Source organism: Canis aureus, chromosome 8, assembly GCF_053574225.1.
Source record: "Canis aureus isolate CA01 chromosome 8, VMU_Caureus_v.1.0, whole genome shotgun sequence".
Taxonomy (NCBI): Eukaryota; Metazoa; Chordata; class Mammalia; order Carnivora; family Canidae; genus Canis; species Canis aureus.
This window is the reverse complement of record NC_135618.1, coordinates 29,152,775-29,441,132: the sequence shown is the minus strand read 5'-3', so window position 1 is coordinate 29,441,132 and position 288,358 is coordinate 29,152,775. Positions and strand designations below refer to the sequence as shown.

The 288,358-nt window shown below is 35.3% G+C and overlaps 1 protein-coding gene across 3 annotated transcripts; it reads left to right on the top strand.

Annotated features, from left to right (window-relative positions):
• The first annotated feature begins 66,762 nt into the window (after window positions 1–66,762).
• Window positions 66,763–259,681, top strand: OLFM3 (olfactomedin 3). Of its 3 annotated transcripts, none has more exons than XM_077905640.1 (6): window positions 66,763–67,359; window positions 220,588–220,734; window positions 226,512–226,667; window positions 231,367–231,586; window positions 251,695–251,801; window positions 252,913–259,681. In XM_077905640.1, exons 1-6 carry the CDS (start codon window positions 67,291–67,293, stop codon window positions 253,588–253,590), a joined length of 1,377 nt encoding a protein of 458 aa, XP_077761766.1. In that variant the 5' UTR covers window positions 66,763–67,290; the 3' UTR covers window positions 253,591–259,681. The 3 variants fall into 3 exon arrangements, with proteins under 3 accessions (XP_077761766.1, XP_077761767.1, XP_077761765.1); XM_077905641.1 differs by lacking the exon at window positions 66,763–67,359 and adding an exon at window positions 178,389–178,503; XM_077905639.1 differs by lacking the exon at window positions 66,763–67,359 and adding an exon at window positions 210,731–210,880.
• The last annotated feature ends 28,677 nt before the right edge of the window (window positions 259,682–288,358 follow it).

The window sequence follows — 288,358 nt, the reverse complement described above, 5'->3', positions numbered from 1 at the left end:
GTTTAACCCCACAGGACATTAACCCCTTTGCACTACCCAAACATGCATGTTTATACCAAGAAGCTTCTTATAGTATCCACACTGTGGCAGTCACTACTGTATTGTCCCGGAGTATGACAGTAGTAAAGGGCAGAAAACTAATCATTATGTACAGCAAAGGACTGCTGTGAGATGCTCTCAAGAGCACGTACAGAACCGACTCACAGCAGCCATGGCTGGAGTAAGGAACAAGTGAAGACAATCAGATGCAAAGTTGTGCACAAGAGTTATCTGGTACAAATCATCCCTTGCACCACATTCTTCCACTTGTTCCTCTCTTACGTCCAATCCAATACAGAGTTACTATCCAGAGGATCGTCCATTGAAATCTCTGCAAAGTATTGAGGAAAGGTTATTAAAATAAGCCACAATCAACAACCGAGGCACTGATCCTTACATCATATTTAATATTCATTGGATATACCTTGCAAATTCTTCTAGATTTTATTTTTTTACCTTCAGCCATCAGCTTGGCTACTCTGAGTTGTAGAAGCCAAATTCCCAAAAGGTATGAGCTCTTTGTTGTGTTGCCCTTGTCAGCCTGTGGTTGCTGTAATGTGTACATTCAAATTTATCACTAGTCCCAAAATCCTCAAGAAACTCTAAAGAGAATATCTTGCATTCCTGTCTATTTCTCTTCCACTTGTTTAACAGCAATCCCGGTTCCTCATTTTAATTGGAATTATTCGTTTCATTGCCTGCTGGTCTGCTGGAATGAAAAGACCACCATGAACAAGTGATGCTATCAATGTTCTATGGAACAAATAGTGTTTCCTTGAACACAAGCATCCTGTCCATCACAAAGAATCAGGAGACTATCAGAACGTAAAATGCCACCAATTTAAGTATACGGAAAGTACAGATTGTGAAAGAGGATCAGTGGGAATACTTCCCTCTCTTGGTTCCTGACCTACATGTTCCAGCATTTGGAAACACAATACCATGTGTTGGTGGTTGTTTCAACATACACACCACATTCTGAATATCAGCCCCCAATTTCACAGGCTTTAATCTCTTTCAGTATTTAGCAGGACACTCCATGTTATATTAAACCAGCTACCTGTAATTGATGAAATACCTGTCACATCTGCAAATTCCATTGCCATAAATTCACTCTTAGACATCCTTTGCTGTAAAACAGGGATCTTCTTGCAAGGAAGTGTTGATACAGGAATTTAGGCCTTCTATAAACTCTCAGTTTGTCACAATAAAGAAAGCATTGTGGGATTACCTACTCCCAACATTTGTACGCAAACTGTACTTAAAATCTATACTCAAATTTGTAACTGTTGTTCCTTCTAGGGTAAAATGTTGAATGACAAGCTGGTCTTCTTGAGGATTGGTGCCAAAAAGGTTCAAAATTAACCTCTTAAAGTTTGGGCATTTATCATTGCAGTTATTAGCTCAGCCGTGAAAGAGGGTGGTATAGCCCTGCTACTATGGCCCTTTACAACAACACTGTGTGACTGAAGAGATAGACTGAATGCCATCCTTAGGATAATTCTTCCTCTCCATCAGGTTATTAAGAGGCTTCACAGTAGTAGATGATTGTCATTTGGGGTCATTAGCTCGAGACACAAAGATAACGAGCATTTTCTGCCAAGCCCCATAGGTCCGCCCATGTGTTTCTTCCCAGAATTTTTCTCTCTGATCTTCTAATCTAATTCTTTCCAGACCTCTGACTAATCTGCCAAGCCATTCACTTCTGCCCAGAAGTCTGTGAATATCCATGCATAATTTAGAACTTTTCCCCTCCATACAAAGTTAAGGATAAAATATGAAGCCCAAAGCTCTACCCTCTAGGTCACCCAAGAGAGGGGCTGTGATGTAGCATCTACATATCAGGCTTTCTCATATAGGAACTAGACTGAGTTTTTCATCAGCTGCTTATAAAAAATATCTCATGAGGCCTTAAGTATGATCTGTAAAAGGTCTTTGGTGGGAATCTAGGCTGCCTGTATCTAATTTATTTGTTGTTTCTGAACCTTTGGAGACCCAACCTTGAATACATCTTTTCTACTGCAAAATGCATTATTGTTACACCTGCCTGATCTTATGAAACAGTGGACCAAAAAATATCAGCTCCCATCAAATAGTGATTTTGCATCTTATGGTTAGGTATTTAGTCTTCACAGTAACCAATAACATGACAGGAGCAAGTTTTTCACATGATACTGCTACTAAATTATAACTTTCCAATAGAACCAGCCCACAAGGTCTTTTGGTCTGTCCTATTTTTTATGCACTAAGAATTTTATTCACTAAGAATATCTCTAGCAATTCCAAATTACCTATGACTATAGTGCTATTTCTCTCAGCCCCACTTAAAACTGGGAGCCTTAATGCTCTGCATCACTTGCCATCAGGGAAATACAAATCAAAACTACAATGAGATACCACCTCACACCAGTGAGAATGGGGAAAATTAACAAGGCAGGAAACAACAAATGTTGGAGAGGATGCGGAGAAAAGGGAACCCTCTTACACTGTTGGTGGGAGTGTGACCTGGTGCAGCCACTCTGGAAAACTGTGTGGAGGTTCCTCAAACAGTTAAAAATATACCTGCCCTACGACCCAGCAATTGCACTGTTGGGGATTTACCCCAAAGATACAAATGCAATGAAACGCCGGGACACCTGCACCCCGATGTTTCTAGCAGCAACGGCCACGATAGCCAAACTGTGGAAGGAGCCTCGGTGTCCAACGAAAGATGAATGGATAAAGAAGATGTGGTCTATGTATACAATGGAATATTACTCAGCTATTAGAAATGACAAATACCCACCATTTGCTTCAACGTGGATGGAACTGGAGGGTATTATGCTGAGTGAAGTAAGTCAGTCGGAGAAGGACAAACATTATATGTTCTCATTCATTTGGGGAATATAAATAATAGTGAAAGGGAAAATAAGGGAAGGGAGAAGAAATGTGTGGGAAATATCAGAAAGGGAGACAGAACGTAAAGACTGCTAACTCTGGGAAACGAACTAAGGGTGGTAGAAGGGGAGGAGGGCGGGGGGTGGGAGTGAATGGGTGACGGGCACTGGGTGTTATTCTGTATGTTAGTAAATTGAACACCAATAAAAAAAAAAATTAAAAATGAGAAAAAAGAAAAAAAAAAAAACTGGGAGCCTTCAGAGTCACCAGTAACAGGTTGAACAGTGAAAATAAATGTATGAAGCCCCCCAAATCCAAAGAAACCCACTAGGACTTGCAACAATCTTCAATATACTTCAGAGGAGATGTTCCAGGCCATTGGATTTCTATAAACTTCACAAATATAATGAAAAAAAGAGCCATGCTTTTATACATGTGTCTTCCTAAGGTTTCTAGACTACTTGCCTTAAAAACAAATAGGTCCAATTAACATGATGTTGAACCAACATTATGATCTCTGGACTATCAGGGTGATCAAGGTCTCTAGATATTGCACAGAGACCCCTGAGGCAAGAGAATGAATGTGCACTGCTATCCTTTCCATGTAAATGAAAATAGTTTTAGCTTCCCCTTCATGGTAGAAATTAGTAAAAAAAGCACTGACAAAATAATATTAGCAAATGAGTGCCAGAAATTGTTTAATCTAATATAGTAAAAATACTAATGTGAGCATAGACACTATCATCTAATTAAATTTCCATTAGTCCAACACAATCTATCCATTTTTAGAGGGGCCAAACATGTAGGAATGGAAGCATGGTGGCCACTTTCCATAATTACTTTAAGTCCTTGATGCTGTGAAGATGTAATATGGCTTCTGATTTACAATCCTGACTGACTGAGAAGCAATGACTGCCACGATTTTTCCTGCTTAATTGCTTTTATTAGAGAAAGTCAAGAAAGCTCTGTGAGATTTGCCAGCTGCTAAGGATATTTATCCCAATTATACATTATCCAATTATACATTTGGAAACTGTGGAAGTCACCACACAGTTGTTTCACTTTCCCAGTGTTCACTGCAAGATGGACTCAGGCCAGAAATACATTGGTTCTCTGCTTTCCATTAATCCCCTCCTACTAGAAGTTCTTGAAGATACTTTTGTGTTCCCTGGTATTAAGTTGAACTAAGATACCCAATAGTTCTCATAAAGTTTCAGAATCTCCCTTTGCCCAGTGTGCAAGTTCCTTTGGGGTAGGATTGAGGAAATGTTTGTCACAAATGCTTACAGTGTTATTGCCAGGTCTTCCTTCTCTTTCAATCATTAAGCTCTAGGCTTGTGAAATTAATCATGTCTCAAAAACAGGAAAATTACTTTGATTTTCCATTTCAAAGGCAGATAGCATAACTCTACTAGCCATATTTCAATATTTTTTATAATATAAATCCAGCATGTCTTATCTTGCTACAATTTTTGAAGCACAATTACAATTCTTACAATTGTAAGAATGCTACAATTTTTCCATCTCCTCAGATCTTTGTGGGGCAAATAAGTCTGACTGTCAAATCTACTTTGTTACTTATTATAGTAATCAAATCATATTACCTTTGAAATTAAATGCTGCCATTCAGTCTCTGCCTTTCAAAAATTACATCATTCACATTTATATTAGAAATCTCTGTAGCATGAACAAATCTCCCATAGTCAATCCCAGCTTACAGATGACAATCACTACTGAGCTAAAGGTGTTATGACATATCTCATCAACTTATTGCATTCTGTCTTACAGAAGGTAGTGTTACCAGGGCCCTCCAAAAGAATAGTTGGTTGTGGTTCTCTAGTCTTCTATAATGAATCTAATCTAAATGTTTGTCTTTCTAAGTTTTCCACTCTTATTCAATGGTATGAAATCCTAGCGTCTTTGTTTTGTTTACTCAAAGCCATAATCAGGCTTAAAAGAGACAATATACCAAAGCTAAGACCAGCTCCAGATGTCATCTCCAGAACATTGAATCCCAAGACATGGGTGAGTGCCACCAATTCAAAAATTATCAAAAAAAAAAAAAAAAAAAATTATCAAGAGAGCCTGATGGCCTGCCCTACATTCTTGGTCCAACTGGATCATTTCTGTACAGTTCACCTTCTCCTGCTGATATATAGCCAGGCCCTGTAACTCATTTGACATGTAGTAATCTTAATCCTGGAGTACAAACTGCATTTTCCCATCGCTGTGATAAAATATAATTTTGGTGACTGGCTTAGAACAATGAGGGATGGTGGGGGTGAAGGTTGAGGAGTTCAAGTATTACCTCTGCAAGACATAGCTTCAGTTGAGGTACTTAAGGGGTGTACAGGAAAGGGAATATTTCTTTCTTCTATGAAGGAATAGGGGACTTTTTTCAACACATATAAAGTTGAAATTTTAATGGTTTAAGTTCCATAGAATCATCCACCAAAACGTCCCCATCTTGTTCTCAGAATCTTAGTCTTCCTATCAAGGTCTTAAGAAGCAGCAGCAGCAGAGTAAGAAGTGTACCTGGCAAGGAAATAGATTCATCTTCTCTGTAATTCTGCCTCCTTATATACTTAGAAGCTGGCCTGATTTTCAGTACTGTCTTGAAAACTATAAGATATTAAGGTTTCTTTAAACTGCCATAGAGACATGCTAGTCTTCAGTTGGTGGTTACATGAACCTATAATTTTCTTTTTTTCAGAGATCACAATGTAAGCCTTTCCAATATCTTTATAACATTTGTCTCTATATTCCTAAGTATCACAGTCACAATGTAATAAAATGTCTTATCTTTTATTTTTCCTTCATCTGAATCCATTAAAGGTATGAATTATAAGAAATGTGAAGCTGGTGTGCACCTCAAGATTCTTCAGTACTCTCTTCACACTTGCAAGTTTCTTTCTGCCCTCTGATGGATTAGTTAGTGACTAATCTCCAAAGTTTCAGCTATCTAGGCAATTTTGGGTATGACTCTTTTGGCCTGGGTTTCCCAACAAAACAAAGCCTCAAATGGAAGTTTAAATATAAATAATTTATTGTGAAGTATAATCAAGGAAGCTGAAGTGAGGAGCAGGGGTTAAAAACAAAACATTTGAGCAAATCTGAAGTGGTTCACAATAATGGATTCCTAGATTGTGCTAAATGTTAGGGAACAAAAAAATAAAGCAAGAAAGGGGGGTAGAGATATTAATGAAAGTGGGCACATTATATCCCTGTGTTGATTTTAGATAGAATAATCAGGGAGGGTCAGAGAAGTGAAATGCGGGCAAATGTAGGCCTTTAAGGGTCATTTAAGGAATTTGGTTCTAAGTGAGAAAGGAAGCCTTTGAGTGATTTTGAGAGGAGATGTAACATGTCCTGACTTAAATTTTACAAAATATCATTGTCTGCTATCTGGAGAATAGACTATATATGAGGAAATAACTGAAGCAGGAAAATATATTGAGGCTATCACAGTAAGTTTTGTATCAAGATGGTAGTGATGGAGATAATAAGAAGTTACCAAATAATGGATGTATTTGGAAGGCAGACCTATCCTGATATGCTGACAGATCTTATATGGGGTCTAAGATTACAGACTTGAACATTTCAGAGAATTAAGATGGGAAAAAAGGTATATTTATTAATTTTTAATTTTCTCATATATAACTTAGTATTATTACCATAATTTCTTGATGAGGAAATGGTTCAAGAGAAGTTAAATGGGATATCCAAGATCAATTAATAAGGGGAAAAGCTGGCACTTGAAAATATGTCTACTTGTCTGCAAGTCAGATGGTTTTCCCCTTTGTATTTCCTTTAAAAATACCATTTCTGGAAATATGATAGAGTATGAGTCTTATGGTATAGAATTAGAGACCCCTACATCCCTCTGGCTTAATCACAGAATTTGGGAACTAAGGAATTGCAAAATATGGATTAAGGAACCTCAATTGTGGTGGGAGAGGAGAGGCTCTACAATTATTTTTAAGTTTTAACAACTGAAGCATGAAATTCTAAGAATTGCAAATTAAGTCATCATCTTCACAATCCAAATTGTCCAAATCAATGAGCAGCTCCAAGGCTATTGGTACTCTGGAGAAGCTGTGTAGTTGTGAAGACCTTAATCCTGGTAGTCATATTGATCCATCAACAGAAGAAGAAAATGTCTCATGATTCATACTCTAACCAATAGACATGATCCTTTAATGACGGATGACACCTTAATGAGCAATCATATTGAAGGAAAGGAGAACTACTCTGGGAGTACCAACACTCAATTTACTGGTTTGTCAGGAGAGTAGGAAACAAGCAGCCTTGTCTGAGAAACAGATCTCTGGAGGTTGTACAGTCTGCCTTTTCACAAGAAACTCAAGTAGAATCAGTGCTCCCACTAGCCTCCAAAAGAATTCTAACTTTAGATAGACATATCCAAGGATGAAGAATTAGAGGAAAAAGTGTGTAGCTCCACAATACTGAGAATCTGTAGAGATGAGAAATGGTAAATGCCTTTACTCGGGGCTTATAATTCTGTTACCTTAAGAATCCCACAGATTGAAAGGATAGTAAGACAAGAGTGTAAATATGAAAATTAAATAATGATGATGGATAACAAATTTGGTGAAATAATCTCACCTTAAATTAAACTCTTTTAGGAGTTGAATGGGTGCTTTGAATTAGTGCATTTTAAATAGAAAATTTGTATCTCAGTGATTAGTGAATGAAACTCCACGGAGCCATTAAAACAAGAGCAAATGTCTTAGTCTATTAAAATAAATCCTGTGGTGTTAGATATTTGTTAAGGTAAAAACTTAATTCTAATACATATTGAAAGTTCTAGCCTTTGATAGAATTTTGAGTCTAAATATATAATATTGCTTAGCATCATTTATGCTTGTGAAAAAGGATATTATCAATTATATTAAAATAGGGCTAAATACATAGACTGTTGTAATTGGGTAAAATTTGGAAATTTTCAAATCTGAATTTAACCCACACTTGCTATATATGTTGTACACAGACATTTTTATAAGACTCAAAACAAAGCTGTAAAATAATTTACAGTTATAATTTAAGAGCTGTAAAGAAAAACTAAGATTTTTCTATAATCTGATGTACATAATGTATTAACAAATTACTATTTAAATACATATATAAAATACAAAAGGATTTTTCCTTAAGTATCTGATAGTCTAAAACAAAGACCCGTGCATAAATTATTAAAATTCTAGGATTAAATTGACACATGCCATTGAAGAGATGTACGTAAAACGCTTAAGGATTTCAGAGAAGAGTCTACTTCCAGCTATAAAAAGGAGAGGCACCAATCTAAAGTTCATTAATGACCTGGTATCCGGTGACTAGAAGTGAATTAAGTAATCAAATAAAATATAAAGTAAAATGTTGGCAATGCAAAATCCTTCATTAATGTCTCCTTGAGATGCTGAGGAGAAATCATGGTAAAATCCACTATCTATTTCCTTTCCTTCCTAAAGGGGATCCAAATAACATAATATAGCTTTTACTTTATGATTCAGTGTCTTCATTATAGTTGTTAGTTATTCTTGGGCACTCGAGTGGAACGTTCCGTAACGGTTCAGCTAAAAATGGTATTGTACATGAGGTAAAAAGTGTAGCAACTACAACAGAAACTAGGACTTGATCTCTAAAAAGTATGTCAACCATTTTTTAAATGGTGATTTTGGTTTTCAACGTGTTGACTGAAGGATGTACAGAATTTCTGCTTTGTAGCACAGCTCTGTGTGTGTGTGTGTGTGTGTGTGTGTGTGTGTTTATAGGTTTAAGTAGAGAATAAAAGGCCAAGTCTGTCTTTTTCCAAATGGCTTTCTCCAATGTTCTTTAACTCTGAAGTACCATTCAAAATAGTATCAAATTTATATACCACAAAAACAAGCTCCTCATTGAGAACCAGGCTCCTTTTTAAAAAAAAGATTTTATTTATTTATTCATGAGAGACACACAGAGAGAGAGAGGCAGAGACACAGGCAGAGGGAGAAGCAGGCTCCCCACAAGGAGCCCAATGTGGGACTCAATCCTGGATCTTGGGATCAGGATCTGAGCCAAAGGTGGATGCTCAACCGCTGAGCCACCCAAGGCGCCCCCCATGCTCCTTTCTTGAGCCTGAATCCATCCTTCCTGGTCACTTAAAACTTATCTGACCATGGGTTATGAATGGTAACTGACCATTTTAAGAATCTGTGGTAAATTTTCTTAAAGAAAATGTGATCCACATCTAAATATTTTTTCATTATCAGAGGAACATATTTCTGTACATCTGACATGAGGTAATATATATTATTAAGTTTTATGGTATATATTAGTACTACATATACATACATCGGGGGCTCATGAGCTTTTCCTATAAATATTAAATATACATATTCTAGGCTTTGTGGGTCATATATGGTCTGTTTGATCTATTTATTTGTTCATTCATTCATTCATTCATTCAACAACCTTACACCATTTTTAGCTCATGTCTCTATAAAAAAATTACCTCATTCTACGAGATAGAAACTTAAAATTATATGCATTGTCCTCAAATCATCACTCACTTTCAATAAATAAATCTACCTCTCTTTATATAAGTCCTTCTGTCAGAAATACATTTCCCAACTTCCTGCACCTATAAAACTTCTACTCATCCTATACTAATCAAGTAAAATGTCTTTGCTCCTAGGAAATTTTTCCCAATTTTCCTAAGCAATGTTACCTTTGTTTTCTACATTGAGGTTTGTGCATTACTCTATACTAATGTCTTATAATTAATTATAATTATAATTCTAAAGGAATCTCAAGAAGAGTTTACATAGGAGATTTTGGTTCAATGATATGACAGTATCCTCCACATTTTTATAGCAAATGCTACATAAATTGTACATAGTTATAATGGAAGTTAAGAAAGATAATAATCTTCAGATGGAATCAGATGCCTTGAATAATATTCCTCTATTCATTATGAGTGATTTTCTTACCCCCACAGACTCTGCAAGGACAACAAGACAATTGTAGACATTTCCTGCAAAAGCAGAGCCTGGCCTACTGAGTTTGAAAATCCAAGGAAAGAAAACTTACAGACTACTCTGTAAAAGAAAAGAATAGAAGACTACATAAGAGGACTCCTCTTAGACTGCCCAAAAGGAAAATTTATATCAAAAAATGGCAGACATTTGCCAACTTACTAATCAGATAATCACTCCTATATGGAAGAATGAATAAGAAGGAAAAGTAAAGAAAATTGGCTTATATTATTTCAATACTGAGTGGTAGTGGTTTTCTAGAAAAGCATGAGAACAAGATAATAGGGGTCTACCTAACAGCTGTTGCTACAGGAAATAATACCCACAGACATAAAATTACAGTACAAGTTATAATGAAAGTAATCATACTAGGAATCAAGTTAACATGGTTGATACATGTAGCCCCCTAGCAGTCATATTGGTGCAAGAATAACTCAAAATATTGAACTGCTTGTGCCTAAAGGAATCTTGCCTAAATATAGATTTTCTTAGTGGAGTTTGAGTAGAAACAAGGGAAAGGACAGTTTTCTAGCATTTTTATGAGACAAAAAAGCTGACATTCAATGGCACTTCTATATTTCTGATTTAATAGTTCAATGAAGAATTGAAAAAGAGATGAAATGTAGGTCACTCCATATTTACCATATCTCTTCTAACGTCAGTCCCTTTACAACATTTTCTCTATTCTGCAGCCGGTACAGCCCTCATTCACAGCCTCCCCCAGTGTTTAATAAACGCTGATGCTAATGCACCCTCTACTGATTCCGTTATGCTCCCACATCTCTTCAGCTCTTCAATCTTCACACTTGTCTCTTCTGCCAGTGTCATATTTCCCACTCTTTCTGGTTTATAGATTAAAAAAAAAAAGTTGGGTTCCTTCTATATAATCATCAGAGCTATCAAATGCAAATAAAGTCATCCTAAATTCAATGACCTCTGGGTGTTCAGGGTGATTGCTGGGATGACTGCTAAGGTTACAGGTTTTCCTGTGGCCTAAACACCCTAAAAGACAGATTTCAAACAGTTAAGATTTAAATGCCTCTGCTCCTATATGAAATTTTATGGCATTCGAACTTTTTAGTAATTTGGATTCAAGCTATTTTTCTGGCTTTCTTGTAACATGTCCCTCCATGAAATCTCTCTTCAGCCAATGTTTATTACCTGTTACCTCTTAAATGGATCTGCAGAGCTTTCTTCCTTGTGCCTTTTGTGTCATATTCTCTCTGCCTCTAGTGCCTTATATTCCCTCTTCAGCCTGTGAAATTCTGTTTGGTATTTTTAAACCTGGTCCCTTTCCAACTTTATCTGTGAGGCTTTCCTGACTTCAGGCAAAATTTTCTTTCTTCCTTTTTGACCTGCTGTAACTGTAGCAGGATTCATAGAAATGGAACAGCAGATAAAGAATCATTAGGAAGTTTGATTTCTCTTTTTGGTTCTGCTAATTATGTTACCTTAAATAAAACACTTAACATCTTGTAGTTAATAATAATTATCCAGCTGAATGTCTAGTTCCATTGTGAGCTTCAGTGAAAATAAAAGCTTTGAAAATTATAAAGGCTCATACAAATAAAAGGTTTTATTTTATAATTAAACATTTGCTTGATGTCATTGTTTATTGTAATTTTATACTTTCCTCACACAAAATTGGGACAAATGGACGAATGCAGTACCCACATCCTAGTGATAAGTGAGATAATACATGTGCATTGTTTTGCACCGAATCTGTCATTTAGGAAGAACCCAATACCTATCATAATGCGCTTCTCTGTTTTTGATTCTATTGCCACTATTCACTGATGTCCATTTTTTCAGTCTCCATTTTTTACTTGTTTCTAATAGAATAGTTTCTATTACTATACCTAAAGTCCACTGATCTTTTTGTGTCATATCTAATCTGCTTTAATTGTATCTAGCATTTTTTTGCTCTATGCATTTTTTAAAACTTCAATATATATAACATACTGTTTTATATTAATTTCAGGCATATAGCACAGTGATTCTATACTTGGCTCAGTGTTTGTCAGGATAAGTGTACCCTTAATTCCCTTCACCTAGTTCACTTATTCTCACTCCCATGTCCTCTCTAGTAACCACTAGTATCTTCTCTGTAAGAGTCTGTTTATTTGTTCCTCTCGTTTTTTCTCTGTTCACTTTTTTTCTCTGTTTTGTTTCTTAAATTCCATATATGAGTGAAACCACATGGCATTTGTCTTTCTCTGACTGACATATTTAACTTAGCATCATACTCTCTAAATCCAACCATGTTGTTGCAAATGGCAAGATTCTCTTTCTTTTTCATGACTGAGAAATATTCTATTCAGAGTGTGTGTGTGTGTGTATATGTGTGTGTGTGCATGTATCACTTCTTCTTTATTCACCCATCAATGGGCACTTGAGTTGCTTCTATTATTTGATGACTGTAAATGATGTTGCAATAAACATAGGAGGGCCTATATCTTCTTGAATTGGTGTTTTTGTATTCTTTGGGTAGATACTATTAGTAGAAATACTGTATTATACAGTAATTCTTTTAATTTGTTGAGGAACCTCCATGCCCTTTTTTTTTTTTTTTTTTTTTTTTTTTTTGCAGTGGCTGCTCCAGTTCGTATTCCCACCAATGGTGATTAAGGGTTCCCTTTTTCTTCTCATGCTTGCCAATACTTGTTGTCTCTTATGTTTTGGGTTTTAGTCATTCTGGCAAATGTGAAGTAATATTTCATTGTGGTTTTGGTTTGCATTTCCCTGATGATGAGTGATGTTGAACATCGTTTCATGTGTTTCTTAGGCATCTTCTGTGTCTGATGTTTGGGAGAATGTCTTTTCTTGGGAGAAATGTCTGCTGTAGACTTCTGTCCATTTTTTATTTTGTTTTATTTTTTGGGGGGGGTGTTGAGTTATATAAATTCTTTACATATTTTGGATCTTAACACCATATTGAATATGTAGTTTGCAAATATATTCTCCCATTGAATAGGTTCCTTTGTTTTGTTGATTACTTCCAATGCTAGGTAGAAGCTGTTTATTTTGATGTAGTTCTAAGAGTTCACTTTTATTTCCCTTGCTGTAGGAGACATATTTAGGAAAATGTTGCTATGGTTGGTATAAGAAAAATTGCTACTTGGGCTGCCTTTTAGGATTTTAATGGTTTCAGGTCTCACATGTAAGTCTCAATTCCATTTTGAGTTCATTGTTTCTGAATGGTGAAAGAAAAGTGGTATAGTTTCATTCTTTTGCAAGTAGCTGTCCAATTTTCCCATTACCATTCGTTAAAAAAAACTGTCTTTTACCCCTTGCATATTCTGCCTCCTTTGTCAAAGATTACTTGACCATATAATTCATTGATTAATTTCTGGGCTCACTATTCTGTTCTATTGATCTATGTGACTATTCTTGTGCCACTTTCATACTGTTTTGATTACTACAGCTTTGTAATATATATTGAAATCTGAGATTGTGATAACTCCAGTTTCGTTCTTCTTTTTCAAGATTCCTTTGGCTATTCAGTGTCTTTTGCAGTTCTATAAAAATTTTAGGATTGTTTGTTCCCGGTCTGTGAAAAATGCTTTTGGCATTTTGATAGGTATTATATTAAATCTGTAGATTGCCTTGGTAGTCTGAACATTTTAACAATATTTGTTGTTTCAATCCATGAGCATAGAATATCTTTCCATTTGTGTCATCTTCAATTTCTTTCATCAATATTTTACAGTTTTCAGAGTATAAGTTTTTCACCTCCTTTTTTTGTTTCAAGTTTTTATTTAAATTCTATATGGGGTAATAACATATTTAGCTATAGAATATAGTGATTTATCACTTACATATAACACCTAGTGCTCATCACAAGTTTCTTCCTTCATACCCGTCATCCATTTAGCCAGTTCCCTGCCCACCTGTCTCCATCAAACCTCAGTTTGTTTTTCATAGTTAAGTCTCTTATGGTTTCCTTCCTGTTTATCCCCCTTCTCCTATGTTCATCTGTTTTGCTTCTTAAATTCCACATATGAATGAAATCATATGGTATTTGTCTTTGTCTGACTGATTCTGCTTAGCATAATAAACTCTAGCTTCATTCACGTCATTGCAAATGTCAAAATTTCATTCATTTTATGGCTGAGTTATATATATATATATGGGATGTGAGATATATATATATATATCCATTCATCAGCGGATGGATGATATTTGGGTTCTTTCTGTAATTTGGCTATTGTTGATAATGCTGGTAAAAATATTGTGTGCATATGCTCCTTTGAATCAGCATTTTTGTATCCTTTGGTTAAATACTGCATTTGGTAATGCAGGTTTATTCCTAAGTTATTATTTCTGGTGCAATTGTAAATAGGATTTTTTCTTAATGTCTCTTTCTGCTACTTAATTATTAGCGTGTAGAAATTCAGCAGATTTCTGCACATTGATTTTGTATCCTGAAAACTTACTGAATTCATTTATCAGTTATAGTAGTTTGTTGGTAGTCTTTAGTGTTTTCTATATATAGTATGTATACGCAAATAGTGAAAGTTTTATCTTCTGCTTACCAATTTGGACGCCTTTCAGTTCTTTTTGCTGTCTGAATGCTGTGGCTAGGATTTCCATTGTCATTTTGAATGAACTAGGTGAAGAGTGGACATCCTTGTCTTGTTCCTGATCTTAGGAGAAAAGTTCTCTGTTTTTTACCAGGAGTATGACGTTAGCTGTGAGTTATTCATATAAGGCCTTTATTATATTGAGGTACATTCCTTCTAACCCTACTCTGTTGAGGATTTTTATCATACATGGATATTGTACTTTGTCAAATGCCTTTTCCACATCTATTGATAAAATCATATGGGTTTTTTTTTTATCATTTCTCTTGTTGATATGATGTATTCATTGATTTGTGAATACTGAGCCACCCCTACATCCTTCCTGGGGATCTCATTTAACTGTGATGAATGATTTTTTTTTTTAATTTTTTAAGTAGTGTTGGATTTGGTTTGTTAATATTTTTTGAAGATTTTTATACTGATGTTCATCAGAAATATTGGCCCATAGTTCTCTTTTTTGTAGTGTCTTTACCTAGTTTTAGTATCAGGGTAATGATGACCTCATAGAATAAATTTGGAAGTTTTCCTCTCTTATGCTTTGTAATAGTTGGAGAATTGTAAGTATTAACTCTTCTTTAAATTCACCATCTGGTCCTGAACTTTTGTTTGTTGGAAGTTTTTTGATTACTGATTCAATCTCCTTGCTGATAATCAGTCTGTCAAATATTCTATTTCTTCCTGATTCAGTTATGGTTAGTTATATGTTTCTAGGAATTTATCCACTTCTTCTAGGTTGTCCAGTCTGTTAAGTATAATTTCATGATATTCTCTTATAATCCTTTGTATGTCTATGACGTCAGTTGTTATTTCTTGTCTCTGATTTCTGATTTTGAGTCCTCTCACTCCTTTTTTTTTTTTTTTTTTTAATGAGTCTGGCTAAAGGCTTATCAATTTGGTTGATCTTTTCAAAGAATCAACTCCTGTTCATTGATCTGTTCTATTCCTTTTTTTACTCTTTCATTTAAATCTGCTCTAATCTTTATTATTTCCTTCCTTCTACTAGATATTGTGTTTACTCTTCTTTCTCTAGATTTTTTAGGCATAAGGTTCTACTGTCTATTTGAGATTTTTCTTGCTTCCTGAGGTAGGCTGCTCTTGCCATAAACTTCCCTCTTAGAACAGCTATTGCTACATTCCAAAGATTTAGGGTCATTTTTTTCATTTTCATTTGTCTCTATGCATTTTTAATTTCCTTTTTGATTTCTTATTTGGCCCATTCATTACTTTGTAGCATGTTATTTAACCTCTGAGTATTTGTGTTCTTTCTAGATTTTTTTCTTGTGGTTCATTTCTTGTTTCATAGCATTATGGTCAGAAAAGATACATGGTATGATTTCAATCTTTGTGAATTTCTTTTTTTTGTGACCTAACATGTGGTGCATTCTGAAGAATGTTCCTTGTGTACTTGAAAAGAATGTGTGTATTCCACTATTGTAGGATGGGAAGTCCTGAATATATCCATTAGTTCCATCTGGTCCAATGCGTCCTTTGTTTCCCTGTTGATTTTCTGTATAGATGATTCACCCATTGATATAAGTGGGGCGTTAATTACTATTGCTTACTTCCTTTATGTTTGTTGTTAGTTTTTTATGTATTTGGATACTCCTATGTTGACTGAATTAATATTTACAATTGTTTATACCTTTTTGTTGTATTATTGTCTTTGTATTACATAGTGCCCCTTTTTTGTCTCTTTTTGTTGTTAGGGCTAACTGAGTCTTCTGATGGCAGCATATAGATAGGTCTTGCTTTTTAATCCATTCCACCACTCTATGTGTTTTGATTGGAGCATCTGGTCCATTTACATTCAAAGTCATTATTGAATGATATGTACTTATTGCCATTTTGTTATTTGTTTTATGGTTGTTTTGCAGTTCATCTTTGCCTTTCTTCTCTTGCTTTTTTTTTTTTTTTGAACACCTAATATTGTATTCTTTTAAATATTGTTGGGGTTTGGTGGGGAGGGGGCATAATTATATTACTTGGTATCAGTCTGGTCCTTTTCAGGATTAATTTTAAGCTTTATTAGTGTATGTGCAGAGAAAATTCATTCAAGGGATTATTTAGTTCCACTACTAGGATAATAGCCTCCTAAGTATTATACATGAGACCCTGGTGTTATGAGATGTTTTACAAACTGGCTAGGAGGAAAACAAACTATGCTCAGTTTATGACAGCCTTGAGATTTTTTGGCCACTGCTTTCTGGTATTTCTTTACCCATTCCTGGTTAGTGTCTATTTGCATAGAAAGTATTCAGTTCAATAGACCAATGGACCCCTATGCAGGTCTCCAGAGTTCACCTGGTCTCCCTCATTTCCAGTCTCCATCCTTCTCTGAGCAACATCTTCCTCTCTGCTACTCTATTCCACAGCTTGATTTCTCTAACTTTGCTTCTATCTCTTCCACTCAGTGAGCCTCAAGACTTGTTTAAGCTCCCCTTTTCTGAACTGTTGGCTAAAGACTACTTCCAGACAGAAAGTTGGAGTAATTATAAGCATACCTTGGTTGTTCTTCTTCTCTCTGTGGGCAAAGCCCTGAGCTGTCTACTGTCCAATATCTAACAACTGTAGTTTCATATATTTTGTCTTCTTTTCTAGTTGTGTAAGTGGAAAGGTAAATTCCACTTTTCATATACCATCAGGGGCTAAAGCAGAAATTATTATCACACTGCTTTACACAAAATACTACAAAATACCTGTGATATTTTTATTTTACTTAAATTAATTGATGGTGAAACATGACTAGTTGTATATCTGAATTATTGATTTGATATTATCTAACCGTTCATGAACCTAAATGCTTTGGTTTAAATTTCCTGTAGGAAAGACAGATGCAACGCCACCTGAAAGGAAAGCTGGAGATGCAATCATGCAAGAGAAGCTGGAAAGATACATATTTGGAAATAAGTAAAAAAGAACAACATTCAGATAGGTGTTAAAGCTTACCATTTCACAGAATGCTCTCCATGTCCTCATTATTTCATTAGTGTCTCAAGAAGGAGGAGGAGGAGAAAAGAAAAGACAGAAACCCTGATCTACTAGAGATAAGAAAGAATACTTTTTTTAGGTTCATTTTTCCACTTACTGTCATAAGAAATTAAAAGTTTGGGCATATGGTTTTGAGGTTTTAAAATCCTATAGATACAACACTTATTAGTCTGCCAAAATTAACAGTGAACAAAGCAAATCAAAGAAGGTGCTGACTATGCTCTTTCTATTCTTGTTTATAATTTATGAGTATATTTCTTCCTGGTTAAAGCTCTAGATTACAGCCATATAACCTGTCAGTTCTATTTCTCTTTCGAAAACTCAAATATCACAACACAGAAATAAAGCCTAGTGAATAAAGAACATTTTAGAAATGGCACCCAAAAACCACAAACTGCTGTACTCACTATATATGATGAGATATGTCACCTATTTAAACATAGTTCAATCTCAAACTAGATTAGAGCAATAAAGACAGATGGCCACACATTCATAGAGGTGGCTATAAAATTTAAAAGATTTATGCCTAATAATTTTGACATAATGTAAATATTGCATACTATGTATATTTCAATATATGTATAATATACAAATATATGAAAACATAGAGATACTAATGAAAAGTCAGTTTGCAACTATTCTGCTAGGAATATTGAACTCGTGCATTGCTTTACTTAAATTACAAATAATTTCAAACAATTCTAAGCAGCCTGCATTTTTTTCTAGATATGACAGTGTACTGACTTGCACTGTGTATTCAATATATCTCATTAATAAAAGGATGCTTCATAGCAGATAGAGAGTGAAATCAACAGCTCCACAAAGATTCGAGATCAGGACTTTTGTCAAAGACTTTAGATCATGATGACCATTTAAGCTAATCAGGCAGAAAACAATTTCAAAAGAATTTCCTTTACATCTTCTCATAGTATTTTTTTACTTGATTTTCAGGCAAATGTATAACCTAGCAGCGATTACCTCAAACACACCCATGAGATATCCCTTTAAATCAATGCAGGAAATGGAAAGCTACCAATGCTATTTTGTCAGATTACATTCAATTCCATAAACTTTAATTAAATATTTACTAGTTCATTTAAATACATCATTCTAAGCAATGGCATCTTTAAACACAATGGCTATTTATTTATTTATTTATTTAAAGATTTTATAAAGATTTTATTTATTTATTCATGAAAGACAGAGAGAGAGAGAGAGAGAGAGAGAGAGAAGCAGAGACACAGGCAGAGGGAGAAGCAGGCTCCATGCAGGGAGCCCAACGCGGGACTCGATTCCGGGTCTCCAGGGTCATGCCCTGGGCTGAAGGTGGCGCTAAACCGCTGAGCCACCCAGGGATCCCCACACAATGACTATATTAAAAAAATAAAATTAAATATAACTCTTAAGTAGGGGGAGTTTCTCTATAGTTTATGATACTTTGAATGTAGTTAAACATACTTTTTGAATATCTCTTTCCAAGAAAAGAAAGTGTATTTATTGAGTATTAATACAAATTAAAATCTGTGACTGTTTTTACGTTACAAAAAAAATAATCACATTCTGGCATTTGTTGAATTATGTAACTTGACTCACTAAAGTAACAGACCAATGTACTAACCAATGTAGCTACTTACAACTAATCTATGTTGGTAATTAAAACCCTTATTTCTGTCATTGTTTTGGTGTATAGGCATAGTCATATTTAAATCAAATTTTAAGTAACGTATAAAATATTAAAGATAGATATTACCTGTTTGATCAAGTAAACAGAAGGATGAACTGACATACTAAATACTGAGATAGGGACGCCTGGGTAGTTCAGTGGTTGAGCTTCTGCCTTAGGCTCAGGATATGATCCCGGAGTCCTGGGATTGAATCCCGCAGTGGGATTCCTGTCGGGAACCTGATTCTCCCTCTGCCAGTGTCCCTGCCTCTCTCTCTGCGTGTCTCTGAATAAATAATGTCTTTAAAATATAGAAATAAAAGAATTTGGAGACATCAGAAGAAAATTAAAATATATAGTTCTTAACTTCATATTCTGCTATTTTCAGTAAAATATGACAACTTCAGTCATTTTGAAGTCATTTTGAAGAACAATACAGAAATAAGTGTGCCAAAGCTGTTTTCCTAAGGTCCCCATACCCTCCCTGACCTCAGAGAAATTTACTGGCTGGCTTTAGTTGAAAATAAACCACAGAAAGAGAAAAAAGAGATAAACAGAGAACCAGCAGCAACTGGAGCAGTCTACCATATCCTGCCCAAAGGAACCTTGAGTATGCCCTAGCCTCATTATACCCTAATTAACACACTAAATTCTCCACGCTGACACATTTTGACTCACTTCTGACCTAGAACAAGAAGTGGAGCCCAGATTGTGTAAAAGAGCCTGACTTTTCAGGAAAGTTTATGCATAATCCTTCCCTCTAATATCCAGACGGCATAAAACTACCCAAACACACCCAAACAAGAAGGTGATTCATGAACTTCGTTCTTGCTTCTCCAATTCTTGACCATTGAATAAAGTTTGGGCTGTCAAACACTCAATTTAGGGTTCCTTATTTGGCTTTATGACACCAAAGGAAGAAAGGACTCTCAAGGAGAAACAAGAAGTTTTGCCAGGGCTCCCAATTCCCTATATGGAAAAGGAAAATAATGGGTAAGATAAGCCATCATTTGATTATTGATTTAGGTGTATGTAAATAAATAAGATTATTAGTAAAATCACAAGTCTTCTATGTATAACATGGATATTGAGCAAAGAACGATTTGCTTTGGTTTGAAAATGACTTTTTAAAAAACAACAAAAATGAAATATGTTCAAAATCAGATGCCTAAAGTTAATTTTAAAAAGTGTTGCACATAAAGAGGACATATAAATTATTTAAACAAAGGAAAAAATACTGAAAAAATGTTTTCTTTTTCTTTAAAGCTTTGGGAATTCAAACTATTGGACATTTATACCAGCTCTCTCTCAAAAAAATTTACATAACAAAATACATTTATTCCATACCCAAGGCATTTTCGAAGTATATGAGCTTTCAAAAATCATTTATAGATAGTAATTTTATAAATGACTTCTCTCATGGAAGTTTGAATATCAAGATACTTGAAATTTTAAAAAATTTGGTTTGAATACCCACTGTGCCACTTGGTACCCATATGACTTGGTGTCGTCAGTCATGTACTATCTCTTTTTAGCTGTGTAATATGCGTAAATTCTTCCAACTTGCTCCAATGGTTATATGAGGTGAGTTCCAAAAGGCACTTGGTGTGGTTATTGGCACTAAACAGTCCTCAATAGAAGGTTTGGCTAGTTACCACCTGTGGCAATCATTCTCACAAATATTACTACATGAGATATTTCATAATTAATTTTCATTATCTTTTCCTCTTTCTTGATTTCTATGTTTAGTCCAACTTTACTTCAAAATAAGTGCTGGTTGTAAGGGGTTTAAAATGAGAAAACTGTTCAAGAGGAAATAGCATAATGATTTGTAACAGTCTCAGAGATGTACTGAATCTTTATGAGTTCATAGCCGCAAACACCAGTACATGTGCCAAGAGTCAGTATCTTCCAATCCATGCCCTAAAATTCCTGAGTAATCCTTTGTGGGGGTGGCAGAGGGATCTAGATCAATCAATTTTCTGAATTTAATAGTCTGGGAGGTACAGAAAATCAAACCTGGCTTATTGCAGACCAGCAAATCCTAACCCTTAAAGAAACACGAAAGTTACCCATTGTGATTGTCTTGTTAACATCTTTTCTGTTACTACTTTCTGCATAATCCAGTCACCATTTCCCCAGGGATGAGTGTGTCACAGACATAGTCACTTTCTTAAAGCAACATGTCTCTTCCTCCCTAATTACTGATTTTCCTTGTTAGTCTCACACCCTATATATCAAAGTGTAATGAATGTTATGGGATCATCTCCAATTAACATGAACCTCTGTCCTCTGAAAATCAGAGATTATTATTATTTTTTTTTATCTAGCTGGCATTCCTCTAAGTAGAAAATACTCCTAATTGAGTCCTTCACTTGTCTTTTCTAAGTTTATCTTAGGCAATTGAAAATTTATGAAACAGAGAAAAGCCCCACATCTTCTCACAGCAAAACAGAAAACAAGATCTTTAGCTTTCTTCAAATTGCACTGAAGTGCTGATAAAACTGCTGAGAAATGGGCTATCACATAGTTTGCTGGGGGAAGCCTAAACATGCTTATACCCTTTCACACATTAAATCTACTTTTAATAATTTACCCTAAAATATAATATGAAATTCTGACAAAATTTTTGCCCAACGTTTTTTGTCAAAAAACTATTTGTAACAACAACAAATTGAAAATAGCCTAAATATTCAATAATAAAGTTATGGTTAGGTTACATTGTGTATACATACAGTAATACATGATAGTGCACAAAATATTTAGAAGTGTATCTTTTAAAAAAGAAAAAAATATTTTATTTATTTATTTATGAGAGACACACACACAGAGAGAGAGAGAGAGAGAGAGGCAGAGACACAGGCAGAGGGAGAAGCAGGTTCCATGCAGGGAGCCTGACGTGGGACTCGATCCCGGGTCTCCAAGATCACGCCCTGGGGTGAAGGCAGGTGCTAAACTGCTGAGCCATCTGGGCTGCCCTAGAAATGTATCTTTAAAAGATTTTAAAAGTTATTTAAGTGGAAGGTAAGATAATGTGATTTAAATGGCAGCTACACATTTAGATTCTGGAGTAGAATCCTAATCCCAGTGAACCATTGGTTAGCCCAGTGATGTTGGGTGGATAGATTACTTTTCTGTTCCTCCAATTCCTTTTTTATTTAATGAGAACAATAATATGATCCACTTTTTCTGGCTGTTGTGAGTAATGAATACAATATCGCACATAAAGTGATTACAGCATTCTTGACATAGATATCACTCAATAATATTATCTCTTATTGCTGTTTGCATAAAATTAGGATATCTAAATCTGTGTGTGAAATAAAAAATACTTTGAAACTAATATGTTTCATATTTGATTAATTGCCCTAATATGTTAAGAGTACTAAGGTTTTTGTTCTGTTTCGATGTGACTTTTGCTAGATTTTCAATACTTTTAAAAATGTTATTTATTTATTCATGAGAGACACAGAGAGAAGGTAGAGACATAGGCAGAGGGAGAAGCAGGCTCCTCGCAGGGCACTTGATGTGGGACTTGATCCTGGAACCCCAGGATCATGCCCTGAGCCGAAGGCAGATGCTCAACCACTGAGCCACCCAGGTGTCCTAAGTGCTATATATATATGAATATAGCAATATATATCAATCATAATTTGTTAGATACTAGTATACTTCCAAGAGAAATGATAGAGCTGCAATTTAATATTCTCAGATCTTCTCTATTATTTCAATTGAGCTCTCTCTTTCTCCTCTCTTTTGCTCTCTTGACTAAAAATGTATAATGTCTTTATGCTAGTCATATAATATTCTACTTGCTATTATTCAAAGACTATATTTCAAAACTAATCAGCATAAATGGAAGAGGAATTCAAGTATAAAATGACTTGCTACATTGAATACATTATATTATAACATGCCCTTTGCTATTCTATTTTCCAGTGAATTCCTTCTTTCTTGGTCTTTGTCATTTTATTTCTATTTCTAGTGTAATTTTCAAGAGTCTTAATCTCAGCTGTATCTAGGGTTTCCAGCTTAATTGGACCACAGCAAGACTGTTCATTGCCATTACCCTAGCCAATGTCAATAAGTATTCATAATTTCAGCATCAGTGGCAACTTTAATAGACATAAGCAAAAAAAAAACGTTTATGAAAGCACTTAATTTTTAGAATGCTGAGTTGTAAAAAAGTAGTTTCACAAAAAGAAACAATACTCATTTACATGTAGTAGGTTATTTTCTTTTTATTTTAATCCTTGCTCATTTTATGTGGTTTTAACTGTGTCCAACTAAAGTAATGATTTCCAATTGTACCCTGAAACACATGCATACACATACCAAAGCATAATGCCACTAGGAATTCAAAATAAATTTAAATCCTAGAATCCTAGAAATCACACTGAATGTTTGTAAAGCTTGCCCAGTAATCATACAACACATTCACTTTCATAGGCCTGCAGCCTCGTGAACTGTAACTCCTAATACACTAAATAAAGCTCTACTAACCTGATAGAACATATTTCAAAATTGAGGACTCTCTGTTTTGATAAGCAAGTAAAAGAGTTCACTATTTTGTATACCTATTTCCCAATATGGACCTGTTTTGACATAAATTTAGTCAATTTGATTTGTATTTCAAAAGATCCTTGTTTCTCTCTAGCCCGCTCTTTCTTTTTTTAGAGGGGGGAGGGGCAAAGGGAGAGGGAGAAAGAATGTCAAGTTTAAGAGAATCTTAACCAAGATGGAGCTCAGTCTCAGGCCCCTGAGGTCAGAACCTGAGTCAAAATCAAGAGTCGATGCTTAACTGATTGAGCCACCCTAGTGCCCCTGTTTCTCTTGACTTTTTGCTTGGTCAAGGCAGCTCTGGGTGATAGATTAGAATTTAGGAGGTATCTGGAAGTCCAAGTCTACGGAGAGCATAGACCTTAAAACTGGTGAATTCCAGAGAGGAGCATTGCATATAGGAGTTGTGCATTGGTAAAACAGCTTTGCAGACACCAGGAGAGACCAGGCTGGATGGCAAGCAGAATATAATAGGCTGTGGGAACATTCAGAAAATAATAATTCTCAAGTTTTAATAACAAAGACAAAAAATAGTAATGGCACTATAAACAGCAGCAGGACTGAGGAGGTAGGGTGATAATGTCACTAACACTGGAAACCTTATGCTTACAGGATAAAAACTCAGGGAAGTAATCCATCATGGGAACTAACAGGCAAGAATAACTTGCTTCCTAGGAAGCTTTTAGCCCAACCAATGATTTTCTTAAAAAATATTTGTTCAAGAGTTAATCCCTGTTTAGACAATTGATGGTCTAAGGGTAAAAGTAAAAATGAAAACAAATAAAATAATACAAAAATAAAGATAAAGAGTAAATACTAAATGTAACGCTAAAAAGTTAAATGCTAAGAAAATTATGCTAAGTCCAATAAGACTGTGGTTCACATGTGTATTATCAAAAAATATGATCTTCCAAGGCAAGCATTCATAAAATCAACTTGTTACTAGACCATGGGAACATCACTTCACTGGAACTCAGTTTTCTGATCTCCAAATGAGGATAATTCTTACCTTTTATTTATTTTTATTTTATTTTATTTTATTTTATTTTATTTTATTTTATTTTATTTATTATTTATGATAGGAACACAGTGAGAGAGAGAGAGAGAGGCAGAGACATAGGCAGAGGGAAAAGCAGGCTCCATGCACCGAGAGCCCGACGTGGGATTCGATCCTGGGTCTCCAGGATCGCGCCCTGGGCCAAAGGCAGGCGCTAAACCGCTGCGCCACCCAGGGATCCCAATTCTTACCTTTTATATTATTGGATGACTTCTGTGTTAATACCACAATGTCTTAATTTCTTCCTCTTATAATAAATCTTAAAAGATAACAGAAGAGGGTGCCTAGGTAGCTTAATCGGTAGAACATGCCATTCTTGATCTTGGAGTCATGAATTCAAGCCCCATGTGGCATGTAGAGATTGTTTAAAAATTAAAGAAAAAAAAAAAAGAAAAAACAGAAGAATCCCTGTCCTTTGTACTTTTATTTTTTTCTAGGACAAATCTGGCTATTCTGTTTTATTTTATGTTCATTTTGTAATTAGTTTGTTGGCATGTTTAATAAATGATGGTTTTTAACCCAGCATTGTTTTGTCTGCCAGGGGACATTTGGCAAAATCCAAAGCCATTTTTGGTGGCTACTACTAGAAGGTTACTGCTGGCTCCTAAAGAATAAAGTCCAGAGATGCTTTAAACATACTACAAAGTACTGAACATCTCCAAATGACAAGAGCTATCTGGTCTCAAATATCTACAGTGCTGAGTTTGAGAAACCCTGTATAATGGAATTGGTAGCACCTAGTGGTTTTTTTTAACATTCTATTTATTTATTAGAGAGAAAGAGAAAGAGAGAACATGCACAAGTAGGGGGAGGGTCAGAGGGAGAGGAAGAAGCAGACTCCCTGCTGAGCAGAGAGCCCAACCCTGGGGCTCAATCCCAAAACCCTGAGATCATGACTGAGCTGAAGGCAGACACTTAACTGACTGAGTATCCAGGTGCCCTAGCACCTAGTATTTCTGAATTATGTTTATCATACTTGTTTTTTCTCTCATCAAGGGCTTGGAGAAAGAACATGAGAGCAAGAGAGCAAGATGGAAGCCAGAATATTTTGGGGTTTCTAACATAACACCCCATCACTTATACCATTTTCTCTTTGTTAGAATCAAGTTATTAGGCTCAGCTCATACATATGAGAAGGGGATTGAATAAGACTGAATACCAGCCATCACTGAGGGCTATTGTCTACCACAGTTCTCTCCATATATCCTTAAATGATTCAATCCCTCCCTCATACAAAATATATTCACTTTCTTTATATCCCCTAAATCTCATCTTATTATATATAGCATCAGCTGGAAGTCCAGATTCTCAACATCTAAATCAGATTCAAGTTTAGATAAGGTTCCTTAGATGGCATTCTCTAGCCCGCAAATGTAGTTAAGCATTTCCATACCACAGCACTGGGAGAAGACACACGGAAGATTCTACATGGTTTCTCCTGGACCCTGCCTTTCCTATGCTTTTATGCTTCTTCTCTTTCTCCTTTCACTGAAATGAATGGTAACTATGAGTATGTCAGCTTTTTCTGTGTCTTATGAGTCCTTTCAGAAATCATAAAACCTGAGGTTCGCTTTCAGAACTCTCAAATGCACCCTCAACACTTTACCTGCAAACCTCCTTAGCTATATCACCCAATTCATTAGACACTCTACTTTCCATATTTTTGAAGTAAATACTGTTGATAAGCTTCTGCCAATCCATAAAAAGTATGTCACTTCCTCCATTTTTTACTAACATTTTTCTCATTTCCTTTAAGTACTTCTTGCAAAGGTTCTCAAGGTCCAGATTTTTACTAAGAGTCTTTCAGTAGGACAATTTCACTACCCTGAAACTCTTTCCAGCCTTTATTCACTATCAGTTTCTTAAGTCACCCCACCTATTTAGGCATTTGTTAGAATATAAGTTTACTCCCAATACCAGAAAACTATATTACTTATCTATACAAATTCTCCAAAACTTAATGGTTTAAAATAAACTTTTTTTCTTTTCTTTTTTTTTTTTTTTTTTTAATATCACATAGTTTCTGTGGGTCAGATTCCAAGCATAGCCTAACAAAGGTCATCTTGCTCAGGGTTACTTACAAGGTTACAATCTAAGTGTTGGCTGGAGCTTCAGGCTTCTTTAGGCTTGACTTGTGTGCAGAATGTGGTTCTAAGGTCCACCTATATGGTTACTGGCAAGCCTCAGAACTTCACTGGCTATTGGCCAGAGACATCAGTTTCTTGCTATGCAGGCCTCTCCAAAGGGCTATTCAAATATGAAGAAGCCAGATAGAGCAAGGAAAAGTGAGGAACAAAAAGTGAAGGAGAAAGAAGGAAAGAAGAAAGAGAGAAGGAGATAAATGGGAAGAAAGGGACAGCAAGATACAAGATAGTGTCATTTTGTAACCTCATCTTAGAGGTGACATCTCATCACCCCATTAGAAAGAAGTCATTAGGCTCAGCGCATACTCAATGAGTAAAATGACATGAAGGTGTGTATATCAGGAGGTGTAGATCAATGGGGCCATCTACCATGTCTAACTAGACCAGGAAAGATAGGAGACATAATCATCAGTATCATTTTATATCCATGCCTATAGATATAAAATAATATTAAGAAAATATGATGAAGAAATTTATGCCAATGCATTTAACAACAAATTCCTTGAAAGGCACAGACTAGCAAAGTGCTCTTTACTGGCTTTCTATTATTGTATAATAAATTATCACAAATTTATTTTCTTATCATTTATTAGCTCATAGTTCTATAAGTCAAAAATTGAGGCAAGCTTAACCAGGTTCTCACAAAGTCAAATCAAGGTATTGACCTGGCTGAGCGCTTAAATGGAGATTCTGGGGAAGAATCTACTTTGAAGTTAACTTATGCTGTTGGGATAATATAATTTCTTAAGTCGGGATCCCTGGGTGGCGCAGCGGTTTGGCGCCTGCCTTTGGCCCAGGGTGCGATCCTGGAGACCTGGGATCGAATCCCACGTCGGACTCCCGGTGCATGGAGCCTGCTTCTCCCTCTGCCTATGTCTCCACCTCTATCTCTCTGTGACTATCATAAATAAATAAAAATTAAAAAAAAATAAATTTATAATTTCTTAAGTCATAAGACTGAGGCTACCATTTTCTTTCTGGCTGTCATCTGGGGATAGCTCTCAGCTTCTCCAGATTGCTTTCTGGTCCTTGTAGATGGCCCCTGCTTCTTTGACTCAGCAGCAGCACTTTGAATACTATTCATGCTTTATTTAATCTCTCTGATTTTTCTTTTCCTTTCTACTGCCAGCTGGAGAAAATTTCTGCCTTTAAAAGGATTATATGGTTAGTGTAGGTCTGCACTCTCTTTTAATTAACTCAAAGTCTTAAGTTACCTTAATTAAGTAAACTTAATTGCATCTGCAAATTCTGTTTCGCCACATAACATAACCATAATCACAGGCATGATATCTTATCATGTTCACAGTCCCAGGTATTACTATGGGATGGGGATGGGCATTCTAAAATTCTATCCTGCAAACTCAAGATGAAACAGCCAAAATGGATAATTCTGTATCTATTAAATAATTTGAACTTAGAGTCAAAAACCTTCCCACAAAGAAAACACAAGGCTCAGACAGCTCTATTGATGAATCCTGCCAAACATTTAAGAAACTATTAAATCTAAATCCATAGGAGGAAATACTTCCAAAGTCATTCTTGGAGCTCAGATACCAAAATCAAAGATATTAAAAAAGAAAAAAAGTACTGAGCAATATTCCTTATGAACATTGATGTAAAAAAAAACTGCTATAAATTTTAACATACAGAATCAAGCAATAAATAAAAAAAGGATATCTTGGCTAAATGGATTTTATCCCAGGAATATAGGTTGATTTAACATTTGAAAATTAATCAGTGTAATTCTATTTACTCTATTAACAAACCAAAAAGAAGTACTCTTGATCATCTCAATAAACACAGAAAAAACATTTAACAAAATTCAGTATCTATCCCTAACTCAAAATAAAAACAAACAAACAAAAAATGGAGGTAGAAGAGAACTTCCTCCATCTGATAAAGGGCATGGAGTAAAATCCTAGCTTTATCATATTTAATGGTGTAATACTGAATTCTGTCCTCTTAAAATTAAGAACAAATCAGCAATGCCTGTTCTCTCTCCTTCTATGCAACACTGTGCTGAAGGTTCTAAACAGTGCTAGTACTTTACTCATAAATAGATAAAATCTGGTTACAATTAAAATGTTCATCAATAAGTGAACAGATAAATGAAATGTTATGTCTATACAACAGAATACTATTCAGCAATAAAGTAATGAAATATTGAAACATGCTATAGAATGTAGAAATTTCAAAATAATTATTCCAAGTGAAAGAAAAACAGACAGAAAAGAGTACACATTTTATGATTCCATTTATATGACTTTACCAAGATATGTACATTAGTACACAGTGAAGCTTATCAACTGTCACATGTGAAATTATCAGAAATCCCTGAAGGGACTACACAGGTGTATGATAAAAATTTAGGGAGTGACAGAAATCTTGTTCGGGGTGATGGTTTCATGGGTGTATTTATGTAAAATCTTGGTAAAATTGCACACTTTAAATATTTGCAATTTTAATGCATGTTATTTCTGAATAAAGCTATTTTTAAAAACATACAATTTAATACTATTTTATACCAGCCAGAATGGCAAAACATAAAAACATAGATAATTCCATAATAACAGAAACTTTTCCAGAAAGATTTTATTTATTTATTTATTTATTTATTTATTTATTTATTTATTTATTTAAGAGAGCGAGAGCATGAGTGGGTGGAAGGGCAGAGGGAGAGAGAGAGGAACAAGCAGACTCCCTGCTGAGCGCAGAGACTGACACCATGCTAGAAGATCTCATGACCCTGAGATCATGATCTAGGCCGAAACCAAGAGTTAGATGTTTAACCAACTGAGCCACCTAGGTGCCCCCATAATTACAGAAACTTTTAGGTACTACTCTTGGGCAACAGAATGTAAGATCCAATGAGGGCATGGATTTTTTTGTTTGTTCTGTGCATTGATTTATTCGTAAGTCCTAGAATAGTAACTGACACATAATTTATGCTTCAAAATATTAATTTAACATTTGAGTACAAGCGAACGAAGCATACATCAGGACATTTTGACATTATATAGCACGGTTGACAGTGCTCATTCCACATGAGCTAGTAATTTCATGTATCTTGTACTTGCAAAAATATGCCAAGAGGTTCATACAGAACCATTCATTAGCAGTATTGTAGTAACAAAGACTTCAAATTATACCAGTGTCTATCATAGGTAAATGACAATTTGACAACAGATTCCTGTGATGGAATACCATAACTCAAATTAAAGGAATTATTATAGAACCATACAGCAGTATAACTAAGTCTCAAAAGTATAATATTGATGAGTGAAGGAGGCAGTAACAAAAGAATATGTGCAGTATGATGCCAGTTACATAAAATTGAGAATAATTTTTAAATACATTTGTTTTACTATCAAAGTAGCATAACAGTTATGACCCCATGTAAAACCTCTGAATTTGACAGACTCTATTTTGGTGCTAAAACTGCATCCTGTTTTGAAACAGGAACTATACTGAACTACTGAACTGGACAAAAACATGACTGAACAAATACTGTATCCACATTCTTCTTTTTTTTTCCCCCCAATGATTGATTGATTGATTGATTGATTGATTTTAGAGTGGGGGAGAGGGAGAGAGAGAGAGAGTGCACACATGCACAAATGCAAGTACAAGTGGTGACAGGGGCACAGGGAGAGAATCTTCAAGCCGACTCCCCACTGAGTATGGAGCTGGACTCCAGGGCCAGGTCCCATGACCCTGAGATCATGACCTGAGCAGAAATGGAGAGTGGGATGCTTAATGGACTGAGGCACCCGGGCGCTGCTACATTCACATTCTTAATAAAAACTGACATTATGTAAAAGATAGTTTTTTAGTAACTGACATAATGTATACAGAAAACCAATGAATGATAAAATGTAGTTATATATTCTGATCATAACTTTTGGAAAACAAATTAAGTTTCCCAATATCTTCACAAATTGATAATAAAGACCCCTGGCTTTTACTCTTCAGTTTGACACAATTTGGGTTGCTCCCCAAATCTGTTTCCCTAATTGAATTTCTAAGACCTCAAATAAACGTTTTTGCTTTATTTCAGTTCTTCCTCTTTTCTTGGCCAACGCAACTGTGAAAAACAGAAATATAACAGACCAAGATTTGAAATTGTGATTACCCTCAGGGTAGAGGGGGTAGGATGTCAGTGAGAAAAAGCGCATACCGTGAGGTATGTAACTATGTATATTTAGCTTCTATTATTATGTGTTGTCTCTTATTTATCTGTACTGTATTTATTGCTTTGTATATAGAAAATATTCCATTAACATAAAATCATTTTTAAAAAATAAGGAAATAGGAAAACTGGAGTTCCATGTATGAGTGAGAATGTGGGCCACTGTATTCTGGGGTGTGGGGGAGGAGTGGGGGTATGGAAGGCTAAACTGAGGAGGCTTTAATTGCTCTGCCAACACTCACGCTAACTTCCCTCCTACTCCCAAGATGCTTCTTGGATGTTTAAGAGAACAATCTTGTTTATTTTTGTCCTCAGGGTAATCATTGGGCTCCTTTGCTCTGTGGGCCAGGAATATGTGAGAGGAATAGAAAGCAGGCTATCCCCTATACAGATCTTTAATTAATCCCCTTGTATTAACCCACTGTTGGAGTTCTAACAGGCGAAAGAACTCCATCAGTCAAAATGAGAATCTCTTTGGTTTCCTCTCCTTAAGGTTGAGAGTTTTTTTCCTCTTTCCTGTTTTCTACCATTAATACTCTTTTATCTTGCACATTTTTATTGAAGTCTCATTTCCTTTGCTATATCTGTTCTTCTTACCTTATACAGCGTCCTTAAAAATCCACATCCTATATACTTAAGACAATCACTAGAGGGAGAAACAATAAACCCACATGTTCAGTCTGTCATCTTGAACTGGATTTCTATAATTATTTTCCAATGTAAACACACACAAAAGAAAAGAATACCAAATCCAAATAGACAAGATTTTTGGAGTAAATACTGTTTTGAATTATTTTTCTCTTTCTAAGAATAGTGGAGACTTGATCATTTATAAGCAGCCATTTTTAATTATTGCTTTCTATAATACAGCTTAGCCTAAAATAAAAGAACTAAGAGCAATTTGTTCCGGTTTCTTAAATCAGTGATTCAAATAATTTATTTCTTGGTTTTGTATGAAGAACATCCAAAGACAGCATGTGAGAAAAACTTGATCTTTATCATGACGGGGGATGAGAATATATAAACCAAGTTTACACAAAAATTTAGTAGCTTAAGGTTTCTAAATGACCAGAACAATTTTCAGCTGACAAAGAGATGGCATTCTATATTCATTTTAGGGAAGTAGCTACATTTTGGCTGAGTTGCTTGGGATCTGAGCACTCAGCAAATCTCACAACTAAATAAGTTATACCAAAGGAAGACTTGGTAGGGCACCATGCCCTACGAAAAGTACAGACATGTTATGGTGGAGTTGATGCTGAATTACATCTAATAAGGGTTAAGTTAATATCCAAAATATATAAAGAACTTATACAACTCAACACCTCAAAAACAATGAAATTTAAAAATGGGCAGAGGACCTAAATAGATATTTCCCCACAGAAGAAATACAGATGGCCAAGAGACACATGAAAAGATGCTCAACACTCCTAATCATCAGGGAAATGCAAATCAAAACCACAATGAGATATCACCTTACGTCTGTCAGAATGACTAAAATCAAAAAGACAAGTATGTGAAGAAAAAGGAACCCTTGTGCACTGTTGAAAGGAATGTAAATTGGTACAGCCTGTAGAAAATAGGTTCCTCAAAAAATTAAAAATAAAATACCTGGGCAGCCAGGGTGGTTCAGCAGTTTAGTGCCACCTGCAGCCCAGGGCGTGATCCTAGAGACCTAGGATCGAGTCCCACGTCGGGCTCCCTGCATGGAGCCTGCTTCTCCCTCTGCCTGTGTCTCTGCCTCTCTCTCTCTCTCTCTCTGTGTCTCTCATGAATAAATAAATAAAATCTAAAATAAAATAAAATAAAATAAATAAAATAAAATAAAATAATAAAATAAAATAAAATAAAATAAAATAAAATAAAATACCATATGATCCAATAATTCCACTACCAGGTATTTACTCAAAGAATATGAAAACACTAATTGGAAAAGATATATGTACCACTATGTTTACTGCAACATTATTTGCAATACTTAAGCAACCCCAGCATCCACTGACAGATGAATAGATAAGGAAAACACACACACACACACACACACACACAGAGGAACATTACGCAGCCATAAGAAAGAACGAGATAATGCTATTTGCAACAACATGGAGACCTAGAGGGAATTAGGTTAAGTTAAATAAATCAGACTTACAAAGGAAAATACCATATGGTTCTACTCATATGTGGAATCTAAAAACATAATATACAAAGAAACAAAAAGCAGAATTAGACTATAAATACAGAGAACAAACTGATGTTGCCAGAGGTGAGAAGATGGGTAAAATGGGTGAAGGGGAGTGGGAGATACAGGGTTCCAGTTATGGAATGAATAAGTCCTGCAAATCAAAGCATAAAGAATAGAGTCAATGATATTGTAGCAGTGCTATATGGTAAAAGATAGCAACTACATTTGAGAGCATAGCATATCATAGAGAGAAGCTGAGTTACTATGTTAGATTCCTGAAACTAATGCAGCACTGTTTGTCAACTGTACTCAGATAAAAAAAAAATTAAAAATCAAAAAAATCAAAATCTGTAGATATCAGAAGGTACTAAAATTTTATCCCAGATTCTAATCAATAATCATACATCTATCATTATATTTGATTACAGAGTCCTTTAAAAGGTATTTATTGTAACAAATAAAGCTTTATAATCAGTAGCAATGATGGACTAAATGTTCATTATGATTATTAAATAATACAAATTCCCAGAAATTTGATTGCATGCCTATAGGAAAAGTAATGAACACCAAAAATAAAGTTTCTAAGTTAATTTTCTTAAAACAAAATTGTCCATATCGATACCTTTTGATATTTCCTTTTCCTTTTGATAGATTTATTGCATGTAATGGTTGAAACTACATGCAAGAGACTAAAATAAAAACTTAAAAAAGGAAAGTTCAAAAAAAAAAAGATGTTCTATTTATTTGCTAAATTAATTTTAAACATTTCATTAAGGCAACGTCCAATGTGAAATTGAGACTTTTGATACCCAGGTTATTCACGTACAGGTCTAATCAAATTATTTCTTTCCCTGGCAACTTCATGGCCAATAATAAAAGTATTTTCCTTTTTTAACTTTTGAATTCAAATTAAAATAATAATATTGAAAAAATAAAATAATAATCTTGTATATAGTCCCTTCTGCCAACCCCAGCTTCAAGAGTCTCCTTCAGAGTACCAGTGATAGGCATGCCTGGGTGGCTCAGTGGTTGAGCTTCTGCCTTTGGCTCAGGGCGTGACCCCGGGGTCCTGGGATTGAGTCCCACATCCGGCTCCCCACAGGGAGCTTGCTTCTTCCTCTGCCAATGTCTCTCTCTCTCTCTATCTCTGCCTGTCATGAATAAATAAATAAATTTTCTTTAAAAAAAAGAGCAGTGGCAATAGAATTGTACAATACCATGGTATTTATTTAAAATGTATGTTTTGAGACATAAGATCTGAATTCAATTTCTGAATTCAACTTTGAGATATAAAGCCCGAATTCAAATTTAAGTTCTTGACTCAGGTTGAGTTACAGGTTGGTATCTATAGCTGTATCACAGTGAGAAGTCATTTGCACTCTCTTTCTTAATTTCATCATCAATACAATAGGTCTGTAAAGAGAACACCTACTTACTCAGATTGTTGTAAGTTCAAATCAGACACCATCTCTTTTCCACGTGTCTTTTCTAGACACAAATTCCATGATGCATTGCTTGATAAATTCATGTTCCAATGGAAAATGTGGGTTGTTTTATAGTGAAATGGTTGCCTAATTATATGGATGTAATATAATTGTGATGTACTGCAATATTTCTTGGCAATTCTCTAACACTTTAAAGTTTACACAGGACTGCTACATTCATTTGATCTCTCTGTTCTTTTGCAATTTTTCTGCATCTACCAGTTGTCCTCAATATTTCTTCTCTTCTCTCACCACAACAAAATAATAACTATGTAAATTATTTTTAAAGCCTCTTTATACTCTCTATAATCTCTATATTTTACAAAATAGTCGCAGAAAATGTAAGCTTATTTCCATCTAAGCTCTCCTGAAGATAAATTACCCCTCCCTCAAAAAAAAAATGCCTACAAATGAAGTGGACAATTGCATTAGGTTTCTATTGATACCATAACAAAGTACCACAAGCGTAATAATTTTAAACAACATGAATTTATTATCTCATAATTCATTAAGTAAAAACATTTCAAAAGGAGCCCATTGGACTCAAATCAATGTAGGGCTGCATTCCTTGCTGAAAACTCTCAGGGATAATTTACTTCTAGATTCATGTATGTTGACAGGAGAATTAGTTCCATGAAGCTATAGGATTGAGGTCTTTGTCTTGTGACTGGCTGTGGGCTAGGGTCATTCTCAGTTTCTAGAGACTGTCTGCATTTTTTGGCTCACAGCAGCCTTAATCTTCAAAACTAGCAACAGTGCCTTGAGTCCTTCGCATACTTTCGCTCGCCTGTCTCCTACTCTTTTACCACATCTCTCTCTGACTACTCTTCTGCATTCTTTTTTTTTTCGTATTTAAAGACCCATGTAATAATCCAGGATAATCTCCCTATTGTAAAGTCAGTTTAATAGACCTTAATTCCATCTGTAAAATCCCTTTTTCCCCATATGTCACAACATATTCACAACCGTTTAACATGAGCAAGTAAAGATTATGGCTTATGTTAGCCAAAGATAAGACACCTAATAGATACCATTTAGAAGAAAGGAAAATATAAAAGATATTTCTAATACCCTCTAAAAACACTTTAATATACTCTAATTTTAAGGAATATATTTGCTGTAAGAAAATCTGAAATATGGCAATTTTGAAAGACCAATCGATATAATTCTGTTAGTCTTGAGCTAAATTCAAATAAAACATTTCAGAGTAACATGTATATGCACTATGCTTTTTATGGCCCATCTTTTTAACTCTTTCATTACATTCTAGATGATTTATTTCCAATTACTTGGTTAATTATATCAAACTCTGACAGAACTCAAAAGATGCCTTAGACCTTATTTTCGTCCTCAAACAACATCTCAATTAGTTTTCCCTCAAAGAAGAAAAGAAAGGCTACCCTCTGCTACTTTAATTCTTCTGTTAATTACTTCTTTTGCCATAGATCAAGTTCTTCTAAAGGACTGTGGTAGGAGGGTAGTAACATCAAATCTGAAATCATTAAGCAATTCATCCATCGGTGATTCGGTTGGTAAAATTGCAAATGATTCTGTTACTACTCCAGACTACATCTACAAAAAAGAGGCTCACAATTTTCATGACTCAGTCAGACATTTGAGAATGCCTTCCAAATGAAGTAAATAAAATTTCAAGTCACTTGATTAGCTTTTTGTCTTTGTGAAATATCTCCATATCAGATAAAAAAAATTTACCTCTGCCAAGAATAAAGATTAAATATTGGAGTATCCATATTTTCATAATGGAAACCCTGGCCCTCAGTATCTATATGGGTTAAGAAGTACAGTAGATCACTTATATTTGTCTCTTTAAAATAAATGTGACCAAAATTAATTCAATTCCTTATTATAGGGAACAGAAGAAAGATATGAATATAAGAACATACAAAATACCATCTGTAGCAGACTGATTAACATTATCTACCTTGGAGGCGGGAATTCACCTCTGTGGTAAGTCCAGCAGGAATTAGCTGAGTCATTCAGGGCACCTGTGCTTACTCTTTTCTCTGCTTTACAAAATATTGTGAGTAACTGATCTTTATGTTTTACTTATTTGGGGCTAGTTACTCTAATGGCAGCAACATAGCACTTGGTTAAGAGCAATAACTTGGGAAGACTATAGCCTGGTTCAAATCCCAGCTCTACCATTTATAAGCTCTGTGATTTTGAATAAATGATTTAGCCTCCTTATTCCTTAGTTACTTTATAAAAGGCATAGAATTATAAAAAATTAGCATCTAATTTCACCAGATGATGTCTAAGATTAAATAGTTACTATCTGTAAAGTACTTAGAAGAGAACTTGGCACACAGAAAGTGTTATCAAAGTGTTAAAAATTTTAAAGTTTAAAAAAAATTTATAGTTTAAATTTTGTGATCAGTAATTGAATAAACGGAAATTTCCTTTTGGTTTAGTTATTAAATATTGTATAATACAATAATCTGGTTTGTAGAAGTATCTTAGATTTTCTAAGTGTCAAAGAATTAGAATGCTGATATAGGAACTAACCTCTACAACTATGTAAACATGATTTAAATTTCAGGTTATTTTTAAATAACTGGATAAAGGCTTTAGAAATGCTCATTTTTAACAAATAATTAATTTTCTTAAATGTCACAAATACAAAATGGTCTGCCATATTCAAGGAACTGCTAAGATTTTTAGCTTTACATAAACATAAATCAAATTAATTATTTTAAAATATCAGATAATTTTATTGAATCCAAATTAAACACTGGAGCTAAATAACAAGAAGAAAGAGACTAGAACATATCAGACTCTCACTTCATCTGGATCTCTGGTTCTACTTTCAGCCTTCATTCTTCTCCTTTCTGTATTCCAGCTTTTTCCATATGACAAGGAAATATAGTCAATGAGAATATGCAAAATTTAATTTTTTACTGCAGTAGCCAACTGGATGGAGTACAACTAACTTCTGTGGGTTCTAAAAAAAATTAGAAAATGTATTTGAGTCTCAAAGCTTGGGATAGATGCTCGAACAATGTGGACCAAACAACTATAACGTGGGAACCAGACTTCAGAGTATATACTCATTGATCATCCAGAACCATGTGTGTGAGTGTCCCTAATAGGTAGGGATGGAACACATTTCAGGGGAAAGGAGAATGAATAAATAAGTAGATAAACATCCACATCCGTCTATCACAATTTGAATGTTTCTCCAAAATAACAGCAAGTACATTGTCACTGATTTCCACAGACACAACATAATGATTTTTTACTTTATATGTTTTAAAAGAGTAGGCTCCCAGAGATATAAATAGGTGAATGCTCTTTGAAAGTGGTAAAGGTTGGGGGGGGGGGGTAGACCCCAGAATGCCAGAATCATTTGATAGGTAGTTAAGAGGAGATCACTTAACACTAAGAATATTAAAGTGTGGGACGCCTGGGGGGCTCAGCAGTTGAGCATCTGCCTTTGGCTCAGGGCGTGAAACCAGGATCTGAGATCGAGTCCCACATCAGGCTCCCGGCATGGAGCCTGCTTCTCCCTCTGCCCATGTCTCTGCCTCTCTCTGTGTCTCTCATGCATAAATAAATAAAATCATTAAGAAAAAGAATATTAAAGTGTTTCTACAGATTCTACAAATTACGTACAATGAGACCTCCAAAACCTCACTTACTTGCCAATATTATTTGAGATAGAGATAATTTCTTCACAAAAGTTTTATGACTACACTTCGTACTGAGAGCAATTATATTCACATGAAGCTTCTGGGGGCATTGCAAGATTTCAGGTTCTATTTAGGACATGCGCATATTTTTTTTTATAGTCTCTTCAATTTCCTAGTTACCTCTGAGAATATAGAAAGCCATTTTGATTTCTCTTCTCCTCATTCATTCCTGCCCAAGTCCATCCCTCCCTATTCAACCACATAATTTCTTCTACCTGTCCTTTCTATTCATTTTTTGATATCTCTACCCTAGGCCAAGACTTCCATTACATACCTCAACTACTACAATTATTTCTGCATTCAAGCTTCCCCATCTACTACATTCTATCAGATATTGGTTTTATATTGTTTAAAATGTTTAATGGCTTCCTATTACCTACAAAATAAGTCCCAAATCTCTTAGTGCACCACCATTCCTGATCTTTCGTACTTTCATTGAATTCTGTTTTTTTAAATGCAATATTCTTTTTGCCAGCTTCTCCCCTCACATATATCTCTCTACATGTATAACCTTTTGTGACAAACAGGTTTATTTTTCACCTTAAAATGTCTGGTTTGTTTTTTCATTATCTACACTATCATCATGGATTCTTTTCCTCAGTCTTTATACCTATTCAATTGTTTGCAAAAATCCAAGGTATTATTCATACCAATAACAAGTTTTATTACTTCTGAAGGGCTAAAACACTTAGATCTATCATTCGCATTGTAAGTGCATTATTATTCCTAGTACTGATGTCTTTACTTAGAGACAATGTTTTCAGTTTCTGAATATTTTACAACTTATATAATTATTATAATAAAATTGTGTGTTTATTATTGAACAGAGACCTTATAACTTAATTAAAAATTGAAATTAAAATACTACTGAATTTGATAATATGCTACAAATGACATAAAATTATAATAGAAATTGGTAGTTCTATGTTGTTTCTTTGTAATTCTATAGAACAAAAGTTCCAAGTTTCAATAATCATGGACAAGACACTTTAAGGTAATGACATTACATTATTTATTTAATTTGGGAAAAAGAATATATAATGCATTCTGGAATTTGTTAATATAATAAAAATGCAATGAAAAATTCAAAATAGTCTTCCATGGAATAAAAAATGTATTTTGTAGCAGTTTTATATATTTTATAGCTTTACTAAATATCTGAAGAATTAAAGAATTGCAACTTTTTTTTCTTCCCTGCAGCAAAGACTTTTAATGTAACCAGCCTTTTAGTTGCATACTAGCCATTTTTCTCTGAGTTATTTCATAATGTGAAAGATTAATTGAACAAATTAAAGAGTAAATCTATAATTTGCTTAAAGATTAGCAAGTATAACAGAATAAAAAGAAAATAAGACATATAAGATTTTATATTGGTAGAGAACTTTGTTTACACATAGATATATCTATTTTCTTTCAAGAATTTGCTTCTTGAAATTAAACTGATACAGTAACTTAATAGTTCATTATTTTGGGAGCTACTATTTTAGGAATAAATAGCTACAAAAATGAAAAGGTAATCTAGTCATAGTGTTTAACACTGACAATTAAATGAAACAACTGAACTTTTAAAAGATTTGTCTTTGATAAACAAATATTCATAATATCAGTTGAAAACTCCTATAAATATTGCATGCCTCTATGGCTTGTCACTTATAAAAAAAAAATGCCAATTTCAAGAGAAAAGCAGAGCATAAATTATCTACTTGGTTAAAAGTAAAATTCTTTCTGAGTCGGTATCAGCACTTTCACTACCGCCTATCTCTGATAACCCTATTGAAATGGTAACACATTTCAAACATCACAGTAAGCGTAATAATGGTCTTATATTCAGACTTATTGCCTATTACAAACAGGCTATATTCATAATTTGTCAATAGATGCAAGTTTACCCCAATGAATGAATTGGCTGATTGTTTTTAAGTGTTAGTTTTTTTGTTGTAATATAAAAGATCAATTTAAAGAACCTACAGATAGTGATTAAGAGTCTAATTTTAAGATTCTAAAGATATTAGAAAAAAATATTCAAAAAGTATGTCACTTTGTTTAGCAAACAGTACGAATTTATATACAAAATAAAGGCATCAGGAACATCAGTTTCTTAGGATATTTTTAAGAGTTTCAGTTGGTAGTGTATTTTTTTCTTTGCTTATTTTGGCTTTTTCTTCTTTAGTCTTATGGACCAATTAATTTTTATTTACTCAACATGTGTCACTCAATTACAGTCACTATTATTTAAATTCCTCTGCTCCAAATTTGGCCAATGAGAGCCTCTTTATACAGACTTCTATGTTCTTTGACATGATGCTATCAATCCCTATTAGCCTTTTCATATATATATATATATATATATATATATATATATATATATATATATATATTATAGACATATATCTATGTCTCTCTCTATATATACAGACATATATATAGATATATCTATCTATATCTATATATACATACACAAATATATATACTTTTATATGTATACATATATGTACTTATTTATATCTGATTTTCCAAAATATAAATGGCATTTGGGGAAAAAAAGGGGGGATATATTGTTTTTCTCATTCTCTGCCTGGTTTTTGGGAGGATAATGGGAATATTCACTACTAATCTGCCATTAGGTCCTGATAGGATCCAAAAGTTTACAGTGGAAAGAGATGTCAAACCATGAAGCCATTGAGAAATCAAAAGTCTAAAATGTATAAAGATAATATAGGTCAAAATAATACGATATTTTGAAGACTACTGAAAGCAAGAAGAACTTACCTATCAAAGAGGAAAGCAAGGCAGATAACTAAGGATAGTGTAGAGAGTAGTAGGAAGGAACCAGAAAGGATCCAAGCAAATCAGATATGCAGCTGTGAGGCACCAGTACCAAGAAGATCTGGAATCTGTAGTTATTTTTTTTTCCTAGAAATATGTTACTTACTCACATCTTGTAGGGGTGAAGTTACTTACAACTTTGGGTTTGGCAGCTACCATACACATAAAGAAAAATAAACATCTAGACAAAAGAAGTAATAATTAAAAGTCTACAGAGTCTTTTAAGTCTCCTCAAAAGTTTCAGGCTGATTCACAAGTAAATCAGTTAATTACCTGAAGAAAATTCAACACTGTTTATAGGATGGCCACAAAATCCAGACACTTAACAACATAACATGCACAATGCTCAACATATAATAAAAAACTACTTATGTGAGGAACTGGAATGATGTGACCCATAACTATGAGAAAAATCAGTCAATATAAACATTAAATGGTAAAGATGTCATTAGTAGTCAAGGACTTTATTTTTTTAAAGATTTTATTTATCTATTCATGAGAGACACAGAGAGAGAGGCAGAGACATAGAGGGAGAAGCAGGCTCCTTGTGGGGAGCCTGATGCAGGACTCGATCCCAGGACCCCAGGATCATGCCCTGAGCATGAAGGCAGATGCTCAACCACTGAAACACCCAGGCGTCCCAGTAGTCAAAGACTTTAAAAGAGCTATTTTTGTACTTACAGAAAGCATAAACAAGATGCAGAGAGACATGGAGACTCTAAGATATGGAAATTCCAGGGACAAATATACATAACATAAAATAATTAGAAGAAAATACTAATGGATAGACTCTTCAGAAAATTAGACAAGGATTAAAAAAAAATATTGTTGAAGGTAAAGACAAGAGATAGAACTACCAAAAGTGAAGCAGAGAGAAAATAGGCTAAAAAAACTAACAGATGCTCTGTGCCCTGTCGGGTAATATCCAGTGGTCCATCATATGTGTAACTGCAGAGAAAAGACAAAGAGGAAAGAAGATAGGGGAACAAAGATAAGAAATAACACACATTTCCTAACAAAATACAATTCAGAAGACAATGTAACAACATCTTTAAAGTGCTGAACGAAAGAACGATTGTCAACCTAGATGCTGTATTACCCAACAAAAGCTTCCATGCAAAATAGAGTATTTTCAAAAAGCAAAAGCTGAGTGAATTCTGAGCCAGTAGACCTGCCACACATGAAATGCTCAAGGAAATTCTTCAGTCTAAATAGTTTTCAAAATGATAAACATTTAGATAAATAACTATTCCATAATTAATAGAATAGGAGCATTCTAATCTCTACACTATAATAATGACAGTTTACTGCTTATAGCAAAATCAATAGCAGTATATTGACAGTTTTATAAGCTATATAGAAAAAAATGCATGATAATGATAATAATACAAAACAAGAATGGGGAAATGGAAGTATACTCTATAAGATTCTTTAACATATAGTGCTATAAGATTTTTTAAAGGTAGACAATCTTAAGGAGACATATACAACTATCATCTGTCTACTCTAGCAACCATTAAATCATAAAACAAAGTATAGTTAATAAGTCAATAGAGAAAGAGTTTCTCATCCCTTTTATTTTACTTCTGCTTTCTCTTTTCCCCCACCATTTGTATATCTCTAATCCTGCTTTGGAATTTTCAGTCATTGTATTACGCATGAAATCTTTCATATATCATAAACCAATTCCCAGTTTTGTGGCCCACCATACCTTGGACACACATCTATCTTAGGGAGTACACTATTAGAGCATTTTCTTTGATGAGCTAGACATTAAAATAGGTAGTGGGGATAGAGCAGTGAACAAGCAGAAAGAATTTTGGTCTCACAAAGCTTATATTCTATACATAAAGACAAATATTGAATATGTGATAATTGTGGCTAAAGAGATTTACAGTGAAACTGGTTCTCATTCATCTTTGTCTCCCTTTTGTATAGTCCATTTTGAATCATAGAAAGTAGTCAACAGTTACTGATTGAATACAGGAATGTAGTCATTATTTAAACACTATTCTCTGGTAATGTCTTCTCTGATTTCTCCAGGAAATATGAGCTTCCACAGCATTTTGTTCATGTCACTCCTTAATAGCCCTTATCATCATATTGATGATAATTTATCTGCTTAAATATCCATGAGCTACTTGAGGGCAAGTTCTGTACATTTTCTATGAATAATACAGATGTCTCCAAATTAATACAACTTCTGAGGTCATCCTTCCTTTATTATCATTCTGAATTGCTTTGACTGATTTTTTAAATGGGCAACCATACTAGCCTTACTGCAATAAAGTTCACTTGTTCATGAAGCATTATATTTTTTATACACTATATAGTGTGGGATCCCATAATTTGTTAAGAATTTCCTCCTCTAGTTCGATCCACGTCGAAGCAAATGGTGAGTATTTGACGTTTCTAATGGCTGAGTAATACTGGAGGGTGTTATGCTGAGTGAGATAAGTCAATCGGAGAAGGACAAACATTACAATGTCTCATTCTATTGGGGAATATAAGAAATAGTGAAAGGGAATAAAGGGGAAAGGAGAAAAAATGAGTGCGAAATATCAGAAGGGGAGACAGAACATGAGAGACTCCTAACTCTGGGAAACAAACAAGGGGTGGTGGAAAGGGAGGTGGGCAGGGGGTAGGGCTGACTGGGTGACGGCACTGAGGGGGGCACTTGATGGGATGAGGACTGGGTGTTATGCTATATGTTGACAAATTGAACTCCAAAAATAAATAAATAAATAAATAAATAAATAAATAAATAAATAAATAAATTTCTTCCTCTATTATACTCTAAGAAAAAGTTTGTGTAAGAATGGTATTATTTCTTTCTTAAATATTTGGAAGAATTTCTGGACAAGAATTCTAAGCCTGCAATTTCCTTTGAGTGAATGTTTTCTTGTTTGGTTAGAGGGGCTTTTTTGAGTGAATGTTTTTGACAAAACTTTCAAAGTCTTTAATAGATATGAGACTAATCATACTTCTTGTATCAGTTTTGGAAAACTTTGGCTTTTTAAGAATTTGTCCATTTCACTTACATTGTAAAGTTTATTGACATGGGGGACTTGGGTGGCTCAGTTGGTTAAGTGACCAACTCTTGATCTTAGCTCAGGTCTTGATCTCACAGTCATGAGCTCAAAAGCCTTGCTCTTGGGTGCACATTGGGCATGGAGCTTACCTAAGAAAAAATTTATTGACATAATGTTGTTCATATTGCCTTGTAATTAGCATTTTAATTATTGTAGAAACTGAGTGAGGTTTTTGATTTCTAAGAAAATGTCTGTTTTTCTTTTTTTCTAATCAGTCTTACAGGACATTATAAAATTATAAATAAAATTTCGAAATTTAAAAATTATCACTTCAAAGAACATAAATTTGGACTTGTATATATTCTCTATTAGATATTCATTCTTTGTGCCATTAATTTCAGCTCTACTTTCATAATTTCTTTTCTACTCCTTTGCATTTGACTTGTTGTGCTTTTTCTAGCTTGGGGAATGGAGATTTATCATTGGATTTTAACCTTTTATCCTCCCTAATATGTTCAATTTCATTCTTGCAAATGTTCTACCCGTGTGCCACAGCTGGGTATATATATCTTTATTAACAAATTCAGATATTTTCTAATTTTTATCATAGTTTTTTTGGCCCATAAATTATTTAGACATATATTATTTAAAAAAAAGACATATATTATTTAATTTCCAAGAAGTTGGAAACTTTGTTATTGATTTCTAAGGTCAGAGCATATACTCTGGACTACTGAGAATTCCTTTATGATTCAGGATATAATTAATTTTGGTAAAAGTTTCACACGCACTTGAAAGTAATGTAGTTTTGTCATTGTTGGATTCAGTTTCTAAATATGTCAATTAGGTCAATTATAAGTTGTGTTGTTTAGATTTTGTTATGTTATTCTGTCTGCTACCGGAAAAGATATTAAATTCTCCCATTCTGATGATGGTTTTGCCTATTTCTGCTTTTAATTCTGTCCATTTTTGCTTTATGTATTTAGAACTGTTACTGGGTAATACATATTTAGAATTGTTTTATCTACCTGATGGATTAGCTGTTTAATTAAAAAAAAACTCCTTGAATTTACAGCAGTGTATCTTATAATTCACTTTGTTTGGCTGACAGCAATATAGCTACATGAGCCTTTGAGTCGTTAAGGTTTGAATGGTATGTACTTTCAACTTTTCTGAGTCTTTCTTCTGAGTATGGAGTTGTAGTTTGACCTGAATTATCTTTTAGCAATTTAAAAGTGTCATGTCACTATCATGTGGCTTCTATTTTTAGTGTTGAGAAATAATGTTCCTTTGAAAGTAATTTTCCCCCTTTGGCTAATTTTAAGATCCTTCTCTTTGTCTTTAGTTTTCAAATGTATTAATTATGTCATGCTTTAGCTTCACTACACTTCTTAAATCAGTTGGTTATTTACTTTAAGTTTTATATAGTTTTTGTTTTCTTTCTTATCCTGGGACTCCAGTAATATATATGCTAGGGATTCCAAAACATGTATGTTTGATCATGTCCTACATGTGTCTTATGTTCTCTTTCTTCCCCCTACTCCTTTAATTTTGTTTTTCTACACCAAAAAGCATATTTTCTAGGGACTGCCCTTGAATTTACTAATGTGTTTTCTGGTGTTTCCGGCCTGCTACTAATTCCATTTCATGAAGTCATAATTTTAGACATTAAAATTTTCAAGTTTGAAAATGTCTGTTTGATTTTTTACAGATTCCATTTTATTGATAAAATTCAGTACCTTTTAATTCATTTTGTCCATTTTATTTTTTTCCCTATTTTATCATATTTATAAAAGTTATTTTAAAGTTCTTGCTATTTCTACTATCTTATCATATGCATCTGTTTCTATTATCTATATTTTTCCTCTGGCATGCCTAATGATTTTTATTGGATGCCAGGAATAGTGATACAAACATTTGTAATTCTATATGATGTTATCTTCCATCAGAGTGGGTTCACATTTACTTCTGGTAGGCAGATAAATAATGAGTTGGTTGCATCTTAATCTAGAGACAGCTGAGTTGAGTTTAGGGTATAACTTTGTTAAAACTAAGAGTGTTCCTAAATTTCCTCTGATCTTAGATGATGTCCTTCAGCTTTCAACTAGTGTTTTCAATAGATTTCTGTATCCCAGCACATCTTTGTCTCCTGAGCACCATTAGACTGCAAGTAATTCCACTCTGCTTTTCAGAAGTCTTCAGTTTATCTGATTATCCTACCACCTTGCAGAGCTTCAGAATTGGGCAAATGTCTGCCAGGGGAAACCAGCTGTTCATTGATTCTACTTAAAACTCCTATTTTGTCACTCCAATTCCATACAACTGCCAAATGCTCTGCTGGTTTCTCTGATCCAGCAGCATATCTGTCCAAACCCAGATTCTTAATTCTCAGAATTGGCAAATATCCTCAAGGAAAAAGAGTTATAGGTTATCAACTAGTCTTTAAATACAACTCTTAGGTACATTTAATCAGATGGGTTTTTTTGTATATTATTAAGCCTTAGTTTTCTCAGAGGAAGTATTTTTCAGCTACAAATAACCTTATCCTATCTAAAAACTACTTATTGATATAAAAAATTCACTTAAACTTCATTCCAACAAACTTTTTCAATGGGTCCAGTACCTTTCCCAGTATTTCTACATATCCCGAGAAATGGAATGAGATGTGAAGTCAAGAGGTGTTGTTTTCATGATCATGTACCTACCTATAATCTCCAAATTCCTACACTCTTGGCTCAATTTGTATCTTCTATTGTTAGCTGCCCATGATCCTGCATGCTGTTTTCTCTGATTGGCTTTTTGCTCCAAAATATTAAGAATTACGAACACAAAGAATAATATTTTACTACCAAAGTCTCACTAATATACGCTGTGTAGTGTAGCATATAATTTACTGATTTTGGGTATAATAAAGTGAAATTATAACATAATTTCTTCTTCATGTATATATATATATATAATATATATAACATGCATATATATAATCACTATATTATATATGTATATTTAATATTCTATTCCATGCTTACTTCAGCTCATTCACCTTCTTCCCAAAAAATCTTGCCCTATGTTGGTAATCCCTTAGGCTTTGTCCTTATGACATGTTGCTAGGATACTGTTTCCTCGCTAAGGAAAAAAAAATTTTTTTTCCATCTTTCATCCTTAAATTTATTTCTCTACTCCAATCCTCCACACCCAACTAACATCCTCCTTCTAAACCATTAGGTAAAAAACAAAAATTCCTATTACTCTTTTAAAGTAAAATAATATAGCTCTCCCTGTCCTATCAGACTAATCTAGACCCTCTCTTACTTAGTCAAAAAGCTCAACAATATCTTAATGAAAAGAACATCCTTTTCTTCTGTTGTTGACCTTGAACAACTCATTTATTGGAAGCCAATATTTAAAACAGCATTTCTTGAAAGCCATATATGGTCAATGTTTGGTGATATTTATAAGACATAAATCTTTTTTTTTTTCAAAATATAGCTTTTGTTCACCAAACACAAACAATGGTATTGATTTTCTTTCAATAGTCAACGTTCTTTGGTAAAAACTGAGTAATGAGAAATTTATACAAATCTGTGATTCTTGATTACATATTTGAAGGAATTATTTGGGTGGTGGCATTATTTAAAATAGGAGGGTCTATATTGAGTTCTGACTCTGCCACTCATTGGCTATGTGCCCTTAGGGAGCAAAAAGAGAGTGTTCACTAGTTCTTTTTGAATCTGTTTCCTCAAATGTAAAATAAGAATAAACTATCTACCCTGCAGAATTGTTATGGGATATAGATGCAAAAGCATTAAATCCTTTATTTTTCATTTAGTGTCCACTTTAAGCACTATATTAAATGTTATGGAAAGAGATGTAAAAGATACATTTGCAGGTCTGAAAGTGTTCACTGTCTAGTGAGGAAAACAGAGATGCAGATATACAATGATAATCCAACTTGATAAATACCATGGCAGCCTCAAGCTTAGCATGTTATAGAAATCTAGAAAAAGGCTAGATTCATTCTGAAGGAAATAGGAAAGAAGCAAATTGATATGTAAAACTAAAAACAAAAGTTAGGAAAAGATATTCAAGGCAGAAGGAGCTCTCTATGTAAGGGAATACTGTAAGAGAATATGTGACATCTTGAAAGTTAGTAGTAAATCAATGAAACTAGACTATTCGCACTTAACAACTAGGAGAATTGTTTCTAGGGAATGTGGTTAAGTCCAAATGCTAAAACTTTTGTGTGCCATGCTAAAGAATTTATATTTCTGTATGAAGTTAATGGGGAACAGTTAAAGGAATTTCAGAAGGATCAGATTTACATTTTGGAAAGATCTCCACATTCTTATTAAATACGTAATCATGATTATATAAACAGTCTCTTTACTGAACTTGAATTCATGGAGTTGCAGAATATTAAAGTTAATTAGAGAATGGACCCATGGCATAGCCTCATTAACCTAAAAATTTACCACATTTCTGTCATGTCTGACTAACTACTAAGGGACTTGATATTAAAGCCTATGAACCATAGGGAAAAAAAGTAAAGAATTTCCATGCCATCTTTCTGGCAAACTTCAGGATCTACACCAAAATCCTTCAAATTGTATCTTCTTTAAACACTTTGAAAATATCAGGCTGTGAGTTTCCTCACAAAAATCTGTATCAAGACACTATCATGGGTTGGAGAAAGACTTAGATGTTGAAAGTGGATGGATAAAAAGTAAGTCATGTGGTGGATCCATGGACTTATTTTCATGCAGTGATACTAATCTAGACTAATTTTCTAAATTGATCACTTTGTCATCCAAGTTCAAATCAAAATCTCTGCTAATTCAAAGTTTTTGTTTTTGTTTTTTAACTTCCTTTACCAGGTCCACTATCTTGTCTTAAGATTTTATTAGTTTTATAAGATTTGCACTTGACACAACAATGCTGATTATTATCTAGTACCTGTGATCATCAAGGTCTTGTCAAAGTTGATTAATGGTCTGTTCCAGTATTCTTTCAGCCATCAAATTAAAAATGACAGTTCTGTAACCTCGAAATTTTTTTCAAAAAAATGTTAAAAGTTCTTTTACAAAAAGAAAAAAAAATCATACATTACTGTTGCTTCTTCCTTGCTTAGGGGTGGGACTGTATGTAGTAATCTTCAATTAATACTCAAAGGTAACAGCTACAGATTTTAAGGATTTTAAAATGCATAAGATTAAGGTTTCTATAAATGAAAAGATTCAAATTATGTTAGAGAATTGTTTCTCCATGATTAGAAACATCTACTCACAGACCAGCTTAGATCTGGTTCTCTGATTCCAATTGAATTTTACTTTCTAAAATTGACTTTTGTAAGTATTAATAACTCTAGCTTCTGAGTGCCTTCTGACATCATTTCTTTTCAACAACCATCATCTTTCACCCCAAATTATCTTCTTCTTGACTTATTAAAGGACATGTTTTTAAAACTTTCACAAAGTAACGTATTTGCTGTTCTTGTCTCTATGCATTTGTTTTTGGTTAAATGGTTGGATGTATAAAAGGTCTTTGTTTTAAAAAAACAAATATCCAAGTATAATAAAATGATATAAGCCTTTGGGTCATAGTATATAACAATGAAACATGGAAAATAATTTCAAACCAACATAGCAAGGCTAATAGAAAGTGCCTTAAAAATGCTAGGCACCACTATTTTTTTAATGCCATTTAACTTTTTCTACCACTACAAAGCGGAATTGGAATAAAGTACAAAAACTGCCTTTTTTTCTTTCTTCCGCTGTATTTATTTGTAATAAAACTAATGCATTAACTATTGTTCACAGCGACCAGATTTATACTCCCCTTCCAAATTCAAACTCAGTTAAAAGACCATAAACTCTAAGCACTGAACACATTTTGCAAATAGCACCAAGGTGGCAAGTAGAATTCATAAAAAGAAAAAGATTCTTTTTAACTTCTCTCTAGACATATTTGTCTAACTATTAAGAGAATGTATAATTTTGCCCTTGTCTGGGAGCCCCAAATATAAATTTGCAGCTCTGAATATGAAAATCCATTTGATTTAATTCCAAAAGCTGAGGGCAGCACTTACCAAAAAATAACAAGTAGAACACTGCAAATAAAAACTGCAAAATTTCTATAACCCTGTCTAAATAAGTTATAGGGAAATAAATTACTTTTTTTTGTATTTTAGAATGGTCAATATACTCTTTCTTGAGAAAACATTGCTAGATGATGGTGTATAAATATTCAGGAATGTTATGTTCAAATAAAGGAATGCTTATTAGGCTGTAGAGTTTTATGTAGATATAGATAGATATATAGATAGATATCTACAAAGCCTACAATGTAATAGATTTATATCTAGATATATATAAATATATATGTAAAACTATATAAACAAAAAGATACATCATTTTATCCATTTTTAAGTGTACAATTCTGTGGCATTAAGTACATTCACAATATTGTTCAACCATTAGCACTATCCTTTTCTAGAACTTTTCTTCATCCAAAGCACAAACTCTACCCATTAAACAACTACTCCTACTTCTCTTTCTCCCAGCCTTAGCCACCTCTATCATTATTTATAGCTTTATGAATTTGCTTATCATACATACTTCATATATAATTAGTCCTTTTGTGTGTGGCATATTTCATTTTAGCATAATGTCTTCAAGGTTCATAGATGTAACATTTATCCGAGTTTCATTCTTTTTTTTTAAAGATTTTATTTATTTATTCATAGAGACACAGAGAGAGAGAGAGAGAGAGAGAGAGAGAGAGAGACAGGCAGAGGGAGAAGCAGGCTCCATGCAGGGAGCCCGACGTGGGACTCGATTCCGTGTCTCCAGGATCACGTCCTGGGCTGCAGGCGGCACTAAACGGCTGCGCCACCGGGGCTGCCCAAGTTTCATTCTTTTTTAAGACAGAATAACATTCTATCATATGTATATACCACATTTTATTTATCTGTTCATCTATTGATAGACATTTGGGGTGTTTTCGTCTTTTGACTATCATAAATAATGCTCCCATAAACACTGATGTACAAGCGTCTGAGTCCCTGATTTCAGTTCTCTGGAGTACACAGCTAGAAGCAAAATTGCTGGGTCATTATGGTAATTCTGTGTTTAACTTTTTGATGAACTGTCCTACTTTTTTCCACAGAGTTTGCATCATTTCACATTCCTGCCAGTAATGTACCAAGTTTCCAAATTCTCCACATCCTCACAACATTTTTAATTTCTTTTTTTAAATTTTATAATAGCCATCCTAAAGTGGGGGCAGTGGTATTTCACCGTGGTCGATTTTCATGTCCCTAATGATTAGTGAGGTCTAATCTTTTTATGTCTTTATTGACCATTTGTAATTTTCTTTGGAAAAACATCTATTCAGGTAATTTGCCCATTCTTAAACTGGGTTGGTTTTTGTTGTTGTTGTTAAGCTAACGAAGTTCTTTATATATTCTGGATATTAATTTCTTACCAACCATATGATTTGCAAATGTTTTCTCCCATTTTGTGGTTTGAATTTTTCACTCTCTTGATAGTGCACTTTGAAGGACAAATGTTTTAAATTTTGAGGAAGTTCAATTTATCTTTATTTTGCTGTTATTACCTATGTTTCTGGTGTCATTCCCTGAATAGTTTAACTTGAAGAAAAGCACATAGTAGCCCTGTACAACTACATACTGTCAGAGGAGCTGAGTAAGTTCAGCTTATTGGAATTCTTGTACACTTTAATAAGCTTTCTGAAGTTATTGATTGTTCAATTACTCTTGGGTCCTGGTGTCTGAGATTCTGTGTCCAGTTCATACAGTAAATAGCTAGAAGTGCCCTCAAGGAGTTGTTAGGCCTTGCCTCTCACAGGGCATATCTGGAACTTTTTCAGAATCTAATTTTAAAAGTTTAAAAAATCATTTGTAAATTACAAGTCAATTAGTATTGAGATTAAGCTTTATAAAGTTAAAAGGCAACTTTCCAACTGCCTTGTAAAAGAATCATAGGAAGGATTTCTAGTCAACCTTCCAGGTTATCTTTGCTTTACTTTGTTTTGACTGTGCTATTTTACAACCCTGAAGAGATAGAAATTAATTTGTAGAAAAACTGATAGCTATGCAAATGATTCTTGTCCATAGAAATGCAAAATCTCTCTGGTGGAAGTCCAATTGATTACCTTTCCCCACAGTAGAAAAAGTCAGTTTGTACCTGTTAAGCAAATTCATTTCAGGATTTCTAATGGCCTATACATGTGTGTTACTCTGTAGATTCTCCTTTGAACCAGTTATAACAGTTTTCTGGTTCCCTTATTAATCAATAAGTTAAGTAGAATTTTTGATATATATTTATTTTACATTTCTATGAGAGTCATGATTTTGCACACTTACAAAAATACCATTTAATAGCCTATACCCCATTAAAATAGTTATTTTGGGAAAATACTCAAGGTGATTTTTAGATAAAATCATCTGGTCCTCCACCAGAGAGATGTTGCATTTCTATGGACAAGAATTATTTGCATCGCTACTAACTTTTCTACAGATTAATTTCTATCTCTCCAGGATTCTAAAATAGAGTCAAAACAATGAAAAGCAAAGATAATCTGGAAGGCTGACTAGAAATCTTTCATATAATTTTTTATAAGGCAATCAGAAAGTTGCCTTTTAAGTTTATAAAGAGTAATCTAAATACTAAGTGACTTGTAGTTTATAAACTGATTTTTTAAACTTTTAAAATTAGATCCTAAAATGTATTTTTAAAAATCAGCTTGCTTTAATATTTTTTGTGATATTTTAAAATTCTTGTCCATATAATATATATCTTCTAAAGCCTAGATCAAGTCTTTTCAAAATCAATTTAGAAATGTTTCATTTCTCTGGACTCAGAGCCCTTATGAACTAACAATTTATTCAATAATTGATCTTGCACAGCACTGGGATATATTTGCTATTTAATTTTTCAGATATTAATGCCTGTTTTCTCAACATGAATGTATGGTTCTTAAATATTGGGACTTTATAATCCATGGAATAAGGTTTCATGCAGAATAGAAATTTAAATATTTGATTTGATGATTTAATTAATTCCACAATGTCTAAAAAAGCTTGCAGGTAGAGTTCATTATCAGGAAAACCAACAATATTTCTATTAATTAAACACAGACACACCCAGTGTTCAAAATATAATACTAATATTTTCTATTCTCCCCATGAGATTTATGTGGAGTGGACTTCAAATAGATGACCAAAGATGCCTTCTTGACTTGTTTTTCCTTAATCTAGCTTAATCTTTTTAAAATTCACTTTACCCTTCCTCTAGTTCCAACCCTACAAAGTCTACAAAACCCCTCAGGTTTTAAGCTTTACTACAACTGATATTTCCTCAACCTTTTCATTTTTGCCTTCATAAGAGAACAATTTAACTTAAGATACTAATTAATTAATGTAATTAAGTACTAAGGAATAAGATTTTGTCATGTAAGATTGAGCTTTGGAGGGCCATGATACATTGTAATATTGAATTTTTTTTCTTCCTCCCAAAGTCAGTTTTTACCTCCTTGTGGTAATATCACTTCCATTATGAATACATGCTATATATATATATTTCAAGGTTGCTAGAAGTTCCCATTTCAGAAAGTGTCTTTAACTTTTTTAAAAAGTGGGATGTATATATATACAATAAACCATTATCATATGGCTTAAATTTGATGCATTATTATGTTAACAAAGCCCTCTACTCTTTATTTTATCTATCAAGATCCTCATTCCAACCTTACAGAGGTGAAAGTAGGAGAGAAAGAGGATAAAAAGGGAAAAAAAGTTAACATTTTTATATTTATTCTCTCACTCTATGTTTTAAATATATATTTAAACATTTGTGAGTTATTTATTTTGAATTTCCATTCTTACGGAATATGCAGAGTACAAATAGCCCTGTCTTTGCATAGCTCTTTGTGCACAAATTTAAATTACTATGGGTTAGTTAAATAACACCAGTCCAACAACATAGTTCAAATTTCATTAACCATGTTGTAATACTTCTGAGTAGTTACATAAAGTTCAATTTGATTCTGGTCTTTAGTCCACAAATCACTATATATACAAGAAATGTAAATGATTATGACTATGATCATTCACATCAGTTTTTTCAAAGTCTTTCAATGGCTGATCATTGTCCATCTGCTATTCAGCTCTCAGTAAAAACTGTTGTTGTGTTGCCTCCTTTTTTTCCAAGTGATAAACTCATATTTTATAAAGTGACTGATTTAAAAAGGGAATTGTCCAGTAAAGATGAAACTACAGCAAAAAAAAATGTAATGTGATGATGCTAGAAGTAAAATTCAAATCCAAAGCAAATGAAGTGATATAAGAAACATCAGATGGTGGCAATGTTGATACCATCATGGCTCCAGAGATTCTAGAAAAGCAGACAAGGGAACTTAGTAAAAATGAGTTTAGGGACATTGAAGGAAGAAAGTGGAGCACCTGGGCTACTCAATCAGTTTAACAATGGGCTCTTGATTTCAGCTCTGCTCATGGTCACAGGGTTATGGATGGAGCCCCATGCTGGGCTTGGAACCTGCTTAAGATTCTCTCTCCCCCTCTCTCTCTGCCCCTCTTTCCTTCCCCACTCCATCTCTAATTTTAAAAAAGGGGAAGGGGAAGAAAGTGATTGTAATGAAGAGGAAAAAACTTCCAGAGGAAGTGACAATATCAGTGCTTTAAACTTCATGTTAAAGCAACTCTGATAGTAGTTTAGGGCATTGAACATGCAAATACCCCCAGAAATTTTGGAAGCCTTTTCAAAGTTAGAGTAAGACAATCCTCCAAATTGTAAAAAAAATATGCTCACTTTCTACTGTGTTATACCAGGAGAAAAAGCAGGCACTATTCAAAATATTCTCAATAATTTTTTGTAGACATGAGACCCTTTAATCATCGTCTTTTAAATTACCATATACCACGTGTATATTAGTTTCACAATATTTTTATTTCCCTATACATTTACAGCCAACAGTAAGAAAGTTTTAAGGTTTGAAAAAAAGCTTTGAGGGATGCCTGGATGGCTCAGTGGTTGAGCATCTGCCTTTGGCTCAGGGCATGATCCTGAAGTCCCAGGATCCAGTCCCATATCAAGCTCCCCATGGGGAGCCTGCTTCTCCCTCTGCCTATGTCTCTCTCTCTATTTCTCATGAATAAATAAATAAATAAATAAATAAATAAATAAATAAAATCTTTTTAAAAAAGAAAAAAAAGCTTTGAAGCTACAGGAAAATAGTAAGTTTCTCTATTGATTATTGGGATTGTTTTACACAGATTAATTTGCATGTCATTTTTACTATTGCACACTACCCAGAAAAGCAAGAAGTACCTATTCTCTAATTCTGCACCATTCATTCATCAAGCTCCAATTTCTGGTCCCACACACTTATTTATATTATTTAACTTATATAAGTCTCATTGATTTTTTTTAAGATTTTATTTTATTTATTCATGAGAGACACTGAGCGAGAGAGAGAGAGAGAGGCAGAGACACAGGCAGAGGGAGAAGCAGGCTCCATGCAGGGAGCCCAACACGGGACTCAGTCCAGGGTCTCCAGGATCGTGCCCTGGGCCAAAGGCAGTGCTAAACTGCTGAGCCACCCAGGGATCCCCAGTCCCATTGATTTGAACATGTTAGTGTACCCTAGATATTCTTTAAACCATAGATTAGGTACCAGCATGCTCATCCCTGAAAGACCTGGACAGTAGCTAGAGGTGTTTCCTGAATTTTTGTCCCCATTTCCTTCTTTGTATATGAATGAACACTAAAATGCACTAGCTACCTATAGCAGTAGAGGAATTTTTTTCCCTTCCCTCTCCTTTCTCTTGACCTTCTGGATGGTGCTTGTTGTGACTTTCCCTCCCAAGACATTTCAATCCTCTTCTTATACTAAAGCAAATCTAGGGGTTAGAATTTTTGAGAAGCGAAAATGTAGCTGCAAGAAAAAAAAAGAGTCAGGAACTAGAGATACATAATAAAAATTTAATTTCAAAGTATCTCCTTTTTCATTAGCTCTTTTCCAAGGAAAGCTTCCAACCTATTCCTCATCCAGCGCTTGTGATAAAATATTCGACATAATCTGGGATTTTGTTTCTAAAATATAAATGAAGATGACTTTCATATAAGAATTTCAAGTAAAAAGGGAACCAATTAAAATGGATGTGTAATTTTTTCTTTTCCTGTAAGATCAAAGAGGAAAAAAAAATCTATTAGTAGGAGTAGGGCATATTTTTACTCTTAGTATGTGTTTCCTTGGATAATTTATAGTAACGTGATTTAAAAGATTTCAAAAGGACTTTGTGTGTATGTATATGCACATTTAGGGCTTGTAAAAACAAACTAGAATTGGGGCACCTGGGTGGCTCAGTTGGTTAAACATCTGACTCTTGGTGGTTTCAGCTCAGGTCATGGTCTCACGGTTGTAAGATAGAGCCCTGAGCCTGGCTTCATGCTGGGCATGGAACTTGCTTAAGATTCTCCTTCTCCCTCTTCCTCTGCACCTCCCTACTTCAAATAAATGAATAAATCTTAAAATAAAAAAAAAAAGTAAGATTACCTAAAATTGCCGGAACTAAATTTCATGATAGCACTACACTGTTTGGTATACTTAATAATAATTATTCCTTTAAACATCAATAATATAGACATGAATTATAATAGTACCTTCATTAGATCTATTGGAATCTTGAGTCAGAATTCACTTAAATGTTTCTCAGTTGTTGATATACATGTTCAACATGTGACAAATTTGTTAAAAAGTAGAGATTCCAAGTCAGGAATAAGTCAGGAATAAGTCAGGACTTGGGTGAAGCTGAGGAATCTGCTCTCATAAAATGTCTTAGCTAATTCTGATGCTAATGCATGAAGGACTAATCTTTAAGAAATATTGAAAAAAGAGACATGTCACTGTTCTAGTGCAATGTGAATCTAAGGCAGTCTAATGAAGATAGAAACATAGAGTTTATGGAATTAGATTGCTTGACTTCAACGCTGACTCCTTCACTTACTAAATGTGTGATCATGGTTAAGGCAAAAACTTTCTCTCTGCCTGAGATTCCTTACGTGTAAAATGAAAACTAAAGCAGAACCTCTTAAATGAGTTTCGTGATGATGAAGTAAAATAATCCTTCCAATGATTTAGCACAATGCCTAGAATGTAGAAAATGCTTAATAGCAGTTGATTCATTTTGTGAGGTTTTTTTTTTCTTTCTTTCTTTTCTCCATAGGTTCTGCAGATCACCTTCATTGTGTTCCCTGAAATTCTAATCCCATGTGAGAATGCATTGTAAGATGTCCCTGTTTCATAATTGTTAATTTCAAATGATTCTTGATCTTTTCTATATTTGTTCTGTTTTAATTTTAAGAGGCAGAGATCTTAACTACTGCTTTCTTCTAACACCCTCTTCTAAATAGTCATCGCCTGGGTAACTTATTAAAGTAGGAAAGTTGTCTTTATCTAATAGCCTCTCTGTGCATCTTCTTGTGGTTCTCATTGCTCCTTCTGTTCTGCCAAAGGTATGGCTTTGGGGAGAGAAGACCACCTTCTCAGTGGAGTCAGGGCTAAAAGTGTTTTCTTCATTAAGCTAAGTAATGCAACACTATGAAACTGTTCAGTTACTGCAAAAACCTGTAATGATATTGGGACACTGTATAGACAAACACGTAGACTGTATAGTGCACCTCAGTTGATCTTTTTGGTGCTTAAGTCTTTAAAGCCTCTGAATTTTTAACCAAATAAATAAATAAACATACAGGTTGCAATGTAATTTATATATACATGTACATAAAATATACATTACAAATGATATATATGTTACATATCTGATATCAAAGACTGATATCACAAGCAAAAAGACAAAGCAGAGAAAGGGCTTAAATAATTATGACCAGTGACATCTCCCAAAGTCAGTATTCATATATTTCCTTCCTCCTTCCATAATAATAAGTGAATAACAGGAGGCAAAAGGACAGAAATGTTTCTCTAGTAAAGTCCTTCCTAATGGAAATTCAAGGGGATGGGAATGAGCAGGACTAATCAATATTCATCTTGGTAATGTGCCATAAGTACACTGGTAAGGTCCATCAGTTGTTGAAATATTGACATAAAACACATATTTAAGTATAATAAAACTGGCTCTTTGCACATGCCCCCTTCAGCAGGTTTATATCTGCTATTTCCTAAACCCCCAAAAGATGCAAACTTGCATCTTTGCAATTGAAATTTTGGGGCCCTGCTTATTACAATATGGCTAGATTTTATTATTCTTCCCTACCAATTCATCAATAGCTGCCCAACTGGTAGTATATAGTGTATAAAGACATAATAATGGTATACATAAAGCAGTTGGTATCTATATTGGTATAGATATTATAGTTGGTATAAATATTACATATACAAAACCATAAGTAATAACTGAACAGCATAACAAAAATACTTGGATTTCCTGACAAGCCACTCTACAGATAGGACTGCTTCAGTACCTTCACTTGGACCTCTGCCTTTCCCACCAAGTGCTAGGATATCTGCAGGCACCAGTAGCTAAAGGTTCAACAAGGCTGCTGCATATTTTGAATATTCCTTCTGGAAATCACTTTTTCTCCTCAATCAATGCCATTGAAAGGAAGCTCTTAACTAGATGCAATAGTTTGTTATAATGGAATGCCACATCCCAAATTCCAGAAGCTCACAAAAAAAAAAAAAAAAAAGTGATGCCTAAGAAAATAATTAATTAGAAATTCACATTAAGAGAAGGCATTACTGTCATAATTTCTGCCACCTTAGTCTACTAGACCTTTACCCCTTCCTCCTTCTTACCCTTTTAACTAGGCTTTTGCCTGAAGGAGTAACTGGTCCAAGACAAAAAAGCCACTTCCTGACTTAAAGCTCAGGGCTGAGATGAAAAAAGAAAGCATCTTCCTTCATACAGCAGCCTGAAAATAGGTCTTTAGAGTACAAAAAAGAACCTAAAATTCACTTTTCCTAAGGTATTTATTTATTTGCATATGGTGACATATAATGTTATTAGCATGGTACTGCGTTGCAGTTCAGCAACCTTGAATGACCTGAAATTCTAACACATAAATAAATTACTTCTAAGTGGAAAACTGTTATGTGTGATGTTTGGAAATTCTAATTACTTGAAAGTTAGATGATTGCTATATATTCTTCCCCAGTAGTACTTAAAAAATTTCACACGATTATTGTTGAAGAAGATCGTGGCCTAAAGCTCTTGACACTTACCCTTATTTAATACATACAAATTTAATTCTGCTTTCTCCACACATTTATTTTGAAAATCTTGAAAAATATACAGAGAAGTTCACACCCAGTATTAATATGTTAATAGATCATAATTGTTTATGGTTTGTAAATATGTATAACATACATAAAAGAAATCAAACATTACTAATCATGTTGAAATCCTTATTTCCTTCTATTCCCAGGGGCACCTGCAATCATGACTACAGTTTGTTATTTTCCAAACCACTTTATTATATTTTTCTTATTTATTAGTGTCTACAAATGATAGTAATATTATTTTATATGTTTTATTTACATAAGTTGTATCATCCTGATGTATATTTTCAATTTTATTTTTATCCTCTTATGTTGATATGTTTAAACCAAGTTAATTCACTTTAGAAATAGATTTATAATTTTTTATTTCTTCTTTTCCTATTAAGAAACATTTAGGCAGTTTCTCTAATTCTCTATTACCATCACTTATGCAAAAGGCATCTAAATGGACCTTACGCACATATGTGACACATTCTCTAAAGTATAACAGAGTATTACAAGTTATGTTTCACAGGCTATGCACCTTTTAACTTTATATTACCTAATTATTTTCCCATTAATTCTTCAGATTGCATTCCATTAGCAGTACATGAGCACTACATTTTTCCCACATCCCAGGTAATACTTAAAATTTTCAGATTCTTACATTTTTTTCTAAATTTAGGAATATGAAATTTTATCTCATTTTTAATTTCATTTTTCTGTTTACTAGCAAAGTTGACCATCTTTCCATATATTTATATTTTTTAAGTGCAGAGTATATAATCAAATGAAATTATTCTACTGCTCTAGTTATTTTTTAAAAAGTAGTCTAACTGATATTAAATGCTTCAGAAGATATTTTAAATAATGTAAACAAAATTATTATAAGAGGGTAAGATACTTTTGGCTGTATACTTTGTGAGATTTTTTCTTTTTTTTTCTTTTTTTTTTAAGATTTTATTTATTTATTCATAGAGATGCAGATAGAGAGAGAGAGAGGCAGAGACACAGGCAGAGGGAGAAGCAGGCTCCATGCAGAGAGCCTGACGTGGGACTCAATCCAGGGTCTCCAGGATCACGCCCTGGGCTGTAGGCGGCACTAAACCGCTGCGCCACCGGGGCTGCCCGATTTTTTTCTTTAAATATTTAATTTATTTATTCTTGAGAGACACAGATTGAGAGGCAGAGACATAGGCAGAGGGAGAAGCAGGCTCCCTGCGGAGAGCTCGATGTAGGACTCGATCCCAGGACCCCAGGATCACGCCCTGAGCTGAAGGCAGAAGCTCAACCTCTGAGCCACCCAGCATCCCTACTTTGACTGTTTTAGTGATGGAGTACAGAATTTCTCTCTCTATGTAGGTAATCCATATGTTGTTTCCTCCACACACACACTGAAAGATTACATTTTGAATTAATTATAATGTTGATTTTTCAACATTTTTAATTTTTCAACATTGACTCTATATGACTTCATTAACTTAAATTCAACCTGATTAACAAGCCAACAAATATTTTTCTCACTGTCCCCAAAATGAATATAATAGATGTTCTTTATATTTTTTTTAATTACTGATATATCACTTTATGCACAATATTGAAATTTCAATTAACTTACGATTTTCCACTTATCAGTTAGGCACACAATTCTTTCAAGTGATCCCTAAAGTAAATATTGAAAAAAATAAATACTTAAGATGACAACGAGAACCAAAATGACATCACCTTTGTCAGAGTCTATAGTTACTAATAATCCCAGACCATCTTAATACACTGTTAGAAATGAAGATGAGTAGAAGGCTGTTCTATTTTGGGTTCACCTTGCTTATGTGGGTTTACGAATACTTTAGTATCTCAGCTCATACTATGTACAGGAGCTGCGGATGGGGGTATAGGAAGGCATTACAGGGCACTGCCTTAGTGGTAGAATCTGGAATTTTCATTTTTGTCCCCCTAGCCCTGTGAGGCTGGCCACCAGAATTCTGCTAATTTTCTTAGTCTCCAGGTGGCCTCTTCTGAAGGGGACAGGTGTTCTTAATGGAAAATTGGCCATAAATGCCAGGTTTGTTTTATTTCTTTACTCTCCCAGATCTTGGCCCCATATATCATGATCACCATTTTAGTGTTCCAAGGCCCTCAAGTAGTTGCATTAGTGTTTTCCTGGCTCTTCTAGTCATTCAGAGTGAGAGAGCTAGTCCAAATTACCTAGACTTGCATCACTAGAAGCAGAAGTCCTTTGTAATATTAGTATCTATTTGTAAAAATGCACATCTTTCTTACTGGAAGTTTTTTCTTTATCCCTGATAAAGTATATCAAAATCATAATTCATCTTCAAAATCCTATCTCAGACTTATTAGTGATTAGTAGAGACACAAAGGAAATTTTAAATGAGTATATAAAGTAATTCCTTTTGTTTCATATTTTCAAATATGGATGCAGTCAACTTCTTCTTTCCTTGTTAGCACATACTATGTCTTACATTGAGAGATGAGGCCTGATTATCTTCCCTTTAAGTCTCTGCTGGCTTTAGTTACTTGTTCAAACAAACAAAAAAATGTAGCAAAAATAACTCCTAGGACTTTTAAATCTAAGAGGTCATAAGAATCCTTGAAGTTTCTTCCTAGACCTTTAAAATACTAGCTTTTGAAACACTCTCTATAATCAAGTGTTCAGAAAAACTTGAGAGAGGGTACTAGGGGCCCAAGAAATTATTTTTAGATGAGATGACATTTAAAATGAAACTTCAAAGCAGAAAAAGAATTATTCAGGCAAAAAGAAAAGCTATTAATGGCAGAGGAGAAAACTATTAAGGGAACTACAAGCATTAAAATTTTACTGGATTCAATTTATTAGGAGATAATGGTTAAAATTAAGACTGAAGAGAAAAACAAGGGGTCATATCATGCAGGGCCCTGGAAAAGTCACTTTAAAGAGTCTACCGTTGGTCATGTAGAAGATAGGGAGACATTAAAGGTCTTTAATCTGAGAAGTTACGCCAAATTAGTCTTTAAATCAACCATATCAGGTCCTGTGGGGATAATAAATTACAGGTTAAAAGTAGAAGTAAAAGAAATACTGGTGGTAGGCAGGAGAAAGAAATCATTATAATAATTCACATGATCGAAAATGAGGTCTGATCTAGGTATGCATGGAGAAGTGGGATGGATGTAGAGCTATTATGGAGAAAAAACTTATGGAATTTTTGGTGGATTGAATGAAGATGAGAGGGAAATCAAGTGTGACTTACTTGCTTGTTGCTTTGCAACATAGAGAAAATTGTGTTACAAACTAATATGATTGAGGAAAAATATTGATTTGAAATATTGAGTTTGAGGTGCCTGGAAGAAATTTAGTGACATCTAGCAAACCTTGGGTATATAAATATCATACATGAAGGAATTAGGGTCAGAAATTCACTCATTCATTCATTCATTAAATCATTATTGATTAAGTGACTACCAGGTGCCAGCCACCACTCTAGGTGATTAGATTAGAGCAGAATGTCAAAGAAAGACCTTTATTAAATATATTGTAATAAAAGAGACAGACAGTAAATAATCTACCTAATAAAAATAACATAAATAGAGAATTATTGTGGTATTATTTTAGATTCGGTAGTTAGGAGACGTAGGGGATCTAAATGGAAATGGCTTAAAAACAAGAGAGTAGAAAAGTCACCTCAGAGAGAATAGAAGAGAAGAAGGCAAAAAATAAAACTGTGGCAGTACTTTTACAGGTCAAGTACATTAGAAAATCAATCAAAGACTATTTCATTTACCAAATGAAAGGTGAAATTTTCTCAAGAGTTTATATAACCTACTGGATAATCCTTTTTATTGCTACAAAATAACTAAGTCCATCAATGTTAAATGACAGGTGAAAGTCAAAATAGGTAACAGCATTTTTTAACATAATGAAGCATCTTTGGAATGCTGAAGTATATAACATATATGAAAGCAATATATCATGCAAAAGAAGACTAATACACAAAACAGTCAGCTAATAATATAATTTATTATATAATTTAAAACTTTTGTAATATTGGGTATAAATGTTTAAAAAATTACATTCTTGGGGTACCTGGGTGTCTCAGTCAGTTAAGCCTGAGACTTGTGGTTTCGGCTCAGGTCATGACCTCAGGGTCTTGAGATGGAGGCCTGCCTCCGCCTCCACACTCAGCAGGGAGTCTGCTGGAGATTCTCTCCCTCCTCCTCTCCCTCCCCCTCTGCTTCTCCTCCCTCCGCAACCCCTGCTTATGCTCTCTCTCTCTCTCTATCTCTCTCAAATAAATAAATAAATAATTTTTTTAAAAGTTACATTTTTGTTCTAGGTATTACATACATATATAATTTCATTTAAGCTTAGTTTTATAAATGCTTCTATAGATGGTACTTATTAAAATTTGTGTAGTGCTTTATAAATTTTAAAGGAATTTTGTACCTATTGTAGGCATAGAGGGCTAACTTTAATTAGATACATAAATATCAAATATTTTCTCATGCATGTATTGAAAAATGTAAAATTTCTATATCTATGCTATGTGTCATATTTTATCATTTTGTTCTGAGTTTCAGTTACCAATTCAAGTAACCAACATGAACTGACTGTGAGGACAAGAGTAGATATATTATTTCCTTTACATTACAGAACTCTTTTGAATAGCTTAATGGAAGAGCTTCATGGACTTTCTTACAAGGAGAAATGCTGTATAAATCGCTATGCACAGATAAGATATGATATGGCCTACAGAGTTATCAAATTGATTTCATGAAAATGTATTACAAGGGAATTTTATTATAAAACAAATGACTAAAAACAATAGTCATAATTCTTTTTCAAAAAACTAATTTCAGTTTGTTTTAAGAGAGAACTAGTAGGGTATTGGTACATTTGTAGTGTGTAGATACAGCTTTTGTTTTTCACTGGCATGTTTAATAAAGTTTTTGGCTACTAAACTTGATTATTCTCTACAAATGACCAAGCTTCTTTATGCAGATGTGTTGAAAGTATACTAAGATCATCTGTTTTCATTTGTGACATAACTACCATACATTGCTTACTTTAAGTTTATATCATTTTCCATCACATTTTTCCAAACAAAGTGCCTCAGAATTTGTCTTCTTATTAACTCCTTGTTACAAATGATCTTCCATTGCCATGAAATAAAGGGAAATGGAGACTTAAAGGGGAAAAAACTGCCCATATAGGATTTTTGGTCCAATCATGATTAATATTGTGAACCATGTATGAGATCAGAATAATTTTTATCTCTAAGAAAAAACATCATTGTCACTAAAAGAAAAGCTATTGATCTTATGTTATGATGATTATGATTTCATATTACTTCTGTGTGTGTCTGTTAAGCATAGTTCTTCATATTCAAATAAGCATGCAGCACTGTGTGATGAAAGGTGGAGGTGGAACAAGATGGTATAAGATATTCTGAGAAGAGAGAAGAGCATGCATAAAAATAGTCAAACACTTTTGTTGTATTTAGTATAGGTAATAGCCATCCAGCTACTGCATCTCTGCAAATTCATTTTCAAATCGTGCAATGATTTGAAATCTTTATAAATGGGCACAGAATAAGATTTCTAATAATTTTCATATACGAATCATTGAAAAACATAATCTATGCTGATTTATCCTAGATTTATCTTATATAAAGATAGAGATTAGGTTAAGAAACAACTGTAAGAAGAGGGAAAGATAGAGCCTCAGTGCACTAGAAAATTACCCAAAATATACTCTAGAAAGTTATTCTAAAGGGTGTCAGACATAACTCCGCAGTTTTATCTATTACCTCAAAAGAAAATTTCTATTTTCTGTTTCTGCTAGGAAATAACGGGAATTTCTGACTGTCATTATGATTGCTAGGGTTATCATTTAATGAATAGCCTTCAGATAATTCTACTTTCTCTTATTCTTCAATCTCTTTTCTATGCATGATCTATTTCTTTAAAAGGAATTTTCAAATTCACTTTTCTCCTTGTTATTTATGTTTCATAGAGAAAAAACATCTCAAGTAATGACATACATATGTATACATATCAGGATAAAATGGATGCAATATGATGTAAATCCTCGGGGATTATGACTTTCGAAGACATTTGATTGCACATTGAGATTTGTTGTATTAAAAAATATGAAGAGTTTTCAATAAAATATCAGTGAGATTTTGTACATTGTGCGTGTTTAATATCTCAAACTATTTATCTTGATTTTATTGTGGAAGCAATGGCGATAACACTAGTTCACATATTTTAATCCCTAAGAAATAACATTTCTAAAAGAGAAACAACAAAAGATATAACTCAAGGAGCATTAAAAGTAAAATTGTATGAGAGGGAGGTTTCAAGGTGGTTGCAAACTCCTCTCCACCTTTTTATCTTACGGCGAACACTTACTTTTTCCCAACTTCAAAGAAAAGAAGTTGCTTAAGTACAGTTAAACACCATAAGATGCATGAGAGTGTTAGTTTGTTATCTACCCTTTCTCACTCTTGTGAGGCAGCTGTTCTGCCTCTTTCCTTGAGCTCAGGGAAACAGAAATATTTGGAAGCTTAGAAATAATCACTTTCCCCATCCCACTGTCCATCCATCACTGAATTCTTCCTCAGGCATAAACACAAGTCAGATAGACAGGGACATTATATTTCTGGCTATGGTTGTGTGTGAGGAAGAGAGATTTCAGCTGTGTATGTGTGTGTGGTGGGGTCACTAATGGAATATCCCATTTATGATAAAAAAAAAAGAAAGCTTCTTCATTCATTTATGCATAGTACTTTTAAATGACCAAAAGTGCTAGACAGAAAAATACACAGTAATACCTAAAAAAACAGATTATTTCAATGGGCTATTTATAAATGACAGTGCATATATGCATATACACTAGCTACAGACTGGGTGCCTTGAACCAAAAAAAAAAAAAAAAAAAAAAAATCACATGATAGTCTGCACTGCAAACTTTGTTTAAAGCTCTAAATACGATATCAAGTCCTCTGTCAATGACATCAGAAGGTTCCAGGCACTATTTGTTTCATAATCCTGTATCCAGCTGACTCTCTACTTCTCCTTTGCAGCTCAAGTTGCCTCCAAATGCTGAACTGGAGCGCTGAGAGTCAATCCTTGTTTGGTTAACAAATTCCCAGCACCGTATACCCCCTAGCCCCCAGGAGCTGTAGTGATGTCATATCCGTTGCCCAGGTCTCCACACCTCTCTCGGCAGTTACTCCCTGTATCTTTTTCTTGGGTCAAAACTTTTGAGGTGGGCTGCGAGGCAGCAGCGGCAGAGCGGGGCAACCGGGGCTCGGGCGGCGGCGCTTCAGCACCTCGGCCAGCGCCCGCCGCAGCCCCGCGCCCAGAGCTCGCGGATCCCGGCCCGAGCCCGCCTGCGGAATGCTCGCCCCCCAGGGCGGCTGCCGCTGCTGCCTCTGCTGCCGCTGCTGCCGCCGCCGCCGCTGCTCTTGCTCCTGCTCCAGCCACCGCCTCTGCTCTACTCTGCTCTGACTGGCAGCCAGAAAGTGCAACTGCCGAGGGAAAGGTCTCTGCAGTAGCAGCGGAGTGGCTACCTAGAAGAGAGTAAAGAGAGGGCAGAACCCCAGATCAGAATGCAGGCGACGTCCAGCCTACTCAATCTCCTGCTGCTGTCTCTGCTTGCCGGATTAGATCCTTCCAAGGTATGGGCAATATTTCACTCTTGTTTGAAATAAATGTGCAATATGTAACCAGCCGACCAAAAATGCAAATAAATATGCAAAAAAAAAAAAAAGGGCACGAAGGACAGCTCTAGCTATCTTGTGGTGCCTGGCTTACCCCTATTGCTTGTAAGATAACAAGGTGAACTATCGGAGGAATAGCTCCTCAAGGTAGACTCCAGGCGAGGAGGGTTGGTGGGGGGGGAGGTACCAAGAGCAAGTATGATGTGTATGGGCACAGGGCTATGCGGCTCTCGGGGGGGATTTAGCAGATTCCGTATCCCAGTGCTTAATGTTCTCTTTTGAAGTCGGACGGGTGATGCAAAAGGAGTTAGCAGTTGAAACAATGCAATTTGTAAACACGTATTAGGAGATGGTGCACCGCTTCTTTGTTGAAAGCAGAGAAGCGTTTTCCAGCTGATCCTGGTCAATAATACTCCCATCGCAGACGTGCTGCGGTTTGCGTCCAAAACATTTAGGATGCTGCTCGGAACCCACGGCAGAGCAGCGGAGCGATACGCTGCCATGGCTGAGACGCGTTCGGGAAAGGAGCTTGTGTTTATTTGCTTCTTTCTTTTTTATAAAGAAAATCAGGAGGCACCGAGGAAGTTCTGATAAGCAGTGTTAAGAAGCAGGAAGTGAGAGCCCTGTCAAACTAGGGTGGGCAGGAGGAAGGATGCGTTAGTTGGCTCATAGCTCTTGAACTCCGCAAATTATCCAGTACTGGTCACCAAAGTGAACGCTAAGCTCTTTGGATTAAAAAGGTAGAAAAAATATGGAGAAATATTTTCAGCTGTGTGCGAGAAACGTCTTGACTATAAAGTGAGAGAATCTGAGAGCTTCAGCGTTCTAAGAAAACCACAGTTATCTAGAGTAAGGAAGGGGTAAGCCATCCGGGAAAAAGAGTAAGAGAATTTTTGAAATCATTTTACTTATTTAGCTTATCAAGAGCATTTTGACAAGAGAGAAAAAATGATACCATGTTACTAAACCATTTAAAGCTGCATTTCGGAATATTGCAAAGTTATTTTTAAAGCTTAACAGTATCTGTACAGTGTAGAGAAATGAAGTTTCTTTTCATAACTGTATAGAACTAACATGTAACCAAGCATAATCTAATATTATGGCTGACTGAGTATTTCTAGGCCTAAAATATAGTGAAAACTTAGAATCATATCATATACATTTGTAGTTATATCTGTGCACTTTTCATATTTAGAGAGACCTGATGAAAATAATTTTATTATAAAGGTATGGCTGTGCTGATACTGTCACTGTGAAATCTTCACATGGTGTGTGAATGCCACCTTAGTGATCTTAATAGAATATTTTACATACTAAGGGGTAGTTTACATCAGGTAAGAAGTGTTGGTTTTGTTTTTACGTTTTTGAATCTCTCTCTCTCTCTCTCTTTTGTTTCTGGATTTACAGTGACACATTCTACTGCCACTTTCATTATATTATGTTAGTTACCACTTTAGAATATATTCAATTATTTATTTCTTTTGGAATATTCTCGGTAAAACATTTTTTAAAAGCAAGGCCAATTACTGAGTTACTGCAGAAAAAAAAAAATCACTTAGAGTGAGTTTTGTCATTCTTTAAAATGAATTCAGAAATGTAGAGGTTTACCAGCAACTGCATGTGTGATTTGATTTGTCTGGCATCTTTTGTGTATAAATATCTTCTTGAATTCTTGAACCCATTCTTTCCCAAATTAGATATACGTAAGCACAAAAGAGCTGTTAGATAAATTAAAAGAACTATTACATCCCCCAAATAAATGACCTATTTAAGTCAATATGATCTTTTCTATTATTGATAAGTCTATGTCTTTGTATTCAACAATATATAACTTGTCTTTAGACTTAACTGGGGCTGTCTGGTACAATTGAGCTGAGAAATCCAGGGAAGGAAAGGTATACATGAACTTTTCAAACTGTCCTTTTTGGGATCTAGATACTGCAATACAGTGTGTAAAGAACAGATGATATGTTGTTCTACACCACAAATGACGTTATAGGAAATACTAAAAGGTTCACAGCAAGTGATTTTAATGTCCAAAACAGCTTTTGGACTAGTAGACAAAATAGTGCTTTAAAAAAGTGAATAAAAGCTACTTTTGTATGTTTTAGCAAACTGTTGTTGATCACCTAACTACAGCATCCCTCCCAACCAAATCACAAATGGTACCACTGAATTCTCAAAATAATTGTCAATTAGGTTAAGAGCTAGGAATTTTCTCAAATTGTGTTTGGTTTTGCATTAACTACTTAAGGGTTTAGATAAAATTAGCATTCATAATGCAAATTATGCATGACAAAATCGAAATAAAAATCCAATAATATAGAAGCATATAAGATCACAGTTATTGAACAATAAGTGGTAATTTAGTGCTGACACCTAAATGTACAGAAACTCTAAACAGTTGATGTTTTTTAATATACTAATATCTTAGAACTGATATTTCACACTCACATTTTTAAATAAATACATTCAAATACTCTTCTATATTATTATGCTTTGTGTTTATGGTAAATATATATGTATAATCACACATGGATACACACAAATTTGCAAAGTAGGAGAGCTCTTATAATTAAAAGGAGTTTTTTCAGGTATAGGATTGCCACATACATCAAATATTGGGAATCTAAACCTTAGTGATCATTGTATATTAATTTATCTAAAAACAATAAGGCTTTCTAACAACAGTACCGATTCCATCTTATGGAAAGCTATAATGATCATTTTTTCTGAGATTGTAACTTCCAGATCTTATATGACATCTTATAAAGTGCTTAAGTATCGCCATCTTATGGTAAGATAAGTTACTTGAAAGTCAATTTTATTTTTAAATTAAAAAAAAAAAAAAGGCCAAACTTCTTTATTCATAGGATAGACTTACTTTCAGCATTCGCTCACTTTCTTTTTTCTCATTTAATATACCAGGAAATTGGCAAAATTAGCATTTTTTTCAGGAAAGAAAGGAAATTCACTGCTAATTAATTATTCATATTTTATATAGACAGATTATCAATTTTCCTCTCAGGAAAATTATGAGAACTCTGTTTTCTTAATTAAAATCTTATTAACAAGTTTCTAGTTCCAGTTAGAAAAACCCATAAGTTTGTTACTTTACCTATTTTAAGAGAAATTAATTTTATTTGTAATGGAGTGCCTGAATTAGAGGCAAAGTGCCAAATCATCATTCATTTAATAAGTAAATTTTTAAAAACCTGAAAGCTTGTAGGAATTCAATTATTGCTTAGTTTTATGGAGAAAGGAATATTTCAGTGCAGGAAATTCCTAAGAATGGCTGCTAGATGGCATCTCTGTGCTTTTAAACTAAACACACGGAGTTCAGTAATGACCTTGATAGTAGGAGAGTGAACCTCTTTTTCTTTTACAAGAAGATTTTTAGCAGACCATTATTTGAACATTATAACAAAATAGTAATTCCTGTGAATCAGAACCATGAATTTCTCTGCTCTGCAATGCTGAAACAGGAAGAAAGGAAGATATAAATGTGGCTGTGCAGGTTTTAAACAGAACATTTTTTACCAGAGTCAGATACTTGGGGAACAGTTAAAAAGAGGTGACATGGGCAAAGCCACACAATGCAGTGACTGTGAACTTTAAAGCAGGCGTACTTGTGTGATAAATAGATTGAAAAATACCTTAGCACACTTAGATTGAGAAACCATTCACTATCTTCTTACCTAGAAATATATTAAAGAACCATGGTACTTGCTCACACCACAGACATAGAATGTAACAATGATTCAGCAATAATCTTCAACACCAAACTGTTCTGTCTCTCCAAAACAACTCAGCCAAGTAGAACTCTTGCATTAAATAAAACAGTTGTTTTAGAGCCACATAAAGATGATGAAAACCAAGAGAATTTCGATAATTATATTTTTAATGCTTCATAATGTAATACATCATGTATAAGTGCCTTTGCACTTTGGTATTGCTAAAGAAAATCATCAAAGACCTAAATTGGCTATGGTGGCTTCTGTACATAAATCTAGTTAAAGTTCTTGTTCTTTCAACTTTTAAATGAAATTAATGAAAAGCAAAAGCAGCAAGAGAAATAAGCTGAGATAAATTCATGGTAAAATTCACCTTAAAATCTACCTTTTCCTATATTTCTTGTATGCCAGACACACCCTCTATACAACAGGACCAACTCAAATTAGCACAGAAAATATGGATGGGATCGATGGCATTTGGCAAAAATCTGTAATTACACACTCGTAAACCCTGATATAGTAAAAAGTGAAAAGTTCAATGCATCCCATCTGTGTTTTGAAAGAACAAATTACTTTCTTACTCTCATTTTATTCCATTACCCTTAACACAATTAAATTCTTATTTTAGAGAAAGTAAATATTCTTTCTCACTCTCTTGGCAATTTGAAAAAGTTAAAATGGTACCATTTTCCTTTATTTTTCTTTTAAAATTCTATCCCATATAATTTTGCAATTACTCTCTTTAAAAATGACTACCGTGATGATTGATAGGTTCTCTGTTGAGAGGGAAAGCAGCACAAAAGTGAGAACCATAGGGGCAGGACTTTAGGTCCTTTATTTTTCATCCCTACTTTGCTACTATACATATGTGTATATGTATACATATATGTGTGTGTATTTGTGTATATATGTATATGAATGATGTTGAGGAAGCTGTGATCTCCCCTGTAAAATATGAAGCCTAAATGTTCTTCAAATCTATTTGCTAGGGGATCCCTGGGTGGCGCAGCGGTTTAGCGCCTGCCTTTGCCCAGGGCGCGATCCTAGAGACCAAGGGATCGAATCCCACGTCGGGCTCCTGGTGCATGGAGCCTGCTTCTCCCTCTGCCTATGTCTCTGCCTCTCTCTCTCTCTCTCTGTGTGACTATCATAAATTAAAAAAAAAAAAATCTATTTGCTAAACTCTAGAATGACTCTGTGCTATGCTTTGCATGTTTATGGGCCCCCAATCTCCCTAATCCTATTCATATTGAAACCTAATGCCCAAGGTGAGAGTATTAAGGTATGCGGCTTTGGGAGAAATAATTTGGTCCTGAAGATGGAACCTTCATATGAGATTAGTGCCCTGATCAAGAAGCCACAGAGAGAAAGCTCATTCTTTCCACCATGTAAGGATACAAAAAGAAGTCTACAATCTGGACTATGCTGGCACCCAGGTCTTAAACTTCCAGCCTCCAGAACTGTGAGGAATAAGTATCTGTTTATAAGCCACTCAGTGGAGAACTTTGTTACAGCAGCCCACACAGACTATGATACTTTATTTAATACTATTTGATCATTCATTTAAAAATTAGCAAATCATTTGGTAGGGTATAGATTCTAAGATCATAAACTTTGCGAGATCTGGGGATCAGTCTGCCTAGATAACATCATAATGTTTTCATCTTCTGTGTTTGACATTTAATAAAGCCTTCAGTTTTCTACTTCCTCACATGCCATCCTCTCCTTCCCTCCAGTCTCCACATTCATGATCCCTGTACTCAGGCTTCTATTCATTTAGTTATCAAACTTTGCTCACCTGACAAGACCGTGAGTGGATCTGAAAACCAACACCTTTCTTACTTCATCCCTAAGTCTTTTATTTAATGAAAATTCTCTAGTGAAAGGCAAAGTAAAAACTTACGTCTTATATGAAGGGAATTGCTAGTGTGCTAAGGAGATGTAAGAGGTACTTAGGAAGGCTACTTATAAAAGGTGCTGCATGTTCATTGCTGACTCTTCCCAAGCAGAAACATCTTTAAGGATTTTAGACTTGCAATTATTACGAAAACCTCAATTTTTGTACTAACAAAATATATACATATAGAAAATTAGACTGGATAAAACTGAGACTTGGCATTTGATTTACTGAAGTATCAGTCACATTTTACTTTTTAAAAATTGGCATCAGTGAAAATAATAGAGGAGATGCAAAATCAGACTGCTGTCTTCATAGGTTATGTGAGATGACAGTGAGTCTTTGGGATCATCTGTGTATTTGTGTGAATGTGTATTTGTGCATATATATGCACAGATGATTTCACGATGGCATTAAGATATTAAAGTAACATAAAAAAATAAAAAGAAACAAAGTAACATCAAAAAATATCTAAACATGTGTTACCTAGATCCCAGGCTTAAATCTAAAATATGATCTTGAAATTAGTCTCCATTTACTCAGTTTATGCCACTTACCAATTAAAAATCTTGAAGGAGATTTTCTATGAAACTAGCATTATTATCAGAATTTTCCAATATAATTTTTAAAACTGTATACCAAAAAAAATCAATATAAAAAGACAAGCTAAACATGAAATCATAAGAATGGTTTTAAGGTCTAACTGTGCAACCTTTAAGTAAGACACTTAAACCTCTCTGATGCTGTTTTCTTAACTATGAAATGGAATAGCGATAGAATTTACACCATTATTAATTATATATATAATTATATATATATTACTTATAACTATAAATCATTTATATATAAAACTATGTTTCTATACAAATATTTCATAACCATCAATCTATAACCAGACCTAAAATCTGTTTTGTACGATATATAAAGATCATGATAGAAAAGTGCCTCTCATTCCCCTTTATTCTTGCTTTTCCTTCTCAGCTTTTAGAAAAGTGAATGTCATATTATGTATGATCAGCAGAATTTCTCAGAATAAGCCCATAATTTTGGCCAAAGCTCCAATTTCAAAATATCACCTTAAAAATTTACATCATACTTATATCCCACAAGGCACCACTTACAAATTTGTTAGAAAAAAAAAATACAGGACATGAAGAGTGGTTCCATAATTTTAGAGCCGAACTACATCCAGAAAAGAGCTTTTAAACTAATCACGGAGAGTGGATCACAGAAAGGATGGATATATTTAAACAAAGATCTATCAACAGATAAAACTGCTTTTTTGACCAGCATAAAAAGTGTAGGCTTCTTGTGTCTTTGCAAAGCATACCAATGATAAAGTAGTTTAAATCCTCTGTAAGTTTTAAAAATATCAGAAAAAGATTTAGAAAGGGGTTTTCTCAAATTACTCGGTCTAAGAATGTTCAGGTCAGAAGTCATTGTCTTAGTCCTTTCAGGGTGCAATAACAAAATATAACAGACTAGGTAGTTTATTAACAAAAATCTATTGCTTATAGTTCTGAAGGATGGGAAGTCCAAGATCAAGGCACCAACATGGTCACGTTTTGGTAAGGGTCTTTCCCTGCTTCATAGCTAGTGACCTCTCACTGTGCTCTTACATGTAGTAGAGGCTAGGGAGCTCTGTGGAATCTCTTTTTATAAGGACACTAATCTCTGGGTGCCTGGGTAGCTCAATGGTTGAGCATCTGCCTTTGGCTCAGATCATGATCCTGGGGTCCTGGGATCAAGTCCTGCATCAGGCTCCCTGCTCGGCAAGGAGTCTGCTTCTCCCTCTGCCTATGTCTCTGCCTCTCTCTGTGTGTCTCTCATAAAGAAACAAAGAAAACCTTAAAAAAAAAAAATAAGGGCACTAATCTCATTCAGTGAAGGCTCCTCCTTGATGACCTAATCACTTCCCAAAGGCCCTACCTCCTAACAGCATCACATTGGGCATTATGATATCAACAATTTGAGCAGGGAGGACACAAATGTTCAGAACATAGCAGTCATGGAGAAATAACAACTTTTATGAACATAGTTTCTCTGCTTTTTTCTCTTGGATTGCTTTCCCAGTCCCTCTGTTTATACTGGGTTTCCTGATTTCTTGACAGAGATCTTTACAAAGTACTTGAAAAGACTGGACCCTTAATTAGCCACTTAATAATATTTCTTCTAATGTTACTCATCCAAAATCAAGTCCATCTGAGTAACTCATGAATTGATTCTTTCTTTTTTCAGTTCAACCCATGTAAATCATATAAACTATATAATATTTAAGAGAGACCCTAATCATAAAAAACTAATATTTAAGAAATTTATTATTTCAGAAATATTTGCACACCATTCTATAGAGGGATTTAACTTAATTCTGTTACTTGCTACAAGAATTTGCAAACACTTTTGGGGAAAGGAGATTCCAAACAGTGTAAGACCATCTCTATCAGAAGTTCTACATTGGATGCGAGGGTGGCTCAGTGGTTCAGCGTCTGTCTTTGGATCCCGAGGTCCTGGGATGGAGTTCCACACCAGATTCCCCACAGGGAGCCTGCTTCTCCCTCTGTCTGTGTCTCTGCTTATCTCTATGTGTCTCTCCTGAATGAATAAATAAAATCTTAAAAAAAAATAGTGCCACTAATTTGAATGGTGCTAATAAAAATGGTCAAAAATATTCTTGGAATAAAAAAATAAAGTTGCCTAAAAACATTGATTTTTCTATGTTTTTAAAACTGGGTGTTCTAAAGTATATATCACAAGGTTATGCCTTCCATCATTCTTATACCAAGCCTTTAGAAGAATAAAAATAAGTTCAGAAAGAGGATCACAGATGCTGTTGTGTTCCTCCTTTTGCCTCTCCTTGGAAAGCTCTTTCCCTCTTCTCCATATGTCAAAATTTTACCTATATTTTAAGATGCAACTCAAATGTCACTTCTTCCATAAATCCTTCCCTGACACTCCTCACACCCCAGGAAGAGGTAATCCTGATAAACTAAAAACTCCTAGGAGAAAAGAATCATGTTTTATTCATCAAAGCATTTATAGCCACCTGCCTCTGACACAGAATAGGTATTCAAAACACAGATTGAGTTGAATTTCTTTTTTCCCCCCAAATATGCAGAATACTCTATTTCTAATCACTGTTATTATACTTTTTACTTTTTTCCCAATAGAGTATTTATTGAATTGTGTCTTCCCTACTAAACTGTAATATACCTGAGGGCAGGCTGTGTCTTGATCATTATCTTATCTTTTCCTCTCTAGTGACTACAGTGCCTTTTCAGGTAAAATATTTAACAAATATATGTTGAATGTACAAATGAATAGATGAAGAAAAAAATAAGTCAAGAAACACCCCAAAACTTAAAATCTTGGGTTAAATATAATATACATTTAGGGTCCATGCTCTCACCAGAAAAGATATTAGGAGCAGGGAAGTTAAGATACATTTTAAGAATCTTGTTTTCAAGGGCTTAGAACTCATATCAGGTTATTTGTCTTGAAGGATGCTGCAAGATTATGTCTTTTTAAGTTTTTTATTAATTTCCTGTTCTACTCCATATCCTTGGTGCTATTTTTGACTTCTCATAGCTCTCTGGGATGCTACAACCTTAATACTCTTGAGAATTACCTGCTCTGTCTCCTGATACTTGGTGGTAATGTTAGTATATATTCTTATTCTTTAGTGTATGTATAAGCATCCATTTTATTTGTATAGGTTTATAAGTCTGAACAGTTCATTAATGTGTAACTGCATCTTGACTAACTTTAGTTTAAGTAATGTTTTAGACATATCTGATAAATCAGTATGTTATTGATATTTCTCCATCTCTTTTTAGGGACTCCATTATTTTTTTTTTAAGAATCTAAAATATTCTCTTAAAATTGTTCTCTTACTATACATTCTTATAATAGTACCATGTAAAGAAAGGTAATATTGCCTCCATATTTGTACTGCATTGCTAAATTGCCACAACACCATGATACAGAATAATATTAAATGATAAAAAGCAAATATAGGTAGACTGGAGTAAAAAAAATCATCTGAATTGTAACTTCTAAATATCATCAGAAATTCAATATTTTCATGATTAACTTTGTAGGCTAAAATGCTCTGAAAAGAAATGTCAGTAATAAATTGTCCTAACAGCACAAACAAGCAGCTATCTAGATAACCCCCAAGGGAATGCATAAATTGAATAGATGATCCTTTTTATTTTTCCAACTAAGTTGAAGGTGATTAAGAAGCATTATCCCATGATGATTTAAATAGCATTACTAGAGGGACCAATTCCAGATGGCAGGATTTCTTCAAATAGAGAATCAGTATTGGAAATGTTGATTCACTGACACCAAAATGTCATGGGTGAAATATTAACTTACAAAAGACACCACCACTTCTGGGAATGATCTATGTCTATGGCTACTTAGGGAATTGTTTATTTGGAATTAGGACCAATGGTAAGTATTTTTAAACCTACATACGTTTTGCGGCATGATCACTATATCTTAGTGTGTATCATTGTAGTACTAAATAAACAAAAATATTATCTGGCTCAAGATCCACTGAAGATTTTTTATTATGCTTATCATTTAATTTATATTGTGCTACAGATATACTCTACTTTTTACAACAACCTGAAAGCTAGACAAAGTCAGAGAATAACTCAACTCTAGCTTGATTGCCATATACCTTAAAACACTCTAGGGATACGCAGGAGGAAATGTAGAGAGTCTTATGAAGCTCATGCCAAAAGAGTGGTTATTGTAATATGACTCAAAACTGAGCATAAGATATGTGAGAGTAAGGAATCAAGTGCATAGAATCAATTAATTTCTATGTGGTGCCTTTATTAGTTCCAAAGCATCATGACTTTCCTGTCAGTCAAAGCAATAAAAGACTCCAACTCTCAATATCTGTCCTAAAATACGATGGAATAAGATTTTAAGAAGTGATAAAATTATAAATGAGCTTATATGTAGCATAGAGGTGTATACATTCCTATACAGCTAAAAGAAAAAAAAAAGGTTGAACAAGATAAGTATTTGTTTACACACTGGAGAGATTGAGGCTCTCACAGAAGATGTGTTCATTTACCAAAATGTATTTAAGTATTTCAAGTGGTTTGGTGCCCCACCCTCACCCCCCAAATAATTTCATTCATTACTCTGAGAACTGGTTACCATTTTATTACTGTTGGCATTGGCTTTTAGAAAAATCGCTAATTTAGTTCAACTCATCTTTAATATCTCTTAGTAAGAAGAAATGGAAGGAAAAGGCAATGAAAGCATCCTTAATTTCCTTTTTCTTTCTTGCATCTTAACTTTGCAAAGAAAGAAGCAATAGAAACGTGATTGTATTTTGTCCATTTTTAATAATTTCTTTTGGAAAAGATACCTCTCAAGGGACTCAACTTACTTAATATTAACACATAAAATGAAAATATAGGAAAAGAGAAACTTTACCAAATTACATAATAATTAGGAAATTGGAAAGTCCACTATGTTAGAGACAGAGTACTAAATTAGGAATTTAAAAAGCTGGGGCCTAATATCAGTAGTTGTATGGCTTGGAAAACTCATTAAATTATTTTGGTTTCCATTTCCTCACATACAAAATGAAAATGTTGAGCCAAATGTTTTTGTTTTTTGTTTTTTGTTTTTTGTTTTTTTTTTATGGGCAGGTCCTCCTAAAATGAGGCACATTCATCTCTATCAGTGTAGCTCATCATTCTTTCATCCTCTCTTGTACTCATAGATTCTCAAATTGTTAAAATTAAAGGTAAAATGTAGGTCCCTTTTACTGTACTGCTGAAAATCAAAGTTAATATCATTGAGAAAATCATGGCACCTTAGTCATACATATGGTGACACAAAAATAAATGTAAAATATACAAGCTTATTTCACATCTCAAACATTATAGAATATTTAATCTTTATTTTGTATTCTTCCTTATTATTAGCTTTTGAAGATTCAATAAAAAATAAATGAAGAAGGACATTTCATTTCTACTGTCCTTATCTGACAGCAGTTAAAAGAGACTCTAAGAGTTACAAGAGATAGACTACCTATTTTATTTTGCATAAATTTCCTCCATAATATAACTGATGGATGCTTAGCTAGCTTCTGTCCTTATGTTTGTATTATCAGAGAGTAGGGACAGTATTCAAGGAATTGGATTATTTTTAATCAAAAAATAATTACAAAGTTTTTTTAATTGAGTTATGACTTCCAATGATATTTTCTACTACTGAGTTATGATTCATTATTTGATTAAATACAATAAGAAAAAAGTATATGGACTGTGGTAGACAGAATAATGTCCCCCCAATGATGTTCACATCCTAGTCCCCTTAAACAGAGAATATGCTACTTTACTTGGCCAAAGGGCATTTGTAAATGTGACTAAATTAAAAATTTTGAGATGGGAAGATTGTCCCAGATTGTCTGATGGACCCAATATAATCAGAAAGGCCTTTATAAGAGGATGGCTGGATGCATAGCATCAGAAAAAGAAGAGAAGATGATAGAATGGAGATAGGAGGGAGTTGCTTTAAAGATGGAAGAAGGGGCCAAAAGCCAAGGAATGTGTGCTATCTCTAGAAGCTGGACAGCTGAGAAAATCACTGCTTCTCTAGAGACTCCAGCAAGGAATATAGCCTTGTCAACACTTTGATTTTAACTTCATAAAACTTACTTCATATGTCTGCCCTCTAGACATAAGACACCAAACTTATGTTGTTTTAAAGCACTAAGTTTATAGTAATTTCTTACACCAACAACAGGAAACTAATACATTAATCTAGATGATAGTAATTACTATGTAAAAAAGTAGGCCACGTAATGCTATAGTCTATAATTCTGAATATTAAGGTTAGAGGAACAATAGATGTGAAATTACAGTGAGTTCTAAAAATGAAAGTTAGATAATATAGAAATAAAATACTGCCTATAAAGAAGACAAATTAGATTATACATGAACCTAATTTAGTTACATGATAGGTAACTGTGTTCCCTAGCTGACATTTATAAGATACAAGTGAGTCTTTCAGTTATTGTTGTTAGGCAAAATCTGCCTCACTCTTGGTCTATGAATTAAGTGGTTGTCATTTCATTTCTTTATCAGCCTAAGACCTTAAAAGCATTTGATGCCATATTCTCTCTACTGGATTTGTCATCTACAGTGAAAATACAAATACATTGGCTACCTATGATTTAGTATAATAATGAAGACAGCAGAGCCTTCTTTTCATCAGTCAAATTTGATCTACCAAAGGCGCTGGCATGTCTTCAGATGAAAGCAATTTTGTTTAGAGAACCAATGCATGTTACACAATAAAGGCATGGTCAAATATGATGATTGCTTAATGATATTCCACAAAGTATAAGAAAGATCCATCCCCTTTTATGTGCAGCTGAAAAAGAAAATTGTGTTGTTGAGTTTGCTTGTTTAATTTTAAATAATTGGGATTTGTTTTTAACTTTAAGAAAATCTGCAGAGTGAAAAAAATAATTAGTCCAGAAATTAATGACTCTCAATAATCTTAATTAACACATGTTACATTCATATCATATTCATATTAGGGTAATTATTTTTCAACAAATACTCATGCCTGGCAACATTGTAGGAATTGGAGATAAAAGAATTTTTTTAAGAGGTATAGTTATTACTCTCAAGAAGCCCTTAATATTTCTACTAGAGAACTCAATCAGATATACTAATAATCTAGTACTGTATGATATGTCCTGTAACAGACACTTACATAGGACACAAGTAGGAGACAGGGAATGAACACCTTCAGCAGGCCAGGCATAAGAGAAAATTTCCTGGGGGAAGGTGATGCTTAAAGGAAAATCAGCAAGACGATGACGGAAGAAAGGGGTATTCCATTAAAAGGCAACAAACTATATGAAGTCACAGAGATATAAAGGAGCATGTGAAACACTTCAGAGCTGTTTGTTTTACGACTTGAGTTGTTTTACGACTAATTTTGTGATAAATAGAAGTTGATGAAAAAGAGAGCTATTGGTAGCATTAAAATGGTAGAAGAATGATTGCCTAAAGCGTCCAAGATTTGACCTGTACCAGATTTTAAAATATTTCTGTATTTTAATTACCTTAAGCCAAAACAAATAAATAAAACAAAACACAATGTAGTCATGTTAGAGTTATCCAGAGAAACCAAACCAACAGGATGTACAGGCTGTGTATTGTGCATGCACATGTGCACACACATATATATGAATATATATATATATCATACATAATATATAAAAATATTGATTTTGAGGAATTTGTTTATGTGATGGATATTTCCCCAGTTCTGTTGTCAGCAAGCTGGACACCCAGGAGAGCCAATGGTGTAGTTCCAATCCAAAAGCCTGCAGGCTTGAGACCTAGAAAGAACAGTGTTTCAGTTGCAGTCCAAGGTAGGGTTAAAAAAAAATCAATGTCCCAGCTCAAAGGCAGTTAGACAGAAGGAATTTCCTCTTACTAAGCCTTTTATTTCTATTCAGGATTCCCCACCTGATTGAGTGAAGCCCACAAACATTAGGGTGAGGAATCTGTTTTCCTCAGTATACTCAATTCAACGGTTAATGTCATCCAGAAACACCGTCACAGAGACACTCAAGGTTATGCTTGACTGAATATCCGGGCATACTATGGCTTAGTCAAGTTGACACGTAAAATTAATTACCTAACATAACAATGACATTTAAAAAGTATTTTGTGGTTATATATCTAAGCATCACTATTTTATGTCTTTCTATCCAATCTCATCTCTAGCTAGCTAGCTAGCTTTGTAACATATACCTATTTTCATCATCAAAACATAAATTACTGAGAAGAATCCCAATACATCTTACCCCAATATCTCTATGATTTCATTGTGATTGTCTGTCTCTCCCTCATCCATGCTGATTAGGCTCCCCTATAAACGGTGACTGGAGATACCTTGTGCATTGTGGATTGCTTCACTACCACCATACATGAAAATTATTACTCAATAATTAAAACGATTGTAAATCTTTTGATAACAAGTCTGTTGTCAAGATAGTCTCCCCACACAAATCATCTTCTACTATATTCTCATCTAGTTAGAAGATAATTCTGGCGGGACGCCTTGGGCAGCTTAGTGGTTGAGCGCCTGCCTTTGGCTTAGGGCATGATCCCGGAGTTCCGGGATTGAGTCCCGCATGGGCCTCCCTGCATGGAGCCTGCTTCTGCTTCTGCCTGTGTCTCTGCCTCTCTCTGTGTGTCTCTCATGCATTAATAAATAAAATCTTTAAAAAAAAAAAAAAGAAGATGATTCTGGCTTGGTTAAATTGGCTTGCAAGTTGACATCACCTGAAACTTTTAGTCAGGTTGCATATTGATTTCAAGTTCTAATGATCAGATTTTTTCATCATGCAAAGATTTTTCATCTTGGAATTTCATCTTTATTTTTCCTTTTCCTTCCTTCCTTCTTTACTTATTTTCTTCTTATTTTTCCAATTCATTCAAAAATACAAAAAAAAATCATAACATTAAAAATTGGAGAAGAAAAGTTCAAGCAATGTAAAACTGGTTGCCATGTTGCTACAAAACACCAAAATGACCATAGCAAGTCTGCTATGGAAGTGTGGAGCCTGTCACCAATAATATGACATCTGCATCACTAAGAACATATAGTGGAAGATTTTCAATGCATTTTTAGAATGTCTGCCATGCCCCTAGCATTAACTGGAATCTAAGGATACAGCAGTGACCAACGAAACAAAAACCTCTGCCCTCATAATGCTTAAAATCTAGCATAAATAAATAAGCAAACAAATAAGCAAAATGTACGTCACCTGATAGTACATTATACGAAAGAATATAAAGAGGAAGAAGTAGTGACAGGTTATGAGGTGGAAACAAAAACATAGGTCCCACAGTAAACCTGATACTTGAGCAGAGACATGAAGGTAAGGGAGTAAGCTATGTAAATATCTGGTGGAAGAGAGTTCTAAGCATAGAAAATTTTAAGCACAAATTCATCAAGTAAGAGCACATGTGGCAGAGTTGAAAAAGGGCAAGGAGGCTAGTGAACAAGTGAAATGAACAAAAAGGAAACTAACAGGAAATGAGATAAACAATTTAGCAGGGGGAGAGATCATGTGGATTCCTGTAAGTGGTTTAAAGGATTCTGTGGGATGGGAAGATACTAGTGTGTTTTGAGCACAGATGTGACATATTATTTTACTTCTGGTGATGAGGGAAGGATTATAGAGACCAAGTGGTATAAAAAATTAAATTAGTGATGATAGCTAACAGAATTTGTTCAGTGAGTTGAAAACTGGCAATGGAAGTTTTTTGGCTTAAACAACTTGAAAGGAAATATGTCTCTCAAGATGCAAAACACACTGGGAGAGATTAGGAGTTTGATTTTAGAGTTGCTAAGTTCGAAATGTCTATTAGACACCCAAGTGGTATTGTTAAATAGGCAGTTGGTATTTAGAGCTCAGTGGAGAGATCTAGACTAAATATAACATTTTGAGAATCATTAATATGTCAGTAGTATTCAAGCCTATAAAACTGGAGGGGACCAGTGAGTGGAGGGGACCAGTGAGAGAAGGGGCCTGAACTCTATGCCTCAAATATTTAGAGGTAAAAAGCTAAGGGAAAACCAATAATAGAGACTGAAAGGAATGAGACAAGAGGAAAACTTGGAGAAGATACTCTCCTGAAAACAATATGAATGAAATGTCTCAAGGAGAAAAATTTATTAAATTATTTTCGGGCAGCCCGGGTGGCTCAGTGGTTTAGCGCCACCTTCAGTCCAGGGTGTGATCCTGGGAATCGAGTCCCACATCAGGCTCCCTGCATGGATCCTGGTTCTCCCTCTGCCTGTGTCTCTGCCCCTCTCTCCGCTCTCTCTCTCTCTCTCTCTGTCTCTCATGAATAAACAAATAAAAAATCTTTTTAAAAAACTATTTTCATATGCTCTAAATGGCCAAGTTATATGAAAAATGAAAATGAATCATCTTTAAAAATGGAATCATTGGGGCTCCTGGGTGACTCAGGCCATGATCCCAAGGTCCTGGGATAGAGCCCCACACTAGACTTCCTGCTCAGGGGGAATCAACTTCTCATTCTGCCCCTTCCTGCTGCTCATGTGCTCTCTCTCACTCTCTCTCAAATAAATAAATGAAATCTTTAAAAAAAAAAAAAAAAGAAATGAAATCCTGGGTAACATTGATAAGTGGTTTCGGTAGACTGATGGTGGCAAATCCTCATCTTAATGGAGTCAATAAAATAGAAAAGCAGAACAATTATAGATAACAAACAGATATAAACAACACTTCTGAGGAGTTCTGCTAGGAAGAGAAGAGAAATGGGGTAAACCTAGAGAAGGATAAGGCATCAGACATGCTTGGTTTTGTTGATGTCTAAAATGGAAGAAATAACACCATGTTATAATGCTGATAATAATCACGAATAATCACAAATGGTTTTAAATAGGATCACAGAGAATTCTTCTGTGGGAACAGGCGGGAAGACAAAGTATGTGTACTAATGCTATTTGTAGTTTAGATAGGGGAGTACAGACACGTGGAAGCTCCCTTGTAATTGCTTTCATCTTCTCAGTGAAATAGAAAGAATGGTCATCAGCTGAGAGTGATGATGGGTTATTGGTAGGAAGAAGAAAAGAATAATGTCCTGAAAACTGCAATTAGGAGCAAAGAGGACAGCTTTTCCACTGTCAGGCTTTGATAGAGGAGTATGGCAAAGGGCTTGAGAGTGCCTTAGACGCAGCTGTCTACTCAGGAGAGAACCAGATTTCAATAAAAGTAAAAAGGTGAGGAAATTTTCAGAGGAGAGAGTAGACATGAGGGAATGTCACTAATGATTGATTGTGAGTTTCTCACATGTTACTGTCTGCATTAAATCGATAATGAATCTTTCATGTACATTGAAAGACAAGTCTGAGTTTTCCCCAGGTCTAGCTTTTTTTTTTTTTTTTTTTTTTACTGAGTCTATGAAGAAGTTTAGCCAGCCCAAATCTCTCTTGATGTGGAAAACATACAAAGCCATAAACTAGTTGAAGCACATTCAACAGAGTATTACAGAAAGTGAAAAGATGTATCACTCCTTTCCCCCTCACTTTAGACCAGATTTATCTCAGATGTCACACTGTACTTAAGGGAAGACTCATCCACTGAGTCTTGGAAGTTGATATGATCTAACCAGGAAAGACGGGCAGAGCTGCCAACCAGTGGGATTGTATATTTTAACCATATACGGCCAAACCTCTACCCTGAAAAATTCCTTGAAATATTTTTAAAGCAATACAAGTAAGTTGTATTGCTGGCTAATATGAAGACTATCAGTCCCAAATAGAAATTTCCTCACGTCCATGAAAACATATTGTTACAGTCCCACCAAACACACATGAGAACAGTGGGCTCACTTTTATTCCACAAATCCTGAGACCAAAATAAAATCTTATTTCAATGTATTATATTAATGGAAAGAAATTTGTAGTTTGGTATATTTAGCGATTTTCTGCTCTGGCATATGTCCAAAGGAGACATGGCTCACATATGTCTTTTAATCTATTACACAATGTCTTTCTAATTATCCAACAAACATAACAGAAGAAAAAATGTTAAGTTTAATTTTATGTAACTAAAGCAAGCAAAACAAAAAAAGATCTATGTGACATTCTCATTTTCTTGCTACAATATAACATTACAGTAGAGTAAAAGGAATGTTAAGGTGATATAATGATGCTGAAATAAAAGTCAGGAAATAGAAAAATTAAAACATGTGCCTGTGTATTTGTGCATATGTGTGCTTGTGTGTGAAGGAGGGAAAGTTCCATCTGGCAACTACTAAAGTAAAACCTCAACAATCAAACTTTATTACGTTAATTAAGGAAATAAGTGAACGGCATGAATTACAAAATATTTTTAAATGCAGCTTATTTCCAAATCACATAATAACCTAAGTTAATCTTACAAATTTTATTTGAACTGTTGCCTACTACAGAGCTTCAGAACTCATTGTAAAAATAGACGAGATCACTTTCAAATTATCCTATCAATTAAATGAATATGGGTGATTTAAATTCGCCATCAAAATTCTATTTATAATAAAAAAGCTTGTTTCCTTCCTTCCTTGCTTTTCTCCTTTTTTTTCCTTTTATGCAAAGAAAACACTATTTTTAACCTCTATCATAGTTACTCTATGATAGAAATTATGGGAAATTGCAGCAAATAATATTTCTTGATTGAAATTATAAGAAATTATGTGTCTTATTTGAAACATGTTACTTTTCCGTAAATTACATATTTCTCAGTAATAGAGAAGTAATACTTCTCTCTGAGACTACATGAAGCTTAAATAGCATCTTTTAAAAACATTTTATTTATTTATTAGAGACACACACACACACAGAGAGGCAGAGACACAGGCAGAGGGAGAAGCAGGCCCCGTGCGGGTAGCCCGATGCAGGACTCGATCCCAGGTCTCCAGGATCACGCCCCCGGCTGAAGGCGGTGCTAAACCGCTGAGCCACCGGGGCTGCCCTTAAATAGCATTTTGAAGCACCAAGTACACTACCTAGCATTCAGGGGGGGTTGACTGAAAATACCAATATATTAAGCCAGACTGTCCATGAGCTATGGAGGTATACTGCAATAGCTCCCTCTTCTTTACTGTATAGTTCCTAATAAATAGTGTATATTAGATTTTGCCAAGCAAATCTACTAATGAATGTGTAAAGGATTTTAAAGGAAGTGCTACATGAATGTCAGCTTATTTTTCAGTAAATTAGTATTCAAAAACATTGCTTATACTGTATGTCCTACTTCTTAACTAATGTAATAAATCTGTGACCTGGCTTTACTCATTTAGTTCACCTTATCCAATTTTACATGATTCCCAACATATCTTATGAAAAAAGAAAAGATACCTATCCCTTTCAGAAACTCTTCACATGCTCCTGGCCCCATTCTCATAAAGTTTAATTTTTTTAGATTATCTTTGGAACAGTGGTATGAACGTGTTTATATTTAGGGAAACAAAAGAAAAAAGAAAGTAATAAAGATCCTTCAAAATAGAAAAGGCTATAACTGTGGAAATAAATCAAGAGTGTAATTAAAAAAAAAACGTGATAACCAATGATTTGCCATACGATTAACAAATGAGGAGTAGAAGGAGGCAATTTTATAAATTCTATCTTTACTCACTTATAGACCATCTCTCATCTTATGAACACTACTTGTTGGTGTTGAAAATTCTTTTGCAGAAAGTCATATAGAATTGAACAAATGCCCCCCTAAAGTCTCTTCCAATTCTAAGATGTATGGTGTTTTCAGTGCAACAAATCTATGCTAAGCACATGTTCATTTAGGTCCCCCACATGCTGTGATTTTCCAATTTTCTAAGCTCTTCTTTGTACTCATGTTCCATTTGGTATTTATCCAGAATCATAATACATGTTCGAGAAAAAGAGTAATACAAACATATCTAAATTTCAGTTGACTATGGTCCAGCTCTTTAGCAAAATAAAATATCTCAAAGAAATCAAAGAATAAAGATGTCAGAATAGAATAAAATCAGTCACTGGATCATCTGAGAACTTTTCCCAACTATTATAGTGAGAATGTTGAGAATGAGGAAAAGGTTGACTGTAACTCCCAAATGAATATTGTTGAATTACTAATCAATTTAGATTCTTCCATTTTAATAAAGGATATTAATTCTACAACTAGCACAATTGTTAACACACAGTTTGTATAACTACCATTGAGATTTCCAGAGAATAAAATATCTACTACTACCCAATTTCTATTGAAAGCACTGTTAAAAGCAAATAATTCAGGGGAGGTTGACTGAATATACCAATATATTAAGCCAGACTGTCCATGAGCTACGGAGGTATACTGCAATAGCTCCCTCTTCCTTACTGTATAGTTCCTAATAGATAGTGTATTTTATATTTTGCCAAGTAAATCTATTAATGAATGTGTAAAGGATTTTAAGATCCTCAATAAACAGGGGATGAAAACATTATCCCTCTTGGAATCAAGCATATAATAAAGCTCTCATTTTTAAAAAAAAATAAGGAATATAACATGGTAAAAATTCATGATATAGAATTGAATTTGATCAAGATTTTCTGCTTATTAGCTGTGGAACCTTTGAGAAATTAACTTCTACAAACTTCATTTTACTGACATATAAATTTAGAGTAAAGGAGCACCTGGGTGGCTCAATGGTTGAGCATCTGCCTTTGGCTCAGGTCATGATTCTGGGGTCCCAGGATCGAGTTCCACATCAGGCTCCCTGAAGGGGGCCTACTTTTCCTTCTGCCTATGTCTCTGCCTTTCTCTCTGTGTCTCTCAGGAAAAAATAAATAAAATATTTTTTTAATTAATTAAGGGGAAAGTGAAACATTTCTCATAAGATTGTTGTGGGGAAGTATATAAGATAATATATTCGGGGAGTATCAGAAACACAGTAAGATGAGGGCAATAAAGGCACTATTACCAATTATAGCTTGATAGCTAATTATATTATTGGTATTAGTATTTTTGTATGTGGGTAACTGTCTCTTTTTAGGTTACCCATTACGTAAGCCCTCTCCATTTGAGCGTTTTACAAAGTGGAAAAGGCATGAGTGCAGCTAGCAATCAGCAGTGGTCTGTCCACTCCTGGGCATCCATCCAGTGACCAGATGGTCACTACAGTCCACCTGGACACATTTAATTCTCCTGCAAATAATACCAGGTCAGAGTTCCATAAGTGGGATTTAACCACAAAATAAAGCAATTGGAAATTATCTAATTATATATTAGGTAAATTTATCTTAAAAGACCAATGAAAAAGCCAAACAAGCACAAATCACTAATTACGAATTGCATTGTGTCCTGGTGTTTTGGGAACTTCTGTCTCTTAATCATATGTCCTTTTCTGTCCTGTCTTAATGTTTTTTCAAAGAGTTTAAAATGCCCCGTTGGATATGTTTACTAAACTATAGTTATTCTTCTGTTAACTTGTAGCAAATTATTAAATCTTGCTCCTCATTCCTCCTGTACTTTCCTTCCTACATGGCTTTCTTTTTGCTCTGTCATTATTATATATAATTTTTCCCTCCTTTTTCAACTCTCTAGACATGCATATTCCATTGCTTCTTGTGTCCTCCTAAATATTTTTCCTGAAGAGTGTATCATCCTCTATGCAATGAGCCACATTCTGCTACCTTTCTCTTACTTTTGCAATCTCTTTTTGATAATTTCCATCTGTATGGAAATAGCAATCACTTATGAAGTCATTTTGTTATTTGTGTTGCAAGCATTAATAATAAGTGGTTCCCATTGTCTGTGACAATGTGACAATGGTCACTTACAGTTCCAAATGACATTCTGCTGGCTAAAATGGGGCTATTTTTATCCTCAAGAAACATTGATAGTTTGGCACACACACACAAAAGGCTGGCTATATATAAGTCAGAAAGCTACCACCACCAAAAAAAAAAAAAAGGGGGGGGGTTCCTTTAGGAATCAAAGCAAATTATTTCAGTTATTTTGTGAACTACTTTACCTATAGGATAATGACATAGTTTAAAAACAAAGTAAAACTTTTAAAAAGTTTTACTATTAATTCTTTAATGTTCAAAGGAAATTCTATGTGGTTCCATGCAGGTAAAAACTTAGGTGTACAAATAATAAGCTTCAATTCATTTTAAAAATTAAAAGCATATGTGCGATTTAGCCTAATTATTTTCTGGCCATGGGACTATGTAAGTGTGTTGCTGTGCCACCTTATATGTTAATCTAACTATTACCTGACAATATCCACACATACACATGTCACTGTCCCCAAATAGTAACTATGCCTGGGATAAACCTGGATATGGAGTTAATTTAGATCATTGAAACAATTTGCTTCTGTGGAACAGGGAGTATCACATGCTTTATTTTCACCTGTAAAGTACATCCCTCCATGGTACATTTATTGGTAACTTCATACTGGCTTTCCATTAGTTGCCATAAAGACATAATCAACTCAGTAGATGAGTCTCACAGTAAAGGTGACTGAGTAAGAGCTTTTTTGGCATTAACCACATGAACAACAACAAAAACATGAAGCTTTGTTATTGAATTTCCTCTTCTTGAAAGAATGAGGGATGATGTAGAACAAATAGTTATTTCTCATTTCCTATTCATCCTCCATCTTGTTTCAAAGAACATCCTTCAGGAGCGTATTAGGAGCGTCCCTGATTCATGAGGGTTACAATCTAGTTGTGGAACAGACTGAATCAAAATAGATAAATAAATAGCAAAATAACATATATTTGCAAACTGCCCATCGAAGGACTGACTCAAAGCACAGGCATAAGGAGATGTTAGAGTAATGGAGCATTAGTTGACCCTGTCAGGGTGAGATTAAAGCAGAACCCCTGCATCAAAAAGAAAACAATAGAAGCACAGTAGTTAAGCTATGGGACATGATAGGTCCTTATCACATGGGCAAGAGGAAGTTTATAATATCTCCACAGTAACATAAAGATAAAATTATGAGAGGAGAAACACAGATGCAATGTCCACAACTAAAGAAAGTGAGGGTACTACTGGGGCAACTGAGGTGTCAGAACCTTTGAGGCACTACCTCTAGAACTCCAAAATTATGAGACCTGGGGGATGATACCAAAATATTTACAGTATAATTACAGCTCCTAAAATTAACTAACTATGAATAGGCTGATTTTAAGCAATATATTTTGTAGAGAAATACTCCAAACCCTAGAAAACTTATTAAATCATGCACTCATGCACTAATTTACTTCACAAACCATTAATGAGTAAAGTATTAGTCGTTGGCAAGGAAGCAGAAAACATGGACTCAGCAGGTGAAAATATCTAAACAATAACTGCTAATTTTGTAAAATATTTTTTGAGAACCTGTCATGTTCCAGGCACTAAATTCTTTATTAGTGGTATAGAACCTGTGTGAGTTAATAAATGAGAAGCACTATCAGAGAGTCAAGAAAAAAATTATATACCTGTGACATTAGCTGGGTCCTGAAGCTGAGCAGAAAGGAATTTGGCAAGTGAACAAAAAACCTTAGACTGTAGTCATCTTTTGTAGGAGTGGAAAGTTTAGGCTGTGTGATTTTAAAAGCCCTGGAAAACATTAAATCAAAGCAAGTTTATTTTGCATCTGCTCCTCTTACCAAAACCTTCAATAATCCTAAATTGTCTTCAGAAAAAAATAAATGTAGCATTCCATGTAAAATCCTCCACACTGTCGTCTCATCTCTCTTTCTAGTCCCTTGACACTTTCTGCTATAACCTTATCAAAAGATGTACTATTCCAAAACCATCTATGCTTTTAGTCTCTATTTCTTTGCTTTGTGATATTTACTTTGCTTTGAAGACCAATATTTCTATTCCTTAACTCTTAAAACCTATTGACCCTTCAGAGTTTCATTCAGCCTAGAAAGAATTTGCTTTTTCTTCCATGGGCCCATAGAACTTTGTTTTTATTTTTGCTATAACATTTAAACAGCCTGATCTTTTAGAGCATTTGTGTTTGACTCAGACTCCCTCATGAACATCACCAGACCAGAAATTTGACCTTCTTTATTTTTGCAATTGCCCCAGAGGAGGCACACAGTAACTTCTCAATAGGTGGTTGTTGCATGAATTAAGATTGATAGATCTATAAACTCATTTTTTATGATACATATAGTCCAAATTCAGCAAAGCAATAGCTTGCTCACTCCAAGTGAGAAGGATCTACACTTTTTATCATAGAGATGATTTTGGAAAATAATTAAGCCAACGAAGGGGGCACTTGGCGGGATGAGCACTGGGTGTTATGCTATATGTTGGCAAATTGAACTCCAATAAAAAATTTTAAAAAAAGAAAATAATTAAGCTTATAAAACAAAATGTATACCTTCCTATTTCTAACAGTTGAGTATCCTTTATATCAAGGATCAAACACGGCGAAACTACTGGATTGTGGCCCAGCTCTGAAGTTCTAGCCCTGGGTCAGCAGTATTGACTAAGCAATATACCCTCAATGAGCTTTCTGGAATTCAGTGACTTAGATTCAGTCATCTCTAAAGTGTTTTCCAGGACAATATCCAGACCAACATTAGACTTATTCTATCTCGAGAATTGCCTGATGGAAAGTAATAAACTGGAAAAGATAATCCACTGGAAAAATTTATTCATCAAATAGAAAATGGAATGCATTTTTTAAATCAAAATCATTGCACTAAATTTCTGTTTCTGGCATTGGAATGCATGAAGAATAACAAAACTTACAACATTATCATAAAGATATTTGGCATTTAAAAAGGTGCAATTTCCAACATAAACTCAAGTTTTAAATATTCTACTGGAAATATCACAGGACAGTCCTCTGTGAGACAGAAACACCCAATCTGTCCAAGGAAAAGTAGGTACCATATCATTATTACTTTTTCAAAGGACTATGAAAGCAGTAAAATTAAATGTCAGGGACTTGAAACAAATTGAACAATAAACTTAAAAAAAAATACTAGTTATGCCACATTGTTATAGTTCTGCAGAGATAAAATTCAATTTAAAAAATATTTACTGGGCACCCGGGATTGCTCAGCGGTTTAGCGCCGCCTTCAGCCTAGGGCCTGATCCTGGAGACCCGAGATCAAGTCCCACGTCGGGCTCCCTGCATGGAGCCTGCTTCTCCCTCTGCCTGTCTCTCTCTCTCTCTCTCCCTCTCTGTCTCTTTCTGTGTCTCTCATGAATAAATAAATAAAATCTTAAAAAAAATAAAAAATATTTACTGAGGGGTGCCTGGGTGGCTCAGTAGGTTAAGTGACTGACTCTTGGTTTCAGTTCAAGTCATGATCTCAGGGTCGTGACACCAAGTCCTATGTCAGGCTCAGTGCTCAACCCAACACAGGGTCTGCTTGGGATTCTTTCCCTCTTCCTCTCCCTCCCCATCTGCCCTTAAAATCTTTTAAAAATATTTACAGAACTGTGAACTCAAAAGTTGACTTTTAAAAAATTATCTTAAAGTTCAGAAATACACACATATTCACAGTGTATATTCACACACAAACACACATCTAAAATACTTAAAGCAAAACTAAATTAGATTACCATCCTACTGGCATACAAAAGAAAGGTATCCCTTTGTTTATCTTTGGAATATTCCCCATGGCTCCTAACAATTTACCTTATAATAAATTTTTAAAATATATAAATAAAAATAATCTGACCAAAATAAGACTTTTCTGTTAGCTCTATTCTTGGACATCTCTGGGTCATGATAATGGCTGGTCTGATAGGACCTCAAAAATAACATTAATATTGAAAATAATACCATATACTCCAATTAAATCATTTTTTCAATTCAACAAGCATTTAAATTGAATGCAGAAGTTGTTTTGCTTTACTTCAAGTTTTCAGAACTTTACTTTGGAATTTTCATGACTTTGTAAACTATTAAGAATGCAGTCTGGTCATCAGAGTTCTGTCAATGAGTGTGGCTGTCCTCTAATTAGTAACAAGGAAATGATTTTACCAAAAGAGGGGGCAGCTCAGGGGATATGAGTCGAAAATGAGGCTCTAGCATCCTGAAGTCTTCACAACTGTTTTCAGTATAAATTTCCATTTCACATTTGGCTGCATACAGCTAAAAAGAAAAGCCTAGGGCCACCCTAAATCCTAATGCAGGAGTTATCCCAAATCCCCCTCCCTCTAATCTCACATTCAAGTGATCACCAATCCCTGTCATACCTGCACCATTAATCTGATTTAAATCTGCCCTTCCACTCCAATTCTTCTCTGGCTGCCCTAGCTCAGGATCTCATTTCCTCTCACCTGGACCAGAACAATTGATGCCTACTTGTCTCTCATACTCTATTTTCTTAGTACATCCTCAGCACTGCTCTCAGCATAATCTTTCTGACAATGGCTGAAAATATAATTATTTCAGAATCTTACTCAAAAGACTTGAAACATTTTCATTATCTCAGAACAAAATCTAAACTTCTTTGCATGCATACAACCTTCATAATCTGGCTATACATTGTTGATCTCTCATCACTCAGCAACCCCACATTTATGCCCAGCAATAATGTGCTTTAAAATTCAAAACATGATTTTATATAATGCCACCTTATACTTACCTGCATAAGTTATTCCTTCTGATGGGAATATCCTCATCCCCAAGTTATTCTATCTTGCAATTTCCTATCTGCACTTCAACTTAAACTATTCCTCTTATGTGAAGCTTACTGTAGCAGAAAATTTAGGGAGTTCTTTTATATTTGGGAAAATCATTATAAAACAATTTTATTATAATTGCCCTATGTTTGTGTTTGCTTCCCCACTGGAATGTGAGAATCTTAAAGATGTGAATCCGTGTTCTGTGTTCATTATTTACACAAAGCCAGAAAAATGCCTGACAGGAAGTAGGTACTCCAGTAAATGTTGGTTAAGGAAGAAAGGAAGCAAGGACGGGAAGAGGGAGGGGACAAGGGAAGGAGAAAAGAGGAAAGCCGGAGGGACAGACGGAAGAGAGAAAGGAAAGAAGTAATTCTTTAGTAAGGAATAGTGTTTAGACAAAACATTGTTTTCATCTTTTCCCAATTCTTCCCAGTCCATTGTCCCAAGTATTTGTTATAGTAATACCTTAAGTAAATAAATACCAGGAAAAAATCTTAAAATTAAAAAAGAAAAAAAGGAGCAGCCCGGGTGGATCAATGGTTTAGGGCAGCCTTGAGTCCAAGACCTGATCTTGGAGACCCGGGATCGAGTCCCAGTCAGGCTCCCTGCATGGGACCTGCTTCTCCCTCTGCCTGTGTCTCTGCCTCTCTCTCTCTTTGTGTCTCTCATGAATAAATAAATAAAATCTTAAAAAAAAAAAAGGAAAAAAGAAAACGAAGAGTCTATTGTGACAAAATGGCAACCTGAAGCCTGAAAAGTACATGAGGGGACTCTGAGGGAATTCAGGCACCCATTAATGCCCCCAGACCTCCTTTGCTGACTTACTAACAGGGATAAGAAGCTCCTTAAAACAAACAAACAAACAAAAAAAGATTTATTTATTTGATAAAGTGAGAGAGCATGTATGCGCAAGGGGTAGGTGGGAAGAGGCAAAGAATCTCAAGCAGACGCCTCACGGAATGCACAGCCCAAGATAGGGGTTGATCTCAGGACCCTAAGATCATGAGCTGAGCCAAAATCAGGAGTCAGAAGCCTAGTTAACTGAGCCACTTAGGCACCCCAAGAAGCTCTCGTTTTTATTTAATTCTCTATCTAAAAATACTACTTCCTTTATTCTGGTCCAAGTATTTTTTCATGGCTCTGACTCACTTATTTTCACCATCATTCTGAGACTGACACCCTCCTCCCTGACTTCTATACAGCACATTCTATGTAGAGAAAAAAAAACGGCCCAAAGGGGAATAAAATCAATAAGAAGGCAAATCCAAAAAGGATTTATGCTCATGGATGACATTACTGATTGCTGGACCTAGAAATAGAAAATCCCATCTAAGATGTTGGAATTGGCTGCATATTACTGAAATCTGAGTAAGTCAGAAAGGAAATGGATCCTTTAAATGAGGAAAAAAGGCTTAAGTACTTTGACTCAACTATTCTATAACCCTTAATTGGGTACCTCCTTGAATAGGTCATTGTCCTTGGCCCTTTACGAGAATAATAAGAAATGTAAGACATGGCTTCTCTAGTTTATAAGTCAAGTAAATAAAATGATAATACAAATAGTCCTGCCACATGAAGGCTGATCACTAATGCCACTGCCAAGAAAGCAACTGAAAATCTCAGGGAATCTGCAAACTTTGAAGTAGAGAAAGGAGAAGCAATTAAAAAGGCAAGAAATGCCCCCAATGGAGCTATCTCAAGCAGGAGTGTTCCCAGTTTTAATTTCTAGTCTCTTTGCTTCCTGATTTCACTTGACTTCCTTGTTATCCTTACTATAATTCTACTAATCAGGAAATTCATGATGAAGTCATCATCCTTTAAAAACTACAATTATCTCCAAGAAAGCTACAGAGCTAGCCATTGCTTTCTGTTCACACATTAGGGGAGTTTATTCAATCATATAGCATTCTCCCTTTCAGACTGAGGTTATTCATAGATTGGCCCAATTTGAGTGGGAGGAGTAGCTAATTTGAAGGAAATGGGAGGACTCAATAGTGAAATAGGAGTTAGTTTTACTTTTGTCTTTTCCAAATAGTAGCCCCAAGACAGCAGAGTTACACATGCCAATGGGGAAGGAGTTCTAAAGTGATCTTCTTTCCTGAACAGAAAGAAAGTTTTCTTTCATCTCATTAAGTTCCTTTTACTCAATGCCACCCTACTCTTAAGATTCAGAATTGAAGTTAGTGCTATATATTAGCTCTGCTATGGATCTAATATATTACTGTGTGTTAGAAACCTTAATTTTTCTTTAGATCATCATTTCTATGAAAGCTATGTTCTCTGTGTTCTGATCAAATGACTTGAAACATACTTATTTATGATATGGTGTTTTCCTCTGTATGAATAAGGTAATTGTGGGGAAAAAAAATCCTGAGCTGATTCCAAACATATTATGTAGACAGAGAAGGTGTGAACTCATAGAAATACAAGGCTCTTAAAATACGTAGACTCACAGAAAGTTATATGTCATCCTTTCTAGTATGCAGGCTCATAATAACTAGACAGGATGACAACCTCTTTTTTGTTGCCTTTTTCCACCTTGATGATATCAAGGCATCATGGAACTACTGCTAAATGAACAAAATAAACCAACTGGCTGGCTGACTTCCTGAAACTTGAAACATGCAGGTTAGGGGCCTCCAGACATGCTTGATCCAAAAGTGACAAGCAATTAACCTCTAATGAAAAGGATCTGTGGTAAAAGGGAAAAGGATGAGAGAAGATCCTGGGAGCTGAAGGAAAATGATACTGTGAAGAATGACTGATACACAGCATCCCCCCAACACCTCTGTTAGGCTTACTTAGATCAGCACCATTACTCAGGATGTATCAAGGATGGAAAAACACAATCTAGGGTGGGAATGGAGTCTAAACTCCCATTAGTGTAACCTTTTAACAGGATTCCCAAGACACCTTCTTTTTCTGCTAAAAAGCTATTCTACTCCTGGGCCATGTCCTTAAAATGGATGGTATACACTTCTCTAGTTTTCTCGTCATTCCCCCTTTCCCACTGACTATTGTACAAGTGACAAGGCAGGACCCTGAGCAACTGCCTTGGATCCAAAGATGAAAGCTGTGTGTAAATGATTAGCAGAACCTTCTATCACTATAGCCCTGAACAACTGACCTCTGACTGTTGCATAAGGGAGAAATAAACTGATATCTTGCTTAAGCTATTTTTTTTTTGTCTTTTTAATACATTAGCTTAGACTACACTCTAACAAAGCAAAGTAGAAGGCAAATCAAGTAACAGCCATGGAAGTCATGATATTTGGGTATTCGTCAAAATGAAATGGGAAACTGTAATAAACTTTAATAAATAAGAAATGCAAATTAGTGAGTGGTTTGAATATAGGCAGCGATTGAAATTCTGAATGTGTATTAGATCCCAAAAGAAGTAGATAAAAAAAGTGACAGGTCAATGTACAGCCTAGAGGAACTCTAATATGAATAGGAATTGGTGGAAGTTAATTAACAAACAAGACAGCGAAATAACAGCTAAAGAGATAGGGAAATAAAATGCTAATGAAACTACCATATTTGCCTTAATCTCCTGTTCTGAATGTTTACTATGGAGATTAAGGCAAATATGGTAGTTTCATTAGCATTTTTCTTCAGGAACTTATATTCATTTTTATACGTGAACTTCATCCAATTGTCAGACATAAGAAATATATTCAACTAAAATGAGGTTAATAATAAAAAAGGAACAATATTTGAAATATACATAGATCCCTCAAATTTCAGAAGCATATTTCTAAACTTAAGCCCTCATATCAGTGTGTTAACTGGAAATAAGAGAATGGCAAGCCAACATCTCAGTAAAGAACTCCAAACACTCTGTTCAGTGTAAAACAGAGTGCCAGAACTTATTCTCTGTTCCCTTGCTCAGGCTGATTGGTTTTCTGTCTTTTTTACGTTTGCCTCACACAGATCAGTGTACCACATGAAAATATTTCCCAGAAACTAAGCCGTTTATCTTTTAGTAAACGGATACCCATCAATCAGAAACCTGGAAAGAAACGGGTGGCAAATTCAAACACGGAACTTTAATTAAAGATTCATTTACTAAAGGATTTGAAAGTTAAGGGAACCAACAAGCGATGGTTGAGTGCCTTGGGGCCAGCAGCAGAAGTGAGCAAATGCGACCTCAAGCCTGAGAGGGGAGGGTATTAGCAATTACCTGAACTGGAGAGATGCATACCCATGAGAAAGGTTCCCCCTCAAATCAACTAGGACTTAGGGTAAAGGCAGAAAGGAATGAATATCAACTTCACTTTCCTTCTGCCTTCTGATGTCCTACCATTGGCCAAATCCAACCAGAAGCCAATTATCAGCTGCCCTCCTCCAAAACATGTCGCAGGAGGAAAAAGTTAGAGAGTAGATCTGGAGGTGCAAATTGAAAATAGGTGCCTCTTCAGTATAAGAAGATTTTGGTTATAGTGGAGTAGTTACTATAAATAAAGATGTTATATTATTAGAACTAATACTAGAATAAACTGATGCTATGAACAATATCTTAGCTTTTCTCCAGAATGAGATATCTATGAGTTTTGGTATGATACCTAGTGACTCTAAACTCTGCATGAAAACTTAGGACATCTGGGCTTGTACATGTCTGCCAGATGGTGTGGGTTGCTCAAAGATCTGGATAGCTAATTTTACACAGTAACTGCTTTTAATAGGAGTTTTATATTGAAACCTCTGACATGCTTTTACCAGCAATCGTACTGCCAAGTCTGGCTATAATAAATGTGCATGATTTAATAGCTAATTCTCCAGAAATACTACCTTTTTTTTTTTTTTTTTTGCTTTCCTTCAACATCTTTGCCCTATGTTTAGTAGCTCACACTTTAATTCTATAACCTTCATCCCTCTTTTTGATCTTTTTCTGCCCCAGAGTGGCAGTTCCCATTAGTCTGGGCACATACACACACTATTGTGCATTCACTCAGGAGATTTGGAGAATTCTTTGCCACCAATAACAAAGCACTGATTCCTGAGTACTGAGGAAATTCCAGTTACTGTTTCTGTATTTTTAAGGTCTTTTAATGGCCTTTAAAGCAAATGTTGCTCTCCTTCCAAAAGAGTTGCTATCTGTGCAATTCTCTCAGCTTTTAAACTGCATCACAATTTAAACAAGTCTTGAATGGTCTTCCTCTTTGGGGCCAGACAGAGATTTGAGTTGCTTGTACTGTCTTATTTGCTGTCTCAGAAATGCTTCTTTCTACTTTACTAACATGACAGGATACACCGCTCATAGACATGATGGAGGATATGGCCAAACACCAGCCTCCTTGCAGTTTTGCCTTTTGTCTTATTCAGTTTTTAGTTTCCCCCTTGGCTTCTACCAACTTGTTTAAAATAAAGATGCATTTGTCCTGCATATTGGCAGATTGATGTCCCTGTATTGAATTTTATTTCCGTTTACTCAGAATAAAATCAGTGCTTACAGAAATGATCAGCTTCCAAAGAGTGAAGAATGAAATCCCCACATCCTTCCTTTCATGATTATGAGGTGAAAACAGCAAACACTTCCATATTTTAAGCAATTATTTCATTTTTTTTCTAAAACTGGAGGGCAAAAAGTTACAATGGCTTGATAATAGTGGAGGTCCATTCAAAGTTTAACATATTTAACCAACAGAAACACAAGGCTTTAATGATGACTAATTCAAGACATATTGTACTTTAATTAATGAATTTTCTACTTTAAGTCCTCCATTTACAAACTGATACAAACATATTCTAGTCTTAATTAACATTTTCCACTTTCAATTCTGCAAAAGCCCCTCATTACCCTAAAGATGAAAATGCAAACTCTCAGTGTGGCAGAGAAAACTCCCATATAGTTGCCTGATCTCACCCCTTGCCTTTCTTATCCTGCCACCCACTCCATCAATATCCGAGGGTCCCAACATACTCCTCACACCTCCATGTTTTGGCACTTGCTGTTCTATTGGCCTAAAATATATACTATGCTCCTCCCAAACCTGCTTTCACATACATTTACCTCCAGCACCACCACCATCTACAATCTACTTCAAAACTACTTTAGGAATCCCTCAATGAAGGCTAGCTCAGTATTAGCTGAACTGAAGAAACAATCAATGATCAGGCTTATATCAATGAAAGCGAAAGCCATGCAACATGGCCATAAATTTTGTTTTTACTATTGTTTTTGAATATCTATACATTGCAGGCACTGTACTAGTTCCTGGGAATATAAACATGAGTAAGAAAGGCCCATGGTTATCCTTAGTGGAATAAGGTCATTTATAAATCAATATTTATAACAGATTTAATAACTGCTGTGATGACAGTGTAAAAGATACTAGAATGAATCTCCTTTCTGCAGTTTCCACTGAGAAGCCAATCAGATGACAGATAGACCTCCAACCCCATATGAGGAATTTACAGAAAAAATAAGTTAAAATGTCTTCCTATCACTTGGGCTTTAAACCCAAGGATATATAGTTTCTGAGAGAAGAAATGAAAAAAAAAATTCAAAACTGGTGGAGAGATTTCTTCTGAGACTGATAATGGAATGTGCCTGTACTCCTAGAGTTTGTCAGGAAAAACAATACATGAAATTTTCCCACACACTGAGTGGCAATGGGGAAGACATGCATTATGAACCTTTTGAATCCTGGCCCAGAAGCATGAGGAGATTTCAACAGAAAGAGTCTGAAGTTGTACTTCTAGCTGTCTCAGGCAGAGAAAAGAGCTCTCCACTCTACACATGGCACATCTACTAATTTCAATTGAACTACAAGAGAGTCCAGCAAGGAACTTCTAAAGATCCCACCCAGTCACACGATGAGACAGTTATCTTTCATCAACTGCATCCCCACACAGGGATTTCAAACTTAGCTGGCAGCCCAATGAGCACAAAAACATCTAGTTAGGCTTATCCCCTACTGCTGCTCCCTCTCTATCCACCACCCCAAGACTTCGATTTTGGAAGGGAATAAACTACCCCAGAAGGGTAGAAATAAATAGGTTGGAAGGATGAAGAGCTACTAACCACGGTATAGGCTTCCAGTTTAAAGCTAGCTAGAGATGGGTGAGAGAATATTGAACACAGAGAAGCTTCTGTTCTTCAATCCTTACAAAGGACACATTAATTTCTGAATTAGGATGCTACTTGAAGTAACATTAGGGCTCTGTTACTTTTGGCAAAATGTAAAAAAAGCCCTGGAATCTGCTAGGACATATATTCAGGGACAGAGAAGTTCACCCTACTGAATAAAGTATTGAGGATCAGTTAAAGTCAGAGGAAAGTTACATTTTGACCATAATTCACATAGCCTTTTCATGTTAAAGAAACTATTTAGGGGAAGCCCGGGTGGCTCAGCGTCTTAGCATCACCTTCAGCCCAGGGCATGATCCTGGAGACCCGGGATCGAGTCCCATGTCAGGCTCCCTGCATGGAGCCTGCTTCTCCCTCTGCCTGTGTCTCTGTCCCCCTCTCTCTCTCTCTCTCTGTGTGTGTGTGTCTCTCATGAATAAATAAATAATCTTAAAAAAATTCTTAAAGAAGAAACTTTTTAGAGAACAAAGCACAATTCATTACACAAGAATCATTATAGGTGATCAAAATTTTTTTTTCATTTGGTGTTTCTGTATTTGAAAAAAGCAAAAACAACACAACTGTCTTTACTAATCATGACTTACATTAATTAATAATTTGTCAAAGTCTCCACTAGAAGGAAGTGCTTTGCTAGGTAGCACAGATAGAAAGTAGAGGCCAGGTGGTGGGGGGTGGGGGGGCAAGGGGGGCAGTTGTATAATATCTAGTCAAAATTCCATGTTTTATGGCATTGAATTGTAAATCTCTACAAACATCGCAATCCCTGTAGTTCCATCCACCACCCCTTCCCTTCCAACACTGATCCTTAAAAACAAAACAAAACAAAAAGAACATGCTGATAACTAACGAGAAGTGACTGTAGCAGTGAAATTTTCACCTTCAGAAAACACTTCTACATCTATTACTTAGCAGAAATGGTACTAAATAAAATAAAGAGTGGGCAATTCAAGGATCTTAGAGAATAAATGAAAAAAAGTGAGAGGAGTGTGAATAGATGAAATTGAGGCTATTAGGAGTGTTAGTACAGAAGCCAAAAGAGGTGAAAGGAAGCTAAGTAGTTGAACCCTGTCTGAAGTCATCACAGAATTTTCCACTCTTCTTAATGTATACATTGCTATATGGTTTCTTGCTTCCTAATTTTTTTTTAACATACTAGCTCTAAAGCTGAACTCTTCTATGGTGTTTCAGGTACAGTTTCCTGGATCTCTTTATAAATTATATTTTTCAGTCATGGAAATATAGTGGTTATTGATCTTCTGTTATTAGTGAGAGAGTCTGCATTGTGTGAATGGAGGTCTCAGTTCTTGGATTCCCCACGGAAGATTTATGTGAGGACCTAACTAGAATAAAGACAGTCGGAACAAGAGTAGCAAGCACAAAACAGTTTATTAAGAACAGTAGGCTCTCAGGAAGGGGGAGGGGGGAGGGCCTTCAGAGGTCTTTTCCTTTTATGTGAGTGGTGTTTTGGGTCATGGATGCAGTGGTCTCTAATGCAGGCTGCTCCCAATCATTTGGAAGAACTCCTCCAACAGGTTGGGAGGGGGAGTTTTTGACACTAAAAGGTTTGTACCAAAACTGTCAGTGCACCCTTCCCAAAGAGCAGGGGCTAAGATTATAATGCAAATGCATTAAAATGAGTCTGGGGGTTACCCTGAGGCAACAGTGGAAAGGGAGAGCAGGTGTTCTGCACTCGTGGTCCATTAGCCCCCAGGTCTGGAAAGCCACAAGGCTAAGATGTTGAGGGGTCTTGGTAGCCACAAAGTCAGGATGTTGTGCTCCCAGGCTTCTAAGGTGTAACCTATTTATCACCGTTCTTGGTTCTTGCCTCCAGCTCTTGTCTAACTAACTGCCTACTCCATCACTTCCAGTCTATTATGGGAATTTGCTTTTTACTAATGCATGGTCTCCCTTTGCTACCTGCAGTAAATCTCTATCTCCTCTTTTGTGAAACACTGCAAGATTACAAATTATAACAACATTCATGACTTTTTTTTTACATGGTCCTTTAGTCTGTCAGCTACCAATATCATTAGGAAAGGGATTTCTATTGTTGTTTTCTTCTATTTTTAACTTCATTTTATTTACTAGAACCAAATATTTTAAAAGGATTCCTTTTGCATCAAAGACATTTAGTGTTAAAAATGATTACTTACAGCTCTGTTCTTTTTGACTAACAAGATTTGACACATGGTATATAATAGGCTCAAGAATCAAGTACTGAAGGCAAAATTTATTTATTTTTTTTTTGAAGGCAAAATTTAATAGATTACTGAATACACTAAGTATAATCTTAAAAGTGTTACAGTAATTCACAAAAGACTTAAGTTATTTAGTTTGGCCAACTTAAATTTCCCCAATTTACAAATTAGATGTAAAATTACATCTAATAAATTAGCTTCTGACTTAGATTCTCCGTTTAAAAATATCATTAACTGCTTGAGAAGTTTATTTTTTAAAGATTTTATTTATCTATGCATGAGAGACACAGAGAGAAAGAGATGTAGGCAGAGATGTAGATAGAGGGGGAGGCAGAGAGAGGAATAGATAAATTGGATAGTTAATTAACAGAGGATTTTCTCTAATGATTCGGAGGGCATGGATACCTGAGTAAGTCTGTTTATGACTTCTCTGAATCGCATTTTTATCATCAACAACATGAAATCCTATCCTGCCATATTTTTATGAGGATTGCTGTCTGTAGTATCCATTATGTTAAAATGTTTTAAAATTACAAAGTTTTAGATATATATGTTAAATACATGTTCAGATACTTAGATAAGTGTTAATTTGTCTGCTAACATTTGGGGGTCTTTCTTACATTATTTTATCCATATGGCATGATAATTCTTCTAAAGGTTGATACAGCTTTCTGAAATTATGCCCAAAAGATAGGCTATACTATATATATTAAATATTTAGTTGTCTGTTATCCAATAGAATTTTTATTTTATTTTATTTTATTTTATTTTATTTTATTTTATTTTATTTTATTTTCAATAGAATTTTTAAATTTAATAATATCTAAATATATTTATTTTATATGCCCAATATTTAAAGTAACTAAGTTCTGAAATTGACATTAAGCATATTTTGTCTATAAGATGCGTGGATTAAGATTTATTTCCTGTGATCCATTTCCCTAGGATCAAATAGGACAGCTTCTTTCAAACTCGCTTCTCATTATAACCTTATAATGTTAAATATCATCCCATTGTGTAGGCAGAGGATACATCTCGTCTACCATCTCTAACAACACTATTAACTTTTAATCAGTTATTCTTCAATTGGCTATGCTAAACAAGATGGGAAATGATGGTTTTCATTCTCAGTGAAATTTTTATTCCTTAGATAACTGTCCTTCCGACCCATTATAAAATCATACAAGCTAAATAGCTATGCCATATGTAGCAGCAACTGTGTGCTAGATCTTGTTCTGAGTCTTTCATATTATTAGGTCATTTATTTCATGCGATATAGAAGATGTGTACTATCATTATTCCCATTCTCTGGAAAAAAGAGATACCAAGTAATCTGTTCAAAGTCATATAGCTAAGAAGTAATAAAGCTGCAGTTTGAATCCAGGCAGGTTATCTCTAAAGTTTGTGGTTGTATCACTGTGGTACGCTGTCTTTTGAGATCCCAAACATCTGAAATGCAGAACTAGTAAGAATGACTAAATTAGGTATGGGAATAGATTTTGCTGGCATCTCTATAGGAGTAGGAAATCATGGCCTACTCATCACATTGCATCTGGTAGAAGGTCCCAGTTAAAGGACAGGTATTGGTTTTTTAAGGCTGCTGCAATAAAATACCACAAAGTTCGTAACTTAACATAACAGAAATTTATTATCTTATAATTCTGGGGGCCAGAAGGCTCCAGGGGAGATTTATTCTTTGCCTCTTATACCTTCCTGTGTTTCTAGGCATTCCTTGGCCTGTGACAGCATGGTAGTAATCTCTGCCTTTACATTCTCATGGCCTTCTTTCCTGTATCCTTTCTGTGACTGTATTATTGTCCCCTTGCCTCTCCTTTTTTTTTTTTTTTAAGAATTTATTTATTTATGAGAAACATAGAAAGAGAAAGAGGCAGAGACCTAGGCAGAGGGAGAAGCAGGCTCCATGCAAAGAGCCGGAAGTGCTCCATGCAAAGAGCCGGAAGTGGGACTTGATCCCTGGACCCCAGGGTCAGGCCCCGGGCCAAAGGCAGACGTGCAACCACTGAGCCACCCAGGTGTCCCTGCTTGGGAAGTTTATAAAAGCCATTTGTCTTATAAAACATACACTTCAGGGGCATTTATGTTACTCACATCATCCTCTTTTGCCAGTTCTATAGATGAGCCTTCCTGTGATAAACTGTCATATCTAAAAAAATGTCTCCTGAAGCCATTGAGCATTTTACATATATTTTCTAGGTAGAACTCATCAGAGGAGCCCAGTTATTAGAATCAGATTTTTTTTTCTATTCAATTCATTCTTAAACTAATGACTTTTAAATAAATTGTCTTTTCTGAACACTCAAAAGTTTAGAAATATCACAAATATATATATTTTTATGAGTAGATAAAAAAAAAAAAAAACTAGAGGTCAGAGCCAGTGAACTCCCCATCTCTGTAAGAGTTCAAGCAAAGACTGGTTAACATGGACTATGGATTTTGTAATAGGATTTCTTTGGTTGAAGTAACAGAGCTCTATGGTTCTAGGTAACTCTAACCTTCTTCCATCTGTAGAGGTTGACAGTGACATACCCTGACAGAGGCTATTACATAGCTTAAGAATGTGTCAATCAAAATGGAGAACTGACCAATCATAAATATAAAAAAGAAAAAGAATCACTGAGGCAATTTGATAATGCCCACCCAAGCAAGAACTACCAAGGGGGAGGGGTACAAACATAGGCAGACTATTCTGCTACAACGCATCTTCTATAAGACCAAGTAGCTCTTATATGATTGCAGTAATGTTATATACACAAATATGTTGCTTTATAAATGATGTTTTTTCTAAGCATATAGAGCTGGAATCATGAGAGTAGACTGACAATGAGCCCCTGCATACATGTCATCTTCCCAGTAAGGTGCAGTCCCACCTTGCTCAGGGTTGTGGAAGGTTGCACTTACCACTGTGCCCAGCTAAAAGGCAGCAACAATGACTCTGAGTTATGCCTGCATATGCATTACCCCAGGCCCACAAGTCAGCATTTATACTCAGTGTCTTTGGGCATTTATAGCATGTCATGGTACAAATTCCAACTACTATAAGCTCTCTCTCAGTCCCCTCAGTTATCCAAGCAAATTCTCAAGGTCCAATTACTATTTTTTTTTAGTGTTCTGGATATGCAGTTACATGGGTTTTGGGTGGTTTGTTGCAACTCCATTTCCTCCATAAGCTCTGTTATTCTTGGTACACTGTTTTTGCAGAATAGAGTCGTTCAAAACTCCAAGTATCATATTACAACAGAAACACCTGTCAATGTTACCATCTGTAGAGAAACTGAAAGGTATCAGATATTGGTGTATATGATTTATATACCTAAGTCTTCTTACCTTGATTTTCTTTGCTTGAAGCAACTTCTGATAATTGCAGGTCAGTCCAATGCAAATATCCAATCCACTTGTCATATTTCTCATGGGAAATTATAAATGTGCATTTTTATCACATGTGTCAATCTTCTGTGAATCTGGTTAACATATGTCAGCATAAACGATTTAGTCAAGTTTTAGACACGAACAAGATTAAGCTTCTGAAGATTAGAGTCTGAACTCAAACTAAAGAAAGATTAATACCACTCTATTAGGTCTTGACCTAGCGTGCATCTAGCCTCATTCAAGATTGATCCGCATTTCTAACTTGCTGTGCAACCTTTTAAAATGTCTAAGTTCTGTATTGCAACACAAGAGAGACTAATTTAATTTAAACTCCCAGCTCTATATAAATCAGTTAACCTATCTAAGGCTAATTTTCTGCATTAAATTATATTTATATACTCATTTCATAGGGTTGCTGTGAATGTTTCACAAGCCTAGCACAGTGCTTGGAATATAGAAGCACTTGGTAAAGTATATGTATTATTGTTATAACTCATGGTAAGCAATACATCCCATATGCACCAGTCCTTTCCCACTGTTTTGCTTCTTACTTCAATTTTTACTTTACAAAGTAAAAGGGAAAAAAAGGGGGGAGAGGGAAGGAAGACTGCATTGGAATTCAGAAGTATGTGATTTTGAAGTCTAGGACCTATCTAGTATAGCTTTATATTTCCAACCTCTAACATATTTAACACCAAAAAGATTATTTCTATAGTATGGCTTAAAGGAAAGCAGTATAAATGTCTACATACATTGTAGCCTCAGATAGATACAGTTCTTAGGGGTCCCAAAGCACCTCCTGGGGCCACCTTAATGGCAGAAAGCTTCATAACTATCTCACCCAAAACTGTATTTTTAAGTCAATTAAAGGCCATATATGCTCTATTTCCAGATGGGGGAATCACTTTTCCTCAAGAATCTACTTTCGTGCTCATACATTTTAGCTAAGAAATTCTTCCTGTGTCTTCTCCACATCTAATCTTCATTGCCTACTCAAAGAGAGCAAATACAACCACATTCTAAAATTATGATAGAAAGCTTACTCATCTCCTGAAGAAAACATAAGATGCATCTAATCTTTATACTTTTCTGTCCCCAAAATCTACAAAGTATTTTTAAAAGGACTCTGAATTAGTGGAATAATCTTGACTTTAATGCTAATAAATTGTCTAGGTTGGAAAAACCATTAGACCTCTCTGAGCCTATTTTCTCTGAGTAAAATGTGACAAATAATGTCAGTCATGCCTACAACTTCATGGTGTAGTAAAGAACCATTTAGAAAAATTTAATCAATTATGATGGGTTACATAAATGAAAGAGTCTATCACTAACTAAAATTACAATAATTTTTAAATGTGAAATTCAATACAAAATTTCAAACTAATAAAAAAGTAGATACAATTAACATGTAATTCAAATTGTCAGTATTAAATAAAGCATAAAGTCTGTTTCCCCATCATACTTTTAAAAGTTTCAACATTTCGGGGAAATCAGGATGTCTACCATGGGCTCAAAATTAGAGGCAGAAAATGTCATCTAAACCATTTACTCACCAATGCCACTTCCTGAATGCAATTGCACCGGTAATGTTATTCATTTAGCCATATCATTCATTGCTTAATCCATACTTGCTGCATCCCTTTCTGCTGTGCACCAACAGTTTGCTCTGGTTGTTGGCTAAATGCAAGCACTGAATTACCATCTTACTCTCCATTGGGATATTTCTTCAATTAAAAACACTTAAGAAGAAAGTGCTGTCTAAAGGTTTTCTAATTTCCATTCTCAGTTCCTTACCATTCCTAGATACATGATACTCAGATGTGGTGATTGTCAATTTTAACAGTTTATAAGTTTTGAAGAACATACAGCCTTAAAAACTATCCTTCCATTTCCTAATTTTTCCGTTTCCTCCCAGAAAGATTTCGTTTCTGTACCATCCAGTGTTTATAATTTTTTTTAATTTTGAAAGATAAAAGAGAAAGTATGTGTAAATTAAGTTCTATTCTTTAATTTCTGTAGCTATTCTTTGGTACAATAGCTAGTTATACATATTATTTCAGTCATATTTGATGACAAAACGAGTAACAATTAGATTGTTACATTATACTTTAACAGAAAATTAGATTGGATTTTTAAATTTTTAATCTATGAATTCCTCTGTGTGGTATAGTGTGAAGGTGAAGATGATTTTCATTTGTATTCAGAGTTTGCTGCTACGTAGCTTTCATACTGCTCTTTGGTGCTTCCTGACCTACTTGCCTTTTCTGATCTTCACTCTCTCTGGTACTGTGATGGAGTACATTATATGAGCATTCAGCCTAAGTGTTCTTCAAACCTCTTTCACTTTGCAACAATCAAAACACCTACTAAAAGATTTTACTTACTACACTTTGGGTAGAAATGCTTGCTGTAAAATTATCTTGTACTTATCAGACAGTAATTAGTTCTGGAATCGTCTTATGAATGCATACCTATATGATTTATATCATCAGGCATACATGGATGCCCTACTGGAAATCATGCACTATGGTAATAAGTCTTTCAAAGTACTACATAGACACTTTGCATCAGATACAATCAAAATGCCTAAAACCACAGAATATTTACAAAGACTTAAGTGCATGTACAAAAGGAAATAATGGAGTGTAGGAGTTTATCAACCTAATTTTGTTATGATGAGAAAATTGGTTGAATTGCAAAATATAAGATTATTGGAAAGAGAAAAATTGATGAGTGGTGCTTTCAAAGTTTCTCTTCCCAGCAATTAAAGATGCAGGAAAAGCATCACTTACCTGACTATATCCTTCCCAGAAGGAACGTTTGCTGGACCTCAAGTATGCCATGAGTTTAGCCTCTGAGAATGTATTTATTCTGTTCACTCAGTTAAGAATGACAATACTCAATATTTTATCAAGATCCAGCTAATGGGGATCTCTGGGTGGCTCAGCGGTTTAGCTCCTGACTTCACCACAGGGCATGATCCTGGAGTCCTGGGATCAAGTCCCATATCAGGCTCCCTGCATGGAGCCTGCCTTTCCCTCTCCCTGTGTCTCTGCCCCTCTCTCTCTCTCTCTCTCTTTCTCTGTGTGTGTCTCTCATGAATAAATAAATAAAATCTTAAAAAAAAGATCCAGCTAAAATTACCTAATTTCTGTTACATTTTCTTGTCTTTATGCTCCAGACTCATCCACCCAACAGAATTATTTGTTTTCTTCCATACAGCCTCACGGCACTTGGTTCACACGTTATGGCTAACTTATATATTTTGCATACAGATGCCTGAATAGAGTGTCAGCTCTTAGAAAGATGAAATTATTTTAGCCATTATTGAATTCCCAATACTGGGAAGGTCTCAGAAATTATCAATATCAACCATTTATCAGTAAGTAATTCAAGGGGCATCTGGATGGCTCAATCAGTTAAGTGGCTGCCTTTGTCTTGGGTCATGATCCCAGGGTCCTGGGATTAAGACCTGCATTGGGCTCTCTGCTCAGTGGTAAGTCTGCTTCTCCCTCTCCCTCTGTGATCTTTCTCATGCTCTCTCTCTCTCAAAATAAATAAAACATTTTTTAAAAAATAAGTTAATTCAAATTTATTAATGGTATTTTTCATTAGCTAGCTAGCTAGTTAGTTAACTTAACTGACCTCACTCTGAGGTCTAACCCAACATTTACAACAGCTACTTGATATCTCCTTGCAGATGTCTCAGAAGTACCTCAAATTTAATATGTACAAAAACAAATTAATGGACTTCCAGAACCTAACATGGACTCTAATATGTTCTGCTCCAGTGAATGTTACCATCCATGAGGTTATGCAAGCCAGAAACCTAGACGTCACCCTTGACACCTCCTCCTTTACTATCTCTTTTTCCATTGCATTTCCATTCCTCTTGATTTTGCCTGCTATATCCACTTTTTGCCATTTCACCCATTCCGCCCTAATCCAAAACACCAGCACCAAAAGTGGGCTTAAAGAGAGGTGAGCTAGCTAAAGGCCATAATTAAAAGTAAAATATGACCAGATTTATAGGGTTTAGCTGATGAAAAAATTAAAAGTATGTCAATCACAAGAATCCCCACCTATTAGGATTAATCTATAAAGATATGAGAGTGATTTCCAAACGTATGTCCCTTATACTAGCCCCTCCCAAAGAACGTCTTTAAGAAGGATAGACATGCAATTGAGTTTATCTGATTTATCAATGAATACTAAACACTAATTTTGCCGTGGATTGCTATTCAGAGGAAGAGAGGGATTCCTATATGCATCATGGCAAAAGAGGTTTTGTAGAATCAAAAGGAGAATTGAGACTAGCATTCCTGAGTTCTTCTAAGTTTTCTTTGATATTATCAAATTCTCTTATCTGCAGTTTAAACTATAGCCACATTTTCCTTTGTTAGCTGGAGGTTCTAGAGTAGGTAATCTCTCTCTTGCAGGAACTCACTAACCAATAGGGAAGAAAGATACATAAAGCATTTGCTATTACACAGTATGATAGACTTATGGGCAATGGCTTAAAAGAGTCAAAGACCAAAAAGATGAAGAAAAAAATAAGCCTCTCTCTCTTCCCTCCATTCCCTATAAAGTCTATGGAAAACAGGCATTTGAAGAATTGCAAAGGGCCATTCAAAGTATCAGGGCTTTCCCTTGATATTAGTTAGGCCAGGTAAAATAAATAAGCTATCACCTGCACACTCAAAATTTCCAAAGCCAAATTTATATTTTATGTTGAATGTGTTCACGGGCCCAAAGAAGGTAGAGCTCTGACAGGAGTTGCAAGGAAAAAACAAAACAAAACAGAATGTTTGATTATTAAAAAGCAAATAGATAATTCCTAAGAAAATAAGACAGGAATAGCATATTAACAGCAAGAAAACAATATGGGAAAAGGCACGGGGTTTTAAAACAACTGAAGTTTGAGGACCCAGTGGAAAACGTAGTGTAGCTGGAACTAAAGACAAATGGTTCTATGGATGGAAGTGAGTGATGAGATGAGATTGGACTAGCTCAGTAGGTCGGGACCAGATTGTAAAGCTTTATACGGTATATAAGAGAGTTTTAATTTCATCTTGTAATCAAAAAGCTAAAAGAGGATTCTAAGAAGATTTTGTTTTAGTAAGATTACCACGGTAGCACTATAGAATGCAGACCAGAAGGAAAAGGACTAGTAACAGAAAATTACAAGGAAAGCCCTGAAAAGGTGTTCTGTAAAACTATATTGTGTTGGATTGAATGATGGCAAATGTAAGAAAGAAGTATGAAGTAAAATTGACAGGATTTGGTAACTTATATGAGAAATATAAAACTTAGTAACTCTGTGATTTGTAGCTTAATGATGGATGTTGGATGGTCCTTAACTGGGATAAAGAATACAAGAACAAGAATAGACTTTGGAGGTCGTGGCGATGAGAAACTATGATGTTTCAATTTGGTACCTGTACATACTAGTCAAATAGTGCTGTTATCACAAGTTGGTTATCATGAGTTAGTTAGAAACTTTAGTGTTTCCACAAGCAGTAGGGACAGGTTAAATTTTTAAAAAATGGATGTCAAGTAGATGTGATAAGGAAGGAGAGATAGGGTGTCATAACTTGAATAAAAAATAACCCAGGAGGGATCCCTGGGTGGCTCAGCGGTTGAGCATCTGCCTTTGGCTCAGCTTGTGATCCTGGAGTTCCAGGATCAAGTCCTACATCGGGCTCTCTGCATGGAGCCTGCTTCTCCCTCTGCCTATGTTTCTGCCTCTCTCTCTCTCTGTGTCTCTCATGAATAAATAAATAAAATCTTAAAAAAAAAAGAAAAAGAAATAACCCAGGATAATAGTGTTTTAGATGAGCAAATTTTTTAATAAACTGGGCTAACCTGATTTTCTGATTCCAAAATAACTGAAGTAGCATCAGGATAATGTTCAGCAAATCTAGAAATGCACGTATCTGCTTTGATCCAACCACTTATTTTCCCCTAGAATCCTCCAAGAAGTTTAGGTGCCACAGTAGCAAAACAATTTAACATTTTAACTTCAATGTTAGAATTTTAGAATTTTAGCATGCCAAAGGAATCCTAAAGAGAATATGCTACTGCCCTGCTACATAATATTTTGTCTGCCCTAACAGCCTCATAAGGAAGCAGGCCATACGGTCAACTTAGTCTTCTTTACCTCTCCTCTACTTCCAGCATTCAAACTGAGTTTGATACACTGAATAATCACGCATCACCACAACACAGTGTATTCTGATCCAAAACATCATGGGGAAAGAGCAATGTCCATGAAAGGAACAACCTAGAAATAGTCTATACTTAGCTATCAGAGATCATTTGAAAATGTCACTTATTAGCAAAGTACCCAATAAGATATTTTAAATTTCTGGGACACCTGGGTGGCTCAGCGGTTGAGCATCTGCCTTTGGCTCAGGGTGTGATCCTGGAGTTTGTTTGGGTAGTGAGTCCCACATCAGGCTTCCTGCATGGAGCCTGCTTCACCCTTTGCCTGTGTCTCTGCCTTTCTCTCTCTGTGTCTTTCATGAATGAATAAATAAAATCTTTAAAAAGAAACATATTTTAAATTTCAACTAATTTAGATCACCACTCCTCCTCCTTTAAGATGGAATAAAAAAGGTGGACTTCTTCACTGAGAAGGAGTCAATTATTATCTACTGATTAAATTTTAAAAGCACTATTTTTTACCTTTCATTTGGTTTATCTTCATGACCACATCTAGTTTGAATTGTTTAGAGTTGCTGCTTTTAAACAAAAGTCATTACTGACACTCAGTAACTCAACTTAGGAAATCTATAAAATTATTCAGGGATGTTTTAAAGCTAAATTAAAGCCTTTTCTGGTACATATTCTTTTCAAGCAAGAAACTGTATTTCATGCCTCTAGAAATTGAATGAAATTCACTTTGATTTCATGGTAGTAATTTATACCCATCTTTATCATCAAATTTTGCACATTTATTCATATTATTTCTAAAATAAAAATTATAAGTAGAAGTTACACATTCTGACATCTAAATTCAAAGCAAACCTTTTTTACAATGAAAATGGACAAGTTAATTTAAATTTTATAACAAAAGATAGAATAGCAATTTGCCTTTGGCTAAGATCTATTCAAATGGATAGGTACTTTGGTCAGTTCTTAATTATGAAAGAAATGATGGTATCATTAAAATAATTTTAAATGGCTAATCCAGAGGTCATTTTAAATTTATGTTAGAATATGGCTCAAAGCCCTCATTTAAAGCCAGTACCTAGAATATGAGGGGGTTGTTTCCTCCTATATGTATCTCTATTTGTCACTCTTATGATCCACAAGTCATAGTTTGTCAGTCCCTGTTCTAGAGTACTACTGTCCAGAACAAAGGTGATGTAAGCCACATACATAATGTGGCATATTCCAGTAGCCACATTAAAAAGTTAAAAGGAACAAGTGAAATTAGATTTATTATTATGTTTCATATAACCTGATGTGTCCAGAATGCTAGCATTTCAATGTCATTAATAAAAAATATTGAGAAATTTTACATTCTTTTTCAATACTACATCTTGGAAGCTCGATATGCATTTTACACTTAAAACACCTCCCAGTTTAGACTAGGCATTTCAACTAGAACAAAAAAAAAATTTCCATTTAGATTAGATAAGTTTCAAGAGTTTAAATAACTACCACTGACTGGTGGCCATCCTACGGACCTATGTGGCTCTAGACCATGAAAGAGATGATGAGAAGAGCCAGTCTCCTATGATGCCCAGAGTCTTTATGATTTTCAGGTGCTGTACTTTTCTAAAGACAGCCTGAGAAGATCTTATAACTAGCAATGCAAAGAGCCTAACCTAAAGTGTGAATAAATAAATGAATGAATAAACAATGGAACAAATGCTAACTGCTAAGAGCCTAAATCATATATATGTATATATATACATATAGATATAGATATACATTTTATTCACCTTGATATTTTCAATATTAGATTGCAAATATTTTGAGAAAAGGGGGTTTGTCCTACATGTTTGTGATTCAGTAGCTCTCCTACACTCTTTTTTCTTCTTTCATTACACGGATATGTTACCTAATTGATTTTCGAGTAAGCATTGGATGTGATAGTAATTATAATTACCATCTCCTCACAAAAGTGTGTTGCTTTAACGTGAATTATAGGAGCACCTGGGTGGCTCAGTTGGTTGTGTCTGCCTTCATCTCTGGTCATGATCGCAGGGTTCTGGGATGAAGCCCCAAGGCATGGTCCCCGCTCAGCAGGGAGTCCGCTTCTTCCTCTCTCTCTCTGCCTGTCCCCCTGCTCTCTCTCTCTCTTTCACTATATCTCTCAAATAAATAAAATATTAAAAGAAAGTAAATAAATAAAATAAATTATCTAGACCTGATACAGAACTGTATTAAGTACTAGTCAACTAAACAAGAGAGATGAAATAAATCAGGGAATCTGTAAATTAGCCAAAAAGTACTGATATGTAAATAAGTTAGTTCAGTAAAGGAGGATGGAAGGAATCTGAGAGATAATCTTTCTTGAGCTAAGTTCTGAAAGTTGGGCAGGTGTTTCTTAGACAGCTCAGCTGTTTCTGGAGTAAATAATACGGTCAAGTTACTGTGTAAACAATAATTTATAATCAAGAGAGCCAGGAAGAAAGTGTTTTTTTTTTTAAAAAAAAATAAAGATAGCTAAATGTTGAATATTTGAAATCTTGTTAGGTCATTTGAAGAAATCTATACATCTGCATATTTTAGTTTTATTTAAAAAAAAAACCCACAATCAATAACTTTTAATTTATAATATGCCTCTCCATAGGGATAGAAAAGTAAAAAACTATGTTCCCATAAAATTTGGATATTACAGCAAAGACATTCCTTTTACTACTAGAGACAAAGAAAGTTGAGTTTGAATGGTTTTGCTGACTCAAGCTCAAAACATGCTCCAAGTTTAAAGATTGGAAGATCTTATAATTTATAATTCTGAACGAACCTTTTATAAATGCAGAATATTTCAAAATTTATCAAGAACAGAGCATGTTTGTTAAAGCAATGGCACCTTTGAATTCTTGAATCTGGCTGACCTTTCCTTCTTTTGGCTTGTTCAAGATAAATGGCTGCAGAGAATGACTAAGTGTTGGGAGGGAAAAAGAAGCTAAGAACCTTCAGAATGCTGAGGCACTTAGAACAGTAGATCATTTCCTTTCATTGCAAGAACCCCTGCCAACGGCTGATCATTTTGATGATTAGTTCAAACTAATCATGAATGATTCATTAAGTCAGTCTCTAGTTTATTATAAGGTCTAAGCTGCATACACCTGGAATATTAAGATAGGAAAGAAACCATTGTGTTACATTTAAGACAATTATTTTGCCAAAAAAGGAAATGGATACCTCTGTTTGTAGATCCTACCACATAAACTTCAGTAGAAAATAAGTTAAAAATTCTCATAGAGCATTCGCAATTACTAATTCAAACTTTATTACTGTCTCATTTGATTTTCCAAAATATACATTGTGGTGGTCATTATTGATTTTTATTAGGTAAAACTGACTCTTTCACAACTTAGAATAGGAAAATTAATGTGCTAAAAAGCTATGCTAATCCAAATAGTTCCTGGCCAGACTAATATAGTAATATAAACCATGTATGAAGATTTACAATATGCTAAAGTATGCCCATAGTATATAATGTCATTTAACCTAAAATAGAACCTTCAAGTTAGATTGTCTATCCTCTGGTTGGGCAAATAAAGAAACTGGAATACAGAACTTTTACATGACTTGCCCAAGTTATAGTAAACTGGCAATCTGGAATTCATTTATTTATTCAATCAATAAATATTGATCAAGTTCCTTTTCTGAGCTTGGCCTTATTCTAAGTGATACAACAATGAACAAACCAGAGAAAGTCCTTGTTCTTACAGAGGATACTCTACTAGACAGAGGTTGTCAATTAAAGAGAAATACAATTAAATATTATCACTAACAAGGTGGGGTGATAAGGTGAGAAATCCATCTAGGTGAAGATAAAGGATAAAGGGTTCACCTGGCCTATGATTTTATACAGTGAGGTCATGGCAGCCTCTGTTAAAATGACATTTGAACAGAAATTTAAAGAAAGCAAGAGATTGTGTTCCAAGGCAAAGGAAGATAAAGGGGTTTGATGGTGAATCATGCTGATGCATTCAAAGAACACCAAAAAGATCAGCATGCTTGGAGAGGATTGGAAAGTAATCAGAGATGGTATTAGGAAACTCATGAGGACAAGATCCCAAAGAATTTTAAATAGAGTAAGCAGACTGTAGATCAAATTCTCAGTAAAATTGCGGTCATCAGAAATTTTCAACAGAGGAGTGACCTCATCAAAACTTTTATTCTAAAAAGATTACCTTTCTACTTCATAGAGAATAGAGTATAAGAAGAACATGGGGATCAAAAAATAGAAATATGTGATAATATAGATCTCTCTAGATGCATAGCAAAGTCTGAGAAAAGTTCTGATTTTTAAAATAGAAGTAGAGCCAACATCATAACTAAGAATATATAATTGAGTAAAGGAGTGCCACTTTTTTTTTTTAATAATGAGGCTTTATTATTATTTTTTTAAGTAAGCTCTACACCCAGCGTGGGGCTCCTACTCACAATCCTGAGATCAGGAGTCACATGCTCTGAACTGAGTCAGCCAGACACCTGAGGAATGCCACTTTTAATCTTTATGATTTTGCCTCAAATTATAGCCATTCTAAAAATATAGATTGAACGACTCAAGTAATGTCAAAAGGGATATTTATTTATTTACTTACTTATTTTAATTTATTCACTTATTTGCATTTTTAAAGGTATAGAACCAAATGAAGTCCTAACACTGACTTGCTTAACACCTTTTCAAACTGCTTCCATTGTTCAAGTTATATTCCCTTGTCTCTGGGATTTTTACCTTAAAAATGTCTCCCTTACACTCACCACATTCATGAAACTCCATTCCTCCAACACACATTTAACATTCATTTTAAGAAGAAGGAATCATATCCTCTCATCCCACTTTTTTCCTCCTCCTCCTCTTTTTCTTTCTTCTTTTTTCTTCTTCTTCTTTTCTTCTCCTTCTTTGAAGACTACTGGATGCTCAAAATAACAATACCAAATTGACTAACTTGTATGTACTAGAATACAAAAACCTTGGAAATTAAGAACAATGAATATGTGGACTGCCTAAGTTCAATTCCCAACCCTTATTAGCTTTGGGAACTTGGATAGTTACCCAAATTTTCTACCTTTTGGTTTCCTCATCTGTAAAACTGTGGTGATGATAGTGGTATTTATGTCCCAGGATAGTTGTGAGAATCAAATAACTTAATCTATTTAAGCAATTAAAATTGTGCTCCACAAAATAAGTATTATTTGTGCCAAGGTCATCAATTAATTTGTTTCCTCATGATAATCATTTAATATATATCAAATTAAATTGGACTCTTGCTCATACTCATTCACTATTTTCCTCTTCTACCTTCCACAATACTTTGGTCGTGTGCAAAGTTTATGAATGGTGCTGACTAAGGTACTAAATTGAGATAGAATTATGGTACTAGGAATACACTAGCCTCAGGTATTTTCTGAAAGAAGGTGAGTATCAGATGTGTAACTTCTGCAACAATAAATTTTGGCAGATTCCATTTTTAGTAATTTCAGACTCTTGCCATGCCCCTGACTCAATGCTATCAGTAGGAAGCATACTCCATTAGAGTTCATTCCATTATAATAGCAATCAGTATTTCTTTATGCTGTTTAAAAAAATTGTTTACTGTTTACTGTTGTGTTTACTGTTTTTTTATTTTTAAATAACTTCATTGGTATAAAACTGACATAAAATTAGAAACTTTAAATGTACAGTTTTATAAGTTGTGTAAGTATAGATAAATGTATTCATCTATAAACCTATCACCACAACCGAGGTAAAGAATATATCACCTTGCAAAATGTCCTTGAGGTCCTTAGTAATCCCTTCTTCAAATCCCTTCCTGACCTTCCTTTGCAAAAATCACTGATCTGCTTCCTGTAACTATAGACTAGTTTGTATTTTCTAGAATCGCATATAAATGAAACCATATCGTATGTACTCTCTTGTCTGGCTTTTTTTCACTCAGCATTATTATTTTTAGATTTATTCACATTGTCTGTATCAACAGTTCATTCCTCCTTATAGCTGAATGGCACTCTGGTGTAAGGACACACTACAATTTCTTTATCCACTCACGTTCTGATGAACATTTGAGTTGTTTCCAATTGCTGGCCATTGTAAATAAAGCTGTTATGAACATTCACATACAAATCTTTGCACTGTACATATACTTTCATTCCTGTTAAGTAAGTACCTAGAAGTGGAATGACTAGATGATATGGTATGTGTATTTGTTTTTCAAAGTGGTTTTGTCATTTTGGATTTTCACTAGCCGTGCATGAGAGTTTCAGCTTTTCCACATTGTTGCCAATTTTGGTATGGTCTACCTTTATAATTTTAGGCATCTTATTAGACATGTAGTACTACCGTTTTACGTTTATATTTCTCAATGGCTTATGATGCTGAGCATCTTCTCTGGCCTCTGATAATTTCCTCACATCGATCATACATATATGTTGATCAATATCCACCAAATACATGAAAAGCACACTTTGCAAATCTACGATTTCTCTCTGTTCATCTCTCTCCTCTATGGAACTCAGCCCTGGACTCTAGTTTTCCAAAATTCTGTTTCCTCTCCTCAACTCAAGGAGTCCACTGAACTCTCCTAGGTTTCCCCTACTCTGCAATCGGGAAACTCTTTCACCCCAAGAAACTGGGGTGACTTTAGTCTTCATTTAGAATTTTTTCCTCTCTCTCTAGAATCACTATCCTTTGTTGCCTGGTGCCCAGTGTTGTTAAAAATCATTGTTGTACATATTTTCTCCAATTTTAAAATTTATCAGAAGGGAAAGTAAAGCTGTTCTGTGTGACTCCACTTTATCAGAATTGGAAATCCCCTGTATGCTTTTATGGTCCAATCACGTATCTATAGATCCTAGAATACAATCAGACTGCATTATTGTATTATTTGTGTCTTTTCATTATGAGCACTGAATTCAAATAAAGGTATAATACCAGGAAACCTATTTATATAATCTTCAGCAAGTAACTTTACTTCTATGAATCACTACTTTTTCATTATAAAATTAAGATAATCACACTTAGTATTATATATGACATATAATAGTATTATGATGACAATCAGTTTTATGGTCAACTTTAAATTTGATAATGCATATGTGTTTTGCATAGTGACTAGAACATAATTAGCAATCTATTGTATATTCTAATGCATGATGATCAATAGGGTTTACCCCAGATACTTTTAATGGTATGTCAGGGTGTTTCAGATTGGGGAATAAAATGGGCAGATGTCCATATGGAATCAAAATAAGGAGAGTTAGATTCATCTACCTCTAGATTACAAACAGCTTTTGCTGTTTGTAAGGGCCCCTTACCCTTTAAACAATGCTTGAACAGATGCTAAGTTTGTCTCTGATTCTTTTTACCTCTTCTGACCACCTCCATCACCTGCTCCTCTAATTTCTACCTCTTTGTTTAGATTATTAATACAATAAAGTGATAGGCAATTCTCACAAAATTAAGAACCTTGTGTATAAATTTCTATGTGTATGTTTTGATCCATGATAAATTGATATAATGTTCCATTCTCAGACCTTATTTTGCCATTAGCAATAACTAAATATAATTCATGTTAAGGGGCACCTGGCTGGCTCAGTTCAAGGAGCGCATGACTCTTAAGCTCAGGGCTGTGAGTTCAAGCCCCACATTGGGTGTAGAGATTAATAAAAAACAAAATCTTGGGGCAGCTCGGGTGGCTCAATGGTTTAGCGCTGCCTTCAGGCCAGGGCCTGATCCTGGAGATCTGGGATCAAGTCCCATGTCAGGCTCCCTGCACGGAGCCTGCTTCTCCCTCTGCCTATGTCTCTGCCTCTCTTTCTTTCTGTGTGTCTCTCATGAATAAATAAATAAATAATCTTAAAAAGAAAAAGAAAATTTAAAAAAAATCTTAAAAGAAAAAAATATATAATTCACATTCAATAATGAAATGTAAAAGAGAAGCATGGATAGAGTCTTTAAAAGCACTAATATCAAAAATCTAGCCATTGCTTTATTAATAAGATTAGTAGGGACATAACTTTCAATGAAATAGTGTGTCAGGATTACTTTACCATAAATTATTAAGCAATACTGAAAGTAGCAAAACTTTTATCTTAATCATGAGATTAGAGTAGTAATATGATGCAAATAAATTTTATTTCTAGAGTTTTATGACTTTAACTACGTCATTAAATATATTACTATGCAATAGCAGTGATTCTTCTTTGGCTATTCCTAAGCAAATACACGTTGAGGGGTATTAGATATATAGTGAGAGATATACAATAGATGATATACAAATACAGATATATATATATATGTGCATCTATATTTTTTTTGCTTAAGAAAATATTATAACTAAGACTGATAATATATTCGCAAATTAAGTGAGAATAAGAGAAAACAATGTATCTACTGTAGCAGCTTTCTGATACCCACCTGTTCAATGTTTTGAAAACTAGAAGGAAATCATTTTTCTCTAACTCAGGGTCATTCCTAACGTTGCATTTACATATTTCCTGAGGGCTAGGTAGATACCTGAGTTATTACTCTGTCGCATTTGATATTTGTATATATGTTCCAGTGTGAGGCAATTTTAACCAGAGAGGCAGAGCCAATAGGGGGTATAAAAGAGATTTGTTACAAAGAATTCCCTTATACACAATCATTGCTGGCTAGCCAAGTCCAAAATCTGTAGGACCAGTTTTCAGGAAGGGCAGGCTGAAACTCAGAGCATGGGCTGAAGCTGCTATCCACAGGTTGAATTTCTTCTCTAAGGAAGCCTCAGCTCAATTTTCAGGTTTTTCAACTGATTGATTCAGGCCCACTAGATTATCTGGAATAGCATCCCTTCTTATTTATAGTCAACATTATAAACTATAATCACATCTGCAAAACACTTCCAAAGAATACCTAGATTTATATCTCATTGGAAGCTGGGGCCTGCAGCCTAGCCGAGCTGACACATCCAAAAGACCACCATAATGCTCCAGTGTCCTGTTAGGGGATATGGGACTAGAAAGCTGAGGGTTTTGTCAGTCCTGTATATTTCTGAGCTCAGATATCCATAGATCATTTCCATCATTACCATCCTAAGGTGCTATAAGAGTAAACAGTTGTAAATAGTTGCCTGCAGCAGTCACTGTTATTAACCACAGAGGAAATTATGGTCTAATTGCTAAGACTAAAGGTCATTCTTAATTATTTTTCTTCTGTTTTTCCAAGAACAAAGCAAGAGTGGAAGTGTATGTTCTTTTAGTGCAATGCTATTATTCAAAGATCCCTCTCCAGTAATTTATTCTTTAACTGTTGGAAGAAAATAATTTAAGAGTCCTCACATTGTACCACATTGCATCAAAGATCAGTTTACCCTATGGCTACCAATTATGACAGGCAATTGTCTAATAGTAATTGGAAAAATCATAGCAGGTCCATAAAATAATGGAACTGTAAATGCTCCATACAGTGATCGTGTGGACTACTACAGTAGGAACAGAGAAAGCTGAAAGATGTGTCATGAGGATCCACAGAAGGGAAACAAGAACGACATAGGAAAGTCCTTGCCCCAGTATCAATATATACATTACATTAGTAATATCTCCCTGGAAGTCAAGATGTGAGGCTTCAATTGTAAAATTAAATCGCCTGAGTTTCAGTGATTGTGGCGGAAGGGGCAGAGATGGAAAAGGTTTTAAATGTTTTTTTGTTGTTACTTTGCTTCTTTACATTAACTTTCCACTTATTAAAACTAATTGTTATAACACCACAATAAACCACTGACTCTTAGCCTGGGTTTTTTATCCTGTGGTGTTTAGATACGCAGGGTATTCCTAAATACATTTCAGAATTGTTTCTGAAAGAATATTTCAATTTTGTATACCTGCATGTCTGTTTAGTTTCCTGAGAAGAGGACTTACCACTTCCTTTATCTTTCCAAATATTCTATTACCTAAAGTGGTTAAAACATACTCTGGACATAAGCCCATACTCGTAACCAGGCAGTTGTAATTAGAATCCAAATACTCAATTTTAAAATTCCTTTGACCTTGGGGGATTCCATCTCTCTTAACTTTGATTTCCTTATCTATAAAATTGAGGTGAAAATATTTTCTTGGAAGGGCTATTGTGAATAATAATGAGATGATAAATATGAATGTGGTAAATTATCAAGTGCTTTATACACTTAAGTTATTTTTATTGGTATTTTTTTAAGAGTAAGGGAGTATACCTCTGGTCATCTACTCTGAGAGCTCTTTCTAACAGCTTGAAGAAGCAGCTTATAAAATGCCCTACTTCGAACCAAAGCCATACTTCAGTTTCAGCAAATGTTACTTACGTTTAACTTAGGCATTTCTTTACCCCTTAGTAGATTATAACTCCTAAAATATCATATACTTTTTAAAAGTTTTTAAAATGTCCATGGGCGGGGGTGCCTGGGTGGCTCAGTCGATAAGTGTCTGCCTTCGGCTCAGGTTGTGATCCCTGGTCCTGGGATCAAGCCCCCTGCATAAGGCTCCTGCTCCTCCCTCTACCTCTGCCCCTCATCCCCCATCACTGTTTGTGCTCTCACTCTCAGGCTCTCTCTGTCTCTCTCTCTCTCTCAAATAAATAAATGAATAAATAAATAAATAAATAAATAAATAAATAAATACGATCCTTATAAATAAATAAATAATCCATAAGATTTTAACTTTTTCATTGTTGCTGGATTTTTCCTTCCTTTTATAACCTTGTAGAGGTGACAAAATATATTTACCGCTACTTTTCTAAATTCTAGGCTGTGACTCCTGTAACAAAAGACAGATTAACAAGAGAAAAACATGCACATTTATTTATACCTGCTTTAAATTACACGGAAAGGAAATGAAGAGATTGAAGACTTCAAGAAACAATTAAACCTGAGTGTTTTTCTGCTAAGTTCAATGAATAGTACAGAATCTAGAAAAAATGTGAAAGGACGAAGGAGAAACTCAGCAAGGCCTGTTCCTTCAGATTTCTTTCTGGGTCCCTCCATCTTTGGAGATAAAGATACTCCTTTCCTCCAGGTATACAGAGGGCACCTCTCACATGAGATTTTGATAACCTTCATCAGGAGAAGGTCAGAAAGTCCTTCCTGCACTTGCCATTTCTCAAATTTCCTCAGTTTAAAATATTCACTATCCTGAGATGCCATATTGTGGAGCAGCGTGCCTCTGAATGCCATCAATGCCATCACTAGGTAATAGCTTAAATAAGTGAGGTACCAGAGATAACTTTGGGTCACACTGGCCTCACCAGCTCTATTCATGGACACGAATGAGGTCACATTCATGAACTTGTTATTGCCAAACAATTTGACTACAATCTTTCAGCTCTACCTATAAAATTCTCTTCCCACTGGCATATTTCCAGGAGACTCAAGTGAGATTCTCACAGTCTGTGATTCAGTCTGTGATTCCATCTGGACAACCATCTGCCCATGAAACTCCCTGCTAAGCCACATAGCCTTGGCTACCATGTGCCACAACCATGCTGCTGCTCTTTACTCTCCCTACTCTGATGCTATGGGTCAAGGTTTGCCTTAAACATCTGTGGTCACCGTTCCACCAATGACTCTGTCCTTGCTGTGGCTGATCTCCACTGCAGAGGCAGACTCCTGTCAAACCCATAGGATCTGGGCTCTCAACCTGCTGGTTACTGTATTGTAACCACCATTTCTTTTAAGATTCATTTATTTATTTTGAGTGGGGGGTGGGCAGGAGCAGAGGGAGAGGGAGAAAATCTCAAGAAGACTCCCAGCTGAGCACAGAGCCCAACATGGGACTTGATCCCACAACCCTGACATCATGACCAGCACCTAAACAAAGAGTGGGACACTCAACCGACTGAGCCACCCAGGCGCTCCTATAACCACCATTTTTGATTATCAGTTTTCAAGGCCTGGATATCCAGATAGATATATTTAGATAGATATAAAGTAGGTTAGGTATTGATAGGCCATAGCTATATAGATAGAGACATACATATACATATCCAGTATTTAGTGGCATTCTGGGAATATCAAGGGATGTAGGCCACCAAAAGTATCTGCATTTGCCTCCATCACTACTGAGACTCACTGTTGAACAAAGTGATACATGGGTGAAAAAAAAAATTTAAATCAAGACTTAGATTTGTTCAAAGCTCAAGAGAGGGAATGTGAGAAGGACTGAATACAGAGCTAAAAATGATGTTCTCATGACAGACATATCAACATGCCATGGATCCTGAGGATAGCACTGCTCTATCATAGTAAAAATGAGTAAAAACTAAGAAAGAAAAGTAAGCCCTAAAGTCCCATGTTTTATTGCTGGTCTTTTACTGGCCCAGGTCCCACTGTTTTATACTATTGTCTGACAATGTCTTTCTATATCTTGTTTCTGAGTGCTGGGGAGAAGACGTGTACTCACCTATCACAAATACATTCAGATCATTTCTAAACTCCTTTGGTCCCATATAAATTACCACACCCAGGTGTGTATGCTTATGAATTTTGGATCAACTTAAGATGGAAACATACAACAGACTGTATACTTTTCACATTTAGTTACCTGATTCTAATTTTACCACGATTTTTATAGATTATGGATTAGTGCTTTTTATGATTGATTTAAAATTAGATGAAAATTATGTAACAGAAAAGCTAATCACTACAAGGATAGAGGCTGTGGTAACACCTGTTTATTATTAAGGTTGATCATCCAAAATGCTCTAAAATTAAAGTGTAACCTCCCACTAATAACAAAACAAAACAAAGTAGCAACCACAAAAGACTTCTGTTCCAACCTTGTTTGAAAACTCTCACCACTGGGAGCCCACCGGGAGCTTTCTTCTTAAGGAAGTACATCTTTTTTTTTTTTTTTCTTTTTTTGAAGACCTTATTTTTTAAGAGCAGCTTTAGGTTTTACAGTAAAGTTGAAAGGAAGGAACAGAGATTTCCTACACTCCCCTGTTCCAAAAACATGCATAGCCTCCTCCATTATCAAAATCACTTACTACAGTGATACACTTTTTACCAAGGATGACCCTACATTAACACATCTTAATCACTCAAAGTCCATAGTTTACCTTAGAGTTCACTCTTGGTATTGTATATTCTGTGGGATTGAACCAACATGCAATGACAGAGATCCATCATTACAATATATAGAGTATTTTCACCGCCTTAAAAGTCCTCTATGCTCTGCGTATTTATTCCATTATTACCCTCCCACACCAACAACTGACAACCATTGATTTTTTTAGCCTCCATACTTTTCCCCATCTTTTCTTAATAGTCTAGTTGATATAAGTATCTTTGTAATGGTCCCAAGTCTGCCTCTCTTAACTTTGCCTTCTGAAGCAACACACAGAGTCCACCTATTTATCATATTAGCCTTTCAAATACTTAAGATATCCTGCACCTTATGAATTTTATTTTTTGTTCCAAGGAGCGTCATCAGTATCCTCGCCTTTATGAAGATACACTCAAATTTGCAAATAAGGTTCTTAAAGAGTGTGATTTAGATTTATATCTATAATTGTGAGGCCTGGAGGGCATGGACTGTGTATAATCCTCTCTGCAGGTCCAACATGTCTTTCCACTAAAGAACAATGCACACATTTGTTGGATGAACAAATGAATAAAAGAAGCTACTTTCAAAACATGCTTCTAATAAATTACCTTTAGCTCTTTACTTCCCTATATTATATGATTTCTTCACTCGATTTGAACTTTGAAAGATATCTATAAACTAACAAACACACCAAGAGTGAGTTCATTTCTTGAGAAAAAAAATTCTAGGAGACTCAGTATAGGAGCTGCCGTCTTTCTCTTTACCTGCTATAATACTGGATGGTGTTTGTGCCAGTCATGAACTGGCTTATTTTTTAAATACAGTTTTTGGTTTTGTTTTTTTTTTTTGTTTTTTTTTTTTCAAGGCATTGCAGGGATTTTACAGAATGAGGCCTACCTTGGCATTATAATGGATAAGAAATACTAAAATTAGGACTATACAACAAAACAAGGACAAGAAGAACTGCTCTTCTCTCCAGTATCAGTCTCTCCACCAGGACTCCAGGTGGGCAGGAAATTTACCTTACATAGAGAGGGGCAAAGCATCTGCGATTTATCCTGGCAAAGACATTGATTCTTAGAATGGGAGGATGATCTAGACGAATACTTGACAGAGAGACTCCAATTTTCTCCAGCCTCAGGGAAACTTGTTACAAATACCTTAAGAGACGCAGCTGTAAGGAACTGAGAGTGAATCTAATAAGAGTTTCCTCTAATATGTTCCTGGGAGCAATATAAGAACCTGAGTGAATGGGAAAACTCAGCAGGACCCCAGTAACCTTTAACACAAGTGGGCCAAAGCCTCTCCTCCTCTCTAGCAAAAGCAGCATGTGCTGTGATGTGTACAACATTAAGGAATGTTTGTGCTGATGATCTTGAGGAACTAGGAACAGCCAAGTTACCACTCAGGGCCAGGTAAAAACTGAGTCACAAAGCAGGCTGTCAGGAAATAGAGCAAAAATAACCAAAGTGAAAAGAGGTATATGAAATCGGTATACGAAAATAAGTATATGAAATTACAAATACGGAGTTCCAGAATTAGATACACTAACTTCAAATCATTAACTACTTACTAGCTGGGTAACAACTGGATAACATCTTAACCTCTCTGCTCTTTATTTTCTTTCTGGGTAAATTGGGGTAATAATAGCATCATAATTTTGTTGTGAGCACCAAATAAATTCATTTAAAGTATTCTGAATATATTGAGCACTCAATAAACATTACCTACTCTTAGTATTATTATCATAATGTAAAAACACCCAAATCTTCTATTAAAGGGGCTAGTCTTAGTAAAAAAAATGGTAAAGCAATCCACTGTAATGATAAGCAGCCATTGAATTATACATGTAAGAGAAAATGAGGAAATGTCCATTCTTCCATCCACGTATGCACCCATTTTTTTTACATTTGAATAGCTGTTATTATATCATCAAATATTACTTAAAATTTTCTGTCATAATATTTCTTAAAAGGGCAGCCCTGGTGGCTCAGCGGTTTAGTGCTGCCTTCAGCCTAAGGTGTGATCCTGGAGACCCGGGATGGAGTCCCACGTTGGGCTCCCTGCATGGAGCCTGCTTCTCCCTCTGCCTGTGTCTCTGCCTCTCTCTCTCTGTATCTCTCATGAATAAATAAATAAAATTTTTAAAAAATAAAGAAATAATGTTCCTTAAAGTAAAGGAACTTGGATTTTTCACTCCAACTCTCCCACCTTCTTAGACTAGAATGAAAATAAAACAAAGAGAAAGACCAATTTCTCTATATAGAAAGGTGGCATATATTCAAAGAGTTGTCACCTGAACCCAAGTAGCATGAGAAAGAGGCTTGAGAAACTATAAGCAATGGTTCTAAAGCAAGGTCCGAGAAGATAATAGTAATCTGAAACCAAAGAGCATGGAAAACAAATTCTCTCAGGAGAAGACATGGTTGATGGGGGTTTAGATAATAATAGCAAATTATTTAATATTCAGTTTTTTTTTTTTTCATTTTGCGTTCTGCAGAATGCACATTCCACAAACGTCATCCTTGCCTCTAATCAACACAGCTCTATGTTAGTGTTACTTGGGGTGAATTGAAGGAGATAGAACTCTGTTCCATGTTTGGATCAATATGGCACAGAAGGGAGAATGCAATGATGGGGACAAAATATAAGGAGATTCAGATTTGAGTAATAACAGAAAACTGAAGTGAATCCCAGGTGCTGGATAATAGGCGGAACCTTTGAGAAGTTATTGGAATTTCTACTCTGAGTAGTGCAATCAAGCCATTTTATTACTAATTACAGGTAGGATTTTCCCACACAGCTGGAAGAATAGAGGCAAGAGGCCATTCACTAGCATCCACCAAAGTGAGTGGTAGACATTTTTGTAAGTTCTTATATGGAAGTGAGCATTTCTCCTATTACAGAGGAAATATTCTTAACTTTGGAGGAGGGAGAGTGAGTTTCATATAATATGTCCTAAGACACAATGACATCTGAAATATTTTGTGAGATAGGTAGGGATTACCTTGGGAGAAAATAAGATATTTATACCATGTAAATAACATGAACAAAGACTCAGAAACATGACAGCAAAAAGGACTAGGAAGGTTATGCATCCCATAAACAGCCTATCCTAATACATGATTCCCATTTATTTTATGGGAAAATTAGAATATAAGTTTGCTGTTATTATAAATTTATGAATATAGATTACATATAGAAATTATTTAGAAAACATTGTGCCTGGGAGCATTGGATTATATTATTTCTAAATTATTTCCATGCCTATTAAAAAGAAGTTTCTGGGGTGCCTGGGTGGCTCAGTCAGTTGAGCATCTGGCTTAGTTTTGGCTCAGGTTATGATCTCAGAGTCATGAGATTGAACCCCATGCTAGGCCCCCTGCTCAGCAGGAGCCTTCAGATCCCACCCTCTCCCCCTCTGCTCCACTCCTCCTGCCCCCAACCCTGCTTTCACTCTTTCACTCTAAAATAAATGAATAAATCTTAAAAAAAAAGTAGTCTCTCTTACAGTATGCCATATGAGTAAAAGAGCCTTCTGATGATTCCATTCCACCTAGATCTTTGAGTCTTCTAGATGAGATCCCAACTATTATGAAACAGAAACAGTCCATCCTCCCAGTAACCTTCTCAATGTCTGACCTATAGCGAAGATGAAAGATGTATGATGTGACTCTTTTAAGCCATTAAGTTCTAGGGTAACTTGTTATATAATGAGAGTAATCAGGACAATATAATTAAATATTTACAATCAGGACTAATCAAGAAATCCAGGTACATGTGATCACCATATCTGCAAACTATCTATACTATTATTATATTTATATAGCACTTACAGAAGTCACATCTATTTTTCCATTTAAAGGAATATAATACAGTTCCTATAAGCTCCGAATCTGGAGTCTGACTACCTAGGTTTAGAATCTTGCTAGCCATACACCACTTGTAGGGCCTTAGAAGAATTAATTAATCACCGTATGTTTACTTCTTCATCTATAAAATGGGCATAAAAATAGTGCCAACCTCAGAGGGTTGTGATGAGAATAAGGTAGCTACAACATGTAAAGCCCTTACAACTTGACTGGCACATAGTAAACGCTTATTAACTCACTGAATGTTAGCTACTATTATTATATTCTTTGATTTGCTCAATAATACTGTGAAATTAAGTGTGAATATTATTCCAACTTTATAGGTAAGAAATTGAAGCTCAAGAAGAATGAATGTTTTGTCCAGACATGTAGCTAATAGGTAGCAAAGCTGGAAGTTAAATCTTAGTCTTATGACTCCAGATCCTATTTTAAAATGCATACTCTTGGGTTTCACAACCGTCTTATGAATTAGAATGCAGATTAGTCCACTAATCTAATTTTTAAAAATTTAAATTATTCTAGAAGGTTCTTATGCCCTGGTAAGTCTGAATCCCCCTGTATATAGTCAATATAGAAAATGTAAGATTTCCACCAAAAATAAATTTTAAAATCAGTTTTTCTTTTTGAAAGCTTTACAGCAAGAAAATAAAAAGCCACTCTCTGCACTTTTCATTAAGATAATCCATGCCATGTATATTTTGCCATGAGATCCTCAAGTACTTAACACAAACATGCTCTGTAGAAAAACAAGTGTTTCCTTAGCTGACTACGTGAAAACAAGATGATGAGCCTGTCCCCAAGTGATAGGTTGCCTGTTGCTTTTTTGGCAGGGATAATTTGCCCTAAGGTTTTAATTTTTTTTTTTTTTTTAGTATAGTTGATGCAGAATGTTACAGTAGTTTCAGGTGTATGACATAGTTATTCAACTTCTTTCTACTATGCTATGCTCACAAGTGCCATAAATATTTTGAATCTGTTTCTCTGGCTGCCCACAAAGTTGTAGAAGTTTCTTGTGCTTACTTTCCTGATACAGGCTAAACTCCAGGAACCCCAGTAGATTGACAGTTTTTATTAAGAGTTGATATTGATGAGCTCTCCACAAGATACGTTAGGGGCACAAATCAAAACACCTGTGGATTTTGGCAAGCATGAGCAGCTTCCAATCTTTTCCCACTTCTCATTAAGAACCAGGCATCTGCTCAACATGGCTATGGGCACCTTTATCTCATTTTCTCTACGAACTCTAACTTGGACTCTATTGTGTATTCTATTTGTGACTGCTTGCACAGCAACATCATTGCATTGACAATGGAGGCAAGGGAAGGGACACAAGGACAGAAGCACTCACCAAGGGATACTTTTCAAAATGTGTGAGAGCAAAAGGGAAAGGGCAGAGGCAGAGAAAGGGCAGGGGAGTAGATTTCTCCCCATTGGAAAGGTTGATTTATATGAAGGTCGTCGTCTTAAGCAATAAGGAAAAAAAACCCTCTTTTTTGGCCTTATGCATCTTTATTATAGCTCAGTGCTTTAGTGTCAGACAAAAATGTATACTTGGTGGAGGTCATGAAGAGCTTATTAATGAAATAGAGACAGGTGATTTCGTTTTTGCTGATCTAGTTTGTAGACAAAAACTCCTTGAAAGTAACCTAAAACCAGAAGGCCCCTGAAATATTTCCATATAATATTTTATTTATAACGACTACTTTGCATGGCACTTATTATACTTGGTTAAGACTTACCATTAATTATAGAAAATAATTACGAAACAAATATCAATGTGTCTGAAATCCTCTGAAATATTGCAAAATGCACATTCCTATTGACATAAATGATTTCTCTAGGTCCCATTGTTTTGGTAATCCCTTTCAAAGCTAACACAGAATTGATTGCTTTGAATAAGAATGCAGAAAACCTGGCTCCTAGCTCAGCCACTTACTAACCATAATTATTTAAATGTCCTAAGATTTCATTTTCTCATCTGTAAAGTAAGGATTTTAAAAGCAGCCTCCTCTATGAAGATACTCTGGATCTTCCTTTTGTGGAATTGACCACAGTGTTCTTTAAAGCCTTGCTGTAACCTAAAAATCCTTTCCATTATATCACCTATCATAATTTTTGCTTCCACCCATGCTATACACTGCATAGCTGTGCAACCAGGCAAACAGTGGGCACCCAGTACATTCTTGTATATAATGAATGAATGAATGAATGAATAAATGAATGAATGAATGAAATCTTGTGCAAAACACTTATGAAGTGCATTCTAATTACCACCATTTTATGGAAAATGAAGCTAAAGCTCCAAATGTTAATCATCTGCTTAGGATCCAGAACTAAAAGACAGAAAAGCCAGGGTTTAAATTTCAATCTTGTAACCTCTCTCTACTTTGCAGACTTCAGCATGGTATAGCTTCCCTTCAGAAAGCTCACAGAGCATTTTATGCTTTGCCTGTGATCACTATTAAATTCTTTCTTGCACTGTGAGGTGACAATGCTTGCCTCATCCATTAACTAAATTCCAGATTCCTTAAGGACAAACCACACATTACTGATCTTTGTGTTTGAATTCATAATGCCTAGTTTAATAAATATTTGTGGAATTGAGAAATTTAGCTTTCTAAAGAGATTCCAGTGATCCTTCTGGGTTGTTTTAACTGCAACTCTATCTGTGGGGGAAAAAATGGATTAAATGATTTCCAGCAGTAAGATTATTATGCCTCTTTTTATAGCAAATTCAAGGTCCCTTCCATTCTCTTACGTTTATCACAGAATTTTATGTGGTTTCTGCACAAATATGACTTTTTTCCTCCTTCATCTATATATTCTATTTTGCAGAATTACTAGAAACTATGAAATAATTTCTCATAAATTACCCTCTGTTGAAAGTCTTTTATATGTGTACCTTATAATTTGTAAACAATCTTGAAATATGATCTTAGAACATTTAGAACAAACCAAGCAAGAAAGCATTATTGGGATTACTTATTTTTCAAAGGACATGGGGAAAATCTATTCTCTCCAATTTACTGGTAATTTTTTGATATTTTAGATGAATTTCAAATAAACTTTATTTATTTTGTATGGCAGAAAGTTTGAACTGTACTATTATGACCTCTGCATGTAGTATTTTAAATTTGATTTTATAGAGTTCTAAATGGTTTCCAAAGTTATTTTTAATTCATGTGAATTACCTGAATTGGAGGTCCATTAACTTTCATTAGGCAGTCTCAGGAGCTGAATGCTGGCAAGATGCCAAACTCTCAGAGCCTGAGGGGTAGAGATAGATGATAAGAGACTACCAAAGTGGAGAGACTAGAAATAAAGACAAACCCCCACTAAGAGCCCAGCCCACTTCCTCCTTTGCATTCAAATTAATGAGACTGCAACTCAACTAGGACTTTTGGCATTAACTTGTCGGGATCAAGAAAGCTTAGTGCAAAGCAAAAGGTGGGTTTCCCAGGATGCCTCTATGTTTGGACCATACTTTTGGTAGAGTGGTATTACTCCAATGCTTCCGGATTTTGCTCGTCCAAATGTAGCAAAGAAACAAAAAAGATGATTACACTGGGAACACTTATGACATTTTACAATGCCAGGATGATGGAATATCTGCTTAGTTAAGAAGTTTTACCTGCACAGCGCTGCCACTAGGAATCCATCACTAATGAATTCAGGCCCATATATCATAGCTAGAAAGCATGTGACAGTTTGAGTACAATCCAAGTCCTGGCATTTCAGGATTGTACGCTAATTTCCATCAGAATTTCTCAGGATGTGCATGATCTTTATAGAGAAGGGGCAGCTTGCAAGTGAAGACATAAGAACAATGGATTATGATTAAAATGCAAAACAAAACAACGTAACAAAAGCTCTCATGCTTAGATCCAGGTCTATTAACATTCTAATCTCAGGTCAGTTATTTCCGTACAGGTCTTGTGTGAGTAAATTTAATATCTCTGAGCCTCAATCTTACCAACTAGAAATGGATGCAATAATACCCATGTTTTTGTGTTCTTTTTAGAAAAACTAAATTAGAAAATGACTATAGTGACAAGCATATAATAGGCCTTCAGAACGTGGTATTATGCTGCTGCCTCTGCAGTTGCAGATATTACCTAAACAAAGAGTTACCCTTTATTATGCCCTTGGAATCCCTGTGCCAGAAGAAAACATAGGGAATGACTGTGAAATTCTCAAACTCTATGGCTTTTCTCCAGCCTTCTGTATTAAAGAGTGGAAAAGTGCTTATCCTAATCTAACAATGCAAATGGTTCCCATATGAGCTAAGATTTCACAAGGTCTCTAAAGACAGCCTCAAAATTAGTTGTGGCAGCTTCCTTTAATGTTATCATTCATTTGCTCATCATTCATTCATTTGCTCATCATTCATTCATTCCAAAATATTTACTAAATATTAAATGTCTTCTGTGAGACAGGTGCTGTGAAACACAAGAGTGAGTAAGATAGAAACAGGGCCTGCTTTTTTACAGTTTATACCGTCTCACTCTCTCCTCATGTTGACCTACTATTAATTTTGCAATGATATCATTTTCTAATTACTGAAGATATTTATATTCCTTTTTTTTTATATTCCTATACAAAATTCAAAAGATATAGCATAGAATGAAAACTTTTTTATCTCGTTCTTTGCAAAACTATCCAGCATGTATTTTTCTCCTTTCTCTAATCTCTCTTCCTATATATTTACATATAATTATTTTTTCAAAGACAGCATTATATTATATGGTCTTTAATATTTAGCATGATGATTAAGTCACAGTAGTTACTCAGTATTTCCTTTTTAATAAAGTTTGCAGGCTCTGAATTAACTTGAATTTAAAACAAAGGGAGTTGGGAATAAGTATTTAGATTTTAAAAAAACCAAATAGTCCTTGTGGAGTCATGAACGGAAATTTTCCACAGAGCTGCTGCTTTAACTTGATTATCCTCTTACCAGATGGTCATTATTCCCCAAATCTTAAAAGATGGACTGACTTTTTCAGACAGACTTCTTAAAGAAAATTTCCAATGATGTGATAAATCTTCCTCGATTTTGCCAAGAAATGTTTGAATGGATTATTTTTCAGAAGAGGATTTTTAAAAAACCCATTCTAGATTAATAGAAAGCTGCTTCCTTTCTGTTTCATTCAGAAAAATTTGAATAACAAGTCAAAATCATTTTAGAAAAAAAATGTCATTTTATATCAGACCATTTCAGGCAGTTTTTACCTTTTTTCTCACAATTCCTTTCTAGGCCTTTACAGCATAGGGTTATAGAGTGCTGTCATTTTCAGTCCTTCTATCTATTTTTTAAAAAGCAAAAGTGGTTATATGTAAAAAAAGAAAGCCATCCTTCCTTGGAAATAGGCTAAATAATTTTTAAAAGAATTCAAGCTAAGTATGGCTCTCAAAAGCTTTTCAATCCCAAAGAATGCCCTTGCCTTCACTTATCAACAGGCAACGCTAAAATTAAAGGACTACTTTTTAAAAGATGCAATAAAAACAGTAAATTTTCTTTTAATCTAGACTTGGAAAACTTTATTCAGTTCCTATTTTTTTTTTATGTTCTACTATATTTGAGAGACAATTGTCAACCATATGTGAAATGTAAACAGCTAATTTTACTGTCCATCTTTATGGATTAATAGACTCATATAGACACCAGAAATGGTTGCAAGTAATCCTCCCCTCTGAGTAAGTAAAGAAACTCAAGGAAATGACCAGAAAAAAAAAAAATTAATACCTTCAATGTGCCAGTTACTCTATGAGGTGCTTTATTTATTTGATCTCATTTAAATCTGATAACCAACTTGAAATCAGTCATTAAGCCCAGTTCATGATGACTTGTCCAAAGTCACAAGGTGATTTAATTGCAGAACTTAGATTTTTCCTGGAGACTTCTTTTATTTTTTTAATTTTAATTGGGGGTGTGCACTGAAGGAGAGGGAGAACGAGAATCTTAAGCTGGTGTTATATCCAGTTCAGAGCCCAACGTGGAGCTCGACCTCAAAACCCTGAGATCATGACTTCAGCTAAGATCAACAGTTAGATGCTTAAACACTGAGCCACCTTGGGGCCCGAATGGACATTTCTACCTTAATACAGAGTTCTTGGGGCACCTGAGTGGCTCAGCCGGTTGAGCATCTGCCTTTGGCTAGGTCGTGATGCCAGGGTCCTGGGATGGAGCCCCCTATTAGGCTCCCTACTCCTCCAGGAGCCCACCTCTCCCTCTGCCTCCCTCTCTCTGTGTCTCTCATGAAGAAACAAATAAAAAAAAAAAAATACAGAGCTCTTCATGTTATACCAGGCTGACTTGTACCATTGATTAATCAAAGGCTTACATGAATATTGTGACAGACTGAATAGAAATAGTTTGGAGAACTAAACTATGCTATCAAATATAAGTGATTTATAAGACTAGGCACTATATAATTTTGTCTGTGATATAGACTCCCTATTAGACATAGATTAGATATCATCCCTATTTTAGTACCATCTCTATTGCCACAGAGAGGTTTATGACCAAATAGTTCAACGTGCTTGAATATATGACTTAATTGGCATAAGCCTACAGCAAGAAAATTCTAATATTTTTATGGTCTAGTTCAATTAAACTAACCTAAGCTTTAAATATCGAGCTACTTATTATGAGCAAAGAGTATAGCATATTTACTGCTCTATTCTTTAAAATAATTACTCAGGTTCAAATCTAGACTTTGCCACTTCTTTGACTATCTCACCTTACTTCTTTTCATCCTTGACACTTGGGTCAGAGTTATTTTCTTAAAGGATGTGACAAGATATATTCATCAAAGATTTACTAAGCATCTACATGGGCTAAGGCCAAGTGCTGGGTACTGAGAGTATAACAGGGATTAGGATTTGTCAGAGTTCTCTAGGAGCTTACAGTATAGTGCAGGAAACAGACATATAGAGACAATTACAAAACTCAGTAAAAGGGGAGGGAGAGATAAATAGTTGAGGCAAGGGGACTGTTAGAACAGTGAAAATACTCTGTATAATAGTATAATAACAGATGCATGTCATTATACACTTGTCCAAACCCATAAAGTATACCCTAATGTAAACTATGGACCTTGGATGATGATAATATGCCCATGTAGGTTCATTATTTGTAATAAATATGCTGTACTGGTGGGGGATGTTGATAATGGAGGAGGCTATACATGTGTGGGAGACAAGTGTATGGAAAGTCCTGGTACCTTACTCTCAATTTTTACTGTGAATCTGAAACTTCTAAAAAAAAATTAAGTCTTAAAAAAATAAAAATGAAAACCTAAAAAGCTATATATATAAAAAAAAACCTTCTGTGGTGGGTACTATGGTAGAACTAAGTACAACATACTATGGAATATGGAAATACATGAGAAGTTACCTAATAAAGACGTGGAGAGTATACTAGGGCTTCTCACAGAAAGTGATATTTAGTTTCAAACACTTCTACTTTACATAGGTTAATTCTCACCTGTTTTCTACAAGGTAAATACAAATATTTAAGAAAAAAGTAAAAACAAATATTTAGGTACTTCACTACCTGAGTGTATTCCATCTATGTAACATTATCTCCCACCATTTCCTCTCCTGCACCCTGTCACCATATAGTACTATTCACTCTCCCTCCCAAACAGCCCATGTTCTTCAAAAACCCATAACCTGGTCTTACTTCTTATCTCTCCCTCCTTCCTCAGCAGAAATGCATCTTCTCATCCACTCAGGCAAAAGCTGAATGTTTCATACTCTATTTCACATCTTTCCACTTCTTTCTGTCCTAAGATATTTGTCCATTCTGCTGTGATCCTCCAGTATTTTGTACACATCTATACTATAGTGCATCTCACATTGCAGTACACAAATTTACTACAAACTTCTTTAGTATCTTACACATCTATGAATTCCCAGCTCCTGAACACATTACTTGACCTATACCAGGAACTAAAAAAGTATTCACTGAATTTGGAATAATTAATCTCTCTTCTTAAAGGGCTTTGATCTGATCAGAGATACAACATCTATAGAACTGTAGTGCTAGAATAAATAAATACCAAAGTTTAAAATAAACTTTCATAAAAACTAAATTTAAAAGTTTAAGAAATAGCTTTTGGAGTGTGACTTGGAGGGTGCAAGTAGAACTATTTCATTTGATTTACCCCAGATGACAGTGTTATACAGAATTGTCAATATATCAAATAAGGGTTAATGAGAAAAGCAAATATACTTTGCAAAGATATATTGTATCATACAAGTGGAATCTGCTACAATGCAGTTAATTTTCCAGATCTCAAACTGTAATGATGTATTGAATATGCATTATATTCCTATTAAGCTCCATGTCACTCTTGCTTCATCATTTCTTTGTTACTATGAATTGGATGTGGAAACCAAAGCAATACACTTAATCTCTTATTTGTAGAAAGAAGAGCTACTAGAATTGTGAAGTCTTCTTTGGTTTAATAGTATGCTTTTTATCTTTGTGCCTACTGAAAAGTCAACAAAGGTGATTTATAGCCACTACTGTGCAAAGACTTTACTATAAACATTTTGATAATCAATGTAAAATTTATATATTAATGTCCTTTTGTGTTTGAATTTAACAAAACTAGTTGACTTCCTAAGTTAAATATGTGCAATAAAAACATTCTCATAAGGTTGTATTTTGTCTCCAGTATCATTTCTTAGGTAATGAAAACAATTTTCCATTCCAAATACTGGTTTACTGTACTTGGGACCATGGTCCAGCCTCATAGGTAGTGTTAACATTAAAGACATCAACTGGAAAATTTTGATACCTGATAAATTAAACTCAATTATTATGTTTCAAATTTTCTATTAGTACAGTTTTACCTTTGAAGAAAAGGAAAAAACAAACTTGTAGATTTTTAAAAATATGTATGAAAATGTTAGGGATAAAATATCATAGAGTACAACCACCAGATAAACCACATTGAAGGGGAACCACTGTAACCATAGTTGACTAAGTGCTATACTTATGTACATAAACTGAATTAGAAAACCTAATTGTAAGGGGCACTTGGGTGGTTCAGTAGGTGAAGCATCTGCCTTGGGCTCAGGTCATGATCTCAGGGTCCTGGGATCGCCTGCATCAAGCCTGCATGGGGCTCCCTGCTTGGCAGGGAGTCTGCTTCTCCCTCTACCTCTGCCATTCCCCCTGCTTGTGCTCTCTCCCTTTCTGTCAAATAAATAAATAAATAAAATCCAAAAAAAAAAAAAAAAAGAAAGAAAGAAAAATCTAATTCAGAAACCCGAATTAGAAAAAGAAACTATCAAGAGAATTATAAGTAGAGAAGATCCAGATAAGTAAAGAACTTTCAGCATCTAGATCTTTCTGATTATTGACTCAATTTTTCTTTTTACTTCTGTGCATAACTAAAAATATATATATTTCATTTGTTAGACTTAAAGAGAGCTTTTCCCCCAAGCTTTGCTAATTACATAAACTTTAAACAGGTTTTACTCATGCTTTAATTATTCCGCTCTTAGATGAAGCTAAGAATATATTCCAGACATCCCTACTTCCAGGTTGTTCGGAATTGAGAAATGCTGAAGTGTTTTGAAATTCCCTTGTAGAATTCAGTGCGAAAATAAAGTTAAAAATAAGTAATTTGACTGAGATTATATATACACATATTTAACAGGACACGGCCACAGGAGAATTTTAAAATATTTATAAATTCTGTCCAAATATCCTTATATTATATTCAGGAGCAAATATTTAAAAGCAAAGGAAAAGTCACACAGGAAGGACCACAGCCTTGTGTAAATTTTAAGATTAGCATTCACTGGGGCTATCAGGTCTAAGTCAGCCATTCTGGAGAAACATACCTAAGAAATCAAAGGCACTGGCTCCTGTGGAAGACTACCTGACATCCAGAAAATATGTGGACCGAAGCCTCTGAGCTTCACAGTCAGGCCATGGGGCCCTGTCGTCAGACTGCCTGTATAATATTTAAGTTTTATGACTATACTAGTTTGGGCCACTTACTTGCCAAGCTGCAGTTTACTCCTCTGTATGTCAGGAGCAATGACAGTAAATACTTTGCAGGGTTTCTTTGATTACTGATTGAGTTATTGAAAGTCAGCTGCTTGGAAAGTGCCTCCCAAATCATAAACTCTATCTATGTTAGCTATTTTTTTAATTTCATTTCATAAATTCCCCTTCACATATTCGCAGGTCCTGATTCAAAAGAATGGTTTACATATCTGTAGGCACACTTACTATCTCTGAGAGAAAAATTTCCCAGGAAACAACCCATTTTTAGAGAGGGGTAGGCTTTCCCTCTAAGAATTTTAGTACCTCTTACTCTACATAAGACAAGAGATCCCTGACAGATATTCATGGGGAAAATTGGTTCTAAATGGCTCCAGAACTACTCACAGAAAAAGTGAAGAAATGAGGAGATAAACTCAAGCAGAAGAATATCCTTATAAAAGAAAAGCCTAACTGGTCAGTTTGAACCTCAACCAGCCTACTTAGCCAGAATCAGGGAGCTGCTGTTCTTCAAAGTCAACCCAACCCATTCCTCTTCAATTCTTAAAGTAAGAAGGTAATCTGGGAACCATACATACATTCTTCGAAGCATGGACTGGAATAAGTTGAACTTCAGTTTGAATCCTAAATCTGCTATATAAGAAAGAGTCAATATTTATTAAGCACCTACTAAGACTGAAGACCTTTACACATATTAACTCATTTAATGGTAATAAGAATGATATTAAAAAGGTATAATTATTAGCATTAAGATGAAGTAATAAGGCATGGAGGCATTAAGTCACTTTCCCCAAGAACACAACTGGTAGGAAGCAGAGCCTGGACTCACACCCAGGGAGCCTGACTGCGGAGATCATGCCCTCTTCTGCAGTACAATTTTAGGCAAGTTACTTAAACTCTCAGAATGTCAGTTTATCAGCCAGTTCATACACATTTGCTGCAAGAATAAAATTAGATAATGTCTTTATTGCACTTATCATGTTCAACAAATTATATTATTATTCCTTTTTTAAATATTTTATTTATTTATTCAAGAGAGACACAGAGAGAGAGAGGCAGAGACACAGGCAGAGGGGGAAGCAGGCCCCATGCAGGGAGCCTGACGTGGGACTCCATCCAGGGTCTCCAGGATCATCCCCTGGGCCGAAGGTGGCGCTAAAACGCTGAGCCACCCGGGCTGCCCTGTATTACTATTCCTTATGAAGGGTTTAACCCATTGTTGCTGAATGGTACAATTCTAATGTTTATTGAGTCCCAGATGGAAATGGGCCCAACTGCCCTTTGACCCAAGGCTCTGTGGGGTTCTAACATCACTCTCTACCCCACAAGGGGCCCGAGTGTGAACCTCTTCTCAATGACACCAGTTGTAATACACTTCCTTACTGTTTCTTCTCTCTCCAGCCCGGTGAAACTCTACATTGCAAGGAGAAAAAGATACTTACAGCAGCCTCTATTCTTCTAAATGTTTCCTTTACACCTGAAATTTATATTTTATATCTCAGAGTCGAGCATCTGATCCCTTTAGTCCCATTCTCCTACAGGAAAATTGCTCTGAATCAAGAGATCATCAGGCCCACCAGCCTTAACAGAAGTTTATTAGTATCAAGATTTTGACCTATTAAAAGTATATTATCAATTATTTGATATTTTAATTATCATCTCTCTAATTTAAGAGTTTATCAAACTTTGTATTAGTATGCTTTATTACCGACTTTTATCTTGTATTTTTCAATTAACACTGAACATCTAAATGCTAAGTGTCACGTTGAGAAGAAGATAAGCAATAAAGGGATTCCTATCTGGACGTGGGAAGAATTCTCAATGAGGGCAAAGGACAGTGAATAGCATAAACAAACTGATTAACAGAATATTGTACAAATAACAGAGTCAAGAAAACACACAAAAGGAACAAATTTTTGAGAAAAACAAAGAAATTGTAATGGTTTGGGATGTTTAAATGTGCATATAAAACATACAACAGGGAACCCTGGGTGGCGCAGCGGTTTAGCGCCTGCCTTTGGCCCAGGGCGCGATCCTGGAGACCCGGGATCGAATCCCACGTTGGGCTCCCTGCATGGAGCCTGCTTTTCCCTCTGCCTATGTCTCTGCCTCTCTCTCTCTGTGTGACTATCATAAATAAATAAAAATTAAAAAAAAAAAAAACATACAACAGAAAAACAGGATCCACTAGGTTGCTGTCAGCAACAGCCAAACAGTGAGGAAGAAACTGGTAACAGGTCTCTGTTATTTGTATTAAAGCACCACAAACAACTCTAAAGTTGGCTGATGCAGGAACCCTGACAGGAGCAGAAATGCACTTATCCCCATACTGACATCACTGGCAAGTGGACCCCGACTAGAAAAATACAAGTCACTAACTACCTAGTGACTTTACCATACTGTAAAGTCCTTTGAACCAGATCCTAAACACAGAAGGAAAAACAAAAAAACAAAAAAACAAACAAACAAACAAAAAAAAACTGACAACAACAACAAAAAATCGGAATGTTTGTTTTCATTAGATTTTCTAAGCAGAAGAGGGAGTAGTAAGCATATTTACTTCACATTAAGCTTTGGACTACATATATTAATCCACTTAACAAACATTCACTGAATGCCTTCACTGTACCAGTCTATTCTTGAAACTGGAAATATAAAACTGGGGCACCTGGATGGCTAAATCAACTGAGCCTCCAACTCTTATTTTCCGCTCAGGTCATGATCTCATGGGTTGTGGGATTGAGCCACAAAACAGGAAGTTGGTTTGAAGATTCTCTCCTTCTGCCCTACCCCATTCACACACACACACACACACACACACACACACACAGTCTCTCTCTCAAATAAATAATAAATCTAAAAAAACAAAAAACAGACAAATATCCTTGACCTCATGGAATTTATCTTCCATAGAAAGGAGAGAGTCAATAGAAAAAAATAAATAAGTGCAAAAGATGTATACTATACTGTGTTAATTACTACGAGGAAAATTGAACTACAGAACATGAAATGTTGAATTAATAGGGAAACATTACCATTTAAATAGGATAGCCAGTAAAGATCTTATATGATGAATGACATTTGAGGAAAAGCCCTAAAAATGTTAGCGAGCAAGCCATGAAGATATGTAGGGGAAGAACATTCCAGAAAAGAAAACAGCATGTGAAAAATCTGTGAATTAACATACCAAGAAGGCCAGTAAGATAGTTTAGCTCAAGTAGATAACATAGTCAGAGCAATGCAGGGGCTTACAGGCCATTGTAATAATGTTGGATTTTACTCAGAGCAATTTGGAAAAAAATTGTAAGGTTGTGTGCAGATTATTTGCCTTAAATTTTTAAATGATCTCTCTGTTACTTGAAAATATACTGTTGGGAAGCAAGTGTACAAATAGGGAGACTAATTAGGAAACCATGGGAATAATCATAAGTGAGAGATAAATGATGGTGGTGTGGATGTGGTGAGCAAGTGTTCATATTCTGGAGGCATGGTTAAGGTAAAGTTAGCAGGATTGGCCAATGGGTTGCACGTGGAGTAGGACTCAAGGCTGATTGCAATGCTTCTAGCTCAAGTATTTACAAGAATCCAGTTGCCAGGGCACCTGGCTGGTTCCGTTGGTAAGCATGTGACACTTGATCTTGATCATGTTATAAGTTAGAGCCCCATGCTGGCTGTAAAGATTGCTTAAAAATTAAGAGTTCTTTTTTTTTAAATTTTTATTTATTTATGATAGTCACAGAGAGAGAGAGAGAGAGAGAGAGAGAGAGGCAGAGACACAGGCAGAGGGAGAAGCAGGCTCCATGCACCGGGAGCCTGATGTGGGATTCGATTCCGGGTCTCCAGGATCGCGCCCTGGGCCAAAGGCAGGCGCCAAACCGCTGCGCCACCCAGGGATCCCAAAATTAAGAGTTCTTAAAGACAAAAAAGTAGAGTTGGCATTTACTGGAGATGGGGAAGACTACTTGAGCAGTTTTGTTTGTGTGAGAGGAGGGGGCAAAAATAAGAAATACAATTTAGGATATGTTGATTATATGATGCCTGAGGAGATCCAATTGAACATATGAAATAGGAAGTTTAGGTAAATCAATCTGAAGCTCAGGAAGACAGATCGAAACTGGAAGTAAACTGTTAAGGGCAGGCTTCAGGCAATAATAGTATTGCCTACTGCCTACTGCCTACTTAGGAATGAGTGGAAAAGCTACAAGAAGAGTAAAAACCCCAAAAACTGATTCATTGTACAGTCAACCATCTAAGTTCAGGGGACTGACGAGGAGAAACAAAGGAGACCGAGAAGGACAGAATGGTGAGAGAAGAGGAAAGTAAGGAATTCTAGTTGTCAAATAAAGAAAAGATTTCAAGGAAAAAAGAATGAACATCTTTGTTCAACATCCCTGAGAGACTGAGTAGAATGAGGCTGAGATTTACGTCTGTGTTAGCAGTGTGGTGCTCACTGGTCACAGACTAGAACCGTTTCTGTGGAACAGAGGGAGGAGAACATGACTGGAAGAGGTTACAAGTAGAATGGGAAGAAAAGAATTGGAGACAATTCAGAAAACTCTTTCAAGGCATCTTACTTTTAAGAGGAACAAGAGAAATGGGCTGGTAGAGTTATATGTGGAGTCAAAAGATCTTTATAAAGATATTTAAAGATTTACGATTAGATAATTTCACATATTAAAAATCTTTCAAATCTAGTATTTCATTGTTTTACAGTTCACAAGAAATTAAATAAAGGAAAAAAAAGAAATTAAATAAAGATCAAATTAAGTTCCATTATCTGGTTGTATTTTTCCTCTAATAATGAGACCTTATAAATAAAATGAAGGTCAGTTAGATAGTTGACATGTGACAGTGAATTGAAAATATATATGTAAGTCCATTAACTAAATCTATACATTATCAACAAATTTCCTTCCTCTCTTTGCCTATTTAATTGAATACATTAAACTTTTGGTCTCATAATCTTCTCTATTAATATTTAAATATTTCCTCTAAAAATAGATTAAGACAACCTAAGCACTGAATTTGTGTGTGTGTCCATGTCTACATCTAAAATATAAGGTATAGGTATTAATCTATTTACCATATTACCATTTTGAGTAGGCAGATGTGGTTAGAGCCTATTGCCCAGAACCTGTGCATATGTTACCCCACATGGAAACAGGGTCTTTGCACATGTGATTAAGTTAAAAATTTGAGATGGAAAGATTATCCTTGACTATCCAAGTGGGCTGAAAGGTCTCTATAGATGAAAGGGAAAAGGAAAAAGTCAGGAGAATCAGAAATGCAATGATGGAAGCAGAGGTTGGAGTCATGTGATTGCTGGCTTTGAAGATGTAAGGGAGTCAGGAGTCCAGGAATGCAGGGAGACTTCAGAACCCAGAAAAGGCAGGGAAGCAGTTTCCTTCCCAAAGTATTGAGAAGGAGCACAGCCCTGTTAACACCTTAATTTTAGCTCTGGGAAATCCATTTCAAACCACTGACCCAGAAAACTGTAAAATAATAAATTTATGTGGTCACGAGTCACGGAGTTTACGGTAATTTGTTATAGTAGCAACAGATAACTAAGCACCCTTAGGGACCTATATTTGTCAACATCCCTCAGGAAACTGTGAACTCCTTGAAGTCATGCTCTGATCCTGATTATCTTTTTTATTTCTTATACATCTCTATAATACTTTGCCCACATGGGGCACTTGGGTGGCTCAGTGGTTCAGCGTCTGCCTTTGGCTCAGGTAGTGGATTCTAGGATCAAGTCCCACATCGGGCTCCTTGCATGGGGCCTGCTTCTCCCTCTGCCTATGTCTCTGCTTCTTTCTCTCTGTGTGTCTCTCATGAATAAATAAATAAAATCTAAGAAAAAAAAATACTCTGCCCATAGCAGTTGCTCAAAAAATGCTGAGTATTTTGGAAAATTAATGAATATTTAAGTATTATATCAAAACTAGATCAGTAATTATAAAAATATCTCTGAGGAAGGAATTCCTAAAGGAGAAAATGATAAAATGTGGTATTTATCTTTAATGTTCTTTCAGAAAAAAATGAATTTATCAGCATAAATAAAAGATACTTTGAATGATTATAAATTATGTGACCTTTTCCTACTCAGAAGGATTCTACTAAAATTACTAAACATTGGAAGAAATATACTATTTGATTTCCACAAATTTTAATATAACTGTATCCCAGGATTTTTATTTTTTTGTATATTTTTAATCAGAGAAGTAATATAATTTAATATCTCTATATATTTCAGCAAAAGTATTGTGATTTATAACTATGTTTATTGCTTTCATTTTTATTTTTGGCATGATGTCCAAAAAAAAGAAAGTTCAATAACAACTTTTTAAGAAGTGTTTTCTGAAAACAATTTTCCTATTATACAAAACAGTATGGGACTACCTTTATATACAATGCTGAATTCCATTTCAACCTTTCATTGAAATATTGTCACTACAACAGATGATACTGCAATTTAGGAATAGTATAAAAATCACTGAGATCTTAACTCTTGATTTAACTCTGAAACATACTAACCTCTCAACACATATAACAGAATATTGTACTATCAAATAATACATAAGTAAAATTGAAAATAAAATAAAATAAAAATAAAATTGTCTGAAAATAAAGTTGTCCAGATAATCATATTATATTTAACAAGTAATATAAGTCTATTTAATTGCTTTCCTGTTCGTGACTCCTTTAGACATATTATTCAATATTATATTGCTCCTAGCTCAGTGAAGCATTTTCCTCATACTAAACTTAAAATGTATTAAAGATTTCATTTGATATTTTTCAGAATTCTGTAATGCCTCTCCCATTGTAAAACCTAGTTTATGTGTTTAGTTGGTTGTGTGTCTCCTTTGTTACAGGAAGAGTCAGTACGCACTCAGTATATGGATATACTTCATACATGCCGATAAGTAGGGGTAGGAGTACTCAGCAAATAGCTTAATATCTGGCTATTAGTAGGTGCTTAATAATAAACAAATTACCCAGATCTCTCAGTGATTAAAAAAAGACCCTCAACATTAATGATTTATTTTTAAAAACATTCAGTCATGTATGTCAGTCCAGATTTGAACTAATTTATTACCTTCGATATCTATACAACAGTAATGCAAAATATAAATAAAAATAATTGTCCTTAGGAGTTGAAAGGTAACCACCATCAACAAAAATTCCAATTACTCTTATTATTTTTAGGAAGGCAGGAAATGTAACTATATATTTCAAAAATATTGCTAACAATCATGAAAACTGAAAATTCAGCCAGCCAGGATGTCAATCCCCTATATATCACTCTCTCCCATATTAACTCTCCTGAGATTATCTCCAGAATTATAAAAAGAGAGCACCACTATAATTTATCTCAGAAGGATAGAGTGAGAATTAAACGAAGTAAAAATCTCAGAAGGAAGAGTTTGAACTTGGAAGTCAAACAGACAGAAATTTAAAACCTATTATGTCACCTTTCTCTGCATTCTCACTTGGAGGAAGAGGATAGCAACATCTATCTCTGAAAGTAGTTTGCCCTCTTAAAGGTAAGGTCTGTCAAAGTGTTGGATACAGAGTAAACATACAATACACGGTACCTATTTTAGGAGGTCAGAGTGACTTCCCAGAATAAATGTTTAATAAATATTTCTACTACTTTTTAAATTGGAAATATTCTGATTTTTTAAAAGATGTTATTTATTTATTTGAGAGAGAGAGAGAGAGAGTACACAGGCAGCAGAGAGAGAGAGAGAGAGAGAGAAGCAGGCTCCCTGCTGAACAGGAAGCCTGATGTGGGGCTCGATCCCAGGACTCCAGGATCATGACCTGAGCGGAAGACACGCGCTTAACTTACTGAGCCACTCAGGGACCCCTAGAAATAATTGTAGTCAATGAATCACAGTCCCAGCTGTGTGACTGCCTATGTCAATTCAATCTTTATGACTCAGTTTCCCAGGTATACAATGAGGATGATCATAACTAGTAGTTTGTACCTCACAGAGTTGCTGAAAGAATCAAATGAGCAATACAAATGAAAAGCTCTTTGAAAACCACAAAGTGGTGTTATTAATAGCTGTGCTAATACTCATAATAATTTTAATAGCACAGATAAATCTGGCATTAATTCACAACAATAGGTTGTCTTACTGAGAACATTACAATGATCTATTTTCAGGATAGAAGGTTCCCAATGAATTGGCAAGTGTATAGAAATATACTTTTGAAAGGATGCCAAAGCTGGAATATCCTCAACTCTGTGCAGTTTCCAGCAATAGGAAATGAAACCATTCTACCTTGCAAAGATGATTATTACTTTATTTTAACATTCATCAATTTCTCCATGTTTTGAATATTTGCCAACTCAGTTTCTAGGAGGGGTTTTGAACTATTTCTAAAAGAGGAAAGTTATTGTATTTTTAGCACTATCCAATGAATTATAATCAAGTTCTTCAAGAGTAGAGAAATAAGCTACTTTTATTTTTTAATTTTAAGATAAAGTGCTTCACTGTTTCAATGGCATATTCTCATCATTACCTGAAAATAACAGAAACCTTGTTATTAGTGCCTTTTTTTGTTTTAAAGATTTTTTTTTGGACAGTTTAAATCCTAAGAGAATCATAATATGAAAATTATTCAAAGAAAATTCTCAAAAAAAAAAAACCATATATCATTTAAAGATAGTAATTCAAGCTGGTTAAATGAGAACACCAAAAAAAAGTTTTTAAGTATTTCCTGTATTTTGACAGCATATTGGCCCAGATATACATTAAATATTGACATTCATTCACATTCTTGCCACTTAAAATCAAATTGATTTTCTTTTATGCAACTTTGTACTTGGTATTCTACTACATTCTATTAATTCATCAAGAACATGTATCATACACACAATATACTATGTACTATGAACCTAGTTTATGTAATATTGGTATGTGCACAATTTCTAGAGCTCTTAAAATTATTAATGTTTGCTGATTTTACTTGAAATAGATATAGTAAAGTAGGCCAAGTGCATAATCAAACGGTGATAAAAACGAGTGTCCTCAATGAATACCTAGTGATAAATAATGCAAACATTACCCAAACTGTCAAACATTTAATTTACTATTTACAAAGAAATTTCCCAATCTCTTCTTTCTGTCAAATGTGTTTTCACATCTGAGTTCTATGAGTATATGTGTATATAACTTCAATGCTTCTGCTTCAGACCATTTGGAAATTATTTTTTCATTGTTATACCACTACCATATATTAAAGGCTGGAAGGAGCCCCATGCAGGCTTTCCCCCTTCAGCTATATTTGCACGGCATTAAATCCTTGCCAACTTGATCCCTGCTTTAGCATATTCTTACCCCTGAGCAATTTCTGGCATCACAGCTTTATTAGAAGTGATATCTGTGGTGGTACAGGTCACTGGAACATTACTCCAAACCAATGAGCTAACCCAATTGTATCGAAATAGTATTCTTTTTTAAACTGAGATGTCAGGGATGAAGAATTGGGTGAGTTAAATCCCGAATTTGCAGTTCAGTCCAGTTCAATAATTATTGTTGGATACTAGACACTGCCATCCACCAAGCAATACTGAGATAGCAGTGTATTACCAAGTTGTACAGAATATGGTCACTAACTTTAAATATGCACCTTGTATACTGCAGGAGACTGACATTTAAATTCAGAAACAATGTGGTAAATTCTAAAAAAGGAATGGATATGGCAGTGTGCTATGGGAACAAGAGATGGAAAACCCAATTCAGACAAAAGCATCAAAAATGGTTTCATGATGATGCATCAGAGAGGCAGACTTGCAGAATGAGTAGGAGCTATTAGATGTCATTTCACCATAATGTTCAATAAGCAATTGATTTAATTATTTATGTATGTCTCAATTTTTTTATGAAAAGGAGATGATTTGGTAATGTACAGTCTACTTGAAAAAATACTGACAAAAAATTAATTGAAATTCTGTATAACGGTCTCACTGTAAATAGTTTTACATTTAATTTTCAGTTTTGTGCCTCAAATATAGCATCAATTAACTCAATATGTATAGGAAATATATTTGGAGTTTCACAATGAATCCTATGAGCGAAGTCTAGATTTAGTAATGCTTTGAGCTTTCCTAGTCCCTTTTATATTTATTCAACTCATTTCTATTCCTGAAACACTTAAATCATTTTATTGTGGTGCTAAATTTTCAGATGATCTCCACTCCTAATGGTGATGGAAGTTACTGCTTTCTATTGCCTACTCATGGTCTTGGGCATCAGTATTTTTGACAGTTGACTAGTGGGTATTGATTTTTTTTTCCTGTAGGACTTTTAAGATTAAGGATTGAACTCTGGATGCCAATAGCTACTACGTGATCGTTCTGACATCATCTTCTTCACCTGAGTGCCCTAAGTGTCAATGTCAGTGAAACACAATGTCAGCTGTAAAGTGGCAGTAGGGTCTTTTGCAATCTATATCACAATCAGAAAAAAAAAAAAAAAAAAAAAAGCCAGAACATTCCATTCAAAAGCTAAGATTACATAGAGTTCATGTCTTTTATTTCAGTCCAGACTTTAAATATTTTCCATTGATTGGCAATATTAAGACTCTTTTCCCAAGAAGTGAAATTGTTCTTATAAATTTCTTGGCCTCTGGTCTGTTGAGGGAGTTTAAGTCCCAAATTCTTTGCAGAATTAGTAACCTCAAACTTGCTGATCCAGCTTCCTCTTAACCTTTCAATTAAAGTGTCTGATGTGGAAAATCTATAGCTGCAGTTACATAATCTGCAGCCTTTCATGAGAGGGAAGACGGTGCAATTATGACTACGCCAGATACATAATTATTTCTTTATATCCTAACTAAAGTTAGAAAGCTAAACTTGGAGCACTGCTTTAGAAATTGCTTTGCTCCTTAAACACTTTCAGAGCTGTTCAAATCAGTAGGCCTTCCCACTAATTAATCTTCAGGTTGGCAGTGTGTGAGGAGGGAGAAAGTAGCACTTTTAAAGTAATCTCTGCTTTGAAATTTCAGACTCCTTATCATTGCTGGTAGGACAAATCTTAAAAAAATAAATGAAAGTTAAATCTGACCTTGTGGCTCCTTTACTTTTTTTTTTTTTTTTTTTTTTTTTTTTTTTAGAGAGATTTTATTTATTTATTCATGAGACACAGAGACACAGGCAGAGGGAGAAGCAGGCCCCATGCAGGGAACCTGACATGGGACTTGATCCTGGGTCTCCAGGATCACGCCGTGGGCTAAAGGCTGCCCTCCTTTCCTTCTTTGAGTTTCAGTTCCCTCCTTGTTTTTGGTATCCTGGTAATGGATTCCACTTTCTCAGAGCTATTGCTCTCAGCTGACTGACAACTAGCCTCTCAGAGTTTAATTTATAACTTTCCAAAAGTACTTGCATTTTAACAGAGCTTGAAGAGCTAATAAATATTTAATGGAGGAAATGGGGATTATCAAGGAAGACAGCAGATGCAAGATAATGGGTATCTAATCTAGCATGTGGATTTTACTCATTTGTACCAAACTGGAAGGTAACAAATTTTGGGGTCTCAGGGTAGCTCAGTCTTAACCAACTCTTGGTTTCAGCTCATGTCATGATCTCAGGGGTCATGTGGGGCTCTGTGTGGAATCTGTTCGAAATTCCTTCTCTCTCCCTCCTCCTCCTTTCTAAAATAAATAAATAAAATCTTTTTTTAAAAAAAAGGTACAAGGTTTGATTACCTTAATTGTATGGTTTTTTCTTTTCTCTCTCTCTGTAGGCATCCTCATGGCCTTCTCAACCTCTGCCCTAAATCCCTTTAGCCAACAGATGTAGCCCTACTGCATGTCTTCAGTGAATGAGTGTAATCTGTGAAATCACATGGATAGAGGTTCAAAGCCCCAGGTCCTCCATTAAGCAACTGTGACTTTGGGCATTTTGCTTTATATCTCTAAATTTTGGTTTCCTCATCTTTAAAGCAGGGATAATAGTAAAATTTATTTCATAGGGTTGTTGTAAAGATTAAACGAATCAAACTTGCTCAACACCCTCTGGGAAACCATGTTGAATGCACCTCAAACTGCTTACACAAAGGATGGAGAGAAGAGTATTTATCCTTTGGCTGAAGTCTCCTATTGGTTAAGAAGTGCAGTGTTAAACTCCTTACACTTCCAAATTTGCACATATATGAGTTCAAATGTCTGAGTGGGTTCCTACAGGAATTCCAAAAGATAGTAATAGAAAAGCCCCAAAGCAGAGAAACCGAAAAAAGTTATTCGATGCAGCCAAGACATAGGTGCTTTCAGCTCACTGCCAGAGTAATAACTAGAATAAATACGTGAATCAAGAACATGTCAGCCAGAACAAGGCGGTGTTTGGTAAGCCCTCTTTCCCTCCTGGCTGAGCGTCTGTCATGCCTCATTGCCAAAATTTCACTACTTGTGATATTTTTAATATTAATAACTTATGTATTCAATATGACATTAACAATGCAACTTGAACTTTTAAATAAAATCATTTGAAATTATCTAGTTAAGTAAGGTTAGAGATTCAAACTACAGGAGGGTTGAAGGAAGTAATTCGAAATCTTACAATTTCAAGTGTAAGATGCAAATAAATCTCCAGACTCAAGTTAAAATCTTCTCTCAATAATTCACAGACTGGTGGTTTTGTGCTGGCTTCCTCATTGAATTTAGAATTTCCTCTTGCCTGGGATGCCTGGGTGGCTCAGTGGTTGAGCGTCTGCTTCCAACTCAGGGCGAGATCCTGGGTCCCGGGATCAAGTCCCGCATGTGGCTCCCTGCGAGGAGACTGCTTCTCCCTCTGCCTCTGTGTGTGTGTGTGTGTGTGTGTGTCTAACATGAATAAATAAATAAAATCTTAAAAAAAAAAAAAAGAATTTCCTCTTTTCCTAAGAATTGGGCAATTACTTTTTTTGGGGGGGGGGGGATTAACTCCTTAACACATTAACTGTGTCTGTAGAGCTCATTACTTAATAAGTGCTCAATTAGCATTTGTTGCCCACTTGACAACCTTGGAGGACTGCTGTAAGATTCAAAATGGGTAACAAGCATAAAAATAACAACCCATAGCCCATCCATTTTGCTTCTTCTCCTTCCACTGTATTAGAGTTAAGTAGGTAGACATGTCATCAGAGTTCTTAAAGTAAATCTTTTTTCTCTATACCAAGAGCAAGTAATACCTTCACACAATTCCAGACATTTATCTGTTTTATCACAGATGCCTCTGAATTTGTTATGAGACCTCAACTCATGATTCTAGATTTGAGTGTTTGTCTTCTAGTATTGACTATCCATCCTGTTTTCAATATTAATTTTCTTTGATTAAACTAAGAAGTCCCATTCTAATATTTTGCCATTCTAATATTTTGCACCTTTTCCCTTATCTTCTTTGCCACTCACCAAATATCATCTTATTTAAGTTGCAGGAGATTATGCCTCTGCCCTGGCAGATATTTGCTTCCATTTTGTTCAAAGAATACCTACTGAGTTCCCTAGTAAATCATTAACTGTATTTATAATTCCTCTATTCACAGGGCAGCTATGCATAAAATAATAACGAGATTCATAAAATATTACCATTATGACTTGTGCTGTTTTCCTTTCAAATATTTTAACACTACAATGCCCATAACTTGATAGAGTGAACATCTTTTCTGGATTGTGACTGAAAAAAAACAAAAACAAAAACAAAAAACAAAAAAAACTGCTCACTAGAATTCCAAGCTCCCCAAAGACATCACTGAATCTTACTTAATTTTTATTAATTATTCCATTTCAGAAGCTTTAAATATAGCAGTTATATAATCTGGAAATAGTGGTGATTTCTATCAGGGATTTAGGCATAATTTTTTTCTTCATCAAAAAGAATTTTAAAGTATTAATTCTGCATTGTGCTATTTCAGGGTTTCTACAAAGAGAATTATTTAAATATGGTCCCAAACCCCCAGAACTTCACAATCTAAGAAAATACTGTCAAAAAAAATTTAAAAGAACATATAAGCAGAGAACAAAGCTAGGCAAGTGACATAGTTGACCATTATTTTAAGTACCATTCATGTATATATATTTTGCAATTCATGCCATTAATAAATTTTTCAGTACAGAAATCTGAATTTATAATTTTTATAGCCTATTCAGAATGCATTTTTACATGGTACGTACACTTAATAAACATCTAGTGATGATGAAGAGGATTATTTAATTGTAGGCTTGAAGCTTCTTTAAAACAACAGATAAGAAAAAAAGAATCCGATGTTATGCATGAATATCATAAGGCATGGTCTGGACTTCCTCAAAAAGTACTATGCTTCTATCAAACATAGAGCCTTACCTTACTGGATGACTCTGCTTTACTTCGAATCAAATCCGCCTTTAAAGATATCCATCTAGCTCAGGGAATATTAACATTTTCTCAACCAATATAAACACTTTTATTAGAAATCTTTTTAATGCCCCTAAACAATTCTCTGAAGAAAAAAAATATATGTATCAATCTACACACAAGACAACATAACATGCTGGCATTCAAATTTAAAAACTGAATATAATGACCTAATTGTAATATAACTGGGAAATATAACACAAGTAATAGTAATGGAACAATATGTCTTTGAATATCGAAAGACATAATTAGGTAACAAAATACTTACACCTATATTATAGAAGTGTGAAAATTACAAAGAAGATTAATCAAATGTGTAGTACGGACAACCCATATATTGTTGCCAATGAAACACATTGGATTAGTTAGTGGAAAATTTAAAAAATGGTACAATAGTCTTGGTAAATTCCAGACCAAAGAAAATACATCCTTCCTTCAACTTACGTGGAAAATGTATTCCTGGAGAACCCAGTTTATATACTAAGCATGTCAAAATATTTTCCATTTATGCAAAAAATTGTGTTATCTCTAGGATCAAATAATTATAAGCAGGAATTTTGTCTGTAAGTGTCTTTTCAAATATTTGAACGCCTTGAGGGACCCAGGAATTTTTTTTATTATTATTATTTGGGACTGTCCTTCAATCTGCAATATAGGTGGCCTATCTGCTGGTTAGCCACTTAAAGCTGTCAGAGTTTTGAGGGGGTTCTCACAGATATGCCACAAATGGCAGCAGAGAAACCCCAGGACAAAGTGTGAGAGATAGATTGGGTAGTTGAATGGAGGCAGCAAACCTAGGGGAAGAGCTGAAAAAAGAAGGTAGAGGCAAAGTGGAAATGAGACACAAGAAAATCTCTAACACACTTCTGTATTAGTTTTTGATGGGTGCTATGACAAATTGCCACAAACCTAGTGGCTTAAAATAACAGAATTGCATTCTTATAGTTCTGAAAACCAAAAGTCTGAAATCAAGGTATCAGTGGGGCCATAGTACCTTTGAAGTCTCTAAGGGAAACTCCATTCCTTCACTCTTCCAGCTTCTGGTGGCATCACTCTAATCTCTGCTTCTGTGGTCACATTACCTCCTCCTCTTCTCTGTGTGTCTGTGTCCCTCTCTGTGTCTTTATAAAAGACACCTGTCATGGACTTAGGGTTCACCTGGATAACTTGCAATGACCTTATCTAAGATCCTGATCTCAATTACATCTGCAAGGATCTTTTTTCCAAATAAGATAGCATTGACAGGTTCCAGGCTTTAGAGTATGGACACATCTTTTTGGGAGCCACCATACAACTCACCAAAGCCTCCTTCCATTCCAGGCTGCATTTCTATCATGCCTCATTGTGTCAACCTAAAAAACCTCAAAGGATATCCAAAAGAGATCCATTGCTGCACTAAGAAACACCTAGGCTAACTAGTTTTTCTACCTATATCTTCAGGATACAGGGATAGAGGTCCTATTCCAACAAAAGGAATAAAGCTATTCAAGAACTTTGAGCACATATCACTTACCCTTTCCCACTATTTACTGATTTAGTCTGGACTGTTATTCACAATATCTGCCTCCACTGTGTTAATCACAGATGTTTTCTGGTGCCAACACACAGCACAGTCAAGAACAGCAAGGCCCCTGAGAAAAGATATGGCTCTGCCTGGTGAGGTTTTACCACTTTTCTTGATCAAATCACTTAAGTTGACTCATTTTTTTCTGCACCTATAAACTGAGGTTAAGATATTTTCCCTCAAAGTCATGTATGATGATTAAATGCAGTTATACAGATAAATCAAATTTTAATGTCTAGAACACAATGTAAAAAATAAATGGTATTTCAGTGCTAAATTATTATCTCCATATTTAATGAGGAAAATAAATCCTAAATAGATTAATATTATAAACTATAAATACAATATCTCCATCTACCATTCTTCACAGTGCATATATTTGGATGCTGCATATAGGTAAAGTAACAATATGTGAGTGGAGGCTGATGGGTATGTAGAAAACTTCATCTGACCTGGACCAAAATTTTAAATAACTTAGTATTACTTCCAAGCTCTCTGTAGAGAAATGAAACTTTCTAAAGGTCCCAAGGACTTTCTTCCTTTTGCAAAAAGAAACTTGTGAGCTCAAAATAGAAAACAGAGATTTTGCCTCTTTTCATTAGAAGTCAGCCTTAGAGCAGACAAGGGTACAAGTTCCAAAAAAAGCTTTAACATTGCAGTAATGCCAACAACATATGTTAAAAAAAAAAAGTTTAAAATGAATATTTATAAACAGATTATTTGGAACCCATCTGGAGACCTCCCTTTGTTAGCCTTGCTGAGTGGGCTGTGTCCCTTCTGCAATTCTGCTAATTAAAAACACAGAAACAACTATCACAGAGTAACCTGAGTTATTTTACTTTATACTCTGCACAGATAATATCAAGTAAGGCCAAACAGTCAGCTGGAGTAAGGCGAATTTTGAAACCAATACTCCATTGTCTTCATTTAATACCATCTGGGCAGAGAATGACACTGTCACTATGATGATTTTGCTTTTAAGATATATAGAAATAGTCCCCAAAATAACTAACGTGTGATTGGGATGTGTGTATGTAGGCAGCGTATTTTAACTATATTCTTTGCAGAGATGGAAAACTTAAAATCCCTTTGACATTTCCCCTTTTACCATGTTTAAGTGATTGCTAAATATCAGCTTATGACTTTTATCTGGATCCCATGGCAAAATTTTTGAAAAGTAGGAAAAACTTCAATTGCTGTTATAATGGGAACCTAGTTCAAGCTTACATGTCAAATAGTCAAGTTTATCTTTTAGCTCATTTTAATCCTTTTTTGTCACAGAGAATGGTTTGAAAACTGAACATTTTTATTTCTAAAATGAGCTTAAAACATGAAAAAAATGAATGTGAATAAGAAAATTAATCAAAGAATACCCCCAAAGACCTCTACTAATTTATTTTAAAACATTTAGACGTATATGTATGCATGCATATTTGAATATGTGTGTGCATATATGTATTCACATGTACATTATAAACTCATGTGTATATTTGGTCATGTATATATGTATGTATGTCACATTCAAATCAGTCACTGATGGTAGTGAAGATGACGGAAAGTCAAGTGAGTGAATCTAGCTGTCAGATTTCCAAATGATTGAAGTTAGATTTCCATTTCTTCTGTCAAAAGCTTAGCTTTTGTCAAGAACACTGTGTAATCTCCATCTACAAGCTGCCATTGCTTAGGATAAGAGATTCACTCTTGTTCTAGTTTTGTGGCACCTGGAAAATATGAGGTGTTTCCGTGGTTTGATCATTTCATTTTAAAATATAGCAGAAATCACAGAATTGTGGCAAGATTAGACCAGAATCAAAGGATCCTATATCCCGCACCTAGCTTTCCATTTATTATCTCAACATAGAAAACTATTTAACTTCATTGGACCCCAGTTTTCTTACATGGGTAATGAGGGCATTAAAATAAATTATGTCTAAGATGATCTACTTGGTAATATAAAACACATGAGATAAAATATGAGCACATTTACTAGGCAATGCACAGTTGGAAATAGCGAAACCTACTATTTGTATTCAGATATTTAAATTATTTCACTATTGCTAAACTCTGGATTAAACTTAGGCCCATGTCATTATAACTGTATGTATGTTTTAATGCAATAATTTAGCAATTGTATAAGAAATCAAGTACATTTTGAAAGTGTATTTAACATCAAATCATTAAGGGGAACTGTTGCTATAAATTTCTCCAAGAGAGTTTAGACTCTACTTTCTATGGAACTGACTTACCAAGGGAACATCCCCAGTTTTACCAGGGATAGGGGGAGATATAGCTATTCTTCTCCTGGCTTCTCTAGGAGAAGGCATTCTAAATCCAGCCCTACTCTCACTCATTTCAGAAAATGTAAGAGATATGAAGGAATATGTCTTCCCCTGATCCTCACTGGTTACTAGTGATTTAACCAGCTATTAAAGGGGCAGGGAGCCCTTATAGAGTTTACATGATGAGAATAGATCATTCTCTGGTTGCACTGCTGAGAATTGTGGTCCTCTGCTCCAAGTCAGAGGCAGATTATTTCTGGTTCTGAATTATTCATTAAACCTTAAAGGCAATTTTTAGCCGGTTGTTGAGTGTTCTCATAGATCCACACTGTTGCCAGTAACTCTGTCTTGAAAACACTGACTGCAGCTGTGATTTCAAGCATTAGTGGCCAATCCCAATTCTGAAAGCTAGTGATCACAATTTTTATAGTGCCGTCTCCTTGTGATGCAGTCGATCCACAGTTTCAGCTGCTGTATTTACTCCCTGGAAACCAACTGTTGGCTTGATGATACACCCCACAGAGAAATTTATTTTACAATGTTCTTAAATCAGCAGGGAAACCCTTACAGAGCAAACTGTAGACTTCCCCCCTAGAAGAAAACAGATCAAAAGCAAAAGAACTCTTTTGGCAATATAACACCTGTGCAAGTTAACAGTTTCCCATATCCAGCCTGGATACTGAGTATTAAATTACATTTGGCCTGAGTCCATCATTGAGTGTATCCTAAGTGATATTCTTATTCAATGACTGTTTTTAATGAGATTTTGATGTTCCAGGATGTTCAGTTGGAGTCAATTGCAATCCAATGAATATCTGGTTGCCTTGAGATTACTTTCACTGTTTCGAAAACTGGGGGAGGTATTTTCCTCCATGGCTGCATTTAAGTGTTGTACTATGGAAGGAGAGGGGCATGGAGAGTGAAAGAATGTATGCCAGGAATAAGTGTAGCTGATTGAAAGCTTACTAGTGAAAAATAAAAACCTTGAAATATCCAAAATATTTTTGACTCATGCACACCCATAAGATCTCTGTTACTATAATGTCCCTACCGAAATCTTGTTTGGGAAATCTTTGAAAAGGTTAGATGAAATCTAACCATAATATAAGAATTTTTAACAAATACGTGCTCAGGGCTCCTCACTTCTTTAAACATTCTTTTGTGTCCAAAGACAAAAAGTTTGTCTGTGTTCACCACAAGCTGACTGTAAGTTATTTGATATATTAGTTGGGTGCTGATGGTGGTGGTCACTGGGGAATTTGTGGGGAGTAGAGATAAATAGATGGGACGAGAATTGATCTCAGCTGTTTTATTTTTTTCTGGATGGCTGATTTCCATAATATAAGTTATTTTCAATGATAGAAAGTTATTTGCCTTGATTTGTTTGCCATCCGTTCTCACCTTCCAAGAAGAAAATCTCTTTGGAAAAGAGTCATTTGTCATTACTGAATTGTATTGCTGGGCACCAACTTTTGGCAATTCTATTCATACACAGTTTTCATATATGTATCAGCCATTTATTGAAGTGTTAAAACAAATTTAGCTTTCATCCATATATTAAAGAATAAACAGTATATCCCAAGTTACCTAAAAATTAGAAATTGCCAATTCATTCTCTCCACTTTTTTTATAGAACTGGAAACCATGTTTCAGTCTAGGACTTGCAGCCAGCAGCTGCAGCTTCAGAAATGAAGAATGGAACATCTCTTTCTTCCTCCATCCTGCTAAATGTTACAAATTACTTCTGACTGGTTCCTAAAATAAAGTCAAGATTTTTTTTCCTCTTACCTGACATGATTAGTTTTGAAGCTCGGTTCCAACTACCCGGACCATATCCTTTCCCATCCTCAATCACTCAAGAATATTACTTCTTAAAGTTCTTCTATTTATTTTTTGATGATACTAAATAGTTTCTTCAAGGAAGCATATGATGGTAAACTATATGATATAAAAAACTATAGCTTGGAAAACTATGAGAACTGAATCAACAGAAAAAATATTCCACAACTTTCCATATCCTCTAGTAAATAATAGTTGCTATAGTTGTTATATACATACACATATAATATGTATATAACATATATATATAGTTGTTATAGTAAACAACAGTAAGTTTTGCAAAAGCTTGGTTTTATGAAAATTGAGCATGTTTTTGCATACAAGGCTCTCTGAACAACAACATAGGAATTTAAATCTAGAAAAGTAGAATAACGTGTAGGCATTTCTAGCAGCGTATTAATAAATAAATACACAATCATGTTACTTTGCTACTATCAGAGAATCATTTCAAAATAACTAGAAATAATTTGTGACACATAATGATTATTATTATAAAAAGAATTTTTGTCTTTTAAAAATATTATATTTTGTTTCAGAGAGTTTTTCAGATTTCAAATTCCATGAAGAAGGACATATATCCAAATATGCAAAACTATAAGTTCATAAAATCATTTCAAGAATTGTTTTTCTATTGATAAGACACAGGAGAGTACATAGATTTTCACAGTTTTTGAGCATCATTAATCATAAAGTATAAAATAACAAAATTAAGAAACTATATTGTGTCTAACCTACCTAAAGCCAATATTATCAATCTCACCAACTTAGTAATTGACATTATGCATTGACTACAATCCTTGCCTATCCTTGGTCTCACATTCCTTAGCTCTGTAACTGCAGCAATCCCATTTTCACTCTACTTCAGCTACATTAAACTTTTTTTCTCTCAGGCAGAACTATTTCTAATTAACTTCTGTACACACAGGGCTCTTCACAGTGGCACCTATTTGTCATGAAATATATTTGAAAGAATGAAACTTCTTTCTTTACACACTTGTTCATTTTCTCATACCTATTCACTCTTTGTCCTTCTTGTGAAGTCCTTCTTGATTATTCCCTGTGCTTCCAACTATCTACTCTCTTTCACCTTCTCTTCTTTTCCTCCCCAGATTGGATTCTAATGTCAATCATTTCAAATAAGTGTCAACTCTCACTTCAGACTTTTCTTCTCCTTTGTCCTTTTGCAATATTTATCCTGCAATTCCTGAAATTCTCTACGACCTTGTCTGTCCTAAGACTGCCAAATTCTACTGGAAGAAATCACAAAACCACGCTAAATACAATACATTTTGAGCCATGTCGTCTGAGTGAATCACCATAGCCACTGAGAAATCCCTTATCACCTCAAGTTCTGAATCCACCCACCTAGCATGGCGATCAAGGGTAAAGACTTTGGAGCCATAGAGTCTTGAGTTTGATTCACAAACCTGTCTCTTACTGAGAGCCTCGAACAAGTTATAATCACTAAAGATTCAGCTTCCTACATTCAGAACGAGGGTTTTTACAGAACCTACTGCACAGAGCTTTGGAAAGATCAAATGAGTTAGTGCAGGTAAACTATTAAGTATGGTTCTTGGCAAATAGTAATCCCTAAACAAATAGTAGGTTTTTATTTTTTATTTATTTTATTTTATTTTTTTACTGATTCCTATAATTGTGCTCAAACAACTAGGGTTTCCTTAACCTAAATATTTCTGGTATGTCCACTTCACTTTTTGTATCATCTAATGACCATGATTTTCCTTCTTGTAACAATTTCTCTTTTAATCTGGACTCTTGACTTCTGTCTTTTTTAAACTTCCTAGTTCCTTTTAGTTTCATTTCCATATTCAACCTTTTCCTCTATACTTCAGAGTTCTTTGCTCTTTAGGCGGCAAACATGGTCAATTTCTTCATTTCCTCTTTGTGATACAACTATTTCAAGTTTCCACACCATCTGTCCCCTTACTTTGCTGCCAAAACTATGGAAATAGAGCACATCTTGATGCCTCTGCTTACTCAAAATTCATTTACTCCTCAAATGTATCCCTTGTAATCAGGATCCAAGATGAACCTGTTCTATTGAATGAGTATATTGAATATTATGTTGAAATTATTCTCTCCTAACTACTACTAACCTTCTAATCACCACTCATGCCCTCCTTCTTGAAATCTCTCCTCATTTGTCTTCCGGTGATATAGTATCATCATCACTCACCTCTTCTTTCCAAACATTCCTTGGTTGACTCTGGTACTGGTTCCTTTTCCTCTTTCAATCTTCAACAGTAATCTCTCTTAGCAAAGATGTGTTCTGTTTTTAGCCCTCTCGGCTCTGTACCAATTGACTTCATTCATTCTGAAGCTTTTTGACTCTCCTCTCTGTTGAGATGGTTCATGAATCTGAAACTTGTAAGTATGGCCTTTATCAATTTCCAACTGTGCACTGTACTTTCCCACTCTGACTTACCTGTAACATTTTAAATTAAATCGGGCAAAATCAAACTCATTCTGCCCATTACTTTTCCATGGATTTTCCTATTTCTGTTAAAGTACCCTCACTGACTGAGTTCAAACCTAGGAGTTATCTTTAATGTCCTGCTCTCCAATCACCATCACAACTTATCAGGACTATAGATCACCATATATTTCTCACGTATATACCTTTCTCCATTCATAATTCCATTACGCTACTTCAGGATTTTATATTTCCTTCGCAGAACTGTTACAATAATCCTTTTGTTGGTTTTCCTTCTTCTTGCTTCCTTACCCATTTTACATTTTGTTGATCATACCCCTAACCATCATGAAAACTGTCAGAGACTCCATTAAGTCTAAGCTCATTCCTGCAGCTTGATTTTACCTTTGCAGCTCCATGTCTCTATATCCCATATTTAAGGTGTATTTACCTTTATAGCTCCATGTCTCTATACCCTACTTCCATACACACTGCTCACTTTTTTCCACATGCTTGCCACATCTGATTATCTCCACTGCCTTCTCGCAGGTATTTGTCCCTTCTGAAATTCCACTTTCTCCTAGATGAGTGATAAAATTCCATGTATTCTTCAAAATGCTGCTCAAATACAATTTTCCCAAAATCTTCCTTGATTCTCCCAACTGGTATGACATCTGTTAATTTTGCATGTCCAAAATAATGTAAACATTTTAAAATGTTGTTTGCCTGTCTTAACTAGTATTAATCTTAACAGTTTATTAAAAGAAGAGATTTCATTGTATTTATCTTTGTATCTCTCATACCATAAAATAGGCTCTGAAGAATAGTAATAAATTGAATCATTGACATGGACTTACAGGATGTATAAGAATACAGTCAAAGATAAACAGAAGTAAAAGGACATAGAAAATCCAAAAATGTCATGAATATCCATTGCATTTCAACTTATTTTTGAAATATAGTTAGTAATTTGTTTAAATATAGATACTTCTAAAAGAAATTTATAAATTTTCATTAAATCTATAAATTTAATATTTTAGAACAAACTCAAAAGAGATTCCATTACTACTGTAGCTACACACATCCATGATCCACTCTGCCTTTTTCACCATAAATATGCTTCATGTTTTAATCATAATATCGAAAATGCAATTCTCTTACCTGTTTTGATCTCACTGAGCTTTTCAATCCCTTAACTCTATAGTTTTTTTCCACATCATGAGCCCCTTCTTGGCTTCACTTCCTTCATAATCTAGCTTTGACTCCATGATTTCCCCACTCCAAATACTTTCTTGCCTTAACATCTAAGTTGCTTTCTTCCCCATCTTTATTTTCCCTAGTCAAACTAGAAACCACCGAATGCCTTCTTCATGTCACCCAGATCATGAATTTCTAGGCAAGATCAAATATATGTACAGACTGGTATGACTATAGATTCAGGACCTTCCCTTCCTTTAATTCCAGTTTGTTTTAGCTCAAGTATTACTTCCTATGGGAAAGCTTTCTTTATCAAACATGCTATGGGTTTGAGGCTAGTTAGGTATTTTCTCCTACGTTCCAATCTGTGCATGCAGTTCATTTGTTTCTTGAGTAACTATTTCTTAAATCTATGTCCATGGACTTCTCTAGATGATTGGTACATGGGAATGAACAAAGCAGACAAACTTCCTGCCATCCTGAAACTCACATTCTGGTGAGGGAAATATCAAAAACATATGTAAATTCATGGGTAATATAATATCGGACTACAAAAAAGCAATAGAAAAAAATAAAGCATAGTAAGTTAATACTTTTCTCAAATAAGGATTTTAAAATTTCTTGTAACAATTCAACTTTTATGATCTAACCTAAGTTTCTAGGGCTATAATGTGATACAGAAGTCCTCTCTCAGGAACTAACATGAGAACAAAAACTGGAACGAAGTTTAATAAATAAATAAATATATATATATATATATATATAAAATGTTAAGTAAAATATATAAATGTTCACATTTAAACTATTTATTTACATATTGAACACATATAAATGTATTGTACAATCTATTCTGTATGTATTCAATCTAGTTTTATTGAAAATTCAATTTTTTGCAATTAAAAATTATTCTTGGATAAGGATCATTTCTTTTGGGGAGATTCTTATAGATTAAACCCATGAGATAAAAGGTATGCTAAGACTCTTAATTCATTTGCCAAATAGTAACCAACAACTGACAATTATTGCTTGCTTAGATAGAATGTTTTCACCTTGTCCCCAAAGATCCCTGCCTGGTATTTATGCCCTTATGTAATCCTATGGGACCATCTATGACTCCCTTCTAATGAACAGAATGCACAAAAAGTGATAAAATGACACTCTCAATATGAGATTACAAAGAGACTTTAATTAAGTCTTGCTCCTCCAGACTCTTTTTCACCTGTTATTCTGTCAACTTGTGAGCTGCCACAGAGAGAGATAAGCCTACATAGCAAGGAACCAAGGGCAGCCTCAGGCTAACAGCCAGTGAAGAAATGCACCATCAGTTCACCAACCTGTGAGGCTGAGCTCCCAACAACCACAAGTGAACTGAGAACAGATCTTCCCCCCAATTAAGCCTTCTGATATGACCACAACTCCAGCCTTGATGTAACTTTTAGGAGACTTTGCAGAGCATCCAGTTGAGCTGTACCTATATTCCCGACACAGAGAAACTGTGGGGTGATAAATGTTTGCTGTTTAAAGCAACTAAGTTTTTAGGTACTTTGTTACACAGTAATAGATATCTAATATTAATGCCTTTTTCCTTTGTATACTCTAGGGGATCCATACAAATGCTGGTGGAATGCATTAAATACATGTTAAGGATTCTCTACCCTTTCATTCAATTCCAGTTTTTTTTTCTTTTTTTAGAAATTCATACTTGCTGATATAAAATAGTTCCCCAAATCAGTCAGTATTAATCACTTAAACATCAAGAAGTCAGATCTAAACATCATTTAGAATTAGATTTAATGACCTACTGCACTTTCACAGTTTCTAATCACTTCACAAGTAAAAGGGCTGTTATTGTAAGTGTTTGAAATCGTCAAAAATCAAACCCTGAATCTACTACCTGCTAGTTATATGACTTATGTATGGTAAGTAGTTTAACCTTATTACACTCCTTCAGTTCCCTAATCTGTCAAAAAAATATATTACCCACCTTAGAAAGTTTTTATAAAGATTAAATTCAGTAATGTGTTTGACCAATAGTAAGCAAAAATGTAGCTGTCATAATTAGGCTCCAAACAGAACATCCTGGAAAAATATCTTCTGTGCAAAACTCTGAAACCTAGACTGAATATTACAATTTATCCTGTACTCTGAAGTGTATGTGACCCAGGTCATATTAATCTGTAATCCATTATATGATCTGAGAATCTCTAATTCAGGTTAGAATTTAGTGGTTGAACTGTCATGAAATATTAAATCATTTGTTTATGGTCCTTGAAGCTTTACAAAATGAAAAAACAGATTTGTTTTTGTCTAGAGTGCATAAATACCAAAAGACACAGAATTGCCATTAATTTTCCCAACTGAAACATCCTTATCCATCAAGTTCTTTAAGTTCCTTCCTTAAAGATCATTTTTAAATTGTGATACAATTTGAAAATGCCAAGCAACTATAACTTTTCTGTTATTTTCCCCTACATCCTGGCATAGTCTGACAACATATTACATAGTTAAGAAACGTTTTTCTCTTGGAATAGGGTTATTTATTTTGAAATGATAAGCCTAAGGGAAAAATCCTACTTGTGAAGTAAATATACTCTTTTCCAAGTAAAGTCACATCAAGAAGGCAAAGCAATGTGATCCAATATTAAAAGCTCTGACAAATAAGGAAATGAGATATTCTATGCAATGTTATTTCCTACATAATACTTGCTCAAAAATATTAATATTTTAAAATCATCCTCTATAAAACAATATATGGAATGACCTCTCTAAAAGTTTTGTAGTAATCCATGGATATTTCCAATATGGATAAATATAGGACCAGATGGCTCATTTCCTCCAAAAATTTTTTCTATTACAAAACAAATAAAAAATGCCTAAAAGATACATAAAAGAGAGCCATATATAATTATAATATACATATTGCTTTCAAACACAGTTTTTTTCCAGCTGAGAGGTTACTTAATAGAAATGTTCTGGGACACCTGGGTGGCTCAGCAGTTGAGTGTCTGCCTTTGGCTCAGGGCTTGACCCTGGAGACCCAGGATCGAGTCCCACATCAGGCTCCCTGCATGGAGCCTGCTTCTCCTTCTGCTTATGTCTCTGCCTCTGTGTGTGTGTGTGTGTGTCTCATGAATAAATAAATAAAATCTTTTTTAAAAAATAAACATATTAACTGTTCATATGATTTATCTCAAAAGATATTTCAGAAAGTTGCCTTAGAAACATAGGGTTTTTTTTCCTTTTATAATCTTACAAACTATATTCCTAGTTGCAATCTTAAAAGTTGTACTTACTTTAAAAATAATTATTTTCCTGTTTGCATCAGATGGGTTCCTAAATTATGTTAATCTATTATTAGCTGTGTTAATTACAGAACTGATTGGTTACATATAAGTCAATTTTATGTTTTAAAGTAGAATAATCTTCTTTACTTCCCCTAAGGTTAGTAAATTTATAACATTTCCTAATTTTATACTTAAACTCTCAGTGTAGGATTTCCTTGTGTATAATTTACTACCCACATGGACTCCTATAAATGCAAATGGATTTTTCCAGATACACATTTTAGTTTCATACATTTTCCATTCACTTGAGGACTATACTAGCTACTTGCTAAAAGAATAATACAATGTGGAATTCAAAAATTAAAACTGGGGAGTTTACTTAGTATTGTAATTTAGTGTTCTGCCAAATAATACTTAAATATCTCATAAAGTTTAACGTGTACATATGAAAATACAAATTTCTGGAATTCTTTTTTTTAAGATTTTATTTATTCATTCATGGAGACACACATAGAGAGAGAGAGGCAGAGACACAGGCAGAGGGAGAAGCAGGCTCCATGCAGAGAGCCCAAGGCGGGACTCGATCCCAGGTCTCCAGAATCACGCCCCGGGCTGCAGGCGACGCCAAACCGCTGCGCCACCGGGGCTGCCCAAATTTCTGGAATTCTACTAAATTATAGAAAGAACATTTGGTTATTAAGAGGTCATAACTGGTATCTTGTGTTGGTGATGGAATCTGTTTTTTTTTAATATTTTTTGTAATGATGAATATATTTTTATGATAACTGATAGGGTTTTGAACTTATAAGTTCATACATTGTTACCATTCTGTTTCCTTCAATATTTTTGCTATCACAGATTATTTTTCTATAGGTAACTGAGGCACATCAGCCACACACACACACACACACACACACACACACACACACACCTACAATCAAAAAAGTTGGAGGAATTCTCTAGGGCAAGTATTCCATATTGAGGTCTATGAACTTGAATCCATGGATATGTTCTGAATGATTCTAATGACAGGTTTTAAATTATGTGTTTTTCTTTCAAATATAAGTTAAAAAGGAATGAAATCTAATCATGTTCTGGATTACTTATGAGCCTCTTTTATCCTAGTTTGCAGTAGGATTTTATTGCTTACATTTACCTTTGTTCTTGCTTTTTACTGCATTTGGTCTTAGGGAAGGTCAAATGAGGTCAAGGAATGGTATGAAACAAAGATTTTTTTCAGTTTAAATAGAAGAAAGGTAATCAGAAAATGAAGATATATGTATACAGAGGGTATAAGCATGCTAAATCCAAAAAAAGAGAGATCTGCAGAACTGCAATAAGTACCATGTACAAACTCTGAGTGTACAAACTGCTGCCACTCTTCCTAGAACATACCAAATTATAGCAGGTGGTTAGTAGTAAAAGTCACAGTAAGTGGGTATAATAACTACAATGACCAGGACAATGATTCAAGACAATATTCTTAAAATTAAAAGATAAAATCAATAGCAAATGAAAATTTTTAAATGCTAATATATCCTTATATTATGAATCTTGCCTGATCAGATTAAATTCAAGAAAGCAGTTGTGTGTGCCGCATTAATATTATTAATTTAAACTTTATTATTTTAGTTTTCAAGTCTTACTTGCAATTGTTTAGCTTTTCATTTATATAAGACTAAAATGAACTGATATTTTCCTACACTTTATATTCACGGATTTTATATGTGTTTTACAAAAGCCAATCTAAGCAATGTTACCCCACAATTTATTGTTATTATTATTATTAACATCATCATCATCATCATCATCTACCTTTTAGATGGATCCATTTGATGACTCTCGCCTGAGAAACCTTGTTCTCTTTTAAAACATCACAAATGCAAAGCAGAATAAATAACATACATTTATCACAGGCAAGCACACAACGTACTGAAAATTTCCCAGTTCCTATGTTTATTCCACAAATGTAAAAATTATGATATTAATCTGATATTATATTCCATTTCAATTTCAAACAGTATTCATGGCCTATTAGATTAATTTAATAACACTATTAGTGAAACCATACGATTGTAAAGCACTGCTCCAGGGACCTTGTCAAATAGTTAAACATCCTCTCAGGAGGTGTCAGTATGGATCAAAGGTCCAGAATTAGGCCCAAAAGGAGGGGACAGAGTTTTCGATAAAAGAAAAAAAAGTCATTAAAAGTTCTCGTTAATATGTAACATTAGTATAGGACTCTTGGAAAATGATGAATGGAGCATGGAATTTAGGCCTACTTTAATTTAAGCACACACACACAAATCTCCTTGAGGTTTACCAAGATGGAGTAGCACATGAGTCGACGATCAAAATCATGGCTTAATAAAAAACAATTTGGTCAGCATGTACTGATATGCATAATTTATCTCTAGTGACTGAATTGGAGGCTTGGGGTTGTAGCAAAATCCACTGGAAACCAAGACAACAGATTGCAAACAAATAAGCCAAGAGAGGAATTTAGTTCAGGGCTGTGGTAAAATTGATGAAGAAATCAATCCCATTAATTGAGTTGGAAAAAAGGTTAGCATCATGTGCAAGGACATAAAGTCTCCTAGGAAAGGGCTTACAGATAAACATGTTAAAACCCTGAACCCATTCATCTTATTTAGTCACTCCACCCCTAGCTGACCTGAAAGTAAGCAGCATGTTTACATCTATTGGTATTCGTATTATCCTCTCTATGAAAGGTAAACAGCTCAATACCGGGGTCATGACTTCTATATCCTGAGAGTTTTGAATAAAGTAAATCTCTCAGGTGCTTCTACATCATATATGTATTTCCAGCTCCACTTGGAGAAGACATTTCCAAATAGGCTAATGGCAAGCTCAAAGAAGGCAACGGTCCTTTCAATGCATGTGATTTGTGTTAAAGACTGCTTAAAGAACAAATAGTTAAAGTTGTTGAAATGTAGTTAAATTTGTATTATTGTTACAGTCACTTGACTGAGAAACATATTTAAAATGAATTTTAAGGGGAGAATTTAAATGTGACACAGAGGCAAATATTAAAAGAGACATTCTTATTCTATAAATTATTCCTTTTTTTAAATAGAAAATATTAATTGACACATCCTGAGAAAGTGCAGTTCTCTTTTGAGTTTATAGCATAAAATGAATAAAAGTCAATCTACCTGAAAAACTATTCGAAGGGTTTAAATTATCTCGACTATAAATATAAACACTGATTTAATAAACCAGATAATTTATATATAATCCATTTTGTGGGGCTTAATATATATTGTTAATATCTCAAAAGAGAATTTTTTACAAAATATCAGATTATAATAATCATGTCCCTTTTAATATCTCACTAGTGTGACACTTAGTTTATATTTCTGGTTCTGTAGATTATCTTCTATTAGCTGATCTGGAAATCAAATTTAAACCAATTGATACACAAGGAAAGATAACTTTGTTGGCTGTGCTCATCTTGTCAGTTTGACAACTTTCTTAGTCACCACAAATTGGCTCACACAGATCCTTAAAGATCTTTTCACCTATAGGAGAGATTGAGGTTCATCAATGAATGAAAGAATGAATGAATGAACGATCTATCACACAATCTACTTGGAAAAACTCAAGTCCTGTTTCTCTGTTACTTTTCACCAAATATATTAAGAGTGAAAATAACAGCAAATTATGAATACAATTGCCTTCAGTTTGTTAAGTCATTAGAAGTTGAATAAGAAAGATAAATATTTGCTATAAACAGACTGTTTAATAGGGTCCATCAGATTCTGTGGTTTCTTTACTGAGATCAGGATAATGTTGAAGAGCAACTCATGGGTGTTAGGCAAGTAGGTTTGGACACCGATTAAATAGTTACTACATTTTTCATGCAATGTAAATTTTTCACCATTTTGAAAACACCAGTAGGCAAGATTATTTGGTTTACTTTAACTGTCTTGGACATTAAAATGAAGAGAAATAGACAGAAACAGAGACCCAGAGAGAGACAGAAGAGGTTAAGAAAAAGGAAGGGAAGAGGAAAGATACATGCACATACTGTAAACTAAATTTTTCTGAGTGAAAACTTTCAATTTCCAAAATAAAAAGTGACCACTGGGGCCCCTGCATGATGCAGTAAGTTGAGCATCTGACTCTTGATTTCAGCTCAGGTCATGATCTCAGGGTCTTGAGATCAGGCCCCTCATCCAGCTCCAAGCTCAGCGAGGAGTCTGCTAAGTTTCTCTCACACCCTTTCCCTCCCTCACCCATGTGCACACATGCCCTCTCTCTCTAAAATAAATAAATAAATCTTTTAAAAAATAGTAACTTTTTTCTACAAAGGTTGTATTTTGGAAAATAAATTTGGGAAAGGGTAATCACTAGATAACTGCAACTTTTATTTTATTATTCAATAAATTATTAAATCTATTGCTCAATTGCTGCTGTTCACAAGTTTCTGTGGATGATATCTTTCAATAGAACAATAAATTTGACCAATTATCTGCTGCAGGCCTTTTATATTAACCAGTATGTTATTAGAAGAGTTGGGGAGTCAGGGAATATAAAAACTTTTATCGCATCCCCAGCTTCTCCAGGCATTCTGGTGCAGAACTGAGGCCAGACTTAATGTCTCTCTTGCTTGGCACATGAGTATATTTTGGGCAGGAAAAATAAATTGCAGTCACTTAATAACAAAAAATAGAGTTTTTGTTCAGGGTAGACTCTTATTCTTATCCAGCAGAGACACAGAAAATATAAAGCTTGAGCTAATAAGGACTGTGAGCTTTATATATGATTAAGTTATTCATTAAAAAAAATAAGAAGTGCTGTCCTAAGTGTGCCTAATTTTACTGTCCAGGATGTATGTAAACACAAATCTGAGAATTCATGAGAAATAAAGATTATGTTAAGCTGTATAAAGTTAGCCATATTCAACATTATTATCTTTAAAAGATGACAAATTTAGGGACATCTGGGTGGCTCAGCAGATTAGTGCCTGCCTTCAGGCCCTGGTGTTATCTTGGAGTCCTGGGATTGGGTCCCACATCAGGCTCCCTGGATGGAGCGGCTTCTCCCTCTGCCTCTGTCTCTGCCTCTCTCTCTCTCTCTCTCTCTCTGTGTCTCTCATAAATAAATAAATAAATAAATAAAATCTTAAAAAAAAAAGATGGCAAATCTGTATGATTCTATTATATAGTGAAATACCACTATTTTTCATGATTGTCACAGTAAGTAATGTCCATGCCAAATCTGAAATGTTAAATACTAATAATGAATTAAGTGTAGATAGCTTTGCATATACTCATCAGAAATTTTGCTAACAACATCTATTTTCTTTAATAGTTAGGCACCATACTTGGGGCTTTTCAAAAATGAAAATGGCAGTAATGTAGATGATCTAATGCATATCAATATTGATCGTTATTATTTACCACATCATGAAAGTATTAAAAGGACTCTTGAACCCTTGTGAAAAAAAGACAAATCCACTTAAAATGGGAATACTGTGTAAGAAACTGATCCAAATATTAAAAAAAAAAAACTGTGCTTCCTATGAATAATATTAGTCAGTGGATCATCAATATTTTTGTTTGTTTCTTCCACTGCTTACATTTTTATTGCTTTTATTTTAATACATTCATCTAGCAATGATTAGGATGTTATTCATACTGTGTCTATCTTCCTTGTATATGTAAGACTTGACAAAGTATGTTATTATTTCCTTTGGAATTAATGATCATTTTTAAGTTTGCTCTTTGAATCTCTGCAAAAGTTTTAGATTGCCCTGCCTAACCCAAACAAGAAGGCACTGCACATTTTACATACTAAGTTATTGATTCATGGGGTGGATTATGTGCAAATTCAAAATCTCTAGCTAAATCTTTCTTAATTCTAGGAGCTGGGTTGAAGTAATATGCTCTTCCACCAAAAACTATCTGCAGGGTTCTGACATTGGTTCAACCAGAATCATTAGGAAGATAAATTTGCTACACCACTGTGAAAACACATGTATTACTAATACTTACTGGACGAGAGGCTGTTTTATTAAATCAGGTTCTCAAATTATCCAAATATTTGGTTAGATTACAATTATACTGAATTAAATAAGGTCTGAAAGATTCACACTATCAGCTATAAAGTGGAAATATTTGCTGCTTGAAGATTAATTTATTTCAATGCTAATAACCTAACCTATTGTCTCAGATTTGCTGAGCCACAACCTCTTTTTATTATTATAGAACTTATATCTTTCCAAATTATTTCATGAATTATATGTTTATAATGATTTAAACATGAAACAAGTGTTTTTTTTTTCTTCACTGAGTTTTAGATTCAGGATTTTCTCTATATTCAGTCTACCAGAAACAAACCTTATTGGGTTTTGTTTGTATGCTCAATTTTGTTTTCTGCATAATAACCATAGTGCATAAATGTGTGAAATAATTAACTCTTTTATACAGATATCAGAAACTTTACTTTGGAAGGATAATCAACTCCCTTTTAAACAATTCACTAAATTTCTGATTATTCTGGTGTTTTCATGTTGGCTATGTATTTTTTTAAGATTTTATTTATTTATTTGGGAGAGTGAGCAAGAGAGAGAAAGTGCGTGAGCATGGGGGAGATGGTGGTAGGGAGAGAGGGAGAAGCAGACTTCCTGCTGAGCAGGGAGCCTAATGCAGGGCTCCATCCCAGGACCCTGGGATTACTACCTGAGCCAAAAGCAGATGCTTAAACGGCTGACTCATCTAGGTGCTCCTATATTTTCTTTTGAGAAACTAAAAAAAATCACTAGATGTTTTTACAACAATTTCAGAAGTTATAGAAAAGTTTAAAAAGTGAAGTTAAAATGATATCAATCCAAATCCTAGCAAAATATTTCATCACAATATTTAACTTTCAGATTGTTTTCCGTTTTGTATGTACATGTATGGTTATGTATGAGCATGTGCATAAGGATGTGTGTGTCTGTGTCTTAAGCATTATTATGTGTGCAATGGTTGTCTTTATTTTTCTATTTAATATATCATAACTGGGACACCTGGCTGAAACTCTTGGTTTCAGCTCAGGTCATTATCTCAAGGTCCTGAGAGTCTAGCATCAGGCTCTGCACTCAGCAGGGAGTCTGCTTAAGGCTTCTCTCTCTCCTCCCTCTTCCTCTGCCTCTCCTCCTGCTCATGTGCCACACGCACTCTCTCAAATAAATCTTTAAATATATACATATATATAAATAACCATTTTCTAAGATCATTAAAAGCTTTTTGAAAGGCACAATTTTAATGCCCATGAATATCATACTTAGGATTGCAATATGATTCAATCAGTCTTCTTTGGATTTGGAGGATGTTCCCAATTTAGTAGTCATTTGTAATATAGATGAAGATATTTGCCTTATATTTTTTTCCTGGATTTTCAATTATTTTCTTAGGATGACTTCTGAGAAGCTGAATTGTTAGTTCAAATCATATGAAAAGATATTTAAAATTACAAAAATAATGCATTTAAATATTTCAATTATACATAGAAAAAAGTAAGCATCTTTCAACTCCGTTACCCTTAAGTAATGCTAACAATTTTATGTGTATTTTGACATAAGTTTCCTGTGCTAGATCAGTATATCCAAGTATTTATATAAATTTATTACATATATATTTCCTCTTCTCTTTTTGATCAATAAAAATGAATAATACCATAATTATCCTGATTTGATTTTTCCCGTTAAAAAATAAAACATAATCTTTTCAAGTCAATAATTATATATAAAACACTTTTGTGTTAATAGTTTCATGCTATCATAGAATACAAATATATGATCATTTATTTAATTACTACCTTATTAATTGGTATTCATATTCCTTGACAGTACTAAGCATGGTACATATATCTTTATGTACTAATGATTTTTCCTCTGTAATAATCTGAACTGTGGGAAGGGTAGAATCATAACAGACACTGCTGAATTTACAGGAGATTTTAGCAATTTACATGCCTTCCTATCTCTATCCCTGCAAACCAAGCTGGGCAAGACACTGCAGTTTCCCACATTAAACTAATTTAAAAGATGTTTTAGATCTTATCATTTTAATAAGGTTAGAATAATTTTTTTCAAATTTTCTTTTTCCTATTAGGGAATTTAAATACATTATCATATATTTGTTCCCTATTTTTATTTCTTATTCCATGAATTGCATTTCCATATCTGATGAGCACTGAGAGGTATATGGAATTATTGAATCATTATATTTATATACCTGGAGGAGCTAATATAACTCTGTATGTTAACTACACTGGTATTAAAATAAATTTAAAAATAAAATAGGAAAGAAATAAGAATGGGAGTGTCTACTCTCCCACTGGCAGCTCCAACTTCAGAATCTGACAGATGTGGTCAATGGGACATGCAAAGGGAGATGCATGATGATGTCGGGGCAGTACATAGGAAGGGATTTCTTTTTTTTTTTTTAAGATTTTATTTGTTTGTTTGTTTGCTTGTTTGAGAAGACAGAGACAGCATGAGCAGAGAGAGGAAGAAGCAGACTCCCCACTGAGCAGGGACCCTGATGTGGGGCTTGATCCCAGGACCCTGAGATCATGACCTGAGCTGAAGGCAGATGCTTAACAGACTGAGCCCCCCAGGTGCCCTGGAAGAAATTTCCCTGTGCTAGTCATTTTCCTGGTGCCTTAACTTCTTGACTTTGTCCTGAGCAGCTATAGTTTCTGCAGCTATCCACAAAGACTCTTGGTCCCCAGGAAATGTATGGGTTTGGTATATTTCAAGCTCTTGACCAGTTCACAGACAATCAGAATACCAATGGGTAGGTTCAGTCCCATAATGTTGTCTACAAAAAGACACTACAGACATTTGACAATTTCCTGAAGACTTCTCATAGTGTAAAATCAGTAATTATTTTACCTTTTTGGTTTGTAAATTATTTATTCATTCTAAAATGGTATGACTAGGCATTAGTATTTAGACTTTCACTGAAGGGTAGCTGGTCTTCAGTGTGATCTATATAGGAATCATTTCCACTGGTGTTGCTGTAGAAGGAGTAATTGGGGCTCCTTGCAGGAATATGGACTTTATAAAATCTTCAGATATTTTCCTGAAACTTACCATCGTTACCTACCTATCCCATCTTTGTTGAGATTGATTAGACCTTCATAAATTGCTCACTACTGGCAACTGTAATTGATCAGTGACATCCAGCACTGTCTTGAGGGTGTAGATTATTGTAGGTTTTTTTGTACAAAGATGCAGCAGATGTCAAACTCATAGTCAGAATCTCATACTTACCTCCTGCCAGGCTGATATCAGTGTTGTCCCTACAGCTAAAACAGTTCTCCAGGTTCCAAAAGCTCTGATGATGCCAGATTAGTACTATCCTATAGACAGCCACAACTGCAAGGTTGGGAGGCTGTGCTGATTGGAGATGGAACAGACATAAAAGGGGGTTTGTTTTAAAGCCTGCTTGATATTTTTCAGGGTTACCCTAGTCCAATATATATACGGAGACTGAATATATGATTACCTAACACTATCAGAACTAGGAGGAAATATATATATACACACTGAGTAGAAATAACATGGTACTATTTTTGTTGAGTCTATTTTTTTTAATATAACATTTCTGGAAATTTGATTATTTCACAATCAATATTTATTTAATACAGTTTTCTTCAAAAACACCATTAATCTTTATGCTGCATCTAATACTCAATGGTATCTTAAAATCAATTATGTACATATTTTTTCATAGAACTAATTTTCCATGGACATGTATATAAGATAAAACTAATGAAACAATTAATTAGTGGAAAAATAGTTAATAATTTCAACATGTTTTCATAAGAAGGCTATATGCAATATTGAAGATTTAGGCAAGAATACAGAAAAACAGATGAGATTTCTGACAGAAAATGCTTGAATGTTTGTTGTATCAATTGTTCTTTTTATAACCCCAGATTTTAGGGGTTGGAAGACATTCCCTAAAATGGAGTTGTTTTATCTTTTACAAACAATTTTTCCTGGGCCATCTGGGTGGCTCGGTGGTTAAGCATCTGCTTTCGGCTCTGGTTGTGATCCTAGGGTCCTGGGATTGAATCCCACATTGGGCTCCCTGCAGGGGAGCCCACTTCTCCCTCTGACTGTGTCTCTGCCTCTCTCTGTGTCTCTCATGAATAAATAAATAAAATCTTTTAAAAAACACACAACAAACAATTTTTCCTTACAATAAAAATGTAATTTAGGAAAAAATCCGATACTGAAGTTTTGCCTCTTATAAATTCATGCTAGTGCTGACTCTGTGAATATTTAAGAAATTTAGAAAATGCATTTACCAAATGGTCTTTGTATCAGAATTCTATAAATTAAAAATTTCTGAATACAGAATACAAGGTACCTAGCTGTTTGTTACTCAGAACTGTATTTCTCAAAATGGCATTCAATCAATCCATAGCTAAATCTAGGCTTCTATATAAACCCACGTTTACTATGTGAATTAGTAACATTCCAGCCATGGTAAAAGAAAGGAGAAAAGGATTTTGGAACCAGACTCAATGTATTGCATCAAAAAGCAAAACAGCTCATTAAATCCAAGACAGATATATAAAATATCCAACAAATATCACACAAAATTTTTACAAAGAGAAGATGAAATTATATAGAGCATAGCATCAAATAATTTAAGATTCAGCAAAACAGCTGAAGTATTGATTTGAAAGAAGGTTATTATCTTAAGGAATAGTTTCTCGTTTGTGTAAGATAGAGATATCATCAAGAATAGGAAGAAATATGAGTAAAATCAGAAAGTTACCATTCAACTATGTTGTAGAGTCAGTAGCAGATATAAATAATACCATGAAAACTGATACTGAAAGGAAAATACAGTGATTAATAGATAAACCCTAAACCATACTTTCTGTTTCAGACAAAAATGGATTCTCATTAGTCCTTCATAAAAGAATGCTACTCCAATCTATCAAGACCCATGACATCCTCTGAATAAGTTTTATAGCTTTCCTTTAACTTTGTCAGGACTTCACAGCTGAGGGGATAATTCAGCTCATTCCAAATTACCCCTTTATGTTTCCCTCCCTTAGTGACTTTCCTCAAAACTTTCGCAATCATTGCTGGTCAGTATGCCAACAATTGTGATTAAACCACATATATATTTGCAGCTGATATGATTTCTCTGAGGTAAGATAATTATTGATTAAAAATCCACAATAAGGTCTACTTAAATGCTATTTGCATAACTGTTTTCTGCTAATTGAACTACACCTGATCCCAAAAGCACAAACACATATGTAATGAAGCTAATTCAGAATGTTTTCAGGGATTTTGGTTGCCTTTGTTTTCAAAAGCTCTGTGTAAGATTTTCTGCTACCATCATGGGCTTGATTACGAGAACTCTGCTGTTATTGCTCAGAAGACTGATCCAGAAGATGTGTTGCTACTAAGGACACAGATAGTTCACAGGTAATGACTTTTGACATGAGCTCAGTCTGTTATTGAAATCCTGCCTGTTATTTCCACCCCTGCTCTTAACTTACAATCACCAATCTCAAGCCAGGTAAGGGTCTCAAGCTGCAGAGGGCACCATTATTCATCATTGTAGTTGATGCGAGATATAAATTTATCAACCTTTGGCAGTCTATTTCCCTCTGGTATGATAATTTAGTGGGCTAACCAACATATATGAATGTCTACATGAGTTGTGGGCTCTACGTGGAAACTGTATAGCTGCTTCCTCTGGCAATGATGAGATTTATAGCAGAACAATCTGGGCACAGGTTAACTCAGGACTGCTGCACTTTCATTCTATACCAGCCAATATCCCCAAATGAAGCATATAAGCATTGACCCAACAACTTGGAATAAACAATCCTCTATATCATCCCCTTAATTAAAAACACTGTTTAGGGGTCCCTGGGTGGCTCAGCAGTTTAGCGCCTGCCTTTGGCCCAGGGCATGATCCTGGAGACCCAGGATCGAGTCCCACATCGGGCTTCTGCATGGAGCCTGCTTCTCCCTCTGCCTGTGTCTCTGCCTCTCTCTCTCTCTATGTGTCTCTCATAAATAAATAAAATCTTTAAACACACACACACACACACACACACACACACTGCTTAGGCTTCCCTACTAGGTAATATTACGTCTATTTCAAAATTTAAAATCCAGCTTTGAGTCTCTCCAAAGGCTTGTCAACTTCCAGAAGCTCCTGGGCTTGCACTGAAATGAAGATTTTAGTGTTCAGTTGTGGCCTCTCTGTGAACATTCACTGAGAAAGGTACTTAACTTTCCATTGTGCTTCCTGAGCATGCTCACAAGGTCTTCTCAATGCCTTGGCTGCATCTAAAGGGAGGTCACCTTCCATACACATCCTAACCAGTTTCATAATTATCAAATGGAGAAAACTTTTCAGCAAACTCTAAAGAAATCTAAACAGTCCTAAGATTCTGTAACAATATTAAAGTTGCAACTAAGCTTTAATGAAAAAATGTGTCATATAAATAAAATCTGAAAGAAATGTGTTTCATTAAAGTCTAAATCCTTAAGCATCATGTAACCAACTAATTTACCTTAAAATATTTAAACTGAGATCATGTTTTAGTAAGATTGTTCCTATAACAATCTATTTCAGCTTAATTTTTAAAAATTAATATTGAAAGTGACACTGAAAACTACAAGTCTAGAATAGGTTTTACCTATCTGTCATTTTTTCTTTCTCATATTCTAAAACAATTATACAACACTTTCTCAGAAACATTAAAATGTACAAAGGTAACTTCAGATGATGATTTTAATTTATTTATGTTATTTTGGAAATATAGCTCTTTGAAAAAAAAACTAGTTTTTAAGATACATCAATGGCATCAATAAAATATGAACACCTTTAACCAGGACAAAACACATGGTTCTGTATCTTAATCTGCTCTCCAGCCTATAAAATAGAAGTCAAGGCATCATATTCAATGTCAGGAAGTCTGTGAGGACTGAGAAGGAAAGTGGATGAAAACAGAGGGATCTAGTTTTTCCCTAAGGAGTTCTGATTATGCCATTCTTGTCTTAAATGAACAGAAGGGTTAATATTTTCAAGGTTTTGGCTTGACTCTACACTGCTTCAAATTATCAATGAATTAAAAATAAAGATGGCTCATACCATTGATAATTAAACATTGCAATTAGCTGCATATTTATTTTTTTTAATTTTTTTATTTATTTATGATAGTCACAGAGAGAGAGAGAGAGAGAGAGAGGCAGAGACACAGGCAGAGGGAGAAGCAGGCTCCATGCACCGGGAGCCCGACGTGGGATTCGATCCCGGGTCTCCAGGATCGCGCCCTGGGCCAAAGGCAGGCGCCAAACCGCTGCGCCACCCAGGGATCCCTAGCTGCATATTTAATAACTAATATTCACATACTACTTTATTCTTCACAAAGAACTTTCACAGGTAAGCTTATTTGTTCATTTTAAAATGGCTCCATGAAGGATCCAACACCAACTAATATGTACCTGCTATCCTATAATTATGTTTTTTGACAAACTGACCTTTTACCCCAAGCACACAGGTAAGAAAGTGACAGGGCTAGTTAGATACAGGATGCTAATATGGTGATTTCATCCTGTGTCCATCCCACTATAGGATACTATGATGCATAACACAATATAAAAACAATTATGTAATGCAATAATGTGTTATAGCCTATACTGAAAATTTAAACTGTGCTGGTCTCCGAAAATATTTTAACATACATAATTAAGATAGAATGGTTATTATGAAAAAAAGAAAGAAAATCAAAATATAAAAAGCTTAACAAACAGATAACTGACAAATTTTTATTTGGAATTTTAACATTAAATTATCTTTTACTTTGGCCAGACTTAGACTTGTTTTCATCCTAACACAAATACAAACAAAACATCAGAGGTCGAGCTATGTAAGTGCCCTCTTCTGAAGGTAACATGTATCTTTTAGCCACTCTTCATCCCAGAGGATATAGAGATGCTTTAGTAAATGTAAGTTTGTGAAAGCATTTTAGAGGGAAACCATCATATAGTGGCCCAGCAGCCATCATTTCTCTGAGTGTTCATTGCCCAGGTGCCTTGGGAGTTGCTGTATGGAGGAAGGAGAAGCCATCCAACACTTGGCACCCCTGCCTTCTGGCATTTGCCAATTCCCTCTAATACATTTTGCACACGAAGACTGCTCAGAGCAGGTGGCTTCCGCTGTCGGAAGAGACTTGTGGAAAGATATTCATGAAATGAATATTTATGACAATCCCCATCTTCATTTTAAGTGTAAGGGAAAAATTGAAACAGAGAGAACCTCAGGAATTGCTGATCTAAGGTATCTTTTAAATATTTACAACCTCCTTGTGTTACTTCTGAAATCCTTTAATCTGAAGTACTGTAAATAAGTTAGAAGAGTAACTGAATCAGCCAGAGGATTCCGATAGATTTTCTTTAGCATGGGCAAACCAGTTATATATGTAAATAGCTTACCCATTTTTGCACCAGTTATTTTTTCAAGCAAAGTTAAATCATTTTGTTAGTCATTTAAAATCTAGTTAATGGCACTCACTTAAATGATGGTGTTGAAGTCTTTGCTTGTAGTTATTTCAAAATTGGCAAGGCCATTTTCACTACATTACTAGAAGTCACATATAAGAATTGGTGTTATTTTCCAATCCCCTTCCATGTGAACATTTGGGGGGTTTGCTATAGCTTCAAAATGTGAACAAGTGGTCTAAGGATAGGGAAAAAATGTTTGAAATAATACTGTCTTAAAACATTTATTTATAGGGATTATAAACTGCTACATCTTGTATGCACTTTACATTTCTTCATTTAATTCTTCTTGTGTCCTAGACTATGTATTTAAAATTTTAAAATTGGGACACCTGGGTGGCTCAGTGGTTGAGCATCTGCCTTCAGCTCAGGGCATGATCCCGGTGTCCTGGGATCGAGTCCCACATTGGGTTTCCTGCATGGAGCCTGCTTCTCCCTCTGCCTCTGTCTCTGAGTCTCTCATTAATAAATAAATAAATAGTCTTTAATTAATTAATTAATTAATTAGATTTTAAAATTAATAGACTTAGTAATTAGAGCAGTTTTAGGCTTGCAGAAAAATTGACCCAATGGTATAGAGTGTGCCCATATATATCTCTTCACCACACACACACGCACAGCTTCCCCCATTACTGACATCTTGTATTAATATATGCTATGGACTGAATTGCACCTCCCTCAAATTTAATGTGTTGAAGCTCTAACCCCCAATGTGATGGTATTTAAAGATGGGGCCTTTGGGAAATAATTAGGTTGAGATGGATGAGATCAGAGGAGATGGTGCCCTAATGATGGGATTAGCACCCTTATAAGAAAAGGAAGAGATACTAAAACTCTTTCTGTCACAGAAGGATATAGTGAGAAGGCAGCCACCTGCAAACTGGAAGGAAGGCTCTCATCAGAACCTGACTATGCTGGCACCCTGATTTCTGACTTCCAGTTTCTAGAACTGTGAAAAAATAAATCTCTTATTTAGGACAGCCTGTCTAGCTAACACAATGTAGTATGTTTCTTACAGTTGATGAACCAATATGGATACATTATTATTAACTAAAGTCAGCAGTTTACAATATACTTCACTATCTTTGTTGTACAGTCTATGGATTTTGATAAATGTATAACGTGTACCCACCATTAAGGTATTGTTCAGAACAATTTCATTGCTCTAATATAGTATGTATGTTAATTTAGTCACCAGCTTCCATCCCAGTAATTTTCTTTCCAGTCTAGGGGACATTTCTTTTTAATTTTATTTATTTATTCATAGAGACAGAGAGAGAGAGAGGCAGAGACACAGGCAGGGGGAGAAGCAGGCTCCATGCAGGGAGCCTGACATGGGACTTGACCCCGGGTCTCCAGGATCACACCCTGGGCTGCAGGCGGTTCTAAACTGTTGCGCCACCGGGGCTGCCCCATTTTTTTTTTTTAAGTAGGCTCCCCATCGACCATGGAGCCCAGTGCAGGGCTCAAACTCAACCCTGATATCAAGAGTCGGATGCTTAACCGACTTAACCATCCAGATGCCCTAGGGGAGATTATTTTAAAATTCTAGTGTATACAGAGTCCTTCCACTTTTTCTTCATTAATACTGAATTTAATTACTTTGTTTCATAAACTAATGCATTTAAATAGATTTCACCCAGAACTATGAGTTCAGAAATAATTCCACTTAATGAAATTGTTAGTCATGAGGGGATTCATAGTCATTGTGACTCAGAAACTCTAATCTACAAATAAGAGAGGTTGGGATTTAGATCTCAATAACTTTTTAGCAATAACTTTCAGTATAATGTTTGTTCATTACTTAAATCGGGTTCACAAAATTGTCAGGCTGACCGGTCAATTGGAAACTATGTAGGCAGTTGGGTAGATAAGACAGGTCCCTCTCCCTGTCTCTATTTCTCAAAGTCAGACTTATGGAAAAATCTGCCTTCTCCTCCCAGTCTTATCTCACACAGTATCACGATGCAATTACAGTAACAATACTAACACTAGTGATAGGTTAGTACCAGTTCTTCAGTGTGACTCTGAGTGAAGTACTTGATATTGTAGAGCCTCAAATTTCTTATTTGTAAAATATCATAATGACACTTACCTCAATTTGTACAATGATCAAATTACTCAGTATATTGAAGATTCCTAATATAGTGCCTCATATTTGACTGATGCTCAATTAATATTTGTCACTGTTATTATCATCATTATTATGTTATTAGAATTTTTACTATGCAGTGGGGATCCAAGAAAGAAAGTATAGCAATAGCTGCCTACATAAAGGCAAAAAATGATCGAGATATATTAGAACTTCCACCTCAAATATGATAGTGTTAGCTGTACTACCAACATATAATATAACATATGAGTGGTGGGGATAGCATTAAATTCAAGAAATATTTATTGGAATTTCTCCTGGCTTCTTTCTGGGTTAATCAGACATGTGCCTATTTACTAATAGTTTCTCTACTAAAAATTGTTACAATTAGTTTTTTAAAGTCACGTGGTAAACAAGCAGAAAAGAAGGCATTTTCAAAAATCGTCATTGATAGTAAAACTACATTTTAGAAGTTCCAAGTCTATAAGAAATAGAGAATTACAAAGGTGTGGTGATTATCCCTCTTTTGAGGACAGCCTACACATCCTAATCAAGGTAGGTTAGAGGAAGAAATGAAAAACTGAAAGGGTGGAAAAGACATATCCCATTTCAAAAGTCAAGATATCTTCTTGTCCAGATTATGAATTTAGAAACAACTTATTTTAATAAGTAAAATTTAAATTGTTTGGGAATAATGATAGTTAATATTTACAGGTTAATTGGTCTGGCCAAATTAAAATGCTGAACAAGTGTTATATCATTGAACCCAAATAGCACTTTTCTGGGTAACATTATTTTCTCCACTCACCATTAGAGAAAACAGAAAAAAAGATCTTTGAGTAACCTATTATGCTAGTTAATGGTGGAAGCAGAATTTGAACCAGGACATCTGGTTACAAAGATCCTGCACTCACTTATCCTTTCATACTAGGGAAGAAAAGCACATTAGGAATCAGAAGAATTAAATGTAACATACTTTTCGTGACCATGGAAAAATGGTAACGCTCCTGAAACACTTTTTTTTTCTTTAAATGAGGTCCTCCAGATCTCACAGAATTGTTCTGAGGAACAGACGAGAGGACTTTGAAAGCTGCAAGAGGAGATTTAAGTTATGAGCATCATTTTTTTAATATATATCAGGAACCACACATGTCATTGTAGGACTTTTCCTGGTTTCCTTCTAGGCTAGTCTGACATGTATCTAGAAAAAGCTAGGAACGTTTCTAATTTGACATTCATCATTAAAATATCTCGCTGTGTAAAAGGTAGAATTTCTGCAAAATGAGAAATAATATTTTTATTTTATATTTAATGTAAAAGTTTGTGATTAGCCTATCATTTTATAAGCCTGAATGTGAACTATCAAAGAAAATTTCCCCCATGCAAAATAAATCATGATGTAAAAAACAACAGGAATACAATGTTAAGTTACTTCAGGGATTTTCTTGAAGCTTATGTGAGGGGATCTCACATTCCTTGAATGAATACACGTTCCTAGAAGGAAAAGCATCTGGAGGGGAGCTTGCAAGGGATGTGAGAAGACACCGGATGCTTTTCTCTTGCTAATATTTCTATTACCACATTTGTATTATTTGGCCCTATTTCAAGTTTATTCATACTGAAAGAAATTACTTTACTAGTGATATTTTGACACATTTAATCTTCTTTTAGTAATTCTCTTTCTGAAAATCTGAAAAATTAATATATTCACTGAAGCATAACTTTTTAGCTATCAGCTTTTGAGTGTCCTATGACCGTGTAACCCATATACTCATTCAGCTGTAGGACCTATGGCTCTGTGGTCATTAAAATTAGCCTTACTGGAAATTGCAAGATTCTGAAAATCAATGTTTTCAAAGGTTTCTGTAATTTCTTTCTCACAATGTACTCATTGGGATATAGAATGAGAGAGAATCTTCAACAGAATTGATACAAGAGCAAAATGACAGAACAAGGCTTTTGAATTCTAAAAAGTAGCAAAGTGCTAATCTTAATTACTAAAATACAGTAATCAGATACAACAATTTTATCCACATCCTATGCTGCCTAACTTACTGACACCACACTGAAGTTTCATTAAGAATAATTATCATTCATCATCATTTAACTTGGAAAATCTAACTTCTGAGGAAAATGAGATTAAACTAGAACAAGTAAGATCTTTCCAGGGGAGAGAGATAAATAGCTTTTGCAGGCATTTACTATTTTTAAAAGGTGCAAACTAAGCTGAAATTTTCATTTTTAAAACCAAATCCTCTCTAAGAAAAAATATAGCACTAACTTTGAGCAGATACATATTTATTACAGCTGAATGAACGGCATGCAGGGAAGAAACTGTTGAAAAACCTCAAATTTCAGAATCACTTAAAACTCTGTATTTGTAAAAAAAATATTCCTACATATAACTTCATCTGACTTTCCCTTTGAGCTCCTTCATGGTCAAACTTCTGCAAAAAGGACCTGATAGGAGTACCTGCATGGCTCAGTTGGTTAAGTGTCTGACTTTGGCTCAAGTCATGATCCCAGGGTCCTGGGTCCCTACTTAGCAGGGAACCTGCTTCTCCCTCTGCCACTTCCCCATCCTCATGTTCTTGGGCTTTCAGTCTCTCTCTCTCTCTCTCTCTCTCTTAAATAAATAAAAATCTTTAAAATATTTTTTTTAAATGACTCGATATTTTTGTTTGCATTCTGATGCTCCCACCTGCTCCTCAGTCTGCACCCTTTAGATGGCTGGGTCTACTAATCCATTAAAGCCTATCTGGGGATCCCTGGGTGGCTCAGCGGTTTGGCGCCTGCCTTTGGCTCAGGGCGCGATCCTGAGTCCCGGGATCGAATCCCGCGTCGGGCTCCCGGCATGGAGCCTGCTTCTCCCTCCTCCTGTGTCTCTGCCTCTCTCTCTCTCTCTGTCTATCATAAATAAATAAATCTTAAAAAAAAAAAAAAGCCTATCCAACTGATGAGTGGCTTCTACACTGATAGGATAACCATTCCCTACACCATTTTTTTTTTGCAATATGTAACACTGTTGATGTTGTGATATTCTTCTTAGCACACGGGACAAAACTCTCTCCTATTCCTCTTCTGACCTTTTACAATATTGTTTTTTTTGACCTTAGCTCACCTTATTTTCTCTGCTTATCAATCTAAACTGATGCTATCTCTGAGTTCTGTCTGTCATCATCTTTTTTGTTTGTTTTCATTCTATATGTTCTTTCTCAATGGTGCTCACCCACTTCTGTGAGAGTGATAAAGTCTGAATCCCCTACTCCAACAAATTCCCAAATCTTCAGTTTATATTCATGTTTATGAAGCATTTTAACTTGGATATCCCATTGGCATCCCACTAGCCAGTGGAGGTCCACTAGCATTCTAGAAGAGGGAGATAGCATATAAGGACACAAATGAACCAGAAACTTAGTAACTGGGGCGAGCCTTATATTGGATGTGTAAGGACAAAGTAGAATAAGCAATTACAAAGCTGGGCAGGGACTTCATATACTTTGTCAACAGTTGGAAATCCCACACTGGTGTATTGAATGACAAGGCAACTGCATCATCTAGCTAATTCAAGTCTAGATAATTTCTATCTCACTATTTCAGTGATACCAATGGGGGAAAACAAATAAGGTCATTGTTGTGCACTGTAGCTGAAACCAGGTGTCACTGAAGACTGGGAAAAGCAAAGGTGAGCATAATGTTCTTGACAAATTATAGAAGATTTTTAAGGCAATGAACAACATCCCTGGAGCAACTGACATCTCAGAGATTATTTAAATGTCCAGGTTCAAAGAAATAATATCTGCATTATGTAGGGAAGATGAAGCAATTGTTTTGTAATTGACCAAGTAAAATTTCACAAGTATGCATTGATTAGATGCTATTTATTAGAAATATTGGTCGAAAAATTATGACAAAATATAAATATTAGTAACAGTTAATATTCTAAGTTTTTATTTTAATTCCAGTTAGTTAATATACAATGTTACATTAGTTCCAGTAGTGATTCAACACTTCCATACATCACCCTGTGCTCACCAGGGTAAGTATGCTCCTAATCCCCATCACCTATTTATAACCAATCCCCCCACAATCCTCCCCTCTGGTAACCATCAATTTGTTCTCTATAATTGACTCTATTTCTTGATTTCTCTCTCTCTCTCTCTCTCTCTCTCTCTGTCTTATTTTTTCCCTTTGCTTGTTTTATTTCTTAAATTCCATAATTAAGTGAAATCATATGGTCTTTGCTATTCTCTAACTTATTTCGCTTAGCATAATACTCTCTAGCTCCATCCATGTCATTACAAATGGCAAGATTTTTTTCTCTTTGATGGCTGAGTAATATTCCATTGAGTATATACATATATGCCATATATATAATTTTATTAGATAAGAGAAATTATAAAAATTCTTCTTTATCTGTTTATCCATCAATAGACACTTGGGTTGCTTCCATATCTTGGCTGTTATAAATAATGCCACTATAAACATAGGGGTGCATGTATCCCTTTGAATTCGTGTTCTTGTATTCCTTGGATAATTATCCCATAGCACAATTGCTGGATCATAAGGTAGTTCTATTTTTAACTTTTTGAGGAACCTCCACGTGGTTTTTCAGAGTGGATGTACCAGTTTGCATTTCCACCAACAATGCACAAGGGCTCCTTCTTCTTCACATCCTTACCAACATCTGTTGTTTCTTGTGTTGTTCATTTTAGCCATTCTGACAGGCATGAGGGCATGTCTCATTGTGATTTTGATTTACATTTTCCTGATGGTAACTGATGTTGAGCAAATTTTCATGTGTCTCTTGGACATCTGCATGTCATCTTTGAAGATATGTCTATCCGTGTCTTCTGCTCATCTTTAAATTATATTATTTGTTTTTTGGGTACTGAGTTTTATAAGTTCTATAAGTATCTTACTGTTTTGGGTGCAATTATAAATGGGATTGTTTTCTTAATTTCTCTTTCTGCTGCTTCATTATTGGTGCATAGAAATACAACAGATTTCTGTACATTGATTTTGTATACTGTGACTTTACTGAATTTGTGTTATCAGTTCTAGCCATTATTTGGTGGAGTCTTTTGGGTTTTCTATACAGAGTATTACATCATCTGCCAACGGTGAAAGTTTTACTTCTTCTTTGCTGATTTGGATGCTTTATGCTGCCTGACGTCCAATACTATGTTAAATATAAGTGGTAAAAGCAGACATCCTTGTCTGATCTTAGGGGAAAAGCTCTCAGTTTTTCCCCATTGAGGATGATGTTAGCTGTGGGTTTTCATATATGGAATTTATTATATTGGTGAACATTATTTCTTTTTTTTGGTGAACATTATTTCTAACCCTACTTTGTTGAGGATTTTTATGACAAATAGATGTACTTTGTCAAATGTTTTTTCTGTGTCTATTGAAATTATCAAGTTCTCATCCTTTCTCTTATTGATGTAATGATGTATCAGCTTGAGTGATTTGCAAATATTGAAACACCCTTGCAACCCAGAAATAAATCCCACTTGATCATCGTGAATGATTTTTTAATATGTTGTTGGATACTGTTTGTTAGTATTTTAATTGAGAATTTTTTCATCTATGTTAATCAGGGATATTCTCCTGTAGTTCTTTTTTAGTGGAGTCTTTGTCTGGTTTTGGTATCAGGATAATACTGGCGTCATAAAATGAATTTGAAAGTTTTCTTTCCTCTTCTATCTTTTAGAATAGTTTGAGAAGGGTAGGTATTGAAACACCTCTTCTTTAAATGTTAGGTAGAATTAGCCTAGGAAGCCCTCTGGTCCTGGACTTTTGTTTCTTGTGAGTTTTTTGAGTATTGATTCAATTTCTTTGCTGGTTATTGATCCGTTCAAATTTTCTATTTCTTCTTGTTTCAGTTTTGGTACTTTATATGTTTCTAGAAATGCATCCATTTCTTCTAGGTTGTGCATTTGTTGGCATATATTTTTCATAATATTCTAATTATTTGTATTTCTGTGGTGTCAGTTGTTATTTCTCCTCTCTCATTTGTAATTTTACTTATTTGGGTCCTTTCTCTGTCTTTTCTTGATAACTCTGTCTAGAGATTTATCAATTTTATTGATTTTTCAAAGAACCAGCTCCTGGTTTCACTGATCTGTTCTACTCGGTTTTGTTTTGTCTCTATGTCATTTATTTGTGCTCTAATTTTTAGTATTTCCTTCATTTTGCTGATTTGAAATTTTTGTCATTCTTTTTCTAGCTCCTTTAGGTGTAAGTCTAGGTTATTTATTTGGGATTTTTCTTGCTTCTTATATTGCTGTAAACTTCCCTCTTGGAATGGCTTTTGCTGCATCCCAAACATCCCATTATGTTACATTTTCATTTGTTTCCATGTATTTTTTTTTAATGTTTTTCTTTTAGTTCCTGGTTGAACCAGTCACTGTTTAGTAGCATGTTATTTAACCTCCAGATATCTGTGGTCTTTCCAGATTTTTTTTCGTGGCTGACTTTTAATTTCATAGTGTTGTGGTCAGAAAAGCTGTACGGTATGATTTCAATCTTCTTCAATTTGCTGGGGCTGGTTTTGTGGGCTAAAATGAGGTCTATTCAGAGAATGTTCCATGTACACTTGAAAAGAATGTTCTGAATATATCTGTCAAATTCGTACGTTCCAGTGTGTCACTCAAAGCCATTTTTTCCTTATTGACTTTATGTTTAGGTGATCTGTCCAGTGATGTAGGTGAGGTGTTAATGTTCCTTACTATTACCGTATTATTATTGATTAGTTACTTTATGTTTGTTATTAACTGTTTTATGTATTTGGGTGCTATGTTGGGTGCATACATATTTACAATTGTTGTATCTTCTTGTTGGATTGTCCCTTTTGTTATTATATAGTGTCCTTCTTTGTCCCTTGTTACAGTCTTTAAGTCTATTTTGTCCAATATAAGTATATCTACTCCAACTTTCTTTTGACATCCATTTGCATGATAGATATTTCTCCATCCCACCACTTTCAACTTATAAGTGTGTTTAGGTCTAAAATGAGTCTCTTGTGAGCAGCATACAGATGGATCTGGTTTTTCTATCCATTTTTGTCACCCTATGTCTTTTGATTGGAACATTTAATCCATTTGCATTGAAATTAACTATTGATAACTTTGTATTTATTTCCATCTTATTACTTATTTTATGTTATTTCTGAAGGTTTTTTCTGATCCTTTCTTGTCTTTCTCCCTTCCATGTTGGTAACAGCTAATATTGTTAATATTAATATATTTCAGACATACACTAAGCATTTTAGCTTATTCCACAATAATCCCCACATTAACTTTATCAGCTAAGCACTAGTTTCTATTCCTATTATATAAATTAGGTGACTGAGGTATTTATAAGTTAAATAACCTCTTTAGAGTATACAGTTGTTAGGTAACAGAGCCAGAATTCATACCCCAGGTCTGGCTGACACTAGTCCACAAGCTCTTTATCACTGAGTTATACTGACATGATAGGACAAATAATTAGGAACCTTACTCTTCAAAGAACAGAACACTGCCTAACATTGAAATGACTGGTTTCAGAATAATATTTTAGTGTAGGTTCCCTTTATAAGCACTGTGTGGCTACCAGAGTGCACAATCCTTTCAGAGCACTGTCATGGAAATTAAGAACATCACCACCTTAGTAAGATTGAAATGGCAGTCTGTCATTTTTTAGGTTACTGATAATGTCCTGCTAGCAAAATATAAACTTTAGTTTATTTACAACCCTTTGTATTTAGAAATACAAATAATTAGAATACTATGAAAAATATATGTCAACAAATGCACAACCAATGCCTATAATCTCCAGATCTAAGAATCAGAGGTTGTATTTTTTTTTTTTTTTGCTACCTTGCTCTGTGACAGTTTTTTTCACCTAATTGGGCCTCCAACTGTTCATTATTAAAACAGGTTTAACAATACAAACCTACCACAAAATTATGTTATAAAGTATCAGTATTGCAACTGCTAGTTAGGTGCTTATAAACAGAAGTGCTGCTTTGAATGTATTGTCATACTGCTGGCCCATCACCACAGGAAAGGCAGACCTGTAAGTCACTACTGTCCATGCCAGCAAAGAGTCAAGTGCTTCAATTTGAAAGAATAGTATTGTATTATCCCCCTCCAACATCATCAAAATGTAATGTTCTTGCTTACTCTCTCTCTGGCACAACACACAGAAAGCCAAATAAATATTTTAAATCACACATGAACACAAATCTTAAAATTAGTGAAGCTTTATTCTAGTACTGAGCCATGCTTACTATTTATAAAAAACACATGCACACACACTTCAAATATTTGAATAAATGATAAGTGATCATTACATGTTGCATTTCAATGATTACCTAACTTACAAAATTTTTATGCAGAATGCATATATAAAACATTAATATGAATAGATGAATGTTTATTTGCATAATTTACTGAATTTACATTAAGTACTACTAAATGTTCTTTAATTCCCCGTGTTCTTTTTTAGTTATTTTTTTAAATTAACATTAACCAGATTTCGAAATGCAGACTGCATTCCTAATATGCTATGACATTTAACTCCTACTTATGATTTTTATGAAGCCAAGCATTTAAATCAAGATACTAATCACTGTAAGCTAAAAATATATGGCATTATTTGTTTTAAAATTTTATTATCTATTGATTCAACAAGTAAATTAGAGTATTTGAACAATGATACTGAAAGAATTTAATTTGATAAAATGCAAATGGAATAGATATAGTTAAAGAAGTTTTATTCAATTTAATACCAGCACAAAAATACATTTTAATCCAAATGGATGTTTCTATTGACTAGAACAAAAAAGTACTGAGCTTCTACTTCCAAAAGAGCAATTATGTTTTCAAAGTAGAGATAATTGTATCATATTCATTTATATTTACCAAACATAAATAATGTTTCCTTAAATACATTTGGCTGATGAAACAATTTTCTGGGAATCAGAGACATTTTATTTCATCTGGCTATAGTTTAAATATACAAATGAATGGTCATTAGTGCTCTACATATTGATAGATTCCTTCAGCTGATGAAATATGATTGCTGTTTTCTCTTTGTGTGCATTTGGAAATGCAAACAGCTTTGTTACGTATAATGGCAAATCACTGGACTTTCTCCTTGAGAAAGATTTTGACCAAACAAATGAATACTCAACCAACTAGAAATGTGTGAATTCTTTAAGACTTTAATAAAAAAAAAAAAAAGTCTTATTTTCTTTTTAAGAGTAAATCTAGTAGAGATAAATATTTCAGAGTTTCCTGTTTTCACTTAGTAGTCCCTGAACGTATCAACTCTTGAGTTAATGTGAGCATTACCAGCTCTGGACTGATGGCACCACAGTCAGTGTCTCCCAAAATCTGTCTAAGCTGTGACTTTATAAGGCTGTTAGATATGCTAGGATAAATACTAATGATTTTAGATTAAGAAGTTGTTATATGGTGCATTGGCACAAAACACTCCTGAATAAATGACCCTCCAATGATCTAAATGAATTAATGATTCTTCTATACAAATATCCTCCCACATGTAGAATAATATCACATACTTACAGTCTACCAGAATATAAAATAACTTTTAAAAACATTATGAAAGAAAAACCAAAGGCCTAGGGGCCTGCAGTATAGATTGAATTTCACTTTGGGCTTGTGCTAATAAATAGATTACTTTTGCAGATATAAAGACTGAAAAGGCATAGCCTTATTGGAAAGTAATAGCGACTGTGAAAGTAAGCCTGCAGGATCAAAAGTGTCATTATGTGCTCTGGAGACAGAATCTAAATCAACTTCCTCTTACGGATCGGTCAGGGCCATTCCAACCACAGACACTGCTGAAAACTTAGCCTAGTTGAGCAGGTTCCAAAGTGCTTAGATCCGAAGCAAGGAAGATAAAATAGCAAAAAAACATACAGAAAATCCATGGTGTAAACACCCGAAGAAAGGCAAAGTGAATTCCACATATGGAGGGGACAGAGATTCTGATCAACCAAGGGAGTCTGAGACAAGAGATTGAAGCCAAGCAGTAAAGAAAACGCACAATCATATTGGATAAGTCTGAGTAGAATGGGCTAGAGTTCTATACTTTCCTTCTGTTATTTCTGATGTAAAATATTAATGAGTTGGGAAAAAATACATATGAACCAATGTAAATTCACATTATATTGACATCATTCCTGAATTCACCAATTGGGTATTAGCTAATACACTATGTTTGAGTTTGTTAAGAGAGTGAGGGGATGGGAAAGAGTGTTGAAGAGTCTCAGTCCACTTCTAAAGCCACAATATGGGGACACCTGGGGGCAGTGGTTGAGCATCTGCCTTTGGCTCAGGTCATGATCCTGGGGTCCTGGGATCGAGGTTCGTGTCAGGCTTCCTGCGGGGAGCCTGCTTCTCCCTCTGCCTATGTCTTTGCCTCTCTCTGTGTGTTTCTTATTAATAAATAAGTAAAATCTTTTTAAAAAATAAAATAAATAAAATAAAATAAATAGGGCAGCCCCGGTGGCGCAGCAGTTTAGCACCGCCTGCAGCCCAGGGCGTGATCCTAGAGACCCGAGATCGAGTCCCACGTCGGGCTCCCTGCATGGAGCCTGCTTCTCCCTCTGCCTGTGTCCCTGTCTCTGCCTCTGCCTCTCTGTGTGTGTCTCTATGAATAATAAAAAAATAAAATAAAATAAAAATCTTTAAAAAATAAATAAATAAAATGAAGCCAGAAGATGGAAATCCAAACTGTAAGATTCTGAATTTCTCTGTAAGTATAAACAACTATTTGGGAAATCTACTAACTCCTTAATAGGATTTAAAAATATAATATATATTAAATAATTCTCTGGACTGATGAGAAAATTTTAACCTGATTCATCAGTAAGAAATAGATTTCCCTAAGTGCAAAATTACCATGTTCTCTGAAACTGGACCTGACTTTAACGGATAGCAGTTGTTGCATTAGAGTGAAAAATGTTTTCTTTATAATTCTTAGAATCATAATCACAATTCTTTAAGGAAAGAATAATATACTTAAATTGTGATATGCTTCATTAATCCTACAAAGGAAAAATATATCATTTTCATGAATAAGCCTTTTTACTTTTCTCCAATCTGGCTTACCTGCCCAACCTGGTGTATTTCAAATAATTTCATTCTGGTCTTAGCATAGTAATATTAACTAACGAGTTTGTGCCCAGATGAGAATAGCCTGGACGGTAGAAGCCCTGCAAGTACGCCAGAAGAGGAATAGTCCAAAAATTGGGGTATATTCTTCTTGGAAAAAGAAAAGTTGAGAAATCTTGATATCTTAAAGGGCCATTATATAACAGTGAGAAGGAGACCTTCCAGATGGTATTGAAAGAGGAAGAACTTGGGATGCCTGGTGGCTCAGCGGTTAAGCGCCTGCCTTTGGCTCAGGGTGACATGATCCTGGAGTCTCGGGACATCAGGCTCCCTGCGTGGAATCTGCTTCTCTCTCAGCCTATGTCTCTGCTTCTCTGTGTGTGTGTGTGTGTGTCTCATGAATAAATAAATAAAATCTTTGAAAAAGAAGAACTAAAACAGTGAATGGAATGAGTCGTAACAAGGACCTACTCATGATTAGAAATGTCTGGTTATCAAAGCATCTAGCTGCACAGAATTGATTTTACCAACACTGAATGTATCCAAGTTGAAAAATCAATGCCTCAAGGATGCCGCAAAATGCATTTCAAGATTGAGTGAAATCTGGACTAGATGTTCTTTAAACCACATTCTTTGATGTTCTAAACTTTTACTCCTAACCACTTGGGACTGATATATATACTGTGATGATCCTTCCCCATGCTCATTTGGTTATATGAATATTTCTGAAATTTGGCTGTACATCAAAATCAGAAGCTTTTGAAAAGTGCAAATACATGTTCCATTTCAAGCCCTCTGAATAGCATTTCTGGTGAAGTGGGGCCAGAAATCTGTATTTTCAAAGGCAACAGGCAATCGTGCTGCATCCAGATTGCTGTTCAAAGCACAGGGCTCCTAAGCCTAGACAAAGAGAGTCCATCCTTTCATTGGCTGGCTAGGTTTTCAAAATTGTGCTTTTTAGTGACTAACGTGCCACTTTAACTCAACAGCCAATTCTATTATGGGGAGGTATATTTGTGAAAGGACAGCCAAACAGTAGTACTACTACTGATAATAATAGTAATAATTGCTTGGAAAACAAGCACTGTGCTCAGCGCTTCATATGCATGGTCTAATTGTTATTAGTATGAGCCTATAAGGTCAACTTCCAATATTGTTTTTGTTACTTTGCTGAAGGATGTAGTGCTGAGACACTTTGTTCTCTAAAACCATAGGCTCAGAAACTTAGCTGTTTGAAATCAGATCAGTTAAAATGGAACAGTCCACTCTTGCCTGGAGGATTTGATTCACTTTGACACTGAGAAGCAGCCTCAATTTTCAACCCAGGTGCAAAACTTCAGATAAGGGTTTTTCGGATACAATGTTCAACATTTATCGTAACTTTATAGTTTCCAAGGAAACAGAATCCAGAGTCCTCTTCTCAATGCAGGTCTGATATTAACTCTTTTACATTACAGTCTTGCTCTTGTTTGGCCTTATCAAAATTCTGCTCTATTTAAACTCTAGTCTCTCCCAAGATTTAGTTTTAACCCTGTGTTTTCCTTTGCTTGGTGAGATGCCCCGTGTCTCCTCTGATGTACAATTTTTATTTATGCAACAAGTTGATAAGCCTGACTTTATTGGTTTATAGGTATATCCTTACTATTCTTGATCAAATGGGCTATCAGTAGCTATTAAAGTCCTTAATTTAAAGATCAGTAAATTAACACTCAGAAAAGAACTTACTCAGGATCACAGGGTAAGTGACAGAACTGGCATTCGAACCCAGGTCTACCTGATTTCAAACTCTTCATGTTCTTAATACACATAAACTCAGAGAATGTTAGAACTGAAGGAAACGAAGGCATGCCAACCTGTTAACTTTAAACAAAGAACCAGGACTGGAATACAGGTATCCTGACCTCCCAACCTCACCACATGGATAGATTTGTTTTTATTCATTTGCCGATCAGGAACTTTTCAGGCTTTCCTGTTTATTTGCACCTTGTGTGGACTCAGTATTTTCATGGGGCTTTGGGACAGTAGGAGCCTTTACTAAGACTCTAACACTTGTAACTTCAGGCAATACCCAGAACTCCAGATATCGCCTCGAGTTATCCCATCACTGACAGATAAGAGTAAACTAAAGACTTTCTAATTTCCATAGGTGATGAAATGCAATCCATAAACCTCATATATACAGCTAATAGATTTATTCCCTAAAATAAGTGAATTATGGGACGCCTGGTGGCTTAGTCAGTTAAGCATCTGCCTTCAGCTCAGGTCATGATCCCAGAGTCCTGGGATGGAGCCCCTAAGGCTCTGCACTTAGCAGGGAGTCTGCTTCTCCCTCTCCCTTTGCCCCTCCCCCTCACTTGCTCACTCTCTCTCAAATAAATTCTTTTAAAAAAATCAAAAATACTCACTAAATAGGAATCCCTTCAAATCTCACTAAAATAGCTTTCACTGCCTAACAGAGGCATTTATCTTGAGTCACTGGTTTTCAGACGTTGCAATTATCTAATACTATGAAGTACAAATATAATAAAAATTAATCAAAATCATATACAAAATAAATGCTTTCCTGAAATTGGAGGATGTTGAGAAACAAGCTCTTGGTTCAAATGCAAAGGGATTATGAAAGAACAACTGGCAGATTTACATCCTTTAACAACTGAAAAGAGAAATTATGGGCTCTATAAAAGATCATGATTTCAATATCAGAGGAATAAGAGAGGCCCCCTCAAAATTAAGGAAGCTCTTGAAAAGTTTTACAGAACCAAATCTCTTTATGATTGTGCTATGAAACCAAATGAGGTTTGTCTTAAATTACATAAACACACAACACATAGGCACACACACCATTTAACAGTTCATGTACTTTCTGTTCATGCTGAATGCATGTGTAGTTGCAAATATATCCTCACAATTGTGTGGTCATTTAGTTTATTTTGTGTTAATCTTCATTATTTCCAAGATAAAATATCAACTACAGCATTTCCCCACTTCTAAGAAATTTTAGGACTCATTTAAAATAAATTAATTTTAAATGTCTGTTTCCTGGTAGTGATTGTATGGCAAGAACTTCCAAACCTCTTTCTTGGGAAGAAACACATTTGTTTTCGGAATCCTCACTCTCACTTCTCTAGCAGAGCTGGACTTTTCTTTGTCCTTTCCCTTCCCTCTTTGTTCTGTTGTGTTTCCTTAAAGCTCTATCACCTGGGAGCTTGTTAAAAAAAAAAACAAAAACAAAAACAAAAACAAAACAAAACAAAACAAAACAAAACAAAAAAACCTTGGGCCCTGTTGCCCACTTCTGAAGCAAAGGCCACATTTTAACAAGATCCCCAAGGCATTCATATCAACTTAATGTTTAAGAAGCACTGTTCTAGAAGATTCCCAAGCACATTTAATTCAATTTTGTGAAATCTAGAGGTCAGTATTGTCTCCACATCTAATAATTCACAAAGTGCCCCCATTCTCTGTCTTTCTTTTAATTTTTGCCAGGACACCAAAATATCCTGCTTTCCCAGCTGTCACTTTCCTTCTCACCTCTCTCCCCTGTACTTATCACATTTTTCTGAGTGATCTTCCTCTTAGTATTAAAAGAGCCTAGTATCATTCCTCTTCCTGCAATTCTTGAAAGCCTAATTGTAATGAGTTCTAATTTCCTTGGAGAACCACAATCTTCTGCTTCCTGCTGTCCCATCTTGTTTCCACCCTCCTCCACCCCAACATGCACTCTACACTGCCCTCACTCCAAGCTATTTAGAGTTCCCTAAATACTATGTGACCTCAGTGGTACATTTTCTCATTCTCCCCACCTTCTTCCCGCCCTGCCTGAGGCAGAATGACCTTTCCTTCCTATTTAGGAAATTCTACTGAATCCACCTAAACCCACCATCACCTGGGTTTTTCTATCCCACCCAAACAGAATTAATTGCAAACCTACTTATATTCCATTGTATTTTGTACACACTATATATTACATTATATTGAAATGATTTTTATAGATTTATTTCTTCCTTATTCTTATCAGAACCCAACCAGAATATGAGACTTTGTATGAGAGTGAATTTTATTTTTGATCTCTAGCATTTGGTGTCCAGTATATAAAGGGTGATCAATGAATCCCTGTTGAAGGCACAAATGATTCACAATGAAATAAACCTTGATCTCAAATAATTTTAAATGTAATTTTGTAGAAAACTGTTGATTGATTTATATGTGTATTTTGATAGATATTATTATTGAAAGCAAAAATATATGAGAAGAAACTTACTTTTTATCACTGGCATATTTATTAGTCACTCTTGAAAGAAAAAGTTATTAATGAATGCACATGAATTATGTACCACCATTATTGAACAGTAGTTATGAGCTGTCTCCAACTTCAAATTCAATAACTTCTTGAAAACCTTATGAACTGCAGTAAGAGATACATTACAGCCTAAGCATGCATGCTTGAATGTCAAGAGAACTTTCGTTTATTTTGTTTTGTTTCAAATACTGTAGAAAGGGATCCCTGGGTGGCGCAGTGGTTTGGCGCCTGCCTTTGGCCCAGGGCGCGATCCTCGAGACCCGGAATCAAATCCCACGTCGTGCTCCCGGTGCATGGAGCCTCCTTCTCCCTCTGCCTATGTCTCTGCCTCTCTCTCTCTCTCTCTCTGACTATCATAAATAAAAAATAAATAAAAAATAAAAATAAATAAAAGTAAAAATACTGTAGAAAGAGTAGAGAGGTAAAACATAAAACTTCCAATTTGAAGTACAAAATGCTAGAATTATCCAAGCTTAAATTGCAGACACACAACCTAGGCCCTAGTTAAAAATAGGGAACACATTAGTATCATGGTGGATGCCCTTGCAAACCATACTTAAATCCTACTTTGGTGCTAGAAAGGCTCAATTAAGTTTAGAGAAAGTGAAAGAGAAAAATACCAAAAGAAAGAGAATAAGAGAATGAGAGGGGTGAAAGAAAGGGGAATGGAATGGAGGAGGGAGAAAAGAAGAGCAGGGAAGGAAGGAAGGAAGGAAGGAAGGAAGGAAGGAAGGAAGGAAGGAAGGAAGGAAGGAAGGAAGGAAGGAAAAGAAAGAAGAAAGAAAGAAAAAGAAAGAAAGAAAGAAAGAAAGAAAGAAAGAAAGAAAGAAAGAAAGAAAGAAAGAAAGAAAGAAAGAAAGAAAGAAAATGCATTACAAAGACAATCCACTTCCAATAATGGCAAATATTTCAACACTCTTCATGTTATAATGTACCTGCATAGCTTGCTGCAGAGATCGGGCAAGAAGCCTCTACACCAGAACTAAATTTGGGGCTGCATACTTTACCACTCAGATTATGCGTAAATATTAGAATTCAAACTACTCCTCGCTGACATGTGCATAAAATTTTGAAAACCATTTTCTTAATAATGCAAGGTCCTTCAGGAGCCCTGGTATTTCTACTGGTCTACCTCCTCAAGAAAAAGGCTGTTTTCCTAATAATGTCCATTTTTTTTCATAGTCTCTTTACATTCAGTAGCCCTAGATACAGTTAGGGTAAATACCATGATTTTATTTTCTTAATCAAAAGGGGTAAAAATGTAAAATACTGGACAAAAGATGCATACTGACAAAGGAAGGGCTAAAGAAAATAAACCTCTTCTACTGGAAGCACAGAACCAAACTTCTTATGACTTAAATTCTATCTTATTAAAGGGCCCATTATAAATTACAGTCCATTTTCCCTGAGTGAGTTAAAAATTAAGAAATTAGGAACCTGACTTTTAAAACTAGTTCAAGCATTATCTTTTTCCTATGAGTTTTTTCCTGATTATTTCATCACATGGTATTGACCTTTCCTCCTTTTTACTCCACTGTATCTCTATACTTGTAAGATTACTATTCACCTCAAATGTGCATAATTGCTTATGTTCTATTACTTTCCCAGATTGATAAATTGCTCAAAAGATGAGGCTATCTGATACCAATCTTGCATTTTTCAGTTTAGTCCAGTTCTTGGTCCAAAGAATGAACTCAATAAATGTTTAATACATTAATGCCTTTAAAGATTTATCAGAGTTAATAATATACTTCTGCTTATGTTTGTCTAGTGACAGGAAATTTATAATTAAGCTTGAAAATGTGCAGAGAAGAATATTACAAAGCAGAAAAAATTATTTGATTTCAATAACAAGAGACAAACTTTGTCAACACTACTTTCCTTGGCTTATCTATAGTCAAGTTCATACTTTTAGATGAGTGTTCGCAAAGGGAACTGTTTCTAAGTTACTACTGATGTCCTCCTAAAACTGTTTTTAAGGTTAATAGTTCTTAATTGCATTGAGATAAAAAAGAACAAGGGAATAAGGGAATGAGGTAATGAATTTGTGCAGCTTCATCTGTGTGGTTTTAATGACCTGGCCTTCTCTGTTTTTCTGACCCCCCTTTTAAAACCATAACTCTTACGACACTTCCAATGACAAAGCATGCCTGACTTGTTTCAAGTCCAGATCTTTAGACATTTGTGTTTATGTTTGTCTGCCCAGAGCTTTCAAATCACAAAACAACCTTGACTACACATACTGATGAGGGAGCAATGCTGAAAATAATATCCTAATGCTGCTACATAAGAATTAGCTCCGTAGAACTGCTAGGATGTGATTTGTTAAAAAGCAGGCTACAAACGTAATCTTCCATACTTTGATGTCTGGGGTTACTGACTACCATCAGATTTTTGATTCCTGCTAACCATACACTTCAAATTTCATGACAGAGATAAGCTCTATGAAACACTTATAACAAATTTCAGAAAATTGCACATTTAAGGATCCAATTTCATTCGTTCGTGGTACCCCTGAAATCAGCCTTCTTTCTGATCTCCAGGCAGTTTTTCAACCTCTTTGAGATTTGTCTTCCTAAACAATTTCTTCTAGACAAGCTTTTGGCAATAATTTAACACTTTAGTCAGTCCTGGTGATTTAAGTGAACTTAAAAAAATCTGAAAATACATTCCAAAGAAATGAAGCAGGGACTGAACTTACCTGAGAGTCAATGGTTAGAGCCTTGCTCAGTCACACTTAAACAGAAACTCAACAAGTGAAGACATGTTATTTTCCACTTTTATGCTTAGCTTTAAGAATTCATTTACCAAGGACATGCCAATGATTAAATTTCGATGCTTCCCCTAAATAATACCAACTATTTTTTCTAAAAGACAAAATTTGACATCAGCATGTGCTGTAATATTGTGTAGGTATGTTTGCACGTGTACAACAGTCAAAAGAGCATACTTATAATGTGACCATTGAGGTACAAATATTGACCTTGCCATTTATTGGTTGTGTGACCAATAACTCATTTAATTTCTTGGTGCCTCAGTTCCTCATCTATAAACTGTTTTAGTAATAATACCAACCTCACAGGGTTTGTGTGAGAATTAACTTCATCCAGGTAAGTTCTTAGAACAGTGCCGGGCAGGCAGACTTACATAGGCAGCTTCTCAAGGCTGCCTGTAGGATGGGCACGTTTTAGACCCTTTCTAGAATACTCTTAGCAGTCAGTCCCTGTGAACCAACAACATTAGAATCAAAAAATGTTTTGCATTTTTAAACCACTTAAAGATAAGCCTTTATATTGATAATTCACCACAAAGTTTGAGGATCTTCACTACTTATCACTAACAATTTTTATCTCTATTGTTTTCTTCCACAAAGATGGAGAAAACAAGCATCTTTGCACAAGAATAATGATGACTAACATCAATTGAAAGCTCCTTGTTTACTAGGTCCTGTAACAAGTGCTTCATATGCAAAAGTTTATTTCATCCTCACAAATACCTAAGCAATCAGGTTCTCTTGTTATCACGAATTTATACACAGAGAAACCAAGGCTCTGGGAGATCACAGAGCTAGTCGTGTCAAAGCAGAGAATGGGAAGGTGCCTGTGTGACTACAGGGATAAAGTCTGAGTTCTTAAGAATGATATTTAATTATGGAAGGGGCTACATAGGAAATTCAGTTTAATATCTTCATTTCCGAGTTGAAGAACCTAGAGCTAGACAGTGACTAAGCTGATGCAAAATCTAAGTCTCCTGCTTTAGTCTGAGGGTCTCTCTGTCACACCACACTGTATCCTCCTTTCCACTAGTCTAATCCTGGATTTATATTTTCCCACTTCTTCAATGTTGAGTAGAAAGTCAGGGGAAAAAACATGTTTGCCCTGAATATATTTCTCCCCGACACATCCATTTTTTCTCCTTTGAAGTAGCAAGAACAGCTGCCAACCAAGGATCCCCCGGGCTTATAGAGCATCAGTCGGCTTCACAGATGAAGGAAAAGATGAAAAGACAGAAATCCCTCCTTTAAAGAACTTTGCTAATGTTTTTCACTCTAAATTCACTCTTTCATTAGTGAACACTTTTAAGACAACCCTGAAAGCTCAAGGCAAGAGTAGCAAAGCACTGAATTCTGGGAGCTATAAGTGGTCCCTAATTGATTGCCAAGGGCCAAATGAAGGGCAGTTGGGTGAATGGACACTCAGGTCTCTATCTTCTCTAACTCATTTTGTTTAAACTCAACCTTTCCATAACCTACAGTCTCTTCCACCTTCCCCACATTATTAGAGACAAACTTCATTAGCCAAAGGCAAGAGCAAGAAAAGATTGCTTCCATATTTATTTAGAGTTCCAGTGACTTGAGCCCTTTATCAAGAGAAGACATAACAAGAGTTAGAGACAGTATTTCTTGGCTTAAATCAAACGTGCTTGCATTCTAAATCTGGAAAGAAGCAGCATTCTTAGCTAAAAGCATAATGTTTCAATATTTTACAATATCATTTTACCCACATATACATCCATCATGCACACATAAAACACACATGCAAAATGCACTATATTACTCTGATTTGTTTTGCAAAATATAGGCTCTGTTCTAATTCCACACTGAAAACGATCTTCTTTTAAAATGAGGGCAAGCCAGGAAGAAAACAATAACATATTCATTTAGTCATTTGTTTAATAAATATTTATTGAGAACCTACTATGTTCCAGGCACTCTTCTAACCTTTGAGAATACCTCAGTGAACAAAACAAGTAACATTCCTGCCTTCATGAAGCTTCATTTCTAGTGGAAAAAAAACAAATATAAACAGATTGAATAAATAAAATATATTGAGATGCTAACTTGTGATAAATTCTAAGGAGAAAAAAAGGAACTATCAAAAAACAGTAGAAGTAATCAGATGAAAAGAGGAGAAATTTGAGATGGCATGGTCAAGCAAAGGCCTTATGAGAAGGTAATTTTTGAAATAAAACAAAAAGGAATTGAGGGATTAGAATTCTACTACAGAAGAATAAGTCCAAAGGTCCTGAGTTGAAAGATTATTTTGTGTCTCTGAGAAAAATGCCCAAGGAGAACACAGTAGCACCAGTGAAGCGAACAAAGAGAAGAGTTATAAGAAATGATATCAGAAGAATAAGAGGAAACCAGATTATGTGGAACCTTACAATTCATGCAAACATTGTGACTTTTACCATGAGCAAGACAAGAATCTATCAAAGAGTTTTAAGCAGAGAGATAACATAATCTGACATATTTTAATCACTCTGAATTAAATATTCAGAAAATCAACCAGTGATTCTGATTTAACTTAATAATTCAACAGAATCACTCTGGTTTAGGGAGTTAAAATGGACTGAAGTAATACAAGGTCAATAACTGGTAGCATTTATAGTAAACTAAATGAGAGATGATGGTGACTTGAATGGTGGCAATGGGTATGGTGTAAAATGCTAGATATATTTTCTAAAGTAGAAACTAGAAGACATGCTGATGGAATTGATAAGAGATGTGGGGGGTGAGGGGGAGTTAAGTTTGAGACTTAACTTTCTGTCCTGACCAACTGAACCATGGAGTTAAAATGGGAAGAATGTAGGAATGTCTGCATGTATGTGGTTTTTATTTATTTCTTTTCTTTCTTTCTTTCCTTTTTTTTTTTTTTTTGGTTTTGTTTTGTTTGCTGGAGATGGGGGAAGGAGCTCATTTTTTAACATGTTCAATTTAAGATGTCTATTAAACATCCCAGTGGAGATGTCAAGTAGATAATTGGATATACAGGTCTGAATTGATAGGAGAGGTCTGCTAGGAAGAAATGAATTTGGGAGTCATTAGCATATAGATGAGGAAGATTCAACAAAGAGACTAAAAAGATAGGTCAGAAAGTAGAAGGAAAACTAGATGAGTATGATATCCTTGAAGCCAAGTGAAGAAATTACTTCAAGGAGGAGAAAGTAAAAGTCTAATGAATGCTGCTCATAGGTCAAGGAAATTGAAGCCTGAGACTTGACTGCTACATGTGGAATCATTTAGCAATGTGAGATCATTTGTGGCCTTGATAAAAGTAGTACCAGTGGAGTGGAGAAGTGTGGACAAAAACTTGATTAGAAAGAAATAAACTGAAGATGGTGAGTATAGACAACTCTTTCAAGAAGGAATGCTTTAAAGATATGAGAAATAGGGGAATAAACGGATAGAAAGTAGGATCAAGAAAGTACTATTTATATGTAAAATAAGAGATATAAGGGCATGATCCATTAAAGAGAGAAGATTTCTTGATGTCAGAAAGAATTAAGAGAGTTGTCTGAGTAGGTCAGATGGATGTGATCTAGGGCTGGCTAAGGTGGTCCAAAAACGGCAGCATGTATATCAGCTGGGAGACTGTCAGAAATACAAAGTATTTAGTCCTATGCTAAAGCCAGTAATTAGGACTCTCAAGGGTGCGACCTAAGGATCTGGGTCTTAACAAGTTTTCCAGGTAATTCCTATGCATGATAGTCTGAAAGGTACTGACCTACTGGACAGGGGAGGGATCAATCTTACCTAGGAACACAGACAATTAGTCCGTAACAATAGGAGAAAAGGTGGCATATGTGGACTTAGGTGGGGTGGGTAAGTTGATATGGTAGTGGGACTTGATGGAAATTTTCTTGTAATTACTTTGGCTTCTCAATGAAGGAGGAAGCAAGAATACTAGTCCTTCTTTTCTGCTTTGAATTGGACTATTAGTTCCAGAGACCCAGAGTGACTTTGTGTTGCATAGCAGAGTTGTATTAATCTCCTCATATACTCCAAGCCCAACTCAGTTACCCCTTGCAAAGACAAACTTCCCACTTTTTCAGGGCTCATTGTTCCTTAATCTGGTCTACACTTTCTGGCCCTGCCTCAGTCGTGCCATTTCTTATCAGAAATAAGGTTGCCTTTAAAGGAGCATCTGCCATGTTACAAGCACTTTTAAGTATATTCTCTTAGTCAATCCCTCCACATAGATTCACTTATCCATTATTTTACAGATGAGAAAATGGAGACTCCTAAATGGAACTGTTTATTTACCTAATCATTCACATACCACACCCTCCAGGGTATATAGCATCACCAGAGTGATTTGGTGAAACAGAGCAAAAACCACTCTGTTTTCCTCAATTGTATGCCACTCCTCCTACTTTTCCTACTTAGGTTGCTAAGAGGAGTCCACTTTGTTTCTTCCAGAGGTTACTTTAACTTCTTTTAGCCAATCAATACAACTTGTTTTTCAGTATTCTATCCAATTACTACTCTCTCCTCCTCCCCATAGGCTCCTCCTCCTCCCTACCTTCCATGCTTCCTCCTCCTTCTTCATCAATAATTTCTACTCCCTACAGTTGTATTTTTACAACTACATCTATTATGCCATTTTCCTTTCTTTCTCAAATCATCTACAAAGTTTAAAAATGTTAAATTATAAAAATAAAGTATGAATAGCCTATTCCTTCTTAAATTTTCTATCATCAAACAAGTAATATCAATCTCTTTCCTGTTTTGCCTATAGTCAACCTTTTAGGTTTCCTGTAATATTTTATGGGGCCATCAGGTTTTTTCATGTATTTACTTTTTCATGTCTGCCTAAGCTGGGTTCCTCCAAAACCCACAAATACCTACAACACGAATAGCCCCCAAACTAGAAAGTGTTTTGAGCATTAAAGCACTGTTAAACATTTGTGTTCCAAATCAAGGGAAAAAAATTTCAATGACCAAATATGCTGATATTATATAAGATCACCTGCAAGTCTTTCTTGGTCAATATTTATTAATTATTTATCATATAGGTTTGTCATGAAATATTTTCTAGGTAATAAAAGGACAGCCCACCATAAAACATCTAATAAATAAATACATTAATCAATATCTTTCAGCTCTCTGTGAGCAGTAATGCACTGTTGTAGCTTTTATAGTTACTGACCTACATTGAGATTCTAAAAAGAAAATAAATATCTGGTCAGGTCACATTTTTTGCTAGATTACTAGATTTAGTAACATTTTCACTATTTACTAGTGATGGGACTTTTTTTTTTAGATAAAAATGTACAGGTAATCATGTACAGGTAATAAATCTAGATATTATCTTAAGGTCTAAATAAAATCATTGATAGTTGAAGACAATGTATGTCTAAATTAACCATTTTTATCATCTATGCAGACACATTATTTTTACTAGGCCTTTGTGGTCTAGTGAAATTAACTCTTTTCTAAACTCTATATGTATTGTACATTACCATTCAGAGATTTTTCTCTACCATAGGTGACTCATACCTGATATGTGACAATGAACTCTATCTTCTCCCTAAGTCATACTTCTAAAATTGTATTCTTATCCTGATGAATATTCACCACCCAAATCCCAAATCTGAAATTCCCTTGGTAACTTCCTCTCTCCCTCACTTCTTAAATCTATTCAAACACTAAGTGCTACCAATCCTACCTCAAATCTTCATGGAATCCAACCTTTTGAAGTTCACTGAGTATCTTACTCCTGGACCTCATCCTCTCTTGCCTAAACTGGAACATGCCCTTAAGTGACCTTCCAGTCTCTGATTTGCTTTGCTGTTCCTGCAATACCCATCTGTCTATGCTGCATCATAAAAACGCCAAAGTAGTAATAATTTGAAATATAAATCTCAATGACTAATGACTTCACTGCTTTGCTTAAAATTCTTGAATTATATACAAGATAATTTCCAAACATCTTTGGGTGGCCCTGAAGTTCTGGGAGCTGGTCACTGCTAGTATTTCCAACTTCATCTCTGGCTACTTACTCAACCAGCACCATTCACACTATTCTTATGGAACTTCTGTAACCATGGGATTTCTTGCCCTGAAAACAAGCTGTTACTACTACATAAAATAATCACCTCCCCCATCTGCAAACTAAAACTCAACTTCTAAAATGGGAATTATAATGATAATCACTTCACTAGATTATGAGAGCACAGCAAACTATTTAGCTCTTTACAAATAGGAGCTATTTTTATTTCCCACAACTAATAATCATTATAATTTAAGCTCTTTATTTCAATGTGTGCCATTAAAACCTATTCTAAAAACAACACATTATAGATTTGATGTTGTTGATAAACACCATCAAATTACAAACTTTCATACTGTTCCTTCCATTCTTTAGTTACTTGCATCTCTGAGAAATTGCAAGAAGCATTCCATTTGTGTTGTGTTTTTCTTTATTTCTTCTCTTTTTTTAAAGTATGCACGTTTCTTTTTTTAAAGATTTATTTGTTCATTTGAGAAAGAGAGAGAGAGAGGAGGAGGAGGAGCAGAGGGAGAGGGATAAGTAGACTCCACGCCCAGCACCCAGTCTGATGTGGGACTTGATCCCACCACCCCCTGAGATCATAACCTGGGTTGAAATTAAGAGTCAGACACTTAACTGACTGAGCCACCCAGGTGCCCCTCTTCCTTTTTTTTTTTAATTTGCAAATAAGAACACTGGTTCCCCTGACATGCAATCCTGTATTCTTCTAAAGATGCTATTATTTTGTTGACTGATAGTTCATTAATAACTATAATTACCATCTGCCATGTTGCATCTTAAATGATCTAACAACTGCATGTATATTAGTTTTCAATTCTGGAAATTAAGCTCTTGAAAAGGCACTACCCCTCCTAAATCAGGTAAAGTTCCAGGTGTATATTTCAAATAATTAGATTCGTAAATCCACTTTGCTTTTTGTTATTGCCACATTGTAATACTAATGCAAAATTTCAGTCCTTTCTATGAATACTCTTATTCAAGGCTAACTTTAATATATAAACTATTGTGCTTTCACCTTTATAGTCTCTCATGTATGATTTTTTGAAAGACACAAATAAGTATTATTTGGTTTTCTGGGCCTGTGGTTAAAAAAAAAAATAAGAGTCAACTAAAATCATCTGGTTGTATTTTGAAGGGAAAAAAGCCTAAGTTCCTAGGTAATAGAAGCAAGGAAGACTTGAGGAGTCTCTCAGTATTCATCTTAGTTTAAAGCTCTTTTTGAGAATAAAGGACATACATACTTCTATAAATATGTATCTCTTTCAATTTTATTAAAGACATTTCTTTTATTTCTCCTGCCAAAACTGTTTATGAAAAATATATATCTTGGGCTGAGAATTCCAGCTATAAACAATTCCAGAATTCTCCTAAGGAATCAAAATAGTATACTTCCTTCTTATAACAGGTTCCTTTTCATTTAATTTTCATTCAGGCACATTTCCCTTCATGTCTTCTCTCTACATTTTTTATTTTAGGACATATATATTGTACAAAACAATGGCCTCTGATTTATTCCATTCGGGACCCGAGATTTGGATAGGGGCAATTTATAGTATTTGTAAGAAGAATATAATAATACGATCCACAAGCCCCAAATTCAATATACACCTTTGCCAATTCTAATAAACAGATCATTGTATTTTATTTACCTTACTTTTTTAAAAGATTTTATTTATTTATTCATAAGAGACACAGAGAGAGGCAGAGACACAGGCAGAGAGAGAAGCAGGCTCCCTGTGGGGAGCCTGATGCTGGACTTGATCCCAGGATCCTGGGATCACACCCTGAGCCAAAGGCATACGCTCAACCACTGAGCCACCCAGGTGTCCCCAGATCATTGAATTTTAAAGCTGGAAGAGGCCTTGGAGAGCATGGAGTCCAAACCTGAAAAATGAAAACCAACGGATGTTAAGTCACTGACCAGTCACTCAACTGACCAGAGGAAAATAAGACTGGACCCTCAGGGTCCCTAAATCCAAGTCCTGTGCTCGTTTTTAATAGTCACATGTTCTGTTATGACAGACAGGCAGCAGTCGTCTGTCATTCTTCGCCAGGTGAAAATAGAGTTAACTGAGTTCGTCCTTTGAACAACTAGGAAGCACTGATTCTTAAAAGCAAAACTGGAAACATATGAAATTTCCATAACAGAAGCTTTCCTCTAAGGCTGCCTTTTCTGTCTATTCACAAGTAAGTTGCCTAGGGTGATGTTCTCCACAGGCAGCAGCTATTAATCTTTGACTTTTTTCTTAGAGGCAACAATGCTAATTTTAGGTTACTGTTAAAAAAGTAAAAAAATCTCTTCCTCTGAATATCTGATCATCCTGGAAATTGTTTGCAGACTTTGTTTTCATGCTCTGCCCAGAAGTACTCTGTGTAGGCTAGGAGAAATCCGTAGGTATGAAGTTTGATGCTTGAAATGTGCACTTTGGCAGACCTCCATCTAGAGGTGTATTTTTTATGAAGGATAAAGAGCAGCTGATTATACTCACGAAAACCCCAGAGGAGGTTAGACTGTTGATGGTGACTGAGTACAGTGGAAGAGCTCAGGGTCCCTCTCCCACCAACCGCTTGCTCTCATAAATACCAACCAAGCCCTATCAAGATTATTTCATTTGATGAACCAGCAAAGTGTCCGGAAAGGAAGGAAAAGGAAGAGCAAGGCACTCCCCACGAGGGTGGGGGAAAAGAGGTTCTGTGAGCTTTCCCCAGTGATTAGAGCCGGGAAAGTTGATCTCTTTTCATGCTGTGGATGTGGCTGCTGCAGTCACGCCTCCCGCTGCCAGCCCAGCACCAGGATCTTAATCAGTCACTATGAAAACTCATTAGCTTCACAGCAATGAGTCCTCCACTGCTGAAGCTTGGCGCTGTGCTTAGTACCATGGCAATGATCTCAAACTGGATGTCCCAAACTCTCCCATCCTTGGTAGGACTGAACACCACGAGGCTGTCGACGCCAGATACCTTAGTAAGTCACTCGGGTGGGTTTGACCATCTTGGGAAGTAAGGGCATTAAACCAGTGGGCTTGATTTTGTAAACTGCAAAGCTGAGATTTTGCTTCTCTATTTACAAGGCGGCTTCAGTGATACAATATTTATGTGCTAACTTTAGTTATGGATATTGCTTTGTGAAGACTTTAAAGTTACACCAAAAAAATAATAATAAATGGACAATTTGAGAAATTAGCTGTAAAAGGGAAATACTAGACTCATTAAATTCTTCAGACTGATAAGCTTTAACTTGTTTGGAAGGATTCTTTAAGAAATGTGTTTTGTTTTTTATTATTTTACTACTTCTTCTAATGTCTGTAAAACTCCCATAATTTTTCCTACGGAGTATGCTATAGAGAATATTCTAGCTAATATAGCTTTACTATAGCAGGATCTTCCTTGGAATTCAGTTCTTAGGGACTATTTGCAATGCCTTCAGTCCGAGAAATCAACCTCTTTTAAATACAAATAAAAAAACCTCAGCAATTTAAAACCTGACAGAAAGACTTTAAGAGAGCTAAGAAACACAATATAAAATTTCCTTGATAAAATCATCTCCCTTTAATTGTTTATTTTTTTATAAAGACTCTCCTATCACAAGTCTTGCTCCTGTAGTTTTCACTCACTTAAAATTAATTTTAGTTTTAACCCTTCCCACATTATAATGAAGTCTTTTCTGATAGTCTGAACCATGGTTCAGTTAAAACCTGTCAAATAAAAATGAAAACTACTGATTTTTCAGACAGAAGTTACAAATTCAAACAGAAGGAATATCCTCAAAAAAAAAAAATCATTTCTCTGCTATCAAATAAAGGATGCAGAAACAATTAGTATTTGGAGCTCTTTACCTGCCTATCGATTTTTATCACTGGATCATTCCATTGGATCAAAAAGTCAGATATTAAAAGAAAAATAATCTCCCATTTTTAAGACCTATTTGCAGTTATGACTAATAATTAATCTATCAATGTGTAATTAACTGAGTAAAGCCAAGACAAATTAATTACATAATTTACTAAATTCAGCCACTGCTTAGGGCATGAGTAGAGCATATGTGAGGCACACTTTGACCCACTTTTATGTTTACCTACCTCCGTTAAATCACTTAAGTCACTTCACTGTCTTTACTTTGAGATTTCCCTCCTTAGTACATGATGTATGTATGGCAGGAGGGATGTAAAAAAGATTTCTCCAGTTATAAAGAAAGCATGCTATGTCATCAATAAACAATTATAAAATCAAAGTATATTATTTAGTATATACTGAGCCAAATGCTCTCAATGTTCAAAAGCTTGATCTCAACAACTCAGTTATTGAATTAACCCTTTCAGAAAATGAATCTAAACTAAGAAATTCATGAATGAATTCTACTCCAAACTTGGTACCTTGGATCTGATATGTATAATTTTTGTGTGTATAGACATTGGTTTTCTTATTTTCTGTTGTTGATAGAAGAGAATCAAATGTCCAAAATTATGCATGATTCTTTTAGGACTTCTAGTTATCTTCTAAGGTTAAAGTAAATTCATTTTCTTTACTTCCTGATTTAATAATCTGTTGGTTGAAAAATAAAAAGCATTGCTCTGGTCTGTGAATGTTCTGATACAGCCGAATCCTCCTTTGGGTGACCAAAAAAAAAAAAAAAAAAAAAAAATCAGGAAAGTTTACACTATGGTATTCTTCACTGGAAGGGAGAAATCAACTTGCAAAAGTTTTTTTTTGTTTTTTGGGGTTTTTTTTTTTCTGCTTTTTTTTTAATGTTTCACAGAAGTGGCATACTTTACAGAGAAACAATGGCTATGACATTTCCCTATCTTAATTATTCAAGATAATTGCTCATACCTTTTGATTCCCATGGTGAAAAATAAATGAATCTGTATTTCCTAGATTAAGATCATAAAATGTTAATGCTGGAAAGGATTTCTGAAACCATACAGGCCAGTTATCTTCACACTATTTTTGGCAGCAGTGCCTTTTTTTTCTCCCAAATTAAATCTTATGTAATATACGCTGAAAAAATATTTGTTGAGTGAAACTTGAAGTGGAAGTCCAATTTGTAAAACAGGTCATGGGTCAAATTATAAACAATGAGGGGAGGTATTTATTGAGCCTCCACCATCTGCTCCCTCTCCATACAATCAACCCCTTGCCCCAGACAAGATTCCTCCAGAGAAGCCTTAAAGCACTCAAGAGCTCAACTGGAAATATGAATGATCTAATCCAACCTCCTCCTGCTGCAAGTGGGAAGAATGACCCAAAATGTATAAGTGACTGAACAGATTTTGCCCAGCTGGTGAATGAGAGAGCCAAGAATGGAAGCAAGTCACCTGACCACAGTCCTGATCAGAGAAGTGGTCTCATCCTTCACTAGTCCTTACCTCTCCTGGCCCTGGAGCCACAGTAGGTTCTTTGTGCCCTGCTCAGGTGGCTTCCCATAACCCTGAACTCCACTTTCCTTAGATGGCAGGGTTAACAGTGCCCTTCCTAGTAGATTTAGTTAGGATATCCTGTCCCTTTCAACTTTCCTGCTCTATGTTCTCACTTTAGACAGTATGTATGGGATGAGCCTGAAACTCAAAAATAAACAAACAAACAAACAAAAGAGTAGGTCTTCCTAACTCTGGGAAATGAACTAGAGGTGGTGGAAGGGGAGGTGGGCAGGGGGTGGGGGTGACTGGGTGATGGGCACTGAGGAGGACACTTGATGGGATGAGCACTGAGTGTTATTCTGTATGTTGGAAAATTGAGCACCAATAAAAAATAAATTTATAAAAAAGATAAAAAAAGAGTAGATCTTAAAATTTGCTTTATGAATGTTTATGGTATATGCAGATGGCAAAAAGTTCAGATTTACATAAACACAAAATCTTTCTTTAGAAGGGTATTTTCAAGTGACCTAAAAAAATAGAATAAAAGTAAGAAAAAAAGGGCCTTAATGATTAAATGCAATTAAATCTGTTTGTAGCAAGTGTCTCTGAAATAGGCAGTGTACATTTGATTGTCTCAAAAGCTGAAAGAGGTTTTTAAATTTCTGGGATACTTTTGTTAGTAAATAGTAAAATACCGCTCCTTATTAGGGGAATATGCTCCCACTTGTTTTTGTTAGAATCTTCAAGCATTTCTTTATTCTCCTCTTTGGCTCTGGTTTCTTTCTTCTTTATTTTCTTTCTTTTTTCCTTCCAATCTATCACTGGGCCCATCAGCCTTTGGAGAAGCTGGTATCCGCAGAGGTGAGGCCTTGGCTCTGAGGATGCTCAGGCTCCCTCTGACACTTCTTTCTGATGCAAAGTAACGGCCCTTTGGGGCTGAGCTTCTGAGAAATCCCCCATGCTGTGGACTCCACACCAGGAAGAACCTGGAAAAGAGCAATTAAACGAGCAGAGGACATCGGCAGATACCAGCTGTTCCCAGTCAGCCTGACTGCTGTGGTGGGAAGAGGCCTCAAAGGGAACCCGGGGGCATAAGTGATTTGTTTTGCTGCAGTTTCAAACATCTAGCTGACTTCTCATAAATAACTACTTCACTGAGTTAGTCACTTATAAGTTCTGTAAAATGAGTAGAATGCCCTGACACAAACTCTCCACACTTTCCAAATTTCTTCTTCTCGACTCACCAACTTTTTTCAATTTGCATGAAGACCTTGGACTTCTGTGTTATACAGACTGTTCTTCTTCCTCACATCCTTAGGCAATACCCCTTTTGTGAAAGGGCAACTAAACAAATTAAGGAGTGGAAGGTGGAGCAGAAAACAGAACTGCAAATCTTGAGGGCCACAGAGAAAGCAATAATTGCCTTTTTAGGGAAGAATAGTGACCTGGATACAAGGGTAGATGTATTCCTGCTCAAGTACCTCAGACGGAAGTAGGGCTGCAGACAGAAGTTCAGATGGAGCCTCTCAGCTTTCCACCAGCAGGAAGGGGCTGCCTAGGAAGCAGCAAAATTCTTATCATGCAGAGTTCGAGGATAAACCCAAGAACGGACAAAAGTGTGACTGAGGGGACAGAGACACAGGACCAGAGATGACTTCTGAGCCTTTTCCACCTCAGACTTTGTAATTTCCAGAACGTGAAGAGAGGTGTCCAACCAACCAAAATTTTATATCTTTGGGTTTTTTTGTCATTTGTTTTTTTGTTGTTGTTGTTGTCGTTTTGTTTTAATAGTTGTTTTTCTTAGAGCCTTGAGGTTTTCTTGAGTGAAGAACATGCATTTCTTATTTCAGTTCCAATGAGTCTCATAAGAAATAGGAAGAAAAGTGCTGTGCAGTGGCATCTTTATTAACACATCCTCCAGAACACAGCTTCATTCCGTGTGGTCTGTCAACATCTCTCCCATTCTTTTCCTCACATTTCTCCTCTCTTCGCAACTAAAGCGATTAGCATGCTAAACCACATTTCACTCTCTGAGACCAAACCATCCTCAGACAAAAAAATTTATAAGGGGTTTCATCCTTTAGGCATCTCCACTCTAAATCAAATAGGGTCTAATAAATGGATTTTTTTCTGCTTTATTTTCCCTACCTTGTGTACCACTTCCAACAGGTAGATTCCTTATTCTTTTTTGCCTCCATCTGTGTATACTTTTTATGAAATGTGTAGAAACTCAAGATAAAATGTAAAACCTAGCAATGTTCAACTGGCTAATTCAGTTCTCTTAATATCATCAGATTTCTGTCCTTCGCCTGCCCCTCCATGTGGGCCCTGATAAATGATTGCAGGGCCCACCACAGGAATATCCAGTTGCCTTGCTGAACCTGCACTGCTAACTACTCCTCCGGGGTGCCAATTGCTACTTATTTTCATACTGTTTAGATAATGCCCTCCACTTGCCTGGGTGTAGCTTCTCCAAAACAGATTTTTGGGCTATTGGTGAATGGACATAGACTTTCTGTCCACATTTATGTGCAGAGGATGAGAGTAAAGACTCTGAGCTGAAGAAAACTGGGTCTAAGTTCTGATAGATGACTTGAAAAAAAAAATTCCTCATGAGGAGTTGCAGTTTCCTCATAAGTAAGATAGTCTATGTCTAAGGAAGGGTAGTTGGTTTAAAAAAAGTGAGGATAATACAAAGGGGGGGATTTTATAAACAGAAAAACAAATGGAAATGCAAGATATTTTTATTTATTTTTATTTTTACCTCAGTCTTCAGTATCTCTCTTTTCTGGTACAAAGCCCCCGGAGTTTTGAGTGAATTCTCACACAGTAGCTTTATATTTATAAAGCATAGCTTGGTAATTCAATTATAAGGAAAGAATCCAGACTTGAAATCCAATTGTTAAAATTATCATTTTAATTCTCCTATTTAGAGCATTCTTAAATATTTCATGAGTTCTGCAATATTAAAAACTACTAAATAGTTCATTTAGTTCTTCTAATTAAAACAAAAGGTTCAAAGAGAACTGCATCAGTAACCACTATGATTAGGATGCTTTGGATAGTAATAAACCACATGCACCCTCCAGGTCCGAGTACTGGCCTTCACCGCAGTTCCGAAAATGCTTTCAGGGTTAGTGTTAGCATTTATAAAAGGGAATTTCAGATAACTGGTGGTGCAGTGTGGTGGCTAAACTTTCAGACTCTGACATCAAACTGACATCAAAGTGCAAATCCCAGCTCTGCTGATTACCCCCTGCATGTCCTTGAGCAAGTTCCTTCCTGTCTTTCCATCTCAATTCGCTCACCTATAAAATGGGTAGAATGGAATAACATAACCTTGTCCATAAGGTTAGTGTGATATTCAAAGGTAATAGTACATGAACAGCCAAGTTAGAGCTCCATAAATGTTTGCTATTACTATGAGTTTTACAGACACCTAAATAATTGTTCTTGAAAGTTAAAATGGCAAGTCTTTTTTCATTGGTATCCAAAAACTGCCTAAATATTTCCTTCCACCTGAGGTCTTAGATGGTTTTGTTCTGATCCTCCTTTCAATGCCAGTTATGGAAGCCTAAAAGAGAGCACTAGAGATGCTTCCTTTATTTATCAAGGACCCTGGCAAAGAAGTCTCTTTCAAAACCCACAGGACTGTCAGGCACTCATCTTTTATATTAGCTTTTTTCTCTTTTGAGTTACCTTTTTCTTGCCAAAGAGGTAACTTGTTATACTTGAGATCATTCAAACTAACTGTGTAGTAGATAAGGTCATGGCTCTTCCCAATGATTCTTACAAGAAGACAATTGGAAGTACAAACAAGGCTGGAGTCTACTTTTATTAAGCTGACACTTCAGGGAGAATGTTAAATGAACATCAAACCCTATTCACCTTTCCTGTTTCCCTCATTCCAGAAACCAAGTGACACCTTGCCCTGTCATGATAAGCTCCTCACTAGTTAGCCAAACACTGGCAAGTGAACACCAATATTAATGCTGCCAGGTTTAATAATCAGTGTTTGCGCTGCAGTTAAAGATATTTTAATATTATAATTGAGTGACCCCTGCTCCTTTATCCAAAAGCTAAATTTATCCTAGTGACAAGACTTAATTTTCTGACATACTTGAGATTTGTGTCCAATGTTAGGTGAGGTCTAACTGAAACTATAAGACCTCTGTCTAGATATATTAACCCCATCCTGTTACTTAGCTTAAACCTTTAAATGTATCTCTGAAAACTACTCTGCTAAACCATTCCTATCACTACTCGGTAATCTCTACATTTTTTTCTTCCTTAATACAAAAAGGATACCACAATAGTCTTTAAGATGCTATCTGATTCTAATAATATATAATTCTAAGTACATCTATCCATCCTAACTAGATATTCAGGCATAAATGCCACAAGGAATGAGAGAATGAAAAAGAAAGAAATGATAATGAATCCAATGCTTCAGAAATAAAAGGCAGCATAGGATGTTTCCATGAATTATCTGAAAAGGAAGATTAAAAAGAGCTCTGGCACCACTTGGTTCTCATTATAGATCAAGGACAAGGACTGTGACATCTTCAAGAGTTTTCTGAGTTCATAACTTATAGCTTCTCTGATAGTTGCTCATGATTGCTGTTGCAATGCCTATCAGCACCCTGTAGCAATTACTGCTAGAGCCCTTGAAAAGAAAAAGAACTGTGTGCTGGCTGATGGTATGCAATGATCTGGGACCTGGGACAGGATAAGTAGGAAATTGTATCTGTTCTGCTGTGAATTCCAGGGGCAGAAGTTCTCACAGACCATAGCAGATCTGTGGAAAGAGAAGCCAGCCTGCTTTCATTCTTCGAAGAGTCCACTTTTAACCTGGCAAAACACTCCAGGTCTATAGGCAAACAGCTGAATCCAGTAACAACGGGCATTTTGCAAGACAGTCCTCTGCTGGCCTCCCTTCACCTCTTGGTTCCTAACCGCATCTCCATTCCCAACCCTCAGCCCTTCTCTCACTCTTCCTCAGCCTTGGCTTTCCAACCTCATTCATTAAATATTTTCTTTTCTCAACTAAATTCATCTCCCTCTTCTCCTGGTCATACAAGAAATACCTATCTTCTGAATCCCTGGAGTCCAGAGAAGGACAGATAGAGAAAGGCTGATAAATTTCAGATCCTAGTCTTAGAAGCCAGAAAATAGCTACAAAGAGGACCGCTGATTTATCTGCTATTTCAACAGGAAAAACAAATTCAGATCAAATTGGATGGTTTGTCTATGTAACATCTGTTAGGTAGTTTTTTCAATATCCACGACTGACCTTTAAAAACAATTATCTGGCTCTTCAACATCATACTGATATGGCCTTAGCATTTTAATTAAATGCAGGACTCTAGTGGTGCACTGTCCAATAAGGAGGCCACAGGTAGGGGCACCCGGCTGGCTCAGTGATTGAGGGTCTGTCTTCAGCTCAGGTCATGATTCCAGAGTTCTGGGATCTAGTCCTGCATCAGGCTCCCCGCAGAGAGCCCACTTCTCGCTCTGCCTATGTCTCTGCCTCTCTCTGTGTCTCTCATGAATAAATAAATGAATAAAAGCTTTAAAAAAAAAAAAGGAGCCCACATGTAGCTATTAAGCATTTGAAATGTGGCTAATCCAAATTGAGGTGAGTCATAAGTATAAAATGTACAATCCATTTCAAAGAGTGCAAAAAAAAGAGGAAAAAACAATGTAAAGTATTTCATGAATAATTTTTATATTGATTACATGATGGAATACTTTGAATATATGGAGTTAAATAAAATACATGAAGATTAATGTTATTTCTTTTTACCTTTTTAAGCCCATTAAAAAAGTTAAAATTATTATATTTCCATTTGACAGTACTGCTCTGGAGCATACTGCCTGGTTTCATACAAGCTCTACTATCCATGCTGAGTGTTCCCAAACAATTTCCTCTTCTGTGAAATGGAAATAATAATTCCTGCTTCTTAGGGTGCTTCTTTGTACTGCTGCATCATCAAAATCAATGCACATGAGCTGTCCCTTGGACCAGGGCCTGCCCTTGAATGGCAGCATTTTTCAGCCTAGCCGATCTCCAAAGAGAAGCTCAACTGAGAGTCGAGCCACTGATAATCTCAGCAGCTAGAGAAATGAATGAGTGCCTCTCTGGGCAGTACATCACGGCAACCGCAACGACTCCTGTTTGTACAACGGAGAGTATATGTTTAAAGCCCAGTTCTTTCTGAAAAGTAACTAGATAAAAAGTGAGCATACTTATCTTTGTACCTGATAGAATGTACTTGATATGACAGGAAATATCTAATATATCTAGTAGCTGGATATAAACTAAGTGTTGAAATAAGACATTTGAAAGGCAAATAGCAATACTAGACAATACACATTAAATGCTTGGTGAATAATACAATCCTTCAAAATAGGTAGAAATTATAAGGGTTTAGTAATCTGAAGGTTTATAAGATGGATATACCAAGCAGGAGAAACAAAATGAGTAACATACACAGATATAAATCAAGGTGGCATGCTTTCAGGACACACACAGACCAGTATGATTGAAAAGAAGTTTCCTATAGGAAGATACAGGAGGAAAAACTAGAAATGTAAATAGGAGGACGACTTTAAACTGCCTCCTTCATAGATAGGAAAGCCACTTTAAGCTAGGGTTCTAGAGAGGTAGGGTGATAAGTGCACAGAAGTAATTTGAGAAGATGAATTTGGCCGACTATGTTAAAATACTCTCTTTAACCTCCCTAGGACTGTGCTTTCTTTGCAAAACCATGGTGATCTAATTATTTTTACCCTATATTCTTATATGCTATTTTTCTAGCTTTATTCACAATTGATCCTTTAATGCACTGGAAGGTCCTTACCATAGGGCTTTGCACCAGAATATCACACATGAATAATAATCAGAAAAATATATATATACCACTACTACTACCAGTTACTGTTGGGAAAGACAAACTAACAGATCTTATGTAGAAAAACTGCTGTTATGTGATTCAGTGGTTATCAGACGCTTCTAAAGTTGCACTGAAATGTCCAGATATGACAAAAAGCATTAGGGAAGTGCTATAGGGTCAATAAACGGTTAATAACATGAGAATAATATAGAAAAAATTCTCCTGGAGACTGATAAGGAGAGTGTAACTAAATGAAGCTATGCTGCCTATAGAAGTTGTTTAATCTCTATCTTCAGAGAATAAAAACACAAACTTTAATTATCAAAAAAGATGCTTTGCTTAAAATGTTACAAACCTACATTCTCTTTACACTATAATAGACATCTGTGTTCTTATGTGTTTGCCATTGGTTTCCTCAGACTCAGATCAGTCCCAAAGAAGGGTGGCAAGTGTACAGTTCAGCACAGGATCCTGATGGACGATGCATATGCACAGTGGTTGCTCCAGAACAGAACCTGTGTTCCCGCGATGCCAAAAGCAGGCAGCTTCGCCAGCTTCTGGAAAAGGTAGGTACCCAGTTTTCTGCCCTCCTTCACCTTTTTTTTAAAATTTTTTATAATAAATTTATTTTTTATTGGTGTTCAATTTGCCAACATACAGAATAACACCCAGTGCTCATCCTGTCAAGTGCCCCCCTCAGTGCCCGTCACCCATTCACCCCCACCCCCGCCCTCCTCCCCTTACACCACCCCTAGTTCGTTTCCCAGAGTTAGGAGTCTTTATATTCTGTCTCCCTTTCTGATATTTCCTACCCATTTCTTCTCCCTTCCCTTCTATTCCCTTTCACTCTTATTTATATTCCCCAAATGAATGAGAACATATAATGTTTGTCCTTCTCCGATTGACCCATTTCACTCAGCATAATATCCTCCAGTTCCACCCACGTTGAAGCAAATGGTGGGTAGACATGGCCAACACACACATGAGAAAACGCTCTGCATCACTTGCCATCAGGGAAATACAAATCAAAACCACAATGAGATACCACCTCACACCAGTGAGAATGGAGAAAATTAACAAGGCAGGAAATAACACATGTTGGAGAGTTTGTGGAGTAAGGGGAACCCTCTTGCACTGTTGGTGGGAATGTGAACTGGTGTAGCCACTCTGGAAAACTCTGTGGAGGTTCCTCAAAGAGTTAAAAATAGACCTGCCCTACGACCCAGCAATTGCACTGTTGGGGATTTACCCCAAAGATACAGATGCAATGAAACGCAGGGACACCTGCACCCCGATGGTTATAGCAGCAATGGCCACAGCCAAGCTGTGGAAGGAGCCTCGGTGTCCATCGAAAGATGAGTGGATAAAGAAGATGTGGTTTATGTATACAATGGAATATTCCTCAGCCATTAGAAATGACCTTTTTTTTTTTTTTTAAAAAAAAATCTACCATTCCTTGAAAGGGAAATGTGGGAGAGCAGGGAATGGTGAGGAAGGTCATTCCAATTTTTGTCCCCCCTTCTCAAGTAAACTTGTTTTCCCTTCCTGAAAAAGAATACCTCATGCTTCCTGTTCTACTGTTTTATTTATATTACTTTTTACTTTTCCCAATCTTACCTTCTTAAGACTGACTATCATACCTCTTAATATCCAGCTGGTCTCTCCTTAAGGAAAAAAAGAAAAAAGCAAGAAGCCCTATTCCCATGCCAGAAATTTATCCTCAACTCCCAAGATTACACTAGACTCTTTGAGCTCACACATTTGAATCCCATTAACAATCTTGCAAGGAAGTTAAAATAACAGAATGCAATATGCAAGCTATCTGAACAGATAATGAATAATTTCAAGTATTTATCATCATTCTCTAAGTCATTCCTTTGAACATTAAACTCTTCAGTTTCATTCAATAGCATTTTCTCCATATAATTTACTTAAGCCGGATCCATAACAATCAAACACAGAATGTCCTTGATTTATTCTTTTTTGCAGATAAAAGTCAGCTCATGAAAGGTTATTTATGTTTAGTTTGAGGAGGAAAAAAAAACAATGAATGGTTCTTTCAATTATTCTCATTCAGAATTTCACTGTGTTGGGCTCTGAATATAGTAGGACAGCTGGGTGGCCAGCCTGATGGAAGGATGGCAACATGTTGGAATTTTAAATACCTTTAGGGACAATAAGATAGATTAGGTAGTATGTGCTTTTAGGGGACACCATGCTCAACAATTCACTCTGTGCGTATCATTTTCATGATCATTCACACAATGATGGCAGTGAATAGGAACTTTTTACTGAAAATTAAGAGAAGCTAGAAAAATGAAAGCATCAAATTTGTAATACAGACGTGCCTACTTTATGTAATCTCAAGCCAGCAACAATAACTTCCACCGTCATATAATGTAAATAAATTTCCTCTGTGTACATTACTTAGAAGTCTATTGATGTGCTAAGATTTTCAGAAAGTTTTTTTTCTTGTTTTTATACAATGATTAGTCCTGTTTTTCCTCCCCCTCTCCTCAGAGATATCAATAATCTATTGGGTCTTTCTTTTAAAGTCTCTTTTTATAAGATCCCATCTTCTCTGCTCCTTCAATATCTGTCTCCCAGACAAGAGCAAATGTCATTTTCATTCAAGTTAATGACTCTAGCTAATGTGCCTCTCAGCTATTAGGAATCATGACATATGAACTGTGGTTTTTCTTGAGTATTGCTTACCAATCTTGATTTTCTTTATTTCTATGGGAAAAAATCCAAATACATGGTTTTAATATTATTTGGTTACCAGGGAAATTAATTACCTTGGTAATTTATCTTTTAAATCCAATTCTTCTTTTCTCTTAAATTGTATTTCTCCCTAAATTATAGACTCTCTGCTCCTATATTCTTTCCTGTACAAAAGCATCTTTTTTCTTTATCAATTTCAGTGAGAAACACATTCTTAGATACTATAACCTTATTTCTGCTACTGTTTCTCAGGATAGCATTACACATACACACCCCATATAGATTCAGATATTTCTTCGAAAACCAGTCCAAAAAATTCAAATAAAGTGTCAGGAAATAGATAATACCCTCTACAGGTCCAAAGTCAAACATATTCCAGAACTATGATAGAAACCAGGAATTAGTGTAGGATAAATAAGGCAAAAAAACACAATCCAGGGGGTTGGCTGAAAACAATCATTGAAATTTATAGACCATTCCATCTAATATGCAACATGTTTAATGTATTAAAGAAATTCCAGAAAATCACGCCTTAAAAAAAATCATCATATTTAAGTAACAAAAAACTCCACAAAATCTATTAACAAAACCTAGGTGTCTACAAGTTATGTTCATTAAATCTATTACTGGAGAGTATTATATGCCAAGAGAAATAGTAAATTATATGAACTGTAGGCTGCTTTTTTTTCCAAGTAGCCTACCCAATAACTATGAATTAGAGTGAAAATCTAAGTTAATTTGTATTTAAATTCAGAAAGACCTCAGACATTTATTTATGCAAGAACTAAAATAAATAATTTTTTAAATTATCAATGAAGGGAGAGAATAAACTTGCCAGACTATGTAGAGAGGGTCTAAACACAGGGACACATATGGAAAACCTGTAGAATATGAGTGATAAACAGACTAAAAGAGGAACCACAGCAGATGGATCTCCTTCCTACAAGTGTAACTGTCGGAAGCCAGTCTCAGGTATCATCAGGAAACTGGTGCTTAAGAAGTCTCTGTAACAGTGGGGAAACCAAACGTTCCTAGGTATAGCCAGCAAGAAAAGCAAAAGACAGTCCAGAGCCACATCCTTTCTGTCTAGACAGCTCCATCTCTATCCATTACCCAAATGTAGCTCTTCTACAATATAGATGGTCACAATCAAGTCTTAGCAAAAACTCTCTCTGTGCATTTTCCTACAACACAAATACAGTTGAAAATTAACCTAATAGGGTTAATCAGAGACAACATAAAAGAGAAGCTATTTTTAACTGTATCCAGAATATCTCATTTGCCTATGTTTTCTAACTGTATGGACTCTGCCTAGGTACATGGAATTCCTAGGAAAATATTGGTCACGCCAATGATGGGCATCTTCAAAGACAAATGCCATATTCAAATGTGTAGATAGTTTCTTTAATACAAATGGCTTTTCTTTATTCATGCTTAACCATAATAGAGCTGAAAATTATTTTGAGAGCATTAAATTTACCCAAGATGTAGTTACCATCTCCATCTTTCATTGTTGTCTCACTAATGTTGTGCCACACTAAAGATCCAAAAAAAAAAAAAAAAGAAGCTATCTAAGTAAGAATGATAGTAAATTAAGAAATATTTGGGAGTGATGTAATGCTATAGTGTTACAGTGACAGAAGGAGGAACTTTCCTTAAAATATTAAAATACTAATTACCTATTACTATTATTGGAAGCCTAAGATAATTTTACCCAAGAGATATTCATTGAGCAATTATTCTATTCCTGATTCTGTATAAGGTCTTAGAAATAAAATATTTGGATAAGATGCAGCTTCAGATCTCACAGAGCTCACCAAGGGGCAGCCACTTGTATGCTCCTACCCAACACCCTCAATACACAATTAGTTTTAATATAAGCTAGACTATAATATTTCCTGAAAAGATAGCATTCATAAAAGGCAGGCCTATGGATGAAACAGCAGAAAAGGAAAAAAAAAACAGGAAAATATGACCTTCTTTAATAAGTAGAAGTAGGCAAGCAAAGCAGCAGAATGCACTGCCTTTTTGGAATGTTCCAATTCTGAGGAATGTACCAACAATGGGCTCTTTATAGCTAGCTGGTCCACTGAGCTGTGTGACATACCTAATGACAGAAATTGAATAAATCACTCCTTCCTTATTTGTAACCCCCAATTGTTGCAATGAAGATAACTTTTTACTTATAAAAAGATAATATGTTTATTTAAAAATAAATAGAATAATGCTTAAAATGTATGAAACAAAATAAAATTCACCTGAAATTCCACCATAATGTTTTTTGGTGATTTCATGTATTCATTTCATGGAAATAAAACATATAATTCTATGTAGATTTATATATATATATATATTCTATTTAGCAGAGATTCCTTTCTATAATATTCATTACTTCTCACCCACATCACCCCCTGTATCAAAAAACTAACAACCTAATATGTATTCTTCTAATCCTTACATTCCTTTCTCCACCATGATTTTTTGTTCATATGCCCCATTTTTTATGCATATGTGAGAGACAGAGACACACATACGCACATAGAATTTGATTTAGTATAAAAGATCAAATTATATAAAAGCTGTTACATTCACTCTTCTCACTTGCTTTTCTCATGGAAATTCCTCCATCTTGAGCAAAATTTAATAAACACAGTGATCCTAATAAAATGCAGATTCTGACTCAGTAGCTCTGGGGCAGGCCCCAAGAATCTGCATTTTAACAGGCTCCCCAGTGATGCCAAACTTGCTGCTCTGTAGACAATAGTTTGAGTACCACGGTATAGAAACCTAGCTTACCCTCTAAAATAGTGTATTGGTACTCCATTCCCCAATCACTTAATAGCTCTCCAACTATTAGACATTTTCACTTTGTTTTTAGGGTTTTGCTGCCACAAAAATTAGAGAGCCTTTCTTTCCTCATTTCTAGATTTTTTACAGGTCACCTGTTTCCTACTTCTACATAGCCTGGAGCCCAAGGAACCTAAGAAGTACCCTCAGCTTAATCTGTGTTTGCTATCTACCTACCAAACACTTGATACAGCTGCCATTTTCTAGGTCTCTTAAACACTATGCTCTTCACGTATGGGGGTGGCCCAGCATTGCCACAGTGCATCTTGGTCAATTCAATCTCACCCCTGGGAGAACTTAAGATGTTGAAGTAACTGTACTAGAATGATTCCATTCTAATTCTATTGGACATGTCACTACCATCCACAATTGTTAAACATCCCGATCTTGAAGAAATCAGAGTTAGTACTTATAGAAACAACTCATGTTAACATTTAATAGCTTGGGGCATCATAAGCTTACAAGGCCCTGGGATGAAATTTCTATTTTTAAAATTTACTTTTCTGATTTATTAAATTCTTATTCATATTTATTTATCCCTAATCCTAGAATGACAATTTTATTATTTCCTGCTTAGGTTTAAATTTCCCTTGCTAAATTTTTGGAATATTTATCAGGAAGAATTGTCCTCCTGAAAACGAATCGTGTGGGGATGCAAATATGGATTTGGCACTTCCAGTTCTTTATGTTACTGTCATTTTTGCTACTTCAGTATTGATTGAATATACCTGTAAATAGACAATAATGTAGAGCCAATATTCTTGTTTAACAGGTTCAGAACATGTCCCAGTCTATCGAAGTCTTAAACCTGAGAACTCAGAGAGATTTCCAATATGTTCTAAAAATGGAAACCCAAATGAAAGGGCTGAAGGCCAAGTTTCGGCAGATTGAAGATGATCGGAAGACACTAATGACCAAGCATTTTCAAGTAGGTTTGACTTCTGCAATCTTGTCAATTCAAATCAGACACTGAGTGCAATGGACAGCCAGCATGGCAATCAGCTAGAAATAGCTGTGCGTTGGCCCACATGAGCAAGGTTAAAGACTCACTGGGGATGTCAATCATCTCTCCACTGGAACTGACCATTAGCTGGTAGGAATGCATAGAAGACTTGCTATAAAAAGAGCCTAATCCTCCTAGAGCTTGGTGGAGTTTCTCGATAGATTTACAGGCAATTCAATATCTAAGACAAGAGGAAATCTCAAGGAAGATTAATAATTAAACTTATCAATGCTTTTTCCTCATGACTTTATGCCCTGCTGATATGAGGAGGCATAGAGAGAATATTTAGTATTAAAAGAGGCAATAATACCATTAATAGTAGCATATAAAAAGAAAAGGAAGGCCATTTCATAACTCGATACAAAGTCTTTTCTCAGGCTTCAAGTCGTTTTTGGCAATTATCCAGAAACACTGAAAATGGAGAGAAATAGTGCTTTTAAGTATGCTATATGGACATTTAGCACCTATGTATGACAGTGCCGTATTTTTTAAAATCTATGATAATACCAGTTGAGCCTCTATTAAAAAGAAATAGCCTGCCTCCGAAGGGGTAGCACATAGTTTATAGAACACATTGTGGTTTTGTAAACAATAGTTCTTTTCTTCCTCCCTTCCCTAGTGAGATGCACTGCTGATGGTAAGGGAACGGGCCCAAATTTAAGCATCAGAAGTGCTTTTCACACATAATGGTGATGGGCACAGAGCTAGTCAGAGACATGTGACAGGAGGTCCACATAGCACACTTTGACCTGGCAGAAATATTCATGGTTTGTAATTTTCTTCAGTGGTGCTTAGGAGCCTAAGTAGGTATGTATAAGTTTTTACATTGAACCAGTTTTATTTTTGTTTATTTTTAAAGATTTTATTTATTTATTCATGAGAGACAGGGAGAGAGAGAGAGAGAGGCAGAGACACAGGCAGAGGGAAAAGCAGGCTCCATGCAGGGAGCCGGATGCGGGACTCAATCCCAAGACTCTGGGATCATGACCTGAGCCAAAGGCAGGCACCAATCCACTGAGCCACCCAGGGATCCCCAGAACCAGTTTTAAATTCAACCAGAGAGGTACAACAGAAGGAAAGGAGGGTAAGAGAGTGGATGATACTGACAAGAGATGAGGCTCAAGTGATGAATCATGATGTTGAGGTTGAAGAGAAAAGTAAGCAAACCCAGGAGGTTAAGAAATTAGAATAAATTAGAGCAAGGCTTAGAAGATATCTTAAGTGTAAATATTATTGGGAATGAGAGAATGAGTGAACCGGATGAGTAGATAATTTATGGGGGGGGGGGATGGCAAACAGTGAAAAGTAGAAGGCTGAGGCGGAAATGAGTTAACGTTAACCAATACTTATTGAGCATGTACCGTGTGCAAGGCAGTGTTGGCCCACTGCTGGATATATAATGATCTCTCTTCAATGAAAGACAACTAAAACAGGCATAGAAAATTGATGGTAAAGAGAAGCAGAAACATTATTTAACAGCACAAAGGAAGAGTAATCTTATTTAGTTTTATTCAGAGAAGATCAGGGCAGGATTTTCAAGATTTGGCAATTTTCCAGAAAGCAGTTTTGGACTAGTCTTCCCAACACACACACACAGACACACAGAATCACAGAAGAGTTTCAGAAAACCAGAGGATTCTCCAAGTGTTCAGGGTTAGGGTGTAGGCTGTAGAGGAGTAATGTGAGCCGGATGCTGAGGACATCAACGAAGGAGGAAATGGTAAGCTGGCACTTACAGCACAGGGCCGGGGGTGGAGGGCGGGGGGTGCATGCCCAGAAAGGAAGGACAGAAGGAGAGGTGCTCAGGGTGTCTGGCGCAGAGTGAAAATTACTCAGGCTCAGATGGACAATGCAGAACTCTCTGATGCCAAGGGATAGTTTGAGGGTGCCAAGCCTGGAAGAGCTGGGAAGGCATGATGAAGCCTGTGTATTTGTGGGAACCCTTGGGAGAAGATCAGAAATAAACAGAGAGATAAAAAGCTGAGAGAAACTCAAGGAAATAATTTGCCTTTTCTGTAAGTTTGCTTAGCAGCAACCAGGCTGTGAGTAAGAAAACTTAATTCTCAGGCAGCACCATATGACATAATGATTTTGATTTTACCAGTTCACATAATCCAAGTAGATACTTAAGTTATATGTTAAAATCTAAACAGCAATAATAATTTTCTGAAGAATTACACATATTCAACACATAGTTCTGGCAACTTTAAATATACATTAGCTAATTTAGTCTTCTCAACAATACTATAAAGTAGGCACTATACTTATTTCCATTGTTCAGATAAGAAACTGATGCAATTTGTTCAGCACTTATATCTAATATGCATCAGGACCACAATATCCAACTCGAGAGGTAAGCCTGCTAATACCAGTTCTACACTGCATCTCCAAATAGATTATAGCTCTCTGAAACGTAAGCATAATAATTACATGCTCAATATGTTTGTTGAATTTATGTATTCACTGAGCCTGAGCACGAGTCAGATTTGGCATGAAGTGCTGAGGTACCATATTTGATGCAAAGAACTGGAACATTCCAAAAGTAAATTTACATCAAAAATACTTTTTAATTGGAAGAAAACCCTACTCTGATACACCATTTTCAACTTATCAAAAATGCTAAGTAAGTTCTGTCTTCAGTACTTTTTAAGATGAAAATCTTATTCTAGTTATCAGTACACATATGTGCCATTCTACTTTAACCTTTTAAAAATTTGATGTGTATATTGGTTGAACTTCCCCTTGCTCTCTGACTGATGTCCAGAGTTTCAAAATTGATTACCAATAACCAAATTATGAATTTTTGAAGAGATCCAAAAATATAATTACCTGTCTTTGTTGCTGGTTTTTTGTTTTTTGTTTTTTGGGGTTTTTTTTTTTAGTTCAGGGGAAAAAAAGTCACCAAAATTGTGACACTGAATTGCTTTCTTTTCAATATTCCCATAGCGTAACATAAAACTCTTCATTGTAACTATTGCTATAATATGCAGCAAATGCTACCGACAGAACTCTTCTTATTAAAATCATAATGAAGCAATTGTGTCTTCCTTTTGGGATGCCACAAGATGTTCAAACTAATAAGTTTATTTCCAAATGAGCCACCAAAATGGGTAAAGCTATGCAATTTCACCTTTTCACTGTGATATTTATGAATCGTTCTCATTATGAAGACTCTGTCCCCTCCCACACAACATGGACATATAGACAAAATCAAAAAATTCAGAGCTTACAGAGCAAGTGGAAATTTCCCCACAAGAAACATAAGCCCATATACCAGGGCAGCATTGGGAACTCCTGCTATTTTAATGCATTTATAGTAATAACATCTTCCAAATGTAATTTTAAAATGCAATTTTCAGCTCCTTAAATTAGTTAGTGTACAGCATGGTTTCTGACAGCACCTATGGATTATTCTCAAATGATCATAACAGTGACAGCTCTTTCCACAAATGAGATCATCTGTAAAAAACTCACAACTGACTCACATTCATGAAATATTTTCACTGACCACTACGACCACATTAAAGGCAAAGAAGAAAAGGTGACACAACCTCAAAATTGAAAGTGAAACTGCAGGTGAGGTTCAGTCTCATGATGCTAGAGATAAGAGACACTGTGTTGGCAAAATATGCTTCTTGTTCTCCAGATAAAAAACAACTCTGCAGTTTCAAACAAATCGGTACAGCTAGTTCTTTTGTTCCATAAACTGTGAGTACCTTGGTCCCTGAAAGAGTTAAAAGAGTTAATTCACTACATGGGTAAGCAACTCTGCCTTACTTAAAGAGCTCTAAATTATCTATGCTAAGGCAAATGGAATCAGAATGTGGGTAATAATTCAAAATGGTAAACAGCAACAGGCATTTCTCTGAGCTTTGAGGAGCTTTGCATGATTTATTATGCTTGCTGAACTTACCTTCCTAATGATGTTGTGTTAAGATGGATGTTAGAAAGAATGAGGAATCCCTGAGCATAATGGAAGGGACAGAGTGGTAGGAAACCACAGTTGGAACAATTGAAGTGTTACAGAAAAGCTGTTCCAGGATTCAAAATTTCTTTTAAGTGTACCCCCATAACATAGATAGTCAGGGGGTAATTAGAGTTAACAGACATGAGATATTTGACCTATTTCTAGTAATTCACAATAAGAAGATGGCTCCTGATGATATTGCCTAAATAATGCATTGTTCACTTTTTAAAATGCTACCAGAAAGTGAAATGATACTTTAATCTTTAATTGCTAGCATAAGAAGTTTTTATAATTACGATAAGGATCAATTGTTTTATTGAAAAGCACCTAATCATAATTTAAAGAGAGGTTCTTATATTGAGATAAATGGATTTGCTACTAATGATCATGTAGCCACTACATGATCTCACAAAGTACCTAATTTCAACCAAAAGTCAGTAAGATTTTTGATATACAAGTATTGAATCAATATGTTGTAAACCTGAAACTAATATAATGTTATATCCTGATTATACATTAATAAAACTTTTCTTTTAATTTTCAAAAAAAGGAATTTTGAGTCTGTTTTAATAAGTTCCTTTAGGTATGGTATTAAAAAGAACATAGCTGCTTGATCTGTTTAAATGACTTTTAGGAACAATTGGCTGCTCTTCACAGGAGTTGAAAGAGAAGATGGATGAACTCCTGCCCTTGATCCCCGTGCTGGAACAGTACAAAACAGATGCCAAGTTAATCACCCAGTTCAAGGAGGAAATCCGGAATCTGTCTGCCGTCCTCACCGGGATTCAAGAGGAAATTGGTGCCTATGACTATGAGGAACTGCATCAAAGAGTGCTTAGCCTAGAAACCAGACTTCGTGATTGCATGAAAAAGCTGAGTAAGTAGAACAATTTCATTTGTTTAAGTTGTATTTTTAAGTGGTTTCAATGAAAACTGCATTCTTAACATTTTGCAGATAGTCATGAATATCTAATTATAGAGCAACCAATGCCTGCTTTCTAAGTATTCCATAACGCCTTAAGCACACTGTGTAACCAGTGTTATTTGATTAACAGTTGCCTAATTTTCAGAGCATGCTATTATCATTTGATGGCTTGAAATAATGCAGACAATTCTACTGGCTACACTAATGGCGGTAAATTACTACAGACGGATAACATGTAATCGTCAATCATTACTTGTCTAGAAGTGGAGAGGGGAGAGGCATTTTTGGTAGTGAAGAAAGTTAGAGGTTGGGAAAAAGGTAGTTACCTTGGGACCAAATATGAAACAGCAGTGATTAAATCAAACAGAAACAATTCCTCTACTATAGAGAATTGCCATCAGCTAGTTGTTCTGATCCACCCAAGAAATAAAAAGGAGGCACCTACTCAAATATATATTCACTACTTTGCAAGGGGTCAAGCATAGGATATGGGATATGGATTCCAGTTCAGGACTCCTGAAATGTGTGGTTCAACCTGGTCTGAGTTTCTGAACTCTTCCACTTCATCCACGAGATAATTATTCAGCTGAAATCATCATGACACTAGTCTGTAATTTCATGCAAAATAAATATGTGGTCATAAATTAAATAAGGGGGTGTTGTAAGTCCATTTAGGAACAGTATTTTAGTTGTTGACATAAAGTGATATACCAGAGAGGTCAAGTCAATAACCATAGAAAAGTATTCCCCCAAGGGAAAGAAAAAAATTTCTAGAATAGAAAATAAACTAAAAAGAGAAAAAAAGAATTCGGAAAAGATAATTTCTAGTAAAGACAATTTCAGAGAATAAATGTAAACACTTAGAATTTGAATGGCTGATGAAAAATTGAAAGACTATTTTACAAATGCAATCCAAATAAAAAAGAGAATGAATTTACAGAGAGTTGCATGTAGTACAGTTCAAAACAATGTGGGGAATCACCACATCAGAGGGCCCACTGTGGCCAACCCAGGATTTCCAAGAGATTTCGACAAAATTACTTGGAAGGCAATTAACATAAACCCTAAAGCTAAACGCTCATACAGAAATCCTCAGTTCCTTATTCCTCATCCGTCAAGGCCTGTACTTTTTCATCTATAACTAGTCTCCTAACAATCACTACTCCAGTAGATTCTATGACTCCTCTTCTTGCACTTTTCACTCATTGTCCACATTATTGCCTAGGGATTTTTTGGAAGCATGAATCTGAAATTAGTTTGCACTGCTGAAAATCTCCTAGGACTCCCTTATATCCTAGGATATAGTCCCCAGCTTATGAGGCCCTCCTCCATAAGTGGCCATCCCTACTTCTCCCATCTCAGGTCCTGCCACTCCTTCCCTCACATGCTATGTCCCTGTCTTGTGTGCTCTATGCTTTCTTATCACAGGGTAGTGTTGAGATACTTGTCCCTTTTCCTGTCAACACTCTTTCCTGTTTATCCTTTCTGTGTCAACACATATTCACTTGACATGTGAGACAAATCCCCATTCATCCTTCAGGTCTCAGTTTACATGTCATGCCTTGACAAAATCCTCCATTGCTCTCCCTGTATATACTATGTGTCCCTGCTAGGTGCTCCCAAATCCTGATATTTCACCAATGACTGGACTTTTCATGTTTCATTATCATTGCATGTGTAACTGGATAGCTATCTTCTAGATTTTTGTTCCATGAGAACAAGAACAATGTCTATGATATTCCCTTTAAAACTTGTATCCCCCCAATGCCTAGAAAAGTGCCTGACAAAGGAAAGTTAATATTTGCTGAATACATTAATTCTATAATGACTCATATAGTAATAATTTCCAATTTTCAACCAAGTAAATATTAGCTATTTCAAGACATTGAATAAATTGAAAAAAAAAAAAAAGCTCTCTTCACCACTTCACCACATATTTGAGTCAGGGGGCATAGGACTGACTGAGACTAAGGAAAGAAGGAGTTATTTATCTGATATACCACCTTATACACTGTTTTGTTAATAATTAATGTTATAGAGTTTATTGCTAATAGAGAAAAGGTAAATATTACTGACATAAGTGAATTCTGTTATATTTTATGTTTAAATCAAGAAATACCTTTAGTTTGATGCACATATTAATTACATAGGTTGCCAGATGATGTCTCCACCAAACCAGATGAGAAGAACATCTCAGTCCAAGAATTGAGTGCCCTCAATATCTAAGTTCCTTTGGGGGTTGCAAAGAAATATCCAAATGCATTTTCATTATCTCATAAAATATTTGATTACAGATTTTCTGTCAATGACAGCACATAGGATTGGTCTGTGTAGGACTTTGACTTACTTTGAAGAGGCCTGTTTGTTACAGATGAATCACTCCAGATTCTGAGAATAGATTCATTTGGTTATTTCTAGCATCTTATGATAAACCCAAGCCATAGGCCTTGTACACCGAGACCAGATATCTGCTAAGTACACACACTCTACTAAAGGAAGGAAAGGCAATAGAATAGTTCTAGCTAGTAAACACTTTGAAACTTAAAGTATGCCAGTCAGGTTTTTGAGAGATTGGCATGGAAAATTCTTGGAATTTACTTAATTTTAGAAATGAATTTCACTTCTAACATATATTCTGAGTTGACTCAGCTAGAAATAATGTTGCAGTTAGGAAATGAAATCTACACTCCTGGGCAGCCTAGGTGGCTCAGTGGTTTACCACCGCTTTCAGCCCAGGGTGTGATCGAGTCCCATGTCGGGCTCCCTGCACGGAGCCTGCTTCTCCCTCTGCCTGTCTGTCTGTCTGTCTGTCTCTCTCTCTCTCTCATAAATGCATAAATAAAATCTTAAAAAAAAAAAAAAAGAAATCTACATTCCTTTCAGGTCTTTCATAATCCCGTGTAGTTTTTTTTCAGTCCACATATAAATCTCCCACACACAGCCTCCTCCAATATTGAAAATGATATTTGGGACAAAGGGGATTAATTTAAGTGGACATAAATTCATACTATTTCTTCCTACTGAACCATGGATATTTCCATGGTATCCTTAGGCCTTAGGACTGTGATCCACTATATATATATATATATATATTTTTTTTTTTTTTTAACATCAAAGGCTCTTTTTATTAATTTGCCCTCATAGGCAACAAAGTTAGAAAGAATGTGACTGTCAAATTAAGTACATTAATTAGTTAATATTTAATTTTATTTTAACTAATCAAAAACAAAACCTAGCTACCAATGCAAATATCAAACAGCAATAAAATAGTGTTCAACTTTCTTATTTAATGAGATGGTTGCTATTTGAGTTAATTGATATGACCTTACAAGAAACTGGAAATAATTCTCACACATTATAAACTCTTTTCTAGATTATTAACAGCTCTGAGGTCCCTATTTACTTAGAAGAGAGGCCAGTGCCACAATGACTCTAACTTATTTATGCTTCTTTTTGTCCCAAGAATTGGGTACTTTTCTCCATCACAACAGATCTACAGAACAAGCAGAACTACTTACTGAGAGTCTCCTAAGCAGAAAGTAAATTTATCAACGGAATCACAACCATTAATTACAATGTAAAGAACACGTCCAGGTAGAGACAGACAGACCTAATGACATAAGGTATGAAGTCACACGGTTCCTGAAAAAATAAATAACAGAATCTTCATATTATCCTTTTAAAAATGACTCCAGTTTGAAAAGAAGTATCTGATACATATATTTGCCAAGAAAACACAAACACATGATTGAGAGTGGTGCCTTAAATTAATAGTTTAACACTACTGGGATCCCTGGGTGGCTCAGCGGTTTAGCGCCTGCCTTGGCCCAGGGCGCGATCCTGGAGTCCTGGGATCGAGTTCCACATCAAGCTCCCGGCATGAAGCCTGCCTCTCCCTCCTCCTGTGTCTCTGCCTCTCTCTCTCTCTCTCTCTCTCTCTCTCTGTCTATCATAAATAAATAAATCTTAAAAAAAATAGTTTAACACTACTTAGTACTTCTACTTCCTGGGACTTTCAATAAAAATTATATGAAGTTATCTCTGGGAACCCTTTTAACTTTATGCCTACTATTAACTGATAAGTAAATGCCCAATTATCAAAATATCAGAACACATGGACTCAGAAAACAGATGTTAATCAACAGGAGAACCATTAATTGGACATGAAGGGAAAAAAAAATCTGGGGTTCAGTGTTCTAAAAGCATCTAAAATCCACTTGCTCTGCTGTTTGGATCTATAGTGGGACATTGGATAAACATGGTATCCTCAATATAGTAACAGGAACAAGAAGGCTCATCCATCAGTGGCATCCTTGCTTTCAACACACAAAACCAATTAGCAGAGGGCAGAAATGGATTGGGGCAAGAGAATAAAATTGTAACAATGATGAATGCATCTCCACTCACCTTTTCAGTGAATTTGCTTTTAGGGAAAATGTCACACTATATATCACATAAATTTTAAGATACTAAAAAACAAACTAGGCTCATTGCCTGCAAGGTCTAAGTCACTCCCAAACAGTGAATAAGGCAGTTAAGGAAATCACAGGCCATTAACAGCACTAGAGCACAACTCCACTTATTTCTACTAGAGAATTAAAGTTTTAGAGAAAATAGAAATTAGGGGGAAAGAAAAAAAAAAAAAAGCTTCCATAGTAATGCACCCTAGTGGCCTGAATGAGACACAGTGATGCTCTTTCCTAACTGCTTAATTTTCTCCTATGAGAGACAGAATAAAGCCCCATGTGCTTAATTAAATACCCTGTTCCCAGACACGCAAAATATAATTATATGCATGTAAGAATTTGATGAAAAAAGCATGGTTAAAGATCTCACACACATACCCTGAGAACATCAATGGATGTTTAATGTGCGTTATAATCAGGCTTTTTAGTCCTCTGCTCCCCACTCCCTCAAGTTCGTTCTATTTTAGGGCAATGGTGTGGTGCCATCTAGTGAAGCACAGGGCACATCTTTCTACTAAGAGTTTTGAGGCTTCATGTTCAATAGAAGTAGCATAGCACTCAAAACCTTAAGTCACAATTATGAAATTCGGGTTACTGTCTTTACCGTGTTTATACCAAATTAGATTTTTAAGGGAAATTGTCTATGTGGTAATAGTGTGGTAATAGTCTTATTTGTTCATTCACTAAATATTTATTGACTCTCCAATACATGCTGGCACTCCAGTGGGCAGTTGGTGATACAAAGATGAGTAGCACACTGTCTCCCTCTACTGTTAAGAAGTCTGCATTCTAGTGGAGACAATGAGCACAAAAGAAGGTAACTACAGCCTACTGCTTGGCAAGCACTGTGCCAGCTGTTTTACGTGGGTTAGTTCTAACCACTGCAAGAACTTAGGCAATATCATTGGCAATTTATGCTCAGAACATTTAAATTATTTACCAAAGGTACGTGTTGGAGCAGCATTCTTTAAACTCAAGTTCCTTCTGAATTTAAAGGCAGATTTCTTCCCCGGATTTCTTTTTCTTGCTGTAGAAAGAAAGGAGCTAGAGAGTCATTTTCATCCTTTCCTAAAACTCATGCACATGCACTCATATCATTCCTCTCTCCAATCAATCTCTTAAAGCACCTCACTCCTGCTTCCTCACTTCCATCACCCTAACCCAGACCATCATTCATCATCTCTCATTTGGGAAACTGCAATGGCTTCCTACCCACTCCTCTTTACCCAAAGTCATTGCCTCTCCACCATTTGGGGTGTTTAGAGTAATCATTACCAAATGCAAATTAATCATACTACACCTATGTTTAAATGATTTTCTTTTAAAATTAAATCAAAATAGCTTTTCATGGTCCATCTTGATGACATGGACTCTGCCTAATTCTCCAGCCCTTGTCTCATAAGTTCTCATCATGTACTCCCTCTAAACTTTAGCCATTCTAATCATTCAGTTCCTCAGTCATGCATGTTTTCTTGCCTGGATATTGACCTTATTCCACCCTGTCACGGAACACTCTTCCATCTCACCTATCCAAATTCTAATGATTTTGCATTTTACATACCAGACACCAACTTTCCTATGAGGCCTTCTCTGATTGCTCCTTTATGTGGTTGGACTCCCCTGGCACAGTCTCTAAGAGTTCCCCATCCCACCCCCCATGACATATTTTTCAGAAATTTCCATTCTGGAAATTTTCCATTCCAAAAAAAATCTGCTTTCTTAAAATTTTTGTAATCTCTACTCCCTTAAAGAAAAGTCCCTCCTCTGAGAATTCAGGGGTCATCTATGTCTTATTTCGGTTGAATTCTTGTAGACTATCATAAAACACCTGAAACATAGTAGGTAAAAATTAGTGTCTACCGAGGATTTGAGAGGAAATTTTTTTTTAAGATTTATTTATTAGAGAGAGAGAAGGAGAGAGAGAAAAGGAAGAAGTGGAGGGAGTGGGAGAGAGAGTCTTAAGCAGATTCTGCACTGAGCACAGAACCTGACACAGGGCTGGATCTCATAACCCTGAGATCATGACCTGAGCCAAAACCAAGAGTCAGTTGCTTAACTGTGCCACCCAGGGGCCCTGAGAGCAAATATTTTTAAAACAAAAATCTTTATGTTGCATTCAAGAAATAAATCAGTGTATGTCAAATATAAAACATCTGGATCTTTTATAAAACACACAAATCTTTAAGGAAAAAAGATAACAAAAGCACAGCCTTCATTAACCTTTTTTCTGTTGCCATCTGTTCTTGTTTCAATGGTAATGCAACATTACATTACAAAACATAAGATATTTGGTTCTACCGAGCACCTAAAGCATGACACTGAAAATCTCAGTGAAAGCAGGAATTAAGAGAAAAGTTAAACTGTGTGCCTGGAGTGGATTGGAGTGAAGATTTAACTTGGAAATTTAATAGGAGAAATTTACAAGAATAACCCCACGAATTAAATTGAGAAGATCTTCAAATGAGTCATTTAGTAAGGACAATCCTACTCTCCCTAAAATTCTAGACTGTAATATAGAATGCAGCTGCTCAGTATCCAAGCACTTGGTGATGATGACTCATTCTCCCAGAATCCTGGAACCCTCATTATTTTTCCACATTTTGGGGTAATTAGCATACTTTACCATAAATTGATTTATTATTTATCTTTCTTTTTATGTCCTACATTTTCCTAGATTACAACTAAATAACAAGATTTTTAAGGATATAAAAATTGTGCTTTTAGAAGAAAGCATGAATTGTCAAATTATTTGGGATTTTATCATACAATTCTGCTCCACTTAATTTGGATATTAAATAGGCTTCCCCTTAAACATATGTTCAAAATAGAAGCTCTATCTCAGAAAAAAAATGAGATAATTTTTAAAATAATTTCATAAATCAAATCAAGAGAAATAAAATGCTCACTTTCCTCCACTGCCTATTCACTGTACTTTTGAATATACAGAACCATGCACATGCAATATATAAAAAAATGCTAATTATAATAGCTTAATAAATTTAGAATTGTTAATTTTAGAAAAATACAGATATTTAAAAACATATTATTCTTGACCTTATTTACCAGACACCCATCGAGAAAACTCATTCTAGTGCCCCCAATAATACATCAATTATGTCCATCATTATCCCCACCTTTCTCTCAGTAGTATAAGTGGTAAGATTAAATATACAAATAAAATCTTAAGTAATATGCATAGATTTTACTATATTTTACTAGAATTCACTGTGTATGGTAGACATAAACTTATTTTCAGTAGCTTTAATAGACGTAAAAGATCAAATCATATCTACTTGCTACATGAGTTCTCCAATGGCCTTAAGTAAAAAGAAACAACATTCCGTCATAAACGGATTCACTACTCCATTTAATTTACTTATATGGGCATGGCCTTAGGATTTAAATCCAGAAGCTGTTAGTCCAGGATATTACAAGATACAATTATATATTGAAGAAATAAACAAAAGACAGATGGTTTTTATGCTTCATTGATCCAAACACAGATCCACTGAATCCCAAATGATATATTTTCCTGAGCTACTGATTGATAAATATGGATTGCAACTGGTCGTAAAGAGTTTAATGTCTAAAAGTCATTAGAAAATAAAACGGTCACTTTCATAAACTATCTGTTCAGTATATTTTCTGAATATATACAACCGTATATATGTAATATATTATAAAATGCTAATATTTTCATGTGCCTCTCTGTAGACAGAGGAGCATAGCAGGAGAAAATCAATGAAGCAAGACTCTTAACTTCCTTCTTTGCCATCCACTTTTGCAAGAACATTTGTCTTCCAGGCATTTGAGGAAATTATCCTTTCTGTCTGGTTTTGTCCTCATAGAAAGTGAGAGTGAAGTAAGAAAGATAATGATTTATTTGAACAAAAACTAGTTTTCAGGAGCCAAGAAATAGAAATGACTCCTATTGTTTATTTTATTTTACTTTATTTTTACAATTTCTCCACTCCATCAGAATCTGAAAATACCTGTGTTTACTTGACATTAAGGTCCATAAAAGTATAACTAAAAAAGCATCCAGCTGCTTGTAAATTCTTGCACCTTTAATTTTACCAATTTCATTATCAAGATGAATTTTAGCTTGGAATCAAATAACTATTTGGAAGATAAACTTCAGCTGCAAAGAAATCAACATTGAGAGTCCTGTTTTTTGGCTTCCCAAGAGTAAGAGTAGATGATAATGATGGTGACCATGATCACCCTGATGATGTGTATGTATTTTACAACAACCCACAAATACCACCTTCTTCCCAGCAACATATAAAAGTTTGTTGATCCTCTATCCACTCAGTGTTTCCTTAGTCAGAATAAGGAAATAGCAAGCTTCAGAATTTTCATTTGAGAGGAGGAAACTCCATCCCAGAGACAAAGTGCATTATTCAATTTTAATGCTACAGCTTAGATTGGAAACCGGATCTCTTAACACTCACCTCAGCATTCTAACCTGGATGGAATATACTACAAAAACATTTCCATGGAAAATTTCTGGGAATTTGTAGAAGTCAAAAACAAAGATACTTCTCCCATCCCCCTCCAAAAAAAGTATAAAAAAGATAGAGGCATGGTTATCGTGGTTCCTAAATAGATTATACTACCATCTACTCATGGGGTTCGTTTATTTAATAATTCTCTTTTCCATCTCCCCTCTCTAATAGATTATTCGCAGAGGCAAACAAACTTTTCTTAAACATAACATCAGCACAATAATAAAATGTTCCCATAATCCTTTATTTCTCTACCCTCCTCTTTCCGCTTTTTCTCCTTTGAAAGAATCTTCTATAGCTGCTGCTTTAATTTACAGTCTTCAAAACCAACTGTGATCCAGTTTCTCTTCTTAACATACCATCTCCATTTGATTCTTGTGGTCACCAGTGGCTCCTTGCTGCTAACTTCCATGATCACTTCTGTGAGGTTATTAGATATCTCAGTGGTATTCCCCACAAGTCAGTACTTCATCCTTTCTAAAACACTGTTTTTTGTTTTTTGTTTTCTTAACACTACACTATTTTTAGGTCCCATTTGTAGCTTCTTTTGGGCTCTTTTGCTGGGTCACAATGCCCCAGAGCTCTGTTCTAAATGCTTTCTTTTTTTCTGTACATGTCCTTCCTCTAAGGCAATATTTAGCCTCTGGCTTTCACCAGACTGTTAAAGCTGTATCTCAAAAGGGTGTCTATGCTCCCTAGATTTTTTAACTATCCTCTTTACACCTCCACTGGCATGCATACCAGTCATGAACAACTTAAAATAATCTCTACTGAATTCTTGATCTTTTCTCCCATACTCATCCCTTCTTCAGTTACTTCCTGTGAGTAAATGGCAACTACAATCTTCCCAGCTTGGACAAGCCAAAATTGGGATGTTATCTTGGACTATCTTTTAATTTAAGGTTTTCTTCAATTCCTCTTTTTACTTTCCATTATAACATCTATTCTGAAGCCAGTCCCATCAACTGTATCCCAAGATTGTGACCCAAACCATCTATTATTCTCCATCCCCATCACCACTTCCATCATCTCACCTGGCCCAATGCAATAATCTTTTAACTGGCCTCCCTGTCTATACAATATTCCCTCTGTAATTCCTTTCCATATGCCACCTAGAGTCATATTTTTAGAAGCTGGCTCATAGTCTGCCACTATCCCATCTTCTTAAAATTCCCCGATAGTTTTATATCATACCTGGAATAAAATCCAAAAACTCTGATTTTACATAGCTTCAGTTTTGGACCACTTAGCTAACCTCATCTCCTTTTCCAAGTGTGCTCTGGACATACTGCCCTTTTTTTTTTTTGTTAATTTCTGTATCTTTTAACTCATCAAGCATATCCAGATATAGGGCCATAGTGAGGACAACAAGAATAGCTAATATTTATTAAGTTATATAATTTTTTTAATCTTCCCAAAAACCCTGTGAAATAGATATCATTACTGTTGATATCCAGGAGACACTGGGAAGTTAAAAACTATTCAAGATCCCCAGAGAGTAAGTGATAGAATCAGGATACAAATCCAGACAGTCAGATGCCTTAACTCCTACTCCCCAGCTTTAATACTGCCCTCTCTTAGCTGATCCACTGCCTCAGTATCCTTCCCTTCGACTTATGGTTCCATGGATGACTTCTTTTTTTTTTCTTTTCTGTTTTTAAAATTTTATTTAAACTCAGTTTGCCAACATATGGTATAACACCCAGCGCTCATCACATCATGTGTCCCCGTTAACATCTGTCACCCAGTCACCCCATTCCCCCACCCATCTCCCCTTCTACAACCCTTTGTTTTTTTCCCAGGGTTAGCAGTTTTTCATGGTTTGTCTCCCTCTCTAATTTTTCCCACTCAGTTTCCCTCTTTTCCCTTATAGTCCCTTTCACTATTTCTTATATTCTACATGTGCGTGAAACCACATGATTGTCTTTCTCCGATCGACTTATTGCAATTAGCTTAATATTAGCTTAATACCTTCCGGTTCCATACACATCAATGTAAATAGTAGGTATTCATCCTTTCTGATGGCTGAGTAATATTCCATTGTGTACATAGACCACATTATCTTTATCCTTTCATCTGTCGAAAGACATCGTGACTTCTTCCACAGTTTGGCTACTGTGGACATTGCTACTATAAACATTGGGGAGCAGGTGTCCCGGCGTTTCACTGCATCTGTATCTTTGGGGTAAATACTCAGTAGTGCAACTGCTGGGTCATAGGGTAGCTCTATTTTTAACTTCTTGAGGAACCTCCACACAGTTTTCCAGAGTAGCTGTACCAGATCACATTCCCACCAACAGTGCAAGAGGGTTCCCCTTTCTCCACATCCTCTCCAACATTTGTTTTTTCCTGTCTTGTTAATTTTAGCCTGGTGTGAGGTGGTATCTCATTGTGAGATACACTGGTGTGAGGTGGTATCTCATTGTGGTTATGATTTGTATTTCCCTGATGGCAAGTGAGATGGTGTGAGGTGGTATCTCATTGTGGTTATGATTTGTATTTCCCTGATGGCAAGTGAGATGAAACATTTCTTCATATGCTTGTTGGCTGTGTGCAGGTCTTCTTTGGAGAATGTCTGTTCATAACTTCTGCCCATTTCTTGACTGGATTGTTTGTTTTTTGGGTGTTGAGTTTGATAAGTTTTTTATATATCTTGGATACTAGCCGTTTATCTGATATATCACTTGCAAATATCTTCTCCCATTCTATAGTTTCCTTTTAGTTTGTTGACTGTTTCCTTTACTTTGCTGAAGCTTCTTATCTTGATGAAGCCATGGCTGACTTCTTGTCAATTAGATCTCAGATTAGATATCACCCTTTCTGAAAGGCCCTCCCTACTCACCCAATCTAAAGCAGCAAACCCTCTGTCACTATCTAATTATTCTACTTAAATATTTGCATTAAAATTTTCCTGATATATTTCCTTTTTGCTTACTTGTTTTAGCCCCCTTTTCTTCAAAATGGAAGCTTTCTTCAAAATGAAACCAGAAAAAATATGTCATGTTTTGGCTTACCATTGCAGTTCTAGTACATGGAACAGTGCTTGATGCTCATTAAGTCTTAGCTTGATGAATTAATGAGTAATAAAATGAATAAGTGAGTGAATTAATAAATGACTCATTTAAGATATTATTTTTAAATTGTTGATGCTTTGAGCCATTATAATTTTTCACTTCAAGTGTGCTTTGTAGATTAATGCTATAAATTTTAGTTTACTCAGAATGTCACTGTGGGGTGGAAAGTTATGGTGGATCAAAGTCAAATGCCAGGAAGACAAAGGCTGGCATTTCATACTGTGAGTCACTGAGCAGATGGGCGATAGCTAATGGGTGACACATGGAGGATATTGATGGAGAGAGGAATCATATAGAAGAACCAAAGAATGCAAAACACAAAGTTCATAAATGTTCACAGGAATCTCTCTGGCCAGAGACTACATGTAAAATATCTTTATTTGGAACCAGAGTTCACATAGTTTCATATTTATCCTTTTTTTAATTTTTTTTTAAGTGACCAAGTGCAAGTGGCACGGGGCAAGAGGCACAGAGTAAGAGAGTATCTCAAGCAGGCTCCATGCTCAGTGCAGAACCTGACACAGGGCTCAATCTCACAACCTTGAAATCATGACCTGAACCTAAGGCAAGGGTCTGACACTCAACTGACTGCACCACCCAGGTGCCCCTACATGTATATTTTTAAAATGGTCTACATCTAACATAAAAACCCATTACACACACACAGAATCACTGAAATCTCACAAAGTTTGCAAAATTATATTGATTTACTACATTATGGAAATAAGTTTTCTTCACACAGTCAGGACAACTACCATTAAAACATATATGCAAGACCAAATCAGTGGGACCTAACAAGAAATACAATTGCTAAGTATGTCCTTTCTTGACCCTCACATTCATTTTTTTCAGATTTTATTTATTTGAGAGAGAACTGGGGCAGGGGACAGGGAAGGAGGGCAGAAAGAGAGAGAGAAGCAGATTCCCTGCTGAGCAAGAAGCCCAAAGCAGGGCTTGATCCCAGGACCCTGGATCATTACCTGAGCTGAAGGCAGACACTTAGCTGACTGATCCAACCAGGCACCCCCTCATGTTCATTTTTTTCTAGAAAATTAAACATGGGAAACTACTTGAACTTGCTGGTTTCTGTGTTTGACAATTTATGTTTTGTAGAACAGTAAAGGTAAAAGTGGTTTAAAATGAGATAAATTTCAAGTTATCTAAGTAAGCTTAGTGGAAGACTTTCTGTAATTATTTTATATCAAGAGATATTCAGTGGTCTCAATGCTACATTCTTTTTCTCTCAATATAGTCTTAGTCTGAAATCACTTCTTCATTTAACTTTCCTTGTCAGATGATTAAAAAAACAAAAAGAAGAATTAAAGAAGAAACGGAAAGGATAAGCAATAGTATTTTGAGGAGCTACAACACATGGACCTATTTTGTCTTCCTCTTATATTCCCACAGTATTGGCACATAAGTTCTCAGTAAATGGTTGTTAAGTGAATAAATTAATTATTTTATACTTAAATATTAAGAATTGATTTTATCCTCTAATATATTTCAGAAAAAAACATCCATTGTCATAAGAAGAAAGCAAAGTCATTTTTAGTTTAGGTGTCAGAAGCTTTTAAGTCCTGGTGTAAATTCTGTCTTAATTCCTGGCCTAAGTGATCTAAGCTCAGCAGTATCCCTTTGCCATATGGATACAATGCTGGGTTGTATCCAAACATCACAGAAGCCAAGACACCTCAAGCCACTGATGTGCTGTCAGTTTTGGGAAATGTTGATTATATGAGGTTCATGGCACAATTCCTAATTCCAAATATAGTTCTTGTACAGGTTTTAACTAATCCATCTCAATTCATATTAAAGTTATGTTACATAGACTGAGTTCAGACACTCATTCACACCCATAAAAGGAATCAACACATGAAATATGCATACATCTGAAGCAAATATGGACTTTGTATCTTCTTGCTTTATCTAAACTGTGCTTCTGCCTTGAGGCAATAGAGGCTACCTATATTAGAGGAGCTAACTTTGCCAATAAAGAAGGTTAAAAATTTCATTTTGAGTTTTAATTGTATGTATAGTCTGGCTAAGTGTTGAGTTAAACTTCATAACTACAAATCTCCATTCACTTTCAGTATCAAAACAATTGAGGTCACTATAATTTCTTCCTGTGTTTCCATTTGGCCATTTCCTCTGGATATAAAGTGTTATAGAAACTAACATCCCATTATGTTTATATTTCATATTGAGACATTATATTGATCTATATCCAGAACTAGTTTTAACAAACTTCTGAGATTCCAGATATCTTTTTTTCAAAAGTGCATTCATCTTTAGAAGATATTTCCACTCTTTTCTTTTGTGGCCATCACTGAAATGGATGGTCAAAATGAAATTCAGTCCCTGTGTGACTTCTGACTAGAGCAAGAAATGTAAAAGGCATTTCCATACACCTTCTCACATCCACAGGAAGAGTATCTGTTCCTCTCTTTGCAAATGCTCAGACAGAAATACAATGTTGAATGCATGCCCATTCAAAAAAGATGATAAAGTGTAGGCTGGGCAAGGACTCTACAAAGATCAGCAAATTTGCAAAATAGTCTAGGGTTACAGGACAAAATGTGACTTCTACACTGAATGAGTACAGTGGGAGGAGGCAAAGGCACAACTATTTGTGTGGGGATTCACCCTAGCAACTCGGTTACCAGTAAACTAAAACTGGATAAAGACCAAAACAGGATCCTTGAGCATAAAGCCAAGGTAAGAAAGAAAAAGGGCAAATATAAGGAAGAAACAATTAAGAAGATGCAGGAATGAAGTAATCTTATATACAACTTTTAATAAAAACTGCTATAAAATAAAAACAAAGTATTTTTCAAGAAATTTTAGACTGATTTTTCCTTCTTTACAAAGTGGGTCATATTTTTCCTAGGTCGTAGTCACTATTTTGAATTAAAATACATAGCATTTCTACTTGAATCACATGCATAATATCTTTTAATACAGCTCCTACACACGTACTAACAAATGTAATCACCTATTAACTTTTCTTAACATCTCTATAAAATAACTGATAAATGTAATTCATAGTATGGATTCTAATTTTTTTAAGTGAAATAATTAAAGGGAAAGAGACTGCCATGTCAACTATAGACAGAGATGGAAGTTTAAAGAACACAATTTCAAACTAGTCCTTATAGGACTGAAGCCAAATTAATATTCAGAATACTCACAGCTTTCATTTCTGGAGACTATTTCTATATTCAATTTCCACCTACTTCCTAGACCTGCAAGGAAGCATGGCATTTAAAAACCTGGAAATTATTTGTCAATGAGCAATACATAAATGTGATTTTTGCTTTTTAAATTTAATGGCTAATATTAAGTTTTTGCAACTATTTTAGCTTTTAAAATTATAATTTAAATATTGTACACACATAACTAGAAAATTATATGCTTAGAATAAAAAGCAAGTCTCCTTTTCCAGGGGCAACCACATTTAGGTTTAATTATAGGGCTTCAGGTGGCCGAAACCATATTTCTAATACTGTTTATTTTTCCACTTTTTGGGTGGGCAGGTTATCAATTCTGAAAAATTTTTACTGACTTTTTTGCTCAGCAAAATGCAGACTGAAGTCACTTAGGCAAAGCCACTTCTTTATCTCATAATACGATTTTATGACTATTCACAGTTTAGACCTTAGTAACTTCTAACTTCATACCTCATATTTAAATCTTTATTATTTTTTCATCCACTATAGGAAAGCTCTCTTAGCACCCTATTTTTAAGTAGGATGTCAGTTACACTTCCATCTTTTTTTCATCTCTTCTCCTAATTTTTAATTCTTTCATCATGCGGTCTTTCCCTATTCTTTTATGTTATCATGGTTGGAAACATTTTGTTGTTTCTATAATCAGAGTAGATGAAATATCTCTGAAGTATTCTATAATTAGTTTACTAGCTGATTCTACAAGTTAAACACAAATGTTTTCATTATTATGACAGTGCTCATGTTGTTCTTCAGGAGTTAGGTGGTGGACTCTGATATATTCCTTTTCTCTGAGTCCAACTTCACATCATCTGTGCCATTCAAAAGGGAAAGTCATTAGAGTTAAGTTCAAATGAACTTTCCTTTTATTTCTGTATGGTAATTGACTCCCCCATACCCACTTCTTCTTAGAGAATCTCATACAGTATTTCGGTAGATCAATTCCCCTTACTTCTGAGACTCCCTCTTGCACATGTCTGTCCATTCTGGACTAATTGCTCTTAAGGTCTCCTGCACAGTTGTCATTCTGGGACAAAAAAGTTACTGTTTTCCTAGTCTAATGTCTTCCCTGTCTCTGTTCACTGTTAATTTTCCTACACTATGTCCTCAGATAATTTCTTAAGAAAAAGTACATTGTAGGCAAACTTTGCAAAGTTTACATGTGAAACAATATCCCTAGTATAGTTTCCTCTAATTTTTCTCCCTAAAGATAAAGGCACTAATTATTGTCTTCCAGCATTCAGTATCGATAAGCCCAATGCCAGTCAAATTCTTCTCTCTTTGCATGTGACCAACTCACACTCTTTCTCTGAAAAGTTCCAATTTCTTCTCTTTATTATTAAACTTGTAAAATCTCACAGTAATTTTCTAAGAGTAAATCTTTTTTCATTCATTAGGCCATGCCCTTCTAACATGAACACAGGTTTCCCCATTATATAAGAGTAGAGCATTCCTATGCAAACTTTCAGAAGCTAAAATGGCACAAAGCAAAGCAGTTGCCATTACTTTATATGGGAAATTTCTTGAGAATTTCCAGACCTTAAAAAAAACCTCTTTCAGGCTTTTCTGATATCTTAGGACACATCTTGCTAACAGACACATAAAATAAATCCAGATAAAGCAAAGGTGCTCACAGTCCTAGTTCATAGCTACCACAGCTTGACACTGAGATACTGAATATGGCTCCCAGGGAAGGAGCTTGGTGATGCCACTCTCACTGCTCAGGGGAACAGAAACTTTTGAAGGGCAGAGAATACCTGTATTTAGGTTTTGTAAATGGGGAAATATCCTGTATAATTTCTTTGATAATTTACTTTTTTCTCTCCTTTCATTGTAGAAACTTGCTCTTCAGATGTAGGAGCTTCTAAGTTGATCCTAATGCATCTATATATTTTTCTATATTCATGTCTTTTTGTTTTAATTTTTGGGGTAGCTCTTTATCTTCCAAACTATTTTTGTAAATGTAATCATATATTTTTAATTTCTTTTTTTTTTAAGATTTATTTATTTACTCATGAGAGACAGACACAGAGAGAGAGAGGCAGAGACATAGGCAGAGGGGGAAGCAGGCTCCTTACAGGGAGCCCGATGTGGGTCTCGATCCCAGATCCTGGAATCACGCCCTGAGCCGAAGGCAAATGCTCAACTGCTGAGCCACCCGGGTGTCCCTATAGTCTTAATTTCTAATAGCTCTTTTGTGTTTTCATTTTACATTTCATAGTCTACAATATACAAACTCTCTAGAGACACCAAGGTCCTTCTGCTCTCTGTATTCTCTGTCTTATGGGGTCTGTTTTCTCTGCACTTTTACTTGAGTCAGTCTCATTGTAAGCTTTTGGAAAACACATTCTAATCCTTGGTTATCCACTCATTTTTTAAAGATCTGAACAATAAAATCTGCTTGGAAACTGTGTATTTGGGTAGGGCTTGCCATATTTATTCCATAGTGAGTAAAGCAGGAGACTACCAATGTCAGAATGCAGGAGCCTTTGTCGGGAGCTCCGATGCCTACATTAGTTGCCCTAATCCTTTTCAAGTATTTAACACAGATTTGTAAATATTTTTTTAAGCTGCCTCCTGGGGTCCTGGATCTAGGGATGAAGATAGGATTGATTGCTCTTCAGGCATGATTTTAGTGCCCTAAATTGCTCCCAATACCGTACAATAACTGTGTTTGTGAGTCTCCTCTCTTCTTCAAAGCAAGCCGCTCCCTCTTTTGCAACTGCCTCTTCTGCCTAGACACACTGATGCATCTTATCTTATCCTACATCTTTAATGGCCACTCCATCACCTTCTGCCTTCTAGAAATTGGTTAAGTTTCTTCTCTACTAAAGACTCTCATACCATTCTCTTTGCTTTGGGCTTTTCCACCCACATTTTACTCCTTTACTATCACTTTAATTAGCTCTTAGGAAAAAAAGAGATAAACACATGTATTAGCCCATCATAATAAGCCAGAGTTACTTTTCATATTTTACCTTATTTTGCTATTTGTATTTTAACAAAAGAATTTATTATTCATGCCTAAGGGGAAATGTGTTTTCTGATACTTTTCAGGGGATGGGATATCTTCCTATTTATTTTAATTCTCTTGAAATTTTCAAATTCTTATCAACTATGAACTTAGAAATATTCATGTAGGACATCATTTAAGATCATATTACTTTCATTTATTGTGCAAAGAATATACTCAATGAGATTCATTCAAAATATATTTGCTTTTGTCTAGTTCAAATCGACACTACTTACCCATTTATTGTTCATATGTTCATAGCAAATTGAGTTGATGTAATCTAAATAGTTTTAGGCCAATGTTTTGGTATTCAATATAGATAATGCCATAAAGTCTTTTTTAATCATTTGCTTAGTTTATCAGGTATGAGGAAATTATAAAGTAATTCATTTCCATACAGCATATAAAATTGCCATCATATCTAATTTCTTTCACAAAAGGAGAAAAAACTGTATTCCATTCAGGTTTCATGAAGTGCTGAGAGATCAGTAAATCTGTACTATCACTGAACAGCGGTACAAAATGTAACATTATCATCCATCATCTTCCTGACTGAACAGCTTAATATTCTTCCAGTTGCAGATTGTTTTTATAAGGAAGAGAGAGAGAAAAAGGAGTCAAAATAAGCTCCATGGTACAGTTAGTAGTGTCCTTGATTTGCTTTGGGGATCTGTTCTTTATTTTCCAAATATACAGGAGTAGGGACTAAATAGAAATTTACAAATTCTAAGGATACACAGAGAACAGAAGAAACGTGGAACAAACAAGACAAAAAGACATTTAGGGAGAAAGAGAACATAAGGGGGAAGAGTGGGTACAAATGGATAGGAAAGGATATTCCTTTGTTTAGACTAAGGGTCAACATTTGTAGGTACTCATATTGCCTTTCACAATTTGCATCAGTCACTTTTAATTTTTGCTGTTTAAACTCTCACAAAATGCCTGGGTTTCTGTTTGGCTTAGGCTTTGGCATTTATGAAGTCCAAGTTTTTCCTAAACTCTTGCAGCTGTGGTGATAAGAAAATTACAATTTTTCAAGGAAGTCATTAATTTTTTATCAAGTACTACAGTGACCGATGCTCTGTATCTTTCACTGTGTGTGCCTATTAGGGTCTTGAGTGCTTGAGGTTTTTTTTTTAATGATTTTGTTCGTACCTTCAATGGCTGCTGTATCAGGCCCTGCTATCTGCACAAAGCATTTATCCTTCAAAACTCTACCTCTTTCAGGCAGACTGTGATTGAATTTTTATTGCTATATTCTATAAAGACATCTTTCACAGGAGCTACTTATTCTCCAATACTTAAAATCAGCATATAGAGTTCTTTCTGGCTTGTAGAAGTTGTCCAAAGTCTCAAGGCATAGGAGCAGGGGAAGGGTAGAAGGGCTGGTGATCAGGTAAACAGGCCCATGGTCAATTTGTTTAATTTTTCTGACTTCTTTACTTAAAACAGCTGCAAAATTGGTAAAATGACAATGATTTTCCTCACTGTTTCTTCCAGACTGTACAAATCATTTCCCATTTTAAAACTCCCACTCTTTAGACTTAGAGCATCAAAAAAGCAGCTACTCATGGTTCAAATTATACTTAAATGCACAGCACCCAATATGAATGATCATTCACTCAGAATATGTGATATCAATCTCATGGATTTGCTTTATTTCAGGATTCCTTTCTTTGCTCTCGCGTATGGTATGCATTTGACTTTGGTATAAGTATGTGTGTTGCAATCATTGGTCATGTTCACCCAACATGTTTATGTTTCTGTATTTTCAGCATGTGGCAAATTGATGAAAATCACAGGCCCAATTACAGTCAAGACGTCTGGAACCCGATTTGGTGCCTGGATGACAGATCCTTTAGCCTCTGAAAAAAATAACAGAGTATGTTGCTTCCACAAACACCTTTGCTTAGAATTGTTTTATTTGTGCTTTATGTCTATTGAACTAGTTATTTTCTTTAGAAATATTAGTTTCAACTTAAAAAGTGTTACATTATTTGCAAATGTTCTCAGTTTGCTGCTATTAACATATCTATAGCAAACTTATTTTAGTAAAATATTCCATTTTATAATTCACCAGTAAAGTAAGCCCGATTTTTATTAGTTTTAATCTTGTTTTATGCTAATAAAGAGCTAATTATGAGTACGCAAAATTCTCTAGATACTCCTTTTAAAACCTGCTCCTTAGTATGAGAAAAACAAACAAACAAACAAAAACACTAAGTAAGTGGAAAACTCAAGAGCAACCAATTCAGTAACCAAGCTGAAATATTCCTGGAACCTAGAGGTAATTTTAAAGTAAATAGTACTGAAACTTTGGGGGTGCATTTTCATAAGTTAGCAATGCTTGTATTATGTAAATCAATATACTGGAAACTTACCATAGCTCTATTTATGGTCTATTAAAAAACTCAGTTTACATTAAAATTCTCAAGGGTTACATACAAATAAGATTAGTAGCTAAATTAATAAAATGGTAACACTAAAAAGCAGCTGTACCTATAAGCTGATCCAATGAACAAGTGTTACTATAAGTTTCTATGGTATCCATAAAGGAGAAATAAATGTGTAAAATTAGACCATATATTTTTTAGAGCAAAAGAATAAATTTGCTTAAGGGGATGTTTTTTGCAATAACTGAACAAAGTGACATGATTTGCACTGATAACTGAACACAAAGTGACGTGATTTGCACTGATACATGGTTAGTCACTCAACGATATGCAATGAATAGTCAAATAAATAAATAATAGAACAAAAATCATATCAACTTCAAGCAGTAAATTCAGTTGTTTGCTTTCCACACAGAAAATGCAACTATGTTTGCCTGTGGTGCTATCACATTGCAGGAGGTTAACAGTAAAAATAATGTAGCTTCCAAATCCTGAGAATGGTGATATTTAAATGTGCTGACTCTCACTGATTTCATTTTGGAATTCTCAGAAAAGCACAGAATTTAGTCATTCTTTCTATTTTTTCCCCCTTTTCCTCAGGTCTGGTACATGGACAGTTATACTAACAACAAAATTGTTCGTGAGTACAAATCAATTGCAGACTTTGTCAGTGGGGCTGAATCAAGGACATACAACCTCCCTTTCAAATGGGCAGGAACTAACCATGTTGTCTACAATGGCTCACTCTATTTTAACAAGTATCAGAGTAACATCATCATCAAATACAGCTTTGATATGGGGAGAGTGCTCGCCCAACGAAGCCTCGAGTATGCTGGTTTTCACAACGTGTACCCCTATACATGGGGTGGATTCTCTGACATCGACCTAATGGCTGATGAAATTGGGCTGTGGGCTGTGTATGCAACTAACCAGAATGCTGGCAATATTGTCATCAGCCAACTTAACCAAGATACCTTGGAGGTGATGAAGAGCTGGAGCACTGGCTATCCTAAGAGAAGTGCAGGGGAATCTTTCATGATCTGTGGGACACTGTATGTCACCAATTCCCACTTAACTGGAGCCAAGGTGTATTATTCATATTCCACCAAAACCTCCACATATGAGTACACGGACATTCCCTTTCATAACCAATACTTTCACATATCCATGCTTGACTACAATGCAAGAGATAGAGCTCTTTATGCCTGGAACAATGGTCACCAGGTCCTATTCAATGTCACCCTTTTCCACATCATTAAGACTGAGGATGACACATAAGCAAATGTAATTTGTTTTCACTGATCTAAGCAGTGTCATTTGTGATAAACTCTATAGAATTCCTTCTGTTTTTCCTTTATTCTAACTTTTCATCATTTCTCCAAAGCATTTTTTTATTATAAAGTTGGTTTTTCAAAAATCAGCTAAGCCTGTCTAAATTAACCTGTTGGAAACACATTTTAACTCCTAAATTTACAGGGCCTATCATGTCCTTGTCATGAAAAGCACTAAAAAGAGCTTAAGTGGCTAAAGTTATAGTTTTGCAAAAGATTAATGATCTGCCTTATATTAGAGTCAGAGACTAATGATGGCTTAAATGCATGAATGTCTTTTTTTTTTTTTAATTCTGTCATTTTTTTACTGTCTTTTGCTCTACATCAGGAAATATTTTGGTAGGAATTAGGGAAAAAAAAAGCACTTTCCTCCCATTTATTTCTAAAAAAAAGATTTAAGGGTTTTATTTATATGGAAAAAATATATTACTCATTTTGCTTTATAGAATTCTCTGATGCGGTGCTGTACAGTCATTTTTAAATCTCTTGCTAACATTTTATTGGCAATATGTATTTCTACCATTGTAACCACCATTGTGCAATTGTATCTCTTCACTTCTGTGAAAGTAAGTAATATTTTTTATAAAATACACTGAAGTTTAATCTCAGTAATTATTATGGGCCAATTTTCAAATGTGGTCAAGAAGGAAATATCTTCTTGGCTTACCTCTTTACTTAAATTTGTAAACTAGAAGGAAAATCAAACTAAATCCCTTATGTAGAATATTTGTTTTACCCCAAGTTTTTTGGATCACTAACATCTAATGCTAAAACTGAGTTTTGTGGATGAGTTACTCTGTTCATGTCACTGAAAGCAACCCATATTGTTGCTTGCAAAGATGCAACTGAGTCAGAAAATTTGGATTTGAGTTGACTTTACTCACTTATTATACAGCCAAATTTTGCTCTTCATAAATAAATATATTAATGTTTTAACTTAAACTTTACATACAACTTGCAATAATGTAATTACTTATGTCAGGACTCTGGAAGTACATGAAGCACATATAGAAACTCTTAAAAAGAAAACTCTGTGAGGTCATCTAGATTTACATTATGAGCTCTAGAGAGTTACTGGCAACATTAGTGCAAAAGAAAATGATGGGAAAATGATGGGAGTTGTCTGTGCAGCTTAAATGTGCAAAACATCAATTCAGAAAAAAAGATGGGAAGGCAATCCCTTGTTTCCCTGATTCATGTGTGCAGAAATAATGTAACCAAGAAAGAAAGCTTTAATAAGATTTTATGTTAATAACTCCAAAACCATAATCAATATTTAACAAATATATCCTTGAGTTTGGATGTACTTTCCATATGTTAAAAATACTTACCTAAGGCAGTTTTACAGAAACTAGTGTGGGTTGGTTTTACAATTTAAAAAGTATATTCTAGAACAAATAATGTAAAACTTAAATTGTGGTCAATGTTTATTTTCACACACACATGATAACAATTTCTTTTGTAAAGTAAGGATACAATAATTCAGATAAAGCATTGTGTAAAGAAATGCTCACACTTAGGAGTAGTTCATTTCAAATGTCACCAGTCATAATTCTCAAATATCTCACTGTCAAAGTCATAGAATTAAATAATTCAATCTTGAGATTGTTAAAGTTTAACAGAGATTTCATTTGTATTTTGCCTACAAAAAGTTAGCATGACTTAGTGACCACTCTGGGTCCTTTTGCAATGTTGTCTTCTCTTTTAAAATGTTTATATAAGTTCTCCTCTGCCTTTGAAAGTTAGAAAATTTAGGGGACTCACTTGTCATTGTCCACACACCACAAAAAATAATCAGCCAATACTTTGTATATCAAGAGTTTGTATGAAGAAAGAAAGTCAATTTCAAAAATGAATGAATTTTTAAGTAGATGGCCTCTGATGGATATCTGGGTCTTCATTACTTGTTTTTTAAAAAAATGATGTAATATAGTATCACATACATTCAAAACCTGGATGATCACAGCTTTTTTGTGAGATGTGCAGCTTGTAAAGCACTTTATTGTTTTCTATGTAATGTTTCATCACCATATCCAATTTATAGTGTATGTGCTGCTAGGGCAAGCACAGATTTTATTATTGTCATAGAAGTGGGGATAACATGAGTTAAAAAATGTGATTTGCATTAAACACGTACAGTTTAAAAGCATTTTTCTTAATAAATCATTATCAGTTTTGTGCCTGAAATAGAACTTACTCTAATCACTGTTTTTTTTTTAATTTCAAATAAATTTTATGAGGGAAATAATTTACTATTTTAAAATCATTTACATAATCCAGTCAGTAAAGAAATCCAAGCACAGAAAGTCTTAACCCTAAATGAACTGTGCAACTGGTATTTTCTGATTTAACCAGATCATTAACAAACTTCCATGTCATTCAAATAATAACATGATTATGGTCTGTGTCTAACATTTATTTATATTTGTGGCACTTGAATCACAATACTTATTATCTACTCTCATATCTATTAGTTCATTAAATGATACTGTTTTGGTGAATTCCCAATATGTAGGATAAAAGGGAAAATAATGATATGCCTAAATGTAACATTATAAGTAATTAGGTAAGATTTACCATAAATGCAGAATCTCTGGTTTTTATCACTATACTCAGTCATTTCATCTTTGCAATCTGTAGTACTCCTGATGAAAATCTGTCTTTAGAAACAATTTATTCCTCATAAGAAAATGGTCTTTCTTTCTGAAAATCACTACCAAACTTACAAGTATAAATTTTTCACACGGAAAAAAATTATTTTTTAAATATAACTATACAAAACTGTTCTTATGTTCTCCTAAAAAGAAAAGTTATCTTCCTACTAAGGTAAGTTTTACATATAATAATCCTTTAGCTTTATTTTCCTTAAAGAGTAAATTAAAAAAAAAAGAAAGAAAGAAAGAAAAAGAAAAAAGAAAACACTTACTGGTATCCTTAGCACTCAGGATTACCAAATCATTTCTGCAAATGGGTAAATTTGAATGCATCTGTTAGCAAAATTAAAAGTATCCCTTCAAGTTAGAGCAAATATGAAAAAATAGACATTGCAGAGCTTCTAAAAGCTAAGCCTTCTAGAAATATATCAGACACATTTGAAAACAGAATTTAAAAATGGCATCTTGCAGACTTGACAGGGAAAGTATGATTATATCTTTTTTTTTAAGATTTATTTATTTATTCATGAGAGACAGAGAGAGAGAGAGAGGCAGAGACACAGGCAGAGGGAGAAGCAGGCTCCATGCAGGGAGCCTGATAAGGGATTCGATCTCAGATCCCAGGATCACACCCTGAGCAGAAGGCAGATGCTCAACCGCTGAACCACCCAGGCGTCTCCTATTATATCCTTTATGTACACCTTGAGTTCCTATGGCATTAGAAAAGAATGGGCATTAACAGATAAATCTTACTTTGCCTTCTCCAACATCACATGATAAGTGGACCACAAGAAGAACTACTATAAAGTGGTCTACCTAACACTATAGACAGGGGGCATCAAATTAAAATTTAGCAGTTATAGGATGACACAAAGCCTAATCTCTGACTGCTTATAGCTAGAAATACTCATTTCTAGAAGCTTCACAGGTACTAAATATCACTCAGTTCACTAGGTTGTATCCATACTAAAATCAAGATCATGGGATGGTTTCTGGTTCTAAGATTAAGTAAGCTTAGCATAAATAAATCTCTTAGCTAATAATTTTTCATAATCAGTGACTTATGAGAGAGGATCTGGGACTTTAAAAAAGATATTGTTTTGAATTTAACTTACACTGGAAAAATACAATGAAAACATTAGCTTATAAAAGAAAAACCAACTTCACCAAAATCTTTTAGCTATTTTTCTATGGAATAATGAATTCAACTGATGACAATCTCTTTAATAGAAAACTGCTCTACTCTTTAACCAATCAGAAAGAAAGCCTCCTAAATTGACTTTACCAAGCTGATTTATCTGATTCACATCTTAAAATTATGTTCTACAGTTTATCCCTTTTGGTTGAACTATTCCATTAGGCTTAGAGGAATTTTAATCCTATTTGGAGTCAGCTGTGTCTACAAAATGTCAAACTGGTTGGCAGAAAACTCATCCCCTTTGAAGCTCAGTTGATTGCCAAATAAGTTTTACAAGTATAAATTATTTTTTAACACATCTTGAAAATGATATAAGGACATAAAACTGTATCTTGCCAAGAGTACATAGTACCTTTCATAACTACAACCCTCTTGAAACATTATTTCTAATTAGAGATGTGAAGCAATGTGGTAAACATGGAGAAGGTCTCACAAATAACTTAGTGCTGCAAGAAGTTTGCTGATACCATACATATAACCGCAGTTTGGTACCAAGCTGCATCCCTACCAATGCTATAGTCTGCCTAGAAGAGCTTGTACCCATATTCTTAAAAAAAGAGAGAGAGAGAGAGAGAATTAACTAAAATAAGGCCATTATATATCATTCCCTACCACAATCAGACCTGGTAATACTGCATCATCAGCTGACATTTTCAGAAAACAAATATTATATGACAAAGGTCTTAAAAGACCTCAAGAAATTAGCTGACTAAAAGAAGCATTAGCCATTTTAAATTTGAGCATGTTACAAAAATTTATCATACTGAACTTGGTGATACATATCCAGCTAAGCTCTTTGTCTATATCATTAACTTCATGAATTCATATATGCTACCAATATGTAATTTATGGGCTTTCCAACTAGACAATACTACGTTATTTATTCATTTATTTGAAAAATAATCCCTGAGCAAAACTATGTGGTAGACAATTTCTAGATGCTAAGGATACAGCTGTCCATGGATAAAGTCTTCATGTGCTTACATTTTAGTAAGAACAGGCTGCAACAAAAATATTAATGAAAAATAAGTTCCGATTGTACTAATTGTTGTGAAGGAAATAAATACTTTAAGTCATAACAAGTGAGTGAATGTTTGCTAGGGGCAGGGTTGGGGTAGAAAGTGACGTGTAGAGGGAACACTAAAGGGAGATCTCTCTTAGAAGCAGCCTGCCATGGTAAATTCAGTCAAAGAATGGAATGTCACCAATCCAATTTACATACAAAATTTAACATCTTCCATTATGTTCCTGGAAATCCATGGTCAAAGATTTCTTAATAATTCTCTATTGCAGAAATTATTTTTTTGACTTGGAGTTTAAGGATATACTTCTGGGCACAGCCAAACCCTGGAAATATGTGCTAAACTTAGTGTATATATGTGGTTACTCTTTCTTTCATGTAGAAGATTTACAGCTTTCATCACATTCCCAAAAACCATGACTCAAAAGATCATCACTATGTCAATGCAATCTAATTTAATCCCAAATTTACTACACATCTTTATGATAAGCACTGAATGTCTGTCATCATACTTGTAACCCAAGAATTTCAGCTTGCTTCAGAGAGGAAAAAATATCAACACCCAAATATCATTGATAATTTTTTTTTACCTCAGAAGAAAAGATTAAGTTGTTCCCTATAAAAACTTTAAAGGAATTGAATATTTTGTCCAAAGCTAATTATTTTTCTGTGATCCAGTCTTTCGGGCACCTTCTTGCCAGATTCAGTGACTCAGAGTCTCTATAAGGCTCTTATAACTATTTGAATTTGGAGAACATTTTCTTATAATTCTAACACGGCCTTTTGGCAGCCCCATTAGAATCCGACAGAAATTGAGCAGATGTGGTGTGCTTCATCAGATTCAACTACAAACTCCTCTTCTGAAATTAGCAACTGTGACAACACAGAAACAATGACAAAGAAAGGTTTATAACATTGCCTTGGTTTAGAAGTTATTGTAATTGATGTGCATGCAGCCTACAGCTCCAGATATAGAAAGATTTTTTAGTAAAGACAAAACAAAAATCTCCAGTCATGTTTATACAGGTATAAAGTCATGCCGTGTAAAGCCCTGAAGCTGCTTCTGTCAGTGATGTTTTCTTCCTCCCCCACTCAAAGAACTTGAGAAGACATTCATTAGCTTCTACTTTAATGTGAACCAAAAATAATAAAAGGAGTATTTTTATTCTGTCTCCTCCAGTGTCTTTATTAAACTCCATCAGAAACTACTCTTGGAATGTGAGGTACACATTGTAAAAGAAATAGAACATGTCTTTATGTAAGTAATGAGTTCCTATATATAAATGATACTCCTGCCCTTCAGCTAAAGTTTGGCCCAGCGAAGTGGCCAAAATGCACAATTAATTTGTGATTCGCTTTTCTTTATATTCTTTCTTAGAAAATGTGCGCTGAACAAACATAACCAAAAGAACTCTTTCCCCTTTCCATTGTGTATTATTTTCTATTTTTCAAGGCTATTTTATGTAAGTCTTTCCAACAGCCCTATGGAATACAGAGGGCCAACATTATTATCCCTATTCTACAATAAAACAACAGAACACTTATGTTTCAATATATGTTTCTCCATAGATATTCCATGGCACTTAACATGTAATATATTCCAAACCAAAGTACTTAGCTTTCCCTCACCTGCCCCCACCCCGTGCTGCTTTTCCTTCTTACCTCAATTAACAAAAATATCATCCCATCCTCAGCCTTGCTTCCTACCATGTTTGGCTCTTTAATTGTACTTTCCCTCACATTATGAGATTTCTGTGATAAATAAAATATGACAAAATTTAAACATGTCTAAAATCTGAATCAATGCCTACTTCAGATATTTGTTCTCAACAATTACCTTCCAATTTGTATGGTTCACTCAGTGTTTCTTAGCTCTCTTCAATCAACCCTCTCATCGCCATTTCTACATTCAGAATTGGATGCCCTGTTTGGAAATGCTTCTTTTGAATCCTGACCTCTTATTCCTCTCTTTTATAATCAGTTTTAGCTTTTGCTTTGGCCAACAGCCATTTGCATTAGCTATGGCTTTATGAAATGCCCCCTGCCCAAGCAAGATCCTCATTTTGCAAGTCTGAGTAAAAGGGTAAAGTTTATACCTTCCTTCACCTACCTTCCATCCACATTGAAGACTGACTTCTTACTCTTTCATTAAATATGTATGCATCATTCAGAATTCACTTAAAATATTACCTTATTTCTTAAGTCTATAAAAAAGTCATTCTTTTGTGTTCCCAAAGTATTAATCTTGTGTTATTGAAATTATCACATCACATTATTTGTTTCCCCCAAGTGAGTATGGACTTCTCAAGAGCGTAGGGGCAATTAATTATTTTATTTATATATCCTGGCAGTTTCTAACACAGTATAATCCCACAGTAAATGTTAATGACCAAAGAAATGTAAGATGGAGTATCTTCTCATATCTAAAAACACTAAGAACTTTGTTTCATTCTGAGAACATCATGAGAAGTTAACTTTTTCAAATGTATTATATTGGAAATAAATTCCCATCTCTTACCAAAGTAAGATTTTAAATACAAGAGTGTCAAGATGGAAAAAAATGGCTTAATTTGCTGTCTTGGGTGAATTTTCTCTTCATGATACAAAATTTTATTATAGGACAAAATACCTTGAAAGGGCTACCATAGTTATTTGCATTATTTCTCCCCTTCGCACTCATTTGTAAAAGGAAAAAAATTTACATTTTCATCCACCCAACTTCTGATTTCTTATTTTGCCTTTATTTCTCCTGTAAGCAAAAGTTTCTCTTAGAAATACCATTCTGTCTTTGGCACAAGTGGGTTTTCTCAAAAAGGTATGTGCTATCAGGCCAGGGGAAAGTAAAGGAGCCATTTCTCCCCTTACGAGTATTACGCCCTCCCCATTCCTTATCCTGTGTTTTCAAAAGGATGCGCCAACAAGAAATCTGATGTTCATTAATTTGCCTCTGAGTCTAAATAAATGCATCTTGTAATGCCTTCTAAGTAGCACTAGTGAAGATGAGTTATTCATCTAGTGCAAGCAATTCTTCCAGAAGCAGAATACTAGTTCTGATGTTCTGTCTAACTACATGCCTTTGAGAGAATTTCTTGGTTTCTGTAAATGAAAGCAGTAGGCTCTATCAGCAGTTTTCAAAAGCTGCCCTTTAGAGCTTGAGCTTTCTATACGGATCCTTCTGAGTCTACAAAAAAAAAAAAACAAACTTAATTGAGGTGGGAAAATGAACCACAATCCTCACTCACCACTTCCCATAAAAGCAACCTCACTTTTATCTACCTTTTAAAATGTTCCTATGTCTAGATTTTATTGTCAGAAAACATTTTTTGTTGTTTAAAAAAAGAAGCTGAAAACCACTTAACCAGACGGTCCCCAAGGTTTGTTTCAGCTCTAACTTTCTCCTATCTGTTATTCTAAATGATCAATAAAGGCTGTTCGTGAACTGGGACTCAGATCTTGTATAGCTCAGATGGAAAGGTAAATTACAAGAAGGAAAGGAGAGACAAAAACGAAAGTTCACTAATTCAGTTTCCAAAAGTTTTCAAATAGTTTCCAGAGAGTTACCTATATTATATAAAAGCTAAGACAAACATTTCATATTGTTCTCTTAGCCAAGTAAGACTAAAACTTGCTACCTCTCTAGGGATATCTCCCTACTTCCACAACTTAGTTTGAAATCCATGGTTCTTGCTTCTTTACACTTCTTTTAAGAATTCACTCTTTGACATGGTTTCAGCTCCACTGAATGACTTCTAAATCCATTTCATATCTCCAAGTTTGAGAATTTCTAGCTGAGTGATACCTATACACAAATGCTCCATTAACTTAAAGACATCATAACCCAAAGTGAGCTAATTTTTTTTATACTAGCTTCTCTAGACGATAAATTCTATTCTCCTTAACACAGCAACACTGCCGTACCTAATGCTCAACAAATAAACACCTGAGTTTCACCCCTCAACAGTCCTCTCCTGCTATTCCTTCTACCTATAGCACTATGTTTAGTGTCTTTCATATGTGATTAATGCCTGCCTGTGTTTCAAAGATGAACTTAAGAATTTGCTTCTTCTAGAAAGTTTTCCTAATTTTTCCCTCAGGTCTGTACCTGACCTCTTTTTGTTCTTTCATATTATCTTGTACTTGCATCAATTATAGCACTTTCCCTAAAAATAAGTGTTCATTTCCTTGTCTGCCTTCCACCCTGGACTCTGAGCTCTTGAGGTCATCAATGGCATCCATATTAGCATAGCTTTCCCTGGTAAACTGTAGTTTCTCTATGTTGCTGGCTTGAGCAGTCAAACCATTACATTTCACCAATATCACTGTTCTAGATGTCATTAATTCTTCCATTACCTTCATTCCCTATATTCAAACTCTCACTAAAATACAAAAATCTGTTGTTTTTTCTCTCAAAAGATTTTTTTTTCTTCCATGTTACTGACTCACCCCAGTGCCACAAGTGATACAAGGTCTCATCATCTTCTACCTATAAAAGGTACTACAAAACTCTACTGTCTGGTATCTCTGACTCCAGCCCATCCTGACAAAATCTAATCTGTATTCTTCTGTCAGGTTCACTTTGATAAAGCGTTATGACATTCTCTGTTCTTTAGCAGACTATAGTTTTCTGCTTCCCTTTGTATCAATTTCAGGCTGTTCTGATTGAATACACCTGACATCTATAACTTTATTTTCCATTAATACCCAACATACTTCCTCTAGTCCAGTCATAAAGCCCTCCTCCTTATCTACATACATATTACTTTTCTTTCCTCTAAGCTTATATCCACATTCTGCATGTCTTCTTTCCTCTCTTACCTTCAGAATCATTGCTTATGTTTCTAGACCTCAGTCCAAATAATTCCATAAGGAAAATGATCAATATTAAAAAGTAAGGGAGAACACAGATTTCAAGCTAAACTACAAAGCTGTAGTAATCAAAACAGTATGACACAGGCACAAAAACAGACACATGGATGAGTGGAACAGGACAGAGAGCCATGCACTTATATGGTCAATTAATCTACAACAAAGGAGGAAATAATATACAATGAAAAAAGTCTCTTCAATAAATGGTGCTGGGAAAACTATACAGCCACGTGCAATAGAATGAAACTGGACCACTTTCTTATCCCACGTTCAAAAATAAACTCAAGAGATGCCTGGATGGTTCAGTCAATTATGCATCCAACTATTGATTTTGGCTCAGGTCATGATCTCAAGATCATGAGACTGGGCTCCATGCTCTGTACAGAGTCCATTTGAAAAACACTACTCGGCCACAAAAAAGAATAAGATATTACCATTTGCAACAACATGAATGGACCTAGAGGGTGTAATGCTAAGTGAAATAAGCCAGACAGAGAAAGACAAATACCACATTATTTCACTTATATGTAAAACCTAAAAAAGAAAACAAAGAAATAAAAAGCAGAAACAGATCCATAAATACAGAAAACTTGCCAGAGGTGGAGGAGGGGGACTGGCAAAATGTGTGAAAGGGAGTCAAAGATACAGGCTTCCACTTATGGAATAAGGCACAGTGATAAAAGGTACAGCACAGAGAATATAGTCAATGGTATTATAATAGTGTTGTATGGTGACAGATGGTAGCTGCACTTGTAATGAGCATAGCATAACATACAGACTTGTCAAGTCACTATGTGGTACATCTGAAACTAATGTAATATTGTATGTCAAATACAACTAAAAAAGGGGAAAAAGTAATAGAGACTAGGAGTCAGAGAAATTTGCAAGGAAACGTGGTTTTTGTCTATGAAGAAACATATAGTGGTACTGGTGAAATTATTTTCAAAAGTTTATAAAACAAACAGACTTAAAATCTTGCCTTTGACCCTACAGTCCAATTAATTATTTTTCCCAAATATGTATAAGTCCTTTTGTTAGACCAACCTCTGTAGAAGCTGACTAATGACGCTATAAAATCTCCTCAAATAAATTCCATATTTGAACCGACATTTCACTGCATGAACTCCTACTGTGTATGTTCCTCTGGAGGAATGATATAATTTCTAGTGGTCCTGAGAAACAGAAGGAAAGGAAATAGACATATTTATTATAGTATAAACAAGTGTAGACTACACTAAAATTCCTACTTGAGAACTTTAACCTCCCTAGGCTGTCCTTTAGAGTGACTTCAAAACTTATGTTCAACGAAAACTTCCTGGAACCCCTTATTTCAGCTCCCCCAAAGCAAAGGAGGCCAGTTCAAATCAGAATGTGTAATGAAGACACAAAGGGGAAAAAACAGGCAAGGAGAAGATAAAACTTTTAATTTCTTACTAAAGAACAAAAGAAATTCAGGCTATACACAGGTTGATTCTCAGCCGAGACAATCCATTCCTTCATTCGGTAAGTATTTACAGTGTATCTATTAAATAAACTAGGTACTAGCTCTTGTGTATGCAGAAATTACTTAAAGGCAGACTTAGGACCTATTATGAATGGGCAGTCCACAGCACTTGACTTAGGTGTGCTTTGAATTTCATAAGAACAGGAAGTAGACATTCAGCACTTTGTTAAATGCTTCTTCTGATTCACCTGCAAGATCCAATTTCATGTCTTTGAACCTGCTTATTTTCTCTAATTTTCATACACTGCAAAATAATAAGAAAACTCCATTCATGGCTAGGATCATGGTTGCCCCACTCCTCTTTTTATCTCCAGTGCCTAAATTAGTGCCTGGAATAAAGTAGTTTCCCAATAAATAACTGTTAAATGAATGAATGAAGTGATTAATTATTTAGAAATCAACATTTAGGGATACCTGGGTAGTTCAGTTGGTTAAGCATCAGACTCTCAGTTTTGGCTCACGTCATGATCTCAGGGACATGAGGTTGAGCCCCATGTTGGGCTCTCACTCAATGTGGAAGCTTCTTGTCCTTTTCCCTCTGCTCCTCCTCACCACCTCCCACCCCATTCTCATGCACACAGGCTTTCTCTCTCTCTCTAAAATAAGCAATCTTTAATAAATAAATACAAATCAACATTTATCTCACTCAAAACTCCAGACTGTATATCTCAATATCTGATGCTAGTTACTTATTTCCTCAATAACTTTTTATTGCTTTCAATTTTTTATATTTATATTCATAATAGGATTAAATATTTGTTTATTTAAACAATGATTAACTAGGTTAAGAGAAATTCCAAGTCTTGAGTCTGCAATAACACAAAGCCAAATATCTCAGGTTTTTACATATAAGAGATAACAGTGGAACACTATGCCTATTAGACTTTCTATAACAACTCCCACAACAACTCCTACTACTAACAACAATGCTAGACTAACAATAGTAGGGAAGATTGTGTCTGTTACCATTTTTGTGGTCAACCTTTTTGTTTTGTTTTGTTTTAAATAGCAGTAACAAGTATTTTGAATTTAGAGTTAAACTTCTACCTCTTCCTTTAATCCTACTGTGGAACCATAACCAAATAATAAACTACTGAGAGAGAAATCTGCTTCCTAATAAGAACAAAGATGTCTTCATTTTTTTTCCTTGTCAGAATTTTAGTGTTCCATTTTTATAGCTAGGCTGTTGAGCCCTTCTGTTCTTATAGCTAGCAGGCAATTGGAAATTCCTTATTTTTCCCTAAGAGAGATAGAGATTCACAATATAAAGTCAGCATTTCCCTAAAAATCAGCAACATCTGTTGCAGTCGTAAGTAACTTGCCTTTAGAGTCTCTCCAGAACATCCTGTGGAGATTTGCCTACACCCAGTGCTTCAACCAGAAAAACAAGATAAATGCCTCCTGAGAGTGATATGATGGTCTGAAGGAACGCAACACAGGTAAGGAAGGCATAAGTTTTGCAGTGGTGTATATGACAGACATTTATTCTGATTACATTAGATGTACTGGGCCATTTCCTGATGTTCCCATTCTGTAGAAGTTCTGTTTTCCCTAAATGCCACAAAAAGTACCATAATATAAAAAGGGATAAGAAGAGTTAAGTCCCAAAAAGTTATCCTCTACATATAAATGCTACATTCACTTTACTGACTGCCCAAATTCTTAAATCAAACCACATAGAGCCTTCAGTTGATGTTGATGCTGATTTTTCTTTCTATAACTCACTCTTTCAGGGACACAGAACTTGTAAAGTCTCATATTACCAGCAATTTACAGATATTCAAGTGGCTGGACTATAGAATTTAATCCTCAGAAGAATCATGCTGAGTTTTAGTCCCCTGCAGAGAGACCTGCTTCTACCTTTCTATCACTAATAGGGAGGCTGTGTCAAGATGATTTCACTTTTATTAAATGTCACCTATAAACTGGCTCCTACTGAATCCTCATTTATCAAAGCCTAAGGTGCTCATCTACGTAAGACACTGGTTTTCTAAGCCTAAAAAGTGGCCCTGAAACAAGAATTCACAGTGTTTATAAGGCATATTAATTCATGCTAATTTAAAGAAAACAGAGATAGACAACAAAGCTGATATCTGGGTATCTATCAAAAAAAAAAAAAGAAAGTAAAATAAATAAAAAATCTGTATTGTGTTTGTACTGATCACTGGTCCCATTGACAGTAGTCAAAAAGGGCTCTGCTTGCTAAGAATAAAGTCTCTCCCTCTCCCATTCTCCTGGACTCTACTGGTGAAGAGTCAGAAGGAAGCCAGAGAACTCTGCATGCACCCAGCAAGGACTCCCGGCCTGCCCACCCCACTGTCTAATGTTCACAGCCTGTGGTCATTGATATGGTCCAGGAATTCCAGGATTTTCAGACTTCTCACTCCCATTGAATGTCCCCTAGAATTCATAACCCACCTAAGCAAAATCCCCTACCTTTCTAACTTCTGCTCTCAATGTTCCTTTGCTCCTCTTGATCTAAATGAAACCTTCCTACAGTACTAGTTCTTAAATCCAGCTCAATATCTTAGAGAGGTGTTTGGGGTTTTGTTTGATTTTTCATTCTGTTCTCTGTGATCCATCCCCACAGATCTTGATTTAATTGGTCTGGAAATGGGGCCCAGAAGCAGTATTGATTTTAAAGTTCCAGAGAAGATTCTAGTATATAATCAGTGCTCTCAACTGAGAATCTCTGCTGAGTCTAATAGAAACCTACCTCTCCCTGAAGGACACAACTACCCTTTTCAACAGAGTGCTATTTCCTCTCCCAAAGACCCTCAAATGCTTGAGCATGGAGATGACTTTGGGTACTCTCTGCTCTTCATTATGATTAATTTGCCATTTATTCCAAAGGTACCATGACTCAGTTCCGAATCTCTTGTCATTAGACCTCTTCATTCATTACACTTCTTTATAGAATCATCTATAGACCCTCAGATCTCACTCCGTATTGGGGGATCCAATACCAGAGCCTCTCCATTCATTGACCTCTTTTCTACCAGTGAGCCAATTGCTCACATGGTCATACCCCAGTCAAGATTATATATATCAAATTGTTTTTCTGGTGGAAATCTCCTCTCTTCAAAGAGTTGGGATCCTCCTTTCTTAAACAGCACTAGTTTTTTATTTGTTTAAAACAGAAAGCAAAAAATAATTCACCAGAAAAAGAACTGGCAAATTCAATCAACTCTACAAATAGTGGTGTGGGAGACAGCACATTTCTAGACCAGACTATAAGCCAGATTCCACTGCTATTACCTTAAAGTATAAGAATTTTTACATATCGAGTGATTTTTGAAGTAAGTGTTTTCTGACACAGATTAGGTTTATTTGTTGTTAAATTAAGAATTAGATTATGATTCAACTTATTATAAAGAGGTTTAACCTATTGTCACACATATTACATGCCATGAGGAAAGATTTCTTTAGGCAATTAGTCAAGTTTCCAATTAAAATAAATGTGTTTCAATCATCATGTTCCATACAAGAAAAGGGGAAAAAAATGACTTCAATAATTGCGCTTTGCATTTCTATAGCAACTTTCATTTAAGAAGCTGAAAGCACTAATTTAATTAAACTTCCAAATACTCCCATGAAGTAGGTGTTATTATTTCCATTTGACAAAGGCACAAATGAAGTCACAGAAAGATTAACTCACTTGCCTGTAGTTACACAGTGAGTTAGCAGTGGAGGTCAGAATAAACCCTGAAATCTCAGGCAGACTGTTCTCCATAGTCTGAAGCAAGAGTCTATCAGCCTTTGCACTTTTCCCTAGGTCTTATCAGCTCAATCCTGCCTGTTTCTGAGGCACTGGTGATTTTGATTCTTCATGAGTTAGAAGAATCTGAACCACAGATTATTAAATAATGTTTCTAATTTCCATTCCTGCATAACACTTTCTGGAACAGCATTCATTTGGGGCAAAGTTTGGTTGTATTTTCTTTCATTTTTACTGAAATGCTCTTTATCAACAAACTCTCTCTCTCTCTCTCTCTTTTTTACATAATTAGGTGGTATAATCCCAGAAAACAACGCTGTTTGCTTTTAATTAAAGAATGGATTGTGCATCAAAGTTCCATGGGAAATTTTCAGAATCTCCACCTAATCTTCTCTTAATGAAATGGATGTGATGGCTGCTCTGTTTGCATTAGTCACAGTACATGCTATACATGAATTTAAGAAGCGTATTGAGCAAACAAAGTTAAAATATACCAGGAAGTAGTCATTATCCAAGGGATGAATATTTAGACATCTTCAAGGACAAAAAGTCCATCATCATATTAAATAGCTATATAAAATCATCCCATCTTTGTCACAAGGCAGTTTTTCTTACCAATGTTTTCTAACCTTTCAAATAAGGAGCCTTTAAGCCCTTTCAAAAATAATATTTTTAGAAAAATCCATTTGGAAAAAAGTAACTTCCAGTCTCATCCAGTCACATAATGTATAGATTTTGAGATCAATAAGGGCAAAAGGATAGAAGGAAGGAGGGAGGGAAAAAGAGAGAGAGAGAAAGTGTGCGCACATGCACACAGGGTACACAGAGAGGAAGAGAGAAAATCTCAAGCAGACTGCACACCCAGTGCAGAGCCCAACACGAGGCTCGATCTCACAAATCTCACAAGATCTCTGACCTCTTGAGCTGAAATCAAAAGTCAAACAATTAACCAACTGAGCCACACAGACACCCCACACATAGTATTTTTCACTGTTAAGTAAGGCATTACCACCTGTCATAATAGAATAGCATAGATTAGGTGCCTTAAATAACAGAATTTATTTTCCCACAGTTCTGGAGGCCAGAAGTCCAAGAACAAGGTGCTAACAGGGATGTGTTTTGGTAATGACTCTCTCCTTGGCTTGCAAATAGTTGCTGTCTTGCTATATTCTCACATGGCCTTTTCTCTATGTGCACACAGAGATATCTAACATCTCTTCCTCTCCTTATAAGGATATCAGTCTTATCAAATTATGGCCCAACCATTAGGAACTCATTTAACCGTGAAGACCCCATCTCCAGAATCAGTCACTTTGGAGGTAAAGATTTCAACTATGAATTTTGAGAAGCTATAATTCAGTCAATAACAATTAATTTCCATCTTAGTCAATAAAACAGAAGGAAAGACCAACTGCTATGTCCAGGAAGCCACACACACAGGGATAACCCTGATCAAGAAGGACATGACATATATATACACATGTAAATTGTTTAAGTCTTTATTTCCTTAATGAGGTTAATTCTGTGGTTCACTGTTCAACTTTAGTTGAAGTTCCACTTATCAAACAATGTACCGTTACCCAAACCCACTCACCAACTGCCACTCCAAGCCTAGAAAGCTCCTCATCTGAACCTATTCCTCCTTTATTAGGTTCAAAACAGCTCCATTTCAACTTTCAAAAAGAAGCAATATCATGTAGACAGAAATTTCATTCATATTATAAATTGAGATATTTGAAACTGAGTACTAGCTCTGACATTCAGTGACGCTATATAACCTCTTTCCCCTCCATCTTCAATTTTTTATTATTAAATCCAGATTCAAAAATATCTATGATTAAAAGATTCAAGCATTTTGATATACGTATTTGAGGAATAATAGTAAAACAATGGTAAATTATAGTCAGCATCAGGGTACTTCTTTTACTCATCAACAAATGGTCATTATTTCAAATACAATCAACCATTTAGAACCATTCAGAAGTACATAAGGATGTATAGGAAGATATGGTAATAAAGTATGAGTATACTTATTACAGCCTTAAGAGTATGCGAAACAAGAATCTCCTAGAAATTCCTGGCAATTTCTTATTTCTGCTTCTTACCCCAAACATAATAATCTTTATGGTTTTAAATCACCTAAGTATTTTGGAAGCTTTCAAGGCTACTTATGAAGTATTTTTTTCTAATAACAGTTTCCCATTTACACTGCATTTTTTATTCCCTTTTATCTGTTCTCATGCTATTTTGTACACGCTCCCATTACAGCAGCTTTCACTTTGTATTTATTATACATAATTAGTTATTTGTAAGTTGTCTTCCTCATATATTGTAAGCTTCTTAAAAACTAGGATCAATTATTCATTTAAATGTGTCTCCCCAGCAATTGGCATAGTGCCTAGAACATAGCATGACTCCATATGTTTGTTTAAACATGTAAAAGATTCTTTCAAATTTGTGAATAATAATTTGACTTCCCAGATGTCTGGAGTGTCTCTTCTTGTTTATGTAACTGCATAGACGATTGAGTAGATGTAAAATACTCAAATCATCAATGCTTTTTAATAACATTTTTGTTGTTTAGAAATCCATATAATTCAGATTAGTTACTCTCTAAATTAGGGGTCTCCATGAGTCATTTATAAAGTAGGCTTATAAGTTAGTCATAAGTATGATTATAAAAGATAACACTATATAGAGGGATAGTATTTACTGGTGATCTAGAATTCTGAGAAGATGAAAAATGGATTATCAATAATCTGTGGAAGGGTTACTTCCATGATTTGTCTGTTACAAGAGTGTTTCCAATTTTCTGTCAAAAGCAGTCAGAAAGCATAGCCAGAGATGGGCCATCTTAAAAGGTCTGAGAGCCAATGATTCTGCCCCCTGAAAATAATAAAATGTCCATTTTTTGATAATAAAAAATAATCAGGAGGACATTGGAATTAATCGATGATAGTCTTGGTGTGCTAGAGTAATCTGATTATATTCCCAATAAAAGAAGCCAAATCAGTGGAAAGTCTCAGATTGAAGCTAAAAGAATTTTACTTGTAATTTATACTTTTAAAGTGCTTCTCACACACAAATACTGTGGTGGTAGATAGTCCTCAGTCACATTCTATGCTCAAGAAAAACAAGATCTGTGTAGGGTCCACTGAGGACCTAAACCCCTTGTCATCTGCCTCACAGGAGAGCTTGTCATAAAGGCAAATCCTCTGCCCTCACCCCAGACCTACTGAATCAGAAATTCTGGGTTGAGGCTTATAAACAGATCATATTCAAGCCCTCCATATGATTCAAGTTAGGGTAAAGCCTGAGAACCACTGGTCTAAGTTCATAGAGTTATATTGATGGGAAAGCCTCGGTTTCAATGCTTTGAGTGCCATCTTTGCTTCAAGCATCTTGATTTTGGTGCTGATGTAATAAATGAATATTTTATTGATGGTGTTGTTAATAACTTTGGAAATAATGATAAACCTATGTCAAATTATCTTCTGTTAGTGTCTACTTCTTAGCTAAAATCTGTCGAGTGCCTTTATGTTCACTGTGATGCATATAAAGAGATCTGATTTTAAAAACTGAGAGTTCTCATCCCTTTTTTTAACCAGATTCTTCATGTAAAACATTTTTATGCATTTATTTTCATGGTGTCCTTTAACTCTTCGACTTCTTCATCTCTTGTCTGTTGTTTCTACTTTATCTCTTTCTCTCTGCACTCTTTATATTAATCGTGATCATTGCTTACACCTGCTCTAGCCCAGCTTATCTAGTGAATGAATTTTAATGCCAAGTTGTTTAGATAGAATTTGAAACTGCAAAGGAGATTTATAGTTCAGGGAGCATCATCTGGAGAAGCCCTAATTTATTTTCACAGTTATGTAAAATTTAGATCTCTTGTGTCTGTAAAGCCGCCTGGAAGCCACAGCAATTGTATTTCACAGGCTGGTCTGCACAAGTGATTTAGACCAGACTCCAGGCAGCAGGTACTCTTTTCCTTACCTTTTCCCCCCAGGAAAGATTTGAATATTTTGTTCTCTAAGAGAAAGGAAAGAAAATTAAATTGGACCACCACAAATATAAATAAAATCAGAATGCCCTTCCATATCAACAAGCTGTGTCCATCACCAAGAAAACTTAAGTAAGCTGTTCTTCCCATCTCTCTAAATAAGACAGACACTTTGCTGCCTTATAGTATAAGTAAAGTAGACAGGATGTTCCCTTTGGGAGTATCCCCAGAAACTATCACCATGGCCATTTTTTATTCTTTCCAAAAATGACTCTGAGAACAGAAACACAGCTGTGTGGTCCACAGGAAGCCCAGCTAAATCAGCTGGATGGCCTCTGCATGCTACTGAGTCATGTACTCTGCCTGCTTCAGTTGAATTTACCTTTATGTTATGTGCGATCATTTAAGTCAGAAGGGCATATAGGATTCAGTCAAAAGCCCTGCCATGTTCAAGTACTAGCTCTATAGGTCACTAGCCAAAGGACACAGCATAAGCCACTTAAACACCAAACTTTAGTTTTCTCAGCTGTAAACTAGAAACCTGATATGGCCATCACTCTGACAAGAAAGTTTGAGGATAAAATGAGAATCAGTAATTCTCCAAAGAAGTTAATTTTGATGCTCCTGAGGATGTTTTACAAAGTCTAGAGGTAAAAAAAAAAAAAGAAAGAAAAAAGTCTAGAGGTATTTTTGATTATCACAACTAAGGGGGAGGATGGATCTAGTGGACAGAGACCAAGGATTCTACTAAACATCCTATATACATAGGACCATCCTCCACAACAAAGAATTATCTGGCCCAGAAGAGTCAGTTGTGCCAAGCTTGAGAAACTCAATGAGATGGTACTTGTGAAATTGCTTTGTAAATTAAAAGGACAGTTATTCAACAAATTTTTACCATGTGTCAGGCATTGTCTTAGAAACCAGATGTTCTTATGTTAAACCTAAATGCACAGAGATAAGGCCCTAAGATTCAGGTGCTTCAATCAACCCAAAAGGACTCAACTTATTTATTTGACCTTCCAATGCCTCGCCCAGTGCCTTCAATATAGCATCAAGTGCTATGCATGTTTTGCTTGCTTAACTGAGTCAGTCAAAACAAATTGCAAAGGTCTCTTGAAAACTGTCAACGTGGGATCCCTGGGTGGCACAGCGGTTTAGCGCCTGCCTTTGGCCCAGAGTGCGATCCTGGAGACCCGGGATCGAATCCCACATCGGGCTCCCGGTGCATAGAGACTGCTTCTCCCTCTGCCTATGTCTCTGCCTCTCTCTCTCTCTGTGTGACTGTCATAAGAAAATTAAAAAAAAGAAAACTGTCAATGTTTATTCTGTGTCGTGTGTATCCCTATGTCAAACATCACCACAGATATTCAAGAGCTAATAATCTCATTTACTATCTTCAACAGCAGGTACCACAATGATAGGGACATTACATATATAGGTGTAGGTAGCCAACAAATATTCCAGAATCAATTTTGCAATATGATTTTTTTTCTGGGTCAGCCAAAAAAAGGAGATTAAGGAAAGTATCAAAGTTTAATCCTAATTTAAAATAATAATAATTACATTGATAGAGGGCTTACAATATTCCAGGCACTTTACACATATGTTTAATTTAGTTAATCCTCACAACAAAACTTTACTCCCATTTTACATGTCAGGAAACCGAGGCAGGGGGAGATTAGGTAAGTTTTCCAAAGTCATACAGCTAACTAGTGACAGAACCAGGACCTGACCCTCAAGACAGTCTGGTTTCAGAGTCCATGGGCTTTGTCAACCATATTGTTTATCACTGGAGCCGAGAAGCAGCTAAATCCACGTCATCTAGCAAAGCCACACTGATGAAAGACACTCAGCCAGATGGAATTGGTAGATCAGCTCAATTCAGAATAATATTGAAATAGTGCCCACCGAATCGCCAGCCTAAAAAAAGGTGCTGACGTATCTGGGCCAAGTCATAATGCTGCCAGTAAAGTTGTAGCCCTTCCAAAAAACTAGGACTCTTGTTTTGATCAAACTGTTTAAATGGCCAAGCACATGACCTTGTTGTTGCCAAACATATGCTCACCGCAGGTGACATTTCAGTAGCTTTCTGAAGGAGAAATTGCTGCTTTCACTTTGCTCCTGTAAACTGTGCAAAATGGCCCATTACCTCTGGCCCCTGCAACAGGAAACCTCAAAGGCAAACTGAGAGGAGAAGGAGAAACAGTCATCCGAAAGGCAAGATGCCAGTGTGCAGTCAGTGCAAACTGACACACCGTGGGATCAGGGGAGGAGAAGGTCTGGGGGCCTCAAGAGCAATCTGAGCAATTGCTGTATGTGTTTTTCTACTTTTCCTCTTTCTTCTGCCAAATGTGATTGGATGTGATGCAAATCCTCCACAATGAAGCAGGTTTTCTTTCACAGAAACATACTGCATCTCTCTCTGTTGGTTCCGAATTCACAGAAAGGCAGTTTACTGTCCAGAACTTCGAAAATAACAAAACCAAAGAAAATAGTCTCCTGGTAAAAAAGCACTGGGCTTCACTAACTCAGACTTTTTATCTGTTGAAATTATTTAAAGTCAATTGTTTTATTCTGGTTGCAAAACACATTTAAAAACAACTCTTTAAAAAAAAATCTGCTGAGAATATAGAACAGAACTTGATATTCATGCACCAAAACCCCATTTTAACAGTGTTTATGATATGGCTCGTTGACCAATCCTTCAAAACATAGCTATGAAAAACAAAAAGCCTTCCATATCACATAATTAGCCTATAAAACAGATGTTCATTTCTTCACACAATGTGAGCTTTCTTGAAAAATATCATTTTATTTCATTTAACTCTAACATCCTCAATGGATGTGCATTTTATAACATCAAAATAAAATTGCACCCAAAACGTTAGCAAAAAATCGAAACCATATATTGTAGTGACTGCTATGAATGTTTTAATACTTGAAAAGTTCTACGTGAATGTAGAGGCACAGCCTGGTTTGCCAACGTCACTAGAGATTAAATTACAACTTCTCCAGCTCACAAGTCATAATAATACGTAGGTAATAACTGTGCACTATGGTGATTTGAAACTTTGGAACATTTTTACACAAATTAGTCTACTTTTCTCCTCAGAAATAGTTTACAGGGTAGCTATGCAGAAATCATTCATTCCAGTTAAAAACTGAGGAGTCAAGATGTGGATAATTTAATAACTCTCTGCTAAAATACTATACTTACTCACAAGAGTGAAACTTAAACCTCATTTCCTGAGTCTCAGATCTGTTACTGTCCTTCTGGACCAGCCATTCCCTGGTGCCCTGTGGTTAAGATTTTCACTTGTCCACTACAAAATATGAATGTTAAAGGGCAAAAATTTTGTAAAAGCAAATAATTCTTATTTTAAAAGATTGCTTTTCATTTGTCCTATCTTTTTGTGAAACATGTTTTTTAGAAATTAAACAATGGTGATAAAAATGGTAGCTGTTTGTATTTCTAAATGTTCTTTCTTGCTATTTTAATTCCCTCTGTTGCACATATCTAAGGTCTTGTTCTTTTGGCATCTCTTGGTTATGCTTTGTTTTTAAACACTGTATTCTCAGATTGCATATAGCAGCCTCAGAGGATTCATGCTTTTAGGATCGCCTAGCTCAGTCAGTTAAGCATCCAACACCTGATTTCAACTCAGGTCTTGATCTCAGAACTCTGGTATAGAGCCCCCTGAAAGGGAGTCTGCTTGATGATTCTCTCCCTCTCCCTCTGCCCTTCTTCCCAACTAAGGGCACTCATGCTCTCTCCTTCTCTCTCTTAAATAAAGAAATAAATCTTAAAAAAAAAAAAAAAAAAAAAAAAAACACTTCACACTTACATCATCCTTATTGTTAATCCTACCAGTAAGGAAGAAAACTTCTCTCTTTCCTACTGGTTCCAGAAAAGTCCTACTGGATGTGGTTAGGTCACATGACTAATCCTTAACCAACCATTCTAACCAGAGAATACAATGATCTAATTGTTTATTCATAAGCCCAGAGGTAGAGTCAAACCCTCAGAACAAAATGGAGTAATCAAAAGAAGGCGAAGACCCCTTAAGAAAATCAGGGTGCATGTTACCAGAGAGAAGGTTAAATAGAAACCTTCTCAAAATTTTGAGTTAAATAGAAACATCAGCAATCCACTAGTCTTGCCCAAATGATGCCTTGATAATGCTGTATCAGTTTCCTAACATTCAAAAACAGTTATAACTTCATCAAATCCCCAAAGCTAGAAATGTTTGCTGGGTTACATGCCCTAATAATGGGGAAAATTTCATGATTCATACTAAGTAGTAACACGAAAATATTTGGAAATCTAAGCAAAGTGTAATAATTGTCCAAGTATGTTGTGATACTGCCTGGTTTTTTTTTTCCTCAGCTATTCACACATCTCAAAATCCAACTGGTCTTCACTAATATCCAAACATGTCCATTAAACTCCCCCTCCCAAAATTTTACAATACAAAGGCAAACCAGATACTAAAAACATTGTCTATGAATTGAATTTTAATTTACTCCTATCAAAATTGAAAAAAATAAAGGAAAAAGAAATATCCAGCTTTTATGCTAGCTCTGCTCATAAATCAGACTGTGCTTAAATTGAGCAAAGAGACCCCAGTTAGAGACTTGGAATTGTCTTAAAACTGAATATTCTCTGTGTTTGTTAAGTAAAAAAGAGTTAGTGTATAATATCATTTAGGAATTAAGAATTGAGGTGCCTAGGTGGTTCAGCTGGTTAAGTGTTTCAGCTCAGGTGATGGTCTCAGGGTGGTAAGATGGAACCCTGCAGCAGGCTACCCACTCAGCCTGCAGTCTGCTTTGGCTTTTCTTCCTCCCTTCTGCCTTTGCCCCTCCTCCTATTCTCTCTCATTCTTTCTCTCTCAAATAAATAAAAATCTTTTTTAAAAAGAGAGAATTGAGAACACTTTGTTATTGAAAATAATATTTATAACAGAAAATTGGTGCAAAGAATTAATTGATATACTAACCCATGAAAAAGGTGCCAAGATTGCCCTTGAAAATAATCCTACCATTTCATCTATATTTTCTACAGACCACTTCAAGCTTTTGCATAGTCCCAAAGACAGCTGGTTTGGATTATCAAAATGATTTGAAAGGTCCAGTAGGGTTCATTTCCTTAAGAATACATCATTGACCACAGCATCTTCACAATATTAAAATAAATTTTAAAAATGCATAAGTTTCATAAAGAAACACTAATATAAACAGAGCTTATTGATTCTCCTATGGAGATAACATGATGGAGATTCTGAAGTCTGGACAACACAACTCTCTATTGCTCCTAAAGCTATGAAAGGCTAATTCTATTCAGTGCAACTACTTAAATAACTACATCCTAGAATCTGCATACTCATTTCCTCAGTAATTATTAGACATCTGGGTTTTTTTTATTACTACTAATCTAAAAATGTTTTCTTGAAGATCTCTTTCTTAATTAAAGGGTCTTTTCTCAGTGCTCATTCTTTTTGACCCTTTTCAGTATCCTTATTTTTTATAAAAACTATATTTTTATTCCATAGTTCTCCTTTCTCTTATGCAAATGCTCAATCCTGGTTTCCATCTACATTTGGAATAACTTCTCCATATGTGCTTATTCCTCTGTTTCCCTACATGTGACCACACTTTAAAAAGCTAGTATTTTTTGAATGTGTATTCTTCTATTCAATAGTACCTTGGACAGCATTCAAGTAATAGTAGAAGCTAAGATTTGAATGAAAAGGTCAAAATGAACAATATAGTTGCTGTGATTCACAAGTTAACTATTAGAGGATATAACATAGGCCTTATCAGCCTCCCTTCCTTCAGTTGAGTTCATAGGGTCTAGAAATAGCAGAGAGCTATTTCCCAACTAGACAATAAGCTCCTCAAAAGCAAAAAGTAGTTTCTGGTTTTTATATTTGAAGTACCTAAGCAGTGTCTGGCCCAACAGAGATAATAAAAAGCTTTTTAAAAATAGCAACTTGTCCAAATGTCTGGGGCATATGGTATATGCAAGAGAATAATAAAAGTACTAAAAATGTATGTGGGGAAATATTGAGCTACATGGTAAAGATTTTGGATTTATTCTGTATATAATGAAGAGCCTTGAGGGTTTTTTACAAAACATAACAAATTATTTAATATATATGAAAGCACTTAGAACTGTGTCTGCCATATAGTAAGCAGTATTTATTATAGTAAGTAGAGACATTGTAAGTAGTATTTATTGCCATCATCTTTATCAGACCCATATTTATTGTTCCTTTTAAAAGAATTTCCATTTCAATTTGTTCCGATTTATTCATGCTCATATTCAAATGTCTAAACTATTGAGTTTGCCTTTAGTATTTTCAAGGCATTTTCTTTGCAAAAGCATATTATTGCAAGGAAACTGCTGCCACTTTTGGTCTCCTACTCTAAGTCTAGTTTCCAAAGTCAACCACCTCCTTTAATCCACAGAACTCACTCCAAGTTAAAAATCACTCAACTCCGAACATGAAAAGTTTCAGCTTGAAAGGAGCTACAGCATCTGCCTCCACACCAGGGACCACAAAGCCTGAGTGAGCCATTGTGGCTGTGTGCTTGAATGAAAGGGATGAGTCTGAGCATGTTTGCTGTGTGATCTTTGCAAAAATGAAGAAGGGACCACAGAGGAGACCCAGCCTGGGGAATTGGATAAATGAGCAGGCAGTTCTATGCAGACCACAAAAAAAAAAAAAAAAAAAAAAAAAAAATTAATCAGGCTTTGGAACAATTTTATTCTAGTTTATATTCTTGGGGGATAACTTCCTTAGTAGCAGCTAAATGGGGTTCCCTAAGGCCTGCCAAATATCCCATTTAAATTAGCATATATTTGCATATATTGACATGCAGGAAAAATGCCCTGCCAAACCACCAAAAGGTGTCCTTCCACTCAGGTAGGTCTTCTTGGTCAGTGGCTGTCTGGGCAACCAAGGCAGCGGAGATGCAGGAGTACTTTTCTCCTTTCTTTTTGTGACTAAGTATTGGTGCTATTCTATGCAACTCAGTCCTTCTTTGCAGGCCTTAGTTTTCTTTTTTTAAAAGTGAATAAGGTAAACCAGAAAACCTCTAAAATTTCTGGTTTCTGAAATTCTGATTACTATTAATCACATCTATCCAGTAGATTAGCTGCTGATCTAACTTAAGGACTGGCAAATTACAGTGAGAGTCCAAATGCTTCTGCCGCTTGTTTTTATAAATAAAGTTTTATTGAAACATGATCACACACCCATCTGTTTATGTCCTGTCTATGTCTGCCTCTCTCGGATGAGAGTCCAGTGACTGTGACAGAGACAAACTATAAGAAAGTGAAAAGCATTTACTCTGTGGCCTTTAACAAGAAAAGTTTGCTGTTTTCTGAGCTAAGTGAAAGTAAATGGATTTTTTTTTTTTTTGGTCTCCTCATCTATTTCTCATGCTAATAGTGCCTATAAATATCAGTAAATTGAGAGCCCGTGCATGAAGTTTATAGCTGAGGCAATGTTCACAATTATTTGTTACTCTTAAAAAAATAATTCAGAGCAAACAAAATGACAGATTTGGGGTAAATCATTCTGATGTTTAAACCATCAGAAAAGCACCATGCGAATTGCTATAGTCACAACCAGGCCAATGTTCAGCACATGGACACAGACTGCCTTTAAATACCAAACGGTCATTGTACTCTAAATAATTTTATTGTGCAACTTGAAATAATTCACTATTTGCTTTATGGGTGATTCTGATGACCTTTACAAACAGAGAAATGAATCAGCATCAAAATTTCATCACTCTGCCTTGAATGACTTCTTAATTAATAGCTGAAGGTGGTAGTGGTGTGAACTCCATAGTGAATCCTATTTTAATTATGTAGAAAAGAAAAAAGCTAAATCATATGAATAGGAAATAACTAAAGAATGTTAAGTAGGCAAGATATGTAAAACAACTGTAAGGTGATTCATATCTGACTTGATACTTATCTTTATGTGTGTCTCTTCTTAGAACATAAAGTAGACAATGAAAGCGGCTATTCAAATTTTCTGCATTTTTTAAATGAAGCATAGCAGAAAACGTAAAATGCATGCCTTTGTTTCTTTTTCAAAATAGCCCATGCCCTGAGCCTCAAAGTATCTCAAGTGGTAAATAAAGCCTTCCTGCTTCACCTTCCCCTTGTGGAAGTTGGTCCTCTTTGTCTTCCCTTTAGTCCCTAAGCTTTCTGTTCATCAAGTGACAATCTCCACTCTCTTTCACTGATAAAATCTATTGCCTTGTTTTCCAACCAGTGTTGAACTGAGTATCAGTTTAGAGCCATATGGACCTGTATTAAATTTCCAGCACTATGACTTCAGGGAAGTTGTTGAACCTCACCCAGCAAGCTGCATGATTCTACATCCGTCAAAAAAGAAATAACAAGTGGTACTTTATAATATTGTTATGAAAATTCTGTTTGCTAAATGTATATTCCTGGTATATAGCACAACCTTAAAACATCATTAGTTAATTTTCTTTCCATAGAAGAGTAATAAGACTCTTTTTCTTTTTTAATTTAAATTCAATTTGTTAGCATATAGTGTAGTATTAGATTCAGGAGTAGAAATTAGTGATTTATCACTTACATGTAACACCCGGTGCTCATCCCAACAAGTGCCCTCCTAAGTACCCGTAACCCATTTAGCTCATTCCCTACTCCCCTCTAGTGACCCTCAGTTTCTTCTCCATAGTTAGGAGTCTCTTATGGTTTGCCTCCCTCTGTTTTTATCATATTTTTTTCTTCCATTCCTCTATTTATCTGTTTTGTTTCTTAAATTCCCACATATGAGTGTAACCACATACTTCTCTTTCTCTAATTTATTTTGCTTACCAAATACATTCTAGTTCCATCCACATTGTTGCAAATGGCAAGATTCTGTTCTTTTTGATGGCTGAGTAATATTCCTCTGTGTGTGTGTGTGTGTGTGTGTGTGTGTGTGTGTGTGAACATCTTCTCTATCCATTCATCAGTTGATAAATATTTGGGCTCTTTCCATAATTTGGCTATTGTTGATAGTGCTGTTAAAAACATTGGGGTGCATGTGCCCCTTTGAATCACCATTTTTGTATCCTTTAGATAAATACCTAGCACTATAATTTCTGAGTCATAGAGTAGTCCTACTTTTAACATTTTGAGGAAATTCCATAAAATTCCATACTATGTTCCAGAGTGGCTGCACCGGTTTGCATCCCCACAAACAGTGTAAAAGGGTTTCCCTTTCTCTGCATCCTTGTCAACAGCTATTGTTTATGGTGTTGTTAATTTTAGCCATTATGGCAGATGTGAGGTGGTATCTCATTGTGGTTTTGATTTGCATTTCCCTGATGCATGATGTTGAGTATCTTTTCATGTGTCTCTTAATCATCTGGATGTCTTCCTTAGAAAAGTGACTATTCATGTCTTCTGCCCATTTCTTGACTGGATTACTCATTCTTTTGGTGTGAAGTTTGATAACTTCTTTATATATTTTGGATACTAACCACTTATCAGATATGTAACTTGCAAATAATTTCTCCTATCCTATAGGTTCCCTTTTACTTTTGTCAATTCCTTCCTTCACTATGCAGAAGCTTTTTATCTTGGGAGGTCCCAATAGTTCATACTTGCTTTTGCTTCCCTTGCCTCTGGAGATGTGTCCAGTAAGAACTTGCTTTGCAATTTCAAATAGCTGCCTGCTTTCTTCTCTAGAATTTTGATGGTTTTCTGTCTTACATTTAGGTCTTTTATTTATTTTGAATTTACTTTTGTGTGTGGTATAAGAAAGTGGTCTAGCTTCATTCTTCTGCAATGGCTGTCCAGTTTTCCCAGCAGCACTTCTTGAAGAGACTGTCTATTCTCCATTGGATATTCTTTCCTGCTTTGTCAAAGATTAGTCGGGCACAGAGTTGTGGGTCTATTTTTCTATTCTGTTCCACTGATTTATGTGTCTGTTTTCATGCCAGTACCACACTGTCTGGGTGACTATGGCTTTGTGATACAGCTTGAAGTCGGGATTGTGATGTCTCCTGCTTTGCTTTGCTTTTTCAACATTAATTTGGATATTTGGGATCTTTTCTGGTTCCATACAAATTTTAGAATTGTTTGATGTAGCTCTGTGAAAAATGCTGGTGGTATTTTGATAGAAATTGCACTTAATGTTCAGATTGCTTTGGGTAATATAGACATTTAACAATATTTGTTTTTCTGATCCATAAGCATGGAATATTTTTCCATTTCTTTGTGTCTTCTTCAATGTCTTTCATAAGTGTTCTATAGTTTTCAAAACACAGATGTACTACCTCATTGGTTAGGTTGATTCATAGATATCTTACAGTTTTTGGTGCAGTTGTCAATGGGACTAACTCCTTGATTTTTTTCTGCTGCTTCATTACTGGTGTATAAAAATGTAACAAATTTCTATAAATTGATTTTATATCTTGTGACTTTGCTAAATTCATGTATCAGTTCTAGGAATTTTTTGTGGAGACTTTTGGGTTATCCACATAGAGCATCATATCATCTGCAAATAGCAAAAGATTGACTTCTTCCTTGACAATTTGGATGTCTTTTATTTCTTTTTGTTTTCTGATTGCTGAGACTAGGGCTTATAGTACTATGTTGAATAACAGTGATGACAGTGGACATCCCTGTTATGTTCCTGAACCTTTCTGAGAACTGAGAGCTTTTTTTCAGCCATAGGGATGAAATTAGCTGTAGGGCCTTTGTATATGGCCTTCATGATGTTACAGTGTGTTCCTTCTATCCCAACTCTCTTGAAGGTTTTTTTTTTTTAATCAAAAAAGATGCTGTATTTTGTCAAATTCTTTTTCTGCATCTATTGAGAGGATCATGTTTCTTATCCTTTCTTTTATTAATATCGTGGATTACACTGATTGATTTGAGGATACTGAACCATGCTTGCAGCCCAGGAATAAATCCCACTTGATCATGATGAATAATCATTTTAATTACTGTTGGATTCAATTAGCTAGTATCTTGTTGAGAATTTCTGCATCAGTGTTCATCAGAGATATTGGTCTGGACTTCTCCTTTTTTTACTTGGGTCTTCGGTTGTGGAATAAAGGTAGTGCTGACCTCATACAGTGAGTTTGGAAGTCTTCCTACCATTTCTATTTTGTGGAACAGCTTTGGAAGAATAAGTATTCATTCTTCTTTAAATGTTTGATAGAATTACCCTGGAAAGCCACCTAACCCTGGACTCTGGTTTTGGGGAGATTTTTGATTATTGATTCAATTTCTTTGCTAGCTATCAGTCAGTTCATATATTCTATTATGAAGAATAGAATCAGTTCTATTATACTGTTATAATATATAACAGTATAATTTATACTGTCAGTCAGTTTATATAACTGACTGATAGCTAGCAAAGAAATTGAATATATTCTATATTCTAGTTTATGCTTCTAGGAATTTATCTTCCAGGTTGTCCAATTGTTGGCATATAACTGCTTAGAATTTTCTCTTATAATTGATTGTATTTCTGCAGTGTTGGTTGTGATCACTTTTTCATTTGTGATTTTATTTTCTTTTTGATAAGTCTGGCTAGGGGTTTGTCAATTTTGTTCATTCTTTAAAAAAAAAAAAAAAAAAAAAAACAAAACAGCTCCTAGATTTGTTGATCTGTTCTACTGTTTTTTTTTTTTTTTCTGTATTATTGATTTCTGCTCTAATCTTTCCCTTCTTCTGCTGTTTTTAGGCTTTATTTGCTGTTCCTTTTCTATTTCCTTCAGGTATGGGGTTAATTGTGTATTTGAGACTTTTCTTCTTTTTTAAAACAAAATTTTTATTGAAGTTCAATTTACCAACATATAGTATAACACCCAGTGCTCATCCTGGCAAGTGCCTGTCACCCAGTCACCCCATCCCCCTGCCCAGATCCGCTTCCACTACCCCTTGTTCATTACGCAGTTAGGAGTCTCTCATCCTCTCACCCTCTCTGATTTTTCCCACTCATTTTTCCCTCCTTTCCCTTATAATCGATTTCATTATTTCTTATATTCCCCGTATGAGTGAAACCATATGATTGTCCTTCTCTGATTGACTTACTTCACCCAGCATAATACTCTCCAGTTCCATCCATCCACGTCGAAGCAAATGGTGAGTATTTCTCCTTTCTAATGGCTGAGTAATATTCCACTGTGATATATATATATATATATATATATATATATATATATATATATATAATCTCATACAGCTTCTTTATCCATTCATCTGTCGAAGGACACCAAGGCTCCTTCCACAGTTTGGCTATTGTGGACATTGCTGCTATAAACATTGGGGTGCAGGTGTCCCAGCATTTCACTGCATCTGTATCTTGGGGGTAAATCCCCAGCAGTGCAATTGCTGGGTCATAGGGTAGCTCTATTTTTTACTCTTTGAGGAACTTTCACAGTTTTCCAGAGTGGCTGCACCAGTTCACATTCCCATCAATAGTGCAAGAGAGTTCCCCTTTCTCCACATTCTCTCCAACATTTGTTGTTTCCTGTCTTGTTAATTTTCCCCATTCTCACTGGAGTGAGGTGGTATCTCATTGTGGTTTTGTTTGTATTTCCTTGATGGCTAGTGATGTGGAGCATTTTCTCATGTGCTTATTGACCATGTCTATGTCTTCCTCTGTGAAATTTCTATTTCATGTCTTTTGCCCATTTCATGATTGGATTGTTTGTTTCTTTGCTGTTGAGTTTAATAAGTTCTTTATAGATCTTGGATACTGGTCCTTTATCTGATAGGTTATTTACAAATATCTTCTCCCATTCTGTAGATTGTCTTTTAGTTTTGTTGAGTGTTTCTTTTGCTGTGCAGAAGCTTTTTATCTTGATGAAGTCCCAATAGTTCATTTTTGCTTTTGTTTCTCTTGCCTTCATGGATGTATCTTGCAAGAAGTTTCTGTGGTCAAGTTCAAAAAGGGTGTTGCCTGTGTTCTCCTCTAGGATTTTGATGGATTCTTGTCTCACATTTAGATCTTTCATCCATTTTTAGTTTATCTTTGTGTCTGGTGTAAGAGAATGGTCTAGTTTCACACTTCTGCAGGTGGCTGTCCAATTTTCCCAGCACCATTTCTTGAAGAGACTGTCCAGTGGATAGTCTTTCCTGCTTTGCCAAATATTAGTTGACCATAGAGTTGAGGGTCCATTTCTGGGTTCTCTATTTTGTTCCACTGATCTATGTGTCTGTTTTTGTGACAGTACCACAATGTCTTAATGACCACAGCTTTGTAGTACAACCTGAAATCTGGCATTGTGATGCCCCCGGATATGGTTTTCTTTTTTAAAATTCCCCTGGCTATTCGGGGTCTTTTCTGATTCCACACAAATCTTAAAATAATTTTTTCTAACTCTCTGAAGAAAGTCCTTGGTATTTTGATAGGGATTGCATTGTACGTGTAAATTTCCCTGGGTAACATAGACATTTTCACAATATTAGTTCTTCTGATCCATGAGCATGGAATATTTTTCCATCTCCTTGTGTCTTCCTCAATTTCTTTCGGAAGTGTTCTGTAGTTTTTAGGGTATAGATCCTTTACCTCTTTGGTTAGGTTTATTCTTAGGTATCTTATGTTTTTATGTTAGGTGCAATTGTAAATAGGATTAACTCCTTCATTTCTCTTTCTTCAGTTTCATTGTTAGTGTATAGAAATGCCACTGATTTCTGTGCATTGATTTTGTATCCTGCCACATTGCTGAATTGCTATGAGTTCTAGCAATCTTGAGGTGGAATCTTTTGGGTTTTCTATGTAGAGTATCATGTCATCTGTAAAGAGGGAGAGTTTAACCTCTTCTTTGCCAATTTGAATGCCTTTTATTTCTTTTTGTTGTCTGATTGCTAAGGCAAGCACTTCTAGTACTATGTTGAATAGCAGTGGTGAGAGTGGACATCCCTGTCATGTTCCTGATCTTAGCAGAAAGGATCTCAGTTTTTCCCCATTAAGAATGATATTTGCTGTGTCTTTTCACAGGTGGCTTTTAAGATACCAAGGAATGTTCCCTCTATCCCTACACTGAATAGTTTTGATCAGGAATGGATGCTGTATTTTGTCAAATGCTTTCTCTGCATCTATTGAGAGGATCATATGGTTCTTGCTTTTTCTCTTGTTGATATGATCTATCACATTCATTGTTTTATGAGTGTGAACCAACCTTGCATCATGAGGATAAATCCCACTTAGTCATGGTGAATAATCTTCTTAATGTACTATTGGATCCTATGGTCTAGTATCTTGTTGAGAATTTTTGCATCCATGTCCACCAGGGATATTGGTCTATAATTCTCCTTTCTTGGTGGGGTCTTTGGTTCTGGAATCAAGGTGATGCTGGCCTCATAAAACAAGTTTGGAAGTTTTCCTTCCCTTTCTATCCTTTGGAACAGCTTTAGTAGAATAGGTATTGTTTCTTATGTAAACATTTGATAGAATTCCCCTGGGAAGCCATCTGGCCCTGGACTTTTGTGTCTTGGGGGTTTTTTGATGACTGCTTCAATTTCCTCCCCGGTTATTGGCCTGTTTAGGTTTTCTATTTCTTCCTGTTCCAGTCTTGGTAATTTGTGGTTTTCCAGAAATGCATCCACTTCTAGATTGCCTAATTTGTTGGCATATAGCTGCTCATAATACATTTTTTAAACCATTTGTATCTCTCCTCTTTCATTCATGATTTTAGTAACTTGAGTCTTTTCTTTTTAATCAGGCTGGCTAATGGTTTATCTATCTTATGAATTCTTTCAAAGAATCAACTCCTGGTTTTGTTGATCTATTCTACAGTTCTTCTGGTCTCTATTTTATTGAGTTCTGCTCAAATCTTTATTATTTCTCTTCTTCTTCTTGGTGTAGACTTTACTTGCTATTCTTTCTCCAGTTCCTTTAGGTCTGAGGTTATCTTGTGTATTTGAGTTTTTTCCAATTTTCTGAAGGAGACTTGTATTCCAATGTATTTCCCTCTTAGGACTGCTTTTGCTGCATCCCCAAGATTTTGAATGGTTGTATCTTCATTTTCATTAGTTTCTGTGAGTCTTTTTAGTTCTTCTCTAATTTCCTGGTTGACCCATTGATCTTATAGTAGGATGCTCTTTAACCTCCATGTGTTTGAGTTTCTTCCAAATTTCTTCTTGTGATTGCGTTCAAGTTTCAAAGCATTGTGGTCTGAAAATATGTAGGGGACAATCCCAATCTTTTGGTATCAATTGAGACCCCATTTGTGACCCGGAATGTGATCTATTCTAGAGAAAGTTCCATGTGCACTTGAGAAGAATATGCATTCAGTTGCGTTCAGATAGTAAGTTCTGTATATATCTGTGAAATCCATCTGGTCCAGTATATCATTTAAAGCTCTTGTTTCTTTGGTGATATTCTGCTTAGAATATCTGTCTTTTGCTGAGAGTGCTGTGTTGAAGTCTCCTACTATCAGTGTATTATTATCTAAGTGTGTCTTTACTTTGATTATTAATTGATATGATATACTTGGCAGCTACCACATTAGGGGCATAGATATTCATGATTGTTATGTCTTCTTGTTGGATAGACCCTTTAAGTATGATATAGTGTCCCTCTTCATTTCTTACTGCAGTCTTTGGGATAAACTTTAATTTATCTGATATGAGGATTGCTACCCCAGCTTTCTTTTGAGGATCATTTGAATGGTAAATGGTTCTCCACCCTTTCATTTTCAGGCTGCAGGTGTCTTTAGGTCTAAAATGAGTCTCTTGTAGACAGCA

Coding starts and splice junctions, on each gene's coding strand:
- OLFM3 (XM_077905639.1), top strand. CDS start 210,752: ATGAGTCCTCCACTGCTGAAGCTTGGCGCTGTGCTTAGTACCATGGCA. Junction 210,881..220,587: donor TGTCGACGCCAGATACCTTA/GTAAGTCACTCG, acceptor TGGTTTCCTCAG/ACTCAGATCAGTCCCAAAGA. Junction 251,802..252,912: donor CCTCTGAAAAAAATAACAGA/GTATGTTGCTTC, acceptor CCTTTTCCTCAG/GTCTGGTACATGGACAGTTA.